The 288,358-nt window shown below is 38.4% G+C and overlaps 2 protein-coding genes across 6 annotated transcripts; one reads left to right on the top strand and one right to left on the bottom strand.

The window, feature by feature from the left end:
* The first annotated feature begins 134,695 nt into the window (after nucleotides 1-134,695).
* On the top strand, nucleotides 134,696-138,051 carry LOC127444971 (gamma-glutamylaminecyclotransferase B-like). Its single transcript, XM_051704663.1, has 2 exons — nucleotides 134,696-134,932; nucleotides 135,715-138,051. The coding sequence occupies exons 1-2, from the start codon at nucleotides 134,926-134,928 to the stop codon at nucleotides 136,215-136,217; spliced, it is 510 nt and encodes a 169-aa protein (XP_051560623.1). The 5' UTR covers nucleotides 134,696-134,925; the 3' UTR covers nucleotides 136,218-138,051.
* A 1,198-nt stretch (nucleotides 138,052-139,249) lies between these two features.
* Nucleotides 139,250-280,390, bottom strand: LOC127444907 (FERM, ARHGEF and pleckstrin domain-containing protein 1-like). Of its 5 annotated transcripts, none has more exons than XM_051704557.1 (28): nucleotides 280,234-280,390; nucleotides 257,830-257,922; nucleotides 243,570-243,759; nucleotides 202,488-202,592; nucleotides 202,361-202,403; nucleotides 202,191-202,269; nucleotides 193,416-193,513; nucleotides 192,428-192,542; nucleotides 191,966-192,113; nucleotides 191,758-191,853; nucleotides 191,450-191,616; nucleotides 191,142-191,210; nucleotides 189,975-190,050; nucleotides 189,005-189,227; nucleotides 182,843-183,030; nucleotides 173,817-173,906; nucleotides 167,605-167,738; nucleotides 163,665-163,746; nucleotides 161,155-161,392; nucleotides 160,911-161,041; nucleotides 160,712-160,780; nucleotides 159,748-159,837; nucleotides 159,366-159,448; nucleotides 156,928-157,040; nucleotides 153,562-153,725; nucleotides 149,967-150,074; nucleotides 142,434-142,585; nucleotides 139,250-142,109 (listed from the first exon to the last, which is right to left on the bottom strand). In XM_051704557.1, exons 2-28 carry the CDS (start codon nucleotides 257,898-257,900, stop codon nucleotides 142,034-142,036), a joined length of 3,198 nt encoding a protein of 1,065 aa, XP_051560517.1. In that variant the 5' UTR covers nucleotides 257,901-257,922; nucleotides 280,234-280,390; the 3' UTR covers nucleotides 139,250-142,033. The 5 variants fall into 5 exon arrangements, with proteins under 5 accessions (XP_051560517.1, XP_051560519.1, XP_051560520.1 ...); XM_051704559.1 differs by having other exon boundaries at nucleotides 182,855-183,030; XM_051704560.1 differs by having other exon boundaries at nucleotides 189,029-189,227.
* Between the last annotated feature and the right edge of the window lie 7,968 nt (nucleotides 280,391-288,358).

Here is a 288,358-nt window from a genome sequence, read left to right as displayed (position 1 = left end):
TGTTAAAATTGTGGTGAGGTTCAGAGTTTGGGTTAGGGGTTAAGCTTTTTTAAAAAAAAACAAAAAAAAAACATTGTGAAATTGTTCGTTGGTAAAGTAAAAGTTGTACATTTTTGTATGAACCAACTCGTAAGATTTCACCACCTTTTACTATAATTACGACTTGTCATGAGACCAATTTGTCTCAGGCTCAAATTGATACCAAAGTCTACAAACAGAAGACAAACACAAAGATACCAAAGTTTACAAACAGAAGACAGAGATTTCAATATGAACTCAAACGTTTTTACATCAGATTCTTCCAAAGACCAAAATTACCTGAACAAAATTGATTCTTCATCTTCAATAAAACATAACTGAGAACTCCAAGTCTCCTGAGCTACATGAAAGAGCAACCTTTGAGCAATACAATTTGCTCTTGCAGTTGAAAGGCTTAGGTTTACAACAGACCCAGTATGGGCACATCTAAAAGTAGTATTATTCCAAGAAATAAAATGTGTAAAATGTAATTCACTGTGTGAGAATTATGGTTGTCTTGGTTCTCACCAGGTCTTGTACATAGAGTACACTGTGTGTTTTCATGCTTTACAGCCCGTCCACACCACATAAAAGAACTCCACACTTTCCTTAATGGAGACATAAAGCTTTCCAAAAGGTGGCTCTATTTTAATGACCAGTATGCATCATCGATGACAGTGGCTGCGGGCTCAAAACCTGAAGTCCGATGAAATGCCACACCATTGTATCGCAAAAATGTGCTTGTGCGTTGTGACTTTTAATTAATATTGGTGGGGATTTCACCAAAGGTACCAGAAATGCAGGATAGATTAAATCAAAATGGACCATATACACGCTCTTGGTCTTACTGTTTACAATTTATTGGGGCATGTTATTCCACAGAAGAAAAAAAAAAAAAACATATTTATTTTCTGAATCTTTCATCAAAATGTAATAACTCGCTCCACATCTGAAACAACTTGGACATGACCACATGGGGAATAACCATTTTGCTTCTAAATGTTCATGTACCTGCAATCGACCCCATTCTGCCACGTTTTTTTCATTAATTTGAACGTTATCACCTTTCCTTCTAGCACTAACCTGAGACTCTGGTTCTGGTCCCATGGAAACCAGGAAGTAATCACGTTCACATAAACAATGGTGAGCGTGATTCTGATGTTGTATTTCTCGCTCTAAAATTACATTTTCACTCCACTGATGGTTAGGCTGAAGGTTGGGTTTTGGGTTAGGAGGTAGAGTTAATAAAATATTCATTCCTGTTGACTGTATTACATCATTTACAACTAAAAATACAACTCTGTTTTGGTGCCACTCTGTGGACATTTCACCCGGAAACTGGAGCTCACAAGTGCTCATACATTCAACAACACTTCAAGCCTCGGCAACTGGGAGTCAGTGATTCAACTTTTAATAAGCATAGAGCTATTTCAGCTGAAGAAATTTTGACCTACTGTTGCCAAATTTACAGTGAAATCAGCAGTGGAAGCAGTATGGCGGCATAGAAAGCATGGGATCTCAAAATGCCACTATGCTGAAGGGTAGCACTAATTTCAAGGCTTTTTAACATGTCTCCATATAGTTAAAAGCTCTGGCTCTTTCAAGCATTTCCCTGCACTGTTAAGCAATGCTGACAACGCCGTTTATTGGTAGCGAGAACACGAGGCATATCGGCAAAAGTGATTGTTCTCTAGAGTTGTCATTCAAGTCGTTTTTCAAAGTTTACAGCCCGTGTGGTTGAACAGAGGTTCAAGGGCAAAAGAGGCTGGCAATTTATTGCAAGTTATTTATGTTTTGCAGACAAAACATTAAGCTTTTGTTAAAGGGATAGTTCACCCAAAAATGAAAATTCTCTAATCATTTACTCACTCTCATGCCATCCAAGATGTGTGTGACTTAATTTCTTCTGCAGAACACAAACAAGGATTTTTAGAAGAATCTTTCTGTTCTGTATGTCCTCACAATGCAAGTGAATGGGTACCAACATTTTGAAGCTCCAAAATGCACATAAACACAGCATAAAAGTAATCCAGACAATTCCAGTGGTTAAATCCATATCTTCTGAAGTGATATGATAGGTGTGGGTGAGAAACAGTTAAATATTTAAGTCTTTCTTCTTTGTTTTTGGTGATTTGCATTCTTGGTGCATATCGCCCCCTACTGGGCAGGGAGGAGAATTTATGTTAAAAACTGACTTAAATATTGATCTGTTTCTCACCCACATCTATCTTGTCACTTCAGAAGATATCGATTTAACCACTGGAGTCTTATGGATTACTTTTATGCTGACTTTAAGTGCATTTTGGAGCTTCAAGATTTTGGCACCCATTCACTTGAATTGTATGGACCTACAGAGCTGAGATATTCTTCTAAAAATCTTTGTTTGTGTTCAACAGAAGACAGAAAGTCATACACATCTGGGATGGCATGAGGGGGAGTAAATGATGAGTGATGAATATTCATTTTTGGGTGAACTATCCCTTTAACATAAAGCATAATTCATGTTTCTATAAATCGAAATAAACACATAAACTTATTACAGTTCTACCATTTTCTTGGTCCATGCGAAAGCAAGCATTGCTATTTTTATTGCACATACTTCTTCAACCCAAAGCATTGGCATGTAACTCACACTGCATCGTTTGTGCTACAGATATGAATGATACCTCAAATCCTGTTGCTTGTTGAGAAAAGGTGAGCTATTATTTTTCTAAGAGATCAGACTAATGATATTCAGATAAAACATTTCTAGGGATCAGAATATCATAGAGACTTGGGGACAGGTTTGCCACAGACAAAAGAATCGTAATCACCAAGAATCAGGAAACAAGTAAAACACTGTTGCCATTTTACCTGTGAACACTGACACTAGACATATTAATTTTGGCCTGAGTGTAAAATTTGCTAATGTATAATATCAAGTGTCATCTGCACGCTCAAGTGCTGTAAAGTTTCAATTGCCTGTTTTTGATCGTCTGAATGTTTCAGTCTTGAATCAACAAGGGAAATTTTTAAAGGAGGAATGGAAAAGTACTATTTCAATCATTTTAGGCTGTTTAGTTTCATAGTCTACAGTGTTTCATTAGTTCCAAGTGCTTTATTGACCTCTATTTTATTATTTTTTGTTTTAATTTGTATTTTCTTATTTGTAGATTGAATTTTGTCCACTGCTATTTTAACCTTTAGTAGTTTTCAAGTTTTTGTAGTCTAAAAGTAGGTTAAACTGTAAGTTGTAAGTTATAAAATATAAGTTAAACAGTGAAAACAACACTTTTGTGGCACTGTAGCTCAGTTAACTAAGTGGGACATATTTGGAACTTAAACAACTTGAATATAAGCAATGTTCCCAGTAGAACACTGATAGAATGTTGCACAACGAGGATAAAGTAACGTTCCAAAAAACATTTCCAGAACATGCTTATAACCATGCAACATTTCCAGTAGAAGGTTTGTAAAATGAGAAAATAACACTACCATAATGTTTTTTTTTTTTTCAGAACATTCCTATAGCTTAGTAAAGTACCTGGGAGAATGTTAGGAGGCCGTTTGCACAGTAAAAAAAAAAGTAATGTTCCAGTAATGTTTTCAGAATGTTACTATAGCCAAGCAATGTTCCCTGTAGAACGATTGTAACAAAAAAATATCATTTCAATCACGTTTCCAAGAACGTTGCCTACTATTCTAAGATGCTAACTTTGGCTCACTATTCATATTCAACAGCAACTGGAAGCTGTGGGAACTGAATTTCTGTTGGCCTGCATGTCTTCAGAGAGCTCATTGACATGAGAGAGCGGCAAGCAAATTGCCAAGTCACCGTTCTGAATGCTGATTGCTCAAGGTAAACTAGTAATGCTAATAGAGTCTCCCGTCTAGGCATTCAGTGCAACTCCTACCATTAAGAAAACAGTACTTCATATATATACAGTAAGGGAGACTGGGTTAGTTGTCCCAAGGGCTATATCTCAGTAACAGTAAGATTTGGAATCAATGTCAATGTGTGCTCAAGTGTTTTTTGTCTAGCAGAGGTTTTGTATGTTGGTTTATAACACCTAGTTCAAAACCATCGTATATAATTTTTTTTTTTCGCCAGCATTTGTGGCATATAGTTGTAACGTCTGTGTAAGATCAGTGATGGCTAATTACACTTTGTTTGAAAAAAAACCTTTTAGCCTTTTGACATTTGCATATAAATTACTGACCTGGCCTCCGCGTTTACATTTATATGGGTGCTAAATTGCAGATGGTCTTTATCACTATCAAAAGGATGCTAAAACAGGTCGCCTCTGGAGTGTCTCCATCAAGCTTCAAACACATTCCACAGAAAGGGGGGTGACCCCCCCGTGCCAGGCACCAGAGCAGTTGTCTGTCTCCAGTAATTCCAATACACGTCACACACACACCTAAAGACATTTTCTCTATTTAGGCCATAGTAAGCAGTTATAAATGTATCTGCTATATGCATGTGTTGTATGTATATTCCCCTATCATATTAACTTAGTTAAAACCCTTTACTTGTATTAGTTAGACGTTAAATGCCTATATTCAAGTGTATGAGTGTATCTCTGCTTTAATATCGTCTGGAGGTTACCTTCTTGGTATCAAAATGATCTTCTCTTTATTTCTCACACCATAATGGGTGACCCCCATGCCAGGCACCAGAGCAGTTGTCTGTCTCCAGTAATTCCAATACACGTCACACACACACCTAAAGACATTTTCTCTATTTAGGCCATAGTAAGCAGTTATAAATGTATCTGCTATATGCATGTGTTGTATGTATATTCCCCTATCATATTAACTTAGTTAAAACCCTTTACTTGTATTAGTTAGACGTTAAATGCCTATATTCAAGTGTATGAGTGTATCTCTGCTTTAATATCGTCTGGAGGTTACCTTCTTGGTATCAAAATGATCTTCCCTTTATTTCTCACACAATAATGTACACCATGTGATCGTGAAATACATCGAACAATTCTTACTATGTTTTGAATTAAAAGCTGCACTAGCGGTCCAGATCAGCAATAAAATGCGAATGGGCCATAAACGGAGACAAAGGATGTTTCTCCCGCTCAAAATGCATGCCTCTGATTGGCCACTCCACCCACAAAATGGGTGCGGCAATGAACTATCAAAACTCCAGAACGCAGACTAATCATCGCTCAAAAACTCTTCTTCTTGAGACCAACACACTCCAAAACTCTCTCTTGAGTTTAACCTTCTGGCAGTGTTTACCCTCAAGTAACTTTGTGGATTTCCTGTGGACTTCTTCAACTCACTCCTAAAGAAATCGTCGAGAACCTCGTCTACCGAATCAAGACTCTTATTCAGCAACAAACCAATGCAAGTAACCATTTACAACTGATTAGATGCGCGTTTAAGTTTGAACCCCTTTTAAGGTGAATTGTGCCTCTGATGATTCTCATTTAGGTTGTGGTTAACTGACGTGAAATACTGCCTTCTTTGCTCTCTGTCTCTCCTTTTCCTTACTTTCCTTCATTCTATATATGTATGTTTTGCTTAGTTTGTTTGTATGTTAGTTATAGTTTCATTTATTAAATCCCTTATATTCACAATTGATTGTCTCTGTGTTCCGCTCACAATTCAAAGTCACTGAATGTTGCTCCTTGCTACATGCTAAACTATGGCTAGCACTGTATAAGTAGGAAGGCTATCGTTCCTTGGCCAGGAAAGTAATCTTCCTAGAATTGATAAATAATTATATTGTCTGCTCGCTGGACAGACAGATCAAATGGTTGTAATATCGATTCTGCTACAGTTAATTCTAAGATCTAATCTAAATATTTATTATTAATTATAACCAGTTATAATTAATTATAAATAATTCCCTTTTAAGCTAATTTGCTACATAGTTGTTTACCACAAAAATATATTTTTTTCGACTAAAAATAACATATTGAGGTTACAGTGTGGCACTTACAATGGAAGTGAATGGGGCCAATTTTTAGAGGGTTTAAAGGCAGAAATGTGAAGCTTAATCTTATAGAAACACTTATATTCATTCTTCTTTAAAAGTTGTGTATTATTTGAGCTGTAAAGTTGTTTAGATAATAATTTTTATGGTCGATTTAGGGTTTCAGGGTTAAAATGTTACGTCATCATTAGGGGCTAAATTGGGCCGGTATGCCCGGAATGGCGTTCCATTCCATAAGAGAGAAAAAATGCTTGTTTGTATATCAATTCTATTTATTATATTCTCTGGTGCGGTTTTTGTTTGATCCATTTGACACATTCCATCTCTATTTAGCGAGTGCACTTGTTCAAAAAATGTCAAGTTCAGTATGGTTCTTTCTAGTCAGTTGCAAACACTAGTAGAGGCAGCATATAGAATAGCGGCACGAGACAACGCTCCCCCAAATTCAGACACGTGTTCTGTTTCTGTATCGTGCCTAGTCTGCTCTCCATTTCATAGAAATCAACTGCTCACCCATTACTTATATCTACTGATATGCAGTAGCAAGTTTGCTTAGTTTATTAAAAAGCTACCAAAGGGGGTTTGAATCCGGAATCAGTCACATCCAAAGCGACATCAACATAGATAAAAATATCATACAAGTGGAGATCAAAACACCAATCGACCAACACACTGTAAAAGGTTTCACTGTTATGTGTACATATTTATGTGTGTTCTCCATTTTTGCTGAAATGTTTTCTAACAAATATAGTTACAGTGGGATTCACTATTGAAAATGTTTATATTTTAAACTGTTTTATAATTTAATGCAAATGTTTTCATCACAAATTACATTATCAGAATAATTAGAGTAAAAAGTTGTTTGTAGAAAGTGTTTGTTTCCCCCATTAGGGACAATGTGCATTTATTATTAAATTGTAACATAATTATATTTAAGTTTAGCATGTACTATAAGATGACTCCCTAGGGCAAGAAGAAGGTAACTTGTCCCAGCTGTCATCTAATGTAAAACACTAAGCCAAATATTCCATGTAATTATGTATTTTCACAATTCAGTTGAATAATTACAAACATAAATAATGACAGAAAATCATTATCCCAGTAAAACAGAATCCCAGTAAAATTTATTAATCTGAAAGGACAAACTTCTATGAATTACATACCATACAGGTCTATTTATAAATCCATATTTAGACACCCATGTATTTTATTAAAACTTTATTCTTTAACAAATTAACAATTAATTTATTTACGTACAGTCTCTTCAGTGGGCTGTACTGCAGTTTAAAGTGTTTTTGGATCGTTCCACGGACAAAACATTGTTCAAATATCTGTCCAAGAACATTCTGTATACAAAGAACTCCAGACAACTTGAGTTGTGGAAAATCAGATGTGATCTAGGGGCTTTATACAGCTTTATTCCGTTTGTGCCATTGAAGAGATGGTAAGTCTATCCCTCACAGCCTCATTGTCATTCCCATTCAAAATCAAAGATGGTGCTAGCATGAATAAGTTCTTACTTATGTTGAACCCAGAATATTCCTTTAAACCTCTGGAATACTTATGTGTTTGTAAGTGCATTAACAAGATTTCCATCCTTTTTTTTTTTTTTTTTTTTAAGAAACTGAGGGATGAGTCTAATTATTTTCTGTGGTAATCGACAACTGTAACAGATGTGCCTTTTAAAGTGATGATGCATAGCCTACTTCATTAGTATGAAGAGCCGTGCATATGGCACACCAGTTGCGTTCAGCAAGCTCTGTGCAAGCTCATTTATAAACGCTTCACCGCTTCAGCATTATAATTCATTAGACAAATGAATTTTTACATGAGAGATGTGCTTTCAAGAAAGACACTTTGATCAATGCCCTAATAATGTGCTATTATGTGTGCAGTGTAGAAAGTAGATTCATAAACTGACACCACCCCCACAGACCTTTAGAAATAAAAAAGGGCAGAGTTTACTCAAAAATGGAAAAAGGGTCTAAGGGTCATTGACAAAAAAGGTTGTCCGATGTGATAAAAATGAGAAATCTTTTAAAATGTAGAGCACAAGTGTCAAGTTCGTAAAAATAAAACATTTGTGTCCATGTTGATTTCACAATAATAAATAAATTATATATATATATATATATATATATATATATATATATATATATACAGTTGTGCTCAAAAGTTTGCATACCCTTGGAGAATTGGTAATATATGTACCGTTTTTAAAGAAAACATGAGTGAGCAGGCAAAACACATTTCTTTTATTTCTTATGGGATTCATATTCAACTGTAGGTTATAACAGAATGACACAATCATAAAACAAAACATGGCAACAAAGAAAAAAATGAAATGACCCCTGTTCAAAAGTCTGCATACCCTTAGTTCTTAATACTGTGTATTGCCCCCTTTAGCATCAATGACAGTGTGCAGTCTTTTGTAATAGTTGTCTATGAGGCCCCAAATTCTTGCAGGTGGTATTGCTGCCCATTCATCTTGGCAAAATGCCTCCAGGTCATGCAAAGTCTTTGGTCGTCTTGCATGAACCGCATGTTTGAGATCTCCCCAGAGTGGCTCGATGATAATAAGGTCAGGAGACTGTGATGGCCACTCCAGAACCTTCACCTTTTTCTGCTGTAACCACTGGAGGGACAACTTGGCCTTGTGCTTAGGGTCATTGTCGTGCTGGAAAGTCCAAGAGCGTCCCATGTGCAGCTTTCGTGCAGAAGAATGCAAACTGTCTGCCAGTATTTTCTGATAACATGCTGCATTCATCTTGCCATCAATTTTCACAAGATTCCCGTGCCTTTAGAGCTCACACGCCCCCAAAACATCAGTGAGCCACCACCATGCTTCATAGTGGGGATGGTATTCTTTTCACTATAGGCCCTGTTGACCCCTCTCCAAACATAGTGCTTATGGTGACCATAAAGCTCTATTTTGGTCTCGTCACTCCAAATTACAGTGTGCCAGAAGATGTGAGGCGTGTCAAGGTGTTATCAGGTATATTGTAACCGGGCTTTTTTGTGGCATTGGCACACTAAAGGCTTCTTTCTGGTAACTGGACAATGCAGCTCATTTTTGTTCAAGTATCGTCGTATTGTGCTCCTTGAAACAACCACACTGTCTTTTTCCAGAGCAGCCTGTATTTCTCCTGAGGTTACCTGTGGGTTTTTCTTTGTATCCCGAACAATTCTTCTGGCAGTTGTGGCTGAAATCTTTCTTGGTCTACCTGACCTTGGCTTGGTATCAAGAGATTTTCCACTTCTTAATAAGTGATTGAACAGTACTGACTGGCATTTTCAAGGCTTTGGATATCTTTCTATATCCTTTTCCATCTTTATAAATTTCCATTACCTTGTTACGCAAGTCTTTTGACAGTTCTTTTCTGCTCTCCATGGCTCAGTATCTAGCCTGCTCAGTGCATCCACGTGAGAGCTAACAAACTCATTGACTATTTATACACAGACACTAATTGCAATTTAAAAAGCCACAGGTGTGGGAAATTAACCTTTAATTGCCATTTAAACCTGTGTGTGTCACCTTGCGTGTCTGTAACAAGGCCAAACATTCAAGGGTATGTAAACCTTTGATCGGGGCCATTTGGGTGATTTTTGTTATCATTATGATTTAAAATGGAGCCAAACAACTATGTGTTAATAAATGGCTTTATATGATCACTATCCTTAAATAAAAGACAGTTTTTTGCATGATCAGTCATATTTTCAAAATCAATGCCAAAATTTCACAACTACTGCCAGGGTATGCAAACTTTTGAGCACAACTGTATATATATATATATATATATATATATATATATATATATATATATACAAATTTTTTACCACTTTTACCATTTCCGGATTGTTAAACCACATGACATTTTTAGGCTACTTTAAGCCCCAGAAACAAATAAATATAAAACTCTGAAATTGAAAATTTGTTTATCATAGAAGAGGTGTATTCAATTAATTGTTTTGTATGAATTTCATTTTTTATGTATTTTTTTAATAATTTAATAAATCTAGGAAAAACAAAATAGTGTCACGTCACTGACCCCTAAAACAATATGACTTTCTTCCGTGAAACACAAAAGGAGAAATTTTGGAGTATTTTCATCCTGCTCTTTTCCTGTGAAGCTTTAAGGGTGTGTTCACACTTGTAGTTCGGTTCTCTTGGTCCTCTTGGTCCTGACCAAAAAATAAATTGATACATTTTGGGTGCTGTCACACTGGCAGTTTAGTTCGAAACACAGCACGGTTCGCATGAAAAATTGGTAATGTGAAAGCTGTCACGCGGTCCGGGGAGCGCACCGCGGTACCGAACCCGAGACTACCTGTAGGAGGTGGTCTGAGTTCGGTTGCAATGGAACTGTAGCGCGATTCGCGTGAATGTGAAAGCAACTCGGACTCGGGTGCGCACTCGTTCAGGAAGTAAAGTTACCTGCGCATGCGTTTTAGCCGATGACGACATCTATCTATCTATCTATACACATTATAAATACTATATATAAATACTATTATAGGTTATAAATATAGGGTATGATAGGAGATGACAGTGGCGATAACTTCACCTTGGACACGAGCGTGAGTAAGCGTACAGTGTAAACAAAGATGCAAATGAATTCCTTGCAATCAGCTGTCTCCTCAAAAAATGCAGTTATCGAGCAGCTGCAAGCCGCCTTCCCCTGGACATCTGATGAGTTACACCATGAAGCGCACATATACACAGTTGTCGTTCACTCTGCTGTGCATAATGGCACCAAAATAACAAAAAAACAAAAAGTATGATGAGTCGCGTTGTGTTCTCCATGCGTGTTTGTGATGATGTAAGATGAACGCAAATGGACCGGGGTTCGATAGAATCCAGTGAGTGTGAAACCAGACCAAAGCTGCAGGGGGCACCGGAACAATCACACTCGGAATCTGACCTCAGCAAATGTGCCCAGTGTGAAAGCCCCCTTAGTCCTGTTTCACTTAGCGTTCACACTGGCATTTTTAACACCGAACCTAACGATACAAAACCAAAGGCATCAGGAAAAAGTCACAACCTGATTGGACAGCTTTTATGACGTATATTTTTTGACGGAACAACGATCATCCAAAACAATGCTGGCTGCTGGGCGAAATGCGCTCGTTATATTTATATATGTATATATGGTGGTATTTTTACCAGCTGAGAACAAACAAAGAGCTAATAAAATGTGTAAAGGAGTCAAAACAGTGCCAGGAATTCCTCCGTTGCACACACAAATGAAGATATGCTGCAAGGATGGCTGACGGCGGTTCCGACGCCTGTATCAAACTGTAATGGGCAACATAGCTCCTATGATGAGAAGAACCAGGTATGCTTGAGGTCAGTATTAGGCAAATTACTTCCTGTTTTTGGTCCGTTTAGACGTCTTTGGTCCAGGTTGCATTCATATATCAATCGAACCGCACCAGAGTTCGTTTGGAAGCGGACCGAGGTTTGTTTGGTGCGCACCAAAGTTCGGGTGACAGCGTTCACACTTGTGCGAATCAACCGCACTAACAGCAATCGCACCAGAGTTCATTTTAATCGAACCAAACCTGCCAAGTGTGAACACACTCTAAAAGTATTCCACACAACTTGTTTGACTTATTTAAAATCTTATAAAGTCAAACAATAACTTTTAGTGATGAAACAGACAGGACTTTTAGCTTACAGCACCATAGTGGCCATATACTGTAAGTCATACTGCTTTTATAGTACTTTTATGTTTTTTTATTTTATTTATTTATTTATTTTTTTATTTTTTTGGGATAAGAGCAACATGAACATTTTTCAAAACAGAAAATGTGTGGTTTTGGGTGAACTATTCCTTTAAGGTTCCAGTCATTTTCAGCTTCTTTGTAAATCTAAGCAGTCAAGAGTAAAGCATTCATGCATTTATGCTAGTTGGTGAATAAAACATAAAAAATCCTAAATCTCAGTTTTTCAAGTGTTCATATTCAAAGAAAAGTGGTGCCATGAAAATGTTTCCCTTTATTAAACACCAGCTTTTCTAGCCCTGGAGCGGAGGACCACTGGGCATTGCTCCAGGGATGCTGATAGAGAGGTTAGTTACGGGGCATCCTGTAGGCAGTGTGACAGCAGTGATGAAGAGCCACACATTTAGTCTTAGCCAAATAGGGCTTTAGTGAATTCTCTCTGTCCTCCTCTCACAGTCCTGGGCACTGCTCCGGCAATTATCCATTTTCTAGGCATTCGGGACACTGTGACAGGTATGAGTCCATCATGGATTGACCCCAGGTCATCAGATGTCGAAACTCAGACCAGCGGTGCTGTTGATAATTGGTGCAAGTTGTTGCAAACAATTAAAATGGTATCAATGCTTAGCAACCGTAGACAGACAACAGTAATGCTAATGAACTATATTACTTAGCATAAGAGTTGTCAAAAATCCTAAAACTGTTGAAGAACTCAGAACCAAGCCAACAGTTTTGTCTAGTAACACCATGTACCGTAATCATTCTTAATGTGCAAAATTAACACAAAAACTGCCTCTACCAGAACAATAATCCAAATGACTCACTCCATCTATGACAGAAAAAAAACCCTTGTGATTGGCTGTGTAAAACATGTTGGGTGTCACGGGCCAATGCACTCTGATCAAAAACATCTGTGCCAATTGCTAGAGTAATTTCACTGTGAAATCCCTCTTGATCATAAGCATTCATCTTCAATTTTTGTGCCTGCTGTAATTGCGCATATTTCCATCTCTGATCACTTGCTTTCTAATGGGAAATATGAGCAGCAGGGACCAATAATCTGTGAGTGAATGGAAGACAAGCAGATGCTGCCGAATCAACATTGTGGCGGCTGTAGGCTTCTTGGAAAGAACACCATCAGTGACCTAGGTAAAGAATGATGTATGTGACCAGGATGGAAATCGAAATAAATCACCCTATTCCCTAGTCAACCTAGTCTTCTGGTCTTCCTTCCTAATCAGCTAAAAAGTGCACAGCTTAGACGAGCAAACCAGCCTAGGCTGGTTTAAGATGTTTTTTTTTTTTTTTCTAGTCTGCATTCGCATCCATAATTCAAAATTTCCACATTGTGTTTGGTTACTACACATGCAAAAATGCCTTTTTCGCAACATTAATTGTATGTTTAGGGGGGAACGTTGATCATTTCCGCCATCAGTCAAGACAGGGCATCAAAAGTTTCTGGGGGGGCTCAAGCCAAATTGAGGCAATGCCCCCCATGCCTCACTCCCCACCCCCACCCCCCCCGCTTACATCAGGCCATGGTTACATAGACAATTTTTAGTCAATAACTACTTAATTTGCGGTCTGTTCCTAACACAAAGTTATGGTATGGCTTCAGAAGACATGGAATGTAGTGTGAAATACGTATAAACTACATTTATGGTGTTTCTTTGGTCTTATCTGGATCTTGACAGATGCGATCACTATGAACTGTCATTGTATGAGCAAAAGCTTCATGACAGTTTTACAATTACTGCTATTATTGAGTTTAAATGAAAAGTAACAGCACATAAGTTTGGAAAGATATGAGGTCGAGTAAATAATGACAAAATTTGCCATTATTGAGTGTACTATTCCATTAACAATCTGAGTCAAGGTAACAGAGGTGTACTTTAAGGTGTCGTTCAGTCCGAATGTGTTACTGTGCTAAAAAAGCTTGTTTACACATTGTTCTGTTTAACTTGACACGGCATCTATAAAACAATAAAAAAAATTAAAAAAATAAAAAACAGCGAGACGCAGCGTAATAGTCAAAGACATCCTTCTTCTGCATGTTTACATAGAAAAGCAATTGAAAATCTGAGCGGACGGATGAAGCGCATTCGATGTGAACAGCCCCTTATTTTGATTCACATTCAGGACTCATGTGAACAATACAGCCACGTACATTATTAAATGACTCATATGAACGATCTCATCATGAACTGTGCACACTACTGCTTTATAGACATTATTGTACCACCCTTCAGAGGTGAGTTGAGTTCGGCATTGTTTCCTCCATTCTTATCGTGTCCCAGACAAAAGAGGAGGCGATGTCACACCTCCCAGTGCTTTCATCACTGTCATGCTGGCTAATAATGACTTCAGCACCACCTCTGAGGTCGTTTGAGGTTTTTTGCTGTCATTAGCTATAGCACTGGCATCTCCTCCATACATTAGCATGTCCCAGATTCTCAACATTTCAGCTTCACCGCTCAAGTGAGTCTAAGAATGGAGTCGAGATTGCGCCACTGACAACACATTAAATCAATTGCCAGAAGAAGATGAAGATAGGTTGGTGAGAAGTTACACTGCCGTTCAAAAGTTTGAAGAATTGTTTCTTATGATCTTAAAAACCTATTGATCTGAAGGGGTAAGCTTAAATGTTTGAAATTGCCAACATATTAATTTATTTAATTACAAAACAAATGTTTGATTTAAATGGATGACTTGGACCAAATAATTAAGAAAAGCAGCCAATAAGTGCCCAGCATAGATGGGAACTCTTTTAATACTGTTTTAAAAGCATCCCAGTGTGAAGTTGGTTGAGAAAATGCCAAGAGTACGTTTCTGCAAATTCTAAGCAAAGGGTCGCTACTTTGAAGATGCTAAAATATAACATATTTTTTATTTATTTTGGATTTGTTTAGTCACAACATAATTCCCATAATTCCATTTTTGTTATTCCATAGTTTTGATGACTTCACTATTATTCTAAAATGTGAAGAAAAAATAATAATAAAGAATGAGGATGTGACCCCAAACTTTTTAACAGCAGTGTAGTTTATAGACCAACCTAGACCAGCATGAATTAAAGCTGGTCCCGACTAGTTTATGTAGCTCATCTAGCAAGTCCAGGATACTCATGTTGTTCACCAGCAAAAAATGCTGGAAGGTGTGCCTTAAGCAACATTTACACTAAAGGCCGAAACGTACTTTACGCATCCAGCTACGAAAGCTCAATTTCACAAGATGTTGTCAGAAAAATTGACAATGACATATGACCGCAGTTCATAACATAAAGCAAGTATGCATTGCATTCTCAACATTGCCACTAGGGGCGCTATGACGAACATTAATGTGAACTGCCCACTTCTACAGTGAGGTTTTCACTTTCAAGTCAACTTCTGTCATAGCAGAGCAACAGTTTGAAGAGAAAATTGCTAAGCAAGTTAGTTAAAGTCAATATATTTATAGCAATCTACCTGAATAATAACAAATCCAGTTTAATATCACAAACTTTTAAAGGCAACTCTATCGCCCCCTTTGAGTTCTGAGGTTTATTACCACCACAGTAATGCAAGAATGCACCTTAAGCACGTTTAACCAGACCACGAGTTGGCCAAGTGATTGCATCTGCATACTTGCGTAAAGTACGTTTCTGGCCTAATACACTGTCATTTGAAAACGAAATAGTTTGACTACATTAACGCCTACCATCCACACTGGAACAAAATTAAAAAACAATGAGGTTTGGAAAGTGCTGCTCCTACACAAAACTGAAAAAACAGCAAGACGATCAAAGACATCAGTCTAATGCATTTTTACACAGAAAAACAATTAAAAAACAAACCAAAAACATTTTTGGTTTGAACAGCCCCTAATACTGTAGCACACCTCTCCTTGACATGCCACAACATTTCAGGTATCATTCATGTACGTAACGCAAACACAACGGGATGAATTAAGCCAAATTTTTGTACTTAGGGATTGGAGTATGTTTAAATCACTCTTGAGTATGAGCAATATAAATAGTGATGTTTGCACTAGCAAATAAAAAAATAACGTCAAACATGTCTTACGTTGTTTATTGCTTTTCTTCTATCTTATTTTAGCAAGCTGTTAAAATTAGATGTTAAGCGAAACAGAAAATACTCCTATATTGAAAGTTTTCGGGAGTTTGCTGTGATTCTCTTTTTATATTCCTTAACCAAACTGCTCTCTGAAAATGAATACTGTATTCCAGCAGCTTTAAAACAATGTTAATTATTCTCCTGAAAGAGTTTTGTGTAAAACATTTTTTCTTCCCTAAGAATCCCCCTTGTGTGTGTCCTAAGGAGTGGCGACATTCTGTAGGCAGCTTGTTTTATTTTTTCCTTGTGATGCCCTAATGTCATGTAATGCACTCAGGCTTGCCTGTCAGGGTCGGAACATGGAGCGGGCGGCTGTGAAACTAGGCCGCCTGCCAGACGGCTTTAATATGCACACTTGCAGCAGCACTGCTTTCGAATGCGTCCGACAAAACCTGGAACGATCTGCGTGTTTACAAGGCACCTTTCTCAAGCAAATTTCTGCAAATTGTGTTAATTTTGAAAACATATCACAACAGCTAATGGACTTTATAGGACTTTTTTTATGGCTGTTAATCAGTTTGATTAGAGCTGATTTGGCAGTAAACAAAACTGTTGAGTTTTACTTGAAATTAGATCCTAAGATTTATTTAAAGCCTCAAAAGTGGGGTTAAAATTGTTTGGTTGAATTTAATCTGATTCCTAATCAAATTTGCATGTATTAAGTTGAAGTGTGTAATTTTAGAAATAATAAAATACTTTTTTTTTATCCCAACCTCTACGATTTACGATCTTTGATGCCTAGACTTTTTTTATGTGAGCAAATAAAGGTACATTACTAATTTCAACATTATTTGTACTACAGACTTTTGTTTTGTTGGACAAGAAAAACTAGCTGCATTACATTTGGTTTCCGACCATTTAAAAATTCACGTAGGGAGCCACATTTGGAGCCCAATATATCTAGGATTTGACCATGTAGGGCCTTAAAAATGGAGATAAAAAAAGAAAAGTTTGTTCTGAACCAGTATCAAAAAGGATATTACAATATCTGTAATACCTCTGGAGTTATAGACACTCCAACTTTGGAAAAACAACACAAAATAGTGTTTTTTCCAATTTTTGGACTCCCATCATTGGCACATAATGCAACAAGGTGTGCTGAAGACAACTGATTTTAGTAATAGATCTACCTATCTGTGGAAAAATAAAATAATGACGCTGCCACCTTTTTATGATTATTATTTATTTTTTTTTTACCTGTAGTTTTGCTCCAAAATCATATGCGAAAACGTCCTGGTTACTTTCGTAACCTCCGTTCCCTGATGGTGGGAACGAGATGTTGTGTCGATGTAGTGACACTAGGGGTCACACTTGGGAGCCCCAAACACCTCTGCTTTTTAGAAAAAAGGCCAATGAGAATTGGCGAGTGGAATTTGCATGCCACTCCCCCGGACATACGGTATAAAAGGAGCTGGTATGCAACCACTCATTCAGGTTTTGTGCTGAGGAGCCGAGACCAGGTCCCAGCCATTTCAGCGGGTAGTTCAGTGTTGTGGCAAGAGGGACACAAAGTCTCGTTCCACTCTAAGGCCGACACTCGCAGCCGCCCGGGAAAGCATGTCCGTCATTTCCGCGTCGGCCTGAGACTGGGCAACCAATCCTCGAAGGAGGAAGCCCAGCCGAAGCCTCTGCGTCAAACTGGACGAGCCCGCTCTCCGATGCTGTGCTCGATATCTCATCGTCTTCCCGAGCTCCGAACGAGAAGTCGAACTCGTGCTGAGACGAGCCACTTGCTTACTTGAATTTGAGAACTGCTGAAATTGACACGATTTGACAGTCTGTTTTTCCCAGTATCTCTAAGATGAATATTGACCATCAGCATGGCTGTTTGTCCAAATTAAATTCATAGATACAAATTCAGAAAAATTATACCCTTTAGACACCTAAAGAGCAGGGTTCAGCCTAACGCCGTAGGGACAGGAAGAGTTTGGGTGAAAATTGACAGAGTAATCTGTATATCATTGCCCTCCACGTTATTGTTGGTGCATTTTACATGTATGAATTTGATATCAGAACAATTCTCCTGTTGATGAAGTTCATTTCTGTGTTAATTTTACCAGTGGCTGCTGAGTGCCATATGATTCCATAGCAGGGCAAATTTAAGAACTATATGTGTTTCATAGGGAGTCTTGTATTTTCTTACACTTATCTTTTGTTAATTATTGTCACAGCACCCCTATTTTCACCAACTGCGTGCACAGCTGAGCCGTGCTGGTCTGTGTTACGAGCATTAGCACTTTAAAATGCCAGAGGTGCTGTGGCTGCCCATCAGGGTGCTGCAGGACAGCAAATCTAAGCCCAGAATACAAAATAGGCAAGCTATAGAAGCATGCCAAGCCAAAGGTTCTTCTAGGACTCTCTACGGCTTTAAATAGTTTTTCAGCAAGAGCAAAAGATTTTTATATATTAATTTATAAGGAATTTATATATATGTAATGGGGAGATTTGAGATTATTTGCTACCTGGTCGCATAGAAACACAATTTAATAACCCTACATTTTTGCAAATGGCTCTTTGTATGTATTGTGGCAGTTTCCTGGTGAAATGAACACTAAAGGCGCTACAACAATAATTTATTTTATTCATTTTCACACAAATCATGAGTAAAATGGCAGATTATCAGTTCATAAATGCTAACTTTTCACACTGTTCCTCACACAATGCTATCTTATGACATCTAAACACTTTTATTATAGCGTATGACTCATTTTAACTTTTGCATTACATAACCAACTACATTTACAAGCTTCTTTGTGTGTTACCAAAGTGTGCAGTAGCTCAAATGATAGAGCATTGCACTTCTGATGCAAAGGACTGGGGTATGAGTCCTGAAGAGCACGTATGGAGACAATATACTGCCATATATATTTGCAAACAAATAAAGTATTGCAAAAGACAAAGCTGTATTTAATTGCAAAAAACAATGTATGTCTTAAACGAAACCCAAGAATTGAGATCCTTATTTATATCTTGAATACATTTGGCCTCAAATATTTTGCAAAATTTCCCTTTCTTTGAGTTTTACTTTGCAGAATTTTTTTTCTTTGCGATACTCCTTTTAATGTTCACAGTTTCCTTTGTGCTTTTCTTTTCTTTGCATTTCACTGTGTGGCACTGTTTTGACATGGGGCGGAGTTTCGAGTATGACGATATCACGCGGGCCGTGGCTTATTTACGAGGTCAAGGAGCATGTGCACTTTATATGCACCATGAGGCCCGCTAACTTCAAAACAAGCAGACGCGATCAGCGGAAAAAGTGTCTCTGTGATTTAAGGTTTGTCCCATTTTCTCTCCTTTCTAACTAAAAATAATGTTTCGTCATTTTCAAAACTGAAAAAGCTCATTTTTAGTGTGAAGTCCTGTTTACAGTGCTTCTGTTACATGCTATTAACTTTCAAAGCTAATATCATCGGGCTGTGTCATTTGGTGTAACAATCTGCTATTTTAATCTTAACTAATGTTCCCTATCTGTCACTCACTCGACGTTGTGTCGATGTAGTGACACTAAGAGTCACTCTTGGGAGCCCAAAACACCTCTGGTCTTTGAAAAAAGGCCAATGAAAATTGGCAAGTGGTATTTGCATACCACTGCCCCGAACATACGGGTATAAAAGGAGTTGGTATGCAACCACTCATTCAGATTTTCTCTTTGGAGCCGAACGGTCGATGCTCACTGAGCTGAATTCCCACGGCTGTTCATTCACCTCTGCTGGATCTGACGGCACATTTCAGCGGCTTCTTCCCCCTCTGCACTGGTGCACTGCAGAGAACGCCTAAAAATAAAATAAAAGAGTATATTCTAAAAAAAATTTGTATATTTCTCTAAAAGAGCGGCACACACGGAACGTCATTTTAAAGACACGTCTTTTTAAAGATGCCTTTCCGTTTGTGTGTTATTCCTGGTTGCGGTTGTTATCTCTCGCCTTCTGACGGTCACGATCGCTGTCTTTCGTGTCTGGGCGCTGCCCACACGGAGGCAGCATTCGTGGATGGGTCGTGTACTCATTGCAAGAACATATCCGTGGCAACGATGCGGTCGCGGCTTGCCTTCGTAAGAAAGCAAGCCACCCCAGCGGCTCTCCGTCCCGGTCCTTCTACCCACGGGTATGAGGCCAGCGCGGCTAGCACTGGGGATGATTTGGGGACCCCAATGGGACCACCTCCGCCGGGTATCCCCCCACGGACCTCCCATTCCCCAGCACGCTTGTCTGCCCCGATCTGGCTTCCGGATGAGTCCACCGGCTCGTCTCACGGCGAGTTCGACCTCTTATTCGTAGCCCGTGAAGGTGATGAGATCTCGAGCGCAGCATCGGAGAGAGGGCCCGTCCAGTCGGACGCGGAAGCATCAGCTGGGCTCCCCCCCTCGGGTGCGGTCACCCAGTCACAGGCTGACGCAGAGATGACGGATGTGCTTTCCCGGGCAGCCGCGAGCGTCAGGCTAGAGTGGAACCCTCCACTCTCCCCTGAACCCTCACGGCTCGATGATTGGTTCCTGGGCTCACGGCACCGCTCACAGCCACGCCCCGACCCAGTTCCTTTCTTCCCGGAAGTGCATGAGGAGCTGACAAGGTCATGGGAGGCACCTTTTACTGCCCGGTCCCGATCTTTCAGCTCCCCTGCCCTCACTACCCTCGATGGTGGGGCGGCCAAGGGCTATTCGGCAATCCCCCTGGTGGATAAGGTGCTCGTGGTGCACCTGTGCCTGCAGAGCACCACCACCTGGCGCAGGCGCCCAAAGCTCCCATCCAAGGCCTGTAGGTTTACGTCATCCTTGATGGCCAAAGACTACGGTGCCGCTGGACAAGCCGCCTCCGCCCTGCACGCCATGGCTCTCCTGCAAGTACACCAAACCAAGGCGCTAAAGGAACTGCAAGAGGGTAGTTCCGCCCCGGGATTGATGCAGGAGCTGCGCTTGGTGACCGACCTCGCTCTCCGGGTGACGAAGGTATGGTTCCTCCGTCTGCTGCTTCACCGCCGAGAACTGCTGGACAAAGTCCTCAACGGTGTCGCCGAACAGGACAACCTGGGAAATGGGGGCTCCAAGGAACCGTGCCTTGTCGGCCTCTCCCATCTCGACCAGGTTGAGCCAAAGGTGGCGCTCCTGGACCACCAAGGTGGACATCGCCTGCCTGAGAGACCACGCTGTGACCTACGTCACCCAGAGAGCGAGGTCGGTCACCGAGCGCAGCTCCTGCATCAATCCCAGGGCGGAACTACCCTCATGCAGTTCCTTCCATAGGAGGGTAGCGATTTCCGTGCGCAGGGTAGCGGCGTTCTCGCCCTTCACCGAGGTGAAGTGGATGCCGCTAAACCTGGGCAGATGCCTGGCAAACTGAATCGGCGAACACCCCCTGCGGTGACTGTACCAGCTCCACCGCAGCCCGCCCCTGTGGCCCAGCCCTGGCGTGGAGCCCACTGCAGGAAGCAGACGCCACCCGTCTCACAGCCGGCCGCCAAGAACCCGCGAAAGGCTTCGAAGCGCCCCTGAGATGGGCGACCCAGGGATGACGAATCCTGCTGCTCTGGAGCTGGTAAGCAGACCACTCCATCCCCCGGTGGAGGGCCGGGAGGAGAAACTTTTGCCCAAGTGGCTGTGGTACCCAAGAGTTCAGCAAAAGAGCAGTTTCATTGTTCCCTGGGTCACATACCTGATGCGCACGGCTGTCATCATGACCACCATCCACCATTCCATTTTGGCAGGTTTGGCGCTCTAGCGGCAGTTTCCCCGCCCCTGCGCGCCCAGCTGTGGCACAAATCCGCCTCCGATGTGACGGTCTCCACGGGTCACAAGGACAGGCCTCTTCCTCCCCCGTCCCAGGCTGTTCTGGGGGTGGTCACAAGGAGCAAGGTAAGTGCTTCGATGTCCCTGAACTCAGCACGGCCATGACACAGCGTGGCACCTCAGGCTCGCCCCGCCGCGAGGCCCCACCCGCCGGTACGTCCGATTGTCCCTTTGGTCCCCCTCGCCCGGAGCTTGGACGCGTGGCTTGTGCTTTCCAACCCGAAGACCTGGCGGCCCAGTCGGATAATCCCCCTTCTTTTTTAGGGAGTGGAAAAAAAGAAGGGGAAAAGAGGCCACGACTGGGTTAAGCCTGTCTCTATCTTTTGGGTAGTTGACTTGTCCCCAAAAAGGGCCGTTCGACACTCATAACTATGTTGGGGGAGGTTACGTATAGACCTGGTGTGCTGGCTATGAGGCACACAGTAGCCTGCCCACCACACACCACCAGTTCACGTAACACAGTTCAGCCAATTGTGGTGTTTCGTATAGGGACCCCTAGTGTCACTACATCGACAGAACGTCGAGGGAGTGACAGATAGGGAACGTCATGGTTACTTGTGTAACCTCCATTCCCTGATGGAGGGAACGAGACGTTGTGTCCCTCCTGCCACAACGCTGAACTACCCGCTGAAATGGCTGGACCTTATATCAGTTCCTCAGCATAAAACCTGAATGAGTGGTTGCATACCAGCTCCTCTTATACCCGTATATCCAGGGGAGTGGCATGCAAATACCACTCGCCAATTTTCATTGGCCTTTTATCAAAGACCAGAGGTGTCTCGGGCTCCCAAGAGTGACCCCTAGTGTCACTATATCAACACAACGTCTCGTTCCCTGCATCAGGGAATGGAGGTTATACAAGTAACCATGACGTTCTCTAAACAGACTGAAATTGTTCTACCCTTGAGATATGAAGAGACCCAATCCAAGGCTAACCCCTGAATACCAACCTGGTCTCTTAGGTGATCGATGAGAATGTCATGATCAACCGTATCGAAAGTGGCACTAAGAATCCACACCTAATAAAATATCATTTAAAACTCTCAACAGAGCCGACCCTGTACTATGACCGGCTCTGAAACCTGACTGAAATTTATCGAGCAAAGTATTGCTAGCTAAAAAATCATTTAATTGTGCAAGCACCATTTTCTCTAATATTTTTGACATAAAGGATCATTTTGATATAGGTCAAAAGCTGTTCATATCAGATTAATCAAATTTGCTTTCTTAAGAAGAGGCTGAATAACAGCATGCTTGAAGCAGCTGGGAACAATACCAGTGGTCAGGCTACTGTTGACAATCGATAACACGCTTGGACCAGTTGAGTCCACCACCTCATTAAACAAAGAGGATGGAATAACATCACATGAAGAACCAGTAGGCTTCATATGTGCAATTATGTGTTTGAGTTGAGGCAGGGACACAGGTACAAAACAGGTCATCAGATTTTGCGGAGCAGAATAGGTAACAGGATCATTACTAACAGGTAAGATCCATGAGCATATACCAGCAATTTTAAAAAATTAAGTAAAAATGTTTAGAAACTGCTCACGTGTCCACCGAAGGGGAGATGGAGGTATGGGCAACTGGGTGAAGAAATGATATAATGGTAGAAAAAAGAACTTTAGAATTATGACAGTTCTTTGAAATTATATTAGAAAAATAGCTTGATTTGGCTAATTTAACTGCTCTTTGAATTTATTCAAACAATCCCTCAAAATCTCATAAGAAACTTGTCATTTATCTTTGAGCCACTTTCGCTCAGCCTTTCTGCACTCCTGCCTAAGAGCATGGGTATTACTATTCAACCAGGGCTGAGCCTTGACTTTTTTCATCCTAATTTTTTTACGGAGCCACAATATTTAAGATGCCAGAACATGACGAGTTGAACTGAGAGACCAACTCCTCAGGCCCCATACCAGAAAATGGAGACTCCAGCAGTGATTTCAGTGGAGAAACATTAAAGCATCTGAAAAACGACTAGCAGTAGAGGGAGAGATAAAACGAGATGCGACAGCAACAGGGCCATCATTAGCCTGATCACTGCATGAAAAAATAGGGTTAAAAATAACAGTCTCATGGTCTGAGAACACAGTGTCAGCAATTTGCACATTGCTAATGGAAAAACCAAGAGATAAAACCAGATCAAGGGTATGACCACATACTGTATATGTGTAGGGCCAACAACACTCTGAAATAAACCAAATTAATCTAATAAATTAACAAACTCTTTGACCAGGGGTCTCGAAGGAAAACACATGTGAATATTAAAATCCCCCAAAATTAAAATGTTACCTGAGAAAGGAATAATAGCAGATAAAAAGTCAGAGAACTCATTTATAAAATCTTTGTGATATGATGGAGGTCTGTAGATGAGAGCACATTTAAATGAGTTCAGCATAATCAACTGAGTTTTAAACGTACAAAAGCCTCAGTAGACAGAAGCCTGCATTTAAACTTGTTTTTAAAAATAACTGCAAGTCCTCCACCCCTACTGACTGCCCTAGGGGAGCTAAAGTAGCTATAGTCGGGAGGTGAAAGTTTGGAAAGAGGAGCCATGTCGCCGTTGCTGAGCCAAGTCTCCGTAACAAATAGGAAATCCAATTTATGAGAGAGAAAAAGATCATTCAGAATAAAGAATTTGTTAGAGAGAGATCTTGCATTGATCAGAGCCATTGTCACTGAGATAGAGCCAGACGAAAGTTGAGATGAAAACGGAAATACAGGCACCAAGTATAAACCCTTCAAAGTCGGCAGAACTTCAACACCATCCAGCACTGAGGCCACAGAGCAGGAGAAAGTAATCCTCCGAGACTTCTTTGACCTCACTAAGTGTCCAGCCCACTTTCAACGCTTCCTTCAGCATTTCCTCTGTAAGCACAAACACCCAGGCAGATGGCGGACTTGCGTCAGCGTGACTGGCACAGCATGGGAAGGGAGATGCCAGTTGACACTGGGATCGCGTATCAAACAGTCAGTTACCTCCGTTCGAAAATTTAAAAGAGCCAAACGATCATAGACCAGAACAGAGAAAATTGTGTGAGAAATAAAGCCGATAATAAAGATAGAAACTAGAATTAAAACAGATAAGAAGTAACAATGGCCATGACTGCGAACCGATAAACAACCTTGTGCCATCATCATTCCATCATTCCATTTTTTTCGTTTCGATAGATCACAGCATTCTCTTGAATAGGCTGGAGAATTATGTTGGCATTTGTGGACTTGCATTAGCATGATTTAGGTCCTATTTAGCAGACCGCTACCACTTTGTCTATGTAAATGAGGATGTGGCATGGGGGCGTGGTCATGTGTCTGTCTGCGGGAGAGGGAAAGCGGTTTAGGCTCCTCACCTGGTCTGTAATTACTCTTAACACCTGTCTCTCATTATAGTGATGGCAGAGAGAGACCTGATAATGCATGCCAGAGGGATGGCCAGAAATTTCCTTCTACTCAATTCTGACAAAACAGAGGTACTAATTATTGGACCAAAAACCTCTAAAAACAAGCTGCTAAAATATACTTCAGGACTTCAGAGGATGAACTGATGCCAACTCCAACCATAAGACATGGGATACATCATATGCCATTGCCTGAACCTTGGACTTAGGATAGACCTCACCGAAATTACCGGCCAGTTGAACTGCGATGCACCTCACTGATCTCTGCCTGTATCACCTTGGTCTAATGATGGACTACACTCTTATAATGGAATGCATAGACTATCAATTAATTGCCAACAAAACCCTTCATCAGCCAACTAACAAGGACAATGCATCTACAATGCATCTGGAAAGTAATCACAGCGCTTCACTTTTTCCACATCTTGTTATGTTACAGCCTTATTCCAAAATGGATTAAATTCATTATTTTCCTCAAAATTCTACAAACAATACCCCATAATGACAACATGAAAGAAGCTTGTTTGAAATCTTTGCAAATTTATTAAAAATAAAAAACGAAAAAAAATCACATGTACATAAGTATTCACAGCCTTTGCTCAATACTTTGTTGAAGCACCTTTGGCACCAATTACAGCCTCGAGTCTTTTTGAGTATGATGCTACAAGCTTGGCACACCTATTTTTGGGCAGTTTCTCCCATTCTTCTTTGCAGGACCTCTCAAGCTCCATCAGGGTGGATGGGGAGTGTCGATGCACAGCCATTTTCAGATCTCTCCAGAGATGTTCAATCGGGTTCAAGTCTGGGCTCTGGCTGGGCCACTCAAGGATATTCACAGAGTTGTCCCGGAGCCACTCCTTTGTTATCTTGGCTGTGTGCTTAGGGTCATTGTCCCGTTGGAAGATGAACCTTCACCCCAGTCTGAGGTCCAGAGTGCTCTGGAGCAGGTTTTCATCAAGGATGTCTCTGTACATTGCTGCATTCATCTTTCCCTCGATCCTGACTAGTCTCCCAGTCCCTGCCACTGAAAAACATCCCCACAGCATGATGCTGCCACCACCATGCTTCACTGTAGGGATGGTATTGGCCAGGTGATGATCAGTGCCTGGTTTCCTCCAGACATGATGCTTGCCATTCAGGCCAAAGAGTTCAATCTTTGTTTCTCATGATCTGAGAGTCCTTCAGGTGCCTTTTGGCAAACTCCAGGTGGGCTGTCATGTGCCTTTTACTGAGGAGTGGCTTCCGTCTGGCCACTCTACCATACAGGCCTGATTGGTGGAGTGCTGCAGAGATAGTTGTTCTTCTGGAAGGTTCTCCTCTCTCCACAGAGAAATGCAGGAGCTCTGTCAGAGTGACCATCGGGTTCTTGGTCACCTCCCTGACTAAGGCCCTTCTCCCCTGATCGCTCAGTTTGGCCAGGCGGCCAGCTCTAGTAAGAGTCCTGGTGGTTCCAAACTTCTTCTATTTACAGATGATGGAGGCCACTGTGCTCATTGGGACCTTCAATGCTGCAGAAATTTTTCTGTACCCTTCCCCAGATCTGTGCCTCGATACAATCCTGTTTCGGAGGTCTACAGACAATTCCTTGGACATCATGGCTTGGTTTGTGCTCTGACATGCACTGTTAACTGTGGGACCTTATATAGACAGGTGAGTGCCTTTCCAAATCATGTCCATCAACTGAATTTACCACAGGTGGACTCCAATCAAGTTGTAGAAACATCTCAAGGATGATCAGTGGAAACAGAATGCACCTGAGCTCAATTTTGAGTGTCATGGCAAAGGCTGTGAATGCTTATGTACATGTGATTTTTTTTTTTTTTTTTTTTTTTTTTTATAAATTTGCAAAGATTTCAAACAAACTTCTCTCATGTTGTCATTATGGGGTATTGTTTATAGAATTTTGAGGAAAATAATGAATTTAATCCATTTTGGAATAAGGCTGTAACATAACAAAATGTGGAAAAAGTGAAGCGCTGTGAATACTTTCCGGATGCACTGTATGAGAACTTATGCAGTTAATCCAGGATGGACTTCAAAGACATTAGTTATTAATCTTACAGTTCATACAAAATCTTTGTTTATGCACTGTCCCTTAACACTAACTTAGTTTAATAATTGTAAACCATGACTTGCACTACACATAAGTAATTTTGGCATTATATTCATGATGTTAGCCAGAGGGGAACTGGCCCCCACAGTGATCCTGGTTTCTCCCAAGGTTATTTTTCTCCATTAACCAACATCTTATGGAGTTTTGTGTTCCTTGCCACAGTCGCCTTCAGCTTGCTCACTGGGGTTCTAAATACAATTATTATTTAATTACTTATTTTTAAACACAATTCACAATCGTATTTTATCAAACTACACAATGATGACTAAGACATTATAGATATTACAGTTTAATTTTCTGTTAATGCATGATTTTCTTTGAAACGATGTGGGTTGTGAAAGGTACTATACAAATAAAAATGACTTGACTTGTTAACAGTGATTCTGTTATATGCTACTATCGAAGCTAATATCATCGGGCTGTGTCATTTGGTGTTACAGTCTGCTATTTTAATCTTAACTAAGGTTTTAAAAACTCCTAGATACACAGGGGGGATCTAGAAATGTTTTGATGGGGTGGCAAGGGGGTTGCATGCAGACTATGTGGGGTGGAAACATCAAAGCAAGTGCCCATGTGTAGTTCTACTGGATTAAGGTGTAGGGAGTGACAGCTGGGTCCTCAATATGGATATTGAAGAATAAAAACTCAGAGTCAGGTTTTGCAATAATCAAATGAGAGAGAGTTTACTGATTGTTCTCTGTAGGTTCATTAGGCATCACAAGTCATTGAGATATAACAGTTAGAAAGACAGGAAGTCGAAGTGAAGTTTTACAAATTTCCAAAGCAATTATAGTCATATGCAAATTACATTAAGGGTGTCATCGTACCACAATTTCTAGCATTCTGATAGGTCAGTTACTTCAAACATTTTAACATATTACAAATATGGACTGTTTCCGTCTTCGTGCAAATAATAATTGTTAGCCACAATATGAATCGAGGTCCCATCCTTGGTTGAAAAAAACTTGGTGAACATTTCACCTCAGAACTGCCGTGATATGTGTAATGAGCCACAAAATTGTCACCATAGTCACATATTCTTCATGAGATGGGGCAACAGGGGAGTTTTTAAAACATGTATGGAAACAATGATTATTTGTGCAATTCCGTTGGTTACCACTAGTGGTGCAGAAATGACACACTTCACCTTTAAAAGTCAACATCAAAATTAAAGTTATTTACTTTCTTAATATATGTTCCTGGTCTTAGTGTGCATGATTCATCAATGCACGTTATTCTAAAGAAAAAGAAGTGTCTTTGTCATTTTTTATTGTTCCGCCTCTAAAACGACTTTCCTTTTCTGGTGATGTCATCTAGGCCTCAAAGGCTATTGTATGAAAGCCAGAATAGTTACAGTATTTATTGGGCTGGTTAAAAAATAAATGTAATGAAAAATTGTGACTTTCATTTGAACAATTTTTAAAATCACAACATCGAACTTTTACTTAATGCCAGGGATGCTCATTATAATGATTGCAAGACAACCACTGGTTGATCTCATTAATAGGCCAAAAGGAAAAGATAGTTGAGGGAAATCACTTTTTATTTTCTCATTTCGATACCTGCTGAAATTTTGTTTGACCGACTGAAAGGCGGCTTGTGTGTGTGTGCTTTATGTGCACGTGTGCTCTGAGAGTGCTCACGCAGTTGCGATAATGTGGATGGCCATCTAAACATTAAAATATGCTTCAAAAATTCTGTGAAAATGCCTGTCTTGGTGAGGTTATAATGTAAATAAAGTCATTTATACTGTATGTCTAAAGTGAACATAAACATAATTATAATAAATGTTTTAAATTGTAATCAAAATATCGGACTTGAGGTGTAAAAGCAGCCTAATAGACTTGTTGCTGTCTAGTATGTCGTTAATATTAGCCGAAACCCGAATCAAATTGAGAAATCTGTATCAATACCCAGCCCTATTAACATATGTGTCTTTACTTTGCACACTAAACATATTTATGGGATATTAATGAATATTTTTAGCAGCTGTACTTCTGTTTAATAAACTAGAATAAGGGCATGTATTTTATTCTGTGGTTGTAATTTGGCTAGGACAACTGCAAAGCCCTGCAATATTTATGCTTTCTTTCTTTGTGGATAAGGGGGGAATGTTTGTTTCACCTCATCAGAGCTTTATTCTACACAACACACAAACTACTGACCTGTTCTGGATTTCCCAAAGCAAAGCAACCCTTTTCAGGCCAGAGGCAAACACGGGAGCAGAGTAAAACCTCATCCACATCGAGGCTTAAATAGTAAATGAAGTATGTCGCCGGTGGGTTGTTGGAACACAAATATCTCAACATAATGTGAAAAACTATAATGCGATCATACAGTACATATGAAAGTGTACGACTATTTTTCCACCCACGTTTTCAAGAGAAGTGTGATGTTCAGTTTATTTATTGTTTTTTGCATTATACAAAATCATGAACTGAACTTTTAACCTCAGAACACAATCAAGAAATACAAAATTCAGACCTCGGTACCATGTACCATGCTCCGAAATGCAGAGGCAGATTCTTTAGCACATATTTATCTCTGCCCACAATATACAGCAACAAAGACTATAAATAAAGTCTTATCATTATTTGTGAGTGGTATGTTTAAATCTTAAGAGCGTTGGTCGTTTTTAATTAGCCAGAATTAACTGCGATTCACAATGGAACCTATGCATTGTTAGAGATTATTTTTATTGTTTATCACAGGCCATGTAACACAATCATGGCCACTTCTGGCCAGGTTTGTTCTGATGAAGAGACATTTTAAATTTGTTGGTGTGAAGTTCAAAATGATCATGTTTCACAAAGTTTGCAGTGTTTATTAAACATTGAACTTTCTGCATTAACAAGTTATTGGGCAAGTTATCCAGTCTGGCTGGGCCCCCCTCAAGCCCAGGCCCAGGACAAAAGGTCCTGTTGTCCCCCCTTATCAGCGGTATGCTACTATATCATAGGAGGTGCGTGTGTAAGGCTGGGGGAGGCTAAGCCTTACCCTGGCCACAGGCATGATGTTTAGGCTATCAATGAATATACAGTAGCTACTGAAAGTATTGAAAGAGATTTCCCATTGTCACGCAGGTATAATGCTGGGCTTAACTGCTGGTCTAGGATCAGTTTCCCCACCCCATTACTAGTTCAAAAATGTATAGGCCTAATATTGAAAAACTGAATCTAGATAAGTGGCTGCGGTCGAATTAATCTCATATCACTTGAGTGGCTACAGCTGAACAATACGGCATGTGCAAGGAGAATGTCTTTGTTTCTGAAATAATTGTAAATTTTTAAAGCATAGCGTATATTAAATTAAGTAGTGAAATTGTTGGATTAAAACCAATTTATTAGAGTATGGTCAGAAACGAACTTGTTGAAAATTCAAGTTTGTAATATTCTTTTTTTTTTTTTTTTTTTTTTTGGAGCCTACATTAGTGCTTCCCAAACTTTTCTGTCAAGCCCCCCTTTACTAAATGAAAAATTAGTAAATTTTTACCCCAATACATTCACACCTTTCAGAGTAAAATGAGTTGTAATTGTTGCATAGTCAGAAAAAAAAACTGTTTACCTATCTGTCACTCACTCGACACTGTGTCAATGTAGTGATACTAGGGGTCACACTTGGGAGCCCCAAACACCTCTGCTTTTTTGAAAAAAGGCCAATGAGAATTGGCGAGTGGAATTTGCATGCCACTCCCCCGGACATTCGGGTATAAAAGGAGCTGGTATGCAACCACTCATTCAGATTTTCTCTTCGGAGCCGAGCGGTTGTATTCAGTGCACTGAATTCAATTCCCTCCAAAGACGCACCTCAAAACTGCTGGATTTACGGCACATTTCAGCGGCTTCTCCACCTCTGCAACCGTGGAGTGCAGAGAACGCCCCTGGGCACTTCGGCAGAGCAAAAATAAGAGAGTATATTCTAAAAGAGAATATTTTCATTCACAAAAAGAGCGGCACACACGGAACATCTTTTTAAAGATGTCTTTCCGTTTGTGTGTTATTCCTGGTTGCGGTCGTTATCTCTCCGCTTCTGACGGCCACGATCGCTGTCTTACGTGTCTGGGCACTGCCCACACGGAGACATCGTTCGTGGATGAGTCATGTCCTCATTGCGAGAACATGACCATGGTAACGTTGCGGTCGCGTCTTGCTTTCATAGGAAGTTAGCACTGGGGGCGATTTGGGGACATCAATGGGACCACCTCCTCCGGGTATCCCCCCACGGACCTCCCATTCCCCAGCACGCTCGCTTGCCCCGGTCGTCTCAGCACGAGTTCGACTTCTCGTTCGGAGCTTGGGAAGACGATGAGTAATCGAGCACAGCACTGGACAGCGGGCTCGACCAGTCTGATGCAGAGGTTTCGGCTGGGCTTCCTCCTTCGGGAACGGTCGCCCAGTCTCAGGCTGATGCAGAAATGACGGACATGCTTTCCCGGGCGGCCGCGAGCGTTGGGCTAAAGTTGAACCCTCCACTCTCCCCTGAACCCTCACGGCTTGATGATTGGTTCCTAGGCTCAGGGCGCCACCCATGGCCACGCCCCACCCCGGTCCCTTTCTTCGCGGAAGTGCATGAGGAGCCGACAAGATTGTGGGAGGCACCTTTTACTGCCCAGTCCCGGTCTTTCAGCTCCCCCGCTCTCATTTCCCTGGATGGTGGAGCAGCCAGGGGGTATTCGGTGATCCCCCAGGTGGGTAAGGCGCTCGCGGTGCACTTGTGTCCACAGAGTGCCGCCACCTGGCGTGGGTGCCCCAAACTCCCATCCAGGGCCTGTAGGTTTATGTCGTCCCTGACGACTGTGGCCTGCGGTGCCGCTGGACAAGCCACCTCCGCCCTGCACGCCATGGCTCTCCTGCAAGTACACCAAGCCAAGGCACTAAAAGAACTGCACGAGGGTAGTTCTGACCCAGGATTGATGCAGGAACTGCGCTCAGTGACCGACCTTGCTCTCCGGGTGACGAAGGTCATGGCGCGGTCTCTCGGGCAGGCAATGTCCACCTTGGTGGTCCAGGAGTGCCACCTTTGGCTCAACTTGGTCGAGATGGGAGAGGCGGACATGGCACAGTTCCTGACGCCCCCATTTCCCAGGTTGGCCTGTTTGGCGATGCCGTCGAGGACTTTGCCCAGCAGTTCTCGGCGGTGAAGAGCAGACGGAGTCCTTACAACATATCCTGTCCCGGCGCAGCTTAAGACCCATGCCACCCCCTGCGGGGTTACGAGCCCACTCTACCAGGAGTGTGGAGGCCTCCTGGGCCCTGGCCAGTGGCGCCTCTTTGGCAGACATCTGCAGAGCAGCGGGCTGGGCAGCACCCAACATCTTTGCGAGGTTCTACAATCTCTGGGTTGAGCCGGTCTCATCCCGTGTATTGGCAGGCATGAGCAGGTAAGTTCCGGGACAGCTGGCTGGGTGTGTCCGCTTGTGCATAGAGCCTTTCCCTTCCCTTGAGGTGAAGACATGCGCTCTTGACTCCCAGTCGTGTTCACAGACTGTGATCCCTGGATAACTTTCCTCCTTAGCCCTCTGGCAGTTGAGTTTGTGGAAAATCTCGCTGCCGGTCCAGTACGTGCGCTAATGAGACCCTGTACTGAGGTAGGTGCTCCACATGTGCTGGTTCCCCGAAGGCGACCCCATGTGATTTCTTCTGCAAAATCGTTTCCCTGGCGGTAAAATGCATCTTCCTTGGGCAGAGGCCCCTCTGCCCCCAGTCGCCATGCTTTGTAGAAACTCCTCCCCCTTTGAGTATGACCTACCACGGGACCTCTCCACATGACATACTTCTGACAAGACTAGGTAAGACCATGTGACTTATTCCACTCAAAATACCCCCCCCCCCCTTTTTGGGCGGGGTGTGGTCTCCACTCGGTCTTCCCCTTGGGAGGGACACCCCCCAACGTAGACACTTATGGATCCCAGTCGGGGAGAAAAGAGAGGAAAAGAGGCCTCGGCTGGGCTAGCCTGTCCCTATTGTTGGGCAGTCAACTTGTTACTGTAGGACCGTTCGATGCTCATAAGAGCATTGGGGGAGGTTACATGATGGCCTGGTGCGCTGGCTACGAGGCACACAGCGGTCTGCCCATCACACACCACCAGTTCACATTACACACTTCAGATAGTTGTGGCGTTTTGCATAGGGACCCCTAGTGTCACTTCATCGACACAACATTGAGTGAGTGACAGATAGGGAACATCAGGGAGGGAACGAGACATTGTGTCCCTCTTGCCACAATGCTGAACTACCCGCTAAAATGGCCGGGACCTGGTCTCGGCTCCTCAGCACAAAACCTGAATGAGCGGTTGCATACCAGCTTCTTTTATACCCGTATGTCCGGAGGAGTGGCATGCAAATTCCACTCGCCAATTCTCATTGGCCTTTTTTCAAAAAAACAGAGGTGTTTGGGGCTCCCAAGAGTGACCCCTAGTTTCACTACATCGACACAACGTCTCGTTTCCTCCATCAGGGAACGGAGGTTACGAAAGTAACCATGACGATTGTCTCTGTAAACAAGAATACAAAAGATAAAACTAAAGTTGATGTAATTTTGTTCAAATGTAATTGTAACTAATTACTAATAACTAATTAAAAAAATTAACATTAAAAAAGCTTCTCCAGGGTTTTTCCTGGGTCATAAATGGTTTTCGGTTGTGGCTGACGTACATGGTCAACACGTGCGGCAGTTTTTAGTTTTTTTGTTTTTGTTTTTTTTTCCGTAATTGCAATCAGTATTTAAGATATGCAGTTGCACTTCATGTTTGTATTGAATATGATTTATTTGATCATCTGAGCATCTAGAAACCTCTGAATTCAACAGAGTTTTTGTACTTCAAGGTGCTGTGGGAATTCAGACTAACTTAACACCTTATTTCTATAGGTCTAGTTATAATATTCATGAGTAAACCACTTTACTGATTTGGGAACTTCTATAGTACATTTGTTTGTTTACTTCTCCATAACAGATATTGTTTTCCTTTTACCAGACCCTTAATGATTTGGGAATCATTTTGATTATAGGAATATCTGATGCCAAACCAGGCCAGTTTGTTTCCTAAATGTGATCATCAGAACAGGAAATGTATTCAAATAGAACACATGAGTTTGTTAATAATTTATAGCGGTTCAGACTTTTATTCTACATTGTACATGCCCTTATGTTTCCCATAGATTTTCATTGTTTAACAGTTGCATTTGTAATGCCATAATCACAAGAAAGACCATGGATGGATCCTCATTAAGAGTGACTCCTCTTTACAAAAAAAGAACTTTTTATTTGTTGGAGTGATTTTAGACTCCTCATTACTTTTCAATAAGCAGATCAGTGCTGTTGTCCAGGGTAGCTTTTTCCACCTGAGATCTATTGCTAAAATAAAACATTTTCTTTCCCATAAAGAGTTGGAAATTGTGATCCACTCTCTTATTACATCAAGGTTAGACTATTGCAACTCATTGCACATTGGTCTCCCCCAAACTGCGTTATCCCACCTACGGCTAGTTCAAAACGCGGCAGCAAGGCTTTTAACAGGGTCAAGAAAGAGGGATCACATTATTTATTTGTTTGATCTGTAAAGCACTTTGGGTCAACTTCTGTTGTTTTTAAATGTGCTCTATAAACAAAGGTTGACTTGACTTGACTTGTTAAAAATAATAGCCTAAACACATTTTACACCACTTTTTTAATACAACTTCCACAGTTGTAATGACAAATTCTGTGACAGTTTACTGTGCTAAATGTAAGGGTGTTGTTGATGTGTAGATGTGAAAAGTCTTGTAATTGATGCTGGTGAAAAGCAGGTGTTTTCCCTTTCCCTCATCAGTGCTGTTCAGAATGTCAGTGCTGTTGCCATTTGAAATGGTTGAATTGCTCTATAGCGCTTTAAAATTTAAATTTCTCAGGAAGAATTCAAATGGGTCGAATAAGTTTTGTCGTCTGCGACATGATAGTGAGAGAATCCCAGTTTAATGAGACAGTCATGGAATCTGCCTTGCGCTATCACTGGAGCTCACATATAGGCTGTGTCTCGTTTGGAAGGATGTATCCTCCGGAGGTCACAGTTGTCGGCCGCATAATTCATTGAGGCTGTCTCGTTTCAGAAAAGCGAGTAGGACACTTCGGATGCAGCCTTCGAATGTGACCTTCTTTCACGGGAATTCAGAGAATGCATGAGGTGTATCCTTCGTGGGCACTCACAACCCACAATTCTTTGCTTCAACGGAAATGTCTAAAAAAGGTTGATGTACCTCAGTAGATGGGTGCAGAGTATATAATATGTATAATTATATTAATATATAATTAAAATAAAGTATTAGACTAAAAGTACAACTGTAAAATCTAATTTCTTTTCTCTTTACATCATTATAACTCTCCTAAAATGTACCTCATACATTCCCTTCCAGAGGGACTTTGTTCCCTTCTCACTCAAAGCGCTCCCACTTGTTAAAGAGTGGCGTGCTGTCATAGCAACCATGTTACCTTCCATTTCCATTTGTCCAACGAAGGCCGTCTCGTTTAAATGAGATTTGTCGGTATACTGCAGACTTCAAAGGACGCGTCCTACCTAGCATGCAGCCTAGCATAGTCTACATAAATAAATAAATTAACCTGCAGTTCATTTACCTCTCCACCTATGTAGTACATGCAACATTAGCATGCATGCACAACATTATACTACTTCTATTTTTATTTTCCATCTGATTTAGTTATTTGTGTTGTGTTAGCAAAGTTCACAGTTGCATGTGCAATGCGATGTGATTTCTAGGGTGTTGCCTGGTGGTTGTTAGGGTGTTTTTGGTAGTTGCTAGGGTGTTTTGGTGGATGCTAGGGTGTTCTGTGTGGTTGAAATTGTGTTACTTGGTAGTTGCTAGGGTGTTCTTGGTGGTTGCTAGGGAGTTATGTGTGGTGGCTCAAGTGTTCTGGGTGGTTGCAAGGGCGTTACTTGGTAGTTGTTAGGGTGTTCTTGGTGGTTGCTGGGGTGTTCTGGATGGTTATAATGGTGTTACTAGGTAGTTGCTAGGATGTTTTGGTGGTTGCTAGGGTGTTCTGGGTGGTTGCAATGGTGTTACTAGGAAGTTGCTAGGGTATTCTTGATGGTTTCTGGGGTGATCTGAATGGTTGTAATGCCATTACAAGGTAGTTGCCAGAGTGGTCTGGGTGGTTGCTAGGGCATTGTTAGGTTGAGTTTTTCACACAGTTTTTCAATAACTGATATATATTGAATATCATCAATAAGCTGAAAGATACACCTTTTAGCTTATTGATGATATTCAATATATATCAGTTATTGTGTATTTATTGTAGCCATTTAGTTTTAAATGGCCCAGCAGCCATATCAATCTGTAGCTCAAGCCTGGTTGCCTACTGAAGCTAAGCAGGGCTGAGCCTGGTCAGTACCTGGATGGGTGACCTCCTGGGAAAACAGAAGGTTACTGCTGGAAGAGTTATTAGGGAGTCCAGCAGGGGGTGCTCACCCTGTGGACTGTGTAGGTCCTAATGCCCCAGTATAGTGATGGGGACACTATAATGTAAAAAGGCACTGTCCCTTGGATGAGATGTTAAACCAAGGTCCTGACACTCTGTGGTCATTAAAAATCCCAGGACACTTCTCCAAAAGAGTAGGGAGTAAATAATAATATTTAATCATTTTCATTTATACGCACCAATTTAACAATACAAAAATTAAAAAGCAATATTTACCTACATATTTTTTTTTTTTAATTATTATTGTTTAAACATTTGCAAACGCTACAAGTCATTATACAAATCTAAAGACCAGACACATTATCACAGAAAAGAATATATATAAATATTTCTGTCAAATGTACTTTCACATGGAGCTTTTATTTTGGTGGAAAACAGATTTGTATAATGACTTGTAGCATTTGCAAATGTTTGGAATTGCGGGAATGTGTGAACCTGTTGCACTTTTTCACCACAAGGCATGCAAACACACTGAGAGTGCTGAAAACAGCAAATCATGAGCCACTTAAAATTGTCACTCTGAAGCACACATGGACCATTTATTAATTTCATTAAAACGCAGCCTTTTGCAGTTTAATAATCAAATGTGACTGTAGGGCTTTACTGGTTGTTTAGATCAGTGTTACTATCAGAAATAATTAATAATTATTTCTTTAGTTATTAATAAATATTTAAATTAATTAATTGAATCTAACTCATTAAAACCTCATATGGGGCTCCAGTAAATGTAGTGTGCTACGTTTAGGAGCAAGTTTGGTTATTAGCAATAATTAATAATTATCAAGATCATTATTAATTATTAAAATCAATAGAACACTGATGAGAATCAATGTTAGCTTTTTAAAATCCTTTAAATCAACAATTATCAAAGATAATCGTTAATTGTTAACATCGATGAAACATTAATTAAAATTAACACTAGCTTATTGATCATTCAAATTCAATCATCAAAGATAATTATCAATTATCAAAAATCAATAGAATATTAATAAGGATTAACATTGACGGGGCACCACCCTGGAATCAGGGACTAATAACCAAATAGTAAAACAGTCTCAATATTAGATTTGTAGACTGTTTTCTTAGGAAAATCGACATCCGAAGAATATCGATTTTCCGGAAAAAAAACAATGAATGAAGGTTTGAATCCGAGCACTAACATCCCGTAAGCATGACACAGGCATATGCAAAACTAACCAAAACACTTCTCTTTGTAATATAAACAAAGTTTATTTATGCAGTAATATCAATTAATAATTAATACAATGCAGTCAATAAACTTCCGACAAACTAAACAGTGATATGATTAGATATGGAAATAAAATAATCCTATAACACATAAGGTGTGTGTGTGTGTGTGTGTGTGATTAGTAAGAGAGAGAGAGAGAGAGAGAGAATTGACAGCCCTAAAGCTGATTTCGCGATCGTGGGAGAGAAAGCAGCTGTTTAGTTCATCGCTCAGAGACGCAGTGGACGGCTCGTAAACAGTCCCGTGTTATTTGACTCTTTAATGGATGAACTCAGTTGCGGTCTCACCCGCGATGGCGAAGTTGGACCACAATACAGCAAAACAAAATCGTGATAATTAATACCCTGAGTATTAATAATGAGCGGACATGGCGATCCGTAAACTGTACAAGCAAAACCTTGAAACACAAGAATAACACACTATAATATTCTATCTCTGCCCAGACGTAAACCTCTTACTTGAATTGCATGAGGACACAGGCAGAATGTGTTTTCCTCCGTCCTTTAACTCTGACCCGGTTCCTTGAGGCTCGGGTGATGACGGGAGGCCGTTTCCTCACTCTGTCAGTGGGCGGTACGGCTGTTGATTGTCGGCTGGCGGTACGGCTGTTGATTCTCGGCGGGCTGGCGGAGAACTCAGAAACTTCGACTTGATTGAAGATGGAAGAGAAATCTTTAATCTCTTCACTTCTGTAGGCAAACGGATGAAGATGCGAATTGCTCGGCGGTCTCCTTCAGATCCGTTAGAGTGTTTGGTTGAACATAGAGTAATCTCAACTCATCCAGCGAGATGGAGATTGTATGGCTACAGTTTCAAGTCGGACGTTACTTCCTTGTGCCACGAGGTTGCACCTGAGAGCAGCAAAGAGCTACGTCTATATTCGATGAACAAAGTCGCTGGAAGCAAGTTCACCAAACATTTCAGAGGTATTTCAACTCCTGATGATGTCATGTTTGAGGGACGTTCTGTTGTGTGCCTCATCCAATAGGAGTTGAGAGTTCGATCCTTTAGTGAGCAAGGCTTCATGGATTTGTAGTCTGTTTTGGACTCCCTTTGTTTGATTTTGGCATGATTTTTATCAGTAAAATTTACGACATGGAATGTGTGGGGGCTGAGTTAGGTTTTACGACTTGTGTTAGGCCTGCCTTTGTCTTCTGTCTGAATACATGAGGCCCAACATGACAATATCTTGTTATTTTTTTTGTGCAGTTGTGCCGCCCCGAAGGATAATGAAATTAGTCTAATGATGCGCCCTTTAGTAAATGTAGTGGACAAATAAAAGGTGCATTAAAATCAGTGCACTATTCACTATTTTGCTTAATTTTAGATCACCAGCAAAATCATTGCAATGATATCATGAATAATCGATATATATCACCCAGCCCTAGCAGCGCACTGTACAGATATTGCTCCGTCTGTTTCTGTTTGTTTGTACCTCATCAGGTCTTTCATTGATATCAGCTAATTTCCCCCTTTCAAAATCCATCAGTTCTTAAGAATGTCCACACGGACTACATCAAAAACTCGACTCCGAAATGTAAAATAGTTAGCACTATTCTCAGTGGACACTCTTCTAAAAGTTAACCACTTTTCAAGTTTTGTCTGTACGTAATTAGTTGCTAAATTCAAAGGCGGATGGCTGCTCTTATGTTTAAGTTCACTTCTGGACAGCGAGATAAAGACTAGCTTGGTGTTAATTAAACTTGTGTGTTCTGTGATGGATAAAGATATAGTATCACTCTTACCCTTGTTGAGGCCATTTGATGCATAGGTTATGTTTGTCAGGGCTGCTTCTGAACATATGGGGGCCCTAAGTGAAATCCTACTTGAATTTCTTTTATATGGAAGCAAAAATTGACATTACAACCAAAATATTCCCAAATGAATCAGAATCTAATTGTAATCGAAATCAGAATCAATTCGAGAGCTTGTGAATCTGAATCAAAACAGGAAATGTGTATATTGATACTCAGCCCTACTTATTACAGTATTGAATCATTAGGAAGAGCTTATATAATGTCAAATTATATTATCAGCTTTAAGTGTTATGCTGCATTCAATCGAAAGTGGGTTGTGGAATATTCTTAATTAATAAGCTGCTTTATTGCATGATACTCGAAATATGACTTCAAATAGAGTTTTATTGGACTCTTACAAGTAGGATGTTGGAAATGTGGACTTGCCAAGTTGATGGGAAAAGTGGCATTAGGGGCCGTTCACACCGAACATGTCCATGCGGTAAAAAAAAAAAACAGACGCAGTGGTGCAAATAAAGCAGAAGCAGGTGTCTTGAGATGCATTTGAACAGTTGAAGAACAGTTGAATTTCACTTTAACTTGAGGGCATATGTCTGAGTCTACATATAAAGACCATCTATAATGTAAATTAAAAATTTTTGGGTGAATGTGTTTTAATGTGTTTTCCATATTTACAACAATAATAATGTGCATTATCAGCAGACGGTCGCACATAGGGCAAAGGTTGCCGATGAGAATAAGGCCAAGAGTGAAATTTAATCAAAGCAGAGAAATGAAACTCACACAAAGGTTAAAGAGGGCACACAAATGCCATCAAAATGCCATTTAAACAAGCCCTGCTCTTTCATGAGTTCAGGAGAACGCCCGTGATATTCGTGTGAAAGGCCGCTGTTGCAAAGGCCTTGATGAAATCTGAGTTATTCTGTTTAGCATCACTGCTGCTCACTTGATTTCTGTGATGACAAAAATGGGCTCTATTTAGACATGGACGAATGTTTGTAAAAAAAAAAATATTTTGAGCCAAGGCTGCACTAAAGCATCTGAATGTCAATTCTTTCTCTTTAAACCATTTTTCACTAGAGGTCAATGATAAACAAGCGGTGAAAAATGTATAATTATCATCATCTTTTGAGAGTAGACAGGGCTATACATCACCCACTTCATTCCAATATCCCCTATAACACCGCAGTAAGCATAAATGTCTGGAATATGCATATTTCTCATCTTTGACTGACATTTCAACTTCGCTTATAGAAATGACATTAAAATGAACATTCTGCTGTCAAACAGACTTTTTTGAAAAGGTATTCCCAATCTGATTTATTCTTCTCATTTTATTGTATGTAGTATCATAAAGTTTTAAGAACTTGAGACTTGATTATATTATATTGCACTTCATATTTGCATGTTCATGCTAAGATCATGTCTATACATTGTGACATGTAAGTATTCTTGCATTGTAAAACTACAAGTACTGATAAAAAGCAATGTTATAAACAGAAAATTTTGTATTAGGATACATTCAGTAAAAAAAAATATACAATAATATTTCGTACATATCTTGTCAGAATGTGACAATATTTATTTACTAATAAAAGAATGCAGCCTTATTTTCTAGAAAAAAAAAAAATAAATAAGTGGAAAAAGTATGCAAAATGCTACAATAAGTCACATTTCGTGTTTAATTTTGCAAGTGGCATCTGGTTAATAGTAGTGCATCGTTCATTTAATGATTTTTTCAGTGAATGAATCATTCTCGTTCACTTCCATTGTTTCAGTCGTAAATTATTCTGTCTTTAACAAATCAGTTGAATCAATGATTAAGTGACTCAATCATAACATATAAAAGATGCTCATTTGTTGCCACCTACTAAAGATGATCTATAGAAATGGTGACTGAACAAATCAGTGAACGAATCTGAAAGAATATCTTTAGTGAACGAATGTAAAAGACTCGAGTCAACGAATAAAATCCCCACCATTACCGGTTATCATCTTGAAAATAGATTATTTTACATCTTATTTCAATCAAATTTTGTGTAAAAATATCTAAACTTTTTGGATGTTGTTTTTTTCTGAATCTGTCGAGATTATAATTTATATATATATATATATATATATATATATATATATATATATATATATATATATATATATATATATATATTTATCATACTTTTTGAATAAGAATGTTAGACATTGACACATGTCCCTATTACGCAACTTCACACATTTACCCATTGCTGTAAATATATCTTGGGTGATATGTGATGCATTATTTATTACAACTTAAAGCTCATTTGATGATGCATCCTCATATGTATTTGTTTTCATTTCTTATTTAGCTAGTTGCGTCTCAGAGGTCCGAGATAGAGAAGTTCTAAATTCGATAGCATATTTACAGTGCTGTCTAAGGGACTTCATACAGAGACTGTAAAGATTTGATGGCCATTAAGTGAACGGCCGCAGAGCCCCAGGTCTGAATATGCTGTACTGATAAGCTGGATGTTGGTGGGCCGCACCAGCCATTCAGGAGAAGCTGGCACCATTTCAGTATTTATTATCAGATACGCACAGAAAATGGAACACTGCAAGAAAAAATGAATTAAATAAACACGGACCTCCAAAAGCAACAAAATGAGTACACTTAAAGACATTTTTCCTGCATGTGCTATTCAGTAAAGCTTTTGCAGATATTTCAACTTGAATGATTTAAAGTGCTTTGAACTAATCCACTTAAAAATCAGTATCTTGGTTAACTTATAAAGTATGCGTATATGGATTTTTAATCTATATTTTCAGCATATTAATAGATAAGTGTTTATCAAATATCAATTAAACTAGATGAAAAATGTGTGGTGCTTGTCTGCGCAAAAGTCGCTTCTAATCTCTAACCCTGATCTAAGTATGATCAAAAGTAATGGCCTTAGAAAGCATCAGTAATTATTCTTCATAATGAATTTGAAGATATTTTAGAATTCATTTTTCAATTGCCCTCACCGTGTTTTTTTCAACATGTTTAAGATCTAGGCTTGGACCAGTTACCTTTTCTTTTTCTTTTTTTTTTTTTTTCTTTTTTTTTGAGACATTTTATGGATTTGTTTCAGTGTTTTGGATCCTTGTCTTTCTGCACAGTCCATTTACAGCCCTGTGGCAGAAAAGCAAGCCTAAACAATATTGCTTCTGCCAGCATGCATTATAACTGCTTATGTTGTTTTTGCGAAACATGCCATTGCAGTCAAATCACTGTACCTTTGATTTAACAGTCCTGATTTAATCTTAGATGTTATTTGACAAACTTCATACTGAAAAAAAAAATTACCACTTAAATTTAACGTTAGCACATAGTTATTCTATATAAAATTTATTGGTATAAAATTAAGTAAAATCCACTTAACATGACATAATATTGAATAAAGTGAGTAAATCTAACTGAAATATTTGATCAGCATAGAAAATTAACTTCCTACTCCACGAAACAACAAGTTAACAAATGTGACAACAAAATCAACAGTAACAACAGTGTAAATTAAACTGGTGAACAGTGAAACCATCCAAGCTTTTTAATTATTCAAGCTTTGGAAAGTTAAGTAAAATATATTTACCAGTCAAATTTACTCAAATCAGCAAATAAATATTACAAGGTTTCTTCTACTTTTGGATTGATACTTGAGGTGGCATTATAAACATAAACAATCATAAATAATATTTACATATTTACTTAAAATTAAGTATATTTACTTAATGCCAGAGCATTCATTTCTGAATGTTTGAATTGAGTACAAATGTACTGTAGAATTTACTTAATATTTTCAAGTACTTTAACTTATTTAATTTAGAAAGTACTTATTTATTAATACATATAGACAGCCTATTTTTTTTTTTCTTCCAATTTGGAATGCCCAATTCCCAATGTGCTTTTAAGTCCTCATGGTCGTGTAGTGATTCGCCACGGAGGACGAATCCTAGTTGTCTCCGCGTCTGAGACCGTCAACCCACGCATCTTATCACCTGGCTTGTTGAGCACGTTGTCATGGAGACATATCGCTTGTGGAGGCTTCACGCCATCCACCGCGGCAGCCACACTCAACTCACCACGTGCCCCACCGAGAACAAACTACATTATAGCGACCACGAGGAGGTTACCCCATGTGACTCTACCCTCCCTAGCAACCGGGCCAATTTGGTTGCTTAGGAGACCTGGCTGGAGTCACTCAGCAGGCCCTGGGATTCGAACTAGCAAACTCCAGGGGTGATAGCCAGCGTCTTTACCACTGAGCAACTCAGGTTTTTTTTTTTTTTTTTTGTGTACGTTTTTCTGCTATATATAGTACTTCAACACAAAATATTTTTAGTGCAGTTGTATATCTGTTTTTTTTTTTTTTTTTTTTTTTTTTTTGCCATCTTCCATTCTGTCCTTGCATCTTGGCAAAGTTATCAAGTCTCTTTTGGAATGTTGACTCAAAGCAATTTGACATTAACTGAGGCAAAACTGGCATTTCATTCACTTTATATTATCCTGGGATTCAACAAAACATTTGTTATATTCAGAATGGAATTCTGACTACAGTTCTAAATTGAATACTGCCTATTTTCTATATTCCTATTTTCTAAAACAAAACAAAAAAACAGCATGTAAACAGTATGCAGAATGCAGTAATACGTTTCAGTAATATGCTACATTGTTGTCGCATGACCACATTTCATATTTTATCCAGCGAGTAGCTGAATCACTTTTGTGCAATAATGTCGTGAACATGAAACAGCATTGTAAAACTACTGTATTTTACCTCCATAATCAGAAGTTCTGGGTGAAACAGAATATATGAGAAAGGAATGTAGGCCGGGACTTGATTTTATCGATCGGAAATTGATTGGATTGTGAAAAGTAGGCGTCGGGTGGTTGGAGGAGAGGGGTTGAAAAATAAGAGGGATTGGTGATGTCAGCTGAAATGTAAAGTTGTTTCCAAGGTGGAGCAAGTTATTACATTATGAAACTAAATGTTTTTATTTCTCTGAAATAACATGCACAGATGAATAGTGCACAATAAGGCCAGAAACGTGTGTTAAGAGAGTAAATAGAGACAATTTTAAATTCATGTTGTCTTTTGAAAAAGAGATAAAAAGCAATTCAATTGATAATACTTGAGTTTCATTCATCACATTGGAAATGGAAGGTCCAGTCAAGCGCATTGCATCATGTAATTCAGGAACCAGTGGTATACTGGACATTTAGGAAAATTAAGTTGTTCATCTGGGTTTAAGTAATATGTTTATGCTATTCTGAACATCTGAAAAAATTCTATGGCTCAATTTTGTTGGACGACCTGGTCTGGCTAAATAACCTGTTGTTTGAAATCTAAAGTGGAGTGATTGACTACAAAACTGCTTTGAAAGAGAACCCTTCCCGTACTCATGTTTGTTTTTGTTTTTTAAGGGCAGCAGAGCCCTCTTCTCATCTCAGCATGATATAAGTGCACACTTCAATCGCAGAGACAATCCAGACCACCTGATTTTTGCACACGATACAGCCCTGCAAGTTAATCACAAATCATGTTATAAATCTTACACCTTTTGTAGCCTGATTCTAATGATAGGTGTTTGATGCAATTCTAAAGGTAGAGTGATTGGACTTTTGCAGTAGGCTATAAGTAGAGGGATGGTTCACCCTAAAATACATTTCTATCATCGAGTACAAGCACATCAATATTTTGATAATGATAAAAAAATCAGCTCATTATTAAAACCCAACAACATAATAAAACCCAACATGATCACACAGGAAAGTCAGAATGTTGTTTCCGAGAGTTCCAGTACCCATTGATCGGCCATATTATGCTGACTCATCGACAAGCGTCATCTCCTATCAGACATTTTTGTATTGGTTTCAGTGTGTTTACCTTCCCCTGTGGTGCCAACAGTACAGCACATATTTAAACCACGAAGTGATCGTGTTCGCATAATCAGTGACGAGCGTGATTTGAAGGTTGCATTTTTCCCTCTAACACTACATTTTTACTTCACTGATGGTCCCAACACTGATGACCATATGCCCAACAACACTTACTGCTTTGGCTAATGCGGGCAGTGTTTCGCATTTTGGTAAGCACAGACCAATTTTAGCTAAACAGACCGGTTTCCAATTTCCCTGTGAGTGAGATCAGTCTGGTAAACCGCATTCACATGTCATTTGAAATTATCATGGTTTTCTCCAATTTTGACAATAATGAAAACAGTTATGTGTATAACACTAGCGCATATTGGATAAGCCAGTAAGAAGTCTGGTAAAGGTGGGAGGGGGGGGGGGGTTGTTTGTGTGTGGCCGAACTCCCACAAAAGCGTCTTTGTTATTGTTTCTGTATCACCGCATGCTTTTCTGTCTTACGTCACACCCTGCCTCCTTGTTTGCTCATTATTTTTTCATTAGTCTCACCTGCCCTGTATTAACCCGCTTGGTTTCTCTCCATATTATAGTCTCCTCGTGTTTGCTGTCCAGTGCCAGTTCGTCTTGTTCTCTAGTCAGTCCAGTTTGTATCCTCTATCCTGATCCCCACCTGGTTCCTAGTCCGGTTGGTCCTGTTTCCTTCTGTCCCAGTCTGGATCCCCTTCAGGGTTGTTTTGGTTACTTTTACCCTTCATGGTATTTTGTGTTTGTTTATTAATAAAGTAGTTTTGGTTTTTGGTAGTTTGGGTCCTATTTCTGCAACAACTTGACATTACGAACTGGCCAGTTAGGACCCAGCAGAGTTCGTGGGTATTTTTCTTTTCCCCTCTCCCTCCCACAAGGCCACCTGCAGTCGGCAATCAGCCCAGATCGCCCTACTCCGCTCTCTCCAGGAAGGAGAGGGCGATGTAAGAGACTTCACTTCCAGGTTCCTTATTGTGGTGAACAACTTGGGTTGCTCAGAGGCTGAACTTATGGGTCTGCAAAATGGGTGCCTTAAGGACCCTCTTGGAGCCTGGGATATGGAAGGACTGGGGCCCATCTCCTTCTGGGAATTTGTGGGCTATGTCCACCAACCAGAAGCAGTGGATAACACCGGAGTACAGGCAGCTCTCCCACACTGGCCATTCCACCGTTCCAGCCGGAGACTGCCAAGCCCTCAGCGATTCCCGAACCCATACTAGGAGGAGGAAATGGGCACCTTCTTCTCAGTCGCTGCCAGGAAGGCTGCTTCCCTGCTGCGGCAGCACACACGGCCACAGAGGCCATTCCCCTCCTGCCACTGTTAGCACCCACAGCCACAGAGGCTGATACAGCAGCAGTGCCACTCACTGCCCGAGGAGGAAGAGAAGGTCACCTGCCCCTCAAGTGCCCATGCCTGCCACGGCCAACAAACCAGTGCCCATGCCTGCCACGGCCAATGAGCCAGTGCCCATGCCTACCATGGCCAATGAGCCAGGGCCCACATATGCCACGGCCAACGAGCCTGTTCCTGAAGCCTCATACATCCCAGAGCCAGCGTCTGAAGCCTCGTCCGTCCTAGAGCCAGCATCTGAAGCCTCGTCTGTCCCAGAGCCAGCGTCTGGAGCCTCATCCGTCCCAGAGCCAGTGCTCGAAGCCTCGGCCGTCCCAGTGTCAGAGTCCCCAGTCAAGATGGCCGCTCCCACAGCAGTGCTCCCGGCCATCCGGAAGAGGAGAAAGAGAAGGACTCCTGTTCCCCAGTCACTGCCAGCGCTCCTGGCCATGGAGGCCGCTCCCCAGTTGCTGCCAGTGCTCCTGGCCACAGAGGCCGTTCCCCAGTCACTGCCAGCACTCACGGCAAAGGAGGCCATTCCCCAGTTGCTGCCAGTGCTACCGGCAAAGGAGGCCATTCCCAAGTTGCTGCCAGTGCAGTTCACCCGTCAATGCCAGTGTCCACAACCACAGAGGTCGTTTCTCACTGCCTGAGCTCACAGCCACGAAGGCTGTTACCCCTTCAAAGCCAGTGTCCATGACCACGGAAGTCGTTTCCCTCTCACTGCTTGAGCTCACAGTCACGAAGGCTGTTCCCCCTTCACAGCCAGTGTCCATGACCACGGAGGTTGTTCCCCTCTCACTGCTTGAGCTCATAGCCACGAAGGTTGTTTCTCCATCACAGCCAGTGCCCACGACCATGGAGGTCATTCCCCCTTCACTGTCTGAGCTCACAGCCACTGAGACTGCTCCCCCGCCACTGCCAGTGCTCACAACCAAGGAGACTATTAACCTGTCACTGCTGGTGCTCACAGCCACAGAGGCTGCCCCCTGCCTCTGCCAGTGTCTGAGCCTTCCACAGCTTCACCCCCTGAGTCTTCCACTGCTTCACCCCCTGAGCCTTCCACTGCTTCACCCCCTGAGCCTTCCACGGCTTTGTCCCCTGAGCCTTCCATGGCTCTGCCCCCTAAGACTTCCACAGCTCCACCCCCTGAGCCACTCCCTCTTGAACCCTGTCCAGCAGTCATCGCCCAGGACTCTGTTCCCTCTGCCCTGAGGCTGCCGCCCAGGCCTCCTGAACCTGTTCTAGCCCTGAGGCCGTACCCCAGTCCTCCTGACCCTGTCCCTGTGGCTGCCTCTCAGGCCTCCAAAGCCTGCCTCCATCCTGAAGCATCCCCCCAGGCCTCCACACCCTGCCTCTGCCCTAAGGCGTCCCCCCAGGCCACCGGACCCCTTTCCTTAAGTTCCCTCCCTGGTTTCCCTCCCTTCCTTCCTTGTATCTTGTATCCCAGTTTAGCATGAAGAGACAACCAATAAGCTAGGTTGGTTTGCCAAAAAGTATAAACATCTGTTATCTGTTATTGATGTGGGTGCATCACGCTTGTGTCATCTTGGCTGCATGCAAACGTAACAAATGCAACAAACGTGACAGCCTAACCCTAAGTTTATTTTTCATACACTATTGGCAAATGTTATAAATATTATATTAAGCATAAACCTCACAAGAAATACTTAATTCAATAAATATAAAAAACGTATTAATTCAAAAATAATTCATTATATATTTTATTGAAAAAAGCTTAATTTCTAAAGACTTAAAAGAAAATTACGTTTATTTTTCCTACCCCCATTGGCAAAGTAAAAAAAAAAAAAACCTTGGTTCAATTTCTCTAAAAACAAGACATATTTATTATTCCTCATAAGGAATAACTAATCAAATCCTAAATATTATAAGACATTTGTTATAATAAAGTGATTACCCTTGTTCTTCCTTTAGGTGGTATTACTACCATAACATCTTGGCTTCAAAAACATAAAAAATATTGAAAAATATTTGTTAAATATTGCTCAACTCTATAGATGTAAAAAAAAAAAAAAAAAAAAAAACTTGGAAAACATTTTATTAATGTGGTAATAAACAAGAGATAATAAATGACACATATAAAGAGATTATTAATTTGTGTCATCAGATGAGTTGTGTTTAAGACGAACAATTATTTGCTGTGAATAGACTTTTTGTCAGCGATTCCTTTGCACTTAGTGTGTAAAGTGTGATTATTCAGTGTTAAAATATTTTCTCGTATCCCAGTTTAGCATGAAGAGACAACTAATCCGCTTGTAACATATACTCAGACTCAAGGATGATGTTTGAACCCAAGCAGGTATTTATTGACACACAAAGACAGCAGATAAGTGATGACGTGACAGTACTGGGTTTCAGTGGTGATAGTTTACGTGATTAAGACTAATGCTGATAGAGATGATGACTTTCCTTGAGGTGGAGGGTGTGCAACAATGAAGCTTGCGTTGAGGAGATGGACACTGGAGTTGCTGGAGAGGAAACATTTGGAGTAGAAGAGTCGCTGGAGAGGAGAGGAATCGTGATGGTGTTTAATGCTGGAGATACAGGTAAGTGAGTCTGTACACGAAGTTGAGACCAGACACAGAATGGAAGGCGAGTGAGGTTTATATAGAGGGGTTTGATTGATGCAATGATTGGAGGCAGGTGTGGGTGATCAGTACTCAGGAGAGTGAGAGAGTTGAGTGACATTGGTAGGTGGGTCAGAAGGATCCGTGTCACCGCTAGGTTGATTTGCCAAAAAGTGTAAACATCTGTTATCTGTTATTGACGTGGGTGAAAAATTGTTTTCATTTATTTCTCCTACCCCCATCGTCAAAGTAAAAAAAAAAAAAACTTGGTTCAATTTCTCTAAAAGCAAGAAATGTATTTCTTGTTTTAAGGATGTTTAGATAGTTTCAGTGGAAAACAAAATAAAACATTACCATTGTGAGACTGGACGGAGCCAAACTTTTTGACCTGTCAATATTCAGACAGTATATTCTGTTCTGAAAACTTCAAAAACCCAAGTTTATCACAAAACAACCCCAGGCATCATTTATCATTGTAAATTTATTAAATCAGTAGAGGTGTTGCCATCCATACATGCATCAAATGACATAAACATTAATACAAATTAGGACAAAAGGTGAATATGCCCTTTCCATTTCCATTGACGACACAATTAGGAGTTTTGAAATATTAATCTGTGTTTGTATGCAAGTCTCAATGGATTGCATGATCTGTTTGTCATAATCCTGCTTTGTGACGCTCTGGAGAGAAAGGCAGGCATGTGCTGGTTAAGAAAAGGACTGCTGCTAATTAAAATGAAGGAGAGGAGAGCAGATGGCTTCTTCACAGCTGGAAACTTCAGTGTCTGGGACAACATAGCCCGGAATACCGTAGGGATAAATATCCTGGACTCTTTTGTTTTGCTTTCTGAGTGCAGTCACTTTAATGCCCTCTGCATATCCCTACAAACCACGACTGTCTCTGAATATTTGATCAGCATTGAGACGTGTCTGTGCTGGTAATGAAGCAGGTGATTATGTTTTTTAAAGTCAACATGCCCAAAGAAACCACGTCAAACCAATGACAAACCATGAGGACATTTCTTGGAAAGCTGATATGTACATTAATACAGTATGATCAAACCAACAAAAGTGGGTGATACGTTTTATTATCAAATGTATCAAAAGATAGTTTTGTGTGAGGAACAGATCAAAATTTAAGTCATTATTTATGAGTGATTTACTCCAGAATCACTGCAACTGGATGATTGAGTTTAGTGAGTGAAACCCAAGAATCGGATAAGTCCAAAAGATGTAAAAGAACTCATCTTGAACACGCCAACTAGCGCAAGGGTGGATGTCGCGATATTAGTGAATAGGGAATTGTTCTGTTTTTCACACAGAGTTATTGTATGGCTTCAGAAGACTTGGAATAAAGTGCATATGCATTTAATGGTGCTTTTGCATCCTTTTTAGGCTTGAAAGTCCCATTTCATGTGAAATAGCAATTAGCACTTTCTCTTAAATTTATCCTTTTGTATTCCATGGAAGAAAGGAAGTCGAACGGGTTTGGAGCGACATGAGGGTGAGTAAATGAAGACAGAATTAAACATTTTGGGTGAACTACTCTTTTAATGGATTAAGTTATTAAGCATTCACAAAGAAACAGCATCAGACTGCGTTCGGTCCTTGCTAATGACCGCAACCATCCTTTGCCATACCGCAATCACTTTGCTGGGAAATTATACGAGTAATATATTTTTTACCAACTAATGTATGCACTATCATGCTCTTGAGAGAATGGCATAAGTAATTACTTCCACTTATAGAACGTGATTTTGTCTCACGAGGTTATTTTGGCTCGAGGTGTTTTTTTCACCCCGCTCTGAAGACCTTCTTTAACAGCTTCAACGTGATACTTTTGTTAACAAGGCACCAAAAAGTATGTGAATTTCACTAAGAGTAGCCCCTTCTACACTGTTTCATCTCCAGACAAGTGAATTAAAATAAAATGCTAAACACATTGTTTTAGAGTTACCTTGTTAAAGACCAGTATATCTGGTGCATCCACTGGATTTCTTAACTAGCAAGATTCTTTGGTCAACCAACAACACCAGAATGATAAATGATTACATAAATGTTTTTTAATTAAACATTTTTTGATGCACCGAAATGAAAATTCTTTCAATTTAGTATATAACTACGTACATAAATGATAAAATAATGTAATAAATTAATCTTAAATGAATTATATTTAAAAGCTATTTAGCCAACTAACATCAAAAATGATTTACATTTTATTTATACAATGAAAAAAAAATTGTGATGCACTGAAATGAAAATAATTTCACTTAAGAATATAACTGCATATATAAATGATAAAATAATTGTATTAAATTAATCTTTAATTATTATTTTAAAACTTTTTAGCCAACTAACATCTGAAATTATTTACATTTACATTTTTACAATTTGAGCGAAATTTAAATGAAAATTCTTGGCTGAAACTGAAGTGATTACCCTTGTTCTTCCTTCAGGTGGTATTACTACCATAACATCTTGGCTTCAAAAATGCAAAAAATATTGAAAAATATTTTTTTAAATAACTCTATAGATGTAAAAAAATAAATAAATAAAAAACTTGGAAAACATCCTTTATTAATGCGGTAATAACCAAGAGATAATTAATGACACATATAAAGAGATGATTCATTTGTGTCATCAGATGGGTTGTGTTTAAGACGAACAATTATTTGCTGTGAATAGACTGCTTGTCAGCGATTCCTTTTGCACTTAGTGTGTAAAGTGTGATTATTCAATGTTAAAATACTTTCTCATATCCCAGTTTAGCATGAAGAGCCAACTAATAAACTAGGTTGATTTGCCAAAAAGTGTAAACATCATGACTCTGCAGCGTTACCAAAACATGGCTTATAGCAACTTTGGCTCATCCAGTGAATTTGGGCAGGGGAAGACTTATATTTATGAGGAATATGCTACCTGGTCGGTTAGGGTTAGGTTTAGGTTTAGGGCTAGGTTTAGGGTTGGGTTATAATTTCTCTGACCAATCAGAGATATAAATAACTCTGCCTTTCTACATTTTGGAAATTTGTGTTCGGGAAACCAGTTTGAAAAAAAATCGATATCTTTTTAAATCCATTTGGTGCCACTAGTTGTGCAGAAATGACACACTTCTCCTGGTCTTATAAGCAAATTTCACCACCAACTTAGTTCCCAACCAAAATAACAAAGGTTGTTAACTGTTGGTTATAGTATTGGGTAGCAGTCTGTCAGTAGCATTTTCCGGAAAGCTACACAAACAAAGTAAATGAGCTATATCATTCAAAAACAATCCTCTTTTCCTCAGCTCACTAGTATGGTTTAATCGTATGGCATGAGCAGTATATGAAAATGTCCCTGAGGGACTTTCTAGGTCAGACGCTGACAGTGAGGAAGCAGCTCTTGCCAAAAGGAGCGAAATAAGAATAGTATCTGACATCACTTCAAACGCTTCTCTTCAGTGGGTTTTTTTCCTACTGTCCATGTTTCAGAATAACCCCCTTGTTTCTTAGATCGCATCACATTTCTACTCTAGCCAGGCAAAATATAATGAATGGTACGTTCTATATCGTTTTAATGAATAGACTACATGTTGTACAAATGCTTTAAAATGTTTACACAACCTGCCATAAGCTAAATCAAAATATTTAAACCCTAAAGCGCCGTCGGCCATTTGTATGTTAGGTTCTGATGTAGCTTAATATTTATTTTAGTCTGTATTTATGTTGTTCACTACTTACAGTAGAGGCTAAAACACAAGGGTCTGTTTTGTAAGATCAGTTTCTAAATTGTTGGCCTAAAAAGACCCTTCAAAATAAAATAAAATCACTTTATTGTCACTCAACCATATACACAAGTGCAACAGTGGGTGAAAGTCTTGGGTGCAGTTCCAAGCAACATAGCAGTCACGACAGTGATGAGACATATACCAGTCTACAATACACATCAGATTTACACAACACAGTTTACAAAACTAATATACACATAATTACTCAACAAAATATACAAATAATAATATACAGTGTACAGTATACAATACACACAATATAGAATACACAGTATACAATACAAATAACATATATAAATGTGCAGTAAGGTTGTATAGTGTTGTATTAACTGTTGGTTGATAGTCAGTTGCCAGTGTGTTGTTAAGAGAAATATAATTTTGACAGTCCAGTGTGAGATTAATAAAGTGCATTGCTGATTTATGTTGATTATGAGCGATCAAGAGCTCAAAAGTCTGATTGCTTGGGGGAAGAAGCTGTTGTGAAGTTGGCTGGTGCGGGTCCTGATGCTGCGATACCGCCTGCCTGATGATAGCAGAGAGAGTAGTCCATGGCTCGGGTTGCTGGATTCTCTGATGATCCTCTGAGCTTTTTTCACACACTGCCTGGTATAGATGTCCTGGAGGGAGGGAAGTCTCCGATGATGTGTCTGGCAGTTCGCACCACCCTGTAGGGCATTGCAGTTGAGGGCGGTGCTGTTGCCATACCAGGTAGTGATGCAGCCAGTTAAGATGCTCTCTACAGTGCTGGTGTAGAACCATGTGAGGATGTGGTGGTTCATTCCAAACTTCCTCAGCCGTCTCAGGAAGAAGAGGTGCTTGTGATCCTTCTTCACAAAGGCCTCAGTGTGGACGGACCATGTGAGTTCCTCAGTGATGTGGTCACCAAGGAACTTGAAGCTGCTGACTCTCTCCATCGGTGCTCCACTGATGGTGATGGGGCTGTGTTCTCTGTCTTTTCTCTAATTCTCCTGATGAAGAAAACAGTTATTAACTGTCTCCGGAAACGTTTCACTGGCCAGAGATCTCAACATGTTTGATTGTTGAGTTATGGGGTTAACACTATTATAACTCGTTTGATTCTTATCAAAGCTTCAGCTGATGAGCTGGTTACATAGTCATACAGGTTAACGGTATCACGTGTTTGCTTTGAAGTCCACAAACTTCATTACGAATACATTTGGTAGAAGAGGTGACTGAACTGGAACGGGCCGGAACAGGTGAGAGCTAAGCAGCTATGTGCTTCTCTGCAGGGAAAATTTTTACTTTTTCACCGTTACGTTGCCCATGAACAAGTTTCATAATAGTTCTTGCTAATTGCGGATTGAATGGGAAGTCTCGAGCAGAGTTAAAAGAAGTTTTGAAATTTCTTTGAACTAATACTACTCACTGCACAAGCAATATTAGTTTGGCAGATCAGGGTTGTAAAGTAATGAATTACAAATACTCACTTTACTATAATTAAGTAGTTTTTCCCAGGAATTTTACTTTTTAAGTAGTTTTAAAATTTTAGACTTTTACTTGAGTACATTTTAAGTGCTGTAACTGTACTTTTAATGCGCTATTTTACCACTGTCTGTGTTTGCTACTTCCCTGTCCTGATTTTATTTTTATCTATCAACATGATGGGCTAAGGAGAGTCTCATGACTCCCGTCAAATCAAATCACACGTAAAAAACTTGAATGGCAGCTGTAGATCTGGTGCCAACTCTTATGGATGTGGAGAATGCCTCAAGTAAAGTTCAACACCTGAACATCACGGCCGCACCTAAAAGGGCTTTTCGCAGTGAAAAAGGCCAATTGCATTATTGTTGAGTTTAACTTGCTCAAGCCAGATATCAGCATTAATCCTGCCTCTAATATGAAGAAACATATCGAGGTAAATTTCATATTTCTGCTTACTAAATTCTGTGTGTCTATAATGTAGCCTGTAATTAGCTATCTATCACTGAGATTATTGGGCTGATATGAGAGATTAAGGCAATGTTGTCAATAGGGCTGGGCGATAAAACAATCTTGATGTTTATCTGAAAAAAAAAAAAGAGATGTCCTCAAAATCAATGATAAACTTTTGAGTAATTTTCTATACTTAGCCGATGTTCTACATCTAGACCAGGGGTGTTCATTACATCAATCACGATAGCAAGACAACCACTGGTTGGTTGATCTAGATAAAATATAAAAGATATCTGTAGCTGCATGCTGTTTAATTGACAGGTGGCTAATGTTTGTGCGCTAATGCGAATAAACTTAAAAATTCTGCCAATGCCCGTCTTGGTAAGGCATTAATGTAAACGCAGTCGGTTTGGTCTAAAGTGAACGTAAACAGTGGGACAAAAAGCGTATTTGCATCAAAATGTTGGACTTGAAGTGTACATGTAACCGAATTGAGCACTGTCTAGTAGACTATGTCATATAAAGGCTATTAATCAAACAGCAATAACAAGGAAATGAGAAAACCACTCATTACTTTTGGCAGAATAACTTGGATAACTTTTTTTATAATATTGTTAGTTTTTTGTTAATAATACTGACCACTGATGTAGAGATTGTGTTAATGTGTATAATAAATTACCATGAAAGTAGAGATGATAAAATAATTTATAATTATGCTTAGCTTTTATCAAGTTTTTTCTAATGCCTGATAGAAAAGTATCAACCTTTGTAGAGCAATACTTCAGGCAGGACATTCCAGTCACAAACTTCAGAAAATTGTGCATCACGCATTAGAATGAGTAAGAAAGCAAGCCATCCCTGCGGCTCCCCGCCTCGGTCCTTCTACCTACGGGTATGAGGCCATGCCGGTTAGCACTGGGGGGGGCGATTTGGGGACCTTAATGAAAGCTCCTCGCCGGGTAAACCCCCACAGACCTCCCATTCCCCAAAACACTCGCTTGCCCCGGTCGGGCTCTCGGATGAGACCGCCAGCTCGTCTCACGGCGAGTTCGTCCACTTATTCAGAGCCCGGGAAGACAATGAGTATGGCGCAGCATCGGACAGTGGGCTCGTCCACTCTGACGGGGACGCCTCAGCTGGGCTCCCTCCTTTGGGTGTGGTCGCCCAGTCTCAGGCCGACACGGAGATGACGGACATGCTTTCCCGGGCAGCTGCAAGTGTCGGGCTAGAGTGGAACCCTCCACTCTCCCCTGAACCCTCGCGGTTTGATGATTAGTTCCTGGGCCCAGAGCACCCCTCACAGCCGCGCCCCGCCCCGGTCCCTTTCTTCCCAGAAGTGCATGAGGAGCTGACAAGGTCGTGGGGGGCACCTTTTACTGCCTGATCCCGATCTTTCAGCTCCTCCGCTCTCACTACCCTCAATGGTGGGGTAGCCAAGGGGTATTCAGTGATCCCCCAGGTGGATAAGGCGCTCGCGGTGCACTTGTGCCTGCAGAGCGCCACCACCTGGCACGGGCGCCCGAAGCTCCCGTCCAGGGCCTGTAGGTTTACATCGTCCCAGACGGCTAAGGCTTATGGTGCCGCTGGACAAGCTAACTCTGCCCTGCACGCCATGGCCCTCCTGCAAGTTCACCAAGCCAAGGCACTAAAAGAGCTGCACGAGGGTAGTTCTGACCCAGGATTGATGCGGGAACTGCGCTCTGTGACCGACCTCGCTCTCCGGGCGACAAAGGTCATGGTCTCTCGGGCAGGCAATGTCCACCCTGGTGGTCCAGGAGCGCCACCTTTGGCTCAACCTGGTCGAGATGAGAGAGGTGGACAAGGAACGGTTCCTTGATGCCCCCATCTCCCAGGCTGGCCTATTCGGCAACACCGTCGAGGAATTTGCCCAGCAGTTCTCAGCGGTGAAGCAGCAGACGGAGGCCATTCAACACATCCTACCCCGGCGCAGCTCAAGACCTCCTGCAGCAACAGCACCGGCTCCGCTGCAGCCCGCCTGCACAGCCCGGCATGGAGCCCACCGCAGGAAGCAGACGCCACCCGTCTCATGGCCGGCCGCCAAGAACCCTAGGAAGGCTTCGAAGTGCCACTGAGATGGGCGACCCAGGGATGAGGAGATCTGCTTCTATGTAGCTGGTAGACAGACCACTCCATCCCCCGGTGGAGGGCTGGGAGGAGAATCTTTTGTTTCATTTTTCGCTGCATGCAAAAGAGGCTGCGGTACCCAAAACTTCAACAAAAGAGTGGATTCCTTGTTCTCTGGGTCACATTTCAGGTGTGCACATCCGTCGTCACGACCGCCGTCCACCGTCCCATTTTCACAAGTTTGGTGCTCCAGCGGCAGACCCCCACCCCTGCGTGCCCAGCTGTGGCAAAAACACGCCCACACCGGGTTGGCTGCAATGGACTGCAGGGACGATGTTCCTCCTCCCCCCTCCTTGACCAATTTTATGGTGGGTATCAGGAGCCAGGTAAGAGCTTCGATGTCCCTGGACTCAGCACGGCCACAGGGCACAAGCTCCCTCAGACTCTGCCCCGCCAAGAGGCCCCACCCGCCAGTACGTCCAACGTGATTATCCCCTTGGTCCCCCTCGCCCGGAGTTTGGACGTGTGGCTTGCGCTTTCCAACCCGTCGCGATGGCTGACCCAGACCGTCCGACTCGGCTACGCAATTCTGTTCACCAGGCACCCGTCAAGGTTCAGCGGCATCCGCTTCACCTCGGTGAAGGGCGAGAGCGCCGCTACCTTGTGTGCAGAGATAGAGCCTGTCCCTCCAGCCGAGATGAAGAAAGGGTTTTACAGCCCTTACTTCATCGTACTGAAGAAAGGCGGTGGGTTGTGGCCAATCTTGGACCTGCGAGTACTGAACCGGGCGTTGCACAGACTCCCGTTCAAGATGCTGACGCAAAAACGCATTTTAGCGAGCATTCGGCATCAAGATTGGTTCACGGCGGTAGACCTGAAGGACGCGTACTTCCACGTCTCGGTTTTACCTCTACACAGACCCTTCCTGCAGTTTGCTTTCGAGGGCTGGGCGTACCAGTACAAGGTCCTCCCCTTCAGCCTATCCTTGTCCCCTCGCGTCTTCACAAAGGTCGCAGAGGCAGCCCTTGCCCCGCTAAGGGAATTCGATGACGGCGTGCCTCACGAACGAGCATGCACAGTCGGTTCTGAACTGTCTGAAGGCGTTCAGACAGAAGACAGTGGTTCCACTGAAACTTTTTCAGAGACTCCTGGGGCATATGGCATCCTCTGCGGTTGCCACACCGCTCGGGTTGATGTATATGAGACCGCTTCAGCACTGGCTTCAGACTCGAGTCCCAAGATGGGCATGGCACCACGGGACACATCGCGTGGTCGTCACGCCAATCTGTCGCAGCCAATTCAGCCCTTGGAACGACCTAGCATTTCTTCGGGCAGGGGTTCCCCTAGAGCAGGTCTCCAGGCACGTCGTGGTTACAACAGATGCCTCCAAGATGGGCTGGGGCACCATATGCAATGAGCACACAGCCGCTGGCTCCTGGACTGGCCCACGGCTGCGTTGGCACATCAACTGCCTCGAGTTGTTGGCAGTACTGCTTGCCCTGCAGAGGTTCCGGCCATTGATCCAGGGCAAGCACATGTTGGTCCGGACAGACAACATGGCGACGGTAGCGTACATCAACTGTCAAGGCATTCTATGCTCCCATTGCTTGTCACAACTCACCCGCCATCTCCTCCTCTGGAGTCAGCAGCGTCTCAAGTCGCTACGAGCCACTCACACCCCGGGTGACCTCAACACCGCAGCGGACGCGCTGTCACGACAGGTTACGTTCAGGGGAGAGTGGAGACTCCACCCCCAGGCGGTCCAGGTGATCTGGAGTCAATTTGGTCGAGCACAGGTAGGCCTGTTTGCTTCCCGGGAATCCTCCCTCTGCCCGCTTTTGTAGGCCCTGACCAAGGCACCCCTCGGTATAGACACGCTGGCACACAGCTGGCCTCCTGGACTACGCAAATACGTGTTTCCCCCAGTGAGCCTACTTGCACAGACCCTGTGCAAGGTCAGGGAGGACGAGGAGCAGGTCGTCCTAGTAGCACCCTACTGGCCCACCCAGATGTGGTTCTCGGACCTCATGCTCCTCGCATTCCTTGCATTGTTTTGAACATGTTATATGCGCAACAATAACTTTCTTAGTCAGCATTAAGGAAAATGTATACCCTACAAATAAACTGATTTTAATGTAATTGTTTCATACATTATGATATTGAAAATAACTTTTTCATCTTTTCATTTCTGTAATCATGTTGCCCTTTTATTTTATTTTTTTAATCAGATTCATGTAGTGTTTACATTATCATAGGTAAGTAATGTATTTTTAAAAGTTGTCAGTCACAAACACCTATAAAATACCTTTTTTTATTATTATTCTTTCTGGCAAACAGCCATAGAAAGGAATGTAAATTACGGTTTCATGAATCCCGCCTTTGTTGTTCCACCACCAGAGGGCTCCATCACCTCGGGATTGACTTTAACTCTCTGGACTCTATTTCCCATAATCCCCGTACCTGTCACTGATTTGAAGTCATTAAACTCAGTTACACCAGTTCTGTCTGGAGGAATGGGCCAAAATTCCAGCAACTTATTGTGAGAATCTTGTGGAAGGCTACCCAAAACATTTGACCCAAGTTAAACAATTTAAAGGCAATGCTACCAAATACTAACAAACTGTATGTAAACTTCTGACCCACTGGGAATGTGATGAATAAACGCTGAAATAAATAATTCTCTCTACTATTATTCTGACATTTCACATTCTTAAAATAAAGTAGTGATCCTAACTGACCTAAGATAGTGAATGTTTTCTTTGATTAAATGTCAGGAACTGTGAAAAACTGAGTTTAAATGTATTTGGTTAAGGTGTATGTAAACTGACTTCAACTGTAACTGTACTCGACATTCATCGAGACCAAATCGCCGTGACAACATTTATATTCATTTTTATCTATTATTTTAGGTAGTGTTAAATAAAATATTAAGAGTGGAATCAAGAAATTGGATGGGAAAAAGAGTAGGACAAAACACAGATTCAAACCGCTGTCGCTAGTACAACAGTACACAATCGCACACTGTCTTTACTCCTCTTGCCACTGCAGTGACATCTATTGTTTGGTTTAGTGTATATTTCTGTGGTTTCACTACACTATTGGGGTGCAAATAGCTGCACTGTGTGGCAGATGCTACTTACACCGGGGTGCAAATAGACACTCCATATTAGTTTTGCATTTATAGTTCATATTGGATTTGATTTGTATGAAATTAATATTTTATTTGATTTTATTTTTGTGGTAGAATTAAATAAATTAATAAAGGAGCCATATTATGGAAAATGAGATTTTTCTTTCTATACTGAAAGAGTTTGTTGCACTATGTAGACATATGGCAGGTTTCCTCGATCTTGGACTTATATCAGGTAACATAACATATGCATATTTAGTATTCGGCGACTTGGCCTGCCCTGTTGAACAATGCACTGCACAGTGATAAGATAATCATAACAGAAGTCATTTACATATTGAATTTTTAAAGGTACAGTAACAAAAACAGCATGTTAATTCTCATGGGTTGCATGAAAAAAAAAATGCATGAAAAACTAAATTCCAACCTCGACAAACATTACATGTGGACTTCAAGGAAAATATTAAAAATGGTACAAAAGTGTAGAGTATGTCCCCTTAAAAGTCACATACTCTAAGCTCCGATGGTAAACAGAGGAAGTCTAATGTGAAAGGTTATGCACTGAGGGAAGGTCTGTGCCGACAGGAAGGTCTGTCGAGAGGTGTTAAGTCAGACTGTTGTTGGGTAAGCGGTAGTCGGGCAATGATTCTCCATGCATGACCTAAGGGACATACAGTAGCATGCATGTATACTCATGGAATCTGATCCCCTTGCCAAACCAGCCAGAAAATATATACGATTTAAAAAATAATATATATATATATATATATTATACTTTTTTATTTAGTAACAAACAGCACAGGTCATAGTGTCACTCACAGCATCGTATATAAAACATAAGACATCCTAGATGAACTTCTGATAGACAAGTTCCCATTAAAGTTAAAGCTGTTAATAGATGTGCAAGTTCCGACAGATGTTTTCTGTAACTCTTTACAATAAGGTTCTTGACATTAGTAAGTGCATTAAAGGAATATTCCGGGTTCAATATAAGTTAAGCTCAATCGACAGCATTTGTGGCATAATATTGATTACCACAAAAAATTATTTTGACTTGCCCTCCTTTTCTTTAAAAACAAAAAGCAAAAATCTTGGTTCCAGTGAGGCACTTACAATGGAAGTGAATGGGGGCGAATTTTTGAACGTTAAAATACTCACTTTTTCAAACGTTTAGCCACAAGCATAAACAATATGCTTGTAAATGTGATTGTAGTGTGATAAAATCACTTACTGACCTTTTCTGTGTAAAATTATAGCCAATTTTACAACTTCATTGCCATGACGATGTAATGCAACAAACCCTAAAGCCTTAAAATGACTGTAAAAAATACAAATTAAACAACTTTACAGCTCAAATAATACATGAGGTTTAACAGAAAAATTAATGTAAGTGCTTTTATCAAATTATAAGCTTCGCATTTCTGCCTTTATACCTTTCAAAATTGGCCCCATTCACTTCCATTGTAAGTGCCTCACTGTAACCTCAATTTTTGCATTTTGTTTTTTTAAAGGAGGGATGAGTCAAAATCAGCATTATGCCACAAATTCTGTCGATTGAGCTTAACTTGTTTTGAACACTGAATATCCTTTAAGTATCATAAACTAACAATAAACTGTCATGGGTTTGGAGGAAGGACCTAATTGCAGGAGGTGAATTTATGTTTTAGTAAACAAAGAAAAACAAAATATAAACAGAAAACTCTCATGAGGGAGAACAGAACAAAAAGGTAGACAAAAATAAACAATACCAAACCAAATATAAACTGTAACTCATTGGAACAGACTGACTAGACAGAGAAACAAACAAAACAACGATCTGGCAGGGCAGATGAGACAAATGAGAAGCTAAATTTAAAAAAAGTACATTGAAGACAGGTGCCGTGAGCAGCGCGAATCAGCGCTGCCGTGAGCAGCGCGAATCAGCGCTGCCATGACAACGCTGACTGCACTGCTGAGCAGCACCTGTGAGAAACAGAGAGAGAAAAACACAAGCACATGGGACAGCCTGATGGGCGGAGGAGTCAGTCACAATCCTGCCACAACAAAAATAAAACGAGACCAAAGTAGCAGGATCATGACATAAACACTTGGTGAGTGTTCATTTTTGTTTTCTTAAAAGAGGAACAGAATGCATTAAAACTGAATGCACTTCATTATGAAAAGAAAAAATCTATGCTATTTAAAGGAAAATGTATGTCAATTCCTAGTAAGTAAACTGAAAAAAGTATCAAATCAATCACAATTAATAATTTTTATTCAAATAACAGCCCTAGGCTATGCAGTAATACAAAGTGTTTATCTAACAAAACCCCTACTCAAAGTTATCTGTGTCATAATATTCTGTGAACAAATGGTTGGCATTCAGTCTACAGTGTAACCCATGAGAGCATTATCTAACAGGGCCGTTACTCATTTCTGACAGTACGGCATGGTTTCATATCATCCTGCTCATTTAATGTGCTGAACGATGGCATCACTCAATTCAACATCACACAAGTGTGGAAACTTTGTTGTTTGTAATTTTGAAAGTTCTGTTGAAACATTAGAGAGCAGTGTGATGCTTTCAGCTTCTCCTCTGGTTTTGAGATATGGTTTAATGATGCATGTCAACAGGACATCTTCACTGCTAGTTAGTAAGAAAGTTTGCTAAATGATGTACTCATTGAAGTTGTACTTACATACCTCCCTGGAAACAGTGTTTGATTGTTCACAATCATGCCAAGCATCCTCTGCTGTCAGTACAACCTGTAAGAAGACAATTTTTTTTTTCTTAACACCAATGAGAATAATTTTGTTTGTCTAGCTAGAAACAATGTGAATAATTTCCAATCTTTCAAATCAAATCTCAAAACTTTTTTATTATTATTATTATTCAAGATCTCTGTAAATAACCTGCCACAAGGTTTTTTCTTATGAGGCAAGTGTGTGTGAAAGCTATCTGTCATACTGACAGTAAGAGAAAAGTCAATAAGTTTTATTGATGAAAAAATGACAGAACACTTTAAAAATTACTTTTTTAAATATAAACCTCTGTGACACATACGGCATGGATGAAGAACTCAAGATGGTGCCGAGTATGGCTGCGGCGTTGCGAGCTCCGACACAACATTGTAGTTTTTTGTTTGTTTTGTTTACAATTCTTATGTTTTTTGTTTCAGATGTTGTCTGCCTTTTTGTCTACGACAGACAAACACTTTTGGACATTGGTTCTGCAATTACACACCGTAAACCGGACTTCATATTCCTCAATGCCGACCCACTGTTTACAAACACGCCAGCGGAGCCCTTTGTCTGGGCAGCCTGGCCGCGTTAAACGCAGAAGGAAAAGGGGAACTAGAGCCCGCATTCTCATCGGAGTAAGACGTCATGCAAATCGACCCCTGCGACCCAGTATTCTACTGGCAAATTTTCAGTCTCTGGACAACAAGGTCTGCGAGCTGAGAACGTGGATCTCTTTCCAACAAGAGACAAGGGACTGCTGCATTATCTGCCTTACAGAAACTTGGATGTCTGAGGAGATTCCAGATTCAGCCATCGAACCCGCGGGGTTCTCCGTGCACTGAGCGGACAGAGCGAAAGACCTCTCAGGTAAAAGCAGAGGTGGTGATTTATGTTTTATGATCAACAAATCCTGGTGTGATCAGAGGAACATACATTCTGTCAAGTCTTTCTGCTCTTCTGATCTGGAATTTCTCATGCTTCTGTGTCGACCATTCTGGCTACCGAGGGAATTCACAGCGGTCATTATCACTGCTGTGTACACCCCGCCACAAGCCAACACAGACCAGGCACTCAAGGAACTGTATGGGAGTATAAGCAAGCAGGAAACCGTGCACCCTGAGGCTGCGTTCATTGTGATCTGGGACTTTAACAAAACCAACTTCAAGTCAATAGCACCAAAATACTACCAACGCATCAGTTTCAACACACGTGGGGACCGGGTTTTGGACCATTGCTACTCTCCCTTCCGGGATGGCTACAAATCCCTCCCCCGCCCACCATCTGACAAATCGGACCACTCTTCTGTTCTGCTTCTGCCCGTTTACAGGCAGAAACTGAAACAGGAAGCACCCACCCTCAGAACAATCCAGTGCTGGTCGGACCAATCAGACTCTATGCTACAAGACTGTTTTGATTACACGGACTGGGAGATGTTCCGTTCCACCTCTGATAACGACATCGAGCTTTACGCTGATAGCGTAATGTGTTTCATCAGAAAGTGCGTAGAGGATGTTGTTCTGACCAAAACAATACGGATCTCCCCCAACCAGAAACATTGGATTAATAGCGACGTTCACGCTGCACTTGATGCGTGGACCTCCGCTTTTAATTCCGGGAACGCGGAGGAGCATAAACAAGCCAGTTATGCCCTCCGCAAAACTATCAGAGCAGCAAAACGCCAGTACAGGAACAAGATTGAGGGACAGTTTAACACCACCAACTCTAGAAGCACGTGGCAGGGAATTAATATCATCACGGACTTTAAAGGGAATAAAAACTCCGCCGTGAACACTGCTGCCTCTCTCCCGGATGAGCTAAATACTTTTTATGCTCGTTTCGAGGGAAATAACACCGCCCTCGCAGAGAGAGCTCTCGCGGCCGAAGCTACAGAGGTTAGTTCACTCTCCATCTCTGTAGCAGATGTAATCTGATCCTTCCGACGGGTGAATATCCGTAAAGCCGCAGGTCCAGACGGCATTCCGGGCCGCGTCATCAGAGCGTGTGCGAACCAGCTGGCTGGTGTTTTTACGGACATTTTCAACCTTTCCCTCTCCTTGTCTGTGGTCCCCACATGCTTCAAAATGTCCACCATTGTGCCTGTACCAAAGCACTTGCTTAAATGACTGGCGTCCTGTTGCTCTGACCCCATCATCAGCAAATGCTTTGAGAGACTAATCAGAGATTACATCTGCTCTGTGCTGTCTCCCTCAATGGACCCATTGCAGTTTGCTTACTGCAACAACCACTCCACTGATGATGCCATTGCATCTACACTACACACTGCTCTCTCCCACCTGGAAAAAAGGAACACTTATGTGAGAATGCTGTTTGTAGACTACAGCTCAGCATTCAACACCATAGTGCCCTCCAAGCTTGATGTGAATCTCCGGGCTCTAGGCTTAAACAGCTCGCGGTGCAGCTGGATCCTGGACTTCCTGTCAAGCAGATGCCAGGTGGTTAGAATGAGCAGTAACATCTCCTCATCACTGACCCTCAACACTGGAGCACCACAGGGCTGTGTTCTCAGCCCACTCCTGTATTCCCTGTACATACATGACTGTGTGGCAACACATAGCTCCAATGCCATCATTAAATTTGCTGATGATACGATGGTGGTAGGTCACTGACAATGATGAAACAGCCTACAGAGAGGAGGTGCGCACTCTGACACGCTGGTATCAGGAGCACAACCTCTCCCTCAACGTCAGCAAGACAAAGGAGCTTGTGGTGGACTTCAGGAGAAGAGAAAGAGAATACAGCCCCATCACCATCAATGGAGCACCAGTGGAGAGAGTCAGCAGCTTCAAGTTCCTCGGTGTCCACATCACTGAGGAACTCACATGGTCTGTCCACACCAAGGCCATTGTGAAGAAGGCTCATCAGCACCTCTTCTTCCTGAGACAGCTGAGGAAGTTTGGAATGAACCACCACATCTTCACATGGTTCTACACCAGCACTGTAGAGAGCATCCTGACTGGCTGCATCTCCGCCTGGTATGGCAATAGTACCGCAAACTGCCAGACACATCATCGGAGGTGAGCTTCCCTCCCTCCAGGACATATATACCAGGCGGTGTGTGAAAAAAGCTTAGAGGATCATCAGAGACTCCAGTCACCCGAGCCATGGGCTGCTCTCACTGCTACCATCAGGCAGGCAGTATCGAAGCATCAGGACCCGCACCAGCCAACTTCATGACAGCTTCTTCCCCCAAGCAATCAGACTTTTGAACTCTTGATCTCTCACAATCAATATACATCAGCACTGCACTTTATTAATCTTATTATCTCATACTGGACTGTCATAAATTATATTCTCTCTTAACAACACACTGGCAACTGACTATCAACCGACAGCCTGAATGTCAGTACAGTACAATACAACCTACTGTACATTTTAAATATACTATATATACTATTTTTTATTGTATAATGTGTATTCTATATTGTGTGTATTGTATACTGTACATTGTATGTTATTATTTGTATATTGTGTTGTGTGTAATTATGTGTATATTAGATTTGAAACTGTGTTGTGTAAATCTGAAGTTTATTGTAAATTGGTATATGTCTCATCACTGTCATGACTGCTATGTTGTTCTGAACTGCACCCAAGAATTTCATACACTAGTGCACTTGTGTATATGGTTGTGTGACAATAAAAGTGATTTGATTTGAAATATTATTTGAGCTGTTTTATGTCAAAAATTGATTTGGAAACAGTATTTCAGCATTAGAACATAACGCATAACTTAGAAAGATGTTATGTCCATATTGTTTTCGGAATAGCATACTACCACACTACTCATAATTCTAAATCTGCATAAATGTGCAGTATTCACACTGCACTGAATACTGCTTCTCAGAATGCAGTGCATTCAACTTAACCTGCTATTTCCAGTGTGACAAATGAACTGGAATTAATGTTAGCTGTTAATTATATAATCCTTTTTTGATGCAGTTTTTGACCAGACTGTTGGATCAGAAATGCAAAATAACCATTTTTAATCATTAGTTGGTAACTGGACACCTTTAAGTGAATTAGTTGTGCAACAAGGTCAAATGACAACAATGAATCATACTTTTAAGATAAAGTTATCATACTAATTAAAGTGTGTCAGGACAAACTTTGATGTTGGCTCGACAAAGCCTTGTCTAAAAGTTTAAACTATTTCTAAAAGTTTTAAGTTTGATGATTATTGTAACGAATGGTTGCTGAGATGAGAAAGGAGACATAGGATCTATGTGCAGGCTTTAATAAAAATGATGACAGTCAAACAACAAATGGGAACTCAAAACAACAAACAAAAACTGACTAGGAATGCAAAAACTAAAGGGTATTTATACAAACAAAAGCTAATGAGGGAATGGAAAACAGGTGAGAACAATCAGGAACAGATGGCAGTGATGAAGGCAGTGCATGCTGGGTAACGTAGTCCACGGGAAACACTTCAAAATAAGAGTCTTAGGAAAAACGAGGGAGACAGACTGTGACATAACCCCCCCTTTAAGGGCGACTCCTGGCACCCCAAAGATGGCTAAGGAGGGCAGGAAGATACAGGTGAGGAAGGGGTCCCGGAAGATGACAAGGTGGCCAGGGAGGAGACCCCAGGGTAAGGATTGGGTCGGGAGGTCTGGGAGGCGGCCTCAGGGCAGGGACTGGGTCGGGAGGCCTGGGAGGTGGCTGCAGGGCCAGGACTGGGTCGGGAGGCAGTGCCGCTGGAGGAGGGGCAGGCAGAGCCGCTGTAAGAGGAGTCACTGGGAGGGTGGCCAAAACTGCTGGAGGAGAAGTCTCTGGAGGAGCGGGCAGAACCGCTGGAAAAGGAGTCTCTGGGGGAGCGGGCGGAGCTGTGGAAGACTCTGAGGGCGGAGCTGGGAGAGGCTCGACGAAGGCAGGTGGAGCCGTGGGCGGCTCGTGGGTTGGAGCCATGGAAGGCTCGAGGGGCGGAGCCATGGAAGGTGGAGCCGTGGGCGGCTCGTGGGTTGGAGCCATGGAAGGCTCGAGGGTCAGAGCCATGGAAGGCTGAGATGTAGGAGGCTTGATGAGAGCTGGCAGCGACTGGGGAATGACCTCCATGGTCATGAGCATGGGCGGAGACTGGGGAGAAGGTGTCCTTTTCCGGACAGCTGGGAGCATAGTTACGGGAGCGGGCAGGGCTACAGGCATGAGCGCTGGCTCATTGGCCGTGGCAGGCATGGGCGCTGGCTCGTTGGCCGTGGGGCAAAGAGCTGTGGCTGGCGTGGGGCAGGGAGCCGTGGATGCAGGTTTTGGCAGAGGGTTCCCGCCATAATCTACTGCGAAAGGGGAACCGCAAAGTTCCAGAGCCTTCTGAACATATTCACAGAGCGTCCAGTGAGGATCAGCCAGAGGCATCAGTTCCTTCAGTGCACTATTCAGACCGGTCTGGAAGAAAACCACCAGAGAGCGGTCTGGATAGTGCACTAAATTTGCTAATTCTAAGAACTCATGGGCGTGATCCTCAACTGGACGGTCCCCTTGCTTGAGAAGCAGGATACGGACAGCCGCTAGATCCATGTTGGGTCAGTTCTTCTGAAACAAATGGTTGCTGAGATGAGACAGGAGACGTAGGATCTATGTGCAGGTTTTAATAAAAATGATGACAGTCAAACAACAAACGGGAACTCAAAACAACAACAAACAAGAACTGACAAGGGAATGCAGAAACTAAAGGGTATTTGTACAAACAAAAGCTAATGAGATAATGGAAAAAAGGTGAGAACAATCAGGAACAGATGGCAGTGATGAGGGCAGTGCATGCTGATTAACGTAGTCCGGGGGAAACACTTCAAAATAAGAGTCCTATGAAACACGAGGAAGACAGACTGTGACAATTATGCAGGCATTACAGCAAGACAAACAGCCAGCTAGATAGATAGTCAGACAGACTGTCACATGGATGGATGGAGAGAGAGAGAGAGAGCAACTTAAAACAGATTAAAGACTTTTGTGGGTTTGTTTACATTTGATATTTTTTTGGAAAGTTGGAGTTTGAATTAAAGAGCATTCCACTGGCCCGTTTGAACTTTCTGTCCATGTATGTCTATGGGATTTTTCAGATTTTTCATCATCCGCTGTACAAAAACCACAAGTTCAGTCAGTTAGAAAAGAGATATGACACTATTCCAGAACAGTCTGAAGGTGTGTGCTGAGTTTGGTGGATGTGGTTTGAAAACTCTAGGAGGAGTTAGTGTTAGAAATTTTGGTCTCATTTTAGGGATTTTGAAAAAATAAAAACCTAAACAAAGTCTGGCTTTGTCAAACCAACATAATTAGTGTTTAATTAATACATATACTCTATATGTGTATGTGTTAATGCACTTTTTTTTTAATTGTATTTCATTTTATAATCTTTTCTTTTAACACTTTATTGTCTTATATAACACTTATTTGGTTTATTTTAATACAATTACTTTATTAATACTTTTACTTTCATATACGTACAATAGGTACCAGACCAAAATGACCCATACCGCCACGTGTACTGCTGCGTTAAAATTGTACATTTAAGTCACACGCGAGCCTCGTTTACAATGCCAGTTGGCACAAAGGGACACTTTTTTACTTTTAATGTTAAGTGTTAAGAAGGGAGAATTGTTACTATTAATAACATTGTTAATATTATTATTTTTCATTTATGTCTGTATGTGACTTGAGATCAAACAAAGCAATTATATAATGGTACTGTAGCAGTATGTATTATGTACTTATCACAGGCATAGTGTTTTTTTCTGGTGAATGATCATAATTTTATTTTTTTAGCACTTCTGAAAAAAACAACAACGCAGTATATAAATGGTGGCTTTATTCCATTTTACTGTTGTGTATGTAGAGCTGCATTTCATGATTGGTGCTATTCAGACTGATGTATTACTGTTAGGCCTACTAATACTACTACCATTTAAAGCTTTTATCATTGCATAATGCATGCTGTTTTAAGTACCATTTAAAATAAAAAGTAGTATGCAGTATTCAGTGTATTCTCTGCAGTATGCTAGTATTCCATTCCGAGAGTTATAGTATGCCTGTAATCCAACATTTGACGTCCTATATCCCAGTTTAACCTTTTGCATCAACTGCAGTACAGGCCAAGCTTTTACTTCATCCTGAGCATCTTTACACGCACAATTGCCGTCCTGATCTCTAATTTATTTGACCTTTGTTTGCTTGTGTTATCACACGCCATTGCTTTTATGGGCAATGTTAATTTTAGCCCAGGAGCAAAACGTTCTAAGAAGCCTTTAGCTGGCCAAGGACAAACTCAAAATGTTTTTCCCCATCGCAAATACTGTACGTGAAACACTTTTCTCAAACCAATCAATTCCCGATGGATAATCTAGTCCAACCCTACATTTTACTCATTTAACTTTCGTTTTGCTATAAAATGTATAACAATTTGGAAGCAAAATGGGTTGTGAATGCCTTTTCATGTTTTTATCATGATATACTAAATCCATTCTGAACGTAGGGCTTCATTGAATGGAAAAAGCTTTTCAAGTAAGTTTCACCTTTTGGTCTAAATTATATATTTGCATCCTAAATGTATGCTTTATCTGCAAAAACAATGTTATAACAGCTGTTCTGTACTTATAGAACAGTTGTTTCCTTCTAGTTCCTCATGTCTAAATTTTAATTGTGAAATTAATGTTTTTTTTTTCTTCTATGCATTTATGGGCCAACTAATATACACATACATGCTACATTAAGTGTTTAAATCCTGTGAAAAAGAAAACTGATTTATCCCCATTCTTTTTGCCACACGTGCAGGTACTGTGTGAATTTAACCGGCCAAAAGTAATATATATATATATATACATACAGCATTGCATTTCTCACCTGCCATGAAAATGTATTTGCATTGTTTTTATTATAAATATACTAGTTATTGTTCATATCAATGTGCTATTAAAAATACAGTATGTCTTGGCAACGACATGCATTGTTACATTTTCATCTTCAATTATTTGGTTTAAGAGTTTTTCTTTTAATTGGCAATATGTTTTCTGCGTTATCATTAATGTAGACAAAAACAACAAGCAACTCTAACATCCTCATATCTTGTTAGTTTTTGTTCTCAGAGGAAAATAATGTTGTTCCATTGCATTTATTGTAACCCTCATAGATGCCTCGCTTCAAGAGACTTTACTCTTGTAATTGGACTGGATTCTGTATCTGTGTCATTATTTCAACTAATTAAGATTTAGCTCCATGGCATCTTTTTGTCACAGTGGTGTAACTGATCCATTTTCCCACTTCAGGGGGAAATATTATACTGTATATACAAATATAAACCATTTAATTAATTTATTACACTAACCCTTAGGCACTGCATCATTTCAACCCTATCACTAAAAGTTTTGAATTGATAAAAAATGTTTTCTTCGCCGCAGCGGACCATCCATGATCTGCATATCTGACTTGGCACAGGTTTTACGCCGGATGCCCTTCCTGATGCAACCCCCAGAGGCTGGGGGACTCTTAATCACACCTACGGGGCAATTTAGAGTCTCCAATTCACTTAACCTGCATGTTTTTGGACTTGTGGGGGAAACAGATGTAATAGGTTTGGATGGGCAAGGAGGAGGCGGGAATCGCTTGAGCAGTCAACAAAACTTTCAATGACATAAATCAACTTACACACACACAGCAGCCACGTGTCTCTCTCTCTCTGTCGAACTGGCGCCTCACGGCTCGGCCACGCCCTCCTCCTCATCACACTCCTGCACCACCGGGGAAACCTCTGGCATGACATACTCCCTTCCCTTCCTGGAGGGGAGGTGTTGCCCTTCAGGCCATCCTACAGCCATTAGGTCTTCCCTGCTTCTCTGGAGCCATGGGAGAGACAAAGAGAGGAGAGAGAGACTCGCTTGCCTGTCAGACAGCAGCGAGTCCTCCGACTCCTGGGGGACAGAACAGCTCCTCCCCTTCCTGGCGGACGGCAATGGTTCCTCCGACTCCCAGCGGCCGGCAGCGACTCCTCCGTCCCCTGGCGGACAGCCTCGGCTCCTCCCATGGCAGACGTCAGCGGCGAGGACTCTGCGACAGCGCATCCCTCCTCCTTCCCTGATTTCAGCACCAATGTAACGGGTAAGGATGGGCAAGGAGGAGGCAGGAACCGGCTGATCAGTCAATGAAACTTTTAATGACATAAATCAACTTAAATACACATACACACAGTGTGTGTCTCTCTCTTGAACTGGCACCTCCAGCTTGTCTTTATACCCTTCCTGGCTGATTAGGACAATTCAGGGGCAGGTGTGCATCCTCACAGCCTCCTCCTCATCAAACTGGAGCACCTGGAGGAAACCCACACAAACACAAGGAGAACTCCACACAGAAAGGCCCAGTTGAGTTAGGACTTGAACCTGGGACCTTCTTGCTGTGAGGCAACCGTGCTAACCACTGGGCCAATAAGCCACCCATTTTGGATTGATATAATTATGACAGTTGCATCTTCCCAGTGGGTGCCGTGAAATGACTGCACTACATGTGCTGAACTTTGAGTGTAGAGATGAACAATGCAATTAAAATTCAGTGATTCACACAGTAGCTGAAATGACAGGAAAAATAGGGCCTCTTGACCTGACATTTAATTTTCTAAGGACTATGAATAGATTTAAATTGAATTAAAAAAAAATTACATTATTGTTTATACATGTAGCATTACTCTAATAGTGGGTTGAAAAAAGATTTATCCATATTATGTTTTAATTATTTATTTTGGCAGTTAAAAAATATAGTATTTATGCATATATTATAATATTTTGATTATTTATTTTTGCAAGCAACATATTGTCTTTATAATATTGCACTTGCTTTGTTTCTCAAACAGTATAAATGGGTCACATTAAACATACTGTATTTTACAACCATTAAAATTCAGGAAGGGGGTCATTTGCAGTGGGTATTATAATATTTGGGGCTCCTTTGTATCAAAATGTTTGAATATCCCAGGTCTGGGTCATATTTTCTTTTACCTTGTGTAGTTCTGTTTATGCCTTTTAAGGATGAGGGCATGTCACACAACCTGCCCATGTTAGCATCAGCTTAATTTTACTACCCTCTTCCATATGCCATTTATATATGCTACCAAAAAATCTTTATTCACTTCCCGTATTTTTTTTTTTTTTTTTTGCGTTCTTTCCCTCTCCACGAGGAGCATTGATGATCGGCGTGACAGAAATTGACAGGTGAGGTGTGGATAGCATGCCGCAGTCTGGCAGACGTCGTGAGGGAGAATGATTGAGTTTCGCCGCTCTCTGAAAATCACGTTCAAGTTGCTAACATGCTGCCAATTGTGGCATGATTAATCTCCCCTGGCAGGCAGCTCAACCGTTGAGAACGCTTATCTGCAGGAGTGGGTGGCCTGACTCTGAGAAATGGACAAAGCTCAGGGAAAGAGTTGTTAGAGGATGAACGGCGAGTTTGTGGGTCACGGAATAGCTTCGTTCTGGAGTGTGACAGAGGGCAGCAGGTTCAGTACGGTTACCTCCTTTGTCCTGTTCTGACAAACTCTGAGTCCTCTCTGAAGGTAGTTTGCTCTGGCAGAATTCCCAGCAATGCTCATAACAAAGGTAACTGGTGCTTGTTTTGTGCACCGATGGAAGCTTGAACAAACAGAAGCTGTTCTGGGGCAGCTTGCCCTAAATATCCAATCCTGTCCCATGAAGACACAACATTTCCAAGTCTTTCATTGTTTCTTTGTTTATTTTTGCCTGTTTCTTTGTTTACATTTGCCTGTACTGTCTTGTCTAATAATCTTTTATTTTCTGGGAACCTTGTGTATTTTTGCATCCCTCAGGCTGAAAAAAAAAAAAACCTTTCTGAACACTGACAAACCAAATGCCACTTTTCACAGAGGAATGAGTCGATAGACAACCATCTGAACTATCGACAAATACAGTATATTTAGGGGATGCATTATATTAAAGATACAGAATATTTAGCAATGCTTTGGTCAAGCATTCACGTCTGCGTTTGTGCTTGCCTACAGTATGTATCTGGCCTAAAGGCCATTTTATATTTCATTATTAAACCTACACACAGAATCCACGCGGTGGTTTACATTTATAGTTCTGCGAGTACAAAGCCAAAATGCTAATGTATTGAGAGTAAATGCCTTTATTTCATAATTAAGCAAAATCAATGTAATTCATGTACAGTAATTCAAGTTCATCAAAGCATGTTTACATTGTTTAGATTTTGGTACATATTCTTCATTATATGTACATGTTGCCAGCCATGCAGAAAGTAAACAAATAAGGCATATGCTGTATGCTTTCTCTTGAGTCACTTAAATAATAATAAATACATACTTTGAAAAGAAAAATCAAATTAACTAACTACTCACTTGACCAATACAAAATGGGTTTTAATTTGGGTGTCTGGACTTTACAATGCATATAGGCAATATGACCAACTCTTAAGAAGTGCTTTTTAATTTGCTGATAAATTGGAAGTGCCCTGTCATCATAATTTTAACAACATACAGTCAAAACATCGCCCCAACAAAAACTCTAAAGTTCTGGCAAACTAGCTGCAATCTTGCCATAAATTTGCCACTCATTATTTTCACAAGCAAATGAGCTTGTGATTTACCACAAATGCAGGTAGTGGTGAACTTGCAGCAAACCTTTGGAAACAATGGATTATTTGTTGCAAGTTTTTCGCAAAGCTCAATTGCATGTGAAAATGATCAGTGGCGAATTTGCGGCAAGTTTTCCACCCTAATTCTGACCCTCTGTTAGAAACTCTTGGTTTTGATGCTGCTTCTCCTTTAAGACTATACAGTAAACACTCACTGTTATAATTGGCTCTCTGCTCTTGACTGACCTGCCATCTCACTGCTCACCACTGCTGGGCGGGTCTACAGAAGTGATAAGGTAAAGTAGGCATTGTTGTGTTGTTGTAGGGGTGGTCAGATGAAAATGTCTACCACAGTGTGACATCACAATGTGGAAGAAGAAGAGAATTAATCATTTTCGCAGCTTGGTTTCAACAAATGCTCTTTTTGCAGTTTGGAGGATGTTTTGAGTTCTGAAACTTACAGTAAGCTTTTATAGTACAATGACCTCTTATTTGACAAAAGATCAAGGAAAATTTGATTCCTCATGTCATGACCACTTTAAGGGATTTCCCACGGATATTTGCAGTGCAAAGGTAAATGTTTCCAAGCCTTTTGTTGCATCGCTAACGGTCTCTTTCATTCATGTTGCCTCAAATAGTCAACTATCATTGAAAATGAATGACGGCTGGTTGCTTTTTTGCTGCTAATCGTTGACGGAGTGCTAATCGCTTGAGACATCGTTTTCCAAGCATGTGTCTTGTGAAAAAGGCTGACACGAGGCTGACACGAAACCAAACAAGATTTTTAACTTATAATTTAACCTGTAAATGTAATCAAATTTGATTTTTTCAGTGTGAGGTTTTGTGGCTTGTAACCTTTCCTCTTAAATTAGATAAAATAGTCTTTTATCACACTCATTCTTGGCCTTGAGCTCCAATAGATTTGGATTACAGGTTTGTACTTTACGAGGAATGAATTATCATTAAAAATGTACAGTATATTTTTTTAATGGTTTAAATTTTGTCACTACATGTAAAGATATATGAAAAGCTGTATGCTGCAAGAAATTAGATTATTGTTGAAATACTGTAAAATAATGAAGACAACATTTGTGGATAGCATACAGTATCTCACATCATTTGAAAGAATTTGAGATTTATGTTAAAATCTCATAATTTTGATTGCAGACTTTGGTGTGTTGGCAAATCTGAGCACAGTTTGAGACATTGCTGAGACCTCTTCTAAAATCTAGAGGAGACACATGTGAGATTACTGGGGGTTTTTCCTCAGGAGAAACCGGCAAAATTGTCCACCAGATGATGAAGTCTTGCCTGAGGTGCACCACTGCATACAACCTGCATTTACAGCCATAGAAGACTCAGACTTTCATTGAAAGTGACAAGGGAAGGTCCAGACAGATAGCTTTGCTTGAGATCCGTAACGCTATCTGACTCGGAGGGGAAGAGTTTGAACTATAATGTGAAAAACACTCACCACAGGAGTCCAACCCATACATGTAAGGTTGAGCAGTGTCAACAATGCCGAACGTAGGGCAACTAAGAATTCCCAGTGACAGTCACAACAAAGGTTGTCTGTGTGTGCTTTTTTTGACAAATCAAAAATAAGGATTGTGCTGCCTGTTCTAAGCAAACATGTCACATACTGTATTTTTTACACCAGAACTTGCAGTCTCATTGCGAAAAGTGTTATCACAAAATTTAAAAGTAACTTAAGATAAAGGTTGTTAAGATGCAGGATATTTTTATTAGTGCAAATTCCAGGATTACTATATCTTCTTTTAAACAAGCAATTATAAATAATATTTAAAGAAATGCTTTTACAATGAGACTCTAGGCTAGACATTCTCGAGCTACCTGGTCTTATAGAATCACGTTACCAAAGCTACATTTTTCATGATTTTTTATGTGACTTACGTCTCGCAGTGGTTTCATGGAGCAATGAACACTAGAGGCACTACAACGACAATTATTTTTATTCACTTTCACACAAATCACGAGTAAAATGTCAGATTATCAGTTCATAAACACTTTTCACCCTGTTCCTCACACAGTGCTATCTTATGACATCTAAACACTTTTACTATAGTGCATGACTTGTTAGGCAACACATTTTACTGTTTGCTTTTCATAACCAACTACCTTTACAAGCTTGTTCGAGTGTGATCAAACTGCGCGGTAGCTCAACTGATAGAGCATTGCACTTGTGATGTAAAGGACCAGGATACAAATCCTGAAGGGCATGCAAGTCGAGCAAATGACACAAATGACATGGTTCTGTTTTTTGTCTCACATTTGCTTTTTATGACACCATCATTTAGGTTTAAGGTTTAGGGTAGGGAGGTCAGTTTTGTTGATCTAAAACTCAATAGAGCATTTACCTTAAAAACTCATCTGTTTGGAAGAACATTAAATCGCTTTTCATGCAACACAGTGGACATTTTAAGTCAGAACTGCAGCGATCAAGCAACGATACCACACGATATTGCATCATATCAAATTTCGGTAGCCATATAATTTCTTGAGATCAGGCTGTTCTTGAGGATTTTAAGGATCCAGGTTCAGTGCAAGTTAAGCTCAATTGACAGCATTTGCCGCATAATGTTCCTCCTTTTCTTTAAAAAAAGCAAAAATCTGGGTTACAGTGAGGTACTTATAATGGAAGTGAATGGGGACCAATTTTTTAATGTTAAAATACTTTCAAAAGTATAGCCTCAAGACATAAAGGTTCCCTTTCGATTCAGTCCACTAAACACTGCTATGGGGAAAGTACTTTCCTCAACTACCTAATTGAAACCCTTGTACAATAACGGCCATCTTCTGATTGGCAATGATGTTTGAGCCCCGTCCATTTAGGCACGCATTAGGTTTATATAAGCGGGCGCTCAAGCATCATTACTTCAGATTTTCGTCCTTCATGACTATGAACATTCGACTTCGTCTAGGAAACCCTGTACTGCTTCGCCGTTGAGATACACAGTTCAGGGGATGATTCTTCCCTGGGAGACGCCAACAGAACGACTCATCACCTGTGCTACTAGCGCCTACAGAGAGAAGGTTTACTGCTCCGCTGCATGTTCCGGTGAAGTTTTCTCCACCTTACCATCAAGGACACTCTCTTTAATGGGTTTTTCACTTCAGAGGCTCGCCGTCGAACATTGCAAGACACCTACCCACTTCCCACAGTGCTCCAGCAGGAGTTAACTGTATCCTTGTAATATCCTTAATATAAATGTGTATATATATATATATATATATATATATATATATATATATATATATATATATATATATACACACACACTACCGGTCAAAAGTTTTGAAACACTTACTCATTCTTTACTATTATTCTAAAATGTGAAAAAAATTATAATAAAGTCATTAAAACTATGGCTTAACATAAATGGAACTATGGGAATTATGTTGTGACTAAAAAAAAATCAAAAATAAATCAAAACTGTGTTATATTTGAGCATCTTCAAAGTAGTCACCCTTTGCCTAGTATTTTCAGAAATGTACTCTTGACATTTTCTCAACCAACTTCTTGAAGTATCACCATCTATATGCTGGGCACTTATTGGATGCCTTTCTTTATTATTTGGTCCAAGTCATCAATTTCAAAAACTTTTTTTTTTTTTTTATTAAATTTTAGATTTATAATTTAATTAATATGGTGGCACAATTATATTTTTGTCTACAAAACTAATTTTAAACATTTAAGCATATGCCTTCATGTCAAAAGATTTTTAAGATCATGGGAAACATTTCGGTCACCAGATGTGTTTCAAAACTTTTGACCAGTAGTGTGTATATATATATAAAACAATTATAAAAATCCCGCACATCCTTCCAAGCTGTGTCAACTGACATCTGCACTGGCTGGAAGAGGGTACACAATGGCGGGCCAAGCTGGATCAGCACTCTACAGCATGGCGGTGCTCCAGGTTTTTCAAGCCAAGCTCCTCAAAAATATGGATGAGCAAGGCCCCGATCTAGAATATTTTAAAGAGCTTCACACCGCGACAGACTTGACACTGCGAGCCATGAAGGCCACCGCTCAGGCCATCGGGAATGCGATGAGCAACTTGGTGGTCCTGGATCGGCACATCTGGCTGATTTTATCAGATATGCGTGATGCGGAGAAAGCCGCCCCCCTCCACACTCCAGCGTCGCCTGATGGCCTCTGATGGTTTTTTCAGAGCGCTATGTGGCCACTCAAAAACAGTCACAGGCAATGAGGCATTTTCTACCTAAGTGGAACAGTGCTGCCTCTTACCCGGCCCACTCCCGCTCTACCTCCAGTCTGTGGCCGACAAAAACCCCCACTTTTGCTGCCCAAGCGCTGCCAAGCGCCGCCACAGTGCCAGCAGTAAAACCGCAGAAACTGTGGCCCAAGCGAAGGCATCCGCCATTCCAGCATGAACCTCGCGCCAAGGGAAAATCCCCCAGAGACAGTGGAAGTGTTCCTGACAGGTCCAGCCCCGTAAAGAGGAGCCCAGAGCCTGCCATTCTTCTCGGCCCAGAGCCAAAGAAGGCTCGAGTCGAGACACACAGTGTTTCTCCCCTCTTCACCACCACAGTTCGTCGGGAACAGGATAATGTTTTGAATAATGCTTGTGTGTACTGCTCAAATAAAGAATGTTCTCATAAAAGAGAGAAAAGTACACGTAAAAACACAGGATGCTCACACACTCAATAAAAGGGTATTTTCCTCTTCACGTCTCTCACACACACACTATGATGAACCACTTCCCTTGCTGCACAGATGCGTGGAGATCCCTCACGGGCATGTCTGTTTATCACATCCCAAACACCATGGCCAACCACTTCCCTATGGCTAGCGGAGCCCCGTGTTCTGTAGTGAGCAAATCAATAAGCCTTCTGTCTCGCTGCGTGGATGTGTGGCGAGCCCACACGGGCATGTCAAAATGGGTGTTGAACACAAAAGAACACAGCTACACGATTCAGTTCATACGCCGGCCACCTCGCTTTATTGCCGTTTTGCAATCTGTGGTCTCGCTGGTATTGCACGCAGAAATTCACAATCTCCTGCCGAAGAACGCAACAGAGACTGTCCCGGGCTACAATGCACATAGTGGGGTTTACAGCCACTATTTTCTCGTTCCAAAGAAAGGTGGCAGGCTCTGGCCCATTCTAGATCTGAGACGCTTGAATCGTGCTGTGACGAGGAGGAGGGAAGGGTGGGGCTGTGACTACACATGCCCGGCCCTCAACTGGGCTAATCAGCCGAGGAGAGTGATAAGGGCAGCTGGGTGCAGCAGTTCGGGAGAGAGCCACACGCAGCTGCCGTGTGTGTGTGTTTATGTTTGTGTCTTTTGTTTGTTTTCATTCAAATATTACTTTGAGGGGGGCCTAGGTAGCTCAGTGTTAAAAGACACTGGCTACCACCATTGGAGTTCGCTAGTTCGAATCCCAGGGCATGCTGAGTGACTCCAGCCAGGTCTCCTAAGCAACCAAATTGGCCCAGTTGCTAGGAAGGTTAGAGTCACATGGTGTAACCTCCTAGTGGTCGCTATAATGTGGTTCGTTCTCGGTGGGGCGTGTGGTCAGTTGGGCATGGATGCCGCGGTGGGTGGCGTGAAGCCTCCAGACGCTCTATGTCTCTGTGGCAACGTGCTCAACAAGACTCGTGATAAGATGCGTGGGTTGATGGTCTCAGACACGGAGGTAACTGGGATTCATCCTTTGCCACCCAGATTGAGGCGAATCACTATGCAACCATGAGGACTTAAAAAGCGCACTGGGAATTGGGCATTCCAAATTGGGTGAAAAAATCGTATTACTTTGATGCTTCGTCCGGTTCCCGCCTCCTCCTTGCCCATTTTTAACCCTGTTACACGTGCATTCACAAAGTGCCCATTCAAAATTATAACTCAGAAACGGATATTATCTGTCCACAGGACAGGTTTGTGTCAATAGACCTGAAGGACGCATACTTTCATTTACCAATTGCGCCACATCACATGCGGTTTTTCAGATTCACATTAGAGGGAACTGCATATCAATTCAAAGTCCTTTTGGTCTGTCTCTGGCTCCCCGCACATTCACAAAATGTATTAATGCGGCTCTAGCCCGACTGAAAATGAACGGTGTGCATGTTTTGAATTACCTCGATGACTGGCTTTTACTAGCCCAATCAGAGGCTTTGCTGAGCGAACACAGAGATTGCTTTGCCATCTAAAAAGCCTGGGACTGAATGTGAACTGGGAAAAAAGCACATTTTCCCCCAGCCAACAAATCTCCTTTTTAGGGCTTCAACTCAACTCCGTGAGCATGTGTGCGCACTTCATGAGCAAGCACGTTCAGGCCAATCTTCAGTGTCTGTCTCAGTTCAAACTGGGGAGAACATGTCTCAGTTCAAACTGGGGAGAACATGTCCACTGAAGTCTTTTCAGAAAATACTGGGTTTTATGGCGGCAGCATCTGCCACCATACAGTTATGTCTGTAACACATGAGACCTCTCCAGTATTGTCTCAAACATCATGTACCATAGCACATCTGGTGCCACGGGCGCATGCACATTCGGGTAACTCGCCACTGTCTGGATGCTTTAGCACCTTGGACGGCTCCAGCCTTCTATCAGCAAGGTGTTATGCAGGGCCAAGTATTCAGCGAGTGTGGCACATCAACCGCCTAGAACTATTGGCTGTCTTTCTAGTCTTGAAGGCTTTTCAGTCCAACAATGCGAATCACCACATTCTGATTTGTTCTGAAAACACGACAGTAGTGGCGTATATAAATTGCCTGGGCGGAGTCCGATCGCCACAACTTATGAGCATGACACAATGCCTCTTCCAATGGAGCGGGCATTATATCCTCTCCCTATACATGACATGTCCCGGGCCGCCTGAGTTACAAAGCGGATATTTTGTCACGCCAGGGAACTGTGGAGGCTTCACCCTCAGACAGTTCTGAGGATTTGGGAAATATTCGGCAGAGCAGAAGTTGACCTATTCGCCTCCGTGGAGAACGCCCACTGTCCCATCTGGTACCCCATGCCCCAAGCCCCGCTGGGGGTGGACACATTGGCTCACAAATGGCCTGCAAAATGCAAATATGCATTTCTTCCGGCAAGCCTCCTTCACTCTGTCATCAGCAAAGTCTGAGAGGACAAGGAAATGGTTCTGTTAATTGTGCCTAAATGGGCCAACCAGTCCTGGTTTCCAGAGATGATAGAGTTATTATGGTATCTGTGAACCGGCATGTGTGTCCTCTGAATGGAGCACATCGAACCAGCCGGAATTGGCTCAGTCAGTGATAAACACCATTTAGGCTAGAGCACTGTCCATGAGACACCTCTTTGGACTAAAATGGCAGGTGTTTGCAAATTGGTGCTCATCACATAGCGAAGACTCAGTGAATTGCTCCATAGCAGAGATTCTTACATTCCTTCAAGAGCAATTAGATGCAGGTCTTACCCCGTCAACTCTTTTTTTTTCTTCCCCTTTCTCCCCAATTTGGAATGCCCAATTCCCAATCCACTCTAAGTCCCCATGGTGGCATAGTGACTCACCTCAATCCGGGTGGCGGAGGACGAATCTCAGTTGCCTTCATGTCTGACCATCAATCCACGCATCTTATCACATGGCTTGTTGAGCGCATTACCGCGGAGATGTAGCGCATGTGGAGGCTTCATGCTATTCTCCGCGGCATCCACGCACAACTCACCACGTGCCCCACCGAGAGCAAGAACCACATTATAGCGACCGTGAGGAGGTTACCCCATGTGACTACCCTCCCAAGCAACCATGCCAATTTGGTTGCTTAGGAGACCTGGCTGGAGTCACTCAGCCTGTCCTGGATTAGAATTTGTGACTCCAGGGGTGGTAGTCAGTGTCAATACCTGCTGAGCTACTCAGGCCCCACCCTGTCAACTCTTAAGGTTTATGTAGTGACTATTTAAGCGTTTCATGCTACGGAGGCAGATTCCTCTATAGGCAGGCATGATCTGATCATAAAATTCCTTAGAGGAGTGAGGTGACTGAACACCTTCACCCTGCTTTGGTACTGACTTGGGACCTAAATCTAGTGCTGAAGGCACTCACGAGCCCCCCGTTTGAATGCCAGAAAATCTGAAGTAATGATGCTTGAGCGCCGGCTTATATACACCTAATGCACGCCTAAAGGGGTGGGGCTCAAACTTCATTGCCACTCAGAAGATTGCCATTATTGTACAAAGGTTTCAACTAGGTCGTTGAGGAAAGTACTTTGCCCATAGCAATGTCTCGTTCCGTTCATCTCAGGGAACCGAGGTTACATGCGTATCCAGAGACGATACGCGTATAAACATGATTTTAGTGTGATAAAATCACTTAAAAACCTTTTCTGTGTAAAGTTATAGACAATTTTACAACTTTGTTACCATGACGATGTAATGTCAACAAACCCTAAAACCCTAAAACGACTGTAAAAATTACAATTTAAACAATTGTAACAGTTTTAACAGAAAATTAAAGCAAGTGATTTTATAGAATTATAAACTTCACATTTCTGTGTTTAAACCCTCCAAAAACTGGCCACATTCACTTTCTTTGTCCCCATTCTCTTCCATTTTAAGTGCCAAACTGTACCCTCGATTTTTGCATTTTTTTAAAACATTCCTTTAAATGAAGAAATGCAAAGCTCATAGTTTTGTCACAGATTAATTCTTCTGTATAATTATTATTATTTTTGTTATTTATTTATTTTGGGGGGAGGAGTCAAATAGAGAGTCCTGCCCTGTTAAATCAACCTACAAATTGCTTACTTATAGTTGACTTTGCATATTAAGCTGGCATACAAGAAAGAATTTTAACATCGAAAATTTTACATCAACCACATACCAGTTAAAGTTGGTGCCAATAAAATGATGTAGGGTTAAAGTAATGTTAATGAGGATGTACAATGTTTCACTAGGTCAGTATACCTTTAATGAATCTCATTCAATATGTTGTACTTAATGCATCCTTTATTTCAATTCAGTTCATTGACCTTTATTTAATAGATAATTTTGAATAAAGCAATTAATCTACATATGTGGGATTGAAACTTGAAATTTGTCTCCAACTTCTCAGATGTTTCATTTGAGTAAAAAGACTCCAATAATCTCACATGTGTCTCCTCTAGAGTTTCAGAAGAGATCTTAACTGTCTCAAATGTGCCCAGATTTGTCAAGGTACCAAAGTCTGTAATAAAAAGTCAAAGTTCAATTCAAATTTAATGTAATTCAAATTTATTCATAAAGCCCAGTAAAACATCAAGAGTTGACCAATGTGCTGTACAGCAGCCGATTAATACAAAGAGAAACATACAATAAAATATGAATTAAAAGACACAAATGCAATATACAACTTCTAAGGTTGGTTAAAGCCAGGGAGAAAAAAAGTTCTCAATAATTCACAAGAACTCAAACATTTCTCATCAAATTCTCCCACAAGCAAATTATCTGAGTTATGCTATCCACAATAGTTTTATAGCTCTATATTCTTACTGTATGTCAACGATTGTCACATTTGTGTCAATTTTAATTTATACTAAGGAATTTTAAGGGAGAAACATCTTATAAAATACCAGAGCAATACCATATTACTCTGATATAATCTAACTTATTGTCTCCATATTTCAGTGAAAATCATTTTGCAGCTGTAGTTATGTACGTTTTATGTTCCTGTATATCATGAGCAAACACAGTCACAAATTTGTTTTCTGTTTTTTAATATACAGCTCTTGTGAGCCTAACCTTCGAATGCCATCTGCCACGACCATAGACAGAAAACAAAAGGGAATGACCCAGAGTGTGGCAGACTGGTTTATTTGACTTGGAGGGGATCATTTGGATTAGGAAGGATTTGCATCCCTGCTGTGAATCTGGGCCTGTTTGCGAAGCGACTTGCGGAAAGTTGATCTGATGCACAAGATTCGCTGTTTGCCTCTTGATGAGATAACGCAGCACGACTGGAGAATATATGGGGAAAATCACATTTAAACCAGTCCATTGAACTGCAGCAGTCCAAGACAGAGTCAAGATAAAAACCTTAAAGGAATATTTGCAGATTGTTGGTATCGCCAAGCACATATTGCACTCAAGTTTTCCAAGCAGAACACGCTGCAATTTAAATGTTTGTCCAATTTAGCGAACATAAAAGCTTTTTTAGATGTAACGTGAGATCTGTAGTGATGGGAGACTTAAATATTAAGAACATTTGCAGTATAAGGGGTCGTTAACACAGATAGTGTTTTTGTATCTGTCTGTCCTGTCTTTTACTTGTTTTTCTATGTAAACATGCACTTGACTGTGTTGAGTCATTTCATGTTAACTCAGCCAGAGGTCCCCGGCTCAAAATTTTGTCTTTTTTAGTGGGGCAAAATGGGAGGTTTTGCCTATGATTTTGGAGCAAAACTACAGGTCAAAAAATAACCTTAGCAAGGTGTTAGTGTCATGATTTTATTTTTTACACAGAGAAAGGTTGGTCTAATACTAAAATCAGGTGACTTCAGCACGCCTTGTTGCATTACATGTCATAAATGCCTTCTTTTTTTTTTTCTTTTTTCAAAGTTGCAGTGCCTATAACTCCAGAAGTATTAAATATATCGTAATTTCCATTTAGATTTAGCTTTAGAACAAACTTTCCTTTTTGTTTATCCATTCATAAAGGAATAGTTCACCCAAACATGAAAATTCTCTCATCATTTACTAACCCATTTGCCATCCCAGATGTGTATGCCTTTCTTTCATCTACTGAACTCAAATGTAGATTTTTAGAAGAATACTTCAGCTCTTTTGGTCCATACAATGCAAGTGAAGAGGTGCCCAAATTTGGAAGCTCAAAAAAAAAAAAAAAAAAAAAAAAAAAATCACAAAATTCAGCATAAAATTAATCCATAATACTCCAGTGGTTAAATCAAGTCTTCAAAAGTGATATGACAGGTGTGGGTGAAAAACGGATCACTTTCACATTCTTCTTGTGTTTTTGGTGATTCACATTCTTCATGCATACCACCCCCTACTGGGCAGGAAGAAGAATTTTAAGCAAAAAAAAAAAAAAAAAAATATATATATATATATATATATATATATATATATATATATATATATATATATATATATATATATATATATATATTGATCTGTCTTAAATATTGATCTGTTTCTCACCCACTCATATCACTTCTGAAAATATGGATCTACTGGATTCATATGGATTACTTTTATGATGCCTTTATGTGGTTTTTGGAGTGTGAAATTTTGGCACCCATTCACTTGCATTGTGTGGACCTACAGAGCAGAAATATTTTTCTAAAAATCATAATTTGTGTTCTGCAGATGAAAGAAAGTCACACACATCTGGGATGGCATGAGGGTGAGTAAATGATGATGAAATTTTCATTTTTTGGTGAACTATCTTTAAGGCCCTCTGTGGTTAAATTCCAGAGTTATGGGGCTCCATCCAAACATTTCTATATTTTATGTATTTTTAATGGTCGAAAACCAAATGTGGGTCACGTGGTACGTAGCTAGATTTTCTTGTCCAATAAAAGAAAGTTCTGAAGTACAAATAATGTTGAAACTAGAAATGTACCTAAATTTATTCACATAAAACCCATAATGTCACAATATTGATTTAATATTCAAATAAATTAAGTCCAATAAAACAAAGGTCTGAAGTACAAATAATGTTGAAACTAGAAATGTACCTTATTTTGTTCACATAAAACCATAATGTCAAAATATTGATTTATTGAAAAATACCAGTAACTAATGTGGTTAACTAATGTTAATGAATACAACCTTGTAGATTTACCATATTTTCAAAATATAAATATAGCCTTGTTTATATACTGTATCACAAAAAATATTGGAAATTAAAGTAGGTTCAGATTGGGTAAGATACCCCCCTTAAAAACAATGTTCATTTTCTTTAAAATTTTAACACATAGAAATAAACTTTTAGCATGTATTTAGCATTTATTTTCATAGTTTAGTTGAATAATTAAATAACTAAACAATATCAGGCAAATCAAATAACAGAATCCCAGTCAAAGAGATTTATCTGAAGGGTAAACTTATTCTATTAATTATATACTGTGCAAGCCAATGAATATACTGTATACATATAAAGACACCCATTTTTTTAACTGAAGGCATGTCATAATTGCAGTAATATTGATTGAATTACACTCAATTAGCCTATTAGGTTATAAGGAACAGAGATGTTTGAAATGTACATCTAATGCATGGAATCCCCCCCATTAACAAATAGACATAAAAACTTTTAATATCAAATATAATAGAATGTCACAGATCACTATTTTCCAATGACAAAAAATAAAACAATAAAATAGTTAATTTAACCTCTAAACTGTTTGGATGGAATAAATCTCACAAATGTTGATATTCAGATGAAATATCAAGATTAAGAGAAGCACAAGCATTCAATAAAGATGTTGAGATGATATTTAGTGCCATCTATGATCAAGAGAAAAAGTTAAGGTGGGGTCGTGTTTGTGAACTAAAAACAGATAAAAAATTTTTTTTAAATACCTTCAATAAACACCTAGTTTATGAGAAGAATAGAAGAGTTTCCTGTCTTTCCATCATGTTAATCTCCATTACTCGTGATACAGTCGTGTCTCACCTTACAAATATGTCAACAGGGTTCGCATGAGTCAGCCTCAAAGGGATTTTTGAGGCAAACATGACCGGAAAAGCCAGTGACATACTCACTGATGTTTTCTGCTAGTAATAGCTCTCTATCACAGCTTTTTTTCCTGACAAACCTTTGCTCCGGGTATTGGAAAGCTTTATCATCAAAGCACAAAGTTTCATTCTTCATCCAGAGTTAAAGATCCAAGGACCTTTAGATGGTCAGACCTTTCCTTTTGCTTGTATAAGCATTATACAACAGGGAGAGCCATTTAAACACTTGCATGAGGCAAAAAAAAAAAGGAATTGGGCCAATAAGCAACCACCCTAGCAACCGCATAGCAATGCCCAAGAAACCTCCGCAACACCCTCGCATCATGACAGCGACTTTTGTAAGAGTAAGCAGCACTTGTGTTCTCTCAAGGAAATATAAAAATCAAGTTAAACATGATACTGTCATTGTTGCTGTGTTTTCCATTGTCTTTTAAAGTATTGTATGGTAAAGGTATCCTGGGACCTGAAAACGACAGTGTGTCATTGTACTTTGTTTGTGTATGAGAACGGATTTATAGGATCAGATAACATAATACATTTTTAATTCAGTAACTTTACACTAAAAAGCAGCATAGATCCACAAACAGCAATAACAGAAATAAAATCCCAAATGCTCTGAGCTGGGCATTCATGCCGTTCAGACCAAAAATATTCTAGTGCTAAAAAAGCTAGACCCATCACAACAAGAACAGAACGCAGATGTCTCGAGACTACAAACGTCTTTTTTTAAAGTTGACATTTTTTAACCTAGCACACCATCTTAAAATGCGGCGCTCCTGCATGAGATGCCGAGACATCCATCTAGCGCATATTTACATAGAAAAACAATTGAAAAATGCAGCAGACAGATGCAAAACTGTGTTCGGTGTGAACGGCCCCTTAGACTATACTAGGTCTTTGTAGGTCAGTCCTTTTATGCAGTACCTTTCGAGCTTTCGAAAAATTAATATGCTTGCTTTTTACTTTAAGGAAATATTTCTATAAACGTTTTCGCCAGACTTTCAGAAATATTCTCTGGTCAAGCTCAGACACTTAAACTTTATTAATTAAAACTTGATTGATTACCCAATGGTAAAAAAATTAACAGGATTTAAAAAAAAAAAGCTGAAGTTAGCTATTACTCAGTGAGGGATTGACAGTTAACGAACTTTAGGGTGTCAACTTGAAGTTTATTTGGATAATTGTTTACATTTATTTATTTATTTATTTTTGACATTATAATGCTTATTTCTGTAGTTTTATCAAGCAGGATGGAACATTTTAGAGTGAAACAAACCAACTAATACCACAAAACATCACAGAATTCATCAAATCCATTGCTAATACTAACTGATATGTGTGCTGTTGTTTGTGTATGATGTTACTTCCAGGTGGATGATGTCATTAAGAAACTGACTTTTGCTACTTAAAGTAATATTATGAAAACTAACAGGATGGAAAGTGATATTGAGGACATAGAAAAAAAACATGAAGTGATTATGAATTAATAAAATATTTTCAACGAATCTCATGAAAATTCGTACATAATTTACGAGTTGGCTATTTCGTATGGTCTCGCATGATGTTGTTCGCATAAACTCGTACGACTTCATCATGTGCAAATTCCTGGATGTCAAATGCGGAAGTAAGCGCGAGTTCTGCACACGAGGCGTTAAGGACAAACTTATTAATATTATGCCCTTACCCAAACCCCTTATCTAAACTTAACCAATCAGTAGAGTGTGTAAACATTATAGGAAGCTGTTGTGTGTGACAGAAGCAAGTAATTAGATGGAAACGATGTCCAGCGACATCATTGGCTGTAGTGAAAGTCGTAGGAATTAAAATGAGTGCAGTTGCATGATATCATATGAATTAGCCAAATGTAGAAAATTTGTATGAATCCTGACGATTTCACTGTGAAAGTGGGTTGAAAAAAAAACTTTTAAATATTTCATTTAGGTGAGGGAAAAAATTAAGAAACACGTGGAATATTTCTTAATGGAATATCAATACAAGATAAGCTCAATCAACAGCATTTGTAATATAATGTTGATTACCACCCTCTGCGTTAAAAAACACTCAAAGACGGGTTATAGTAAAGCACAAGGAAGTGAATGGGGCTATCCGTAAAAGTTAAAATACTCACCGTTTCAAAAGTATCTCCTCAACTACCACCCCTGGGGTCGTGAGTTCGAATCCAGGTCGTGCTGAGTGACTCCAGCCAGGTCTCCTAAGCAACCAAATTGGCCCGGTTGCTAGGGAGGGTAGAGTCACATGGGGTAACCTCCACGTGATAAGATGCGCGGGTTGACGGTCTCAGATGTGGAGGCAACTGAGATTCGTCCTCCGCCACCCGGAATGAGGCGAGTCACTACACCACCATGAGGACTTCAAGTGCATTGGGAATTCCCAATTGGGGAGAAAAGGGGAATTAATTTAAAAAAAGTAAATCCTCAAGACTTAAAGCTAGGGTGTGTAATCCAGAGAGGCTAGCAGTTAGCAAGCTAGCTTTGAAAGCATAGAGCCCGCCCTCGCTTCAGAGGTGTCTCCAAAGCCACGTCTCCTCTAAATACTTCATTAACAAAATATATCAAAAACAAATCAAACCATGTAATTACCTCTCCAAAAGAAAAACAGCAACCATGGTGTCATTTTTCAGACCCTTTGAGTCCCGTAGTTGCCTCCAGCGTGGAAAAGCAACGCCAATGTTAATTCTGCTTTTAGCACAATCTTGATCCAGACGTTGTTTCGTTGTAGAAGTTTCTAACACGGTCTTTCTTTTCTTGTTTCCTTTTACTGGTGGTTCAGGAGGAACATAAGGTAGCTGCGGTTCATCTTCCATTCTCGCGCTCGCTCTGCACAGCATCAAAGAACCCGCGTTGATGGCGTGTGATTGTCTGCGCGAACAAGATGCACGGCGGTATGCAAATATAGATGGACAGACAGGAAGGACATCTTATCATTACATTCGGACCGAATGCAATGATTGGTCGATCATTTTTTAGTCCTGTCCCTTCCACAGAAGATATATATATATTTTTTTTTTTTACATTTAGACCACTTAAATTATTGATTGCTATCAGGACGTGAAGAGACTTTCAACCAGTATAACAAAAAATGTTTCTGGAAAAGATTGCACACCCTAGCTTTAAACAATATGCATGTTAACATGATTTTAGTGTAATAAAATCACTACTACTACTGTGATAAAATCACCACACTAGCCGATTTTTCCAATGATTTTCAGGTGTGAGCTTCGTTAACATAATTGCCGGCCAGACGGAGAGAGACGAAGTGCGCATTAGCGTCTGCCAGCGTGAGGTCGTTAGTCATTAATTGGGACTCCCTGCTGAGTTAATAGCTTCAAAAACTGAAAAAGCACATTAGGCTTGCTCAAAAAAATATATATATATTTCTGTTGTTCTCATCAAGTGACCAATGAGCTTCTTCATTTACTGAAGAACTGACAAGACATAAAGCTGATCTGAACGTTTTCATCGCACTCAGCTGCATTTCATCACAAACGCTGATTGTAATCCATAGTGATTCTGTTACTATGCGTTTTTCCTGCGTTTTATTTTATTTTTATTTTTTTTAGCTCCACGTGACAGGGAATCAGAGAGAGAGAGAGAGAGAGAGAGAGAGAGAGTTGCAGTGAGGAAGTCAGCATGTTTGTCACCCCTCCACCATTCTTAATCAGCAAGTGTGTCATACCTCCGACTGAAGAGAGCAAGATCTCATCAAAAAATGTAGTTGTTTTGTTTCTGCGAGTGGTGCCAGCTTTACTAACCTTTTCTGTGTAAAGTTGTATCCAATTTTACAACTTTGTTGCCATCACGATGTAAAGTCATAAATCCTGTTATCCTATAAAAACGACAATTTAAACAACTTGAAAGCTCAAATAATACTCAAGTTTTAACAGAATAATTCATGTAAGTGCTTTTATAAAATTACAGTATTAGCTTCACATTTCTGCCTTTAAACCCTCAAATAAATTGGCCCTGTTCACTTCCATTGTAAGTGCCTCACTGTAACCACAATTTTTGCTTTTTTCAAAGAATAAAGTGACGAGTTGAAATGATTTTTTTGCGGTAATCAACATTATGCCACAAATGCTGTTGATTGAGCTGAACTTGTATTGAACCCATATTTCACATTATATCCAATACATTGTGATATAATATGATGGGGGCATGAGAATCTACTGCATAACAGGACTGATCCATGTTACATTTATAAGACTGCTTATCCCGGGTCAGATTTCTCCTGCCGATACTGAATTCTGTGGCCACACTGACCGCAGCTTTACAGACCTAAAGTCAACCTTTGACTGTGACCTCAAGTGAGCTCCTGATGGAAATCTTACCAAGCATCATGGGCAATTTAAGTCCTCAGAGTAAACAAACACAAGTGCTCTTCAAAGGCAGATGCCCAAACAGAGTGTGGCAGGTCCTCTCACAGAGCTGGAGAAATCTCGAAGGAGACTGTACTGTTCCTGGCCAACCCCGAAAAAATAAAAGACCACAAATGCTTTTAGATTACTTCTTTTTAATGCATGTTATTTTTAAGTTACCTTTGCCTCCACATAGTGCATTTACGTTATACTAATGTCTATCATTATTGGATAGTCTCACATTGTCATACTTCTAACAATAGATGAAGTTACTGTTTACAAACAAACGCTCCATGACAGCAGCACCGAAAGTGCTGTTTATGTGGTTGTAACACTCCATTTCTGAAAGATTACTGGATTAAATGTGATTAATTTAAAAAGTTTGAATAAATGAATGTTACATTTATATATCGCTTTTTCTGACACTACACTCAAAGCGCATTACACAGTGAACAGGAGACTCCTCTCAACCACCACCAGTGTGCAGCATTCCACCTGAATGTTGTGACGGCAGCCATAGTACGCTCACGACACACCAGCTATTGGTGGAGAGGAGAGAGTGGAGTGATAGAGCCAATTCATGTATGAGGATTATTAGGAGGCCATGACTGATAAGGGCCAATGGGGGGAATTTGTCCAGGACACCAGGGTTACACCCCTACTCTTTTCAGAAGTGGGATTTTTAATGACCACAGAAAGTCAGGACCTCGGTTTAACGTTTCATCCGAAGGACGGTGCCTTACATATATATATATATATATATATATATACATATATATATGTATATATATACACTACTGGTCAAAAGTTTTGAAACACTTGACTGAAATGTTTCTCATGATCTGAAGGCGTATGCTTAAATGTTTGAAATTCGTTTTGTAGACGAAAATATAATTGTGCCACCATATTCATTTATTTCATTATAAAACTAAAATTTAATTAAAAAAAAAAAGTTTTTGAAATTGATGACTTGGACCAAATAATAAAGAAAAGCAGCCAATAAGTGCCCAACATAGATGGAAACTCCTTCAATACTGTTTAAAAAGCATCCCAGGCTGATACCTCAAGAAGTCGGTTGAGAAAATATCAAGAGTACATGTCTGCAAATTCTAGGCAAATGTTGACTACTTTGAAGATGCTAAAATATAACACAGTTTTGATTTATTTGGATTTTGTTTAGTCACAACATAATTCCCATAGTTCCATTTATGCTATTCCATAGTTTTGATGACTTTACTATTATTCTAAAATGTGAAGGAAAAAAAAAATTATAATAAAGAATGAGTAAGTGTTTCAAAATTTTGACCGGTAGTGTACATATACATATTCTCTTTATCTATACGACCCCATCGACCACAGTTGTTTCCTCTTTTTTTCAACAGCTGTCAGATAAAATCCCCCCAAAAATAGTTTTGTGTCCAGTGTGGTTTTTGCAGCACACCGGCTACATACTGTATATATATATATATATATATATACACACACACACACTGATCAGCCACAACATTAAAACCACTGACAGGTGAAGTGAATAACATTGATTATCTCATTACAATGGCACCTGTCAAGGGGTGGGATATATTAGGCAGCAAGTGAACAGTCCGTTCTTGAATTACATGTGTTGGAAGCAGGAAAAATGGGCAAGCATAGGGATCTGAGATTTTTCATTTTTATTTTTTTACAGACTCTGTGTGTATAGACCTTTCGTCTGAAGTTTGTCTCGCAAAATCGTCACGGATTTGGTGTGAACAGGCCTTTAGAGCGGACCAAACATTTGTCTCTCGGCCTGCGGGCGCCTATTGAGGAACCCTGCAGTATGTGATTAAGATCATTCAGAACACCTTAACAACTGCATAGCAACAGACTAAAAACCACTCAGAACACCCCAGAAACCACACATGTGCTAAAAGTCACTCAGAACACATTAACAACTGCAGAGCAACAGACTAAAAAAAAAAATCTCGGAACAACCTAGAAACTACACATGCGTTAAAAAAAAATCCCTCAGAACACCTTAGCAACTGCATAGCAACAGACTAAAAACCACTCAGAACACCCCAGAAACCACACATGTGCTAAAAGTCACTCAGAACACATTAACAACTGCAGAGCAACAGACTAAAAAAAAAAATCTCGGAACAACCTAGAAACTACACATGCGTTAAAAAAAAATCCCTCAGAACACCTTAGCAACTGCATAGCAACAGACTACAAACCACTTAGAAAACTCTAGGAACCACATATGTGCTTAAGATCACTCAGAACACCTTAGCAACCGTATAGCAACAGACTAAACTACGCATGTGTTTAAAATCACTCAGAACATCTTAGCAACTGCATAGCAACAGACTAAAACCACTCAGAACACCATAGAAACCACACATATGCTAAAAGTCCCTCAGAACACCTTAGCAGCTGCATAGCAACAGACTAAAAAAAAACATCGGAGCACCCTAGAAACCACACATGCGCTACACATCACACAGAACACCTTAACAACTGCATAGCAACAAACTAAAAACCACTCAGAACACCCTAGAAAACAAATATGTGCAAATAAATCACTCAGAACACCCTAGCAACTACATAGCAATGTCCTAGCAACCACCCACTACTATATCATTGTAGTGGCACTTTTGCTAGGCAAACACCACTCTCACTCTCAGAAAATATCAAAATCCAGCTTTCTTATTAAAGTGTTCCAGACTGATTGATGATTTGAATAGGTCAACACGGCAACCTTGCCATCAAAATGTGCTTTGCAACTTTCCATTTTAGCAGAGCAGCCCAGAATTTAATTTGTCCGGTGCACAAGACTTCAGTCTAAAACCAAAAATGTGTCCCTCTGAATCCAAGGAAGGGGCGCGAAATGATTTCATGTCATCAACTGAAAAACATCTCATATGAGGAAGAACTTGATGAATATTGGATTGCCTCTTGCCTTGCCTCTCAGAAGCTATAGTCCCACTCTTGTCCTGAAAAATGGCTTTTATATGAACAAAAATTAATAGGACATTGTAGGGCTTTACTGGTTGTTTAGATCAGTGTTACTATCAGAAATAATTAATAATTATTTATTTAGTTATTAATTAATATTTAAATTAATTAATTGAATCTAACTCATTAAAACCTCATATGGGGCTCCAGTAAATGTAGTGCGCTACGTTTAGGAACGGGTTTGGTTATTAGCAATAATTAATAATTATCAAAGGTAATTATTAATTATTGAAATCAATAGAACATTGATGAGAATCAGTGTTAGCTTTGTTTAATCCTTTAAATCAACAATTATCAAAGATAATCACTAATCATTAACATCGATGAAACATTAATTAAAATTAACACTAGCTTATTGATCATTCAAATTCAACAATCATCAAAGATAATTATCAATTATCAAAAATCAATAGAATATTAATTAGGATTAACATTGACGGGGCACCACCCTGGAATCAGGGACTAATAACCAGATAGTATAACAGTCTCAATATTAGATTGTTTTCTTAGGAAAATATACATCCGAAGAATATCGATTTTCGGGAAAAAAAACAATGAATGAAGGCTTGAATCCGAGCACTGACATCCCGTCAGCATGACACAGGTGTATGCAAAACAAACCAAAACACTTCCCTTTGTAATATAACAAAGTTTAATTATGCAGTAATATCAATTAATAATTAATACAATGCAGTCAATAAACTTCCGACTTACAACTACAAACTAAACAGTGATATGATTAGATATGGAAATCAAACACATGAGGGGGTGTGTGTGTGTGTGAGAGCGAGTGTGTGTGTGTGTGTGTGTGTAAGGAGGGACGCGCATAAAATTGCGGACGTGACTCTCGTGGTGAGTATGTCACGCGAGACTTCCGGCCAGGGAATATGGCCGCAAATGTGGGCGGAGAGAAACCAGTCAATGGCGTCTACCAGTTACCGCGTGTATCCGCTTGTACGATAGCTTAGGGACAAAGCTGAGCTTTACCACGAAGCTATCTACTAGCCAAAAATGTGTCCGAGAATGTTTGTGAGGGATCGTGTGCGTGCGCGCGTGTGTGTGTGTGTGTGTGTGGTTAGTACGAGAGAGAGAGAGAGAGAGAGAGAGAGAGAGAGAATTAAGTGACGGCCCCAAAGCCGATTTCGCGATCGTGGGAGAGAAAGCAGCTGTGTTTATCACTCAGAGACGCGGTGGACGGCTCGTAAACCGTCCCGCATTCTTTGATTCTTTAATGGATAAATTCAGTTTGCCGGTCTCACCCGCGATGGCGGAAATGCACAACAGCCCAATGTGGTTGGACCACAATACAGCAAATCAAATTCGTGATAATTAATACCCTGAGTATTAATAATGAGCGGACACGGTGGTCCGTAAACTGTACAAGCAAAAACCTTGGTACACAAGAATAACACACTATAATATTCTATCTCTGCCCAGACGTAAACCTCTTACTTGAATCGCATGAGGATGCAGAATGTGTGTTCATCCGTCCTTTAACTCAGACTCGGTTCCTCGAGGCTCGGGTGATGACGGGAGGCCATTTCCTCGCTCTGTCGGCGGGCGGTACAGCTGCTGATTCTCAGCGGGCTGGCAGAGAAATCAGCGATGTCGACTTGATTGAAGATGGAAGAGAAATCTTTTATCTCTTCACTTCTGCAGGCAAACGGATGAAGATGCGGATTGCTCGGCAGTCTCCTTCGGATTCGTTAGAGTGTTTAGTGGAACACAGAGTAATCTCAACTCGTCCAACGAGATGGAGATTGTATGGCCACAGTTTCAAGTCTGACGTTACTTCCTTGTGCCACGAGGCTACCCCTGAGAGCAGCGATGAGCTGCGTCTACACACGGCGAGCAAAGTTGCTGGAAGCAAATCCCGGAAGCATTTCAGAGGTATTTCTACTCCTGATGATGTCATGGTTGAGGTGCGTTCTGTCGTGTGCCTCATCCAATAGGAGTTGAGAGTTCGATCCTTTAGTGAGCAAGGCTTCATGGGATTTGTAGTCTGTTTTGTACTACCTTTGTTTGATTTTGGTGCGATTTATATCAGTATAATTTATGACCTGGTATGTGGGGGCCTGAGTTAGGTTTTACGACTGTGTTAGGCCTGCCTTTGTCTTCTATCTGAATACATGAGGCCCAACAACAATGTTTAAAAAAAAAAAAATTAAATGGTTGAAGAATCAGATTAGGTATTGATTCGTGTCAGCTGATTCTTGCTAATATGGCCCTTGAGCCCCAAAATCCACTGTTATTAAGCTCCAACGGTGCAAAGTGTAATTGAATGATAGATATAAAAATTATTTTTGGATAACTTCAATCAAAGTCTTTCTAGCAAGTCAGTCCACTGGCGGCCATCTTTGGAACGCTCCCGGGAGGCTTTTCCAGTCATGCCAATGGAGGAACACCGAAATCTCAAAAACTGTTAAGATCAAGATTACGATCAAAGATATCAGCAGTAAAATCTCACAACACTGGTATCATAAATTGTGCTTTTTTACCTCAGATTACGCTAAAAAACATAATTTTCTCGGCTTGTATAGCTAATGCGCATGCGCGTTCTCGAGATGATTGACAGGCAATTTCTGTATCTAAAAGGTGATTGGCTTTTTACCTGTAAGGCGGGACTTCCTTTCTACATCCATTGACCGTTGGGCGCTTAGAGCTTCTTGGTTGGGCATTCCAATTTCTCCCATTCATTTAAATAATCTCCTAAATAAATAGTCTCTGCTTCAATATATTACTTTATCAGTATTGTCACATGCTGCAATTATCATTATTATTGCTGACTTATAATTCAGTATTGAATAACATTTTGCCCATAGAACTCTTGAACACATTTCTTAGGGGCCGTTCCCACAGAACACCTTTTTGTTACCATCTGTGATGTTTTTAATTGTTTTTCTATGTAAACGTGCTTGACAGACATCTTTGTCTCACTGTTTTTACTGTATCTAAACATAATTATTTAAATTAAAATAAAAATGAAGGCAGAAAATGTGTCATCATTTACTCAAACTCATGTCATTCCAAAACCTGTATGACCTTCTTTCTTTTGTGGGAAATTTTTTTTTTTTTTTTTTGCAATAAAAAATGACTGGGGACACGTAATGTCAAGCCATAAAAATAAAAAATAAAAACATTATAAAAGTTGTTTATATGACTTGTGCAAAATATTCCAAGTCTTACGAAGCCACAAAGCAACATCAAAATTCGTCCCAATACAAAGTATCACTATAAATGTTTTTCGCTTAAAACCTTGCCCTCTGCCGCTAAGTCATGTTGTGCCAGATTTTATGAAAAAATGAATACATTTCAATCTGTTTATCACACAAAGCTAAATGCTGAACAAAACCCTGTACAGCTTTGTTTAATAAATACATTACAATTGCCTCAGCTTTACTAATCCTGATATTGGCTAATCAGTTAATAATCCAGTGCATGTCTAATACATTGTACAGTGTTACGACCATAAGGGCAAATTTTTTAACACTGATATAGATAATAAACAATTTCTATTTGTTTTAATAGTATGGTCAAAAACACTTTTATTTATTACACTTATTTCAAATCAAACTGGCAACCTTTGAATCCCAAATCCCCTTAATTTATGACATATTAAATGTTAACAAAGATGTGATGCTTTGATGTATTCCAAATTGGATTTTTCAGTCATACTTTTGGATGAGGAAATGCTGTTTTATACAGTGTAGTTTGCAGAGCTGTATTAGAGTAATTGCACATGACCTCTCGTTCTTCATTCCAGTAATCCGTTATTGAGCGGTGGATCGAACGTCAGTGGGTGATGTCGACATCCTTGACTCTGGATTCACCCTTCCATGATACAGCAGCTTAGACTCCCAGCAGCTCCACTAGCTTAACCATCAAACTAGCTCCTAGGCACATGCACTTAAGTGTCTTTTCAATCTGACACCAATTACTATCAAAGCCAATATCGTAGATATCGATACCAAGTTTTTGCAGTTTCCTAGGATAAAATGGGTGATTGTTGCTGTTTAACATATTATTTGAAAAAACATAAAATGTTTTTTACATTTAACTTATTATCAAACTACTTTTATTAAATGGAATAATTGGACAAAAATGTAATTGAAATGAAAGCTTTCTTATGCGGAACACAAAAGATGTTTTAATGAATATTTTGATCCATCTTTTCAATACAATGGCAGTAGAATGTGACTTACTGTTCAGCCCAAAAAAGGACCCAAAAGTATCATAAAAGTAGTCAATACGACTTGTGCATCATATTCCAAGAGTTCTGACAGCAAACTATAGGTTTTGCTGAAAACAACCTGAAATTTAAGTCATTTTTCAGTGAAAAGCTTGACTACCATTCATTAGTGCTTTGAGAGAAGATTGTCACTGCAAAAAAATAATAATAATAATAATAATAATAATAATAATAATAATTTTCTTACAGAATATTTTCATCTTTTTATTAAGTAAAAATATCTAAATGATAATAAAACATGATACATTTAATTGAGAAGCAAAATGACAAAGTATTCTGTTTTCAGATAAATCTAACAAAGTTTAGTAATGTTTATGCCTATAACAAAAGAAAAATTTGTCATATATTTGAAAAATATTTGCCAATTGAGTAAGAGAAAAAAACTTGATTCCAAAGTAAAACTTATTTATTTTTCTTACCCATTGGCAAATAGTTTTTTTTACTTGCTTTAAGCATTAACTTTAAATTAATCTCTGAAAACAATAATTAGGGCTCTATTTTCGTGAGCATGCAAAGTGCAGCGCTAAGTCTTATATATTTTTCAAGAAAGCGCTAATTCTAAGTACAATTTTCGTGCTAGCACAAATCGCAAATGGGCTTGGGTGGGAGTGTTTGCGCTATCTGTGGTGTATTCAGTCAAACTGTGGGTGTATTGTATGTTAATGAAGTGATGCAAAGTGAAATTTGCTATTTTCCTGACAAATTAGTCATATAGCTAAGACGTTACAGAAGTACATTTGTTATATGAAACTAAAATGTATGAGATTTATGTTAAACTATTTATAATTTCAATTATTAATATTATGTTTATATTTACAGTTGTATTTATTATCTAATTTGTATCGGTATTTTTCCAACTGTTGTCGTAGTAATTATTAAGTCCTTTCGTCTGAAGTGTAATTTGAATTTTGAAATATTTTGGGATACATTTTTTTTGTATTTCAATACAAGAACTAAATTTTTCAAAATCAACATCGACCAGTAGCAGTGAAGTGTGTGCCGATACAATCACTGTTAATACTAGCCATGATTTGTGTGTCAGTAGATTAAAATTATTTATAAAACTTATAGAACCACATTTGTCATGTGTATAGGGGGGGGGGGAGTTTTCTTATTAAATGTTGAAATATTGTTTTCCCGTACAAATATAACAATATCCTTAAAACAAGATAAATTTACTTTATCTATTTCTTACCCCATTGGCAAATAGTTTGTTTCTTGTTTTAAGCATAAACCCCACAAACTGTTGTTACATTTCTCTTAAAACAAGACTTTTATACTTTTATATTTTATAACAAGAATTTAGATATCTTATGTCATTCTGTTATTTGTTTTTTCGTCAAGTAAAACAAAAGTACTAATTAAAGAAGGCCTTGAGTTTTTCAGTTTAATTTGAATGAGATCGTACAGGTAGTGTAGTTTGGCAACCAAATTAAAGATCCCCGTTTTATGTTAGCTGTTGGAATGAGACACTGGAATTTTAAAAGATGCTTGTCTTGCTAACATGAAAGAATATAATTTTATAAAAAATCCAATACTGCAATGTACTATTAATTCCCATATCCTTTGCATGGATTAGGTAGATGTTGCCTAAGTATGTTGGATTCTAAAATAAGCCTGTGCTAATCTGTTTTTCCAGAAAGGTAATGAAGGAACAGGATTAGATATCACAGCAGAGTCATTCATCAAATGTAAAAGTGCATATTGCTTTCCTGTCTAAAGCAAACGTATTGTGTGCACCAACAATACGTTCAATTTCTCTTCTCTCTCTCATCTCTGCTTTCAATGAGGGCCCGGCTCGGCCACCTGCCTCATAGAAGGACACTGGGATACAATGAAAGATGCTGCGTGTACCTCCTAACCCTTGTCATTTGTCTTGGATGTCCTAACCCTGATCTCCCGGATCTCCTGCCTTTGCATTGACATTGCTGTTGGGGAGGAATTTGGCGGAAGTCCTGTGATGAAACGCTTCCGAAATGAAGAGACAAAAAGGCTTCCCATATCTCTTGTTGTTGACATCAAAGGTTGTGTGTCCATTAAAACTCTTTAACTCTCAAAAAGCATGAATGAAACTACGCAAAATAGAAGAAAATAAGGCTTAGAATACATTAAATAAGGGTTTACTTGCAACAGTGATAAAAAAAAAAAAAAAAAATGTTTGAATTATTGGTTGCTTAGAGCATGAAACTATCAAATTTAGCTGTTTTCATAAATATACCCTATGTGATGTTAATAATTATGCATATCGTTGGGCCTATGCAGTGCAAGGTAATATTAATACATTTCATTGTCTACTTTCTATGATAAACAACTTTGACAGTGTGTTGGATTGCCATTTGTTGTCCAGTCTGGGTCAATAGACATTAATGGCAGTAGTCATCAATCTGGAACCACTTCAATAGACATTTAATGAACTGATCATTTAGATGTCTTATAATCTAGTTTAAATAGATAGGTGAATACTCTGATGAGACTTTACATGTGACATCACTGTTTCTTGCAACTGACCAAATTGGAGGATTATTGAAACTTTCCACTTTTGTCACTGGCCAAAACTTTATAAAAAAAAACATATATAATTATTATTATTATTATTATTATTATTATTTTATTATTATTATTATTTTCTTAAATCCTTGCCCTGCCTTTCTTTGGCAATTTGTGAAGCTGTTTTTTGTGTGTGCTTTATTAAGCTTTAAAAAAAGGTCTGTGCCCATAATTGTCTTACAATTTTATGGTGTCAGCCTGTACGCTCTGATAAAGTTTATGAATCGAATTACTCGGACAATCATCTCTTAAATTTTTTTTTTTTTTTTCACTCTACCATTATCATGTTCCTCTTTTGTGCATATGCTGCTTGGCCTTAATTCACTTGTGTAGGTGTAAATTAAATGTGCTTCTAGTTTATTACATTTGGGTGTCAAAATTCCCTAAAGCTCCATGCAAACGCCGCACCTCCAGGAGTCCAATCCGTAATGGCACAGCCGACATACTCCTCCAAATAAAAGACAGGAAACTGAATTGTCATTCTTTCATGGCCGTGTGAGCTTATTCAAACTAATTTAATTGAGATTTGCTTTGGATGAATACGACACAGCTTGCACCCGGTTGGAGAGAATCTGCGGCTCTATATTAATACCTTCACGCTGTGTGTGTGTGACACTGATTGAAGTGTTGTGAAATGCAGGTAAAGTCTTGTGGGATGGGACAAACGTTTTATTATCTCGTCTCTTTAAATACCTGAAGGTTTATCTGTAAGTTTGGTTTGGAATGGAGGCTGCAGTCAGGCATTGAACAGGCCATGCAAGTCTTTGCAAATGGCTTCAACAATCCATGTTGATAGACAACAAGTCATTACAATGTTGGATTATTTGTGTTTGGCGAGAACACACTCAGCCGCAATGGCTCAAGTGCTCTTCTGGTAATGATATGTTTTGCCAGTCCTCAAAGAAAAAGATGATGCCAACGGAGACATTTTACTTTGTAAATGTACAATAGTATAAAAGTATGTCCTTCAGATCTCATCCATGTGATTTATTTTACATTTTGTTCTCTAGAAATCACTTTAAAGTTAAAAAAACAAATGACCCAACAGTATGTTAAAAGTAGCTCATTAAGTCTTCTGAAGGCATACAGAACACTATACCTCAAAAGTTTGAAAACACTAAGATATTTTTGTTCTTGAAAGATATTGATGCTTTTCTTCACCTTGGATACATTAAATTAATAAAAAACACTACCTTAAACATTAGATTAAAATGCATAAATCTTAAAATTACTTTTTTGAGCACGCTAACACAACTTAAGGAACATTGTAAGGCATTTACAATTGAAGTGAATGGAGCCAATTCGTAAACATTAAAATACTCACTGTTTAAAAAGTACAGCCACAAGACATAAACAATATGCATGGTAAAATGATTTTAGTGTGATAAAATCGCTTACTAACCTTATCTGTGTTAAGTTGCCATGACGACGTAACACCCTAAACCCAAAAATGAACGTAAAGACAGTTATTAATACAAATGTACAGTTCAAATAATACACGAGTTTTAACAGAAGAATTAATGTAAGTGATTTTATAAAGTTAAAAGCTTCACATTTCTACCTTTAAACCCTCCTAAAATTGGCCCCATTCACTTCCATTGTAAGTGCCTCTTTGTAACCTTAATTTTTGCTTTTTTTTTTAAAGAAAAGTATGAATGAGTCGAAATTATTTTTTTGTGGTAATTAGTATCATGCCACAAATATTGTCGATTGAGTTTAACTTGTTGTGAACCTGGAATATTCTGATTGTAAACATCTGGCTTAACCAATGGCGTGAAATTGGGGTGGAATTACCTGTTTGTCAGACCAATAGAAGATGAGGGGCAGAGAGAAAGATATCATCCTTTCATCCCAACACTCTGTCATATCAAATCTGCAGAAAACTGCATTAGCACTAAACTGCAGCTCTTAGCATTCCACCCATATACTAGCAAAGCCATTCATTACTCATAGCTAAGCTCTCTCTCCCTCGCTCTCTCTCTCTCCTACATCGACCAATACCAATTTCCTCAAGCATACATACATTCCTCTAGCACATGTAACATGGTACCCAGGAAGCTCATTGCATTTCATAATCTGCTCTCAAGTTGTCTGCTAGTTCAATCATTTATCTAATCAGAGAAAGTCTGATCCGTTTATTCCCCCATCGTATGGCGCTGGCGGTCCCCACGGAAGGCATGAGGCGATAGTATAGTGACACAGAGAGAATCAAAGATCTCACTGGGGGGATCAGTCGCGCAAACTAAGTCTTAGCTCCCACCGCCTGCGGTAGTCTGGAGGTGAGACACCTAATCTAATCCAGTCGACTTCGGTTTTTCCACCCGAGGCAGAAGAATGGTTGGTATTACAGTGGCTTTATGTATCATTGCTTTTTAACGGTAGTGAACTAGATAGCTTTCATTGCTTTTTTGGGGATTACAGTAGTTCGTTCGGTATGAATTTCGCCAAGAGCAGTAAGGGAAGCCTCAAAGTCAAAGTCAAGAAAGATTGCTGTTTTCAAAGTTCTCAATCCTTATACGACTACTACTATGTGCTTGAGTGTGGCAGGAAGGAATCATTCATCCAAAAAAATCCAAAAAGGACCAAGAAACAAAACACTTAAGATTTTTGCTCTCATAGAGAAAAATTATTGACCCAACGAACAATGTTATAAAGATTAACACCAAACATGAAACTAACCTCTTACCTAAACCATAAAAACCTACGGTTTACCATGATTATAATGGAAAAAATAACTAGTGTACCACAAAAGAAAGCATGAACAGGAACAAAATTTGTTCACTGACGTAAACATTTTTCAAATAAAGTGTTGGATGGGAGGCTAGCTAAAATTTGATGCCTAAATTGTATTTGTTGATTGGTTGATCTCTATGGGAATAAAAGTCATACCTTTTCGCACAAACCAAATCATACTATATCTTACAATTTTGCCATCTTGTACAAATTATTTCGAGTTGTCATGAAACTGTGTTGAAAAGAATTTATAATAGCACCATAAAAGCTGTGTAAAGATGCATAAAGAAATCAAATTAAATAAGTTTGAAATGACAATGAGGGTGATTAAATTAAGAAAGAATTAAAATTTTTGGATGAAGTATTTCTCTACACTATGTAAATGCAGGGATCGAAATAAACAATTATGACAAATGAATGCACTTTGTTTTCATATGCTTTGGTAGGAAAGTATCGGCTAGCAAAGTAAATATTAGAAGATGCATGGAGCCATTAAAACCCATTCATATTCAAACTCAAGTGTAATATAAATTTATACAGAAATATACTCTCATTACCCAATGTTACCCCCAAAGCCGCCTCATTACATTGATAAATACTCAAAGTCCTGTCTTCAGATATTTCTGATGGATAATTAGGAGGAAAACCATCCATTCTGCCTCTGTAATCAATGGATCATTGTCTCCTTGAAGAACATCAGCACCTTCGACAGATCTAATTGAGGTCTTTCTCAAGCTGTGGTGCCTGACAGGTGGATATTCAGACGTAGATCAGTGCTTTAGAATATTATGGATGGACTGTAATTCTCAGCTAATTATATCTAAATTCCTGCAACCTCTCGTTTTTATTTCAGTCCTCTGGTTCAGTCAACTTATCAGCTCTGAAAGAACTTCTGAGCGCTATATGAGAGTGATTTCTTCTTCTGCATTCTCTTCTGCCCTGTTCTTTACTTACTGATTGACTCAAGCTTTTCGAAATGCACCATCGCTGTTGAAGGCTTTCAATAATTTAGCCTGATTAAAGTCTCTACTGCACTTCCCTTTTGATGTGAATTTCTTACAGTGCTGTGTGAATACAGCAGATAATAGGTTTTCTGTTATATGCAGTATCTTTGAACACTGTAACTTTTAAAAATGAATACGCTTGTGTTGTAATTTAAGGAAGACATTAACGAAAATAGCAAATCCATAACTAATATTTACTGATGTTGTTAGGGAAGCTTTTTTTAGTTAAAGGAACTAAAAGACTTAACATGATGGAAAGTGATCTTGAGGACTTTTAACAATTAAAAATGTGGTCACATAACGACAAGCTCTGCGCACTTTGCTAGTTTTATTACTATTTGTGTCATAAACCAGTGAGATTTGACGGATTAATTTACTTTATAGACACCCGGTATGGGCCGTACAAACAAATTGATTATTTTCAGATTATTTTACTCTGGATAGGGGCACACGGCAGGGTTGCCCTCTTTCTCCATTATTGTTCTGTCTTACCTTGGAACCATTAGCAGCTGCAATAAGAAAGGAAGATGATTTTGCAGGGATGATGGCAGGAGTGGTGGCGCATAAGCTTTTGCTTTACACAGATGATATATTATTATTCGTCTCCGACCCTACTAGATCTATGCCTTGCCTCCACAGAATTATTAATTCCTTTACTAAGTTCTTGGGATACAGAGTTAATTTGTCTAAATCCAAAGCTTTGGCTCTGACAGCATACTGCCCAGTAACGGCTTTTCAGCCGGGAGCTTTTCAGTGGCCCAAACAGGGCATTAAGTATTTGGGTATTTGTTTCCTAGCAAATTTGTGTGAGTTAATTTTGACCCTTTAATAAAAAGGTTTTCGAGCGATGTGGATAGGTGGGCTTCACTACATTTATCTATGACTGGGAAAGTTAATGTTATAAAAATGAATTGTATTCCAAAATTCAATTACCTACTACAGTCTCTCCCCATTGAAGTTCCCCTCTTTTATTTTAAACAATTTAAACAAATTTTATCTGGAATGGTAAACATCCTCGGATGCATTTTAATAAGTTACACAGGCCAATTGACAAAGGTGGGTTAGGTCTCCCCAAGATTTTGTTTTACTATTATGCTTTTGGTCTCAGACATTTGGCGCATTGGTCACTTCCACCTGAGAGAGCCCCTCCCTATCTCTTTACTGAACAAGAGGTCCTTGCCCCTATCTTGCCATTGCAAAGTCTTTCTACTAAGGTGCCCAGAGATGTAAAGACACATCCTATTGTCTCGCACATACATTTAGTGTCGACAAAAGTTTCCCACGTGTTCAATTCGAACATTTACCTGAACGTTGCCACAAGTATTTGGTTAAACCCTAAATTGTGCATTAACGAGTCCCTTTTCTGCTGGACAGAATGGATTGAGAAGGGTGTTACTACGCTGGGTGACCTGTATGAAAATGGAGCATTGAGATCTTTTGAAAATATTATACAGCAGTTTGGGATTCCCAGATCTCAATTCTTCAGGTACTTACAGCTACGCCATCTACTTTGTATCACCTTTGGGTGTAGTATGCAGCCCCCAAAGTGGCAGACCCTATTGAGATGGTGCTTACTGCTTTTGGAAAGGGTCACGAGGCTTCAGCGTACTATTCCTGGCTAATTCAGAGACTAGGGGATGGGATTTTATCATCTCTTAAGAAGTTATGGGAGAGAGACTTGAATATAGTACTGGAGGATGAGGAATGGGGTAGGATTTTTAAAAATGTCTAGTCTATTTCTAGGGATGCAAGGGTGCGCCTCATTCAATTTAAGATTCTGCATCATTTTTATTGGACTCCCTCTAGATTGTATAGGCTTGGCCTTAAAGACACACCTACTTGCCAGTGATGCCAGTTGGAGGATGGTGACATAGCCCACGTTTTTTGATTCTGTACTAAGATTCAAGAGTTTTGGTCGAGGGTTCAGAGTTATGTCTGTGAGGTCTTGAGCACTCAGATTTTATTCTGCCCCAGACTTTGTATTTTGGGTGATGGGCCGGGTATTAACATAGGGGACAAACACATAAAAAACTGGGTCCTTACCAGCGTGATGATCGACAGGAAGGTGCTTTACCGTTATATATTTTGCCTGGGGGCACTGGCTCACTGGGGAGAAGGTCTATCGCACAGTCCCAAGGTCGGTGAAGAGGAAGTTGTGAGGCGTGGAGTGGGCAGAAGACGTCCTGGAAGTGGGAGTAACAGGATGGGATTTCCACAGAGGTAGAGCGGATAGGACTCTCGATGGATGTGGAGTTGAGCAGAGAGGAGGAGATTTCTTGGTGATAGTCGAGGGCCTTGGAATGGGAAGATTGGGGAAACAGGTAGGAAAGCATTGGGAGCCCCACTTCAAGACTTTGCCGGAAAACCAGGAAATGATTGGGGAATGCAGTTCGAGCCATGGGCATCCCAACACGATGTCAGCAGTGGAGTTCTCCAAAACCAGAAGGGTGATGGTTTTGTGGTGCAGGCACCCGACTTGGAGCATCACGGGATCCACACAATGACGAATCACACCTCTGCCGATGGGTTTGCCAATAATGGAGTGGCTTTCTTTTTCAAATGATCAGTTCAAATGACACTCATGCAGTTATATACAGGTACTGTACATATAGCATATGCAGTACATATTTTGAAGTAAAACCATAATGACCACATAATATTGCACTCCACAATTTAAACTGAATTAATTTAATTTTCCTAAGCCATTTTTCTGACTATTTCTAACCAGCTGGTAAGAAGGTGATGTTTATTGGATGTACTTGCTTTGATATTTTGTTAATGACCTTTATAGAGTCCGAATACATTTGGGGCCATATATGTAAGTGTCCAGATATTTGCGCTAATCAGCTGAGGAGAGGGATAAAGACGAGCCAGATGCAGCAGTTCGGGAGAGAGAGAGCCACATGCAGCTCCCATGCTTGTGTTTATGTTTGTGTCTATTTGTTTAAGTTTTCATTAAATATTACTTTGATGGTTCATCCGGTTCCCGCCTCCTCCTTTCCCATTTTAATCCCTCTGTTACAGATATACAGTATATACTGTATATACAATATATAATATATATATATACACCAATCAGCCACAACAATAAAACTACGTGCCTAATATTGTGTAGGTCCCCCTCATGCCACCAAAACTGCGCCAACCCGCATCTCACATTCTAAGATGCTATTCTTCTCACCACAACTGTACAGAGTGGTTATCTGAGTTACCGTAGACTTTGTCAGTTCGAACCAGTCTGGCCATTCTCTGTTGATCTCTCTCATCAACAAGGTGTTTCCATCTGCGGAACTGTCGCTCACTGGATGTTTTTTGTTTTTGGCACCAAAATGTTAATGTTCACATCAAACATCAGAATGGGGAAAAAATGTGATCTCAGTGATTTGGACCGTGGCATGATTGTTGGTGCCAGATGGGCTGGTTTTAATATTTCTGTAATGGCTGATCTCCTGGGATTTTCATGCACATCTCTAGAGACAACAGTCTCTAGAATTTACTCAGAATGGTGCCAAAAACCAAAAACATCCAGTGAGGGACAGTTCTGTGGACGGAAATGCCTTGTTGATGAGAGAAGTCAACAGAGAAGGACCAGACTGGTTTGAACTGACAAAGTCTACAGTAACTCAGATAACCACACTGTACAATTGTGGTGAGAAGAATATCATCACAGAATGCTATTCTGAGATGCGGGTTGGCGCTGTTTTGGCGGCACGAGGGGGACCTACACAATATATATATATTCTGTACACACACACACACACATTGAATTTCCAAAGGTTTCATCATTTTTAAAACATCTTCCTGTGGAAAGGAGTTCTTTCTGTGTAATCAGTGGTACGGAGCTATGACCTTGCCAAGATGATAATACAATACTGAGGAAGGGCAGCTGTCTTAAATCATCCATCACTTGTCATATAAAATCTTGATAAAGCTCCATCTTTGTAGTTTGATTGTCAGTTATCTGAAGAAATTAATACAAACCATGAGTTGAGTGGATGTACAGGCACTATATCACTACAATTTTGCAATTTAGAATGAAATGCTGATTTTGTAACACATTGTAAAAGACTAAAATGTATCTATTGCTTAAAACAATTAATCTTAAAATTAGCATTTGCTGAATTTTGGCTTTACAGGTGCATCTCAATAAATTAGAATGTCGTGGAAAAGTTCATTTATTTCAGTAATTCAACTCAAATTGTGAAACTTGTGTATTAAATAAATTCAATGCACACAGACTGAAGTAGTTTAAGTCTTTGGTTCTTTTAATTGTGATGATTTTGGCTCACATTTAACAAAAACCCACCAATTCACCATCTCAAAAAATTAGAATATGGTGACATGCCAATCAGCTAATCGACTCAAAACACCTGCCAAGGTTTCTTGAGCCTTCAAAATGGTCTCTCAGTTTGGTTCACTAGGCTACACAATCATGGGGAAGACTGCTGATCTGACAGTTGTCCAGAAGACAATCATTGACACCCTTCACAAGGAGGGTAAGCCACAAACATTCATTGCCAAAGAAGCTGGCTGTTCACAGAGTGCTGTATCCAAGCATGTTAACAGAAAGTTGAGTGGAAGGAAAAAGTGTGGAAGAAAAAGATGCACAACCAACTGAGAGAACCACAGCCTTATGAGGATTGTCAAGCAAAATCGGTTCAAGAATTTGGGTGAACTTCACAAGGAATGGACTGAGGCTGGGGTCAAGGCATCAAGAGCCACCACACACTGACGTGTCAAGGAATTTGGCTACAGTTGTCGTATTCCTCTTGTTAAGCCACTCCTGAACCACAGACAACGTCAGAGGCGTTTTACCTGGGCTAAGGAGAAGAAGAACTGGACTGTTGCCCAGTGGTCCAAAGTCCTCTTTTCAGATGAGAGCAAGTTTTGTATTTCATTTGGAAACCAAGGTCCTAGACTCTGGAGGAAGGGTGGAAAAGCTCTTAGCCCAAGTTGCTTGAAGTCCAGTGTTAAGTTTCCACAGTCTGTGATGATTTGGGATGCAATGTCATCTGCTGGTGTTGGTCCATTGTGTTTTTTGAAAACCAAAGTCACTGCACCCGTTTACCAAGAAATTTTGGAGCACTTCATCCTTCCTTCTGCTGACCAGCTTTTTAAAGATGCTGATTTAATTTTCCAGCAGGATTTGGCACCTGCCCACACTGCCAAAAGCACCAAAAGTTGGTTAAATGACCATGGTGTTGGTGTGCTTGACTGGCCAGCAAACTCACCAGACCTGAACCCCATAGAGAATCTATGGGGTATTGTCAAGAGGAAAATGAGAAACAAGAGACCAAAAAATGCAGACGAACTGAAGGCCACTGTCAAAGAAACCTGGGCTTCCATACCACCTCAGCAGTGCCACAAACTGATCACCTCCATGCCACGCCGAATTGAGGCAGTAATTAAAGCAAAAGGAGCCCCTACCAAGTATTGAGTACATATACAGTAAATGAACATACTTTCCAGAAGGCCAACAATTCACTAAAAATGTTTTTTTTATTGGTCTAATGATGTATTCAAATTTTTTGAGATAGTGAATTGGTGGGTTTTTGTTAAATGTGAGCCAAAATCATCACAATTAAAAGAACCAAAGACTTAAACTACTTCAGTCTGTGTGCATTGAATTTATTTAATACACGAGTTTCACAATTTGAGTTGAATTACTGAAATAAATGAACTTTTCCACGACATTCTAATTTATTGAGATGCACCTGTAAATATAAAGTCATTTCTAATATACTAGATACAAATACCAAAATTGTACTAAATGTAAAAGAGTGTTCAACATGGTAACATTTTTTAATAGCTACAATGTTTAAAGGTGCAATATGTAATATATTTACCGTACTAAAGCATAAAATTATCAAAATATGTTATCAGAGATTTAGGAAATATGCTAAGTTGAAATACTGTCTTCTCTGAAAACAATGCTACAGCCAGTATATTCTCCTTTGAAATGTCCATTCTGGGCCGGAATTTCTGTTTGTGTTTTGGCCTGTGTGATCACAGCGCCCACTGCCCATTCCCCAATAGTATTTCGACACCCTGGGTTGCCAGATTTGAAACAAGTTAGCAGGCAAACACGGTGTGCTGCAGCAATGGAAGCCAGCAATACATCTAGCTAACACTGACAGAGTTATAAAAAATTCACATGAGCTGGTTTATAATTTGCAAACAATAAAAACATTGCAAACGTATACATTAGCTGATCAACTTACAGTGTAAGGCTCGTCGCTTGCCATTGTCAGTTTGCTCGTTCCTGTTGCATGTCCACAACCTGGCAACTCGCGTGAGCTTCAAGTCTGGGGAGGAGGGGGCGGGGGAGACAACTCTGTCCAATATTTTGAATTTGGACTGCAGTACCCATTTTAAACGCTTGATGTCAATGTTACATATTGCTCCTTTAATGTATTAATAAAGCATTAGTTTATAGTTAATTGGTCATTTATTTATTATTGTTCCTACATTATTAATGCATTAATAGGAGACATACATATAGTATTTTTCTTATTTATATTCACTGAAGCAAACAGTTTTTATTGTTTAATCAGCTCATATATAAGCAGTTTGATAAGGTTTTTTCATCCTTAGTAAATAACTTGTTAGCTTAACTCATGGCCAACTTGTTAGAGTAATGGATCATTAATAAATGGTTAATAAGGCATATACATAGTTTTCACATTAGATTAGATAACGCAAAATACTTACAGTAGCTAGTAATTAGTCAGTGCTTTATTATGACATTTATCAGACTTTAATTGTTTTAATAGTTAGTGTTCCTAAGACAGTTGTAAACAGATTAAGTATTAATTAATTTGATACATATGTAAATGTATTAAAAAAATATATATTAGTTATAGATTTGTTCCTGCTTAATGTTCTTATAAACACTTCTTTACAACTTGTTTGAAATGTATGAAAAAAACATCAAACTGTTTATATATGAACTTCTTAAAGTTAATACAGTTAATATTAATGAAAAAAATATTAGTATATACCCTATAAATGCATTAACAATGTAGGATCAATAATTTAAAACTAATGAATTTAATAAAAACTAATGAATACTTTATACCATGTAGTTGTTATAATGTGTGTGGCAGAACTCACTGCCTTCCCTACGAAGGAGGAAGTGGGCGCCGGGTGCACAATGCACATAGACTTTAATTACAAACAGTTCACTCAACAGTTCATACAAAGTACTATTTAGCACACACGCACCAGTAGACACACACACAGCTCCGTGTGACGCTCACACTGTTGATCTTCACGGCCCAACGCAGAATGCACACGTTTGCGAGCTGTGTGCAACTCTCTCTCTCTCGAACTGGCTCCTCTTTATCCCTCTCCCTGCTGACTGGGGTAATTCAGCGCCAGGCATCCATCCACACAGCCCGGCCACACTCCCCAGTGTTACCTTAAATCAGTGATGTAGCCATGGGTGGGCAGGGATGGGCCTGGGCCCACCTAAATTAGACCCAGGCCCACCCAAAATATTAGAGATCATACTCTGACTTCAAATAAATATTTATTTAAAAAACCATAAATTCTGTTTTCTGAAAGTGTGAAAGAACTGTTTGAAAATGGCGCTTCTCTGTTGTTAAGAAAATCTTGGTTAAAAATTAAAAAAAAAATATCATTTTTGTTCATGTTTCACCAGCTGATACGACATGATGTTGGAAGTGAAAAATGGTATTCAACAAGAAATGTAGGGTGGGAATTGATTTAATTTGGATCATTAAAAGTGGTCTCTACATAACTGATGTGTGTTTTGTTTTGTTTTGTCTTCATAAGAATAATGTGCACTGATAAATTGAGCACAATAAAGGCAGAAATGTGTATTATGAAAGTCAAAAGGGACTATTTTGATTTAATGTCAACTTTTACACTGAACCCGACTTTTACTACTCATTTCATTCGGGGTAAAACTTTTTTAATGTTAAATATCACTAAAGGGGCCTTCAATGTCCCTGAGGCATATTTGGGAATCTTAATGTAGCAAATTTTCCTTCTCCCACTTCACCAGCTTACAATGACTAGAAAAAGAATGATAACATTTTTATACGCTTTGTTCTCTGCCCTCAATCAGTGTTAAAATGTTAATTTAATCTGCGTTGGATGTGAAATGTGTGACTTGCTTGTTCAAGAGGCTCTTTATCTCTGAGCGATGATATTATGATGTTAGCATCAGACTAACATTTGTGCACCACAGACTAAAGATGAGTATCAATTGATAATCAACCACAGCATCATTGTTAGAATGAAGAATTTGAACAATGGAGCATAAATTATGAAGTCCTAACTGGCAGTCTGTCATTTAGTTCTGAGTATATAGACATCACTGGATATAATAGCTACAGGCAAAATAAGACTTACAGTGTTAAATGAACCATGAGGTTCGGCGGTGAGGACAGAGAAAGTCTGCCTCGAATGTCTAGTAAAACTAATGTGGACCCGATTTGAAAAGAAAGATTTTCAATAATCTGCTGAGACTATACTTATTCACGTCTGTTTTTCTGTGCATAGATGCATTGTTATATTTAGAAATGCATATTCTGACATTTTCCACATATAGGTTACCCTTTACTTTTTAAATTAAAGTTTAAATTAACAAGCATAAAATGAACCCATGAAAAGTAAGTAGTTTTAAGCATATCAAGTGTTGGTTAAAATGGGGGTTTTGGCCTGTCCCACCTCAGAGATCTTGACTTTTCCAGTCAATCCAACAATTAAAATCATTATCAACACTGTCATAATTAGTGTTGGGTGTAATCTGATTACAAAGTATAAAAAGTGTAATTTAATTACTTTTTAAGTTAAAAGTAGTGTCACGAATTACATTTTATATTATTGTAATCAGATTACAGTTAAATGTACCTCTGTTTGTGTTTCTGTGATGTTATTTTGAATTTGTTTAGCATGTAAAAACATTTCTGTAAAAAGTGTTTTAGAAAGTAACTTTGGTAAAGGTAAAATAATTAGTAATCTGATTACTTTTCCAATTAAGTAATGAATAAAGTGTTCTGAATGCAGTTTTAGATAAATAATTAGTGATTTGTAGTGGAGTAGTTTTTTGAGTATATTACCCAACACTGGTCATAGTTTTGATATAATATGTAGAATTGCTATTCAATTCATGGTAAAATTTTAACAAGAACTAATAATGGACAATACTTACAGTACTTATTCATCTAATGTAATAACACAACATAGTCTAGCATAATCTTGGTTAATGTTAATTTCAACATATACTACTACATCATGTTAACAGTTAATGCGTTATGAACTAACTTGAGCTAGCACAAAATAATGGTAAATAATGGTAACATAAATAATGGTAACACTTTACAATAAAGTTCCATTCGTTAACATTAGTTAATGCATTAGGTATCAAGAACAAACAATAAACAATATCTTTTTTACAGCATTTATTAATCTTTGATATTGTTAGTTAACAAAAATAAAACTGTTCATTGTTAGTTCATGTAAGTTCATGGTGCAATAACTAATGTTAACAAATATAACTTTTAATAAAAAATATGTATATATATATATTGTATATATTGAAATTAACATTAACTTAGATTAATAAATGCTGTAAAAGTATTGTCCATTGTAAGTTCATGTTAAAGGCACGGCCACACATACATTCTCATGATGAAATTCCATCGGCGAAGATGGTGTGGGCAGACGTTGAGCGTGCATGAAACCAGCAAAAATATAATTGTCAAACAGCCTTTTTTAATGCTGCACTTTATACTCACTGAGATTACGTTAAAAAGAGTTCAGTTAAAAACTCACAGCTAAAATTATATACTTGTACATAGTTGTGCTCAAAAGTTTGCATACCCTTGGAGAACTGGTAATATATGCACCATTTTTAAAGAAAACATGAGTGAGCAGGCAAAACACATTTCTTTTATTTCTTATGGGATTCATATTCAACTGTAGGTTATAACAGAATGGCACAATCATAAAACAAAACATGGCAACAAAGAAAAAAATTTAATGACCCCTGTTCAAAAGTCTGCATACCGTTAGTTCTTAATACTGTGTATTGCCCCCTTTAGCATCAATGACAGCGTGCAGTCTTTTGTAATAGTTGTCTATGAGGCCCCAAATTCTTGCAGGTGGTATAGCTGCCCATTCGTCTTGGCAAAATGCCTCCAGGTCATGCAAAGTCTTTGGTAGTCTTGCATGAACCGCACGTTTGAGATCTCCCCAGAGTGGCTCGAATATATTAAGGCCAGGAGACTGTAATGGCCACTCCAGAACCTTCAGCTTTTTCTGCTGTTACCACTGAAGGGTCCACTTGGCCTTGTGCTTAGGGTCATTGTCATGCTGGAAAGTCCAAGAGCATCCCATGCACAGCTTTCGTGCAGAAGAATGCAAATTGTCTGCCAGTATTTTCTGATAACATGCTGCATTCATCTTGCCATCAATTTTCACAGAATTCCCCGTGCCTTTAGAGCTCACACACCCCCAAAACATCAGTGAGCCACCACCATGCTTCACAGTGAGGATGGTATTCTTTTCACTATAGGCCTTGTTGACCTCTCTCCAAACATAGCGCTTGTGGTTATGACCATAAAACTCTATTTTGGTCTTGTCAATCCAAATTACAGTGTGCCAGAAGCTGTGAGGCATGTCAAGGTGTTGTTGGGCATATTGTAACCAGGCTTTTTTGTGGCATTGGCGCAGTAAAGGCTTCTTTCTGGCAACTCGACCATGCAGCTCATTTTTGTTCAAGAATCGTTGTATTGTGCTCCTTGAAACAACCATACCGTCTTTTTCCAGAGCAGCCTGTATTTCTCCTGAGGTTACCTGTGGGTTTTTCTTTGTATCCCGAACAATTCTTCTGGCAGTTGTGGCTGAAATCTTTCTTGGTCTACCTGATCTTGGCTTGGTATCAAGAGATCCCCGAATTTTCCACTTCTTAATAAGTGATTGAACAGTACTGACTGACATTTTCAAGGCTTTGGATATCTTTTTATATCCTTTTCCATCTTTATAAAGTTTCATTACCTTGTTACGCAGGTCTTTTGACAGTTCTTTTCTGCTCCCCATGGCTCAGTATCTAGCCTGCTCAGTGCATCCATGTGAGAGATAACAAACTCATTGACTATTTATACACAGACACTAACTGCAATTTTAAAAGCCACAGGTGTGGGAAGTTAACCTTTAATTGCCATTTAAACCTGTGTCTGTCACCTTGTGTGTCTGTAACAAGGCCAAACATTCAAGGGTATGTAAACTTTTGATCAGGGCCATTTGGGTGATTTCTGTTATCATTATGATTTTAAAAGGAGCCAAACAACTATGTGATAATAAATGGCTTCATATGATCACTATCCTTAAATAAAAGACAGTATTTTTGCATGATCAATCATATTTTCAAAATCAATGCCAAAATTTCACAATTTCTGCCAGGGTATGCAAACTTTTGAGCACAACTGTATTTATATATATATATATATATATATATATATATATATATATATATATATACAGTATATATTATGAACTTTAATATTAATGACTAATGTCTTTGAAGTCCATCCTGGATTAACTGCAGAAGTTCACATAGATGCATTGTCCTTTGTTAGTTGGCTGATGAAGGCTTTTGTTGGCAATTAAATGATAGTCTATGTAATTATAATAATTAATTAATTATAATTTTCTTTATTTATCACACATTATACATATAGAGTGAAATTCTTCTTTTCACATATCCCAGCTAGGCTGGTGTCAGAGTGCAGGGTCAGCCATGATACAGCGCCCCTGGAGCAGATAGGGTCAAGGGCCTTGCTCAAGGGCCCAACAGTGGCATCTTGGTGGTGCTGGGACTTGAACACCAGACCTTGTGATCAGTAACCCACAGCCTTAACCGCTGAGCTACCACTGCCCCCGCCTATGTTTTCCATTTCAAGAGTGTAGTCCATCAATAGACAAAGGTTATGCAGGCAGAGATAAATGATGAGGTGCATTGCAGTTCAACCTGCAGGGCATTTCGGTGAGGTTCGGTGGGGTCCATCCTAAGTCCAAGGTCCATGCAGTGGCATATGAAGTATCCGATGTCTTACAGTTGGAGTTGGCATCAGTTCATCCTCTGAAATCAAAAAATGGAAGTGATGTCTGGCTAGCACCGGCTGTAGTTTGTCGTCATCTCAGCGACACGTAGCAGTGAAGTCCGACACCAAGTAGGAATGGAGCTGGATCTGGCAGGCTCTGGTAACCTCGGGATATGAATCAACATGGAAACAAAAAGAATAATATTAGCATAGATGCCAATACATTTTATGCAGAGTTATAGAACATGATGGATGTTTCTGGTTCTGACAGACCTAACTAAAGCAGCCTAATTGTGAGTTGATGGATAAATTAGGTGTATGCCTGGCTAAGTAGATGAGTCTTTAGTGTAGAATTAAACTGAGTGAGTGTGTCTGCATCCCGAACACTGTTAGGGAGACTATTCCATAGTTTAGGGGCCAAAAATGAAAAGGATCTACCTCCTTTTGTGGATTATGATATTCTTGGAATTATTAACAAGCCAGAATTTTGTGATTGTAATGAACGTGATGGAATATGGCGTGTTAGAAGGTCACTTAAGTACTGTGGAGCTAGACCATTCAAAGCTTTGCATGTAGTTAACAGAATTTTTTAATTAATATGAAATTTAACAGGTAGCCAATGTAATGACAATAAAATTGGGCTAATATGATCATATTTCTTGGTTCTAGTCAGCACTCTGTCAGCTGCATTTTGAACCAATTGAAGTTTATTTATTGAACTTGCTGGACATCCTCCCAGTAATACATTACAGTAATCTAGTCTTGAGGTCATGAACGCATGAATAATTTTTCGGCATCAGCAACAGAGAGCATGTGTTGTAATTTAGCAATATTTCTCAGGTGGGCAGATTGGTATCAAATATAACACCTAAGTTCTTTGTAGAAGAAGTCCACGTAACAGTACATCCATTGAGAGTCAAATTATATTTTAGCGGCTTATTTTTAGAGGTTTGTGGTCCAATCATTAGTACCTCTGTTTTTTCGGAATTAAGTAAAAGGACATTTCTGGCCATCCAGTCTTTGATTTCATTGATACACTCTGCTAATTTGGAGAATTGTTAATTTCCGTTGGGTTTAGAAGAAATATAAAGTTGGGTATCGTTGGCATAACAGTGGAAACTTATTCCATGATTCCTGATAATATCTCCCATGGGAAGCATAAGGAGAAAAGCAGAGGTCCTAAAACTGATCCCTGTGGTACTCCATACTTAAATTTTGTTTGATTTGACAATTCCTCGTTTACACATACAAAGTGGTAGCGGTCTGATATATAGGACCTAAACCATGCTAATGCAAGTCCACTAATGCCAACATAATTCTCCAGCCTATTCAAGAGAATGTCGTGATCTATCGTGTCGAAGGCAGCACTAAGATCTAAAAGCACTAGAAGTGAAATGCAGCTGTGATCAGATGATAAGAGCAAGTCATTTGTAACTCTGATAATGCAGTCTCTGGACAGTGATGGGGCCTAAATCCTGACTGAAATTGTTCATATATTCCATTTCTCTGTAGAAGTTAACATAGTTGGGAGGACACTACCTTTTCTAGTATCCACATAAATGGTAGATTTGAAATTGGTCTGTAACTAGCCAATTTTCTAGGATCAAGCTGTGGCTTCTTAATAAGCAGTTTGATAACTGCCATTTTAAAGTTTCTTGGGACATGTCCTAAGGATAGCGAGGAGTTAATAATATTAAGAAGAGGTTCTGAGATTACTGGGAATACTTCTTTTAAGAGCTTAGTTGGTATTGGATCTAACATACATGTTGTGGCTTTTGATTTTTTGATAAGTTTTGTTAGCTCTTCATGACATATGACAGCGAAGGATTGAAGTTGCTCGTGAGCAAAATTATGAGACACTGTTTCCTGAGGTGCTGTGACAGTTGATTGCATAGTTCCAATTTTATTTCTGATTATTTCAATTTTATCAGTAAAGAAATTCATGAAATCATTACTATTGTGCTGTGACGGAATATCCGGTTCAGTCGATGCTTTATTCCTAACCAATTTAGCCACAGTACTGAATAAACACCTAGGATTGTTGTGGTTATTTTCTATGAGTTTGCTAAAATATGCTGGCCTGGCAGCTTTTAGTTTATCTGTACAGTGCTGAATCTGAACAAATGGTGTTTGATGATAAACTTCCTCAAGCAAATCCCTCCGAGCAGTTCTCTCTGCTAATATATGTTATCTAGGCAGTCATCCAGAACCAATACTGCAGGAAGCACAACTGTCGAGATGGAAGGATCACTTGAAGTTAGCCAAAGTCTTCTTGAGATATCTTAGCACAAATAGAGGTAATGTATCACTATGCTCTGTGCAAGGTCATCGGTAACTCTACGGATGTGTCAGCAAAGCTTGCAAAGACTTTAACACTAGTTTGTATAAGCATGCACATGCACACTTATGATGGTACATCAGAGCTCAAGCATCTCCAAGAGGTGCATCATGAGATGCTTTCTAAACAGTATTGAAGGGATTCGCATGTAAGCCGGACACTTGTTGGAATAAGCATAAGCCTTTCGACAGACTGTTTAATGTAGTTCACTGTAGTCCAAGCCTTGTAATATTTGCCAATGAAACCAGCTCTTACAATAAAACATTTCATGTTTGCTGTCAAACAGGCAGTGAATCCTACCAGCACTCATTGACAGCACTGTCACAGTCAAGGAGAAGATGTGGAGGCTGTTTCCCTGTTATTCCCAGACCAATTATCCAAAGTCCTTCCCTTTAGATTTGAGAATCTAACCGCATTGATATCCAATGCATGTGTAAGTGAGGTCAGCCCGTTGGGAATGGAAGAGAATAAGTAAATGACCCTCAATACCACATTTATACTACAGGAAGAAATGAGTCCAAGTTGTTAGCAGGAGCAGCGTTTGGATAGTTTTAAAGTTTTCTCGACTTTAGCCAGACTTTGTCTATTGCCAAAAAGTCTGCTCCAGTTTGCAGCTTATTTTGGCCAAGAACCACCAACATAGGAAAGAATGGCAGCCAGTCACAACCTATTCATGTTGTTTTTACATGCCAATAGAGCGCAAAAGTTTGGTTGTAAAAATAATAATCACATACATTTTCTCCATATGCAAATTAATAATGAATGATAACTTATAAACCTTTAAAAACAGACCTACCGTGAGCTCTGAGGATGTTAATCGGTGGCATATGCTTCTGTTGAAGTCATCAGTCCACGTTATTTCAACTTAATTTAAAAAAATCGTGTTTAATAGCAGAATTTCTAATAACACTACCCATGATCCTGAAGTGAAACAATTTACCAATCAGAGAATCACGGCAAACAAAGCGCTGCAAAAGAGCCGTATATATATATATAATATATATATATATATATATATAAAGTTTAACCTAACCTAACCCCTAACCTAAACTTAACCATGATTTTAATAGGAAAATAATTTTTGTGTATGACAGAAAAAAAAAAAAACATCAGGGTTTGGAACGAGATGAGGGAAGCGTTCAAGAGTATTACAGGTTATTGACATATATCAGTCATTTGTATTGCATAAATAAATACAAAATGAGTAATCACATTTGTTCACTGACGTTTCCTTCCTTAAAATAAAGTGCTGGATAGAAGGTTAGCGAAAATCTGATGCCTGTATTGTTTCAATTTGTAATTCTCCTTGTTGATTGGTCAGTCTATATGCAAATTAAAGTAGTACCTTTTCGTACAAGCCAAGTCGTAAGATATCTTATCACTGTTGTTCAAATTATTACAAGTTGTTAAAAATGGTTAGAATGTTAAAAGTTCTGCTCATTGATATCTCGTTTAAAGGGATAGTTCATCCAAAAATGGAAATTATCTCATCATTTACTCACCCTCTTATGCCACCCCAGATGTGTATGACTTTCTTTCTTCAGCAGAGCACAAATGATGATTTTTTGAAGAATATCTCAGCTCTGTAGGTCCATACAATGCAAGTGAATGGTGATCAGACCTTTGTAGCTCCAAAATCACATAGAGTGAACATAAAAGTAATCCAAATGCACCACAAACACCAGTGTTTAAATCCATGTCTTCAAAAGCGATATAATAGGTGAGAAACAGAACAATATTTAAGTCCTTTTTTACTCTAAAAATCCTTGTTTGTTTTCAGTAGAAGAAAGAAAGTCATACACATCTGGGATGGCATGAGGGTGAGTTAAGGATGAGAGAATTTTCATTTTTGAGTGAACTATCCCTTTAATTGTTCCCAAGTGCCTCAAACTAAATTCTGAATATATTTTACAAAATTAGTTCTCAGACAAATTTTGTTTCACAACACGTTGAAGAATATTACAGCTGCTGTAAAGATAATACGAGTGGTTGTAACATTTTATGCGCTACAATCATTAAGGAAAATGTGATTTGGAAATATAAAAGGAAGGAGGGGTGGCGTTCATGCAGCACATGTGTTATAAAATAATTAAAATCTGTATAGGGCTTTGATGTGATAGAAGTAACGTGGCCTAATTGATTTGAATATTCCAATTACATTTCTCCAGTCTCATGTCTCATTAGCAAATGTAAAAATAGAGGTTGAGGAAAAAGTTGACATTAATTCAAGAAACCTGCCCATGAGATTCAAGAACAAAACACACACAAACTCAGACACCTCATTACATGCACAGCGTCATGAGACCCTTATACTAAAAACAGCTGACTCAGCATTACTTTGTTTACATCAATTAGCGATGCCTTGTGTGTTAGTACACGTATCTCTCCTCTGGTTGTCCCGAGGGATAGTAGAAGCTCTGGTGGCATGCCCTGTCTGTAAAGCTGTACCGCAGCAAATGCTACCTGCCTCAAGGCCAATGTAAGTATCAAATCATGTGATTTTATGTCAAAAATCAGTGCTGTCGAGTAGGGCTGCAACTAACGATTATTTTGATAATCAACTAATCTAACGATTATTAGAACGATTATTCGACTATTCGGGCAATTATTGCAATGATTAATCATTAGATTTCAACCGATTATTCAGTTTGTGTTTTGAGTTAAAAGGTTGTATTAAACATGCTTACTAACAATAAAGAGGACAAATAATCTTTTAAAAATACCTCTAAATGACATTCACTGAATTAAAGGGAAAAATACTTTTCATCAAGTTTAATTCAGTAAAAATTCACTGCAAAAAATCATATTGTTTGTTATCAAGTGTTTTGTCTTATTTTCCATTTAAAAATATCTACAAATCCTTAAAACATGATACATTAACTTTAGAAGCAACATATAAGATGTTAAGAATTGCTTTCAGTAAATGTATCTTGAATATAAGTGTATTTTGTATATAAGTGTATTTTTTCTTACTTCTGCGAGTGCAGTAAAGACAAAATATACTTATATTCAAGATATATTATCTGAAAGCAAGTCTAAATATCTTATATGCTGCTTCTCAGGTCAATGCATCTTTTTTTAAGGATTTTTAGATATTTAAAAATATTATAATTTTTTTATTCAGCATTCTAAGATAACACATTTTTCTCCCAAAGTAAATGTACTTGTTCTAAAAGAGTTTTAGATATTTATATTGGAAAACAAGCCAAAACAAAAACAAATCAAAAATGTATTATGTTGCTGTGTAAAATGGGCGAAGACTACCCTCTCTCACCATTTTGTTCACCATGATCCATTTTTAACTCACACACAGACACACACACACACACACACACACACAAAAAAAAACTCTCTTCTTAATATAGCTGCGTATTGCCGATTTTCTTTACGATAAGATACACACCTTGACAAATATATTACGATTCAATATGTCACGAGCCATCACATTATAATCTAGCTGCAGCAAGCGCAGCTATGTGCTTTAGCCAGATGCAGTACCAATCTCTCCACCTTAGATCGGGTTTCTTCACGCAACTCATAGAAGCGGCGCTGACTGCACATAGAAATGCCAGTTTCGGAGGTTGTACTTATTTATATGACCTGCTTCCTTATTTTTTGAACTTTAATAAAGGATACATATAATGCGGGGGTATTTGCTTTTTAGACGCTCTGACATGCAAGTGTTGCTTAAGCAGAGCGGCATCTCCGGCTCTGCTTTATTTCACAACGAGAGTGCTTCTGTATGCACTTATTGTATAATTTCCTCATACTTTGCGATCTACATCACCTGAAGCTGTTTGGAGTGCATCTGAACTGTGAGTTGTGTTTTCTCCTCAGTCAGGCGAGAGCTGCAGTGCTCCTCTCATGCGTCATCATTGGAGTTTAATGTGATCTCGTGTTAGGTTAAATGAGATCAAATGATTATTTGGCAACGAAAATTTTTGTTGACAAATTTTTATTGTCGATGTTTTCGATAATGTCGACTAATCATTTCAGCCCTACTGTTGAGTCTTGTTTGACCTTGTTTGATCAAGGTGGTGCCTCGGATGGCAGCCACGATGTGGAGTTCTCCAATTCTTTTGTTGTTTTTGTTTGTTTGTCCTGTATTTAGTAATCTTTTTCCAATCAGTTTTACCAGGAACAAACTGCTGAACATTCAGCAGCACATACCAGACAATCTTTTCCCAGATTTTGACAATTCTGACGTCTTGCTGGACATTTTAGTTGGAGGCACAGCTGTGTTGTTTAAGAGACGCAGGCGAGACAAACGAGCCAGCACGATGGTCAGTACTCTTTATTAACTGTAAGCCTTTCTACTCACCGTGGGAATTTTCAGCTAACTACCCTGCATCAGTGTGGAGTGGCCTGAAACCACTTACTAACTACAAGACTCCTACCCCCAACACTGTACTGGACCAACAACTGGCTGACGATCTGAATGTGTTCTACTGTAGATTTGAAAGGCCCGATCTCACACCCCACACCCGCTCTGACCTTCACTTCACACAAACATCAACACCTCCTGCAACCCCCCTCCTTCTACTCAACCTGCACTTAAGATCTGTGAAGAGGAGGTGTGCTGTGACTTCCGAAAACAAAAGATAAGGAAAGCACAGGGCCTAGATGGTGTTTCACCCACTTGTCTAAATTCCTGTGCTAACCAGCTGGCCCCCATCTTCACACTGATCTTCAATAGATCACTGGAGCAGTGTGAAGTCCCATGTTGCTTCAAATGCTCAATCATCATTCCTGTCCCAAAAATGTTTTTTTTAAATCACAGGACTGTGGTCATGAAATCATTTGAGAGACTGGTGTTGGCCCACCTGAAGGACATCACTGGGCCCTTTCAAGATCCCCTTCAGTTTGCTTATCGAGCAAACCAGTCTGTGGATGATGCAGTCAACATGGGATTGCATCATATCCTGCAACATCTGGAAACCAGACCAGGGACATATGCAAGGATCCTTTTTGTGGACTTCAGTTTGGCTTTCAACATCATCATCCCAGCTATTCTCCAGACTAAATTACACCAACTCTCTGTTCCCACGTCTATCTGTCTATCTGGATCACCAGCTTTCTGATGGACAGGTAGCAGCTAGTGAGACAGGGGAAATTCACTTCAATGGGAAATGGGGAATGTGGGAAATCCACATGTACAATCAGCACTGGTGCTCCCCAGGGATGTGTGCTCTCCCCACTACCCTTCTCCCTGTATAAAAATGACTGCACCGCCAAGGACCCCTCTGTCAAGCTCCTGAAGTTTGCAGATGACACTACTGTCATCAACCTCATCTAATATGATGATGGGTCTGCATACAGGAGGGAGGTTGAACAGCTGGCTCACTGGTCTCCAAAAAACCTGGAGATGAACACGCGCAAAATGGTGGAGATGACTGTGGATTTTAGGAGGAACACCCCAACACTGACCCCCCTCACCATTCTGAACAGCACTGTGGCAGCAGTGGTGTCATTCAGGTTCCTGGGCATTACCATCTCACAGGACCTGAAGTGGGAGACCCATATTGACTCCATTGTGAAAATAATAATAATAATAAACAATTATACCACAAGTGATATTGTTCATTAGCCTAACTCTATGCTGTTAACGGCTGCCAAGCAGCTCTGCATTAACAAAGTTTTGATAAAATTTGATAACTGATATGCGGTCACAGGTGTGCAAAACTCTATTATTATAATATAATATATATAATATATTTTTTTAAAACATTATTATACAATGGTTCTGACCTGTTTAAATAGCTTTTAATCTATCATACAATTCTTTATTATGTCAGCAGTTCCACTGCAATGAATAATGGTTTTAAATAAAAACATGAGCATTTAAAACTAGCCTTTCATATTAAACACCCTTTGCTAAATTGCTTTTGATTTCAGCAGCCTTTAATGTATTAATCATGACCTCTCTGTAGTCTGGCCCTATTCAAATCATGCCCAGTCTAAATTCAATTTATGCTGTGTCAGACTGTACAAATATCTATTGTTGTCGTGACGGTTGTTGATAAAGATGTTATCTGCGTGGCTCCACAAACCCCAAACACCCCTCACAAATGCTCCACCAGATCATTAGACTTATTTGTTTGTCGAAAGCCCAGGGGAAGGCATTCACTTTAATTAATAATTTGGTCAGATTTGGGAGAGAGAAACCCTTCTCTTGCACTCCATCATTTACTGAGGCAAAGATGTTTAGCTCCATCTAGTGCTTTATTTAGCCATCCTGGAGTTAATGTATGCAGTGTTTGTGCTGGTGTGCTGTTTAGATATTCATAGAAATTCAAAACAAGGCGGAGCAACAACTCCAGAAAGCATAAGCAAACAAATTACATTTACAGTGTCTGTGATGTGTGCTTTCCGCTTCTATCACAGACAGCGGCACGATGCAAAATGATGTGTGTTATGTAGTTTGAAATGTCTTGCCACTTTGATTCGGAGTGCAATTAATTTCTTGTTGTTTCTAGACATAAAACAGATTTAGGCAGTGTGCTTTGAATATATTTGCTTGCTCAACCAGTGTACAGTATTATATACTCTTGATGGGTTTCTTAAAGTGTAGATTAATAGTTGTGATATGAACAATGTTATTTGCTGTGTAATACTTCACAATAAGGTTGTCTACATTTAATGGAATATTCTAGGTTCATTACAAGTTAAGCTCAGTTGGCAGCATTTGTGGCATAATGTTGATTACCACAAAAATTCATTTTGACTCGTCCCTCCTTTTCTTTAAAAACAACAAAAATCGAGGTTACAGTGAGGCACTTACGATGAAAGTAAATAGGGGCCATTTTTATTTTTATGGTAAAATACTCATTTTTACAAAAGTGTGGCCACAAGACATAAACAGTATGCATGTTAACATGATTTTAGTGTAATAACTTACTAACCTTTTCTGTGTAAAGTTATAGCCAATTTTACAACTTTGTTGCTGTGACGATGTAGTCAACAAACCCTAAAACCCTAAAATGACTGTAAAAATTATAATTTAAACAACATTACAGCTGAAATAATCCATACATATTAACAGAAGAATTAATGTAAGTGCTTTTATAAAGTTGTAAATTTCACATTTCTACCTTTAAACCTTCAAAATTTGGTCCCATTAACTTCCATTGTAAGTGTCTTGGAACAAAACAAGATATATATTTTTTAAAGTCAGTCTTAAAGGTAGAGCATGCACAAAATTATGACAGATATTTAATTTTGGGTTGAACTAACACTTTTATGTTTTGTGCCAATTTTGCTTCTCAAGTAAATTTAACACATTTTAAGATGTTAAGATATTTTTAATGGAAAACAGCAGGTGGTATAATCAACATGCAGGTAGCCATGTGACAAGAAAACATAAAACAGAGAGGACGGCTTTTAGACCCAAATTATGTTTTTTATTTTTTATGAAAAGGCACATTTTGTTCATGTCAAATGGAGTAACCCTACGAAAACCTCTTGATATACTATTTGTAAAAATAAATACAAAATACCATTAAAACATTTTTTCATAGCTTTTAATTGATGGTTACACCACTTGACAATTTTTTAAAGTCATAATATATATATATATATATTTTTTAGGAAATGCTATTAATGTTTTTCAAAAATGTATGGAACCAACATGGACACAAATATAATATTTCAAACATGCATTTTAAACTAGATTTTTAAAAGATTTCTAATTTTTATCACCTCAGACAACCTTATTTGTCAACAGCCCTTTTGCATTTGCAGGGCAGTGTAACATGCCCGTAATATGATAGATATTAGTGAGTTTTTTCCTTTTTTTTTTTTTTTTTGCAAACACAAAACATGAGCCAAGTTGAGTTCTTCATACACATGTTCCCTTGTGATCAGAATACTGTATTAGCAGATAAAGACTAATTGCTTTTATGGAGAAAACCGCCCTATAAATTAGTCCTAATTTCACCTAATTCTAAGCGGGGTAAGAAAACTTAATTCAGCTCTGTCTGAATTTATTATTCTGATGTTCCATGGAGAATTTATTTACTGAAATAATGTGCAATCTAACAAGCATTAAAAATCTTCAGGGCCTGACTGAAGCATGTGTTCAATTGTTTGGAGGTGGAGCAGATGAGAACGAAGCCTTCGCTCTTCTAGTAAACAAAGTCAGATTAACTTGTGATCTTATAAAATGAGACAAAAAGATGGAGGTGTAAGATTTGTATTCATCATTTATTAAAAAGCAACAAGAAAATACATTATCATAACTTAAACCTTTTGAGTTCTCACTCTTGTTATTAAGCCACCTAAACACACAATACAGTGTTAAAAAGGACCTGCAGTTAGAATTGAATAAAAGTAAATAGACTTTGCCTTTTCTGAAGAAAATCTGAGTGGTGTTTGACCAGTAAAAACTCAACACCACTAAGCTGGGGTGTTTTAGGATGTTGCCAGGGTGTTACTATGTTGTTGTTAAGGTACTGGCCTGAGTGGTTATTAGTGTGTTGCTGTGCGATTGCTATGGGGTTGCTATAGTGTTCTGAGAGGTAACTGGTGTGGTGCTTTGCGGTTACTATGGTGTTGCTAACTTGTTCTGAGTGGTTATTAGTGTGTTGCTATGCAGTTGTTATAGGTTTGACCATGTAAAACTCGATGCCACTAAGCTATGGTGTTTTACGAGTTTGCCAGGGTGTTATTATGTTGTTGCCAAGGTATTGAACTGAGTGGTTATTAGTGTGTTGCTATGCGGTTGCTATAGTGTTCTGAGTGGTTATTAGTGTGGTGCTTTGCAGTTGCTATGGGGTTGCTAACATGTTCTGAGTGTTTATTAGTGGGTACCACTCAATACAATTGCAGCTACATTTCAACACGTTAACAACCACACAAAACACCTGATTAACTGCATAGCAACACCCTGGAAACTAATCAAAACACCCCAGCAACCACATAGCAAGGTGCCAAAAAACACTCAGAACACCTTAGCAACCACATACAGTATGCAACACCCTAGTGGCAACTATGCAGGACACACTAGTAATGCCATAGCGACCACCCTAGCAACCAAACACCCTTGCATTGTGGCACCATACACATTTTCTTCAGAATACATTAAAATCTAGTTTGATGTGTTTCATTGCAGGGAAATTATCTTATCACAGAAGGGACAAAATGAAGAAATGAGAGCAATTATGTGGTGGTCAATGTCCCTGATTCTACCACCGAGTCCTTGTTGGTTTGACTCCCAAACATCTGGCTGTGTGTCTGTAATAATGAGTTTAACATCATGACACAAAGACCATCTCACACTCGATACACCCAAATGACAATATCACCAGATGGCAGAATATGAGCTTTTTTGATTTCGCTCTATGTGCGATTTTCCTTTTAGTATGAATATGTCTGATATGCTTTTCGGCATAAAGATTTGAGTTAATGTTGGAGATTATGAGCACCAATAATCATCAAGCATGCATGATTATAACACAAACGTAGTTGTTTTTTACTTTCTTCATGCTTTAGTAGAGATAAACTTCTCTTTAGTTCTAAAACCTAGTGAGCTGCCTACTTCAACAGCAATTTAAAGGGATAGTTCAACCAAAACAAAAATTCCAATAGGGTCTGGCTGCAGCTCTCCAAGCTCAGGCTCACCTGCCCTCTCAACATTCTGTGACATCAGCGGCAAGCACGCATAATACATTTTACTTCCATTTGCAATTGCAAGCATGGCTGTAAGTATGATTTTGTTGATACTCAATTGTACACAGTTTAGAATTTTAATCAGTGATATACAAGGAAATAAAAGATAATTGTATGGTCTATTCGTTTTTGAATGTTTGCTCTTTCTTTGTATTTCTTGTAGAGCATCTGGTAATGTAGGTATGGTGTTGTATCGCTTTGTTGCTAACTGGCTGGACCACATAAAACAAAATTGTTAAACTACGTGTGAAATTTACTGTCTTATTTTTATTATATTGTTAATACGGTGAAAACACTGAGTTGTAACTTGCCAACTGTGTGTATTCACTGCAACCTTGTTGAATTATTAATCAGTTTACTGATATTATAATGAAATCAATGCTGTGCTGCTTGCTTACAGTGTCAAAACAATATCATTGACATTAAAATACCTACTGTCATTTTTGGAATAAAGCATTTTAAAAATCTTAAACATTTGATCATACTTGTGTTTTTTTTTTTTTTATATGAAACTTAATGTATGTAACTCTGAGAACAAGTTTTAACCACCACACATGAAAAGTCATAAGACGTTCTTCATATATTAGTCAATACAATGGTGAGATTTTGTACATTTTTACAGTTTTCACTGGTCTCTTCTATCCATTTTTACAGATGCACCATTCAATTTTATCAACGGATAAAAACTCTGTGCTACCACAGTGCACATCATGTTGTAGGCTTTTCCATTGTCCTTTATCCCCTGCCCTGAAGCCAACCACACACAGAAATACAAAATACAGCAACACTGGGAAGTCCATTTAAAAAGGCAATCATTTTTTAAGGTAGGTTCATAACCCTATCCCACTGTATCATGGGGTGGTTTATTGACCTTGTAAGGAGCATTAAAAGGTCAAAAGAATTCAATAGCTTGAGAATTAAGCTGTTCAGACCTAATGTCATCATCTGGCTTTTGTATAATTAATGGATTAGTATTTATTTTATTTTTGTCTGGCTTGCCCACTATGCTTTATTTTCTACAGACAAAGAATATGTCATTGCCATTGTCCTGCTTTAAAAAGTGCATGATATATTATTATATATATATTTTTATATATATTTTCTGCTAATAATAATTTTATAACTTTCTTGTCCTCATTTGTCTTGTGGTGTATAACAGGAATGTGTTATAGTGGACCTTAAGACTGGAAGTGTAGAAAACTCAGATGTTCTTCTTCGATCAGTTCAGCTGCCACGCATACTCTGCATTGTATACATCCCCCCCCCCCGGCTAATTTTATCCTGGAAATGCTTTATTATTATTATTATTATTATTATTATTATTAATTGTGTCATTTTCTCTATTAAATATTGTTCAACACTATCTGTTTTATTTATTTATTTATTTATTAAGTATTTAAAATAATAATAAAAATAAAATAATGTGTCATTTCTCAGGGGGAGAGCGGTTAGTTTTAAAAGACAGAATTATTGTTCAACACTATCTGTTACAGTGCAAATATATTAGCAGTATAGTCATTTAATAAAACGAATCATTCCAGCAATAGTCAATCAAATAATTGAAAAAATCTCATAGACTTAAATTGACTGAATGTTAAAACGGGCCAATGGAATGTTTGTAAATTCAAATTCCAATTTGATCTGCTTTAGGTTGCTTCTCTCTCTCTCTCTCTCTCTCTCTCTCTCTCAAATTTTCAGACAAGGCTTTGTCAAGCCAACATCAAAGTTTGTCTTGACAGACTTTACCATTCTAGTTGCATAATAAATAGTTTCAGAATTTCAAAGGTAACTTGCTTGCATTTTCTGTTATTTACAAGGTATAGTTGACCCGAAAGTGACAATTGGCATGGATCAGTAGATGAGAAAAGAGGTGGCTGAGGATACAGTCTTGAAGAATGACATTTTACACCACTGAAATTAAACATCACAGTTAACTGAATTTACATTATAAAGCTTATAATGCCAACACACCCTGAAACTGTATGTCCACATCCACACTTTGAGCATATTGGGAATTTTTCCTAAATAACAGAAAAACATGGATAATATTTTTTGACTAGAAAATTATTATTGTTTTTTTTTTGTTTTTTTTTTTTGTTTTGTTTTTTGTCTGTAGCAGTGCCTGCATTGATACCCAGTAGATTGTTTGTTTATTTATTTTTTTTAAAAATAAGAAAACTTTTGAAGTAGTTCATGTTTGTAGAGGTTTCAAAAAGCTTTGTGCATCACATTACTAATCTTCAATACAAAGTAAGAAGTTAGTTGAAACTTCAACCTGGTCTTTTGTGTTTTGACCTATAATAAGTCAAGTCAAGTCAACCTTTATTTATAGAGCACATTTAAAAACAACAGAAGTTGACCCAAAGTGCTTTACAGATCAAACAAACAAAATATATAAAAACAGACTGACTTAAAGTTAATTATAAAACATAATAAAATAGATAAAAACATTTAAATACAGCATCATGTATTTATCCATTTCAAACTATTCAATGATCTATTCAAAAGCCACAGAATAAAAATATGTTTTTAAAGAAGATTTAAAAATGGCTAATGATGAATCTGACTTCACATGGAAAGAGAGACTATTCCATAGGTTAGGACCTATCACAGAAAAGGCACAGTCACCCTTAGATCTATAGCGGCAACGAAAAACCCTCAATAAAAGTTGATCAGAAGACCTGAGTGCTCTGGTAGAGGCGTAAGGGTGTAGAAGGTCACTGATATATTGGGGCGTGAAACCAGATAGTGCCTTGTAGACGAAAATCTGAATTTTAAAATCGACCCTGAATTTCACAGGAAGCCAGTGTAGAGATGCTAAAACCAGGGAAATGTGATCCCTCATTCTTGACTCTGTTAAAAGCGTAGCTGCCGCGTTTTGAACTAACTGTAGGCGAGATAATGCAGTTTGGGGCAGACCAATGTACAATGAGTGGCAATAGTCTAACCTTGATGTAATAAGTGAGAGGATCACAATTTCCAGTCCTTATGGGAAAGAAAATGTTTTATTTTAGCGATATAGTGGAATTAGTGGAAAAAGCTACCCTTGACAACAGCACTGATCTGCTTGTTGAAAAGTAATGATGAGTCTAAAATCACTCCTAGACTCCTCACATGATCTTGTACATTCGACGACAGAGGACCTAACTGGGCAACCAGGTAAGGAGGACATGGAGGACGAACTTGTTTGCCAGCCAATGTTTAATATCTTTGAAGCAATTTAGGGCATTCTCAGATGTACAATTCTTGTCTACACTCACTGGGAAATAAAATTGGGAATTATCAGCGTAACAATGATAAGATATGCTGTACTTATGAAAAATAGAGCTCAGAGGAATCATATACAGCGAAAACAACAAGGGTCCTAAGATCAACCCTTGAGGGACACCACACTGTAATTGAGCCGAAGTAGAAGAATAATTACCTACATTTACAGAGAACGTTCTTTCTTTGAGATAGGATGAAAACCACTGGAGGGTCATACCCTGGATGACAACCATACATTCTAGACGATTGAGGAGAATATTATGGTTGATAATGTCGAACGCGGCACTGAGATCTAATAAAACTAAGATGACAGGTGAACCTGAATCCATGGAGAATAAAATATCTTTAGTGACCTTCAACAATGCAGATTCAGTGCTGGGCAAGTGTCTGAAACCAGACTGAAATGTATCTAAAATGTTAAATGTATTTAGATAGGAGCAGAGCTGCGAATAAACAACTCTCTCCAAAATCTTGGAAGTAAAAGGCAGTTTTGAGATTGGTCTGTAATTGTTGTGTATTGCCAGATCCAAAGAAGGTTTTTTTTTTTTAACAAAGGATATAGAATTGCATGTTTAAAACTACTTGGAACAACTCCACTTGCTAATGAGCTGTTAATTATAGCTGTCACACTGGAACTGATAGTCATGAAAACTTTTTTGGGAAGGCGTGGAGAAAGAATATCCAGCTTGTAACTGGAACACTTCATCTTAGAGACTACATCTTCTAACTGATCTGATGTAACTGGTTCATATTGAGTCAGGGAGCTGGACGGGAAGGAATTAGTGGTTGATCAAATTGTGAAGGTACAATCGCACCTTTAATCTGCTCAATTTTGTGACTAAATAAGTTTAAAAAATGTTCACAGTTCTCTTGAGTGGCATCCAGAAAAGCACTTTTAGTAGGGTTTAAAACAGACTCAATAGTTTTGAACAATACTTTTGGTCGATTTGCGTTATCAGAGATTAATGTAGAGAAAAACTTGACTTTAGCTTCCTTTACAGCTCTCTGATGGTTTGTTAAACACTCCTCTAAAATATCGTAAGAGACCTGAAGCTTGTCTCGTTTCCACTTGCGCTCAGCTTTTCTGCACTCTTGTCTGAGAGCGCGGGTGACGTCATTTAACCACGGCTGTGAAACACGATTAACTCTCCTTGGCTTGAGCGGAGCCACATTATCAAGTGTAAAAGTACAAGATTTATTAAAAGCCTCAACCAATGATTCAGTGTCAAGTCCAGCTAAGACATCATCTGTGGAATGCGTTAGATAAAATTCTGAAAACAGATACAATAACACCACATAACTATTGTGAGGTCATGATTTAAAAAAAAATAAAAAATAAATAAAAAATAAAAATAGTTCTTACTGTAAAATTAAGGAAGAATGATGGTTTAATGCTGTCAAGTGTATTAACATTAAACAAATTTCTCAGCTGGCTTGTAACAGTAACACGTCTACAAAAGATCGGCCTATCTCTCACTAGATGGCGCCATTTCACTTTTGTTTGAGCGTTTGGATTCATCCATTCTAAAGTAAATCACAATCAGTCCTTGAAATGTTTGCCTTTTAACAAAGTAGTTTGATAGGTCTGAAATTACTATGTGGTGACGTATTCATGTATTTTCTTGTTTAAAGTTAAACATTTTGTTATGCTGAACTAGATGTCTCTCTTTGTATTGGTTACCCTAAAATTCAATTTTAATAATAATAATAATAATAATAATAGTACACTTTTGACCAGAAAAAAGTACATACATCAATGCAGGTTATTTTAAAAAATCTCCCATTTTGGAAAAATACAAACAATTTTAAAGCATTATAAATTATTTGTATGATTAATTTAAATGTATTATTATTAGTTGTTTATTGCTATAAATATGACTATTAATGAAACGTACTGAATATTATTAATAGTCATTATTATTGTTAATGTTATTAATTAATAAAATAATACATGTATTATTTAATAATTAAATTATGTATTACTATCATCATTGAAACAGTAATACTAAAATTCTGTAATTATAAGTGTACTTAGACAAGGAATTAATTGCCAGTTTTTTTTTTTTAACTTGTGTTTTGTTACGATATGTATGATGCAATATGATCAAATAAAATGAAATACAAAATAAACGGATACTTTCGTTCTGAAACCACACTACCCCTACATCCTCATGTAACCTATCATGACATAGACGTAATTTCCTTGCGTTCCTTATTTGGAACACGGAAGTACTGTATGCAGTCCAGTTATATATTATTATTTCTGACTGTGATGAAGATTAAGGTTCGACCAAAAGTCCAAATGTCAAACCTGCGTCTCTGAAACTTCAAACCATCAAACTCGCAGTACGAAGTTCAAAACTTCATCGTGTGGCACATCAGTCGATGAAAGAACTCCTCATATGATCGGTAAGAGAATTACTGCTCTATTTACATCCTGTTTATACTTTCATTTCTGTTATTTAATATTTGGAAGAGCAGGTCAGTTTTGTTACACGTTAGAGGCCTTGAAAGGACTTTGTACACGTGCTCGTTATTGTCGATCATCATTCGGTTATAATTATTAATGTGGGCACTGTAGTTTCTTTAAAAACTACATACTAGATATGCAGTATATATGTATATAGCAATTACTCTTTCCTTTGATCAAAATGAAACTCGATATTATGAAAATAATCTTTGAAATGTGAAAATATCATTTTGTTGATTTTTTTTATTATTATTTTTCTAAAATAATTGAATACTGTACTTATATGATAAGGCATACTGTATTAATTTCACCTGTAGTAAGTCAGTCTGTCCAACAGCAGTGTATTTCACGATAGAACGTGCAAGTCGAATGAATGCTCAGGCGCCCGTGACGTTTTAGCGCAGTATGGAGTTTTCAGACGGTCCCTTAAACACCATAGGCGAATATCAAACGAATATCGAACTTGCAACCAACTTTACCTCACTAATAAGAACAAAAAGTAGTGACTTGTAAATTCAATTCACCCTGTGCTATATTGAAAGCACTTAGCACAACATCTTTTGTTTTTTAACCTTGCGAATGTATTTATTTATTTATACACACTCATTTCAAATCAGATGATTGCAACACGCTCCAAAAAAGTTGGGACAGGGGTAATTTAGGACTTCAACCTGATAGTTATGTACTGTATATTGGAGATTGTCATGTCTTTTATCAACAGGCCATTGTTGGTGTTCTGTTATAACGATTAAGATGACTCAAGTCTTTTTGTACGGCACACTGAAGTGTGGCCAACCCAACTACTACAGGATGCTCGATGCTGCCAACGGTAAAGTGGAGTTCCTCGCACAAGCTCGCACAGTGGACTCATACCCATTAGTGATCGCCACCCAATACAACATCCCATTTTTGCTAAATGTCCCTGGGAAAGGTCACCGTGTCCGAGGGGAGATTTATAGTGTAGATGAGAAGATGCTAAAGTTTTTGGACTGGTTTGAAGGTTGTCCACACATGTACCAGCGGACACTGATCAAACTGGAGGTGGAGGAATGGGTCGGTGAAGGTGAAAACAACCCAAAGGCTGGAAGCATCGTCGAGACGTTTGTGTACAGCAGGACTACTTACAAACCGGAGTGGCTCCAGAACCCAGCCTACGAGAACTACGATTCTTATGGTGACCACGGACTGGAATATGCATATCAAGAAGATAGATGCCCCGAATGAGATTTTGCAATCCATGTAAACTCTTGATAATTCTTATGAGATGGCCTTTTCTCATACAAAATTGTACAACTTTTATTCCCATAGAGACCGATCAATCAATAAACAGAATTTCTATTCGATACAATAGCTAAAGGCATCAAATATCCAACACTTTAAGTAATGCAGTGTTTCCCATTAATTACCCGCCACAGTCTAATTTGTCCCGCCACAGTTTCATAATTAACCGAAAATATTTTTACACTCCTTATAATAACATAAAATGTCTCTAACGTTGTGTTTTGCGCCGTTGCTTCGGCAAAGCATCTCTCACTCCCAGTCAGTCAACACTGACTGACTGACCCCCTGCGTGCGCATGCTTACACATGCACTGGAACCAATTATCTAACATTAACGTTATCACCAGTGGCTTAACACTTGTCCGGGGCAAGTGGATTTTTGATGGGGCAAGTGAAAGAGACTTTTACTTGCCTGACCGGACAAGCAGACTGATTAAAACATAAATAACAAAAAAATAACCAGCTATATTTGTGATAGCCTACAGGGCTGTGTCACTTATTAGAAAGTTCATATTCTTATTTTGCTGTTGAAAGTAATCCAGAGCACATAATTTTATAATTTGCTAGTGATCTAGTAACAGCTGTGCCTTTTTTGATTGACAGGCGGTGTATGTGTGTGTGCTGAACATGCGCGTTTCGAAAATGCTTCTGCTAATGCGCACCTGGACAGTCAAATACTTTTCAAAATTCCACCAAAATGACCGTCTTGGTGAGGTATTCATGTAAACACAAAGAGTGATGTCTAAAGTGAACATAAACCGCTGAGAAGAAAGCGGATTTGTATTAAAATATCGGACTTGTATGTGTAAGTGCTAATAGACCTGCTGCCATCTAGTGTGTCATTATAATAATCAAACAACCATAACAAGAAAATGTGAAGACACACTGCTTTTGACTGGGTAACTTTAGTAGCTTTAAAAAGTATTCATGTATTATAATCATACAGTAAAGACCAGTAGTAGTTTTATGTTGCATTTCATTCTGAATGTTTACTTGAATGCTTGATAGCCTACTTCTGTTAAACACTTTCAAAGCTGTTAAAAAGCATTGAATTTTCTTAATTTGTATTTTTTGTTCTATTATTTGTAATTCAATTCTATTCATTGGTGTTTGTTTTTTTTATTGTTATTTTATTACTGACTGTCTACTAGTCTTGAATAATTACTTAACTTGAAATCATCCTTCCATAATTAACATATTAGTTAGTGTTATTATTTGTTGTGGTTTTGAAGATGGTACTGAAAATCGACAGATTTCATTACAACTACTGAAATTTTGGTATTGTGATAACGTATAGCCAATATTGTACATGGTAGATCTTGCTGCAATAACATGATGAAAAAGTAGATCTCATTCCATAGAAGTGTGAGCACCCCTACTGTTAATGATGGCGATGGAGGCTTTCCTTTATTTGGCTACCATACGTAACATAAAATAATTATCATATGACAGTAGCCTCCTCCCCTACCCAGTGCAGTTTACATTTCTGTCACAGATAACTGTGTTGATTGCATAGGTACACTATTAGGTTGGGCATCAGTCATAATTTTAGAAAAATATACAACATGGTTTTGACAAGGTTAGTTGAGCATGCAACTTAAATGTCCTTTTTTCTCTCCGGACAAGTAACTTTTTTACTCGGACAAGTGTATGACCAATTTACTTGTCCGGAGGACAAGCACATGACAATGCTTAATGTCGAGCCCTGGCTCAAATGTATGCTCTTGTTGATTTTATGTTTTGACCATTTGTGAACTGCGTTAAACTCTTGTCTCGTTTATGCTTTGTTGGTGTGAATTTTTTGCTGTGTCATCATCATTCATATCTATACAACCAATGTGTTTATGATTAAATTACTACTAGAGCACAAAATTGTTTACAAGAGCACAAAGTTCTTCATAGGTCTAGCCTCTTAATTTTGAATGCACCAGATTGATGCATTTAACTTTAAAATATAAAATATTTTCTTGGGGGGGCATGCCCCTGGACCCCCCTAGAGGGTCCAAGGTCCACCCACCACAGTCTCACAAAATCCTGTGGGAAACACTGTAATTTCTGTGAACAAATGTACTTATGTTGCCTGATGAAGCCAACATGTTATTCTATTAAACTTTTTTTTCTTTAATAATTAATTAATAATTAATTATTAATTTTTTTTTTTTTCAAAATCCCTAAACTGAGACTAACCGAATTGCTAACTGCTCCAAGAGCTTTTAAGCTACATCCACTAAATTTGGCACAGACCTTCAGACTGTTATGGAATAGTGATCTATGTTTTTTCTAACATATTTTTCACTTGCGGTTTTCACACAATGGATGATCAAATATCAGAAAAATCCCATTGATTTACATTGACGGACTGTTCAAATTGGCCAACGGAATGTTTGTGAATTCAAATTCCAACTGTCAAAAATTAAAAAGACATTTGATCTGCTTTAGGTCTATCTGCCTATCTGTCTAAATATGGTGGTGGATCTTTAACATTGTTGGGTTGTATTTATGCCAAAGGTCCTGGACATCTCGTTCGGATACATGGCATCATGGACTCTATCAAATACAAACTGATAAAAAAAATAAAAACCTGATTGCCTCAGCCAGAAAGCTTAAAATGGGCTGTGGTTGGATCTTCCAGCAGGACAATGATCCAAAACACACATCAAAATCAACACAAAAATGGATCACTGACCACAAAATCAAGGTTCTGCCATGGCCATCCCAGTCTTAACCTTAACCCCATAGAAAACCTGTGGGGTGAACTGAAGAGGAGAGTCCACCAGTGTGGACCTAAGAATTTGAAGTGTCTGGAGAGATTCTGTATGGAGGAATGGTCTCCGATCCCTTGCCATATGTTCTCCAACCTCAGTAGGCATTAAAGGAGAAGACTCGGAGCTGTTATCTTGGCAAAGGTAGGTTACACAAAGTATTGAATAAAAGGGTGCCAATAATTGTGCCACACATATATTTGACAAAAAAAAATTGTTTTTTGATACAACTTGTGTTGTGTTTGGAATTGTTTGATAACTATTTGAGGATAGGATTTTGAATGAAAGACCAAAAGGATAAACAATAAGGATATATGTATTTTTCACAGCCTTCTTTTCTCATATTTACCAAGGATGCCAATATTTTTGGCCACCACTGTACATGAAAAGAGTTGCAAGTTGGGCCTGGGTAGCTCAGCGTGTATTGATGTGGACTACCACCCCTGGAGTCGCAAGTTCAAATCCAGGGTGTGCTGAGTGACTCCAGCCAGGTCTCCTAAGCAACCAAATTGGCCCGGCTGCTAGGGAGGGTAGAGTCACATGGGGTAACCTCCTCGTGGTCATGATTAAGTGGTTCTTGCTCTCAATGGGGCGCATGGTAAGTTGTGCGTGGATCGCAGAGAGTAGCATGAGCCTCCACATGCTGTGAGTCCCCGCGGTGTCATGCACAGCAAGCCACGTGATAAGATGCGCGGATTGATGGTCCCAGAAGTGGAGGCAACCGAGACTTGTCCTCCGCTACCCGGATTGACGTGAGTAATCGTGCCACCATGAGGACCTAGTAAGTAGTGGAAATTGAGCATTCCAAAAATTGGGAGATTAAAAAAAAAAAAAAAGTGATTGAACTATAGCAAGTAAAATGGTAATAGCTTTCTTGTGATTTTTTTGTTTTCATTTAAAATACTTGAATGATGACAAGACCTTGAATAAATATTTGAACTGCTTAGGAAACACTCCAATATATCTGGATATCTGTTCTGTATTTATGCGAGTCAGAGTTGAGTACAAGCATTGAATTTTACAATAAAATAATACAAACTCAATTTGTTTTATGGCTTTAGAAAATGTTCATATTTCATATTTCAGTAAGTGCAATGCATCCCATACATATGGATTTATTTATTCTGAACACAGTCACTCACTATCTAACTTACATTTCTGCCAACATATCCATGTTTTTTCATATGCATCACGAAAGAAAGAATCAACATAGTACAAAAGCATCAACAACATAAAAAATTATATAAAGAAGATTAAAGAGAATTACGTAATTATGAAAGAGTTTGGCACTCAAGCAGTTAGATAAAAGGCAGCAAAATGTTTTTTTTCTGGAGTTGCAATGACAGAATGATTGCTTGAGGACTTCTGTACAATTCCCCCATAGTGCACAACTTGTGTGGAGTGGTTCATAGTTAGTATAAAAATTTTTATAAAAATGGTGTCCTACAAAAGAAAGAGATTCGGAGTGTGGTACAAATGTCAGGAAGGCAGCCTCTGTCAAAGTCTCAGGCCAGCAGAGATGGTTTCTTCTAAAATATTACAAATCCAGGTTATGCATAGACGTTGGTCTATTGGTGTGATCTAAATGTCTCGATGTCCGGGTCATACTTCACCCCAAAATCAAAGAAAATAAAGTACATTTTACTAAAAGAAAATTAGCCTGTGTTGCAAAAAATATATAAAAATAATAATGTCTGGATGACATATTTTTTTAAAGCATAAAATAAATGCACAACATCAAATACTATCATGATGTATACTACAATTGTACTTTATAAATATATTTTACAATTTTTTTAAATTGTTTTTTTTTTTTTTAATTAGTTATGAGAATGTTATTACTTGCATCATTATCAGTTGTCTATTTTCACAATGTAAAAAATATTAATGGTCTTAAAATAAGCTATGTTTTTCTTCCGATTTCAGGGTGAAATATGACTCGGATATGTTCTTGGCAGTTTTCAAGAGATTCATCCATATACAGACAGAAGGCATCAACCCTTTTTAACATTAAACCTGGAGTAAAAAAAACGGTGGTGTTACTACATTCAAAAATCTTCTGGAAATTTCTGACAATTTTATTTTCTTCAATCCAGTTTTTAAAAGCAATTGGCCTCATTCATGAAACGAGCAGAAAAAATTATGTGTGAAATGTAAAATTATTTTTACCATGACACATTCAATAAAACCGTTCGTAACAACATTCTAACATAAATTGTTGCATTCAATTCAATAAATCAATCCGTACATCCATTTTTGTGTAAATCGTCACATTAAAACCTGTAAAATGTTTGTAAAATCATTCTTACGTAAGTTATCACTTTCAATTCAATAAAACCCTTCATGAAACAATTCTTACGTAAATTATTGCACACAATTCAACAAAAAAGTTCTTGCATAAATTGTCACATTCAATTCACAAAATCGATTCGTAAAACCATTTTACATCAATTGTCACATTCAATTCAATAAAACCATTCTTAAAGCCATCTTTACGAAAATTGCAACTGTTTATGTAAGAATGGTACTCCGAATGATTTACACAGAATTTCGTTCTACTCATGTTTTATGAATGAGGCCCACTGTGTAGAAGCTAGTATATCGTGTCTTCTGTACATTTTAAACAAGTGCGAAAACTGGAAGTGTTTCACTTTGTCCTGATTAGCATTTATGTGTCCATCTTGCGACAGTTACAATAATACATCTGCTTAAGTTCGTAAATTCTGGACTCTTGTTTCGATGCTGACTTTTGACATTGTCTTCTAATTACAATGCTTTACATCCAAACCCATTCAAAGTCTTCTGACTTGCTTATTTCGATAAATTGAACAAAAACGGTATAGCACTCAAGACATTTCCACAAAAAAACAAAAAAACAAAAAAAACGTTGCAATAAGATACTTAGAACCTGATTGAGAACCTGATATAAATGCCCAATATGTGGGTGTTTGGGGCAGTGTGTGTTGGTGAAGGCAGGTTTTGAAGGGTCTCTCTTTGGTCAGTAGACGTCTTTGCGGCTAAAAGAGCGGATGTGACTAGAAGAGCAGGTCGCACTGCGAATCACCTCCATCCACCTATGACAGAAAAGATATTAGTGGAAACTGGAAACTGGGAATTGCGTCAACAATGTAGCGTATACTGTGGTTTGAAACATTTATGGTTGCATACTGCTCGACATACTATTTAGAAAATTTACTAGGTAGTATATACAGCATATACTGTGCAGTATGTAGTTAGAATTATTCTAGAATTCCAAACATAGTCTTTTCTTAAGACATGATCAAAGCAAATTCCTCTGTTACCTAAAAAACAAGGCGGGCAGTATACGAACATGCTCAGAGAAAAGCTTATGAGTGAAGCATAGCGGACGAGCACAAATGGAGATACCTCTCACATACCTCTCAAACGTATATTCGCTCTCGGATCTGAAATAGTACACATGGGACTTGAAATGGAGCTTGAAGACGTAGTCTTTTTGAATGTTCTCCGACTCTGAAGGAATGGTAATGGAGTAGCCCAACAACGGAAGACTGGCAAGAGGATGTTCGTCCTTTAAAGAGATAATATAACCATGAACCTTTTCAAATTAAGACTTAAAAGTTTAAAATTAAAAACCAAAGCCCAGAACTCCTGTCGTTTTTCCTAATGAATAAAAACTATTGGGCTCTGATTGTCAAACGATAAATTTAAAAAAAAAAAAAGTAAATCTTGCATGACATGCAGAATGGTTAATCAAATTATTCGCATATATCAATATTTGCTTAGAAAGCTCCCCCCCCACCCCCCATAAAGATAATTCAATGTAAATGATAAATAATAATTCAAATACCTATTAAAATAATACTATAATTAAGATAGAAATATATTGCATTCTTATGGCAGATGAGTAAAGCATTGATTAGACAATACAAAAAGGGGCTTTAGAAGTCATTATACCATTGTTTATTTTTTTTCATGTCAGTGATCATAAGCCTACAGTCCACAGCAATCCATTTTGCAATGGAGTCGGCTAATCTGCCCTTTTCTCACAGCATGCGTTCTTGCATTCCGTAAGTATGGAAGGCCAAAAGATTAAAAATGTCTTTAGGCGTAACGTGTAAAGACAACATAATATCTGTACGCATTATTGTGGCTAAACACGCAATTACGTGTACAGGCAAGGTCACGTGGACACGTAATTGTGTGTAGAGCACAGAGATATTTATACAGACCAGTGGTGTAGACACATATTTACCGGGAATTCGACTGTCAAAATAAAAGTCACAACCACGTAATTGTGTGTAGACCACTGAGTTATTTATACAGATCAGTGGTGTAGACACATATTTACCGGGAATTCAACTGTAAAAATAAAAGTCACAACCACAAGCATGGAAATCTAACAAAACTCTAAAACTCTTAAAACATCTATACTTAGTTGCTTTAAGGGTGTATGTATATTATTAATTTAATAGTGTATTTGTTTTTGTGTAAATTATCAGTAAATGTGTAATCAAACAAATTGTTAGTGAGAACGGGGCATGTTGTCACATTATCTAAATTGCAACATAAAACAAGTGTTACAATTAGCCTTGTGCTCCCCTATATGCTATGTGGGTTTTTTTCTGGGCCAATTTGGGCAATGAGCTAATAAATATAAGGAAAAAAACACAAATATAAGAATATATTGCATCACAACTTTTGTTTATTCTGAATGGTAAGATTAACTTGTGTTATATTGTCAATAAAATGCATCATAAAATGATCTCCACTAAATTAATAAATGAATATGTGGAAATGTAAAAAATTATAATAGATAATAAAATTTTTTAAATGATTTAAGGATTGTAAATTATTTGGATTTTACCAGTTCATTTGTACTAAGGACTAGGATAATATATTACACACACACACATACACACACACACAAATTAAAAGATTTAAAAATAAAAAAATATCATCAAATTAAATAGCTTAATCTTTATAAAAATTGCTTATTTTTTATAAGTTTTAGTAAGTTAATTTAGTTAAACGTTACTAAGTTCAATTTGATGGAAATTTGTTGTAAATTTGAAATTATTTTGTTCATAGCTTGCTTAGCTGTTGGTGACCCAAAAATTAAGGTCTGTAAATTATTTCTAACAGATTCCAACATTTTGATATTTTGTTCAGTCCCATGAAGTAATTATTTTAAAGACAAAATACATAGACTAACATGTTCCCTTTAATCCAAATGCTTCAGTCTCATCAGGATATACAGGTGCATCTCAATAAATTAGAATGTCGTGGAAAAGTTCATTTATTTCAGTAATTCAACTCAAATTGTGAAACTCGTGTATTAAATAAATTCAATGCACACAGACTGAAGTAGTTTAAGTCTTTGGTTCTTTTAATTGTGATGATTTTGGCTCACATTTAACAAAAACCCACCAATTCACTATCTCAAAAAATTAGAAAATGGTGACATGCCAATCAGCTAATCAACTCAAAACACCTGCAAAGGTTTCCTGAGCCTTCAAAATGGTCTCTCAGTTTGGTTCACTAGGCTACACAATCATGGGGAAGACTGCTGATCTGAAAGTTGTCCAGAAGACAATCATTGACACCCTTCACAAGGAGGGTAAGCCACAAACATTCATTGCCAAAGAAGCTGGCTGTTCACAGAGTGCTGTATCCAAGCATGTTAACAGAAAGTTGGGTGGAAGGAAAAAGTGTGGAAGAAAAAGATGCACAACCAACCAAGAGAACTGCAGCCTTATGATTGTCAAGCAAAATCGATTCAAGAATTTGGGTGAACTTCACAAGGAATGGACTGAGGCTGGGGTCAAGGCATCAAGAGCCACCACACACAGACGTGTCAAGGAATTTGGCTACAGTTGTCGTATTCCTCTTGTTAAGCCACTCCTGAACCACAGACAATGTCAGAGGCGTCTTACCTGGGCTAAGGAGAAGAAGAACTGGACTGTTGCCCAGTGGTCCAAAGTCCTCTTTCCAGATGAGAGCAAGTTTTGTATTTCATTTGGAAACCAAGGTCCAAGGGTCTGGAGGAAAGGTGGAGAAGCTCATAGCCCAAGTTTGAGAGAGAGAGAATTGCAGGCAGCTGTACTGTGTGTTTTCGGTTGTGTGTTTTGTTTAAATTGTTTATTAAATTATTATTTAAGTTGTCAAGCCGGTTCTCACCTCCTCCTTTCCACTGAACCCCCTTACACTGGTGCCGAAACCCGGGAAGGAGGAGGGATTCCCGTCGCAGGGTCCTCGACACTGCCGTCCACCCAGGGGAGCGCCGCTGCCGTCCGACGGGGGACGGAGTAGCCCGACCACCCGGACGAGGGGAACGGCCGCCGTCCGCGAGGTGATTGGGGACGGGACTCCCCGACCGCCTGGAGCGAGGGAGCTGCTGCCGGGGGCGGAGGAGTGCCCTGCCGTCCCCCGGGAACCTGTGTAGAGCCGAGGAGGGCAGGGCCGGGCTGGAATGAGACACACCCAGTCCCCAATCAGCCTGATGGGGCGCGCGAGGGATAAAGGCGGCCGGGGATGACAGTTCGAGAGAGAGAGAATTGCAGGCAGCTGTACTGTGTGTTTTCGGTTGTGTGTTTTGTTTAAATTGTTTATTAAATTATTATTTATATTATTAAGCCGGTTCTCGCCTCCTCCTTTCCACTAAACCCCCTTACACTGGTGCCGAAACCTGGGAAGGAGGAGGGATGCGCCGTCGCGTGGTCCCCGATCACTACTCCACCCTCTCAGGTGGACTGCAGCCGCTCCTCCCTGGGCGGACCGGAGTCAGACCTCCGACCCCCAGCGGACAGAACGCCCCTCCGCGTTCCCGGCGTCCCGTGGGGACTCTCCTCCGCCCCTGGCAGCGGCCCTACCACTCCAGGTGGTCGGGGAGTCGCTTCCCTCCTCCCCCCGCGGACGGCGGTCTTCTCTCGACCCCTCCGCGTTCCCGGGGGACGGCAGGGCACTCCTCCGCCCCCGGCAGCGGCTCCCTCGCTCCAGGCGGTCGGGGAGTCCCGTCCCCACTCGCCTCGCGGACAGCGGCCATTCCCCGCGTCCGGGTGGTCGGGCTACTTCGTCCCCCGTCGGACGGCAGCGGCGCTCCCCTGGGTGGACGGCAGTGTCGAGGACCCTGCGACGTGAATCCCTTCTCCTTCCCGGGTTTCGGCACCAGTGTAAGGGGGTTTAGTGGAAAGGAGGAGGCGAGAACCAGCTTAATAATATAAATAATAATTTAATAAACAATTTAAACAAAACACAACCGAAAACACACAGTACAGCTGCCTGCAATTCTCTCTCTCTCGAACTGTTGTCCCCGGCCGCCTTTAACCCTCGCGCACCCCATCAAGCTGATTGGGGACCGGGTGTGTCTCATTCCAGCCCGGCCCCGCCCTCCTCGGCTCTACACATTGCTTTTTATTCAAGAACCAGAAAAATTATATGGTACACACAGTGACATTGGAACACTGATTTTCTTCAAAAGAATCGGTGTAATCAAAGAGTACTTTTTCAAGGGGCCTGGGTAGCTCAGCGAGTAAAGACGCTGACTACCACCCCTGGAGTCGTGAGTCTGAATCCAGTGCGTGCTGAGTGACTTCAGCCAGGTCTCCTAAGATACCAAATTGGCCGGTTGCTAGGGAGGGTAGAGTCACATGGGGTAACCTCCTCGTGGTCGCTATAATATGGTTCGCTCTCAGTGGGGCGTGTGGTAAGCTGTGCGTGGATGCCGCGGGGAATAGCGTGAAGCCTCCACACGTGCTGTCTCCGTGGTAACGCGCTCAACAAGCCATGTGATAAGATGAGCGGACTGACGGTCTCAGACGCGGAGGCAACTGAGATTCGTCCTCCGCCACCCGGATTGAGGCAGTACGCCACCACGAGGACTTAGAGTGCATTGGGAATTGGCATTCCAAATTGGGGAGAAAAAGGGGGAGAAAAAAAAAAAAGGAGTACTTTTCCATTGAGATGATTCTAGAACATTGAAAGTTCACATTAATGCACTGCTTGTTGCAAAGTGAACGAAATGAAGAAAAAAGTTTCAGAGAACATATTAGAAAATTTACAAATTATATTTGTCTCTCTATTTTTTATATATATATATATATATATATATATATATATATATATATATATATATATATATATATAATTTTTTCCAGATACAATTTTTGCAGATAAAGTTTATAAATTATATAAAGTTTAAGAGATATATGTTCTTTAAATCTTACTTTGCATTTTATATTTCTGGGGTAATACTAATGTACTGTAACATAGTATTACCAATATGACAACATATGGTATTCTTACAGCTGTTAGTAAAAGTGTAAAAATGACTGTATTGTTTTTTTGGGTTTTTTTATTGACAAATTCTTACCAATTGAAGTTTCCACTGGATCAAAAGAGGACATTAATACACTGAAATACAACAATAATTTAAAATGGCTTGAGAATACCAGAAGGAATTCTGGGTTGAATAATTTAAGTATAATGGGTATAATAATATTAACCTGATTATTAATCAATGTAAACACGATCAATGTTTTATGAAGGTGATTTGCGCGATTGTGAGATTAAGAGTACACACACAACAGTAGGCAAAACAAAATAAAAAAAAACTATCAAACCTAATAAATCATCTACAGTAATGTGAAAAAGTATTTGCCCCATCCTGATTTGTTCAGTTTTTGTGAATACCTCAGACTAAATTGTTTCAAAAATTCCAAAAATGATAATTTTATTTATTGAAGCAAAAAAGTTATCCAATACCAACTAGGCCTGTGTGAAAAGTATTTGCCCCTTAGTTACTAAATTCTCAAATCTATGAAATTACATTCATAATGGGGTTCAGCTGTGCTAGACACCAGGCCTGATTACTGCCAGCCCTGTTCAATCAAATCAACAGCTAAATAGAACTTTTTCAGCAGCATGAAGTTGGCTAAAAGTTCTCACCCAGTAGCACACTATGCCAAGGTCAAAAGAAATTCCAGAAATGATGAGGTGATTGAAATACATCAGTCTGGGAAGGGTAACAAAGCTATTTCAAAGGCTCTGGGACTCCAAAGAACCACAGCGAGAGCCATTATCTCCAAATGGAGAAAACTTGGCACAGTAGTGAACCTTCCCAGAAGCGGCCGACCTTCCAAACTTCCTCCAAGAGCACAGCGACGACTCATCCAGGAAGTCACAAAAAAGCCAAGGACAACATCCAAGGAACTGCAGGCCTCCCTCGCATCAATAAAGGTCACTGTTCATGACTCCACTATCAGAAAGACACTGGCCAAAAATGGCATCCATGGAAGAGTGGCGAAGTGAAAACCACTGCTAACCCAAAAGAACATTAAGGCTCGTCTGAATTTTGCCAAAACACACCTTGATGACCCTCAAACCTTTTGGGAGAATGTTCTGTGGACTGATGAGTCGAAAGTGGAACTGTTTGGAAGACAGGGGTCCCGTCATATCTGGCATAAATCAAACACAGAATTCCACAAAAAGAACATCATACCTACGGTCAAGCATGGTGGTGGTAGTGTGATGGTGTGGGGATGCTTTGCTGCTTCAGGTCTAGGGCAACTTGCAATAATTGAGGGAAACATGAATTCTGCTCTCTAACAGAAAATCCTAAAGGAGAATGACCGGTCATCAGTCCGTGAGTTGAAGCTCAAACGCAACTGGATTATGCAGCAAGACAATGATCCAAAGCATAGGAGTAAGTCCACCTCTGAATTAAAGTTTTGGAGTGGCCTAGTCAAAGTCCTGACCTGAACCCGATTGACATACTGTGGCAGGACCTTAAACGGGCAGTTCATGTGCGAAAACCCTCCAATGTGGCTGAACTAAAGCAGTTCAGCAAAGAAGACTGGGCCAAAATTCCACCACAGCATTGTGAAAGACAGATCTCTGGTTATTGGAAGCATTTGGTTGCAGTTCGTTTTTCACATGGGTGATATAGGTATTGAATAACTTTTTTGCTTCAATAAAAAAGGATACAGTATATTTTAAAACTGTATTTTGTGTTTCCTCAGGTTGTTTTATGTTACATCTCGTTTGAAGATCTAAAACAATTTAGTATGAAAACTACACAAAAATTGAAGAAGTCAGGAAGGGGGCAAATAATATTTCACAGCACTGTATAAGTTATTGATTGAACTGTGTCCTGTCTTGCACATGAGAGGATTCTTGTGTTTTGCAGCTGCTAAAAAAGCCCTGCGTCTTCATCACGTGACCTCGCTCATCCATGATGTATGAGGGAAAACTCGATGACATAGAACTCCGTGGGATGACATGTCGATTTAAGATGTATTATTCATGAATCACACATGGTTTTGTAGGTGTTTAGGTCCCCATTATATGTTTTCTGGCTCGTCATTGGCCAAAACATGGATGTCTGAACACAAAATGTCATGTTTAGACGCAATTACGCGTACACAAGTTATGTCGTCTGTACACATTACGTGTAAAGACAAATTAGATTAAACACCGTGCGATACGTCAGAGCTATTTTTAATTGTTATCTATTTCCATATGTGTCAGACCGACGCTTTTGTAGTGTCTCCAAAAGCGAAGCGTACGCTGTGTCAAGTTAAAAGTAGTTGAAACTTTGAAAATCGCGTCTCGAGCTAATTCCGTTGGGCCTCATCCAGCTGTTAAGAACGCATCCTGTGTGATCAGCTCTCATTCTGTGGCTACGCTAATTGTGAGGTTTGTTGAGGCACACTAACTGTCCCCTACTGATGTGGCATGTAAAAACAAGTCCATGCACTTCATGCTGAATTGCTCCGATGTCTTTGTGTTTTTTTATTACGGAATTTATGCACGGGTTAGGGAGCATGATTAATTTCGTGTAATTTTTCTCTTATTGCTCTATTTTTCTATATTAAACGAATGATACTAAATTAATGTGTTAAACTGACAACCCTAAAAAATTACTGTCTGAAAAATGAGAAAACAATTCTTACCTGGTGTGTTTTGTAGAAGAACAAACTGAAGTTGGTGAAGACGACCCATAACTTCTGCCAGCCATTGCTGTTTTTGAACTTTCTTAGCAGATTGCCAGACAACTGATTCTGAAAAATAAAGATGAAATCAATAGGAAAAACTGCAACAGATAAAAGTGGAGAGAATTCAACACGTACAACCAAGGTCCAAAATTAACTTCTCGAATTATGACAATAAAACTAGCTAAACATCTGGTTTGCCACTTCTGTTGAGTTTTCTTTAGTGATACTGTATGTTTAAACAACTTTAATCTGATTCCTCAGTGAGAGTCTAACTATTGTTCTTACATTGCGATTAAAACTTGCATTATGTTCCATAAAATAGGTTTTTCTTTATTTTTACCAAGTCATAAAACTTATTCCTTATTTACTCACCAAAACCATTTTGTTTCCCTCTCATACTGTATGTCACTTTTTGTGTGTCAACTTTGAACCCTGGGTACAACAAAGTTATGACTAACAGCACTAAGTTTTACCATGCCACTTTCAAGAAAACATTTCACTATGAATAGAACATCCAAGTCCTCTTCAACCAGCTTTCAGAGGTTGGAACATTGACAATGTCAGATGTCCTTTGTGCTGTTAGTACAGTAAATACCTTAAGAATAAAAAACATTCAACGACAAAGAGGGAAAGACACTGAAATGAACAAACACCACCAGAGCCCAAAGTACAGTCAGTATTCAGAGGGTATGAAGAAAAGTTTGTCAGTTTGAATAGCATGACGATTGTCCAATACTACAACAGGATCAGTTATAAATGGGCAGAGATGTAGAAAGTCCAGCTCTGGATAAATTTGACTATTCTACTTTAGCACATATTATGTAACACTTTACAGTTCTGCATGTTAACATTAGTTTGGGGCTTATTGCATTTATAAAAAACAGCAACAGAAGCAATATGATAAAGACCAATGTTTAATAAATAATTACATTAATAATAAATCTGAATAAACAATTCTTCACCAAATAATATAGTTCATTAGTCAAACTGTACACTGTTGAAGGTTGTCAAGCTAAATAAAACCTGGAATATTACTATATAATTTAATTTACGGGTTAGTTCACCCAAAAATGAAAATTAATCATTTACTCACCCCCGTGCCATCCCAGATGTGTATGACTTTCTTTCTTCTGCTGAACACAAACACAGATTTTTAGAAAAATATCTCATCTCTGTAAGTCCATACAATGGAAATGGAGATCAAACCTTTGTAGCTCCAAAAATCACATAAAGGATACATAAAAGTAATCCATAAGACTCAGTGTTTATATCCATCCCTTCCGAAGCAATATAATAGGTGTGGGTGAGAAACAGAATCTCCACTTTAAAATCTCCACTTTAACCTTCACTTTCAGATGTGAAAAGTGAAACTAACCAGGCACCACATGTGACTTTCAGATGTACGAGTGAAAGTGGAGATTTAGAGTAAAAAAAGGAATTAAATTTTGATCGGTTTCTCACCCACACCTATTACATTGCTTCTGAAGATATGGATTTAACCACTGGAGTCTTATGGAGTACTTCTATGTTTCCTTTGTCATTTTTGGAGCTACAAAGGTCTGATCACCATTCACTTGCATTGTGAGAACTACATAGCTGAGATATTCTTCTTAAAATCTTTGTTTGTGTTCTGCTGAAGAAAGAAAGTCTTACACATCTGGGATGGCATGAGGGTGAGTAAATGATGAGAGAATTTTCATTTTTGAGTGAACAATCCCATTAAGCTTATTTTGCCAACCTCCATAAAATAGAAGAAGAATAGGAACCAGAAGAACAAACTCAAGAGCACCACCACAACATTAATTTGCTGGTTGGAAGTTGCAATGAAGGTACATGTTTAACACTTTCCTGCAACATTTAGCATATCAGCTGTTTTACAACGGCTTAGAAAGTGGCTTATCTAATCCGATTTTACAGTTGGAAACGATCCATTTGTGATCCACAAGTGTAAATATCATGCAGCATGGTCTATTTCTTAAGTAGAAAACATTAAAAGTGCTGTAAGCAATTTTTTCATGGAAAAGTATGCAAAAAAATGTCCTACTCTCTTAAAGATATTACTGAAATAAGTGTGCTGAGATATCTCATCTGTCTCTGTGACAGCTGTAGACTTTGTAAACGGCAAACAAAAATTTGTCTGCGAACCACGGACATTGATGCTTTTCACCTGTCAATCATTTTGCTTGTTCTCATAGTATTATATTTGAATCGGATCATTGAGGTTGTGATTCATAATGTTTGTCAGTTGACGGCACTATTGTGCCACTGCTGAATTTGACAGCCACAGGAACAAACAATGCTGCTCTTTCACTTGGTTTTGGTCTCAAAATTATCTTTGGAGGGTGGGGTTTTGGAATGAGGAATCAATGGCTCGTCACATGAAAGCTTCAGAACCCTAAAATCACTTGCAGCACCTTTAATGAAGCCCTCGCAGACAGGTTGTCCATTGAAGGATTTGCCTAGAGATATATTCATGTATAGATCTTATCGGCTGAAATAATAACACTGTGGAAAACTTTAATAATAACTCAAAAGTTGTGGGCCAAATAATGCTACTCTCTAAAACCAACCATCACGAGCCAGTACGTGCAAGTTTACTGCTGTTTTACCTCTCTACTCCTGGGGGTTTCACTAAAGGAGAGGCTTTGGGCACGATACCAACACACCACAGAGAGGGCCACAGGCCCCTGAGCCCTAAGTGGGGCTGCAATGGGAACCTCTGAGATTCTGACTGGACTTGAGTCCTCTACCACAGCAGGGAGTTAAAACAGAGACAGAGAAAAGAAAACAAACACAGAGAGAGTCACAGGAGACATGAACGAGACAGAAAATACTGGGTTTGAAAAGGAGCAAGGAGAGATTTTGAATTAGGATGAAGTCATGATTCAACAATCTGAAGAAGCGAGAACAGTGAAAGGAAACCAGGTGACAGCAGGGAACAGGAAGTCAACAAGCTTCTGAAAACCAAGAAAACACAAAAAGTGTTGAAATATGATGAAGAGTAGGCCTGCACAGAATCTGTACAGAAATGCACAAAACATTTTCAGAATTTGAATGGCTGTTTGATGCACAATTCTACATGTTTGTTTATTTAGATTTTGGCAAGTTTTCCTGATGAAAAACAGTTTTAAACCAGCAGTCTTAGCTGGTTTAAGCTAGCCTCCTAGCCTGGCCAAGCTGGTGTTCAGTTGGTTTAGCTTGTCGGCTAGATGATCCCTCAAAACCCCTCTAAAACCAGACCAGCCTGGAAGACCAGCAAAGATGAGCAAACTAGTTCAGGCAGGTTTAACTTTTTTTTTTTCATCAGCTTTTTTCAAATAAGAGTGTAGTACTCTCAATTTAAAATCCATTTTGTACATTTCTCCACAAAATAAACACAGAAAATATGGAGAAAAATATGCATAGATTCTGTGCGGGACTAATTTTGTCTTGAAAACACAGTTGAAGTTACCAGAGGATGAGAGAGGGAGTTAAATACAAACACAGAGGAGAAACTAAGGTAAGATACAAAACAAACACTCTGAGTGCTAAAACGACAACTACGCTCCGGTACCTCTAAAGCTACGCTAAAATCCACCATCGATACGCTGGTGTTGCGATGCCAGCACACATGAACCATGGTATTTCCACGGTGAGGTGCCTGTCTCTCGAGTGAGGTCTGTGAGGCGCTCAAATCATCTTCTGATTCCTGGTCGGCGCTAGACTCATCAGGGCATTCTGGGAAATTTGGGAAGAACAGCCATTTAACAAGAAAACAATAAGGGGTGGAAAATAATACCAAGGACGGTGTATTTTCTGGACATCTACCCTGGTAATAACATACATTTTGACATACTATGGTTGTAACGTTTTTAGGAGATGTACTGTAACATGGTAATACCATGGCTTTTGGACATTGTACCATTGTAATACATTGGGATTTGGAAATGTCAGTGGCAATACCAAGGCTTTCGGACATGCACCATGATGCATTTTTATGTATTTATTTTTACTTTTTGTCATTTATCATGATAATAGTATGAGTTTAATGTTATGTTTTCTGGATATGGTACCATTTTGAAACATGGATTTGTGACATATCATGGAAATACCATGTTTTTTGGCCATGTTGGGCAAAAGTTTTAGGCACTTAAGATGTTTCACAAAAACATTTGTCTTAAGATGGTTATTTATATCTTCAGCTTTAGTGTGTCAATTGGAAAAATACATTTTAGACTCCCAAACATTACAAATAGAAATGATTAGAATAGAAGAACGGGGTGCTCTACAAGAGATAGCATTGCCCCCACAGAGCCCCCCACTGAACACTGAGTCAGTCTGGGATTACATGAAGTGACAGAAGTAACTCAGACAGCCTAAATAGATAGAAGAACTGTGATGAATTCTCCAAGAAGCTGGGAACATCCTATCTGCCAACAACCAAGAAAAACTGTCCAAGTTTACCTAGGAGAATTGGGGCTGTTTTAAAGGCAAAGGTGGCCACACCAAATACTGATTTAGCTTTTTTAGGTTTACTGGACTTTGTATGATGTTAATTGATAAATGAAAACTATTTATGACATTATTTTTGAAGACATCCTCACTATGCAACATTTTTCACAAGTGCCTAAAACTTTTGCACAGTACTGTACAATTGTAATACATTGGGTTTTGGACATGTTCCATGGTAATACTGAGGCTTTCGGACATGTACCACTATAACAGCATTTCTTTTTTTTTTCTTTTTTACATTTGCCATGGAAATGTCATGTTTTCTGGACATGGTACAGTGGCAAATCCTGGTTTTTGGACATGCAACATAGAAACACCATGGTTTTTGAACATGTATCATGGAAATACCATGATTTTTGGACATGGTACTATGATTAACCATGGTTTCCGTGCATGTATCATTGTAATACATTGGATTTTACTAAAATACTATGTTTTTATTTTTTTGGACATTTACCATGATAATACAATGACTTTTGGACATTTGCCATGGAAATATCATGTTTTCTGCACATGGTACCATGGTAAACCATGGTTTTTGGGCATGTACCTTTGTAATAATTTGGGTTTTGGACATGTTTCATGGAAAAAGCAAGGCTTTTGGACATGTAACAACATAATACTCTATTTGTTTGCTTTTTTGTTTGCATTTACTATTATAATAATATGGTTTTTGAACATTGGCCATAAAAATATCATGTTTTTTGGACATGGTACCATTTAGAACTGTGGATTTTTTCAAACTTATCATGGAAATACAATGTTTTTTGGGCATGTACCATTGTAATGTGTTTTGGACATGTTTCATGGAAATAGCAAGGCTTTTGGACATGATAATACTATGGTTTTTGGACATTTGCCATGGAAATACCATTTTTTTCTGTACATGATGCCATGTTAAACCATGTTTTTTATTCAAAGTACTATCATAAACCATGGTTTTTGGACATGCTATTTTTTGGACACATGCCATCACATTCATGGTATTCTTTGAAGTGCCCAGAAGTAGTATGTGTACTCAATGGACCATGGTACACAAATATGGTAATTATTCAGTGCCATGGTACATATCAAGGGACCATGGTATGACCATCTGATACCATTACTGTACCAAGGTACTGCCACATTACTTTTTTGAAAGGGGTGTCGGTTATTAAAAAAAATAAAATAAAAAAAATAATTGAAAATTGCAACATTCATAATAAAGCAGGTAGAAAACAACTGAAGTTTGAAATCCTTTCATGTTAGAAAGACAATGGATCATTTATGAGGTCAAGTATGAGACACAATGAGCAAAACCAAAAACTAATTGAAATGAAATACATGAAATGGCTTACAATATGTGAACAGTGGGTAAATAATTAATCACAATGACTTATATTACATCTAGACTACAGAAACAATATAGTAAAAGAAAAGCGGTTAAGATTTAACTGAAGTGCACTTTAAGTAAAAGAATAAAAAGAATGTATGTAATCTCACTGTCATCTACACCTGTAAAGTAGACCTGTTATATGATTTGAAAGATACAGCTCCACTGGAAACTTGTGAAATGTGATGCTGAGACCCAATACAAACAGAGAACATAGATATGTTTGATCAACCATAATGTAAGTTCATAGCAGTAAACCCCAAAAGTTTGTATACACTTTAAAGTCAGACTTAAAAAGGCCTGAATGCCATTGCATTAGATTAAAAAAAACAGCAAACCAAGTGGCATTTATTTTAAAGAATAGCACAAGCACACATTTTCAGCAAGACATTTTATAAAAATTGTATAGACATTTTATTTTACAAAAATGCACCGATTTTTATGTGTGATGTACTGTAATTGTCCAAGTAATTTTTGGGCCATATCTCTTTTAATATCCTTTCTGTTCTTTACAATAAATTGATGATCAAACACAACAAAAAATAAACATTTATTTATACTCACACATAACACGGATGAGGCACTCATTTACAGACGCTCTTTACAAAACTGCTGGTTGACTTAAAGGGACAGTACTAGTTTTTAGCATGTTCAAGTCCATGTAAATGTTTGTAAATAGTACAAATTATGCATGTAAACAATAAACATGTAAATATCAATATATTTATTGATGGAATACACAGATTTTTTTCATTTTTAAAAAGCTAAAATGTGACCAAAATAATAATAAAAAAAAAAACAAATAAAATAACATTTGTAAAATTAGTATTTTTGTAATGTACCTAGTTAGAAGGGCCCCAGTATAATTTACAGCATTATCGGGAAGATAATTTCTTTCATATGTAAGTCAAATATCTGTATCAATACCCAGCCCTACTTCTGTGAAACAAAGTTCACTTGTATTTTTAAAAAGTGGCCTGTATTTGATTACTCAAAGCAGTTTAATTCAGTACTATCTTGCGCATTGTTCAGAAATGAGGAAACAGTTCAACTTACTGCTGTCAGTGAAACTACTGGACAGGATTTCAGATGAAGGATCATTGCACTTGTCTGCCAGTTCAATCGCCATCTTGATATCCTCCACCCATTTCTCCATCTCAGATGCTGAACTGTGGAGGAAATGAGAAAATTGCCCCATTTCCTTTCTTAAAACACATTCCTTGGATAGATGTGAACAGTTTGACATTTTTATACCTCTTATCTACAACCACCTATCATATAGAGACCACATTTTAAAATACAATAGTCACAGGTGTGTGTATACTGTATATCAGCTATTTTACTGATTTCAACTTGGCTCAGAATTGAGAGTCCAAAAAAACTTCATGTATATATATATATATACAGGTGCATCTCAATAAATTAGAATGTCGTGGAAAAGTTCATTTATTTCAGTAATTCAACTCAAATTGTGAAACTCGTGTATTAAATAAATTCAATGCACACAGACTGAAGTAGTTTAAGTCTTTGGTTCTTTTAACTGTGATGATTTTGGCTCACATTTAACAAAAACCCACCAATTCACTATCTCAAAAAATTAGAATATGGTGACATGCCAATCAGCTAATCAACTCAAAACACCTGCAAAGGTTTCCTGAGCCTTCAAAATGGTCCCTCAGTTTGGTTCACTAGGCTACACAATCATGGGGAAGACTGCTGATCTGACAGTTGTCCAGAAGACTAAATCATTGACACCCTTCACAAGGAGGGTAAGCCACAAACATTCATTGCCAAAGAAGCTGGCTGTTCACAGAGTGCTGTATCCAAGCATGTTAACAGAAAGCTGAGTGGAAGGAAAAAGTGTGGAAGAAAAAGATGCACAACCAACCGAGAGAACCGCAGCCTTATGATTGTCAAGCAAAATCGATTCAAGAATCTGGGTGAACTTCACAAGAAATGGACTGAGGCTGGGGTCAAGGCATCAAGAGCCACCACACACAGACATGTCAAGGAATTTGGCTACAGTTGTCGTATTCCTCGTCAAGCCACTCCTGAACCACAGACAACGTCAGAGGCGTCTTACCTGGGCTAAGGAGAAGAAGAACTGGACTGTTGCCCAGTGGTCCAAAGTCCTCTTTTCAGATGAGACCAAGTTTTGTATTTCATTTGGAAACCAAGGTCCTAGAGTCTGGAGGAAGGGTGGAGAAGCTCATAGCCCAAGTTGCTTGAAGTCCAGTGTTAAGTTTCCATAGTCTGTGATGATTTGGGGTGCAATGTCATCTGCTGGTGTTGGTCCATTGTGTTTTTTGAAAACCAAAGTCACTGCACCCGTTTACCAAGAAATTTTGGAGCACTTCATGCTTCCTTCTGCTGACCAGCTTTTTAAAGATGCTGATTTCATTTTCCAGCAGGATTTGGCACCTGCCCACACTGCCAAAAGCACCAAAAGTTGGTTAAATGACCATGGTGTTGGTGTGCTTGACTGGCCAGCAAACTCACCAGACCTGAACCCTATGAGGGTATTGTCAAGAGGAAAATGAGAAACAAGAGACCAAAAAATGCAGATGAGCTGAAGGCCACTGTCAAAGAAACCTGGGCTTCCATACCACCTCAGCAGTGCCACAAACTGAACTGAGGCAGTAATTAAAGCAAAAGGAGCCCCTACCAAGTACATATACAGTAAATGAACATACTTTCCAGAAGGCCAACAATTCTCTAAAAATGTTTTTTTTATTGGTCTTATGATGTATTCTAATTTTTTGAGATAGTGAATTGGTGGGTTTTTGTTAAATGTGAGCCAAAATCATCACAGTTAAAAGAACCAAAGACTTAAACTACTTCAGTCTGTGTGCATTGAATTTATTTAATACACGAGTTTCACAATTTGAGTTGAATTACTGAAATAAATGAACTTTTCCACGACATTCTAATTTATTGAGATGCACCTGTATATATATATATATATATATATATATATATATATACACACACACACACACACACACACAGTACTGTTCAAAAGGTTTAGGCAATTAAGATGTTTCACAAAAACATTTGTCTTAAGATGGTTATTTATATCTTCAGCTTTAGTGTGTCAATTGGAAAAATACATTTTACTGTTGTAGACTGTTGTGTGTGAAAATCCCAGAAAATCAGCAGTTACAGAACTACTCAAACCAGCCTATCCGGCACCAACAATCGTCCATGCGATTATCAAATCAGCCAATCGTGTGGCAGCAGTGCAGTGCATAAAATCATGAAGATACAGGCCAGGAGCTTCAGTTAATGTTCACATCAACCATCAGAATGGAGACAAAATGTGATCTCAATGATTTGGACCGTGGCATAATTGTTGGTGCCAGACGGGCTGGTTTGAGCATTTCTGTAACTGCTGATCTCCTGGGATTTTCACGCACAACAGTCTCTATAATTTACTCAGAATGGTGCCAAAAACAAAAAACATCCAGTTTTGCTGGTTTTAATGGTCGGTTTACCTGGCGGCCACAACGACAGACTGGCGCAGTCCAAACAGAGTGAATGAATGAGGGACGCCCCACTCATCTTCACTCTCACGAATCTACAGACACACAGATGATGGATTAACCCACCGGTTAGCAAGACTTATACTGACCAAAGTTACACAAAGTTAATCTCTTTAAGAATATATCTAGGTAATATTTATACAGAACAATGGACCACTTGTTTGTGTTAATGTGTAATTAGTAACTAGAGATCTCAAGCAGACACACATCCAAAACAAAGTCCATACAATAAAAGGAATGTTTTGCTATCCATTCACTGAGACATTGATTCCATTTGTATATGGAAAGTTATTGTCAATGAAATGCAAATTATGACTGATTAAAAATGACCCACCGTCATTCCATAGAGAGAAAGTTGGGCGTGCACTTTGAACTGATTGGATGGCATCATACCTCGACTTGTGTACATCAATACGTCGTTGAACTACAACCATATCAAGAAAAGAAAATCATTAGATTGCTTTAATTCCTATAACTACATATGTAATTTCTGCACTACTAGTGGCACCAAAAGAAATTGTAAAAATAATGACTGTTTTTAACAGATTTCCTGAACATTTCCCGAAAAAAAAAAAAAAAATAGAAAAAAGAAAAAGACGAGATGCTAAAAAAAAATAAAAAATTGAAAAATAAAAAAAAGGGGTTAAAAAACAAGATTCGGAAAAAAATCCAAAAACCAAAAAAATTGAAAAGAAAATGACAAGATATAAATTTTTTGTTGAAAAATAAAAAAGGGGGGAAAACAAGCTGCTCAAAAAAAAAAAAAAAAAGAAAAGAGAATGAAACATTTTTGAAAAAATGGAAAAAAGCAAGAAAAAAAAAGAAGGCAAAATGCTGAAAATATTTAAAAACAAAAAAGATAAAAAATGAAAAGACAAGACAATGAAAAAAACAAATAAAATAGGAAGAAAAAAGAAAGAAGATGCTGGAAAAAAAATGGAAGATAATAAAAGAGACACTGAAAAAAAAAGATAAAAGAAAAGATGAAACACTGAAAAAAAATTGGAAAAAAGAAAAGAAAAAAGGGAGGTAAAAATGAAAAAGAGATAAGAGATTTTATTTATTTTTTTTAAATAAAGCAGAGATGCTTGAAAGACATGACGAGGTGCAACGGTTTAAGAAGTCTGTCTAGCAAAAAATGCCTCGGATATAAATGGAACAATATGGTGTAAATTCAAAAAGTTACTTTACTCTTTTCGTGACTTCTAAAAATTGTAATCTGATTATGTAATACACAGAATTTGTACTGTGTTACACCCAACACTGCTGAATCCTGTGTGAGAGTGAGCGGCTCTTACCAGAAAGAACATTCTCTGCTGTAGACCTTTTCCAGACAGCTTACTGAGACAACCGAGCCTGATAAACTCCTGCCAAAACAAACCAAACCGGGTCAACGAGGGTTACACACAAGTCTTCAGTATATACTCGAGCATTTCTAATAGTTAGGGCCTACTACAACGGATCTTCTATTGTGTTGTTAAAGTCCATGAAACTAACCCGTCCTGGAGCAGCAAGATTTTCAACGCCAACAAGATCTTTCTTAAGTTCAAGAAGTTTCTGGAAGTTCTCCATCTTAATGAGGGTGCCTTGTAGCTGCACAACCATCTCAGAAATATCAGCAAGCGCAGCTGGAATAGACAAAAGACATATGTAAATGAATTAGAAGGAAATCTCGTTGTAGACAGAAAATCAAGAGAAAATTAAATTCAAGTTTGGGTGAAAAAACGGTCCATTTGTGTACCTCGCGAATCTCTGAAGTCGTCATGTGTCGGTGGGTAATGTTTGCACAGTCGCTCCAGGATCTGTTTGTAGTGCAGAAGCCGATGCAGCGGCCGCAGGAAGAAGATGTTGAGTGGCAGATAACAGACCTTCTGCAGCTCAAAGTCCCGACAGAGTCCTTCAAGCTTCCTGGAAGAGCGACACGTTTTCTCAAGCTCCAGCAACGCCTCAGAATGCTTCTGAAGATGTGCAGTCAGCAACTGAGGGGAAAGAGTGGATTTGTTTATTAACTGAGCTTTCTGCCTACCTACGCTCTGCCTACCTCAGTTACTGTTGCTAGATCAAGCTTCACAGATTATTTTATATTAATGAATTTACGTAAACAGTGTGATTTACAGTAAAAAAAAAAATATAAAAAAATAATAATACAGTCCGGGACTCAATACAAGTTAAGCTCCCATATATATATATATATATATATATATATATATATATATATATATATAAAGGCACTTACAATGGAAGTGAATGGGATCAATCTGTAAACGTTTAAATACTCTGTTTCAAAAGTATAGCCAAAAGATGTAAACAATATGTCTTTAAACATGATTTTAGTGTGATAAAAATCACTTACTAACCTTTTCTATGTAAAGATATATCCAATTTTACAACTTCGTTGCCATTACAACATTATGCCATAAACCCTAAAATTATGATTTAAACAACTTTACAGTTAAAAAAATACACACATTTTAACAGAAGAATTAATGTGCTTTTATAAAATTGCAATCTTCACATTTCTGCCATTAAACCCTCCAAACATTAGCCCCATTCACTTCCATTGTAAGTTTTTTTTTTTGTTTAAGGAAAAGGAGGGATGTAAAAAAAAAAAAATATATATATATATATATATTTATTTTTTTTGGTAATTATCATTATGCCACAATTCTGTCGATCGAGCTCAACTTGTATTAAACCCGAAATGTTCCTTTAATCTTCCTATTCTGTTCGGTCATTTTTGACCGAAATCAATGATTCCAATGTAATAAAAATGGTTTTCTTTATCTGAGCCATACAAAATTTAATGACTTTTCCACCACTTGCCATCTGAACAAATAAAAAATCTGGACTTGATTCGATAGGTCTAAGTGGTCGTGGAAAAATGCGACACACTTGTGATAAAATTTAGAATAACTACACAGTAAATCTGGCTATTATTGTCTTAACATGATTTGCAAGTCACGTTATTTCTGTTTTATTTCAGTAGGGATGTGTACAATAGTCGACATTCGGTTATCCGTTCAACACGCCACTATTCGAATACCAAAATCAGTATTCAGTTATTCTGCTTGTGCAATTGAGGTCTTCAACCTGACCCGTTATGACAAACCTTCGGGTTTGGGTCAGTTTTTCAAGAATAGGAGTGAGGGGCTGTTTAAACATGCTTTTGTGTGCATCTGCAATGTTTTTTTTATATACTATTAACACACGCTGGATGGGTGTCTTTAACTGTTGCACTGAATCTCACTTTTTTTTTCAGTGTCTCGCGCAAGATTGCCACATTTTTAGACACCAAGTAAAGTTAAAAAGAACTTTCATTCTTACGACACATCAGCATTGGGTTTTATTAATTGCATTGCGATTTAGGTTGCAAAGAGGACTTCATGTGGCTGTTACACCATTAAACATGATTCCTGGTTGTTTTTCACCAAGGAAAGTTTCAGTGCTTTTTAAATGGTAAGTTATTTCCCTTTTGCTCTGGTGTGCATATTTACATATAATAATCAGACAAGTTCAATGCCATTTGATTTTAAACCACTTAAAAATCGAAGCACCCGAAGAGGCTGTTTGACTGCAGCAGTGTAACTCCAGGCAAATGACAATACTTGCGTTCACTGCCTCACGGAAATGTGAACCTGCCCGGGCAGAGCGCATATACAGGCAGTGGCAAATTGATTATTTTTGTTTGAGTTTAATGTGAGATTTTATCATTTGAAGATCTATGTATTGTGCTATTTAGGCTCATAGCTCACTGTGCACTTTATTTGCTACTATTTAGAGTAGTGTCTATTTAGAGGAAATTCCATTGCAATAAACATTCTTTATTCCTTGTCCCGACGAAAAAACGATTAACCATTTATAAAACCTCGCGGTTAACCAAATGTTAAAAACGGTAACCGTACACATCCCTATTTATCACCAGATGGCAGCAATCTGCCCCCAATACATGACACGTTTCACAAGAGTGACATTTTTAAAGTGGGGCTTTGTGAAGGGTCAATTTTGTTAACCAAAACGAAACGGCTTCCTTATTTATGAGAAAAGTAAAGAGAACAACAAAGTGAAGACATTTTACATAGTGTCGACAACACAAGGATAGCACAGTATCTTCTTTATCCAAGGCACTCACAGAGCTTCACAAATGAAAGACAGGATTAGATCCAGGACATCCAAAATTAATATCTCACAGCGTCATGAGTGATATCAAAGAGGATCTCGACACAGAAAAAGATCTACAGTAGATGTTCTGACCTTCAAACCCTGGATGTTCTTCAGCATGACATCTCCAACACGCTGATAGTCTCCTTTGATGTGAGCATTTGATCGGCCTTCCCTGAGAACAAAGAACAGAATTCACTTCATTAATGAAATGTTTTATATGCCCATGTTTTAATAATGTGATTGAATGACTAATTCTGTTGATGTTAGTGGGAATTTCTCTCAGGATCACCCAGAAGAACATTTTATGGAGATTATGTTTATGTTATGATTAAGTTATGTTTTATTTACTGTAAACATCAACACTGTTTCAGGTGTTTCTTCTCAAATTCTTCAGGAGAAATGAGAATAGATACATATCAGTCAATAGTTGACATATAGTAACCTATCATATGTCTTCAGAAGATTTGGAATAAAGTGCACAAGTCATAAGAAATATTTTATAGTATGTTAACACACCCATAAAAAGGTGTGATCACAGGTCTGGTACTGTAGTCAAGGCTCAACAATAAAAAAAATATTTTTTTGTTTTTGTTTTTGTGCGGGCTTAGATTCATGAAAATACATTTCTTTTTAACTACTATTTTCGTATTATTTTCAAAAAAAATAAATAAATTGAGATAATTTTTTCATAAGAATGATCTCATATTTTAAATCATGAGATTTGAGAATCCGGCCCCAGATTTGTACTTGTCCTTGCAATATTTTCACTGGCCCCGCAGTGCAGTGTATTCACAAAGTATTTAGACCCCTTCATTTAAAAAAACAAAAATTTTATGTTGTAGCCTCATGCTAAAATGCTTTAAATTATTTAAATCTACACCACACCCCATAATGACAAAGAAAAGAACCGATTTTTGATAACTTTACAAATTTACTAAAAAGAAAAAACTGAAATATCACATTGACATAAATATTCAGGCTCAGTACTTAGTTGAAACACCTTTGGCAACGATTACAGCCTCAAATATTTTTGGGTATGATGCGACAAACTTTGCACACTTGGATTTGTGGATTTTCTGCCATTCTTCTCTGCAGATCCTCTCATGCTCTGTCAGGATGGATGGGGACTGTCGGTGGACAGCCATTTTCAGGTCTCTCCAGAGATGTTCATTGGATTCAAGTCCGGGCTCTGGCTGGGCCACTCAAGGACATTCACAGAGCTGTCCCTAAGCAACTCTTGTGTTGTCTTGGCTGTGTGTTTAGAGTCATTGTCCTGTTGGAAGGTGAACCTTCGGCCCAGTCTGAGGTCCTGAGGTTTTCATTAAGGATATCTCTGTATTTTGCTGCATTCAGCTTTCCTTCAACCCTGACCAGTCCCCCAGTCCCTGCTGCTGAAAAACACCCCCACAGTATGATGCTACCATCACCATGCTTCTCCGTTGGGATGGTATTGCGCAAGTGATGAGCGGTGCCTGGTTTCCTCCAGACATGATGCTTGGAATTGAGGCCAAACAGTTCAATCTTCATTTCATAAGACCAGAGAATCTTGTTTCTCACAGTCTGAGAGTCTTTAAGAGTTTTTTGCAAATTCCAAGCGGCCTTTCATGTGTCTTGCACTGAGGAGAGGCTTCCGTCTGGCCACTCTGCCATAAAGCCCAGATAGGTGGAGTGTTGCAGTGATGGTTGTCCTTCTGCAAGTTTCTTCCATATCCACACATGATCTCTGGAGCTCAAACAGGGTGACCATCGGGTTCTTGGTCAACTCTCTTACCAAGGCCCTTCTCTCCCGATTGCTCAGTTTGGCTGGGCGGCCAGCTCTAGGAAGAGTCTTGGTTGTTCCAAACTTCTTCCATTTAAGAATTATGGAGGCCACTGTGCTCTTGGGAACCTTCAATGCAGCCGAAATTTCTTTATAGCCTTCCCCAGATCTGTGCCTCGACACAATCCTGTCTCTGAGCTCTGCAGGCAGTTCCTTTGACCTTATGGCTTGGTTTTTGCTCTGATATGCATTTTCAACTGAGACCTCAAGTGTCATGGCAAAGGGTCTGAATACTTATGCCAATGTGATATTCAGTTTTTCTTTTTAATACATTTGAAAAGTTAGCAAATACCTTGTTTTTGCTTTGTCATTATGGGGTATGGAGTGTAGATTGATGTAAAAAAAAAAAAAAAAAAAAAACATAATTTAAAGCATTTTAGCATATGGCTGCAACATAACAAAATGTGAAAAAAAAAATGAAGGGGTCTGAATACTTTCTGAATGCACTGTGTATTTTATATATATATATATATATATATATATATATATATATATATATATATACACACTATATTGCCAAAAGTATTCGCTCATCTGCCTTTAGACGCATATGAACTTAAGTGACATTCCATTCTTAATCCATAGGGTTTAATATGACGTCGGCCCACCCTTTGCAGCTATAACAGCTTCAACTCTTCTGGGAAGGCTTTCCACAAGGTTTAGGAGTGTGTTTATGGGAATTTTTGACCATTCTTCCAGAAGCGCATTTGTGAGGTCAGACACTGATGTTGGACGAGAAGGCCTGGCTCGCAGTCTTCGCTCTAATTCATCCCAAAGGTGCTCTATCGGGTTGAGGTCAGGACTCTGTGCAGGCCAGTCAAGTTCTTCCACACCAAACTCGCTCATCCATGTCTTTATGGACCTTGCTTTGTGCACTGGTGCACAGTCATGTTGGAACAGGAAGGGGCCATCCCCAAACTGTTCCCACAAAGTTGGGAGCATGGAATTGTCCAAAATCTCTTGGTATGCTGAAGCATTCAGAATTCCTTTCACTGGAACTAAGGGGCCAAGCCCAGCTCCTGAAAAACAACCCCACACCATAATCCCCCCTCCACCAAACTTCACAGTTGGCACAATGCAGTCAGACAAGTACCATTCTCCTGGCAACCGCCAAACCCAGACTCGTCCATCAGATTGCCAGATGGTGAAGCGTGATTCCTCACTCCAGAGAACGCATCTCAACTGCTCTAGAGTCCAGTGGAGGCATGTTTTACACCACTGCATCTGACGCTTTGCATTGCACTTGGTGATGTATGGCTTGGATGCAGCTGCTCGGCCATGGAAACCCATTCCATGAAGCTCTCTACGCACTGTTCTTGAGCTAATCTGAAGGCCACATGAACTTTGGAGGTCTGTAGCGATTGACTCTGCAGAAAGTTGGCGACCTCTGCGCACTATGCGCCTCAGCATTCGCTGACCCCGCTCTGTCATTTTACGTGGCCTACCACTTCGTGGCTGAGTTGCTGTCATTCCCAATCGCTTCCACTTTGTTATAATACCACTGACAGTTGACTGTGGAATATTTAGTAGCGAGGAAATTTCACGACTGGACTTGTTGCACAGGTGGCATCCTATCACAGTACCACACTGGAATTCACTGAGCTCCTGAGAGCGGCCCATTCTTTCACAAATGTTTGTAGAAGCAGTCTGCATGCCTAGGTGCTTCACTTTATACACCTGTGGCCATGGAAGTGATTGGAACACCTGAATTCAATTATTTGGATGGGTGAGCGAATACTTTTGGCAATATAGTGTATATAGGGGACCCACACAATATTAGGAAGGTAGTTTTAATGTTGTGGCTGATCAGTGTAAATATACATTTAAAAATATCAAAAATTTGTGGTGGGGCCAGTAAAAAGATTTCAAATTACTGTAAGGCACGACACGCAGCGAAAATGTGCTTAATTGTACTAAAAATAATGTCACAGTGCAGAAAATTGCAAAATTCTTACAAAGTTGAGAGATTCAACAAGTTGTGCGTTATGACGTAATGATATTTCAGTCATGTGATGGTGAACACATTATGACCGAGTAAATTTGATGCAGCATAACTGGTGTTTTGACTAGAAGATGAAAGGGTGTTTATTCATCATGATAAATCACTCATTTAAGCGCGTCTGTTCTGGTTGGGACAGTTTCTGCATACACTCTTAACACAATTAACTCTTGCCTTCAGCACACACACACACGCACACGTGAAGTACACACCATTGAGCCAATCGCTGCTCCACATCCTTCAGAAAACTCTCATGGAATTTGTACACTGGTTCAAAATTGGCAAATATGAGATTGCTCAATGAATCTGGCATGGCTTCATCTTTCCCCACATACTTCTGAAAGCACTGAAATTAAAAAGACAGAAAAGAGAAGCTTTATAATAGTGATATATTAGCATAATTTTACTTAAATAAATCAACTGCATACACACTTCAAACACTTCCATTTGTGTAATTTAATACTTTCAATGACTTGGTTATTATTTTGAATGTGTACAGCAGTAATAATAAAGAATGTGAAGGTGTGTCCATATATTTTCTTTACAGAGGTCCTGTATAATATATATATATATATATATATATATATATATATATATATATACACACACACACACTCAGGCAGCCAAAGTGGCATTCAACTGATCACAATGTATAGTCAGGACATTAATAACGTGAAAAATTACTATTACAATTTGAAAAAAAAAATTCAGAACTTCTTAAACTACTATTAAGAGTTATTTCCTTCACTTGCAGCAATGACAGCTTTGCAGACCCTTGGCATTCTAGATGTCAGTTTCTCCAGATACTCAGGTGACATTTCACCCCACACTTCCTGTAGCACTTGCCATAGATGTGGCTGTCTTGTTGGGCACTTCTCACACACCTTACAGTCTAGCTGATCCCACAAAAGCTCAATGGGTCTCTTTTCCAATTATCTGTTGTCCAATGTCTGTGTTTCTTTACCCACTCTAACCTTTTCTTTTTGTTTTTCTGTTTCAAATGTGGCTTTTTCTTTGCAATTCTTCCCATAAGGCCTGCACCCCTGAGTCTTCTCTTTAATGTTGTACATGAAACTGGTGTTGAGTGGGTAGAATTCAATGAAGCTGTCAGCTGAGGACATGTATGGCATCCATTTCTCAAACTAGAGACTCTGATATACTTATCCTCTTGTTTAGTTGTACATCTGGCCTTCCACATCTCCTTCTGTCCTTCTTAGAGCCAGTTGTCCTTTGTCTTTGAAGACTGTAGTGTACACCTTTGTATGAAATCTTCATTATTTTTTTTTTTTTGGCAATTTTAAGCATTGTATAGCTTTCATTCCTCAAAACAATGATTGACTGATGAGTTTCTAGAGAAAGCTGTTTCTTTCTTGCCATTTTTGACCTAATATTGACCTTAAGACATGCCAGTCTATTGCATACTGTGGCAACTCAAAAACAAACACAAAGACAATGTTAAGCTTCATTTAACGAACCAAATAGCTTTCAGCAGTTTTTGATATAATGGCAAGTGATTTTCTAGTACCAAATTAGCAATTTAGCATGATTACTCAAGGATAAGGCGTTGGAGTGATGGCTGCTGGAAATGGGGCCTGTCTAGATCAAACATTTGATAAAAAATGACTTTTTTCAAATAGTGATGGTGCTGTTTTTTTACATCAGTAATGTCCTGACTATGCTTTGTGATCAGTTGAATGCCACTTTGGTAAATATAAACTACCAATTTCCTTCGAAACACAAAAATCTGTACATTATTCCAAACTTTTGGCCTCCAGTGTATATATATATATATATATATATATATATATATACACACACACACTGCCGTTCAAAAGTTTGGGGTCACTTACTCATTCTTTATTATTACTTTTTCTTCACATTTTAGAATAATAGTGAAGCCATCAAAACTATGGAATAACAGAAATGGAATTATGGGAATTATGTTGTGAATCCAAAATAAATACAAAATATGTTATATTTTAGCATCTTCAAAGTAGCCACTCTTTGCTTCGAATTTGCAGAAACGTACTCTTGGCATTTTCTCAACCAACTTCTTGAGGTATCACACAGGGATGCTTTTAAAACAGTATTAAATGAGTTCTCATCTATGCTGTGCACTTATTGGCTGCTTTTCTTTATTATTCAGTCCAAGTCATCCATTTCAAAAACTTTTTTTTTAAATAAAATTTTAGTTTTGTAATGAAATAAATTAATATGTTGGCACAATTATATTTTTGTCTACAAAACTAATTCAAACATTTAAACATACGCCTTCAGATCAAAAGGTTTTTAAGATCATGTGAAACATTTCAGGCAAGTGACCCCAAACTTTTGAATGGCAGTGTATATATATATATATATGTATGTATAAAGTTGTGCTCAAAAGTTTGCATACCCTTGGAGAATTGGTAATATATGTACTATTTTTAAAGAAAACATGAGTGAGCAGGCAAAACACATTTCTTTTAATATTCATATTAAATTTAACTGATTCATATTTAACTGTAGGTTATAACAGAATGGCACAATCATAAAACAAAATATGGCAACAAAGAAAAAAATTAAATGACCCCTGTTCAAAAGTCAGCATACCCTTAGTTCTTAATACTGTGTATTGCCCCCTTTAGCATCAATAACAGCGTGCAGTCTTTTGTAATAGTTGTCTATGAGGCCCCAAATTCTTGCAGGTGGTATAGCTGCCCATTCGTCTTGGCAAAATGCCTCCAGGTCATGCAAAGTCTTTGGTCGTCTTGCATGAACCGCATGTTTGAAATCTCCCCAGAGTGGCTCGATGATATTAAGGTCAGGAGACTGTGATGGCCACTCCAGAACCTTCACCTTTTTCTGCTGTAACCACTGGAGGGTCAACTTGGCCTTGTGCTTAGGGTCATTGTCGTGCTGGAATGTCCAAGAGCATCCCATGCGCAGCTTTCGTGCAGAAGAATGCAAATTGTCTGCCAGTATTTTCTGATAACATCAATTTTCACAAGATTCCCCGTGCCTTTAGAGCTCACATACCCCCAAAACATCAGTGAGCCACCACGATGTTTCACAGTGGGGATGGTATTCTTTTCACTATAGGCCTTGTTGACCCCTCTCCAAACACAGCGCTTATGGTTGTGACCATAAAGCTCTATTTTGGTCTCGTCACTCCAAATTACAGTGTGAGGCGTGTCAAGGTGTTGTCGGGCATATTGTAACCTGGCTTTTTTGTGGCATTGGTGGAGTAAAGGCTTCTTTCTGGCAACTCGACCATGCAGCTCATTTTTGTTCAAGTATCGTTGTATTGTGCTCCTTGAAACAACCACACCATCTTTTTCCAGAGCAGCCTGTATTTCTCCTGAGGTTACCTGTGGGTTTTTCTTTGTATCCCAAACAATTCTTCTGGCAGTTGTGGCTGAAATCTTTCTTGGTCTACCTGACCTTGGCTTGGTATCAAGAGATCCTCGAATTTTCCACTTCTTAATAAGTGATTGAACAGTACTGACTGGCATTTTCAAGGCTTTGGATATCTTTTTATATCCTTTTCCATCTTTATAAAGTTCCATTACCTTGTTATGCAGGTCTTTTGACAGTTCTTTTCTGCTCCCCATGGCTCAGTATCTAGCCTGCTCAGTGCATCCACGTGAGAGCTAACAAACTCATTGACTATTTATGCACAGACACTAATTGCAATTTAAAAAGCCACAGGTGTGGGAAATTAACCTTTAATTGCCATTTAAACCTGTGTGTGTCACCTATGCACCTATGTGTGTGTATGCAAACTTTTGAGCACAACTGTGTATATATATATATATATATATATATATATATATATATATATATATATATATATAAAATGGGAATTTAGATTCTTAGTTAACTGATCTTGTTTTAAAAGTTTTACATTTTTAAATAGAAATCAAGGATTATTTTTTTATTTTTTTTGCAGTATACACTTAAAGTCATGTGCTTGCAGTGCAGACAGCTTCACTGGTTATAATGGGAGTGATGTTTTGTTCAAATATTGAGTTCTTGTAGGTGCCGGAGCTGTTGAACAGATGCAGCTGTAATAATGCAAGCTGGTGGGTGTGACGGTCTGATCTCAAACATCAACCTCACATCCAGAAGTCAAAGAAAATATTTATGAGACATGTAAAAACAACAACCAGCAGCTTTTGTACGCTTCCCTGTAAAACATCAATGACATGAATTACACCGCCGACAGGTAGACAGGAGAAAACAAGAAACAGAGAACAGAAAGAGTGAAAGAAAAATGTCTAAATCTTATCAGAAATGCTTTAGTTAAACTTAAAAAAATTAAGTAATTCCAAAATGTTCCGATTAATTCATTATATCTTTCAGTGTTTGGTGTAATCTGATTATGAAGTAATTAAATACTGTAATCTAATTACTTTTTAGTAAACAATTGCATTAAACATTTTTGTAATCAGAGATTGTAGTTAATTTATGGTCAATTAAATAAATTACTTTTAAAGTTGCAATATGTAACATTTTTCATGTAATATTCGCCTTTTTTTTTTTTTGCCATTGTGTGAACGGCTTGTAACGCAACTTAAAAAATTAGCCCTTCCTGGACTTCCTAGGTTGCCTATTAAAGCCTGTAGACTGATTTTCATGGGAAGGGAGCAGGTCGCTTTTGCTGGAAAAATCCGAAGGATGTGTACTGTCCGAGAGCCTTGCCTCAGACAGTAGCTTCTCTTCCACTATTCAACAGTGACATCAAACTGCAACACCAGGTAACATTATCTTAGAGATGGAATCCAGCAAACGGCCGAAACACAACACCGACTCCTACGCAAACTCTGAGTAAGCCCCCCCAAAAAAAAAAAAACATAATAATAATATTAATAAATTAATAAATAAATTAATAAACGCTGATGAATTGCAAGCTACCTTGCTTCGTAACTTTCAAATAATTTCAACGATCAATGCTGATTCACAGTAACTGACATAATGTTAATATGTAATTATTCAGCAAGGTAAACTACAATAACACATGAAATGAATGCTAGACAATGTTCAAGATAATGCAAAAAGCTCCATTCATTAGTGTAACGTAACTTGGTTATACAGAAAATATATACATTCTATTATTATAAAACAATAGCGCATCGATATATCAAAATGACAGTTGTGATGGAATCACATCAATACTGAATTGTGTCAACATATTTATAATGTACAGTCTATTTTATAAACAGCTACTGTCATCATCCACCAAATTTAGCTAACAGCTATTGATAAAGCTGGTTAGCTAGCTAATGCCGACATAGGCTACGTATAAATGCAGTCAATGTATCATGCAAGAAAAGTGATTACTTCAAACTACAGTCTCGCATAGTCAGACCTATATCCACACTTTGTTTTAGCCCTGTTCCAGCACTGGAGAGTCAAATATAATATACAGTCTCAAAGTTTGTAGTTAAACAATCATAATTGTGTAATTTTAATTATGCTACCTCATCTGTTAGCATGATGACGGTGAATCACGTTCAGCCTCTTTGCACGTTACGTCATTGTCATCGCGTCCCTATGGAGTGTGTGCACAAGCGCGATCACGAGCAACAGGTAGATGGCTGCACTTCACTTAACGGCCACAGGTGTCATTAATAACAAGGGTTTCTGAATCTTACATACTGCACCTTTAAGTACATCACTTGGCTTAGAGATATTTTTCAAATAATATTATTAAAATATATAATATTTGATAAATTAAAATAAATATGTATATCTGTTTGCATTTCCATGCACCCTATGACTATTCATCTAGTGTAAAACAAAAATGTTTCAGTGGAAAGTCTTTTTTTAGAAAGTAACTTAAATAGTAATGCAATTAATTTTCAATAAAGTAATTGGTAAAGTTATCTGATTAAAATTTTTAGAGAGGTAAAATTTAATTTGAAGTGGATTACTTTTTTGGAGTAACTTACCCAAGACTGATAACATTTTCCCTTTTAACATCAAGAGAAAAATACGCATCTAACGATTGCATTTGGAAGTGAGCTATCAATCATTCAGCAATAAATTGAAATTATTTTTCAACATGCTATTTAATAGTTTTAAAAGATGAAGGTAATTTCTGCAGCATTTGCGGCACCAAGCAGAACTTCTCAAACACGTTTCAAACCTGTTTCACAGAAAGTATTTTAACATAAAAATTGTGCAATTTACCATTTAAAAGTACAATTTTACAATAAAAAATATACATTTTTTAATTTTATGATGGATTATTATTATTATTACTATTTAAATGTAAAACTAATGTAAATGACAGCATAATTCATAGCTGCAATGTCCCAGACAGTCCATGAGCAATTTTGACTTAAGTATTTACTGTAAAACTAACACTGAGACAGCTAAAGACTGTAAATACTCAGATCTGGCATACTGACTACATGAGTGAGTATTTACACATTCTTACCACAGTGATGACCTCCAGATCTTTCAGATACGTCCTCTCTGTAGTCAGGAGCTCTTTGGCAATGAAGTAAGCTTTGTCAGTCGGGAACCGCTGGAACCAGAAAAAAGGGAGGCGGAAGTGAAGGAATTAGAGAGAAATTGGAACAATAACATTTATGAAAGAATAAGAGATTTATAATTTGTTAAACAACAGTACTAGTAAATCAGTTAATCTTTGAGATTTTTAGCTGGTTTAGTGTTCAAACTTGTGGGTCATTATCAGGAAATGGAAATTTTGTACCCCATTTGTGTTCCCAAGACTGACTATTGATATAATTAACAGGATACTGAACTAAGTTTTAATTTTACAGAAATGTTAAAGTATAACAATTTTATTTTATATCTATATACTGCATATATAGTCTTTATCAAGATTTCATTTTATACACTCAGAGACTCAAGCATAGAGATTCATGATATATTTTGTTTTTTTACTCCTTGATCTTGTTTTAGGAAACCACTGATGGTTAAAATATATATATATATATTATATATATATATATATATATATATATATATATATATACACACACTATCATATGCTTAAATATATTTAAGCATATTTTGTTTTGGGGTGAATTTTGTGTGACTTCAGAAAACAACTGCAGTCTATGGGAATATCTTAATTTGTTTAGCATATTTTGCTTTGAGTTGACTAGCAAGCTGTGACACTCCATATTTTTATACATTATATATTTATACATTTTATATATATATATATATATATATATATATATATATATATATATATATATATATATATTAATAAAAACAAAATGGTTATTGATTAATTGCTGTAAGCCAGCTTTGCGATTCTGCTATGCTCAGTCTCTAAGGGTTAAATTGGTCTTGTCAAGCTCAGCAATCATTTTTACAGAAAAAATATAGTTCTTGGCAAAATTAAAAAAAAATAAAATGGACTTAAAACAATATAGTGAAGTGTAACGATTTGCTAGTAATTTTTTTTAACCATTTTTGCTGATCTTCAATCTTGTACCATTTAACTTCAAAACACTTTGAATGCAGGGCCGGAGTGGCTAATTGGGAGGATTGGGGAAATTCCCGGTGGGCCGGTCAAAAATTAGGTTTCGGTCTGTATCTCAAATGCTTCTCATTCACTTCTGCAATTGAAAGAAAGTCATACACATCTGGGATGGTATGATGGTGAGTAAACGATGAGAGAATTTTGATTTTGGGGAGAACTATTCCTTTAAGATATTTTACAACTGATGCATTAAAGTCTAATGTCATAAAGTGAAAATATAAATGAATGCCATATGTGGTATAAAGACATGGAGAGCTTAAATAATTTTCAAGCAATTGCATACATTGCATATTTTTGCTGTGTTCTGGTTTTATCGTTATCATGGGGGGAGGGGGGCTGACCTGGACATAAATCTCACTCAGGCCCTGTTTTAATGTAACAGTTGGCACATAACTTGTTTTGAAAGAGAAATGTCATGCATTGGTTACTTGTACAAAAATAATAATTCCTGAAATTCTCAGGCACAAAGGGCAAAAATGACCCCAAAATTACCTTCTTGGTTATTTACAACATTCCAGGCTGCACAATGTCAAACAAGTAGGAATAGTAATCTTAATGTTTAAGGCCAGTACTTGACTTCTAGACATCATTAAAGTTGATAGTCACCCACATACACGCACAAAAAACACGCACACTTTCACCTCGTGAAAGTAAAACAGCCGCTTACTCAACCACATGCTGGTTTGCCTCACATTCTGTCCTAAATAGACTGGAATTTAGGTTGGATTTATCTAGGTCTCCTATTCTGAGAAGTAAACAGAGACACTTGATCCAAATTGTAGTGGTACTTCTGATATTAAAACTGCGTGTTTAAAGCAGCCTTTCCACTCCTCATTGCAGCCTTATTTTGTCTAGAGTGGTTTCAATTCAAGCACAGAAAATGTTCAAAAGAGAAATTAGTAGAGAGCTCTTGAAATCTACAAAACAGGAGGTTGAATTGACGGGCAGCACAATTGACACTTCTTACCATAGGCAAAGCAATCATTCTAGTTGCATTCAGAATTTCCCCTCAACATTTTAGTAGATAATCAATAACTTTTTTGTGTTCAACTCAACATTTCAATTGGTTTCTACGTTCCTGCTTCCAACCAAGCAAATCAATATTTCGATGACATTGTCAGTAGGTCATTTAGCATCTTTGTTTCTTCAAAAGCTGGCCCATTATTTGTAATTTTTTTTGTAATTAACATTTTTATTGATTCCTATGCACATGACAGTGGAAAAAACTCAACAATATATAAATACACAAATAAATAAAATAATAATAAACATACATGATTAAACTAAACTGCACTCTCCACATCCCCTCCCCAAAAGTCCCCCAAAACAACTAAATATTTGCCCCATTTTTTAGCAAATAAGTCCCTAAACCCCAGCCTTCTACTTACCGCCTCTTCAAATGCAGCTACCCTCCCCATTTACACACACCACTCCGAAAAAGAGGGTGCTCCACTTGACTTCCAACCCCTTAAAATTACTTGCCTGCCGATCATGAGACTGGTCAGAACCCAATTTTTTATGTAATTATCCCCTAAATGCATGACCGCCCCATCACCCAAAATACAGAGTCTGGGACAAAGCAAAACCTGAGTGTTCAAAACATCACACAAATACCTCTGAACCCTCAACCAAAACTCCTGGATATTAACACACCCCCAAAAGACATGGGTAGTGTCTCCAACTTCTGATTGGCATCGCCAGCAAGTGGGTGTGTCTTTAAGACCAAGCCTATATAATCTAGAGGGGGTCCAATAAAATCTATGTAAAATCTTAAATTGCATAAGGCGAACCCTTGCATCTCTAGATACAGACTTGACATTTTTAAGAATCTTAGTCCACACTCCATCCTCCAATACCAAATTAAAATCTTTTTCCCATACTCTCTTGAGAAAAGTCAAGGCTCCATCCCCCAGACTCTGAATTAGCAGGGAGTAATACACTGATGCTTCGTGGCCTTTTCCAAAAGCAGCAATCACCTCTCCCAAAGCACCTGCCGCTTTAGGGGGGTGCGTGCCACTCCCAAAAATAGTGCAGAGTAGGTGGCGAAGCTGTAAATACTTATAAAACTGAGATCTGGGAATGCCAAAATGTTGAACCAAATTTTCAAAAGGTCTCAATACTCCACCCTCATAGAGGTCACCAAGTGCATTAACCCCCCTCACAATCCAATCTGACCAACAAAAAGGGGACTTATTAATACATAGTTTAGGGTTCAGCCATATGCTCGAGGCTGCGTTTAAATAAATATCCGAATTAAACACTCTGGACACTTTTGTCCATATCGAGTGCAAATGCAAAATAACGGGGTGCGACTTAACCTCTCCGGCTAGTTTGATCGAAAGGCTTTGCAGTGGCGAGATAGGGGCAAGAACTTCCTTTTCAATACAAAACCAGGGTGGGGCTCTCTCAAGCGACTAATGAGCCAAATGTCTAAGACCAAACGCATAATAATAAAACAAAATATTGGGTAGGCCTAACCCACCATTGTCAATTGGCCTATTTAACTTATTGAAATTTAACCTGGGGCACTTACCATTCCAAATAAAGGACTTCGCTATGCTATCAAATTGCTTGAAATAAGAGAGGGGGACATCTACAGGGAGAGACTGAAGCAGGTAGTTGAATTTTGGAACACAATTCATTTTAATAACATTAACCTTCCCAATCATCGATAAATGTAATGAAGCCCACCTGCCCACATCACTCGAAAACCTTTTTATTAAAGGGTCAAAATTAACTCTAACTATATCAGACAAATTTGCTGGGAATAAAATCCCCAAATACTTAATGCCCTGTTTGGGCCACTGAAAGGCGCCCAGCTGGAAAGCCGTTTCTGGGCAGTACGCTGTCAGCGCCAAAGCTTCGGATTTAGACCAATTGACTTAGTATCCTGAGAACTTGGATAAGGAATTAATAATTCTGTGGAGGCAAGGCATAGATCTAGTAGGTTCAGAGACAAATAATAAAATATCATCTGCGTAAAGCAGAAGCTTATGCACCACACCTCCCACTGTCACCCCTGGAAAATCATCCTCCTTTCTTATCGTGGCTGCTAATGATGGGGAAAGAGGGCAACCCTGCTGAGTGCCCCTATTCAGAGTAAAATAATCTGAAATTAATCCATTTGTTTGTACCGCTGCTACAGGGTGTTTATAAAGTAACTTAATCCAACCAATAAATGTACTCCCGAACCCATACATTTCCAAAATCTTAAAAAGATAATCCCATTCTACCATATCAAATGCCTTTTCGGCATCAAGTGAGATGGCAGCAACTGGAGATTGTTCATTCGCCACTGACCACATGATATTGATGAGACGCCTGATGTTATCAGAACAGCTGCGGCCCTGATAAACCCCACCTGCTCTATATGTATAAGAGATGTCATAACTTTACTTAATCGACTAGCCAAAATTTTGGACAATATTTTTACATCTAGTTGGATCAGGGAGATTGGACGGTAACTTTTACACTCGCTTGGATCTTTGTCCTTTTTTAGAATCAGACTGATCCGGGCTTGTGTCATGGTTGGAGGGAGTTTTCCCTTCTTTAATGATTCAGTATAAATTTCTAACAAAAGTGGAGCCAGTTCTGTTGCATAGTATCTAAAAAATTCTGCGGCAAAACAATCTGGCCCCGGAGCTTTGCCTGTAGGTAGGGACTTAATTACCTCGTCAAGCTCCTCCAAGGTTATCTCAGAATCAAGAGAGTTTTTTTTGCTCAATCATCAGTTTAGGAAGATCTAATGGTTCCACAAAGTTTCTTATATCTTCATCAGTAGACGAAGGTGTGGAACTATAAAGATCAATATAGAATTCTTTAAAGGCATTATTAATATCAATGGCTGAGGTAAATATTTCACCACCAGCAGATTTCACTGAGGGAATGGTAAAAAAAGACTCTCTCTGCTTTATATATCTAGCCAAAAGCTTCCCTGCTTTGTCACCCGACTCAAAGTATGACTGTCTTGTCCTGAATAACCAAAACTCCACTTTCCGCGACAAAATAGTATTATATCTATATTTCAATCGGGTCAGTTCTCTGAGGCCATCAGCTGACATATGGCGCTTCAGCTCTGCCTAGGCACTTTTAATATTTCCTTCCAACTCCACAAGTTCACAATGTTTTGATGAATGAGGCATACTGTATGATCTGGACCCTAAGAACTGCTTTAAGTGCCTCCCAAGCCATGCCCACTCCATATAAACACTGATTTCAGTCTTTAACATTTGTTGGAAATCAGGATTTTGCAGAAGGGATACATTAAGGCACCAACTATATGATTTCTTTTTCTCTATATGTGGCATCACCTCTAAACTCACCAGGGCGTGATCTGAGACTAAAGTGTTTCCAATTGAGCAATCAACAACAGATGAAATTAGGGATTTGGATATCAAAAAAAAAAAAATCTATTCTAGAATAAATCTTAAGGACTGATGAAAAAAAATTATAGTCCCTACCGGATGGGTTCAAAAGTCTCCAAATATCCGAAAGACCAAGATTTTTACACATTCTGTGAAGTGTCAGTGTTGCTCTAGGGGGTTTACACACTTTTGCTTCACTGTGATCAAGGACTGAATACATCAAAAGATTAAAGTCTCCTCCCAATATTATATCATGAGGGGTGCCAGCGGCTTGCAACATCCCTTCAAGATCTATAAAAAGCCCTGATCATCAGCGTTAGGTGCATAAATATTAGCCAAAATCAACCTTTGCCCTTGAATTTCAGCTAAAACAATAATTACTCTTCCTAATTTATCTTTAGTCTGTTTGAGACATTTGAATTGTAGATGTTTATTTACCAATATAATGACTCCCTTGCTCTTACTTGAGCCAGCACTAAAAAAATGTCCACCCCATATCTTCCCAAATTTGTCCGCTTCCTGCGGGGAGAGATTGTTTCTTGAAGAAACACTATATCATATTTCTTACGTTTAAGAAAAGAAATAACCTTCTTTCTTTTTATGGGGTGCCCCAACCCATTTACATTCCATGTGGAGAAAGATAGTACACTCATATTAACAACTGACATATTGATATAGTAGATAAAATAAATTGTGTGTCAAAAACAAAATTATACAGACCACATTCCCCATTAGTGAAACAATCAAACCCCGAACATCTCCCAGAACAAAACAAACAGAAAAAAGAAAAACATGCACATTAACCCCGCGCACAAAAGCGCCAACCGGCGAAAATCCCTCTAAACTCAAAAGGTCCATGAATGCCCACGAGTCCCCACGACAACTTTGCCATCGGATTGCTCAATTTTGCCTCACAAATTTGTGAAGCAAAATTACATAACAGAAAATACTTTGTAAAATAAACCCAGTCAATAGGAAGAATGAACACAAAGAATGTGTAGATTCATTCACAGAACTGTCTCAAAGGTGTGATCTTCCACAAAACAAATTCCAGCTGATATAAAATCGATCAGATTCCTCGGACAGACAAACGAATGTTCCGTGAGCCAGCTGTTATGAGTTCAGCGGATGACGTAATCATTCCAATGTCCCGTAAAAAAACTAAAAACAAACTACAGCCAGCAGGAGGAATAAGCACGAAGAATGAACAGATTAATCCACAGCTGTTCCAAAGGAGTGTTATTCAATAGAACAAGCTCCAGCCGCTAGGCGGAACCAACACAAAAAGAAACAAAACCGGCATCCCGGTTCCCCGGATGGTCGAGTCAATTCACTTGGAGGCCGTATAAACATATATACCTTGACTTACACAATCCGTCAGCTTTATAAAAAACATCCTTTGTGTGAGCATGTAGATATTTTGCGGTCATCCATAGTGTCCACTCTCAAACTGGCACGGAACATCAATGCAAAAGTTTCTTTAAGGAAAAGTGTAATTCACAAAACAAGCTCCGGCCGCTAGGCAGAGCCAACGCAAAAAACCCAAAATGTCGCCCAGCTTCCTCAAGAGTAAGTACAGCGAGTTGACCCACTCACATAAGAAACATCCAATGGTTTACTCAGTCACTGATTCTATAAAAGACATTGACAGATTTGGACATGTAAATACTTTGCGACCGACCTTCGTTTCTATTCTCAGTTTGGCCGGAAACATCAGAGCAAACAAGATCTTTTTTTGGTGTAAGAGTTTCTTACATTCCTTGAACCGATCGCGTTTCTCTCTTGTCGAGTTCGCAAAGTCCGGGAACAAGAAAATATTATGGTTCTTCCAAAAAAGCTTCCCTTTGCTCCTCGCCTGGCACAACACAAGATCTTTATCGGATGATCTCAGAATTCTGGCCAGAATCGATCGGGGCCTGTCTCCCTCAGCAGATCTTTGAGCTGGGACTTGGTGAGCTCGCTCGATTTTCAGCTTGTGGCCTGTTATGTCAAGCAGACTCGGGAAAAGCTCATCTAGGAATTTCACCATATCTCTGCCCTCCTCATGCTCAGGAATTCCAACAATTCGAACGTTATTCCTGCGGCTTCTATTCTCAAGATCTTCAAGCTTTTCAAGGAGATGTTCCAAATCAACTTTGGTCGCGGGTGGATTAGCGGTTAATTCCCTCTCCAAAGATTCCAGAAAATAGATTCGTCTCTCAACATCCGACACTCTTGTAACTAGTTCAGAGAATTTTATTTCCATCGCCGTAATCGATCGACGTATTACAGCAAGATCCTCCAAGTAGGTCTATAGGCCTGTTGGGGCTTTCATCCTGAACACGTAAGTGTCTTTTAATGTCTCCAGAGCCCGAGGATTTTGACTTTTTTGCCATGTTTTGCATCAGTGAGCAACTGTGTAACTGGGTGTTTCAAATTCACCAGATTATAACATGAAAATAATTGAAAATTTAGCAAAGTGCGCAGAGTTCGTCGCTCACACGTCTGTTCCTTGCATGGCGTAACGTGACCTCCGCTGGCCCATTATTTTGCATTTAAATAATTTTTTGTGTTAAGAAAATAAAGCCTTCATTTATGACCCTTAAGACTTGCATTTTGACATTATTATCAGGACACATTTTACCCTCAATTCTCATTACCATAATGTGTCCAGTTATTTTACTATTCACATTGTTTTCAATGGCAATTCTAAAAGGATTTTTTTTTTTACTTAAAATCAGCAGTACCAAAGGAGTACTACTATGATGTATAAATACTTTACAATTTAAATAATATATTATTATTTATTTATTTTTCCACATCGAGGTAATGCGAATATCATACCGACCATCTTGTTTCACACTACGGTAATGAGAATATCATAAAGACCTTTTTTTTTCCCCACATTGTGGTAAAGACAATATCATAAAGACCATCTTTTTTTCCATTGCTGTACTGAGAATATAATAACAACCAACTTTTTTCACATTGCGGTAATAAGAATATAATAACGGCCATCTTTTTTCACGTTGCGGTAATAAGAACATAATAACAATCATCTTTTGTTCACACTGCAGTAATAAGAATATTATAACCATCTTTTTTCACAAAGTGATCATTAGAATATCATAACGACTATATTTTTTCGTATTGCGGTAGTGAAAACATCATAACCATCTTTTTTCACATTGCGGTAATAAGAATATTATAATATTATATAATTTTGTCCATCTTTTTTCCAATTGCATTGAGATGAGAATGAGATCTGGGGGATAAAATGTGTGCAATTGTCATGGAAATTATGTCACAATATAAAAAATCGTGATGGCCCTTTAACTCAGTTTAATTTTCTATACACAAAACCACACCGTCTTTTTGAAACAACCACACCGTCTTTTTCCAGAGCAGCCTGTATTTCTCCTGAGGTTACCTGTGGGTTTTACTTTGTATCCCGAACAATTCTTCTGGCAGTTGTAGTACTGAACAATGAGGACTTTTGATGATGAAATAATCACTCAAAGGTCTAGTTAAGAAGACTATTCAAAAGTCATCTTTTGGCAAGCAGAGCAGTGTCCCTCCCTCCCACCCCAAAAGACAAACCTTCCTCCGAACCTCATCCTCGTCGTCTGTGCGGACGAAGCCAGCGTCAGTCAGTAAGGGGCTTGTGAGTGGAGACGGTTGTCGTCCATCTGGACATTGGCCGAGGCTGAGAGTCTGCTTCTGCCCATTTACCATCGCAGTGGCCACAGGCGGAGACGCACCGTGTTGAGGGCTGCTGGTAACTGGACCTAAAGGAGAAAAGGCACGTTATGCTAAAGAGCCATACAGTAATATGGGTTGGTTTATTGGATGACAATGAATATTTTGTCTTTTCTAAATGCAATCAAGTATACAACCTTCAACAGCAAATATTATTCCATATCCAGTTGGAAAAACATCCCAAACCAGCCCAAGGTGGTTTGCTGGTCTTAGATGGCCATCAAGCTGGTTTCCACTGGTCAAGATGGTCTGGTTTGATGGTTTTAGAAGGGTCAGCTGGTCAGGCTGGAGGACCAGCTGGCCAACCAGCTAAACCAGCTGAGCACCAGTATGGCCAGACTGAGAGACCAGCTTAAACCAGCCCAGGTCATCACTAAAATTTTTATGGGTGGGCCATTTCTTCCCCTGGGCCAAATGGACCTGGGCCAATGTTCTGATGATGGCCCTGAAACTAGCTTAGACAAGCAAACCACATTAGTTTGGTTTAAGACCTTTTTTTTTTCAGCAGAAGTCTAAGGCACAAAATGCAAATCTTGTAAGACTACCCCCCTACTGCAAAGACTACTTTGTATTTTGCATGTGTTGTCCCCACCATGGGATGCTTGTGTGCCCACCAGACTTCATAGGTAGCTTAACTAGAAATCCTTGTTCAACCAGCTTCACAAGCTAAGTTTTGCTGGCAGAAAGCAAGGCTATGAGGGTCCACCAGCACCAAACCAGCACTAACCAGTATGGTGGTCTTTTCAGCAGGGTATTATTGAAATTGTTCTTGATTTTTAATACTAGTTGGAGAGATTCTGAATTACTCAAGAACATTGTCAAAGACTAAAGCTGCACGTCACACACATGATGCTCGGATAAGATCTACGACTGACAGCACGATATCAGAATCCAGACATAAATGAGTTACTCCATCGCAGTCTGGGAATTCAGCCTAAGGACACTGCTGAGATGTATTTAACACATTCCCTGGTTGATGAGGTCAGGAACATGTTTTATCTTTAGTTCAAAAGACGACTACATCTATGTCACATTCACTTCACAAGTACAGTCTTATACTTGCCCAAAAAAGTTTCGAGTCCCATGCCGTGACACAAATCGGATGTGACATGAACCGGAACATTTCAAATGTACCGAAGGTCCACAGTGCATCTATTATAGAGGAACATGGAAGAGCCGCAAAGCTTGTGGTAAAGGCCTCATGGTGGTGCACTCATTAAAACATGCAAGAACGTCTTCAAACGTTCATCAAACATGCAACACAAACAACTACAACAGCTACAGCTACTCTAGCACAAAACAAGACAGGAGGGGGGCTCTAGCATCTAGGGGTGACCATAAGACAACGTCAGGCATCTAAGTAAACATCTGGAGGCCTGCTTCACAAGTACCAATTTTTATTGCTACTCATACACAGTCATTTACAATGTTAAAAAGTGTTCCAAAAATGTGGGAGGAGTACTGAGGAAAAGGGCTTGGAATATTAAAAAAACAACATAAAAGCATCATACACAACGTGCAAACAGGCGTTCAAAGAATTAACAGTTTTTAGATAGATTTTCTCTGTGTATAAGTGCAATAGTACTCAACATGGAGGAACAGTTCAAATGTACACTAAGGCTCCCGTTGTTTGTTCAAAACAACAGTTGTGACCTTTTGATTGCTTACCTGGTTATTTAGTCTAGAACACTAACTTAGACGGTTTGTAAACACATACACTTGCATATGTGCCACAGTGGTTACACTGCTAATTATGAGTATTTAAAAAGTACAGTTTCAATATATTACACAAATGTATCTGAAACATTTCATATACCTCAGAAACATACAATTTCAAACTGAAAAAAATTAGATGACAGGTTGAAAGTGAATCATTAAATACTGCAATATAAATACTGCAACTACATAATAAAATATAAAGTTATAAATTTAAATCACATTTTAGCGTAATTTAAAAAAAGCTATTATATAAAAGGAAAGAATTCTACTTTGGTCACTGACAATCATAAATTACAGATCATTGGGAATGTTAGGTGGGTGAGAATTATATACATTCATATAAACAGTGGCATAAGTGAACTCTTTCCAATTAATTTCATCAATGCTTTCTTATGTAACGCACCCAAAAAATCTGCAGTGGTCTTGCGAATGGCTTTACGAACACTTTCCAAAACTTTTCACTGACATGATTCTTGCCAAGCAAAACTAAGGAACATTTCTCAACAGAATAATAAAAACAACACAAAAACTGAGAACTTCTTGAAAAAACATCCTACAAAATGCTTTTTTAAAATAAAATTAATACTAATTAAACCACTATATGATTTTTAAACTGATACTGCAAAACTTAGGGCCAAAAGGTACTCGACACAATTATGTGAATGCAAACATTCCTAGCTATGAAAGCTTGATATTACACGTTATTATGTTCCAAAATAATGCAATTAATAACTCAATGAAAGCATGTCGCAAACTTCTTCTATGATCAATATTATCTTACAGGTAAAGCACTCACAGCAGACAGTTTGAAGTGAATCTTGATGAGCATTTTCATCTTAGTTAAACCCGGGACATGTTCATAACTAGCTATCTGAATAAAAACCCATTCGGTTTAATGGCACAGACATTTGAAGATAACTCTATTGCCCCCTTGAGTACGGAGGTTTTTGACTGCCACAATTACACAAGAACATACATTTAAGTATGTGCATCGTGACCACACACTTGCAGTGTGTTAGCCAAGCATTTGTGTCCATGTTTGGTTCCTCGCATAGAGTGTTTCTGGCATAAATTAAACACAACGTAATGCTACGGTGATGCTACGGCTATCATTTTGAGAGCAAAGATTTCAGATTTAGTTATAAAATGTAAAATCGAACACTGGGACATTTTGAGGACAGTTCTTGAAAACCTTTCTAATCTTTTCTAAACTTCACATGCTGAGTCTCCAAACATATTTCTGTCTCGCATTCTGTCCTAAGCATCAACATCTATGTCCACTTCACAAGACCACTGCATTTCAAGGGTCCCTTCTCAATGCAAAAGTCTTCAACATATTTGAAAAAGACAGGGCTGCAAAATGCAGAGACAACGACAGGCTGACATGCTTCCAGGAGAGAAGAAAAAGAAAAGGTGAGGCATTCCAGAAATGCATGCTGGTAAAACAGTGTTGACATTGGGCAGAAAAGGTCTTATAAGCAATGGAACCTGAGCACAGGCTAATATATTTTTTATCAAGTGTACATCAAGCATTGCAAATGCACCACCAACAAATGACACTGATGAGGAGTGCCAGAGATTTAGAAAAAGGAAATTGAGCAGCGAAGCAAAACAAAATAACATCTGTAATGTTTTTGAAGGAGTGATGCATGCTGGGAAATGGGCAAGCAAACATGACAATACCACTCAATCTGCATCCAAGTGAAACCATCAAAGATAAAAAGCAGGAACTTCAACAAGCGGAGAAAAAACAAACAAACAATAACAAAGCTTGCATGAATGCATCATGGTTGAGAAAAAATCTTTGACACATTACATGTCACAAAAATAATTAAGCTCATTAATTTTTGAAACACAAAGTCTTGTTTGTCAAATTGGCTTCACCAAGCTAACATTTGGAGCTCTAGGAGATATAATACAAAACCCATTAAGGTAACTTTTACTTAACTTTTTCCCACAAATTCTCATGATGAAGCAAGAGAAGACCTTAATTTACCTATGATACCACACAGCCATTCAGTATTAAACTTTACAACGACACAAACTTAGTTCAGGTTTAGACAACAGTTGGCCATTAGAAGACCCACTTATCACCAAAAACAAGTTGCAATTGTAAACTAGCTAACCTAGTTGTCACAACATTTAAGCCCCTATCTAAACCCTCAAAAACGTCACTTTAACATGGGCAACTATGTGTGTAAACAATGCAACACTACAGTACCACTCAAATCTTGAACTTCTGTGATCATATGACCACTATTTTATCAATGCTTCTATTACAAAAATCATGATATTAGCCAATGCTATGGCAAACAGAAATGTATGCTTATGATATTTACATACAGTAAAAGCATAGCATCTTCACTATATTTTGTTGCTACAAAATTAATATTTCACAGTATCACACTTTTGGCAAAGTGTAATGACTAGTCATCTGGTCAGCAGTAATAAAGGTCATCTTAAATTTTAGCAATACTAATAAGCTTTCACTCCCTACCAGCAATCAAATTAACAAAACATGGCACTTTGCAGTAGGACTTTCAATTCCTCGTCAATTTGAAGATCATAGTTAATCTCATTCTAAATGGGTGCTCATATCGACAATGATTTTTAGGGACAAAGCCAAGTCATTCATTTTCAATGAGAGATGACACGAGCCAGTTCGGTGACAGCCAATGGAAGCAGGACAGTGGACCTCACATGATCTGGTGTCTGATAATGATGCACTTAGTCATATGGGAATGACAACTAGAAACCAACAGTACAGTGACTTATCGATATGCAGCTATTTCAACGCTGCCAGTATGAACGCCCCTCAATAGTTTAGAATTCTAAATAATTGAAATTTCAGGCAGAACACCGTCTTCAAGCCCTAAACGCTTGAGATTTGACAAAAAAAAATTGCATCATTTTATCTTGTTTAGTGTGTGCCCGGTTTGATTTTTGCGCAACTCACTGTACAAAAATTGTTTCCAAACAGGTTTTCTGGACACTCCCCCCTATTTGCCATTGTTCAAACAGGTAGTCCCACCACGAGACTCACTCAATTGATTGAGCCAATGTTGTTATGACAATCCACTGTAATAAACTGGTAACAATTCAGTTTGGTGTCGCTAGTTGCGCAGAAATTACACACACCTTTTAGCATCCTGACTGGGCCATCCAAATGGCAAAAATGGGCATATAGCCACCCAACAACAAGACGTACACTTCATCCTCTCTAGCAGTTAAACAAATGCAGCCCTTCCTCATCTTTGATGGGATAACCATAGCCATCTTCTCCCCCTTGGCCCTCATCATTGAGTTGGAGGCTGCCAAACGAGAACTTGCTCAGTGACACAGGGGAGGAATTATCTGCCCCAGGGTTGCCGTAGACTAGGGGCTGACTGTACGAGTTGCTACCCGCATCTGATTCGGTGTCACTAGACTCAGTTCCACTATTAGTGGAACCATCTATCAAATGAACTGGGCTACTGTGGTCATTAACACTTAGTCTGCTTCCATAAAGTCGCTGGACCGTGTTGGATCGAGCTTGATTTGGGACTGCAAGCCCATTAGCAGCCACACGGCGCTCAAGGGCCGCCATACGTTCAGCCCTTGAGACCACTGGTCGTGATTCATGAGCAGGGGTTGGACTTAGTTGGCTCAGAATCATAGGATCAGTGTCGGAGCGGTTACGCATGCCGTTTTGGAGATTCTGCAAATGTGGGGACCGACTGACAATTGGGGAGTAGCTTCCATAATGTTGTGGCTCACTCCCAGATTGGCTAATGGTGAGGTGATGACTGCCTTCATCCCACCGGTGACGCCAATTATAGCCGACATGCTCGGCATTGTTCAGGGAGCTTGTTTTGTGAAAACTGCTCAACACTGGGCTACAGTTTGCACTTCTGGAACCTACAACATGACTAGGTTGTGATGCAGGGCCACATCTGTCCATACCCTGAAACAATTCGTCCACCAAGGTACTGCTTAAGGGAAGAGTGCGTGGTGAGCCATTACTACAAAAAGACCCATCAGACATCTGACTACCTCTGAAGGTATCAGAACTCTGACCCAACCGATGATTGGTCAAAAGAGACTCCCTAAATCTAGAATTGCTTGCCCCTTGTCCATTTTGTTGGCCTTTTCCGTAACCATAGCTAGTGCCCATTCTACGACCAACTGGCTCAACCTCATCACTGTCATGAGTGTGCGAGTGTGACCTGGTGATGCAGTCTTTGACCAAATCATATTTGCTATCTATGTCACTGCAATCGATATAAGGTATCGAGGAGCTGCTACCCTTGGTAGCACGCGATGCTAGACCTGTGCTCAGATGCTCGGCCTGCTGCTTGGATGGCGATGGCTTTGTTCGAGCATCGGCCTCATCGTGGGTCCCGTTTCGGCATCTGTTGGTGTGTGAGGTTAGGCTCCCAGTGTAACGCTGGAGAGCCGAGTTTTCAACAGTCACTTGGGTGCGCCCAAGAGGCGAGTCCACCTGGTGTCCTGAAGCAATGGTATTCCTCTGCAACATGTAGAACACACAAAGAAGAATGGAAAAGGAAGAGAAATATTATTTGACCAATCCTGAGACAGTCTTAAAGCATGTGTATGTTGGAAATTTAAGTGCATTCCTACACTCAATGCACTATTTTTGGTTCCTCAGCTTTCACACTGGCAGAGCCTTCTGGAGATCCTCCAGATGCCCTTTAAAAGAGTCTCAAGTATCCTATTTATGTACTAAAGAAACATAAAAGATATATTTCAAGCCACGAAGGCTTCATCTTATGATAGGAGTTTACTGAAAAACCATTGACAGTCCTTATAATTCTTGCAGGAACTAATAGTAAGTTTCTCAGAGAAAGGGGTGCTTTTAGGTACCTCTGGGCCTATGGGCTCACTGGTCTGTGCAGGCCCTCTTTCCAGTCGTTTTCCGGGGGGGGGCGGTGTTGAGCTTGGGTTGGGTCTGCTGTGCATTGAACATGCACTACAAGGATGGCTTTAATGGATGTACACTGTCTCCATGTCAATAAATGCATCTCCCACTGAAAGCATTTAGACATGTTCTTCTTGCAAACAATTATAGTGGAAAAAGGGGTGGCAGACGCTGCGAGCTAGGCCCCATTGGAGAGTGGCCCCTGGGCTTCAGCCTCTGTGTTAATGCACCCCTGCTCAGAGAATTGAAAGGGTGTCTGGAGGTAGCTGAGGGACCCCAAATGATGCCACGAGTATCTTTGAATTTTTATAGTATACATAGCTGGATTATACTCACCTCTCCTTGACCCTCAGCACAATGCTTGGTTGGGAATGGAGAAAGACCACTGATGGACTGGATTTTACTGTGTTTTCTGAGGATGGAAGATGTGAAAAGACTGGTATGAAGGAATTACGAGGATGCTCTCATGAGGTAAAAATCTGTGGCACTTCATGCATTTTGGCTGATCATATTGCTGTCCAATAATGGTAAAAGCCTAAAAAAACTTAACAATGACAAAAATAATATGGGTGCTTTTACACTAGCACTTCTGGTTTGAAGTCTGGTTTGATTAGTTGGTGTGAAAACTGTTTTCTGAACCCGTTTGTGCACCTTGAAAAAGTGGTCTTGGGAATGGTTCATGGAAACTCTGGTAGGGTTCACTGCTGATTTGAACGCAATCGTCCTTAATCACAGAAGTGAACTACTATTGATGACGTATAATTTGAGTCTTTGCATGCTCCCAGTCACAATTATTATTGTATAATGCATTTGCATGCATGGTATAATGCAAAAAAACACCTGCATTCTTCACATCTTTTGCAGCATCAGATAAATGCTCAAGTGGTGTCCTGTGCATGTGTAGTTTTGGTAGTAAATCCAAAGAAGCACATAATTCAATAACTGGCATCTTCTTTTAAGTCGTTAGTTACAGTGTAAACAGCTGCTGCTTGTACTCACAGGTGGTGCTCACATTGAAGACGAAATTGTTTCTCGGTTTGGACCCAAATAATATGATGTGTACGGAGACCAGCGGGGGCAGAGGGAAGGGGGAGGAATCCAACTCTGGTTCAGACCAAGCAATCGAACCAAGTGTGAAAGCACCCATATATATACGTGTTAATTCGTAATTTCTAAAAGACTGTGACATTGGAAAACTTTACTGCCCTAAATTTGCATGCAATGCAAGGAATACAGGATGCAGAGATATTTATGTGGCCAGATGTGAATGGAATGTTCATAAATCATATCTAGTTATCATTCAGATAGGAGAATCATGAAGAGGTAAAATGTAAATGGGGCACAGTGTTTATAAAATGATAATGTGATTTATCTCTACAAGGGTTCTTAGAAAAGATAACCTAATTTAATATTTGTTTGTGTGTAATGTCACTTCTGTGTATTGAAATGAATCTGTGCAGAAAGGTAATGACATTTACACAAAGGTCGACTGAAGAATCTCACCTTTCAAATGGAACCTTTTTGAATTCAGAGTCCTTTACATAATCAATAACCTGTCTTTGTGTGCGGCCACTAATGAGACACAAGATCACACATGACAGGTTTAGAAACAAAGAGGAACAGAAGAAATACCGCAATTCATGTTGTTTTCAACTTTTTACACAAATTGTTATGCTGAGATTATAATTTTTAATGGAAATTAGAAAATGTAAAACAGAGTATTTTCACTAGTGATCAAGACGTTTGGGCCCTTGCACAAGTCAGCATATGGGTTCTATTCTATAAAGTGCACCACACGCCCAATTTCTTACCTAAATCTGAAGGAAGAACCCCTGGTTAAGAGCACCGGTTTAGGTTTGGGTTTGGGTTCCTCGAAGAGGCGGAAAAAGGCGTGATACTCCACACAGATCTTCCAGAAGACCTTACAGCAGTCCCTGCTGCCCATCATGAACTCGAGAGTGTCCTGACAGTTACTCTGCTAGAAACAGTTTTTTTCTTAAGTTATATTCCAATATACAAATGGAACACATAGCTAGGTACCTAAATAAAAATGATGACTCCAATAACCAATGGGTTTATCATTATCAAATACTCGAACCATAAAAAAGAAATTACTTACGTTTAAGTCAGGTCGTAGTTTTATGAGAAAGCGTTTCCTCTTGAAACTCAGCTTGCGGACTTTAGACCAATTAAAAGCATTTATTCTGGTGTGTCCCTTTAAAAGTAGACAAAAGTGCATTTAAGGGCAATTCATAAGAGCATTCAACATACTCTATTTTTAATTGATGCTTAAAGAGCTTTAAAGCTGGGCAAAAAGACCAGCACACCTGAAAGACCAGAACACCAGAATGGGCCACAGCAAGGCTGAGTTTAGTTCCCTCTCGATCTTTAGCGGGGTGAAGACGCACTCCATACATTTCCAGTCGTCGGGCTATCTCCAACAGCTGGTAGTCCGATTCAGCGGGTGTTTGACCTCTGTGGAACATTTTGGTAAAATTATGCCAAAAGCCTTTTTGGATGTTTAACATGACAGTAAATTCATAGAAGAAAAAATAAATAAACTAAATTAAAACTAATAGTCATAGAGTGAAAACTTTAAATAAAAATTAAGCATAATTGAAAAAATAAAGTAAAAAATAAATACAAAATATGCACACTACTAGGCACACTGTGCTTAAGAAGCTGAGAAAACAAGATTTTATGTTTGCTTTTAGCTCATCTTTAAATAGAAATCTGTATTCCAAGCTTACTTTAAACCTAATGACTCAGACTAGACAGTTTAAATTCACCCGTGTTTGCGATGATATTCCATGATCTTGTCCATCAGTGTGTCCTGATCAGGAATGTATTTGTTGTTGAGTAGATGTTGTTTACATTGCACCTCATCAAAATCTCCAATCTCAGCTGTAACCACAGAAACACACACAATTATGTATGCACGTGTACATAATATTTAATACAGGAATAAGCCAATAGAGGCCATGTCTTACAGTGAATTACTATTAATAATAATCACAATACATTTTCTTGCAGCAAATCAGCTGTTTTATATTGGCTTTATTCATGGCTCATTAAATCAGAGATGTAACTATCCTTTTTACAATACACAATATTGAACACGTTTATTATATGGATGGCTCTTATAACAGCTTAACATAAAATTTATGTTCTTGTAATTGGTTTCCATCTTCCTTTGGTTTGAGTTTCTTGATTCTATTACTGATTCTACACTAGTCCGCATCTTCCTCAGCATGAGTGGTTTCCATAGCAACTAACCAGCCGGTGATTTAGTGACATGGAATCAAAGCTTGTTTGACATTATCTGAGCATGTTTCGTATAAGTGATGACATTGATAATCCGCTCAGTCCACTCAATATGCTGTTTAACATGCATGTCGTTTAAATTAGTCTTTAGGAATTGTATTAGAATCATCTTGACAATGAGACGTCCATCGCAAGATTATTATACTGAACCAAAACATATTGCATTTGTGAAAGGGATTTTTCAAAATCAAAGCAAACAATTTAGTGATAGCATGTCTTTAATTAGTTGAATCTCTTCAAATCACTAAAAATCCACCAAAATCACCAATGAACTTTTGATGTGGACACATTTGATTCACAGCATATTTTTGAAAATAAATATGAATTGCTCCTAAATATTCAAATCACACAATTAAATCACAACATTTAGTCAAGAATGGAACTAAACGTTTGTCAGAGTAAATATTTGCTGGATGGTTTGTGTCTGTGTGATGTAAATCCATTTGCTCTTACACTGCACTATATGTGACACCAGCAGGGCAGCGCTACTGTCATTGCAGGTCAAGCGCCCACAAGCGAGGTCCTGTTTTATCTGCAGGGCAAACAGGTACCTGTCGACAGAGAGTGAGTAATCATTAGTGCAATTAAGAAGAGACAGTAAATCATTGTAATGTGATAGATGCTAAATGACTGAATTACCAGCACAAAGTCTATTAACCACAGAACATTAGAGCACAGAAACAATAAGATTTTTTCCCTTCACTAAACACCAGAGTTCCTGTACCTTTTGGCCAATGAATCTCCATGACTTTTTCAGTCGTTTATGATAAATCAATATTTTTAAATCATTTTATAGTGATCGTTAGGGCAGATACTTGATTTCCATTACAAAATAAATAAATAAAATATATAAAGTTTTAAACTTTTTTTCTTTGTTTTATGAAGATCACATTAAAACTCACTTGGAAACTTTTTACCAGGCCTTCATCGTTTATTTTTGGTACTTTTCAATTGCCTTTTATGTATAGATTTTACTGTTTTAGCCTTGTGCCAGACCCAGACTTTTAATATTTTAACAATGAAAATCTCTTATAAAAATACAAATTATTACATTTAAAACTATAATAATGTAACAAAGAGTGAAATAACCATCATTTACATTTATTTCACCCTTTGTTAAGATTATCATTCACACAATAAATATTGAAATGGTTTAAATTCATCATTTCCAGACAAGCTGTAATTTTACCAAATTATTCAAAAAGTGTGACAAATAATACATATATAATTTAATATTAAATATTTCATTATAAATTGTATTTAATAATTATCAAAATTAAATGTAATAATAAATATTTAATATTTAATCATATTTAATTTCTGTAATTTTAAATTTTTTAATCTGTGTGTATCTAAAGCAGTGTTAGAGGTAACGTGTTACAAGTAACGTGTTACATAATCAGATTACTTTAAGAGTAAAGTAACGCAATATTCCTTATTTTAGAACATAATATCGGAGTTACTTTTTAAATAAAGTAACACGTTGATTTTGTACACCTCTACTTTCCCTGTATTGCGAGAAATCAGGAGTAAAATTGTGCAAACTTCGAGGAGGAGAAGTAGTGCATGATGGGCACTGTAGTTCTACAGAGTGTGAGGCCAGAGACTATTTAGCAGAGACGAGTCACTTCTATTTAAATGAATGGGAGAAACTGGGACGCCCAACCAAAAGCTCTAGCACCCAACAGTCAATGGATGTAGAAAGGACATCCTGCCTTGCATGCAAAAGAGCCATTCAACTTTTAGATACAGACATCGCCTGTCAATCATCTCGCTAACGCACGTGCGCATTAGCTTTACAAGCTGGGAAAATTGTGTGTTTTAGCGTAATATGAGGTCAGCATTTGGTTGAGTGAAACGTGATTGATTCATGTGTTAATACACACTGCATAAAAAATAAAAAAAATCAGTAAACGTGTTTAGGCAAAAGGATTGTAAGACTAGTCTTCCACTGGCCAAGACATGATACACAGGGTGAAATACTTGCTCAATTCACTGACTTATGCAGCTGAACTGCTCCGTGTTACAGCTCCCCGTAACTGGGAGAATGGGATGAGAAAAGCTGACTCTGGATCAGTGGTTCCGAGCAACGTTCTACATCGATTGTGTTTGCAGAGAAAATGTCTTAAGTTTCTAAAAAGATTCTACTTTTTTAAAATAATAATAAACAAGTAGTTTGATTCATGAAACAAACCATTTTTATGACATTTTTGCAGCATTAAAAACGATTCCATTCAAGTTGTATCAACATTTGCCTTTGGAGTTGTATGTGATCAGCCAGTGGCATCTGTACGCACCGTGGATCAACTCAAAACAAGCATGCACTGAGATGACTTAAGTGAAAAATATTATTTTATTATCAGACACATTCCTTGAACATGTTAGGCTGGCATTCCACACTGAATTTTAGCCTGACTTTTAAAAAACATCTCAAGTTGACTCTGACATTGTCGATGGGCACAGAACATGATGACATATATGATGCAGGTTCAAGTGTTGACTTGGCTGCTTTAGGTAAGACAGTGGTTATTCTTCATTATTCATACTGGCTGCCACAATCATGGAAAAACAAATCATGCATATTCATGTTATTTGATTCTTTATTATAAATATGACGTGAAGACCTACTTTCTAAATATCTGTTTGTTTACTATGTTGTTTTGACATTAGTGTTATACAGTAGCTAGCATTACCTGTAATAATTCTTGTATGCAATGCATGGCTTATTTGTATGGAATGCATAGCATAGCAGAAGAGAAAGTGGCTGTGAGAAAAAAGTAACGCAAAAATAATGCAAAAGTAATGTAAAGCTTAATTTTCCATAAAAAAAAAAAACAAAACTTTTTAATTAAGTTATTTTTTAAAGGAATAACGCAATATTCTAATGAGTTACTTTTAAAAGTAACGTTACCCAACACTGATCTAACGTGTGTATTTATGATGCATATAATGTTATTAGCACAGAAAATTATGTTAGTAATTACTTTGCTCAAAATTATTTTCTGTGACCATTCTGTGGACAGGCGATATTTCCACAGAGATCGTGCAGACCAAAACTAGCCTGTAACAAACTTCAGTCGTGTTTTTATCTTCTCTTGACGCTAACAGCATCATTGAACTTTCAAGAGATGACCTCTGTGAAGCTGGCACCCCATATAATTAAGTCATTACCAAATCTATTCCATTCATTTGAACTGCGTTTGTGACGCAAAAATGAATGTTTGTGCTGGTTCGGTGTTTGAGATATAAACATTTTTTTTGCCTGTGTGACGTCACTTTCCACCCCATGTGGTCCAAATCGCTCCAAACCGGTGATGTTCATTTGTGCTTGATTTGTGCTGGTTTGTGCTGATACATTTTTTTAAGATTAAATCATTGCCAAAAATGAATGCTTCAATGATACCAAACATGGCACAAACCAGAAGCGAGCACAAACGATGAAGACAGGTGAGAGTGATTGACATGGGGTGTAATGCGATTTCACGGCTCCCAAAAGCTATCTTGTTAAATACAAAGAAAGGAATATGTTATGATGTTTCTTTTAACAGCACAAATCGAGCAAAAACGAACGACACTGGTTCAAAGCGATTTGGAGTGACGTCACTGCTCCCAAAATGTTTCTTGCTATACCTAAGGAAGAGAAAAAGTTAGTGTTTCTTTTAATGGCACAAATCAAGCACAAACGAACGGCACCGGTTTGGAGCGATTTGGACCACATGGGGTAGAGAGTGACGTCACTGCTCCCGAATACAAGCTGCTATTTCTAAGGAAGGGAAATATATACAAGGTTAATTTTAACAGCACAAATCGAGCACAAATCAAGCACCAATGTATGGCACCGGTTTGGAGCGATTTGGACGACATGGGGTGGAGAGTGACGTCACTGCTCCCGCAAAGTTTCTTGCTATATCTAAGAAAGGGAAATAGTTAGTGATTTTTTTAATGGCACAAACCGGCACAAACCGAGCACAAACGAATATCACTGGTTTGGAGTGATTTGGACCACATGGGGTGGAAAATGACCTCACACAGCCAAAAAAATTATGTCTAATATCTCAAACACCGAACCAGCACAAACGCAGCACAAACGAACTGTATAAATTTGGTAATGATTTAATTTTATGGAGTGCCAACTTCACGGAGGTGATACAAGGATGTTCTCATGGAGTTTGGCAGCGTTTCTCTCAATGTCCATCTGTTATCTGTTCTACAGGCAGACACATTTACTCAACCAAAACAATCATCATTCACTTCACTCAGTGGGTTTATTCAAGGGTTTTCTTCTTTCTTTACAAAAACGGAAAAAAAAAAACAGACAAAAGCCCTGGTTCTACTAATAGTATAGTATATTTTTTCCAGCCAAATATGTCAAAACACACTGTATGAGTTGATTTTCAAAATGTTGTACTGAGAATGATAACAGCTATATTTACATATTCCATCGAAGAGTTTTGTAGAGACACAAAGAATGTTCTTGGATGAAGCATTTTAGGTTTGGCAGAAATATAATACACGGCCATCTGAGGCAAAATAAAAAGTTCTTTCGCTCTTGCCAAAGGCTACTGAAAGTAGCACCAGAATACTGTGTCACCCTGATGGAGAGAATTCACGGGTCTTCCAAGAGACCTGGAGACCTAAACAAAGGACAGTGTCCGATTTCTTGCTGTGTTTTTAGTTTTCTCTTGAATGATTCCGGACTTGATTAAACCGTCAGGAAAATGTGGTTTGCCACACAACCCATTCTGTCAGGAATGCATGTGTGTTGTAAAATTCATTATGTTCTTGTCAAGCAACAGCGTGTCAACACAAACAGCTACAGAATATTAAAATGCAGTTTGGTCATAAATATGGGGTCTGTTGGGGGCCGTTGCAGTGCATCTAGAATGAATGAAGGGAGTATCATGATTTAAAGGTCTAAGACGTTTATTTTAAACTAGGGAGGCACTCGGTTATATTAAATTGTGTGAGCAAAAGGTACATTACAACTAGGGCTGGGCGATATAGCTATTTTTCAGTCATTTGATGATATTCAACATATTTGACAATATTTATGCATTTGCTCTGAAATGGCTTATGGGGGCGAGATAAATTAAAAAAAAAAAAGAAGAGGAACCAATTTTTTAACCAAACAGCCATTGTTACAAAGCAGATGCAAAATGTTTAATGCATAAAGTAAAAAAGAGAAGTAAAAATATAGCCACAAACAGCAATTATCTAGGTCTCATGTGAAGAGAAGATGACCAAAATAGCCCAATTTGAAAGAATAGATTCTGTGGATGCAGTGGTCACAGTTGTTTTGGTGTAAAATTTCAACTAGTGGTCGACCAATAATTCAGTATTACTGTTTAATCATGCCGATAGTAGCTTTGTGGAACTCTTCATCTGGTGAATATATAGGATTGAAAAACTTCATTTGGTAAAAACTTACATACAGTGCATTGTAAAGAAACCAAATCTCTGTAATTTCAAAATAAGAGTTCCGGTGTATTTTAGCAACATTTATGGTTAAAAGTCCCACATTATGCACAGAATCTTAATTTTTCTGGTTATTTTGGGGATTTTGGTTGGACAATAAACTGCTTTTAGGATTTTATTCATTTTGGACCCTTGTTGCCTCAATGTCTGTGCCCTTTAAGTTTAGTATAGACTAAGAACTTTTTTATTATTATTATTCTTTAACTCGATTTTAAAAACTAAGCCTATTAATCGGTTATCTGCCTTTTTCAATACTTTAGTTATCGTATCTGCAAAATCCACTTTGTCAACCTCTAATTTTAACTGCATTTATCGAAGTTATACAGCTACAGTGCTGCCTAGCATCAGAAACTGATGAGATTTGTCATGTAAATTCTGAATGTTCTGTTGTCCATGTGTGAACTAAGTTTTATGTTTGAATATTGCACTCAAAGAAACATGCCAATTTGACATAGCCCTCATCCAAAAAAAGTATTGGCTTATATCTTCCGAACGACTTCACGAATCACAATTACATTTTGCCAGGGTCAACTAGATGATACATACCAAATTTTGTGCAAATTAGACAAACAGTCCGAGTAAAAAAAAAAAAATAGATTTTTCAAAGAAATTGAAGTGGTCGAAAAGTTTTCCGGGGCATTGAAGGATTCAACGGAAATACACATTTTTGTATTAAAGCCCATTCGTTTCCGGAGTTATTAGCAAAACCTTTCAGCTGAATTAGCTAATTATAGCACCACCTTGTGGTCGTATCTCACAAATTTGGGTAAACAGCTTCTTTTAGGGTATGTTCACACTTGGCAGGTTTGGTTCGATTAAAACGAACTCTGGTGCGATTGCTCTGTTAGTGCGGTTCATTTGAACAAGTGTGAATGCTGTCACCCGAACCTTGGTGCGCACTAAACAAGCGGACCGAGGCCGCCTGAAAAGTGGGTCTCAGTCTGCTTCCAAACGAACTCTGGTGCGGTTCGATTGATATATGAACGCAACATGGACCAAAGATGTCTAAACGGACCAAAAACAGGAAGTCATTTGCCTAATACTGACCTCAAGCATACATGGTTCTTCTCATCATAGGAGCTATGTTGCCCATTACAGTTCGGTACAGGTGTCAGAACCGCCGTCAGCCATCCTTGCAGCATATCTTCATTTGTGTGTGCAACGGAGGAATTCCTGGCACTGTTTTTACTCCTTTACACATTTTATTAGCTCTTCGTTTGTTCTCAGCTGGTAGAAATACCACCATATATACATATATAAATATAACGAGCACATTTCGCCCAGCAGCCAGCATTGTTTTGGATGTTTGGCAAGTTCCGTCAAAAAATATACGTCATAAAAGCTGTCCAATCAGGTTGTGACTTTTTCCTGATGCCTTTGGTTTTGTATCATTAGGTTCGGTGTTAAAAATGCCAGTGTGAACGCTAAGCGAACCAGGACTAAATGTATAATTTTCTTTTTTGGTCCAGACCAAGAGGACCGAACTACAAGTGTGAACACACCCTACACCGTGCTGGTGTTAGGAAGTTTCATGACCATCAACCATTTGCAATTTAAGGTGTTTCTACCAGCCATTTTTGTTTTGTCGAACTGATATTTTAAGGATATGTTAGCACTTGAACCAAAGATGCCTGTCAAGTTCCAACTTCCTTGATGAAACGGTTGCGGAGTTACAATGTTTTTTTTAGTTATGAAACCCCCTATGGGCAGAATTGGATATCATTTGTTATGCATCCCCAAAACGTCCACATGTCAATGTTAACCAAGTTTCGTTAAGTTTGGACTTTGTGGTTAGAAGATATAGTCCAATAAATGCACACCCAGGGTTGGGAGGGTTACTTTTGAAATGTATTCCACTACAGATTACAGAATTCATGCTGTAAAATGTAATTTGTAACATATTCCGTTAGATTACTTGAGGTCAGTAATGTATTCTAAATACTTTGGATTACTTCTTCAGCACTGGTAGATTTTTTCACTTGTTTTGACTATAAAAACTCTGCCAGTACAGTAAGACAAAATATACATGTTAAAAATACATTCTCTGAAAAACCTAAATATCTTATGTAGTGTTGTTTCTAAAACAAGATAAATCAAACTAATCTTGCTTTAAGAATTTTTAGATATTTTTACAGGAAAACGATACAAAAATTATCATCAAGAATTAGATTTTTGCCCTAATATCAAAGGTCTTACTAGAAAAAAAAAAAATTATGATCCAACGTGAATTTTCTTGATAAAAAAAATATGATCGTGCCTGGTAACGTGTATGTAAAATGGCTAGAAATAGCATTTTAGCTTAGCGTAAAGCTGACAGTTTACACAAGGTTTATTTCTATTTCTTGTGCTCCAAACTTACTTCAAACTTACTTCTCTGTCTGCTCGTATGAATATAAAACATCATAAGAAAGTGTTTCACCGCTGTTCAAATGCACTTTGGATCGCATCATTTATATGTATAAATGTTTTCCTTCTGAAATTACTAAATATTAAATGAAACAAATGAGTAATCTCTTCAGTAATCAAAATACATTTTGAATGTAACTGTATTCTAATTACCAATGATTTAAATTGAAACTGTAGAGGAATACAGTTACTTATATTTTGGATTTTAAATACATAATCCAGTTACATGTATTCTGTTATTCCCCAACCCTGTGCACACCCAAACATTTTTATTGGCTTGTAACTCTGAAGTGCTTTGACTAATGAAAATTAATTCAATATTTTTTTATCAGGAGGATCTATAGAGGATGTCAGTGAATTGGATGTGAATCAGACAAACGGCCTTTGAGAAGTTCGAAATATTATGTTTTTCTGAAAACTTTAAATGCCATAATGTTTTTAGACAGAAATTGAATCAGAGATATATGTTTTGTTTGGCTTGTTTCCTCAGTGTTTTTCACTAAATGAATGCACACAAATATAACAATACATAATAACAAACATTTATTTGAACAAATGAAACATGAAAAAACATGAAAAACGCCACATCAGACTTTTGTGAACTTTTTGATGCAAACGAATCATTTATTCTGAGTTTTGAATCAATTCAGTGGAACTGACAGTTTACACTGATTCACGGAAATGAACTGAACTTAACAATTCTAACAGTATTTTTGCTACTGAAGTTAAAATCAGAGACGATATTAAAAATTCTTAATGCTCTCATACTCGCAAGATGAGAAAAACATTAAAAAATGACAATGATCTGGAAACTTATTGTCCAAATAAAAAACACACAAAATTCATAACTAGTAATGTTTTTTTAGCAAGACTAAAAAAAAAGTTATTATTGCATCATCGGCAAAACCGTCGCAAATATATCAAAAATATTCAATTTATGGCGCAGCCCTACCCAACCCCATCTATCTGTCAGGAAAGACTGCATGAATGTGTTGTAAAATGCATTATGCTAATTCATGTGAACAGCCACAGGATATTAAAATGCATTTTGGTCATAAATACTGTATGTAATCTATTGGGGACCATTATAGCCTGACTTGAGTGAATGGAGGCATTTTAATGATTTAAAGGTCATTTAATTACATTTTCTACAAGAGACATTTTATATTCATATCAAAATGAGTGAGAAATTACTATATTACAACCAAACCAAGTAAATGCATCAAACATGTCATGAATTAATATGGAAAGGCATGCCAGGAATCAAAATGTTGCTGTTAGTGAAGATATAATGAATATATTACAAAGAAGTCATTACATCTCTTTACTACAATAACACAATCATACCTGGTCAGCTCCTCTAAAAGCTGACTGTGATCAGGAGGGAAAAACTTCACCACAAATTGTAAGACTGTATTCTTGGGCCCTGCCAAGATAGAAATGTGAAACATGTTGACATCCTGTTAGATCATCATATGCAGTTTATGAATTCATATAAATGCTAATCAAATACATACGTCTGATTTGCTTTAGAATTGGCTTCAGCAGATCCAACCAGACCTGAGAAGAGAATCAAAAGAAACAAAAAACTAAATTAAATGTTAAGCCCGTTTACATCAACATTAAAAGTGATGTTTTGCTTACCGTCATTTTGCGGTTGTCTTGGAACTCTAAGCCGAAGTAATCACCCTCGATGAGATTCAGGTGAGAGCATACAAGGTCATACAGAGCCTTACCAGGAGCACGTTGCTGTGGAAAAAGAAGAAAATGCTCACTAGGATCACTTGACATGAAACTAAAAACAATTTAACAAACTTTCAGTGGTGTTGATTTTGGAAGTATTTTTCTCATTTATTTACTCCATATAGATTTCTATAAATTCTTCAATAAAGAGTTCTAAGCAGGGCCTGGGTAGCTTAGTGAGTACTGATGCTGACTACCACCCCTGGAGTCACGAGTTCGAATCCAGGGAGCGCTGTGACTCCAGCCAGGTCTCCTAAGCAACCAAATTGGCCCGGTTGCTAGGGAGGGTAGAGTCACATAGGGTAACCTCCTCGTGGTTGTGATTAGTGGTTCTTGCTCTCAATGGGGCACGTGGTAAGTTGTGCATGGATCGCGGAGAATAGCATGAGCCTCCACATGCTGTGAGTCTCAGTGGTGTCATGCACAGCGAGCCACGTGATAAGATGCGCGGATTGTCTCAGAAGCGGAGGCAACAGGGACTTGTCCTCCGCCACCAGGATTGAGGTGAGTAACTATGCCACCATGAGGACCTAGTAAGTAGCGGGAATTGGGCATTCCAAAATTTGGGAGAAAAGGGGATAAAATAAAATAAATAAAAATAAAGAGTTCTAAGCCATAAACCAATGCAAACAGATCCAAGATGAATCACAACATTACAAACTTTGATTTAAAGCAAAACAGTATTTAAAAATCAGACAAAAGTGAATGATGTAATCAAATAAAAAACTTCAGTACAATATGACATTTTTAACATATAGCCACTGAATTTTGTTTCCATGGTAACCGCAACAGGTGGATTGGTGGATCTCTCTTCAGGATTATGGGTAGTGTAGTTCTGCACTGGGAATTCAGCCATTAAGCTTTGAAATCACAATGACTTGTGGCTTCTAAAGCATTTATTATCAATTAATCGCAGTAATCGCACAAAAACAAAAAAAGCAAAAGCAGTATTTTGCATGTGGTGGATTTATGCTTTAACACCAGGCTACTTGGTTCCTATTTACACTGTGGTAGGGATGAAAGACTACACTGAAATTTATAATTACCATAAACTGCATTGGCAACACTAAAGGCAAAAGCAACAAGACATTCAAGTCATTCAAGCAATTTCATCTGCAAATAAACATACTCCTAATTGTCCATCGATTTCACAACAGTTTTAGCAAGATATTCGGCACAGGCGATCTATGACTTCACTGTAAAAGCAGCCAACAGAAACACAAGAGGAAAAAAGATGTCAACATATGCAGCACAGCTGACTTCACAGGTCCATCAGTGTAGTAGATGAAATGTGGTAAAGGAAAACACAAAACACGGCCACCCTTTGAGGTTTACAATACAATGACAATGTGCAAAATGAATGCAAAATAAAAGCAGCATTGAAAACTGAGCACATTTCAAAGACTAATTTAATGTCAAAAGCACAATGTAGACTGATTTTCCTTGATATAGTGGGATAAATGAATTACTCCAAATTTCGGGAAATGGTGGTGGTCTGATTCTTTTACAATGAGAAAAATACAGGAAAAGGTTAACCTTAGCCAACCTCAGAAAACACATCGTTGCCCTCTCCACAGCGCTTTAATACTAATCTGGACTTCATCACATGACCTGGCTGCCAAACAATTTCCACCATCTGCCAACTCACATCCAGAAAAATACATGTTCAATCTGGCACATGGAGGGCGACCTGAGGTAAAAGCTAGCAGTATTCGAGCAGATTTTGGAAAGCAGATATTCATTTTACACATGGAGAACTTCCATTACTGTACATCTCCCACAGACGTGCTCCTCTAAGATAAATGAGCCGATATACCTGCGTTCCTTTGCTCTTCAAGCGTTGTATACATGTTTATAATATGCTAGGCTAGCCACTCCCAGTGAATAAGTCTCTCAGGACCACATGAATGGGTCGTTTTAGTGCATGTTCCTGCACAATTCGTTTGCGCACTAATGTTGGTCAAAGAGCTAAAAAAGGAGTGCAAAAATAGCAAAACTGAGGTTTGCAGCATTAAAGTAGTATTTATGAGATCAGCACGCATGAACTCCACCACAATAAGTGAGATTTTCTTTAACCCTCAACTTTTAGAGTTGGGTGCATGACAATTAAAGAATCATTATAGAAACTAATTGGTATTGATTCATAATTAAGATTTAATTGTGAATAATGGCTGTACAATTTTTTTTGTAGCCATTTTTCATATTGTTGTTAAAGAGTCAGTCACAGGCGATCCACTCCAATCCAGAAGGGGACACGCACGGTAATGCAACGCTGTTTGCTAACCGCCACAACAGGAAAAAGAGCAGAAGAAGAAGAGACCATCTATGCACCAACCCAAAACAAGAATGGCTTCTCCTAAAGCACAAGTTTTATTTTTCATTATTCTATTTATTTTGTACTCTTATAACATAAGATATGCTTTTCAGTTTTGTAGCTGATTGTGACCAAATACCTTTTGTTTTTTTATCAACACTACCAAAAAATATGGCCTATGCAAGAGCGCATTCTGTTTACTGCTTAGTGCTTAATACACTAAAGGAGGCTGTACTGTACCAACTACCTCAGGGGGGACTAAATGCCACTATGTGGAACAAACTGTAATTTGCACTACTGTCTGTTCAAAATAAATGAAAAGAAACCTAGCATTTGGGATTTGTTGCTTTTTCCTGTTGTACCAAACTCGTATTGAACCGTGACCCCAAAACCGAGGTACGTACCGAACCGTGACTCTGTGTATGTTACACCCCTAAAATGCAACGACTGGAACTGTTCGGTTGAAGGGGGTACCAAACTGTGAATCCTGAACAAAACAGTTTGGTGAATACATGTTTACACATTAGCTTCCAATCAGCTGACAAGCAATGAAAGTAGCTACGTGATTAGCTAGTTAGCTATAAGCTCGTTGTCACGGAGAGTAAAAGATGGACTTTATTTACTTTCCAGCATTGCGTCTCACCAACTAGGTAACAACATAGCGTGAAATCAACACTCAACAGATATTGTCTGCTGAGCTGCAAAAAGATGCTGTGATGTTTACCTTTCAATCTGCTACATTACTGACTGCAATGACAACCTATAGCTGGCTAACAGCAAACAAATATTATAAACATGAGTGACATGGTTGTCAGGGACAGGGTTAACGTTATATTAGTTATATTGAAAAGGGAAAATTATGGGGTCATTGTGAAATACATACTGGAAAGTTAGTAAACAAACTATTTAGCAACTAGTGATGGGTCGTTCATGAACGATTCATTCATTTTGACCACATAATTTGTGCACAATTTGAACTCTAAAAACGCTTCGTAAAACGATTAAGCGATAACAGCGGCTACACACTAAAGCTTACGTTGCATCATAGAACGCTGCAAATCCATTTCAATGAGGATGGTGCTTTGTGGAAAAAGGAAAAATGCAAAAGACGACTACTAAAAAGATGCAAAATGCTGCCTTAAAGTTGTATTTACGAGATTAGTGCACATAATCACCAACGCAATAAGTGGGATTTTATTTAACCCTCAACTTTCAGAGTTGGGGGTGTGTGACAATTACAGAATCGTGGTGGAATCTAATTAGCATTAATCAACATTACATTTTAATTGTGAATGTTGACTGTGCAATGTAGTTTCTATGCATTTTGTGTATTGTTGATGAAGTACAGCGATAAAGATCATCACGGAAAAAGAAAAAAACACAACAACAAAAAAATATGCAGGGTTTGCAAGAGTGACGCTCTGTCATGTGACCAAATGCTAAGAAAATGTGAAAGATTTTTTTATTTCATTTTATTTTGTAATTTTTTTATTTTTATAGTTTGTCTTCTGACCAATGGTGGGGGGGGGGAATGGAGGGTGTTGGTACTGTGCTTAACTGTCATGACAATAATTTCACAATGTAAATAAAAAATCTTCATGGCCCTTCATGGATTATCTTTATGCAATATATAATTTCTTTTTTTTTTTGGCTGTGGCAAAAATGTGACGTTATAAATATGTATAAATGGAATCGCTAATCTAAAAACCCAGTCTCGATAAATCCAGTCACCAAAAGTAAAATTGAGGAATCCATTAAGGCTATTTTTCCAGATTCTCCCAAAAGCATCTTTTTCCCCAGTTCCCATAGCAGCTGTGGCACACACAGTCTCCAAACCCACCGGGTACCAGCTGTTTCCATGTGCTACAAGCAGAAGGCTAGAAGAGCCCTGCAGCCACATGGGAGCTGGGAGAGCTGCCAAATCTCGCACCCTCTGTCTGTTGCCAACATCAGCTACTGGCACCAGCAACTGGCCGAGGCGTTCCATGTTTGTTAGTGCGTGCTGAAGCTGCAGGCTGCCCGGTGACCAAACCGCTGGTGATATGACTTGGGAAAGAGAACTGACCAGGTCACTAAAGGGTCGCTGAGAATCTGACCCCTACAGTAAACAGCTGGACTCATGTGAGCAGAGAAATCGCTTCACATAATGACATGTTTGCTTTGAAACACAAGCTCAGATAAGGGCTATGGGGTTGTTGTTTTGTACAGTTGAAAAACAGAGAGGAAACCGAGACATTACAGTGGAAAACATTAATTGACTTGGAATATTCCAAGGCATAATTAATTTAAGCTGAGGAGACATTTGGTGCAGCGAATAGTTTTTAAACTCTAACTTCAAATTTACCTGGGAACCTCCTCCGTATGTCCAAGTTGTGCAGTCATTATTACAATTTGTCACGCATTCAAGTCGGAAACAAAATACTGAAGCAACCAAAAGAAAAATTTACAATGAACGATGGCAAATACCCTTTTTTTGGTTGTACCTGTGGACAAAATTTAAAGTGACGCACCTGCATCACTTTAACTACATATAAAATTTACAGTATTGATGCATTACATCTAACAAATTAATAATTTAGCATAAAGCAAACGGCAAAAAGTGATGTTAAGCTTTACATTTGTTGACTAAGTTAAAATTAAAAATATTTGGACAAAATTATTCATTACCATTCACTGCATTTACCTTCCACCAACTTTGAACCTTGACCCTACAGGACAGAGTAAACATCAGGTTTCCATGTTCCAGTACATCTTGTGCACAATGCGCACAATGCTAATTTTGTCATCAGCACAGTACGTGAGGACTGTCTAGTTTTCTAGACATGTGGACAGTCCACGTCTTCCCGTGCATGCAGCTGAATTTGACTTTACAAAAAGAGTATCACAAAACAGTTGTAGTGTGCATGTGGCGACTGAGTCCGTGCAGGTTCGTGGTCAAAAGAGTCTCCATTGAAAGGCTCAATGCTCTACCTTGTGCAAGACAGAATGGCATGCGTTTTTTAATATACAAAAAGTATTTCCTAGCCTGAAGTCTGAGCAATAGCAATGATGCTTGAATTAACATACAAGACTAAAAAGATTCCTCACTGCCAACTACACTGGCTCCAGTCCATTGGTTTACTGAATACTGCTGACAATGTCAGCATAACAAGAGGTCATTGCAAGGCATAATGGGAACCAAGAAAAAAAAAAAAACTCCCGGCATTGAAGTGAATTTAACATCTTTAGCACTGCTCTAGGCCACAGCGGTAGATGCACTACAGTAGCTGCAGCCCTCTCCTTCTGCACTTCCACATGTTCTGGTTATTAGTTCCACATGTTTCAATACAGCAGCCAAACACTGCATTCAAAGCTCTACCAGAATGACTATTCTTTTGCACAAACGAATGCACCAGTAATGTAATTTACCCAATCAGTGTGGTCTTAGAATCCAACATCCGCATTGTTCAACGAAGGAATTTCCGCTAATTTTAGCAGCTGGTGAGCTTCATCCAAAACAGATTCCTTTGTTTAATGTGGCTCTTTTGAATTCGGTATTTATATCACAAAACAATAGAACATATTTTAAGCTACACTACTATTGTTTAGAATACATCCTTAACAGACAACACAAGAGGAAAATGCATTTAGGGTGGGCGAGGTATGGAAATTTACGTGGATGTTCACTTAAAATATAACTGATCCTTGACTAAACCCCACCTTAACATCTATATTTATGGCAATATTTTACTATATTACTATACAGTATACCCACTATATTATCAGACAAGCTTTTGCTCTTTTTTATTGTAAGTCTATGCAAATCCTGGTGCCATGGTGCTTATGTGGGCAACACAAGTTCGAATCTGGCTCGTAACCAAGGGTGTAGATTTGGCTTGAACATTGGGGGGGTTGCAGCGTGAAGCATTTACCCATGTTTCCATTGATCATGGTATAAATAATGGAGGGGAGGGGGGGATGTACTTGCTTGTTTTGATTATTGAGGGGGTTACCTCACCCCCATCTCCCCTGGAATCTACGCCCCTACTCGCAACACTTCCAGATCTCAATCTCATTTTATAACCTCTCTTCTCTATGCTGCAAATAAAAATGGCAAAAAAAGGCCTCAAAAATATTTACCCACACACCATCTAGCAATGAAAATGCACACAAAAATGTAAACAATGTCTTTCTTTAGAAAAGAAAAGAAAGTTCTAAATGAATGTAAATCGCAATCCAGCAATTAATCTTGGCAGAGCTGAATTCCAGTCAGCAGGAGTCCTATGAGATCTCATTGAAATTCAGCTCAGCTTGAACAGGAAGATCAAACTACAGCAACAGACTCACAATGCTCCCATATTCGCCAGGAGAAATCAATGAAAGGACGCACAATTCTTCAAAGCTTTGCTTAGCAAGTTTCGATAACGGACGTATTCATATATAGAGTGAGCAGAATTGATAACATTCAATTCAGAATTTTGTCAAATCTTTTCCCTTTAAAGGCAGCTACATATTCTCCGCTCACCATTCTGAACAGCACTGTGGCAGCAGTGGAGTCATTCAGGTTCCTGGGATCTGCCATCTCGCAGAACCTGAAGTGGGAGACCCACATTGAATCCATTGTGAAAAAGGCCCAGCAGAGGATGAATTTCCTTCAGCAGTTGAGGAAGTTCAACCTGCCACAGGCGCTGCTGATACAGTTCTACTCAGCAGTCATTGAGTCTGTCCTCTGCACTTCAATAACTGTCTGGTTTGGTTCCGCTATGAAATCAGACATCAGAAGACTACAGAGGACAGTTCAGAATGCTAAGCAGATTATTGGTTGCCCCCTGCCCTCCCTTCAAGGACTGTACATTTCCAGAGTGAGGAAAAGGGCTGGAAAAATATCTCTGGACCTCACTCACCCAGCCCACTGCCTCTTTGAACTGTTGCCTTCTGGCTGGCACTACAGAGCATTGAGCACCAGAACCATCAGTTACAACAACAGTTTTTTTCCCTCAGGCTATCCATCTCGTGAAAAGTTAAATTGCACCATTGAGCAATAACTATGTGCAATACACAGTTTAGTCTTTTTTTATATTTATCCAACACATCCAACCTCTTCTGCCATTTCATTCCTCTGGGAAAAAATAAATAAAATTTGCTCTGTACATAACAGATCTGTATTTGCACTGTACATAACAGATAACAGAATTGTATTAGATTGCACTACGTATGTGTATGTGTGTATGTATGTATGTGTGTGTGTGTCTGTGTGTGTATGTATGTATGTATATAACAATTTTTTATTTTTTATTATTATCTATGTCTTGCTGCTGTTTTTGTATTGTTGTACACTGGAAGCTCCTGTCACCAAGACAAATTCCTTGTATGTGTAAGCATACTTGGCAATATAGCTGATTCTGATTTGGTTGGAGTATTAATACTCCAGAAGAATATGGTTTAAATAGGTTAGAGTATGGACCAAACACTGTGTGGGGTAACGTTCCTCCATGGATATTTCCAGTACCCAATGAGGACTTGCAACTCGTAGAGCAGAAGAGAGAATGATTGAAAGGAATGCAGATAACATTGGATATTTGGTTCAAGATTATGTAAAGAGGAATTATTATAACTATAAGCCATTATTTACTGATGGATCTAAAGATCCAGGGAGTGGGGCCTGGGTAGCTCAGTGGTAAAATACGCTGGCTACCACCCCTGGAGTTCACTAGTTCGAATCCCAGGGTGTGCTGAGTGACTCCAGCCAGGTCACCTAAGCAACCAAATTGGCCCGGTTGCTAGGGAGGGTAGAGTCACATGGGGTAACCTCCTCGTGGTCGCTATAATGTGGTTTGTTCTCGGTGGGGCGCATGGTGAATTGAGCGTGGTTGCCGCGGTGGAAGGCGTGAAGCCTCCACACGCGCTATGTCTCCGTGGCAACGCGCTCAACAAGCCACGTGATAAGATGCGCGGGTTGACTGTCTCAGATGCGGAGGCAACTGTGATTCGTCCTCCGCCACCCGGACTGAGGCGAATCACTACGCGACCACGAGGACTTAGAACGCATCGGGAATTGGGCATTCCAAATTGGGAGAAAAAGGGGAAAAATCCCCCCCCCAAAAAATATAAAATAAAATAAAATAAAATAAAAATAAAGATCCAGGGAGTGAATATGTTTGATGATTTGAATTGAGTTTGATGTAGTCATATGCGAAAGAATTAATGATAGATTATCTGTATTTACAGCAGAAATAGAAGCTATAATATTAGGGTTGCAATGGATAGAAGTAAGGCCTGAGATATGTCATTTGTTCTGACTCTATTGCAGCTCTTAATAGTTTGAATTCATAGAAACAATAAGAGATGATTTATTGATGGAAATATTTATGATAATGCTGAGAATACAAAGAGTTGGAATTAATGTACAATTTTGTTGGGTTCCTGCTCATGTTGGTGTGGAGGGCAATGAGACAGCAGATGGGATTGCAAAGAGAGCGCTGAAATTAAAGGACGATGAAATAATGAAAGTTCCCTTTGGAAAAGGTGAGGCCAAATCGTTAATAAGAACGGCAGTGAGGGAATCATGGCAGAAGGAGTGGGACACAGATAGCAAAGGGAGACATATTATATAAATCAATTAAGGTGAAGGCTCTCAAAGGAAAATACAGAGGAGAAGAAGTGTTTTTTTCAAGATTAACACTTGGACATACTCGGACAAACCTTTTATTTAATGGCAAAGTGTATATCAGATAAATGTGATGTTTGTAATGTTCCTGAAAACGTTGAGCATGTCATAATGAGGTGTAATAAATATAATTCAGAGAGGAACATTTTACGTAACAAGATGTATGAGCTATAATGAGGATGGAATTTACAAGGGATTTTAGGGATGGTTGAGAAAATGAGGGAATGTTGTAAGGCTCTCTTTACATTTCTTAAAGATACAGGATTAGAACATAAAATATAGTGTTTTGTTTTTTGTTTTTTAGTAAACTGAAGTACATAAAGCCCTGATGTTGCACACACCAGTACAGTAGGTGGCAGTATGCACCTAAACACTTTAGTTTGCAACCCGCCATTAAACTCAGAGAGAGAGAGAGAGAGAGAGAGAGAGAGAGAGAGGGAGAGAATGAATGAATGGACGTTTGCCTCAACAACAAATGTGTTTCCTTGACAAAGGAAGTAACACCCACATTTTGATGATGATGATGAAATTCACATTATGTATACAGACAACCAAAGTATACTCAGGCCTTAACTAAATGAATGACTGACTGACGAACTGACTAACTAACTGACTGACTAACTGATTGACTCACTGACTGACTAAACTAACAAAGCTAACTGACTAGTGACCAACTGACTGACCGACTAACCAACTGACCCAAGACTAACTAAACTAACTGAACGACTGACCAACTAACTGACTGATGACTTACTGACTAACCAACTAACTGACGGTCGACTTCCTGACTGACTGACCGACTAAAAGACTAAACTGACCAGCTGAATGACCAACTAACCAGACTGACTGATAAATTGACTGACTCACAATCTTACTGACTAACTAAACTAACAGAATGACTGACCAACTAACCAACCAACTTAACTAACTACACTAACTGACTGACTAAACAACTGATGGACGAATTCCTGACTGACCGACTGTCTAACTAAACTTACTGACTAACTAAACTAACAGAATGACTGACCAACTAACAAACTGACTAACTAAACTAACTACACTAACTGACTGACGACTTACTGATTGACCGATTAACTGACAAACAGACTAACTGACCAACTGTCCAACTAACTGACTGACTAACTAACTGACCGACTGATCAACTAACGGACTAACTAAACTGAATAACTGACTAACAGACTAACTGACTGACTCACCAAATATATGACTGACTAACTTAACTGACTGACTGACCGACTGACTAACCGACCGATAAACTAACTGACTGACTAACTGAATGACTGACCAACTAATCGACAAACTGACCGATTAACTGACTCAGCAACTAACTTATTCACTACCTAAACTAACTGACTGATTAACTGACTGTTTAACTGACCGATTGAATAACCAACTGACCAACTGACTAACTTGACTGACTGATTGACTGACTAACCGACCAATTTATTGACAAACTGACTGACCGACTAACTGACCACAACCAAATAACTGTTTATCTGTCTCCTACCATTTCCGTTCAGCATTCTAGCAGTCACGTAGCAACGCCCTAGCAAGAAACCAGAATACCCTAGCAACTGCCTACCAACCACTCAGAATACCTCAAATCTCTCTTTAAACTGTAAAAGTATTTAAACTACATTCAAACTAACTCTATCCCTTGGAAAGAACTGATATGCTATGTTGAAAGTAAAAAGTAGTTTGAATAAGAATCAGAATGAGCTTTATTGTCAAGTGTTCTCATGTACACAAGGAATTATTTTTTTTGGTGATAGGAGAAACAAGTGCACACAGAACATTACAGTGAGACACAGAATATAAAACAAGGTAAGAGTATAAACAGACATACAAATAATAGGACATATAACAGAATGTCGTATGTACATGTGCAAGTGGTAATGTATGTGTAAGGTAGGGGTATGTAGTTATTGAATTAAATCTGAGTGAATTAACATATGTACATGCAAAATTTATTTACATTATTACACTATGGGCGAGTCCTGAGGCAGTTTAATTGTTCATGTGGAAAATGTCCTGAGTGTAGAAACTGTTCTTGTGCCTGGATATCCTGGTGCTCAGTGCTTTGTAGCGCCAGCCAGAGGGCAACAGTTCAAAGAGGGAGTGGGCAGGGTGTGTTTGCAATGTCTATTCACATGAGCTTATCTCTGATTGGCTGCTGATGGCAAATAATGACAGTGCTCACAGAGCTGCATTCATCGGCTTTCAGTTTTCACCCAAATATCTGCCACCTCTTCAAGTGGCCCACCAGACAAAGTATATCCTGTAGAGAGAGGATAAACTCGCCCACACTAAACGCCCTTTATAAAGATCTGATTACCATCCCTTGGAAACAGCGCAGCCTTTGCCATCTGCTGCCAAACTTTCCAAAACTGCAAAGACTGTCCTCAGTACAGACAGCTTCACAATGCTCCATTCATACGGCACGCTGAAAGAGATTTTCTCCTGCGGGATGCTTTTTATTTGATCATTTTTCATATCTGACTGGATACACAGGATCTGACAACTGCTGGTGCTCGCTCACAAGGACAAGAGCACTTTATCTTGTGAAAAGTATTGCAAAAATTTAGGAGACTTTACTGAAAGAGGATGTTTATTTTGAGCTAAAAAGACTATTGCATTTTAATTAAAAAGCAACCATGAATTTTAACATGCAAGAATGGCAAATATGTAAAGCCAAATACATCTAATAAATAAACAAAAATAAGTACTCTTCAATGGAGCACAAAAGAAGATTTTAGGCAGAATGTTAGGGACTGAAGGTTAGGACTCAGTAACCCTTTTTTGTGCCCTTATATAACACCCTTATATTGTACATTTTAGACAAAGAGTGGACATGTGGAATCATCTGGAAAAATGCATATAAAACGGTTTATCTGGAATCCTACATGACTACGTAAACGAACAGACATAAATTAGACATAAATGGCCATTTAAATAATTTAAGAGGTGGAGCAAATAACATATTGTTGAAAGATTACAAAGACAAACATGTTTTTTGTTCTTTGGAATAACATGCACCAATGAATCGTTCATAATAAGGCCAGAAATGTACATCAAGAAAGTACAGTAAATTGGGTCAAATTAAGGTTGACTTAATATTATTTTACAATCACAAATTCGCAATAATGTGTAAGTGGCTAAAATCACAATAGATCAAATGTCCCATATAGTATTTAACCAGCAGAAAGATTTGTGATTTGACCACAATTTGAGAGGAAAAGCCCTCAGTGAAATGGAAGCTCTTAGACAGCAAACCTCTCAACAAAGCCCTGTCAACAACCTTCACATCAGTTCAGATAAGATCCAAATGGACAAGCAACACAGTGTTTTGAAGCTACTCTGTAGTTTGTCAAGCTATTATTGAAAATTGTAAAACTAGTCAAGCTGATATTTAAAAAAAAATTCGTTATCTAAACAACAAGATTTTACCAAAATTTGCCAACAACATTGAAGCAATTTAACAGGGCAATATATTTTTAAACACATTACTATTTAGATGAATTAATTGGTCATATAATCAGAACTGTATTTTCCTGGCACAAAAATAATTAAAGACACATTATGAATAAATAACAGTCTGAATTAGGGTGACAGCATTAAGCTTGAACTGATAAATTTATACTTAATACAACTAAAAATAAGGGCTGGGAATTGATACAGATTTCCCGATTCGGTTAGATTCTGATTCACAAGCTCTCGATTAAAAATGTGCAAATCCATGTATTCCATCAATAAATATAATATTATGTTTCCTATATTATGTTGTAACATTTATATTGTTTAATGCATAATTTATACTATTTAAAAGCATTTACATTGATGTGTAGAACATGTGTTAAACATCAGTACTGTCTCTTTAAGAAAACCAGCAGTTCTGTAAAGAGTAACTGTAAATGAGTGCATATTAACGAGAGGACTCGAACGGATTCTCTACCTCTCAATCCCATCTTTGGACAAACATTACATGGAATGAGTCAAATAAAAAAAATTCTCTCAACACGCAATAAAAGGATGAGCGCGAGTTGCACATATAGTAAAAGATCAATATCGGGATTTAAGAATCAATAACGACACCATTCAAATGAAGATTGAGATGCATCAGAAAATCTACATTTTTACCTAGTTCTGATTTAATTTACAAGGAGCATCTGAACAAACCAATTTCACTCGTATAAATCAAACCTTCGAATGGGACAATACAAAGCCAAATTAGAAATGGCGATGTTATGCCACAACGCTACTCACTGGAAAAAGTAGCTAAGAACTAGAAAATCTATACCATTTTAAAAACAGCTGAATTACAGCTGTGCAAAAAATGCTGAAAAGTTTGTGATGTGACTTAGTAACTTCCTAACACTGTACAGCAGCTTGCACAATGCAGTGCTAGTTAAATAAAGTCTTGCTACCAAGGTGGTGTGGAACATCCTAATAAGATCTGACAAACCGTTTATGCACTCAACAATAGGGGTGGGTGTACATACGGGTGAGCGGAGTTTGATTAGATTTTAAGCCCAGATGTTATTAAAAGCCGCGTTCAGATCATCAAAATGCAGCAGTTATCATCACACCTCAGAGGCTATGCTAATCATGTCCCACACAAATGAAAGCTAATGAAAAACAGAGCAGAGCATCGGAGAAATGACGCACGTCACACTTCTAAAGTGGAGTTAGTGGATACCCCTAGCCTTAAGAAATGATGCGTCTTGAGGGTATTGAAAGAGCTTTGTCAGTTTTAAATCAATCGGGAATACAGCAGATTGGATTTTCCGAAAGCACTGGATGGGTCTCTGTGAAATTATCATAGATCAACAGATTGTGTTGCAGCAAAAGTTGAAATTGTCCCAACTTTTGGGACAACCCTTGCGTTTTTCCTTCCTTGCACATTAATGGTTGCTCATATTGATACAGCTGTTCTCTTGGCCAAGCCTTTGGGGTGAGATGCAGGTCATTCCTGATCCGAGTACCGATTTAAGAGTCCTGAAGTCCAGTAACTTTCTAAACAAACATGAGCAGTTTACAGATAACAAGCTAACCAAACGTCAGTTTTGGTATGTTGATGATATCTGAGATAGCTTATGACTGACCACAAATCACGCTACGAAATCAGGGTGGAGAGAGTGACGCCCTCTGATCCACCCCAGACCCCGTTCACTTTCAAAAGCCTGGAGAAATTTGAAGAAATTCACCTCTCTCTAGAGAGCAGTCAATTTGTCCCTATAGGGATCAAGTTAAACTTCTTAACCCACTGCACAACAAATCCAGTTACGGTCCGATCAATTTTTGCTGGAACACATGCCGCTATGGTCCCTCGAGGAACACAGATTATTCTCAGCTATCAAGACGCAGATGGGACAATAATTTTGCTGCTGGGTGACTGAAATCAAACTGACAGCCAGCAAGACAAAGAGCTACATTAGTGCAACTGTGCAGAGTCAGAAATAAGAGTTGGAGGAGGTAAACAGGGAGACGTTAAGGAATGCAAAAGCAGATTCCTAGAATAACTAGATTTTCTACAGTGGACGATAACTGAGGAAAGGGAAATTAAAGATAATTTTATGATCAGGCATCCCAGTAACTGAGATTAAATAAATCTATAAAGGTGGATTAATAAGGAAATATTAACATTAAATTACATTTCAACCCTCAGTCATTGATCATTTGCAAAAATGCTTCGTATTCTGAATGGCTAAATCTCATGAAGTCATGTCTGGGTCATATTTCACCCCAAAATCAAAAGGAAAAAAATAAGAAATTATGTTTTGTAAAAGAAAATGAAGCTGACAACTAAACATTTACAGTAAATCAGATTCTCATGACTGTAATGAGAAAGACGTTTTGTACAGAGACGATGCTTTTTTATTTATGAAAATCAGCACAAATTAAATTTAGTACAACAAATATGTAATTTACAACTACTTCAATATTAGGCTATATCAGTTATTTTCATATTACAGTGTTGAAAAGGAGATTTTCAATGCAAAACCTCTTAATGGTCCAAAAATAGGATTTTTTTCATTTATGCAAACTACAATTTTTTTTTTTTGTTTTTTGTTTTTTATTCTGGGGTCAAATATGACAGACTTTTATTGTCAGTTTTCATGAGATTCACCAGAATTCTTTCTACATAAATGCAACAAAATAGTTAAAGGTTTTATATGACTGAAATCAATGATTAAATCAGTGTCGCAGACTGATTTTGTGTAGAATTATCACATAAATGATAGCCCAAAACCAAAAGGAAAAATAAGAAATTATATCAAGAGAATGAAGCCTATTTTAGGACCATTAAGATTTTTTATTATGACATAATTTTTTATGACAGCTAAACCCCAGATTATCAGTACTGTATGTAGAAAAAAAATCTTGTTTCTGTAAAAAGTACTTTTATTTCATTAAAATCAACAAATTATTTTCAGTATAACAAATACTTGGTTAAAATTGTATTTTACAAATGTACTTAAAAACGATCATATCATAGCTATTTCCATATTACATTGATAATGAATGAGATTTTGCATTATATTAGGTTACACTATATAGAATTGTCATGAAAATAATGTCACGATGCAAATAAATCCTAATTTTTTTTTTTTTTTTTTTCATATATGCAAAAGAAAATTTCTAACTTTTAATTTAGGATTTGTTTTGTTAAACATAACCCAGACATTTCTTGAAAGTTTTCATGTGATTCACCAAATACTATATTTACAGATACATTTAAGCAAAAACAAAATTATCTACAGAATCCAGCTAATAAACACTTTAAATGACTGAAATCAATTATTACATCAAAGTTAATCAATTCAATGTCTTTGATTTTCTGCCACTCTTGAATTCTCACGTATGTTCTCAAGAATCTTTTAATCCGAGGGCATGGGCAGTCGTGACATGCTATGATCTCACAGCACCTGCCGTCCTTGAGGTCATTACACTGGTAAAAGCGAGAGATTAAAGTTAAGCACACCTGCTCTTTCTAGTTCCCTCAATCCCCGTTTAGAAATCAAATGGAGGAGGAAACGCAACCTCGCGCCTGAACTACAACTTAATCTGCTAAACTGCGGAAGGATATATCACTATTCTTACAGGAGCAGTGCATTTACAAACTACTGAATGTTTCATTCAATCCTATACTGTTTCTTTGACATCAGGAATATTATACCTGGCTGGAATAAACCAAACAACCCAACAGAATGATTCTGAATCCTAATACAGACATAATGTTGAGCTACCATATTGGTGATATTGGTGTGATATGATATTTTACATTTCCAATGTCTAATTATAGATGAAAAATTGGTAAAATTTGGTCTTAAAAATAAAGGCATTTGGTATTTGATGCATAACATCTTCTTGCACTTAAATCAACATCAAGATTTTAGGTTAAATTTGTAAAATTTCATGGCAAAAATAAAAATAAAATAAATCTAAGATCATTAAAGAAAAACACTTTATTTATATATGCAACACAAATGACTAATGTAAGTCAATAAACTGTAATACGCTTCCCCCGTCTCGTTCTAAACCCTGATGTTTCTCTTTTCTCCGTTGTACTCTAAAGTAATTTATGAGTTAGGAAAACTCATAATAACATTGTTTGTTGGTTTGTTTATTTCACTTGGGAGTAAAATTCATTTGTTTTTGTATGAGCCAACTCATACGATTTCTTACGATTTCGCCATCTCGTACTATTATTAAGACTTATCATGAGACTGGGTTGGTGTATAGGTCCTGTAACTGCTCACCATTTTTAATCATCTTTTTGCCTTCACTAATTCATTTAAATTGTCCTGCACTTTGACAACTCAACTCTTTTTACGTATTTTTTTATATACAAAAGTTTGGAATAATGTACAGTTTTTGCTGTTTCGGAAGGAAATTGGTACTTTAATTCACCAAAGTGGCATTCAACTGATCACAAAGTATAGTGAGGACATTACTGATGTAATAAACAGCACCATCACTATTTGAAAAAAAAAAAAAGTAATTTTTGATCAAATCTAGACAGGCCCCATTTCCAGCAGCCATCACTCCAACACCTTATCCTTGAGTAATCAGGTTAAATTGCTAATTTGGTTAAAGGACAACTGGCTCTAACAAGGACAGAAAGAGATGTGGAAGGCCAGATGTACAACTAAACAAGAGAATAAGTACATCAGAGTCTCTAGTTTGAGAAATAGATGCCTCACATGTCCTCAACTGACAGCTTCATTGAAATCTACCCACTCAACACCAGTTTCATGTACAACAGTAAAGAGAAGACTCAGGGGTGCAGGCCTTATGGGAAGAATTGCAAAGAAAAAGCCACTTTTGAAACAGAAAAACAAAAAGAAAAGGTTAGAGTAGGCAAAGAAACACAGACATTGGACAACAGATAATTGGAAAAGAGTGTTATGGATCTTAACCCCATTGAGCATTTGTGGGATCAGCTAGACTTTAAGGTGTGTGAGAAGTGCCCGACAAGACAGCCACATCTATGGCAAGCGCTACAGGAAGCGTGGGGTGAAATGTCACCTGAGTATCTGGACAAACTGATAGCTAGAATGCCAAGGATCTGCAAAGCTGCCATTGCTGCACGTGGAGGATTTTTTGATGAGAACTCTTTGAAGTAGTTTAAGAAGTTCTGAATTGTTTTTTTTTTCAAATTGTAATAGTAATTTTTCACGTTATTAATGTCCTGACTATACATTATGATCAGCTGAATGCCAATTTGGTGAATAAATGTATCAATTTCTTTCCACTGGAGCAAAATCTGTACATTATTCCAAACTTTTGGCTGCCAATGTACGTATATATATTACAAATGTTACAAATTTTCTCTTTATTTTTGATTTTCTCTCTTTTATTTCCCAAGTTTAATAAAGTCCTCTGGTTCAACTCCTGTTATTTTTAAATGTGCTTTATAAATATAGTTTTATTTGATTTGTCTTGGGAATACCATGGTACCACACCCAAAAAATCATGGCAATATAAAGGCGCTATTTTTGTAATTTTTCAATAGTATATTGTTAATAATAATAATAATAATTTTAAAAAAGTAAGTAATAATAAAAGCTGAACTTCAAAATGCCTTGAAAACATTTCAAAACATTCACTCTCCTAAATATTCTTTAATTGTTTTCATTCTCATTGATCTGACCCATATAAAGGCAGGAAAGTTAGGAGACGGCCGCTCAGTAGAGAGCAGTCATTCACTCTGTTTCGGTAATGTGATAAGCCAAGGCCCTGCCAAAAGTGAAGCTCTGAATCACTGCCAAATACACGGAAGAATCAGGGCTTCATATATCCCAGTTTGGCCCAGTTATTCGTGTACATTTGACAGTTTACAGTGAATTTGGATTGAAATACCTGTGGTCATTTGCATTTGGGTGGAGACGTCCAAAGACTTGATCTACAAAGGCCTAGTCAGGCACATGAGGAACTGTATGTACTGTAGGCAATATATGATATCAGACATTAAAGATAGCAGCTTCCTATCAAACAATAGCAGAAATACTGTTACAGCTCATTATTGGTTAGATTCTAAATGTTTAATGCAAGAAGTGAAAATAAAAAACAAATAAAAATAATTTAGGCATGTTTTAACTGATTCATGGAGATTAAAATGTAATGTTCATGGAGGCAAATGTAATGCCATTTTGCATCATTCAGGACCATGTTATATCTCAAAGTGCCATGGTATTACCATCTAATACCATAATTTTACCACGGTAACACCTCAGTACTTTTTTTAAATAGCCAAAATTGAAAGAGTGGCAAAAAGTGCACCTAAAATCTTTATATCAACAAAATATTTGGAGTTATTATGTCTTCAAGGGGTTAACGGTGAAGTGACATTACTAGTTACTAGCTGCCTGAATTTCATTAGGATTATTAGTTTAACTTATTAACAGACCGGTTTCTCATTTACTTCCAAAAACAAGAACTAATATATCAAGTTTAAAGTTGAGGCTGACATTCCTCTTTGGGGGAACATAGCAAACGTTAATGAAGCAGTTACGTAACTACTACATTTTCCAGTTCGTCTGGAGCCCTGCAGGCTTGAGGCACACAGATGCTGTCTATGTAGGGGACAGGAAGACCTGTTCCCTTCACCCTAAACACAAATGATCCATCACAGTGTGATTCATTGAGGAAAAACACACTGATTTGGCAGAGCCACTAGAGCAAGAGCCAAATTAGATTTAACTGTGTCATTCCCCTCACAGCTTCATACAATTAGCAATTATCTTATGTAATACTATAATTTCCTGTTCAAAATGTAATACTAGAGTAGAGCTTACAGCAAACTGCCTAATATCTTTAAAAATAGTATGTGACACAGTTTGCAACCACTAGATGTTCACATTTTCTAAAGACCTTTATAAGAAGTTGATAATCCCATTCGTTTCCTCCATAGATGTATTGATTGAGGTGGTATTTTATAAACCTTTAAAAACAATGTGCTCCAAGGTTGTTAATCGATGGTATATGCTTCTGTTTAAGCCATCAATCCGTGTTATTTTAAATTCATTTTTAAATCATGTTTAATAAAGCCTATTGAACATGGCCTGATTGGTTAATATAGTAGGTCATCCAGGTCATTCCAATTACACAGAAAATGTGCATACTGCACACGGTATATATGCTGTAAAAGTAGTATGAACAAGAGTAGTATGGTATATGCAATTTTGAACATAATCCTTTGTATTAATAAACATAAAAACAAACATCAACATACAATTTTCACATATTGAGTTCATAAAAGATGTTAATAATTCATGCATCATCGACAATACAAACAATGGAAGCAAATGGCAGCCTGTATAAGCAAACACATTGAGGTGTTGAATGTGTGAGAGGTTGGCCACCAAATCCTTCTGTTTGTGAAAAGACCATTTGTGCAGCTATCAGCTCAGCTTTCACGCTAGAATGTTGAGTTTAGGAAGTATTTGGCCTGACGGTAATGGGCAAGTCCCTTCGCACGGATGCTTAACAGATGGCTCGACTGGCATCTAAAGCCTGAACACATTCCTTTGGTAAGAAACACCAGCCGTATATACTCCAGGCCAAAACTAAGCAATGACTGTTGTTTATCAAAAGACATTTGTGTGAATAGGTCTTTAATGGAAAAGTCATATGGGTTCAGAATGAAACGAAGGTGTATAAACTACATAAAGTCATTATTGATTTACTAAGCTCATTTCCGATTCATGAATGACCTCAGAGTGGCATTCATTCAGAATTCATGGAGAATGAATAATGCGAAGAATATTAAATGCAGTTGGTATGTTCAATGTTGCAGCTGACAGAGTTTGGTCCAACAGGGAACACTTTTAGAAAAGACCTGCTTTTAGAACAATCGTAACGCATTCATTGTGATTTTGTCAAGACATGTTTCTCCATCAACATCTTTTGTTTGTCCTGCATAGACAACAACTGACCTAACCTTAATCTACCCATAAAATCTGAAAGAAACCATTTCACTGAAAAAAATAAAAAATAAAAAAATAAATCATAGTCTGACTCTTACCGAGTAATTTTGTCTTATTTTCCAGTGACAATATCTGAACACCCTTAAAACAAGTAAACAAAAACCTGAGAAGCAGAATGGCATAAGATATTAAAGTCTTGTTTTCAAAAATCTAACAAAATTTGGTGGGTTTATGCTTAAAACAAGAAAAAACTATTTGCCAATGGGGTAAGAAAAATAAATTAGCTTTCGCTTTGAATCAAGCTTTGTTTTCTTACCCCAAGTGTTTTCTTGTTTTAAGCAGAAACCTTTTTACATTTTGTTTCGATTTAGATCAAGTTTAGATATTTTTACTGGAAAAGAAGACAAAAATACTCAATAAGAGAATAATTTTTTCAGTGTGATAAAATCGTTTACTCACCCTCTCATGTCATTCCAAACATGCTTGACTTTCTTTCTTCAGTGGAACACGAAATTAATTTTTTAAATATTCTAGTCCATGCAATTACACTGACAGGGTATCTACAGGTTAAAGGAAATGAAATGTAAGATATTTAAAATCTTTTTTAAAGACCATTTATAAAAAATAAAAAATTGTCATTAAATAGCGATGTCAATATGGTAAGTTAAACTTAAAGTTGATCAGGATTGGGCGAGGTAAAAAACATTTACTTACACAACATTTAAGACATGTTCTATGTTATTTATGATATTTAAGACTTTTTACAGCCTTAAAGTTTGAAAAATGAATTTAAAACTTTTAATTCTGAAAACACTGCAACATCCACACCTTTGGTGCATGGATTCTTAAGGCCACCACCACCAACTGTTTTGACTATTTCATCAGTCTCTCCCAAAACAGTGAGTACAATGTCATGTTTTTACTTGAATAAAAAAAAAAAATTAAATGTGTGATAGAGGAGGCATGGCTTTGGAGACATCTCTGACGGTAATTAATGTTACAGTATCCACTGCAGTTATCCACTAGTCCAAACACAATTTTATCATTGTCAATGTACGACAGCAAACAGATAACGTTACTGCAGAAGTTATCGTTGATAATTAACGTTAATCTAACATTAGCTAAGTTAGGTAACATATTTACAATTACATATCCGGCTGCTTGTTGTGAAAAACAATGTATAACGTATGTAACCTTATATCTATCTAGATAACGTTAGCTAATTATCTAATGTTAACGTTATTACCAGTGGCTCCGACAACGTAACTATTTTCAGCATCTGAGGAGCAAGTTCAACACAGGTAACCACTTTTGCTTAATTTCTTTGATGGCTCACAGGGCTCGACATTAACGAGCCCTGTGTCACAAGTGGATTTTTGAAGGTGCAAGTGAAAGAGAATTTGAATTGCTCGACCGGACAATCAGACTGATTAAAACGTCAATAACTAAAAAATAACCAGCTATATTTGTGATAGCCTAGGCCTGTGTCAATTTTAGAAAGTTCATATCCAGAGCATGTAATTTTATAATTTGCTAGTGATCTAGTAACAGCTGAGCCCTGTTTGACCGTCAGGCGGCGTATGTGTGTGTGCTGAACATGCGCGTGTGTTCCGAAAATGTTTGCGCTAATGCGCACCTGAACAGTCAAACACATTTCAAAATTCCACCAAATGTAAACACAGAGAGTGATGTCTAAAGTGAACGTAAACAGCGGAGAAAAAAGCAGATTTGTATTAAAATGTCGGATGGTAAGTATAAATGTAAGCTAACAGACCTGCTGCTGGCTAGTGTGTCATTATAATAAACAAACATAACAAGAAAACGAGAAAACAGTCACTGCTCTTGACTGGTTAACTTTAGTAGCTTTAAAAATGTATTCATGTATTATAATTGTACAGTGAAGACCAGTAGTAGTTTTATGTTGTAATTTCATTCTGAATGTTTACCTGAATGCTTGATAGCCTACTGCTGTTAAACACTTTTAAAGCAGTTTAAAAAGCACTGAAATTTCTTAATTAGTATTTTTTTTTTGTTGTTGTTCTATTATTTTTAATCTATTTCTATTCATTGAGAATCGACAAATTTCATTACGACTACTGAAATTTTGGTATTGTGATAATGTATAGCCTATATTGTACATGGCAGATCTTGCTGCAATAACATGATGAAAAAGTAGATCTCATTCCATAGAAGTGTGAGCACCCCTACTGTTAATGATGGCGATGGAGGCTTTCCTTTATTTGACTACCATACGTAACATAAAATAATTATCATATGACAGTAGCCTCCTCCTCTACCCAGTGCAGTTTACATTTCTGTCGCAGAGAATGGAGTTGATTGCATAGGTACACTATTAGTTTGGCCATCGGTCATAAAAATATACAACATAAACTTTGACATGTTACTTGAGCATGTAACTTAAATGTCCTTTTTTCTCTCCGGACAAGTTTCTTTTTAACTCGGACAAGTGAATGTCCAATTTTCTTGTCCGCTGGACAAGCACATGACAATGCTTAATGTCGAGCCCTAGCTCAAATGTATGCTCTAGTCAATTTTGTGTTTTGACCATTTGTGAACTATGCTAAACTCTGTCTCGTTTATGCTTTGTGGGTGTGACTTTTTTGCCACGTCATCACCATTTATGATTAAATTACTACTAGAGCACAAAATTGTTTACAAGAGCACAAAGTTCTTCATAGATCTAGCCTCTTAATTTTGCTCTCAAAGTGCAATAGATTGATGCATTTAACTCTAAAATGTACACCGTTTTCTTGTGGGGGTGCATGCCCCCGGACCCCCCTAGAGGGTCCGAGGTCCACCCACCACAGTCTCACAAAATCCTGTGCGAAACACTGTTGAACCATATTATGCTTAATAAGCTGACAACGTGTGTGGTCATGTAAACTCCGTAAACGGTTTTCTTTTAACTGGGTTAAGCATAAACCAATCAGAGCACGTTGATTTTTGCCCATTACCCTGAATTCAGGTTGCATGTAAACACATTTACCGGCATTCTTAATGGCTTATCCAATTTGCTCATGTGTTGTGCGCATGACTGTTTAAGTTTTGACTTCAAATGCAGAGAATAACCTGATGATTTGAAATCTCACGTAAACATGGTTTTATTGCGTTTTCATATTTTTTGAACAACCTAATTTTGGAAGTTCTTAGCGTATTGGTGTTCGTGTAAACACACTCATTCTCATTGCAACAGTTTTCTAATTTAAAGCTTGTTAATTAAAAGAATAATGAATGAGTGCTAACAAAAGCTATCATATGGACCACTTTTGCATCCTTTTTGAAGCTTGAAAGCTCCGGTTGCCATTCATTGAAATCGCATAGGAAAGAGCACCCAGTCTTTTTATAAAACATTTCTCCTTTTGCATTCTACAAAATAATGAAAGTCATATGGTTTGGAATGACAAGGTGGTGACTAAATGACAGAAGTTTCATTTTTGTGTGACCAATTCCTTAAATATGAGTGTGGTTCAAGCCTCTACCCTTATCCCTAATCCCTTACCCCAACCTTTTCCCTTGCTGTAAAATCTGATTGGTTGACAGAAACAAGTGCTCCTTGGTACAGACTGTAATTAAAGGTAGCAAACACTGGTTACAATTTACGGAATCCAATTTACGAATGGTAGAACTGGTGGGTTAAAAATTCAAACCAACTCTTGAACAGGGTGGAACGGCAACACACCACTAACAAGAGCAGTCTGATACATGGCAAAGATTTGCTTTGCTCATTAGTGTACCTGATTTCAAAGCCAGAAACAGATCCACTTGAAAAAGATGAGACCCCTCGAGGGAAAAACAATCTTGGAAACCACCCAGCCTTTATCCTCCAGACATGTGCCCTAAATATGAATATTTATAACTTTTCTGCTGGGTCGCATGCACACAGGTAGTCTAGCACAGTGCATAAATTTGTGCTTTCTCCAATAGCAACAATTCTGAGCCACTCACTCATCAGACGACAGGAGAAATCTCTTCAGTTTCCATAGGAACAGCTAGGTTGGGCGTCTGAGCAGCTGAGTGAGGGCATAAGGTTTGACAAATGAGAGTTGCATTTGTTTTAATATAGTAAAAATTTATATGCAACACACTGTAGATCAGTTAACTCCCAATTTAAAGTCAACATGAAATGAAAATTGACTCTCTTAATACAATTTACTGGTCTTATTAGGCACGGTTCACCTATGCATTTTATTCCAAAAATAATAATAATGATAATTGTCTACGTTATCTTTAAGTAAAATGTAATAACTTGCTATGCCTCTGAAACGACTTTCCTTTTCGTCTGACGTCACTTAGTCCTTGCCAATAGTTATTTTTTAATTTGTATTGTAGGTAAATAGGGCTGCGCAATTAATCGAACAAATAATCGAGATTACAGTTACAGCTGCAACAATGAACTCATCATGAAAAGTGTCAATTACAGCAGTCCATGTAGGTCTTCATGTTGAGTCATGACTTATGGTTTTATTTTTTATTTAACGCGTGTTTTTGCAGCATTTGAGCATTGTAACAAGTCAGTTGCTTTCTTTTGTATACTGTATATATTTTTTTTCATGCTACCATGAGAGCTAATGTGAATTTGATGGATTAGTGTTCATTTACAGATAAACAGCTATAAAGTAGTTCAGACACCATTTGAATTGTTTTGGATGAGTAGCCTACATAAAAAGATATGGCATGCAGTTGATCCACCCAAAGTATTTTAATATACATTAATCGAAATTAATCCCAATTACAATATCAAGGGAAATAATCGACAACTATGATTTTTGTAATATTCATGCAGCTCTGTTGGTAATGCAGCCTTTCTGAAATATTGCCAATAGTTTGGTGATGTCATTCAAAAAGGAAAGTCATTTCAGAGGTGGAGCAAGTTGCCGATAGTTGCTTTTGAATCTACCATTAATCAACAAAAATCAATGCAGATAGCTTGCTAGAGTACAAAAGACTACCCAGATAATAGCACATGTACATCTCTGAGAAGTCTGTTTTAGATCTTTTCATCTGGAAAGCATCACAATCTAATTAACATCTGATAACCATCATAAAACATTCTAAATAATAAACGTCTCAAAGCCATCAAAGCATATAACTTTAAAAATCCATTGTCCAGATGTAAACACATCAATTAGATGTCTTGGTGATGGACATGTGCTATCAGGGTATGTTAAAAATAGAATATCAATACATCGATTTTTTTAAACATTCAGCCAGTTACCCTGATAGCACACATTCATCACCTAGACGTCTATTTGTTGTGTGTATTTACATCTGGAATAAATATCTTTTTTAGGTTGTTTGTTCATCTGCAATACATCTTTAAGACGTTTCTTCTTGGATGTCAATAAGACATTAAGCAGATGTCTTTGAGACATTTATGATTTAGAATGTTTGTAAATCGTATCTTTTTTAGATGTTTACCAGATGTTAATTAAAATACATTGCTTTCAAGATGAAACATTCTTAAACAGACATCTCGTAAATGTATGTGTGCTATCTGGGTATTAATCTGTTGTCAGCTTTAATCCAACATTCTAGTTCTCCTTATCAGCAAAATCCAATATCAGTCGATCTCTAACCAGAATAGCATACAGACTCTGTGGCTCTTCTGACCAGTAAGGAACAACCCAAAACACGGTAGCAAGCATCTATAAAGCACATTTTCAGATATAAGTGTATCCAGGAACTGGGCTGGTGTGGTCGTGGTATTTAATAGGTCGGTTGATATTTCATGTGGAGTTTAATCAAAGATGAAAGCATGTAAGAGTGGGCATGACGCTGCATGATTACAGCAGGAAAACACCCATTATTACCACTTCACGTTCAAAAGCATGCTACGATCAACACTGCTCACAAACACCAATGCTTAAACCGCTTTTAAAGTATACATATCATGATCTACATGTACAGGAATGTGGAGTGACGCTGCTAGGCAGGCGCTGATATTAAACATAACCAAAAGGAAATTGTTAATAAGGGTTACATAAACATTGGCTACAAACCCCTTTATTGTTCTCTTGGACATAAAAACATATGCATGCTTGTGCTAATTAATTGTGTTCATCTGTACTTTCAATCTTTATTTCACATTCCAAAATGAAAGCAGCCTAAAATTCCTAAAAAATAATAAACCATGGCAAGTAGACATGTTTTTTTTTTTGTTTGTTTTTTTATCACTCAGGTGGCACACGAACATCTCCGAGATGTCTGTTTTAGATATTTTCATCTGGAAAACATCTATTCTAATTAACATCTGCTAAACATCTTAAAACGATCTGATTTACAAACAAACAACCTAAATCAACCAAAAAGACATCTGCTGAATGTCTTATTGACATCGAAACAGACTTATTGACAAATGTCTTATAGACCTACTGCAGATGAGTCTTCCAGATGTAAACATGCAAACAGATGTCTGGGTGATGTTTGTGTGCAATCAGGGTACAGTTTGTATTACTACTGTAAAATCATAATTCAATCCGGGTGGCATTGCCTCCGAGTCCGTCAATCCACGCATCTTATCACATGGCTTGTTCAGCACGTTACCGCAGAAACTTAGTGCGTGTGGAGGCTTCACGCTATTCTCCGTGGCATCCACGCACAACTCAACACGTGCCCCACCGAGAGCGAGAACCACATTATAGCGACCACGAGGAGGTTAACCCAACGTGACTCTAACCACCTGTGGTGAGCAGGGCAGAGCCGAGCGGCGTCTGGGCAGAGCGAGGCTGGGAAGTTAAGTGGCGAATGACTTCCACCTGCACGCTACACCGGCCTCGCGTTCCAGTGAGGGGAGTGGGAGTATTTAAGGAGAAGAGACAGCAGCAGATGGGAGAGAGATGTACAAAGCTTGTCCGCGTATCTGCGAGTGTTTTAATTATTTGATGCAGCTGGCTGAAAAGCAGTGCGTGTTTTTGTTCTTTTGTACACTGAAAAGTGTCATTAAATGTCTATGTGTTTGTCAAGCTGGTCCCAGCTTCCTCCTTACCTGCTTAATTGTTACACCACCCTAGCAACCGGGCCAATTGGTTGCTTAGGAAGCCTGACTGGAGTCACTCAGCATGGCCTGGATTCGAACTTGCGACTCCAGGTGTGGTAATCAGCGTCTTTACTTGCTGAGCTACCCAGGCCCCCTGAAAATCTAAATCTTTACCTAGCCCTAATTCTAAATCACAAACGTTGAGAAAACATTTGCTGAAAGTTGCTCTAATAACCAAAAGGAAACATTTTAGCGTTTATCAAAATATTCATCTCAAATCAAACTAAATATTCTTTCATGCAGAGGTACAAAAAACATTCCATGTATTCAATGCACAGAGACACCATAAAAAGGGAGGAAGCAGATGGGATTGTGGGATTAGCGTGTGGTGGCTGAGTCTTCAGGCTTCCCTTCCCTTTCCGAGTTGATTAGTTGATTCAAGACACCGCGCTGCTGCATTATGCATCAAAGATTTACCTAAAAACAGGCTTTTCCATCATTAGTCATCGCTAAGCAGCATGTATTATGCAAGCTTTGGCATAATGAGGAAGCAGGTTGGGCATTGGTACGATTTTGCCAGTGGGAAAGGGAAGATGATCTTGGATGAGCTGGAAACGTGAACCATGACAGCGCTACCTAGCTATTACAATGATCCATGAGAGGTTAAAACTATTTAAACAAAAACATTTAATATTTTCATGCAAAGACAAAGAGCATTGGAGATTTAGCCTAGCAGTCAGCGCATATGCACAGACGCATTCAGACGTTGTGCTCATTGGGATGATTTGAGCAATTTTTTAAATATCTTTCTTAACTTAGCATTTGATTAGACTGTCAAAATGTTTAGTCGTTTTTGCAAGAACATTTGATTAAAAAAATAAATATATAAAAAAGTGACAGCTGGTCATCACTTGTTGAATTGCAATATACTTTTCTAAGCAATCAGACTTAGCCTTAATTCCATTCACTTTTATTGTATTGGGAAAGAAAACACAGCTGGGGTCTAAGATAACTAATTCAGGGTTAGCAGCCCCCCTTCCCAATACCCAAGCTGAAACACATTGAGAGAGGGCAAGTGGGAGCATGACGAGATTCTTATCCATCTCAAGATCACCAGGGTCGGTCATGGTTTTGGAAAGAAGAATCAGGGGTGAAAAACCTTGCAGCTAGTCAATAACACAAGAAGAGATTAAAATGCTTAATATACAATTTATACTTCTCTAGATGCATAAATATCTAATTTATGCATGCATAATTTGTCTTTAATCTTCTAAAGTCAACAAAAAATTGCAATCCATTTTACTTCATTTGATGTACTGTATTTACAAGTAAAACACAATATTAAATGATAAAAAGTAGGGCGGCACTTGATTTTATCCATCGGAAATTGATTGGCTTGTGAAAAGTGGGTATTACATACCAGAATGGAGTCAGGTGGTTGGAGGTGTGGTGTTTAATAATTGAGAAGGATTGGTAATATCACTTAAAAAGCAAAGTCAGAGCAAGTTAAGGTGTGGTCACATTTACTTTTGCATGGTGAAATAGTCATTTCAATGGAAATCCGCATGATTGCAATTTCCGTGGCGAATAATTTCCCCTCGCAGATTTCTTGTGGAGTTCAAGTTTGGTGTGACAGGTGAATTCGATGCATTGACCACCAACAGTAAGTTGCTTGGTTTGGCAGTGACCTCTGTGTGGGTGGAGCTTTGTGCACAGTTACACTGAACATTCACAATGGACAAGAATGTCATTTTAGCCATGAATTTCTTTTTTACTTCACTCTCCCAGAGTATAAAGTGCAGCATTAAAAAGGGGCTGCTTGACAATTGCTGGTTTCACATGCACTTAACATATGACCACGACTTCTTTGCCCGTGGAATTTCGCCATGCAAATGTTAATGTAACCACGCCTTTATTATGTTTTAAAGATTACAAGGTGGTACTGCAATGGTACATTTGGGTAGGATCACCAAAATTCAAACGAGTGAGGTAAAAACCTTTTACTTGAAAAGCTATGAAATTCATTTATTTATTTAAAAAAAAATCTTTAAAGAAACCAACTTTCCTTGCTAACCCCCTTCACACCGCAAACGACATTGTCGCTTGGTGACACTTGACTCTGCGATGTGTGTCACTGGTGGGCGTTCCTACTGCTGTCACATTAATGTTATTGGTGGACTGCATGTCTGGCAATAGCAGCTTTGGAAATTCTGATTACAGATTATACTGCTGGTAAAACTAAGATGTCATTCTAATTTGACAAGGAAACAGTTCTATTGCTTCTAAAAATGTATATTTAGAGTGCTTTTATATAAACTGCAGCAGTGCTCAATGCATCATATCATTAAATATAACAAACAATATATCAATATATGAATCAAACTCACTCAGAATGCCGACATGGTTTTCCACGCATCATTTTATTAGCCCATATCCATGTATGTGATTACAGACAATGATATAGAACAGTGAAATCGCTCACAGAAGCATTTAACTTTTCCATCTTGCCTACACTCGACTCTAGTATCTCACTCTGTCTGGAGACAAATGACGTGAGCTCCTCTCATTGGTAGTCACTCACAAATGTCGCTTGTCATTTGCAAAATGTTGACATTTTCTCAACTTCTTCTCTGTCGCCAAAGGTCACTCTAGCTCGTGTCACCAGAACTCGCTCTGCTCTCATTGAAAGTGAATGGGATTGTGTCGCTTTGTAGCACAATGACGCCGGTGGTGTGAACGGGGCTTTAGGTTAGCAAATTATCCGAGCTTATACATTAATGGAGTAGTACTTTATAGATTTTGTCTTGCTATGGTATGGTATGGTATGAAAAACAGTATTTTTTACATATACATGTTTTGTTTGTGTAACACTCAAAGCCTCAGTTATTTAGTGTAGCTCAGTAAATTTCCTTGTCCAACAGGATGTGGCCCATCACTGAGACCGCATAACATCAGATGCACCTTTGTCTGTTTGAATTATTTAGAGTGTATGATGCTGTCAGTACACTGTATTTCTCTCTCAGAGGAACTGCTGTCTACATAACCACTAACACACACACAGATGATCAGGTAGCAGCCCTGGACCGATGCAATCAGAGAGAATCGATTTTGCACTGTTGAGAAAGTTGAAAAAGGTGAACAATATATGGTAGGCATGCACACATATTGCCAAACATCTATGAAAAAGTGCATTTTCTGGTAAGTATTTCATTCTATTTTAGATATTTGTGCATTAGGGACGTGTTAATACAATCTACACATCATAAATATTTTTCTCATAATATAGTATCGATAGTTTAGATCCTTGTGTCTGCATTTTTATGTGCATTTTTTACAATATAATTAATGAAGCAGTAGGTCATCTAAAACATTTTTAAAACTCTATAAAAGTAACTTCTAAGTGTGTTTAAAGCCGCTTCAATAAAGGCACCATACTGGACAAAAGTGAAGCAAAACTTCAGAAATTGAATATTACCCTGAAGATTTTGAGCACTTCGCATGGTCACAATCCAATTATGGTATCGGGATACATCGCAGAGGTTTTGAATCGTGACATATTTGACAATGTATATCATATCGAGAGGTAGTTGGCGATACCCAATTGGCGATCGTATACAAACATCTGAAAAACAATGCAAATTTAGGCCATGTCCACACTAGGGTTGCAGCAGTATACCGGTTTCACGGTATACCATGGTATGAAAATGTATGGTTTTCATACCATATACATTTGCTTATCTACGTTATTGAGTAAAAAAAATGCAACCGGACGTAGAATCTCAGCTGTGCGTGCGCATCTCCTTTCCTCCTCGACACATGCAGTTGAGAAAATGTCAGAGAGAAGCGAGGCGAGGGGGTCTGACATAACCAAGTGTGTATGTGAGTTAAAGCAGTGTTTCTCAACTGATGGGTCGCAACCCAAAAGTAGACAGCAGGGAAAGAACAATGACATGGTTCTCCCATTGAAGATATTTCAGTGACCACCCAAGTGATAGCCTATTTAGAACTGCCGAGGCAGATTTAATGATAATCTCGCAATCAGCTAAAGGCTTCTCATCTGCACTTTCGCACAGGTGTAAAGTAACCAGCTCGCGATCATGATCTGCTCTTCTCTCTGGTGCACGCGTGCAACAACCGGGCTTCCCTCGATATTGCAGAGCACAGACCTCAAAACTGATGTGACCAATTTCAACTCTTGTGAGACTTTTCTAGTTTAAAGCATTACGGAGGAAGTCAAGTAGAACCTCTCAATCAGTAGGCAGCCCTGACATGCCAAACAGCATTGAGGAGGAAAATGAGTAAAAGTAACTGTTATATTTTGACAAAATGTTATAGTTTCATATGAAATAATCTAAAGGTAGAATCTATTAGACCTCATTTTATGTCAACAGTGGCATTTGTAGTTAAAGTTTCAAGATGTGTTTCAGCAAGTATTTATTTTTTCATAAATACTATAATTTGTTATTATTATTACTATTATATAAGACACTGACCTAACCATGGTAATGAGGAGCTTTTCCTCATGTGTAATATGTATGTTCTGTTTGAATTATGTTGGAAATTAGGAAACAAACGGGATAATAATGGGCTCATATAAGTAAATATGCCCTTCAATTTTTAAAAGGGGGGAGAGAAAAATTCCTGTCGCTTTTGTTGACAACGTCAACAACAAAAATAATGCCACTTGATGCATGTCCTTGTACTTAAACCATGAACAAAACTTCCAAAAAGGAAATGCGACCCAGGATACATTAAATACAGGTTACGTTTTTACTATGGTGGGTCGCCACTTGATTTCCAATGTAAAATCTGGGTCCTGAAGCAAAACCAGTTGAGAACCACTGAATTAAAGGTACAGATAGGAGCAGTCTGGCTGCGTTGTCGCGCACCTACAGTATATGTTAATTGTTAATAATTATAGGACATTACTTTAAAAGCTCACACAGCTGATGTTATTTTTTATTTAGTAGTTAATTTAACATGCTAACATGTAAACTAACATGCTTTAGTTATATAACATGTTATAGTTGCATGCTATTTTTTTATCATGTTTAGAATTCGGTTTATTATTATAATTCTGTTAGCTTTCTTATTTATTCTATTTATTTTATTTATTTTCAAAAGGGAGACTTTTTTTTTTTTTTACACATACTTCCATTAAAAAAAAAAATGGTTTCAAGTTTCGATTATAATAAAGCATTTGTTCAACCAAAAAAAAACTCCTTTAAGGGTCATTGTATCTGATAATAATAATTGTGTAATACCGTATACCGTGATATCTTCTGAGACGGTTATCGTCCCGTGAAAATCTCATACCATTGCAATCCTAGTCCACACTAATACGCTTTTGTTTGAAAACACATCTTTTCTCTACGTTTTGACCTTCCGTCCAAACTGAGATGGCATTTTTGTCAGCAAAACTGAGCTTTTTGAAAATGTTCTCCCAAGTCGATCAATTTGAAATGCCATCTTCACATTGTAGTGTGGACTGGGAAAATGGATATACCTGAAAACGATAATGTATTAGTTGTCATGTGATCCACTCGCCCAAACAATCAAGATGGCGGCCTGTGTTATAGTGGCACTGTCGTGCCTGATATCTGCTTTGGAAAATGCTTGAAAATGGCAGTGTGGACAGGGAGCATTTCAAAAATGTATTTTCAAATGTATCCAGATTAATGCAGACATCGCCTTATTTAACATTGAGCGAATTCATATTTAATGTTAACGATGTTCATAAAGTCATTTTAACATTCAACAAGACAGTTTAGCAATGTACTGTAGATGAGCAAACATTCTAAAAAATCTTGCAGATGGAAACACAAATTAAAACTTTTTGGTGGCATGAATTATGTTTGATTTCCGCAATTTTGTGTATATTTTTGTGCATATATCGGCATTGTATCGGCCATTGACAATCCTGCTGACAATATATTGGCATTGATCATCTAACAGCATGGTAACTAGACCTCTAGAGTTATATTACTGTAAATAAAAGTTTAAAGAGAAAATATCTACTAAGCCAAAAATGTCCAAGGCCAATTCTAAAAGTCCAAAAGCACACAGCTAATGGAAAAAGACCACACCATTGGCCGACCATGAAATTCTCTCAGTTGTACTGTAGACCCAACTGAGAGGTTATTCTTTGAATAAAAGATGAATCCTCTAAATAAGAAATAAATGTTGACAAAAGACCAAAACCAGAGTAAAGCTTCAGAGCCCTTGAATAGATGCTTGCTCCAAAAACTCAAATTGAAATCAGTGAAGTAAAACATATGCTTCACTCAGTGCACATACATAATGTTGGCGCAACAACATGTTCAGATAGCATGACAATCGGGATATGCAAATAGCCAAGAACTAATTTGGGACGAACAATGTGAGCAAAAGCCCTTGGCAGTGTTGTCTATGGGCTGTGTTTTCTCTGTGGGCCGTGTCTCTTCCTGTTGGACAGTCACAATCTGGGGAAGAGGAGCAGGGCCTGTCTTCACCAGGAATATTCAAGAAAACAAGCAGCTTATATTTGTGCACCAAGCAAAAATTTGCCTTTACTTTGTCCAGTTATTCCTTGGTATGCTGATTCTAGATTTCTCAAAACATGGGTGAATTTCAACAAGAAATGTCTGTCATATTGAACCCTTAAATCAGCATGAAGAAATGTCTGTCATATTGAACCCCTAAATCAGCATGAATAAATAACAAAATTAAATAAAATTATATTGTATCATATTTTGCATAATTTACATTTTGCACTTGTTTTAGGATTATAAAGATTTTCTTTTGGCATTCATCATAATTAAGCAAGTTTCACCAGAAATTCTCAAAAATAAACAACTAACTTTTATTACTGTAATACAGTAATGAGAACCATCATATCAGGATAAATGTCTTGAATTAAATTTAGTACCATCATGATTTATTGTTACAAATGTACTTTACAAATAAATTACAATTTAATTTTAATACAATTTGTTAATTACATTAATACATTTTTATTCAATATATTTTATTCAAATTAATTTTTTATGTTTTATATGTTTAATATTTATATTTTATATAACAAAATATTTTATTAAATAATACTAATAATATTATTAATAATAATAATTATAATAATCATATATTTTCATATTACTGTAATAAAAATTTCGAAGCAAACTTGTCATGACCGTAATTTCACAATGCAATGTTAATGGCCCTGAAAATATGCTTCATTTTCTTCATGCAAAATATACTTTATAATTTTTCTTTTGACTTTGGGGTGAGATCCCACATATGTAGAAATATGTCAATGTCAGTCTGTTATCTTACATGTTATTTCAAATACAGACCACTACACTATTTTCTTTTTACATTTCTAAATTATAGTTTTGCATAGCAAAGAAAACCACAGACTTCAAGCATCAAAAAACATCCCAAACACCCTTCATTATATGAATACTTTGCCTTTTTTTTTTTTTTTTTTTGACAAACCTAAACATTAGCTAGAAAGTATTCAACAACACAAATTTAAATGTTCAACTAATAAAAGATTGCAAATCTGCAATACTGAACTCCAGTAGAGAAGACAAAGTCAGACAAGGTCAGGTTTAAAATCATATAATTATACAACGTTAATGCAAAACTAGTAGCACACAGATGGAATGTTTAGGACTTTGAATCATCAAATGTTTGCTGCAAGACTGCAGTTTTGTTGTACACCCTCATTAAACCAATTTAGACAATAAGCAGTTGCTGTGTGGTGGGCTTGTAACTGCCAGAAAGCACAAAAATAGACAATTAAATTAGAGCAATTCCATAACGGCGGTATAAAAGGCTGAGTAATTACTCAGATGAAAATAACTTGGTAAATCCAAGTAATTCTATGCAAGACATAAATTCTTCTACTTTAATCATTGTCGATTTTGTAGTTTGAGACTCAAGGGAATACTTACAAAAAAGTACTAAGGCAATATCAAGGTACAGTTGTGGTATTAGATGGTAATACTGTGGTACTTTGATATGCCATGATACTGAATGATCATCATGGTCCATGAACAAAGTTCCATCTCCAAAAAACATGTGGAATGATTACTCAATGGAACATGTCCATACAAATCAGGTATTATCATGGTACCATGCCCAAATTTATCTAGCAGGTCCATCAGGATTTCCTCACTGAGATCTCATATAGGATAGCCTGAATGCAGGATCAGCCACTATGATGACAACCATCCCCATAACAACAACGACCCTAACCAGAGCAATAGTGGCAATAGGCTTTCCATTAAAATAAAAACATACCATAATTTACACACAAAGTTTGAGTAATATAATTACATATTAACCAAACATAAGAAATTATGAATAAAAATGTAGGGTTACATTCTAGATCTGAGCGTGAAGTTTATTAAGACTTACATTACAAGTTGGTAGACTTTGCCCACAGGGCCGGGTCTTTGCCTTCAGTTTTTGGTCACTTTATTTTTTCTGCCTGTCTTTTGGGAAAGCAATTAAACTAAGTGTTGTTCAAGGGCAGATCTATGTATACATTTCACTGAAATCCCCATTACACAGGCACTCTGAGGGACTTTTAGAAGAATGTATTTAAAACCAGAAATTGTGCTTGGCACTCTCTCCTGCAAAACTGTACAAGTCTATATGGGAGTAATTCTGTTGGTTTAGATACATTTGGAAATGAGGTGCTTATTCTACTCTGGGTTCATTTGCAGTCAGAGCTTAGATTTACGACAATTTTATATGAAACAATTGTTCGTTGCTTTTTTTTTTTATTATTCAAACTTTCGAACTTTTTTGACTTTTCTCTTTCGAACATATTTTGAACGTTCTTTCTTACAAACTTCTTTCTTTTTAACTTTTTTCTTTCTTTCAAATTGTCTTTCAAACTTTTCTTTTTAAACTATTTTGAATTTTCTGTTTTGAACTTCCTTCCATTTGAATTTTCTTCCTTTTGAACTTTCTTCCTTTAATAATAACAACTTTCTCAAACGTTCTTTCGAACCATCTTTCAAATTTTTACAAAACGTTTTTCTTTCGAACTTTGCTTTACTTTCAAATCATCTTTAAAACTTTTTTCTTCCTTATGAACTTTCTATTTTCTTTTGAGCTTTCTGTCGACCTGTCTTGTTTCAACTAATTATTTTTAAACTACTTTTTTTTTTTTTTTAACTTTCTTTCGAACCATCTTTTGAACTTTTTTACAAACTTTTTCTTTTGAAAATGTTTCCTCTTTCAAATCATCTTTCAAACTTTTTTCTTTCTTTCAAATGATCTTTTGAACTTTTCTTTCGAACAATCTTGCAAACTTTCTTCGTTTAAACTTTCTCTCGAACCGTCTTTAAACTTTTCATTTTCAAACTTTCACATTTTCTTTTTCTTTCATTAGAAGTCTTTCAAACCATCTTTTGAACTTTTTTTTACAAAACTTTCTTTCAAATTATCTTTCAAACTTTTTTTTTCAAACTTTCCTTTGAATGTTCTTTTTCTTTCTTTTGAACTTTTTCAAACCGTCTTTCAACCTCTTTTGAATTTTCTCTTTCTAACTTTATTTCAATCTTTCTAAAAAAAAAAGTCCTGTGGTTATACTATAGTGTTAAAGTGATGCTGTCAAATGGTAATACCATGGTACTTTGATACCATTCATGTACCATGGTAATTTGGTTACCATTTTTGTTACCGTTTCTATCTTCATTAATAATTGTTGATTTAGTAAAGCTATATTCATAGGGTAGACAGCATATTTAATTTGACGCCTCATTTTTTGCATTTAAACAGAGCTGTACAGATGCAATATATTTAATGGGATGTACAGCCTTAAGGTCTTCAGTCACGTCTAATTTTCACAACCCATGTTTTCCGGAGATTTCTGTCCACTGGGAACACTCTAGTCCCACAGGATATGAGCCCTTTCCCATCCCAGCATGCGCCTGTCAGTGTGACTACAGAAGTTCAGCCAACAACATCTTCAAAACACAGATCAAACATCAGAAACATCAAACCCTCTTAATCTAAATGATTCTGGAAGCTGTCTTTGCTTTTATTCCAACTGCTGATCTATGCATGCTGAATGTCAGTACACTGACATAAGAAGATAAGATACAGTCTTTCACTTGTTCTCCAGCGCAGCTGTCTAGTTCAATCTTGAAACCTCCATTCTCCAAACATACACTGTTGTATGTTCAGATGAAAAGAAATACCAGAAGTACTGGCAAATTTATGCTGTTTTCTTTAAACTAAGTCAACATAAATATGGCGTTCCCATGTGACATTTAAGAGTGAAACATATAAAAAAAAATACAAAATAAAAAAATAGGGTGGGACTTGACTTTATCCATCAGGAATTTATTTGATGGTGAAAAGTAGACTTTATATCACAGGCGGTTGGATGCCCCATGCACCCCAACTTCCTGTTTCAATAAGAAATACAAAAACTGTGCTAGTCAAGCCATTTCATGCCATCTTTAAAATAAGGATTTCATTCTCCATAAAAAAAGAACCTCAACTGGTGTGAAATACCAACCCCACCTTCACACAAAGCCCAATTCCACAAACACACAGCAAGTTTATTATCCCTTTTTTATGATTTTACACCTCTCGCTTTCAGGGGACAGATAAGGTCTTTCATCCATTTCATTATTTATTCTTGCCAAAAGAGCAACCGCAGTATTGCAGATGACTGAGAGTTACATGCAGCTCTGACTGTCAGACTGAGTTTAGAGATATCTGGATGGAGTGGTGTGATATTCTCAAGCTTACCTGGAAAGCAGCGTTTTTTTGTTTTGTTCTGGGAACAGGAAGAAATGAGTTATTATCACCTTTTATGTGAATACACACTTCCAATCCAAGAGATTCTGTTTAGTGGTTGGCAGCAGTTTATAGTGGAGCACAGTAACAAAATTGCTAATATTATTGATTATTACACAGCTTTCTGCAATACTCGATCCTGATTGGATATTTCTCCGGTCATCTGGGTACTGCGAGTCGTCTTTCCTATTTCTAGCATCTCCGTGCGATCTCTACAATTAAGCTAATAAAATAATTTCAACTCAAATCAATGTTTCATGTCCATTTATATATTTCATTGGCAAGCAATCATGTAATAAGCTAGATAATGTGCAGTCAGATGGTCATTTTTGCAATATAAACACATTACAGATCTTTGATGAAAAACGGAGGTGGAACTCAGCTGTTTCTAGAGACTCAGTGGAATCTTTCTTCCCACATAATTATTAGCTTATTATTTCAAAGTTAATCAATTTATCATGTTCATTTATTTATTTATTTAGCATAGCAAGTAGTCTTTTAAAAAGCATGATGAGGAGCATTCAGATGGTCTTTTTTGCAATTTAAACACCAGAAGAACTTTGAGACAACTAGAAGTGGAATTCAGCTGTTTCTGGAGACACAGCGATTTTTTTCTTCTCACAAAAAATAAAAAATAAAAAAATCAATTCAAAATCAAAGTTTCATGTTTATTTCACAATGTCAGTCACAATGTCATTTTTGGAAAATAAACATACCAACAGAATTTCAAAGCAAACCAGAGGTTGAATTCAGCTGTTTCTGAAGACTCTGTGATCTTTTTCTTCTCACATAATAATTTCAATTCAAATCAATATTTCATGTATATAATAAGTAGAATACTGTACAGTCAGCTGGTCTTTATCGAAAAGTAAACCCCCAATCACCCTGTCAGAGTTCATTTAGCGATTTTGTTTATTTATTTATTTATTTGTCACTTTTGGACCTTGGCAGCTCCACTCCTCATTATTAAAAAAAAAAAAGCATCTGGGATATTCTGCTAAACATGCTTTTGTGTTCATTGGAAAAAAGAACAAATATCATACAGGTTTGGAACTAAATGGATGATTAAATGATAACAGAATTTTTATTTTTAAGTGACTTGATTGATTTTAACTGGTAAGCATGTAAGCCAAACGAAACAAAGAACTGCCAACCACCATGTGCCACCATCAAAACAACTAAAACAAAATTGCAGGTGATCCATTTTCCACAACTCAGATGTCACGCCTGGATGGAGAATGATTATTGATCCCCTCAGGAAACCAAAAGTCAATTTAAGTAAGATTGACAGCATTTACTGGGACACCTGCAGGTATTTTATAACATGGACTGCCACAGAACACAGCACAATGCTTTTATAAGCCTTATTTTTCCATTACAAACAGCTACGATTGCGATGGGTGGTGACTGACTCAACAACCCACGCTTGGGCATCGCCAGAGCACAGGGTGTGCCTCTGATGGGCTGTATACATATCAAAAAACCTAGATACAAAGACAGAGATAACATGAAAGAGCAGTTCCCTCGCACCATCAATATGTCGCCTGGTTTTCTAAAACGAGGCCTTTAGCTTGTGTCATATTAGCTTTTCGAGTGGCTGGTGGGTAATTTAGATGAGGTCTTACAAAACAGTATGGATTATGAGGGTTTTTCAGTTACTCAACATGCCTGAGGAGCTTATGTCTCCTTTGGTGGCGATCAATGAGGGCATTTTCTCATTAGTGAATAAGGCTGAAGCTTTTCAACATCATTATTATTATTCCCTAAAGAACTGAGGTGATTAAAAGAGAGGGTGAGTCTAAACCTGAGGGGAAAGCAGCAGGTTTTAGTATGTACTTGTTGGCTAGGCAATGGGTTTTTCCATGCAATTGAACATGGGCTGTGTTCAAAATGTAATACTAGGATACTGCTTACTGCATACTGCAAAGTATAAACTACAGTTCCTACTATTTTAAATAGTATGTGAAACAGTATGCATAATGCAAAAAAAAAAATTCCATACAGTAGTATGCTACATTTTTGTCAGATGACCTCACTATGTTGTTTGTTTAATTTAGCAAGTTAACATCTCAGAAATAAAAAATGGTATTTAGCTTTTTTTTGTAACAAATATAAATAAGTTAACTCTATTAATGAGTCAAGAAAGAGACGTTAAAAATCATGGTTGGTTCCTTTCAGTTCATTCATTAAATGGAAGGTAATATCAAGCACAATTCATTGTGGGATACAATATTCTGGACAGTGCGTTGTTAAATACTGCACATTTTGGCAAATGTATTCTTTAAACACAGGAAATTTGCATACTATGCATAATATACATACTGCCAACATAGTATTAGAAGTATGGGTATGCCATTTCAAACAAACCCATAATTTCTAAAAATAAATAAATAATTAATGATAACAATAAAAATGTAACAAAACAAAAAAAAAAAAACACAAAACAAAACTTACGTTTTAAAAGCGAACAAATCCCTGAGTGATTTCTAGCAAAAAAATCTAAAAACAAAGAAAAACAAAACATACCACAAACAAAAAAAAAAACAAATCCCTGATTTCTAAAAAACAAAAACATAAAACAAAACCAACACAACAAAAAAACAAATAAAATTCACATTTCATGTGAACAAACTCCTGATTTCTAAAAACATCTCAAACAAAACAAAAAGAAAAAACACAACACAAAAACAAAACAAAAAACAACCAAAAAAAAAAAAAAAAAACTCAAAAACTCAAAACGTCTAAAAAGCGACAGCACAACACTGTGACTTACCGAGACTTCAAAGACTTCCTGAGTGTCATCGAGCATTTGGACATGAATAGAGATCTGTCTGCCAGGGGGCATGCTGGGGGGCCGCTGGCCGGGCTCCAGTGTGCTGATGCCCATGCTCTCAGGGGCCCCGAGTCGCTGGCCTGCCACCGAGGGCCGCTCCTCTGGCTCCACCATACTTCTGCAGACCCACCTGAGAACAGATTTCAAAGTTAAATCCGAGTTCATAATGTTTAGCACTTACAAAAATGTACCATGGTAACACCATGGTTTTGGACACTGCCATGATAGCACTATGGTATACTTTAAGCTCCTTTAACCACCATGATGTAGGAATGTGGTATGCATTAAGCACTATAATATACATCAAGTACCATGGTATTTCCATCTGATACCACTGTAGCTGTACCACTAAAGTACATTATTGTGAAGTCGGGTGAACGCATTGGTCTGTGACATTCTTTGCCTTGTTTGTAACTGGAATTCCAAACCCGCACTGCCCTGGAAAATGCCATAGAGCGTTATTTAGGATTCTTGAAATGTATTTTGCACTAAACAAATTGTGCTTCTATGACAATCTCACACATGCCAGCCCTGCATGTTAACTCTCTTTCTGTCTAACTGCAAACTATCCAAACAAACACAGATGTTAGCAATGGCAAGCTCTAAACAAACACAAGATTTTACTGGTAAATGCGTGAAACAAATAAATGAAACTGAGACCAAAAAAAAAAAAAAACTTGTCAATTCACTCGTAATTACAATCTGTAATAGCTGGCTAAAAAGAAAAGGATGCATTGGGCTGAAAACTGAAAATGATTAGCCTATTTTAAATGAACATTGTTTAAAATAATTAAAATTTGGAATAGTCAAACTCTAAATGTTATTATATTATTCCAATATATTAGCCTAATATAAATGTCATGAGGAAGACGAACACAGAGGTGGTTTGAACTCAAAAGGCAGAATTTATATTCGCAAAATAACAAAACCAAGCTCAGTGAAGTGGAGCAAACAAAGGATGAAAGATAACAATCAATCAAATCACATTTATTGTCACACAGCCATATACACAAGTGCAATAGTGTGTGAAATTCTTGGGTGCAGTTCCGAGCAACATAGCAGTCGTGACAGTGATGAGACAATTTACAATAAACATCAGATTACAACACAGTTTAAAATCTAATATACACATAAATACACACAACACAATATACAAATAACAACATACAATGTACAGTATACAATACACACAATATAGAATACACATTATACAATAAAAAAAGTATATATAGTATATATAAAATGTACAGTAGGCTGTCGGTTGATAGTAAGTTGTTAAGAGAGAATATAATATAATAATAATAATATAATTTATGACAGTCCGGTGTGAGATATAAGAGTATATCAAAGTACTTAACTAAACAACAGCGATGGTAGAGGTCTATACAACAAGCGACGAGACTAGACAATAACTGAGAGAACATGGGAGATTAAAATAGAGTCCTTGATTGCAGTGAGATGAGTGGCAAGTGAATCTAATGAAGGGATTAGAATGCTGGTGAGTAGTGGAAGATAGTGGTGGCTTGGGAGTCCAATGGGGGAGTGACAATAAACATATTCTTCTTCTAATCTGTTTGCATAAACAATGCTTTTTCAATGCTTATCTCAAAACTAATTATTGAATAAAATGTATAAATGGACATGAAATTTGAACATTTTAGTTGCAATCGGAGTTTAAATTATTTTATTATGTGAAAAGAATGAGACCAGCGAGTGATATGAGAGAGATACAAAAATAGCACAGCTATGCAGGAAAATCGGTTGCCTTGGACAACGGTCAATTATACAGTTTAGCGGGAATTCAACAAAAAATACTTAACCACTGAATGCAGTGACTGATCGATCAGAATCCAGAGAGCCGTCTAATAAAAATAACAGTAATGCTTGTTTAAGCAAACACTACTAAAAAATAGTACACAGCTTCTTATATTAACACAATTATAAAGATTTCTTGTTGATGCAGAATGCGACCACAGACTAAATATTCTGTTTTGAACAAGTGAATAAAAAGGACACTGATTCCAAAGAGAATTTAGCAAGGATTTGTACAGATGGAGTGGCGCTCAGGTGTTGCAATGAGTCACAGCGGTGTCTCCTATACAGGAAATATAGTTTACACTAAATATAGTACAGCTTCATTATGAAGTGCTGCTTTAAAACGCATCAAATCTTCTGAACTCCACAATGCCCTTAATACTGTTATGAGGGCTTCAAGACAAACAATAGGCCTAAAATCACTCACAGTTTTGCAGCATTAGAAAAATGCAGGGTTTATGGATTTAGGAACTCATTAGATACGGGTTTATAAAGCATTAAATACAGGGATATTGTAACCCTAAATCCAACAGATGTACAATTTAACATTTAATATGATTAATAGATGGATTAACAAGCTTGTATATACGACCACTTTAACCAAGTCCACTAAGGAAACAAATAGCTTAAAAAAAAAAAAAAAAAAAAAGGAAATTATATTTTGCATAAAGAAAATGGAGCTTATTTTAGGACCTTTAGGACGATTCCCCTGACAATTAAATGTGCATTCCATGCTCAATATTCAAGAAAGTTTAAAGCTTAAATAAAGTTAAGCTCAATCAACAGCATTTGTATCATATTGTTGATTACTACAGAACATAATTTTAACTCGCCCCTTGTTTATAAAAAAAGAAAAATAAAAAGAAACAAAACAAAAAAAAATGCTCTTACAGTAAGGTGAATAGGGCCAGTCCATGAACATAACATAAACATAAAATAATCACCTTTTCAAAAGTATAGCCACAAAACATAAACATTGTATGTTAACATGATTTTAGCGCGATACAATCACAGGGCTTACCGCCGTTACGTCATGTCAAAGTTGTAAAATTGGATATAACTTTACACAGTAAAGGTTAGTGCTATAAGTGATTTCACTAAAATCATGTTAACACACAAATTGTTTATGTCTTGTGTCTATATTTTTGAAACAGTGACTATTTTAATGTTTACGATTTGGCCCCATTCACTTCCATTGTAAGTGTCTCACTTTAATCCAGATTTTGGACTTTTTTATATAAATGATGGACATGTTATGTTTGTGGTAATCAACATTATGGCACAAATGCTATGGATTGAGCTTAACTTGTGTTAAACCCGTAATATTCCTTCATGTACCCCCCACCCCCAAAATTCTCATTACTGTAATTTGTCCGGATGTTGAGTTTTTTTTTTCTATATATATATATATATATATATATATATATATATATATATATATATATATATATATAAAATATATTTTTATACAATCTTTTTTTAAAATATTATACTGTACACATGAAAGATTCGACAAACAGTACCACAATATTGACTTCTCAAATCATCATTTTTTGTTCCATTTCAATGCAAAGAATTTGGGAAAAATGTCCTTAATTGTCATGAAAATTATGTCATAATGCAAACATTTTAATGGTTCTAAAAAGGCATTAATGAGGCTTATATATATATTTACATTAATATATTTGTATTTATGTTTATAATATTATTATATTTTATTTTATTTCATATGTTAGTCAAGAACACATGCATTATGGCCAAAACTGCAATATCTGGCATTTGAAATGTCTAAATTATACAGAACTCTAGAATTAGATTTGTCTCTCAGAAAAGTAAACAATCTGAAAAAAGTCCCATTTCTATTTTGAGAAACCAAAGCACAACCTTTTGTCTTTATACCATGACTGGAGAGTAATTTGGATGCATATGGGTTGTAAAATACAACTTTATTAGGGTAGTTCTTCAAACAACAACTTATTTACAGCAATCATAAACAATATATTTACAGTCTTTCCTTGTCAGCAATTCAGAATAATAAAAAATATTTAAAAAAACACATCAAAGAAGAAAAAGTTTTGACATTGACAATAAAGTGCAACAGTCTGGAAGTCCCATTCATTTATCCCATAGACAAATTGATTTTCAACGATAACTTATAAACCTTTAAAGACAGACCTACCGTAAGCTTGTTCATCGATGGTATATGCTTCCATTGAAGCCATCCGTCTGTGTTATTTAAACTTCATCATTTAAAAATTGTGTTTGATAGCAGAATTCATGGTAAACAACTACATTGCCCATGATACAGCAGAGAAAGATCCAACAATCAGAGAACCGCGAAATAAGACCCACTCCCATGACGCACTGTGAATGACACAAAGTTGATCTCCCTTCACTCTCAAACTACTTATATATTTGTGTTTATCAGAATGTTTCGCAATATACAAACTATATTGTTTCTATACGCATAATCAATGACCTAAAATCAGTAGTTTTATATATTTCCATAGTTTTATATTCTATGACATAATTCGTAATGCTTCATGGGATTGTAGTCCATGCCCTCATGAAAGACAGTAAGTATACAGACATGTACTTTTGTCTTTTTGTCGGATTTTCAAATACTATTTTACCTTAAAACAAAGTCTGTAATGTTGCGATTCACCTCGGAGCTGGTTGGTTTGGTTCATGGATAGGGCTGAAACTAACAATTATTTTGATAATCGACTAATGTAATGATTAGTAGAACGATTATTCGATTATTCAGCGATTATTACAACGATTAATCATTAGCTCTTAACCGACTATTCAGCTTGTGCCCCAACTTAAAAGGTTGTATTAAATATGCTTCATCTTTTAAAAATACCTCTAAATGACATTCACTGAATTAAAGGGAAAAAATACTTTTAAAAAAAATCACTACAAAAAAAATCCTATTGTTATCAAGTGTTTTTGTCTTGTTTTCCATTTAAATTGTCTAAGAATACTTAAAACAAGATACATTTACTTGAGAAGCAACATATACAATATTTAGACTTGCTTTAAGAGAATGTATCTTAAATATAAGTGTGTTTTGTATATAAGTGTATTTTTTCACTTTGTTATACTTCTGCAAGCGCAGTAAAGACTAAATATACTTATATTCAAGATCTATTCTCTAAAATCAAGTCTAAATATCTTATATGCTGCTTCTCAGGTGAATGCATCTTTTTTAAAGGATTTTCAGATATTTTAAAATATTTGTATTTTTAATATTAAATTCAACATTCTCAGATAACAATTTTTTATTCTGCAGTATAGCTGCTAAAGTAAATGTACGTTGTTTTAAATGTGTTTTAGACATTATTTTTGGAAAACAAGCCAAAACAAAAACAAATCAAAAACATTGTTTGTTGCAGTGTATAATGGGGCGAAGACTACCCTCTCCCACCTTTCTGTTCACTTCAATCCATCTTTAACTCACAAAAAAAAAAACTCTCTCTTATTAATAAACCTGCGTATTGCCAGTTTTCTTCACGATAAGAAATGCACAGTGACACATATATTATAATTCAATAAGTCGCGAGCCATCACGTTATAATCCAGCTACGAGTGTGCATCAGCCGGGTGCAGTTTCAATCTCTCTCCCACTTAGATCGGGACACTTCGAGCAACCGCACAGAGAAATGCCAGTTTCTGAGTTTGTAGTTATTTACATGACCTACTTCCTTATTATTTGAACTTTAATAAAGAATTAAATATAACTGCATTAAAGATGTAATGCTGGGGTGTTTCATTTAAAGATGCTCTGATATGCAAGTTTTGCTTAAATGGAGCGGCAGCTCCGGCTCCGCTTATTACACAACGAGAATGCTTCTGTAATTACTTATTTTGTATTTTTATATTTTTCCCCTCATACTTTGCTATCTACATCACCTGAAGCTGTTTGTAAAGTTTAGAGTGCATCTGGACTGTGAGCTGTAATTTCTTCCTCTCCTCAGTCAGGCGTGAGCTGCAGTGCTGCTCTTGTGCGCCATCATTAGAGTTTCATGTGATCTCATTTTACGTTAAATGACATCAAACAACTATTCGACAATGTAAAAATGTTTCGACAACTTTTTATTGTCAACGTTGTTGATAACGTCGCTAATCGTTTCAGCCCTATTCATGGATTACAACTCTTTAATGGAGGATATTTTGAAAAGTCAATGGAAGAAATTAATTGGAAAAATACTTAAGGAACCCATGCTGCTGAAAAAGTGGGCGGGCACTGTTGCGCTCCATGTTGTCTAGTCTTGTTTTGTTTCATCAATACAGGATTCAGAATATTACAAATTTGTGATATTTGGCTATTTTTAGATTATCACTGCTTGCTGGGGACCCAGACAGAAAAATGGGCCAAAACCACAGCGCTCAGTGATACTGCAGCTGATGACAGCCCTAAACACTTCTCCTCCCAATCTGACGAAAAGCATACAGCGTAATCAAACATTCCTTTTCAAAACTCTGTATATCAAAGAGAGATGAAAGAGAACACTTTCAGATTTTCAGACCAATTATCCGATACAGACAGCTCCTTTAACAACATCAAGTGGTTGCCATGGAGATAACACTTTCAATTCTTCAATGAAGACCTCGAAAGTACAGTACAGACATATCAAGAAAACATACAGTAGTGTTTCAATCTGTTTACTCAAAACATACACAGCTATAAGAAATTAGATATAGAAACAAAAAAAGGCTACAAAGGATCTTGTTTCAAATGCGAATTACTCGAGACATAATGTACAAACATTGGTCCAGCTACAGTATAATTAGTGGTTTGTTAAGTATATAGAGGTAAAACTGAAACACAAAGCCACCATGTATGAACATTTGCCTTTCCAAGATGCCAATACTGGTATGTACAGGATAATGTTTTGTTATTCCATAGTGCTTTAATAGTACTGTAAGTAACTTCAAAGAATACCATGGTATTACCGGTATGGTAGTGTCCCAAAAACATGGTATATTTTTCTCCATGGGGTAATTTTTTGTAAGAGCAGTTAGTAAATTAGTTACATTTAGTGAATCTGGCAAGAGTTTATCCAGATTTCAAGGCAAATAAAGTTAGTGGACAGGCCAAAGACCATGTTGATGTCACGGATTCACCAGACTCTCCTGCCACACACACACAAACTTCCCTCTCTCCCGAATACTAATCACCTGAACCTGCCTTCCATCACCACGCCAATCAGTTCACCGATATAAGCCTCACTCACTTCTCAATCGATGTCTGGTCTCCCATGGAATACAGACTCACTTACCTGTGACTTACCTGTTCTCCAGTTAATCTTTAAGTTCTACTCCAACGACATTCAGCGATCTCTTCAAGTTTCCTCTCCAAGGTCTCCTTCAAATTGTGTGTGTGGCTCTTCAAGGATTATCACTCCCTACATCAATATAAACTGTCATCGGGTTTCTGCTCATCACTTCTGCTCAATATCTTATGTTTGATACTCACCTGTTTCACTATTTTGTGTTTTCAATAAATACCTGCCTTCGGGTTCAAACAACATCTTCGAGTCTGGGTTTCCATTACAGAAGACCAGACCAACCAAAAGCATGAACCCAGCAGGTCCGGACCCATTTCAGGAGCTGGTTGACGCTCTCCGCCGTGCCCTTACCCCTCCAGTTAAACCCTCTGCACCTCCGATCATGACCAGCATTGCCTCTGCCTCTTCTTCTACACCGGTCTATTCTGCCAGTTCCGTGGTCAATCCAGCGCCATACTCAGGATCGGCGGAGAACTGACCTAGAGATGCAGCCGCATCGATTTCCCACCGAGCGGGCAAAAATTTCCTTCATAATCTCTCTGCTTGCTGGAAGTGTTTAGCTTCATTAAACACTTCAAGGAAGTTTTCGGACACCCAGCGGGAGATTCATCCATCAGTGAACAACTCTATAATATCCGTCAAGGCAGAAGTTCAATTAATGATTATGCTCTCAAACTTCGCACTCTAGCTGCCTCCAGCAGATGGAATGAGTCCGCTCTTTTCACCAGCTACCATCTGGGACTTGAATCGAGGCTGTGGCTGCATCTCTCCTCCTATAATGACACCATGGGGCTAGAGCGCTTCATTCAACTTTCCATCCGCGTTGCCAATCGAATGAAAGCCTGCCTAAACAAGTTACCCGCTTTGCAGTCTCCGCCTGTTCCCCACCAACAACCTTCTGTCTGCTCTCCAGAACCTGACGGCAAACCCATGCAAATAGATGCCTTTCGGTTGTCCTTGGCAGAGCGCCAACGGCGGCTGACCCAGCGGCTTTGTTTGTATTGCGGTAGAAAGGGACACGTCATCTCGGCGTGTCCCATTCGTCCTCCACGCCCACTGATGAATCACGTTAACACTCCTAATGCCAGTTATTCACCATTACTAACCAGTGTGATGCTTACTGCTTCTGGTCTGTCACTCACAGTTTCCGCTCTCCTCGACTCTGGGTAAGCCGGCAACTTCATCTCCTACGCGCTCTGCCGCCAGCTCCATCTGCAAAGGAGACCCTGTGATCCCAACTTCAAGATTCACTCCATAATCGGCAAACCTCTGGGCAGAGGAGTCATCCATCACTGTGTGGGTCCTGTTAAACTTCAAATTGGATGTTTGAACTATGAGGAGATCATCCTACTGATTCTGAAGAGCTCCACAGCCAACATTATTTTAGGACGTCCTTGGCTCATTCAACATTCTCCCGTTATCTCCTGGTCCATCGGAAACATCCTAGGGTGGGGACCCGAATGAAGCTTCCTGCTTCCCCAATCGTCCAACTCCAAGACCCTCGGCTTCTATAAAGAAATTTCTTCCTCTCTTTCTCAATACCACCTCCATCGAAAGCCCAACTAGTCTGACCTCTGTGAAGATACCATCCTGCTATTCCCACTTTCAGGACATCTTCTGCCCCCTACGCGCCTCTCAACTAACTCCTCATAGACCATGGGACTGTGCAATAGACCTTCTCCTCGGTGAGCAAGTGCCCCGCGGTAAGATATACTCTCTCTCCATCCCAGAACAAAAGGCCATGGAGGAGTATATTGAGGAGGCCCTTAACCAGGACTACATCTGGCCATCCACATCCCCTGCTGCTTCGAGCTTTTTCTTTGTGGCAAAGAAGGAAGGAAGCCTGCTGCCCTGCATAGATTACCGCTCCCTCAACAGAATAACTGTCAAGTTCCGTTATCCACTTCCCCTCATCCTGGCTGCCTTGGAACTGTTGAGAGGAGCCACAATCTTCACCAAGCTGGACCTTCACAGCACGTGCAACCTCATTCGGATCCGGAAGGGAGACAAATGGAAGACCGCCTTTGTGACTCCTAAAGTACCGGGTGATGCCGTATGGCCTGGTTGACACCCCGTGTTCCAGGTGCTCATGAATGAGGTGTTCCGGGAGTACCTCCATCGGTTCGTCCTTATCTATATAGATGACATTCTGGTGTACTCCCGGAACGAGACCGACCACCGTCAACATGTCGCGCTTGTGTTGGAAAGGCTGAGGGAATTCCATCTATACCTCAAGGCAGAAAATGTTCATTCCATCAGACATCACTCCAGTTCCTTGGCTACAACATCAGCCCTGAAGGCATTCAGATGGACGAGGGGAAGGTTGAAGCTGTGCGATCCTAGCCCACTCCTTCCACCATCAAAGAACTCCAGTGCTTTTTAGGATTCGCCAACTTCTACCTTCGGTTCATTAAGAACTACAGCTCCATCACTGCTCCGTTAACTAACTTCCTCAAATCTAAGCCCAAGTCACTATTCTGGACCTCCGAGGCCTCCTACGTCTTTCAACACCTCAAGAATGCCTTCACCACACCTCCACTCCTCATCCATCCAGACCCAAGCAAACCTTTTGTGGTGGAGGTAGATGCCTCCACTAACGGCATAGGAGCCATCCTGTCTCAGCAGCAGGGAAAACCATCTAAACTCCATCCATGTGCCGCCTTCTCCAGAAAACTAACCCCGGCAGATCAGAATTATGACATCGGAAACCGGGAGCTTTTGGCTATCAAACTAGCCCTTGAAGAGTGGCGGAATTGGCTGGAGGGGGCCATCATCCTTTTCTGGTGCTAACAGACCATAGAAACCTCGAGTATCTTTGGGAAGCTTGTCGACTCAATCCTCGCCAGGCACGATGGGCCCTATTCTTCACCCGATTTGACTACACCATCTCCTATCGTCCAGGAGTCAAGAACATCAAAGCGGATGCTCTTTCCTGTTTCTTCTCTCCAGAGGAAAACACAGAGGAACCTGATACCATACTTCCTTCACATGCCATAGTAAGCCCCATCCAGTGGTCCCTGGACGATAGCATTGCAGAAGCCACCGCCACTGAACCTGCTCCGCTGGGCTGCCCCGCCAACAGGACTTATGTACCCACTTCCCAACGTCTGACACTCATTTAATCCATACACTCTTTTTTGGGCACTGGCCACCCCGGGACCAATAGGACACTCTCGCTCATCCAGGACCGGTTCTGGTGGCCGTGTATGGACAGAGATGTCAGAAGGTTCGTCCAGGGATGTCCAAATTGTGTCATGTCAAGGACCCCACGACAACTACCAGCTGGCAAACTCCTTCCGCTGCCCGTCCCACGTCGCCCTTGGTCACACCTGGGAGTGGACTTTATTACTGACTTACCGTCCTCTGAAGGATTCACCTACTAGTGACAGTGGACCAATTCTCCAAGGCCTGTAAGCTGGTTCCCCTCAAGGGTCTTCCTACCACCTTAGAAACAGCTGAAACACTATTTAACCATGTATTTTGTAATTATGGAATCCCTGAAGACATAGTCTCCTACAGAGGTCCCCAGTTCATTTCAAGAGTCTGGAACGCATTCTTTTCCATCATGGGTGTGACCATCAGCCTCTCCTCTGGATACCATCCGCAGAGTAACGGGCAGATGCAAAGAAAAATCTAGGAGATTCCTCAGAACCTTCTGTCATCGCCGCCAGAACCGTTGGAGTCGCTTCCTGTCCTGGGCCGAGTATGCACAGAACTCCCTGCGTCAGCCTTTCACCAATCTCGCTCCATTTCAGTGCGTACTCGGCTACCAACTTCCTCTCTTTCCATGGTCCAGAGAACCGTCCGACGTCCCATCAGTCAACCATTGGTTTAGAGAGAACAAGAGGGTCTGGGACTTGGCTCACCACCACCTGCAACGGGCAGTGCGCCACCAGAAGAGCAACGCTGATGCCCGGAGATTTTCAACTCCAGTTTACCAGGCCGGGCAGAAGGTGTGGCTCTCCACGAAAAAGCTAAGTCCCCGTTATATTGGTCCCTTCACCATCACAAGACAAATAAACCCAGTCACATACCAACTCCAACTTCCACTTCAATATCGCATTCATCCTACATTCCACGTCTCCCTTTTGAAACCTCACCACCCGTATCTCTCCCCTCACTCCTCAGAACCTGATCCGGTTGACGAACCCCCCCTGCTGCTAATCCTGGAAGACAGAGCTGTCTACACAGTCAGAGACATCTTGGACTCCGAGTGCCGCAGGGGTCGTCTCGAGTACCTCGTGGATTGGGAAGGCTATGGTCCCAAAGAAAGATCATGGATACCTCGGGATGACATCTTGGACTCGACCCTACTCACCAACTTCCACAACACTCACCCAAATCATCCAGCTCCTCGTGGACAGGGTCAGCCATGCCGTCGGGACGTACGTCCCTCTGGAGCGGTCCGTGGAGGGGGGGCAATGTCACGGATTCACCAGACTCTCCCGCCACACACACACAAACTTCCCTCTCTCCCGAATACTAATCACCTGCACCTGCGTTCCATCACCACGTCAATCAGTTCACCAATATAAGCCTCACTCACTCCTCAATCGATGTCTGGTCTCCCATGGAATACAGACTCACTTACCTGTGACTTACCTGTTCTCCAGTTAATCTTCAAGTTCTACTCCAACGACATTCAGCAATCTCTCCAAGTTTCCTCTCCAATGTCTCCTTCAAATTGTGTGTGTCCTAGTTTCCTCTCGAACATCTCCTTCAAATTGTGTGTGTGGCTCTTCAAGGATTATCATTCCCTACATCAATACAAACTGTCATCGGGTTTCTGCTCATCACTTCTGCTCAATATCTTATGTTTGATACTCACCTGTTTCACTATTTTGTGTTTTCAATAAATTCCTGCCTTCGGGTTCAACACCATCTTCGAGTCTGGGTTTCCGTTACAGTTGATTGCTACACTAAAAATATTTTTGGCCTATTTATAAGATTTAGGCATTTCAATTTCACATCAAAATTCCATCAAATTGAATTGTGTAATGTTGAACAAAGTAACATTAATAAAAAATATTATTTTTATATTTATATATACAGTATAAGTATGTGTACGTGTGTGTATATATATATATATATATATATATATATATATATATATATATATATAAATTATTCAATTTAATTTGATGTCATTTGTTATGAAATTGAAATGTTTTTTTTAGTGGGGTGGTGCCAAGTTGTGGCTAGGTTGTTACTTCCTTGCCCAATTCAAAGTAAAAACATTTATTTTCCGATTAATATCAATCTTCATTTGAACGATGCCCATTCCTAAAATCCCAAGATAGAAACATTTAATTCTAATCAGGGCGCCAGACTAAAAAATTACTTTGGAGCCATTGGATCCTAAACTTTTAGTTGCCTAATCATATAAGAGAGAGCCAAAAGCTGATCTCAAATCATAAAGAAATAAATTATTTATATAATATTATTACAGTATTTTTTATAATATTATAAATATATAAAAAACATAAAACATTTGTAGTCTTTCTTTAATGTGACTGGATGCCGCAGACACAGAGACTACAAGAGTGCATAAATTGAATGAAAACCCAGATGCAGTTTATTGTGCTACTCCAATTACAATCGATAATAACCACAAAAAAAAAAAAAAAACTTTAATTATAAAAAAGTCTGAAACACACCTGGGACTCTTATTTTGAAATGTCTGCACTCCCAGTTGTGAACTCACTGACGGCTGATTCGCTGAGAAAGTGACTGATTTAAACTGCTAACCTGAGCTCCAGAGTTCAAACCCTGGGTGCTTCTCACCCAGCACCTGACGCACGCATAAATTTAATGTTTCCCCTTTGCAGTTTAAATAAACCATAACTGTCACATACTTTAACTGTGCATCTTGAATTATTAGGTTTTATTATGAAAATATCAATAAATCAAGTTTCACCAACATAACGTCAAACGCTCCGATATAATGCAGCTGCACAGGGACGGCGCTTTGAAGTCACGCTTGAGTGAGCAGAACATTTCATTTTACAAATCTGTCTTGCTTTGATTCCTCCGTCCTCGTTTCCTTTCCTTCCATTCTTTCCTCATTTCGAAAAGTGTAGGAAGCAAGGAAAGGAAACAAGGATGCACAATTTCAGAAATGAGAAGCAACCCCTTAGTTCTTTTCAGGTGATTCATTAAAATGACCCTGTTCAAAAGTCATTTGTTCAAATCTGACATCATGGCTTGTGCTGTGTTTGTTGTTGCGTTCAGCAACTTCGTCTCAATAGAAAGGGTGAAAGCGGTGCGAGACACACTGGAGTGCGCTCCAAAGATTTATTTAATAACTCACAAGATGATATCTGACAAAAGCACATATAAACGCACACAACCCAACAGTCGCGCCAATGGCGACTAGATTTTAAATTACTGTCGCAATCATTTATCTTTGGTCGCAGTCTGGAGCCCTGCTAATCACACACAGCATGGATGCGGTAAAGAAGCTGTGTGACTCCACTCTCGTTAAGAAACCAAAACACTTCTGTGAGACACTCTATCTCTGTCTATTCTTAAAGAGACAGTACTGTTTTAGCAATATAATATACAATTTCAAGACTTATATTTATTAATGGAATTCACAGAATTTGCACATTATTAAAAAGCTAAAATGTGGCCAAAATGATGAAAAACTACTGCTAAAATAGAATTTGTAAAATGTATATTTTCATTATGTACCAAGTTAAAAAGGTCCCCTGTAAGAAAACAGCATTAGCTGAGAGATACCTTCTTCCATGTGTAAGCAAACTGGACATTATAACTGAAATATACCCAAACTAAATGGAATTGAATCACAAATTAAATCAATACACAAAAGTCTATAAAAAATTCTAAGTGATTTTTCCCACCATTTTATTGTCTGCCAGATGAAGTCCAATTACTTACAAAAGTAAGTGACTTACAAAACTCTCCTCAACAAGCCACATGATTTGAGGCATCATTCACGTCTGTGGAATTGTGCATTAAGTTTAATACTTAGGATTAGGGGATTTTTTAAATCACTTAAGTATGAGCAATAGTAATAGTGATGCTTGACTTGGCAAAGAGCACTAATGAAACACTACCACACGACGCACCTTATTCCACACTGATTGAATCTCACACCCAGACTGTGAACGGTCATATGAGCATTCTGAAAGGATTCCATTCATCACAGGCTCTCAGACGTGCTAGAAATTCAAGTCACAACAGGTTAACACATGCATGAGGGGGTTTCTGCATCTCTGCACTCAGAAAAACCCTCAAAACAACACAGAAATCCAGCCAGCCTTCACTAATTTTACAACAAACTCAATGCCAGAGATAAGAAATAGGATTATCATACATAATAGATCAGTGAACTTGCTAAATTTAAAGGAATAGTTTATCCAAAAACTATAATTTTGCCATTATTTACTGCAAAAAATTCATTTTCTTACAGAGTATTTTTTCCTTGTTTTCCAGTAAAAATATCTCAAAAGAGAAGCAGTGACATAAGATATTTTGTCTTATTTTCAGAGAATTCTAACAAAATTTTGTAACGTATGCTTCTAACAAGAAGAAGAAAAAAAAAAAAACTTTCCAATGGGGTAATTAAAGAAAACTGGATTCAAATGGAAAACAGGTTTATTTTTCTTTCCAATTGGCAAATAGTTGTTTTCTTGTTTTAAGCATAAACCCCACCAATTTTGTTAGATCTCTGAACCAAGACTATATGTCTTTTATCATTCTACTTCTTAAGTAATTTTTTCTTGTTTAAAAGATGTTTAGATATTTTTACCAGAAAATAAGACAAAAATACTCTGTAAGAAAATTAAATTTTGCAGTGTGCATGACACAAAAGGTGAATTTTTGAAGAATATCCTGGCAGATTGGGGCTTCAAGCAAGAAAAAAAAAAAAAAAAAAAAAAAAAATTCATTGAGTTGGATCTTTTCAATTAATCTTATAACCCAGTTCTCAAAAGCGATCTGATGGACTCATTCACGAATCAGATTGATTGATTCGGTAGCAGTGGTTAACAGGTCACTGGAGGGGAAACATTTTCAGTAAACAACATTTCAGTAAAAAAAATTTGTATGTTCCTTACACAAAACTGTTGTATAGCTTGAGAGTATTGCGAACAAGCCACTTGGACTGCTTTATTATGCTTTATGGTATTTTTTCTCATTTTATAGCTTGACTGCCTCTGTTCTCATTCACTTTCATTAAATGGAAATTAGCGGACCAGGATATTCCTCAAAAATTCACCTTCTATGTTCTACAGAAGAAAAAAACAGGTTTGTGACAACATGAGGTGAGTAAATGATGACAGAATTTGTATTTTGGGTGAACTATTCTCAAAGAGGCCCAGTCAAAGAGAGCCATGTTAGTGTAATGGGGTAAATAATAACCCAAGTACTCTGAAAGCTCTTGTGAGTCTTTTCTGTGGCGTTATGCGAGTCCTGACAGTATATCCACTGAATCTGATGTTAATGAGGTAACGGCTGATCAAGAAGGCTTATCAGCAATCAGCAACACTTTGATCATCAAGGGAACGAGGGAGCGTTGTTGTGTTGCTACACACGACACGAGACATCAGAACACGGGACTGAAATAACATGGTGACTTGTGCTTTCTTGTGATGGATGGATGATGATGAAAATGTCATTTTGATATTGATTTTCTTGTGCTGTTTGACATTTTGTGTGTTGAAGCAGAAGGTGACAGAGAAACTGTGAAAAAAGAAGCCAAAAACAATGCTGCATTTTACACAGAGGTATGCCTGACCAAAATGGGCCAATATTTCAACAGTGTATGTACACAAAATACAATTCAATTATAGTTATTCAATTAAATGAACACTTATTTTATGCAATATTTAATTTACTAAAACATATTTGAAGACAGACAAACTTTATTATCCATGGAAAAAAAAATACTTCTTTTTCGGCCATGAAGGGTACAGTTATCAGCCGATAATGGATGCAGATAATCTCAAAACGCTGATTTTAGCCAATTTATCAGCCTGGCCAAAATGATTGGTCAATCCCTAAGTTACTGGTTACACACATTTAAACTGAATGAGTAATTGAGAAGTGGCTCCTCAGGGACTTTTAATCCGCCGGCTGGCAGTTTCATTGCCCGCCAAAAACAGACCCTTTTAGGACAGTGTCTTCTGTTGAAAAGCAGAGCTTTAATTTACTTGTTAACTACTTAGTGTCTGCTTCTCTATTACCAAACCTCACTATAGAGAATGGGAAACTACGTCATGGTGCATTGCATTCTGGTTAGCGGTCGCCTTATTTTAGGATACACCCATATAGACTGTAGAAGCACACAGCGACAACAAGCACAGATCAACAGAGATAAAACACAAATGGACCGAGCAAAGATCAAGTGCAAGATTCCTTACCGAGAGAAGCTGAATAAGGAAGCAAAGGAGCGCTACTTCGAGAAAATAAAAGGAAATTAACAGGCTCAATCCGTATGAACACAAAGAATGGTCGGGTGATTTTTTTTTTTTAAATATTTGCCTTTTTTATTTTAATTGACATGTCAGTACTTGAAGGTTACACTGCCACTTTACACTTTTTCTCTGTTGTATTTGCACTACATTGATACTGTGAACTTTTCAGTGCAATAGGTTTTCATTTTACCTTTTGTGTTTTACTTGTTTACTTTTTTATCTTAATTGTCAGTACTTGAAGCTTACACTGCCACTTTACTTCTTTTACCTGTTGTATTTGCACTACAATGTTACTGCGAACTGTACACATATTTACTTCAGCATATTATGTTACACAAATAAAGAGATTCAGAATTGAAATACTTTTCAATCATTTATTTTGGTAACACCTGGTATGCAACATATGAATAACGCTGTTAATGCAGCATATGCAGTTCATACTCAGTTCACATGGTTTATGTCATGGTTTATGGTTTCATAACACTGGGGCACATATAGGTCAAGGCACAGCACACAGTCACAATCTTGTCAAGGAATATCATGTCCTCGCCTTCACATGGGAGCACCATGCTCACTGGTACGGTCTCACTTAGTTTGGTGTATTGGTGCGTACACATCTCTCTGGCATCTCTCTCACATGTCTCTCTGGCCAGTGCACCAAAGGGCTGAGGTGTGTAAACATTGCACCTATGGTGTTTCTGAACGTGGTGGACACAGTCTTTCGGTCTATGTAGAAGAGGCGTGCAATGTGCTGGATTGGCAGATTCAGCCTCAGGTGCATAAGAGTTAAGACGAATATCTGAAAAGGCGAAAGTTTTCGGTCTGTCTGTGGTAAGCAGGGAAGAAGCTGCGTCAGCACACCCATCACAACAACAAAACATGGAAGCCCAGTGTAGTACTTGACCTTCATGTCATCATCTTTCAAGAAATGCTAATCCATCTTCCTTTGGGAGAGCTTTTCCTTCAGTATCCTGTTCTCCTCCAACAAGCGGTTAATTTCGGCACGCCTGTGGCTACAAAAACTGCATTCCTACTGTTCTCCAGTGTTGTCCTTTTGTTGCAGCTCCAGCAAAACATCTGCTGGTGCAGCTTCATCCATCTCTGATCTCTGGCCAGCTAGATCCAGTGGTGTTGCAGGTGCAGTGCTGTTCCCTGTGAGAGCTTGCTGTCTCTTTGTCCTCCGGTTAAACTGCCCAGAGTGTGTTGCTTTGTATTCTGTGTGCCCGAGGTGTAATGACGGTACCCAGTCAGGATGACACTCTAGCATTTCATAGGCTGGTTTGCCTGAAGAAGAAAAAAAAAAATAATAATATTTGATTAGTTATGTAGATATGCAGCCAGCTAGTTGTGCAAATCTAGCTGTGTAGCAACAACCCTAAGTCATGTTTGCATTGCAAAATGTGTTTTGATTATAACTTACCTGTGTGAAAATGCCGTGAACACACGAACGAACGTGTCGGGAAATGTTGCTGAAGGTGGTCTTTGTTCATCTTACAGCTGCTCCCCATGCCACACGACGCCTCTTTTTTAACTCGCCGACCTGAGTTCCATTGTTTTGCTTCCAAGTTGGAAAGCTGAAAAATCGCACTCCATTTGCAAATACGTTTTCCACACCGGTGAGAACGGTTATGGCAGTTGATAATACAGCAAGCTTTCACCATTCCACTGTGTTTTTAAGTTGGATAATATAAACACCACCGCAACGTCTACCTCCACTATTACTCAGTCTCTACCGTAGCTTCCATGTCCTAAAATCCCACAATGCCTTGCATTGCTCACTTAGGCTGACATCATGATCCCATTCTCTATACCAGAACATCCCTTTAATTACACAAAGACGCGTCATTCTAACAATGGGAATACAAACGGCAGGCCTGAATAAACTGACGTACTTACATAGAGACTTCCAAACTAGATATCCACTGAAACTAGAGTCATTAAAACCCACTTACAGAAACATTATGACAAATGTCTGTTCATTATCTTTAATCATTTCAGTGCTATCTTTAGTTCACTCATTTTTAACAGCTCCTAAGCAGTGAGCGGAAATTAGACAGCTGGGCCATTTGAATGTATGGATATCTTGATATTTTTCAGCCTTTTAACAGCATTCAATATACGTATAGGCTATATCTCAGTATTTACAGCATATAGTTGCTCTGAAATGTCACAAGGGTGATTTTTATAATGAGCGGAACCATTTCAATCAAACAGCCATTGTAGCCAAGTAGATTCAAAATGTTTAATGCAAGAACTAAAATAGTGTAAAAGTTTGTTCAAAAATAATCAAGGCATGTTTGCATTTTTTAACTAGACTTAATGAATTGTGTAGCTAAATGTGATGGAAATTTTCAAGAAATCTGAATTTCATTAACTTATGTATAAGCAACCACATACTAAAATGATTCTAAATGCTGATGACTAGTAGCCTGAGACTGAGTTCGAAATTAAGGCGTTGGACTCACAAGCTTGATTGCTTTTATGAGTTACTAGACCGGTTATTGAACCAAATAACCTGATCGAAATGAACAAATCAAACCTACATGCTGAATCAGACGTTTTCGATCATGTTAAGACTAAAAAATAACCAAAAACCAATGAAAGAGTCGATCCCAGAAGTAATGAGCATGCGTGCACCCAGTATTTGAATGAGCCTGGGGTGAAATGTAAGTTTCTTTAATAATAAAACAATGTAAATATGCTTATGACTAGTTTTATTAAATAAACATTTTATTAAAACATACAAAAACTTTTCAGTTGAGAGATGTAAATTAATTTTACTATTGTTTATGGCGCATGCAGTTTATATTTTAAGTTGTTATAAGATGGATCATGATATGGTGAGTTGGTTGATTAAGACTAGTTTATTCTCCTTATTTGCATTTAGAACATATCCACGTTTGTGCATCAATGTCTGTATTGGGTGCTTTAGAAGCAAAACTTTAATGTAGGAAACTTATTAAAGATGTAATCAATATTTGTCAGTCGTAGGCTATTCGACATGCAGGATCACAGAATAAATCACTGATTACAATAAACACCCTTATTGTTATAACTCAACTGAATGAAAGGTAATCAGCAATATGCATTCACATGTAGCTTTATTTGAATGTTTCAGCATGAATACCTTGACGTTGGATGTTGGAATTATGTACTACGTCATTACATGATGACGTGAAAAAACAACTGAATAATTTTATGAACCAGTTCATTGAAACGAACCGTCCGAAAGAACCGGTTCACGGAAATGAATCGGACTTCCCATCACTAATATGCAAGCTAAGAAAGGAAATGTTATAGTAGCATACTTAACACATGCTGGTGGGAAGCACTACTGAGTGCAACTTGGTCACTATGCTTTGGTGGTATCACAGCAATTGCTCAATAATAAAGCAATACATAGAATATTTCAAACGTATTGGTCCTCAACCTTTTTTTTTTCTTAAATCCAAGTAAAGGAATGACAGTTTCCATTGTAAACATCAGTTAATTTAAGAGATAATCAGCTATATTTACACAGCATCATAGAAACTTGATAAAATAAATCTCTAAATTGTGATGCACGTCTCCTGTTTCACTGAACCGTCACTTCATTTTAAAGGCCACATGAGCGAACTGCACAGCAGAAAGAGTGCAGTGCATTGAAATGTCAAAGCCTGAACCTTTATTTCCCTCCGCTAAGCAGCTGAAGTTCACTGTGTGGGAATATTATGGTTATTTAAAAGACTCACCAAGCATCATCAACATTACAAATACAGTGACCCGGGACAGAGAGGTGCGGCGACCATGGTGTGCGCACATTAAGACTCCTGTGTGTTGCGGTTGTACAGAGACAGTTCCACCTCTAAAAACTAAATTGTGCCCAAGACAAAAAATGATCAAAGCGGCAGTTGCGAGTGGGGTGGCCAATGGGGTGGCTGGTTCCGCCACTGCCCACAAGTGCAACAACAGCATGAAATGCTAACACCAGCGATGTGGAAGATCTGTTGCATCTAAACAGTTTAAAGTTTTTAGAAACTTGCCAGTTAGACACAAGCCAGTCAGACATTTGTGGATGTGCAAGACAAACAGCGTATCCCAAAAATGATAGAAATTATGTTTTTTATTTCAAATGTAAATCTGTATATTGTGTGAAAATATGCAAAGAGCATAGAGATGTAAGCGCAAAACAATTGAAAAACGAGTGGTTTTAATGTTATCATAAAGGGGGAGAACAAGATGACTTTATTATTATATTCTAAAACAGCATAAAAAAAACAAGCATCACTTTATCCATTTCACTTGGCATTGTTTTTCCTTCATTCACAAGATGCACCTAATGGGAAATACCTATACTTTACCTCATATTTTAATATAGGCCACCCTATGTTTTATAATTTATCATGTTGCCTGCGTTTCAAAAATCAGTTAGGGACGACATCAACGAACTATAAAGATTACAAATGTATTCATTTATTCATTCAGAAAAATGCTCCAACATCACATCTTGGGCCATCATCCAGTCAGATGACTCGTTGCTGTATTTTTCTAATAATTTTAGCAAGGCACCTTAAATGGATAGTTCACCCAAAAATTTAAATTATCTCATGATTTACTCATCCTCATGCCATCCCAGATGTGTATGACTTTATTTCTTCTGCTGAACACAAATCAAGATTTTTAGAAGAATATTTCAGCTCTGTAGGCACAATGCAAGTGAATGGGTGCCAAAATACTGAAACTCCAAAATCCACATAAAGGGAGCATAAAATTAATCTGTATGATTCCAGCAGTTAAATCAATGTATTCAGACACAATATGATAGGTGTGGGTGAGAAACAGATAAATATTTAAGTCATTTGTTGTCATACTTTCTCCCCCCTACCCATTAGGGGGCGATTTGCAAGAAGGATGTGAATCACCAAAAACACCAGAAATTGAAAGTAGTGGGAATTTACTGAGCAGGGAGGAGAATTTATAGTAAAAAAGGACTTAAATATTTATCTGTTTCTCACCCACACCTATCATTTCGCTTCTGAAAATATGGATTAACCCACTGGGGTCTTCTTGAATACTTTTATTTTGCCCTTATGTGGATTTTGGAGCTTTAAACTTTTGGCACCCATTCACTTATATTGTATGGACCTACAGAGATGAGAAATATTTCTAAAAATCTTTGATTGTGTTCAGCAGAAGAAAGTCATACACATCTGGGATGGCATGAGGGTGAGTAAATGATGAGAGAATTTTCATTTTTGGGTGAATTATTCCTTTTATACTGTGATACCGCTGTATTTTTTGTGAAGGTTATCGTACCATGAACATTTCATTCCGTTACACCCCTACTCAACATTGCAAAACATTCAACAATAAGTCTCCCCCTTTATATACTGCGTAGCAGCAGACCAGTCAGAGTGCCCATGCTGACCCCTGTCCACCACCGAAAGTGCCTAAAATGGGCACGTGAGCTTCAGAACAGGACCATGAAGCAATGGAAGAAGGTGGCCTGGTCTGATGAATCACATTTTCTTTTAGATCATTTGGACGGCCGGGTTCGTGTGCATCATTTACCTGGGGAAGAGATTCTTCCCATAGATGCACTATGGGAAGAAGGCAGGCCGACGGAGGCAGTGTGATGCTCTGCGCAAAGTTCTGCTGGGAAACCTTGGGTCCTGGCATTCATGTGGATGTTACATTGACACATACCAACTACCTAAAGATTGTTGCAGACCACGTACACCCCTTCATGGCAATGGTATTCCCTGATGGCATTGGCCTCTTTCAGCAGGATAATGTGCCCTGCAACACTGCAAAAAAATTTCAGGAATGATTTGAGGAACATGACAAAGAGTTCAAGGTGTTGACTTGGCCTACAAATTCCCCAGATCTCAATCCGATTGAGCATCTATGGGATGTGCTGGACCAACAAGTCCGATCCATGGAGGCCCAACCTCTCAACTTACAGGACTTAAAGGATCTGTTGCTAAAGACTTGGTGCCAGATACCAAAGGACACATTCAGAGGTCTTGTGGAGTCCATGCCTCGACGGGTCAGCTGTTTTGGCAGCACAAGGGAGACAATATTAGGCAGGTGATTTTAATGTTGTGGCTGATCAGTATAAGTTCCCTTGGTTACATAATTGTTTTTAGTAATATGAACATGGGAAGATTGAGTAAAACTGACGATAGTGAAAGTTCTTTTTCTTTTCATTTTTGAGTGCATTGTTGGGTAAACTGTGCATATATGTCCTTATCCTGGTAATTGGTTCGAAACAACCACACAAGACAATTTCTGCACAACTTTTTGTGTTAATTGTCTAATTACAGACAATTTCTAATTGCAGGTTAATCAACTTTCTTTGCAGGCAGAGACATAGTATAGATTCAACACAAATGACTGTCTCACACTCAAGTAATACAGTACACTCTCAGAGGGGTTTCACTATGAACGTTTTCGTCTTCACATGATTTCCTAACCCATAATCTGTCCCAGGAGAGATCAGACAAGCATAAAGACAAGGGATCAGATTCCTATAACTGCACGCAGTACAGTTGAGCTTCTCATTTTAGATGTGCTAATAACTTCCCACAAATCAGTACAACACAATCTGGTGTATAAAGAAGTATTGCAATACTACAGTTAAACATTTTATGACAGTAACAGTGATGCTTCATGCAAGGGAAATGACTATTGATAAGGTTACAATTATATAACCCTATTCTGATGTGCTTTAATTTGTGACAGATCCTCTTTCTATAACTGGCCATTAGCAGGAAACAATTCAGGCACAACCAAAATATTCTCGTCGTGCTGAGTGTTGAGAAATTAGTTGGCGAATAAAGCGAAAGGAAAACCGATGTAGATATACTCTAAACTGGAAACCTTTAGCCAAAATTTTGAAAGTAGGAGGCATGCAAATACAGAAGGAAGGTCGTATTAACATGCCAAAGCTATAAACAACTCGCCTGAGGGAAAACATGAGAAGTATTTCTGGAGAAATAGTACCCTTTGACTAGGCTAACTCAAATTACAACAACAACAAGTACTACAGAATTACCATGTTTTTTTGGCATGATGCCATTATATTACCACAGCTTTTGGGACATTTACCGTAGTTAAAAAAGAAAAAAAATTAAAATTGTGTGGACATATACTATGATAATTAGTGGTCGACCGATATGGGTTTTTTAATGGCCGATGCCGATATCCAGTGGCCGATACATCATACAATTTAACACAGTAAATAACAAACATAAAATTGCTAATATATACTGTGTATGTGTAAATATATATATATATATATATATATATATATATATACACACACACACACTCTCTCTCTCTCTCTCTCTCTCTCTTTCTTATTTAGCACTATATTTAGTCAAATTCACACAAAACTAAAAAATAATATTGTATTTTAAATGGTAGTTTAGTCATCAAATTTTTGTAATTTATTTGCACATGAAGAAATTGTTAATATATTAGGAAGAAGGAAATAACAGTACACACAGTAGTCCAGCAACCATAGATGGCATGTCCACATTAGCATTAACTAAAAAAATACAGAATCGAACCAATTGTACATACAGTGCATAATGAATAATACATTTAATTACAGCACACGTGAATCGCTTTTACCTTGGGCTGCATCCGAAAACTTAGGCAGCTGACTTGCTACCTTGCTGCCTAATCAGTTAATGGCTTAACTGACAGCTGTTTTGAATGAATGGAACTCTCAAGGAAACTGGTCTCCAAACAGTTTGAAATGCCTTATTTTCATCCTACCTCCGTATACAGCCTCCGGAGGCAGCATTTTTCTGTTTTCGGACCACTAATGATTATACAATGTTTTGGACACAGTACTATGGTAAGACCATGTTTTTTTTTAGAATATGTACTGTGAAAATACCATGTTTTTTGGACATGGTACCATGGTAGTACCACATTTTTGGACATGGTACCATGGTAATTCAATGTTCATGGACATGTACCATGGTAATACAATGTTTTTGGATGTTATACCATAATAATACCATGTTAAAGGACATGCCACCATTGTAATACCATGTTTTTGGTACTATGGTAAAACCACATTTTTGGACATTGATTGTACAATGGTAATACCATATTTTTGGACAAATATCAAGGTAATGCTGTGGTTTTGGACATGGTACCTTGTAATACAATGTTTTTGGACACTGTACTATTGTAATACCCTGTGTTGGGGAATTTACTATGGAAGTACCACGTTTTTGGACATGGTGCCATGGTAATACCACATACTGACATGGTACTATTGTAATATCATGTTTTTAGACATGTTACCATGATAATACCATGTTTTAGGGCATGTGCCATGGTAAAACCATGTTTTTTAGGAATGTGCCATGGTAAATTATGACATTCTTTGATGTATCTGGAGTATCATATAAGCTAGCTGAAGTACCTGGGTATATCAAAGTGCCATGGTAATACCATGTGAAACCATGTGATACCACCTCAATCACATTACAGCCACAGTACATTTTTAAGGCTTATGAGCTGAAACTTAAGTTAAAACAGGGTATTTTATTGTATGCAGTTCTAAACAAATACTTTGTTTAAACCAAACAAACAAACATCTTTCTTTTTCCATGTTATACGAACACTCACACACCCATTGTAGAGAAGAGAGAGCAAAGCTAAAGAGGAACCAAACAAAAGCTGCTTCACAGTGGGTTATGTTCCCAAACTCATGCTCACCGAGTGAGTTAACATGCCATTCAACTTGTTTGCCTGAAATTTCCCATAGCTGTGTTTGGCGAGGTGGATGGGCTTTAAACAGTGGCCACTCCATGAGGCAGATATATGCACACACTCAATGTACGCAAGAGAACGCATGGATCAACACCAACACCGCTGGCCTTGAGTTTGATGTGAAGTGTGCCTTTGACCAGACAGCTCCACAAAGCACCCTTTGAAAAGTCATGAATGTCTCAAAAGGATGTATTTGTATTTTATAAGGCCAGAGCATGTTCTAGACTGATTTTAAATGCAAACAAAATACAAAACTCAACATATTGTCCAGTTAGGGGTGTTTGCTAAAGCAAACATACCAAGTTCTATTGCTTTTACTAAGGATTTGGGATTTGAACTCCAAAATCAAAGTATTAAACTTTCAACTTCATATCATGTGGATTGTTGAGGTGTGCTATTCAAAGTAATCAGACTATACATATCACATGTTGGATGAGAAAATGGATGAAAGACATCTGACTGACCAGTAAGCAACCAATCAGAACACCCTAGCAACCACCCAGAACATCCTAGTAACCACCTAGCAATGCCCTAACAAACACCCAGAACATCCTAGCAATCCCCATCAACACCCTAGTAACCACCTAGTAATGCCCCAGCAACAACCCAGAACATCCTAGCAACCACCTAGAAATGTCCTTGCAACCACCCAGAACAGCTTTGCAACCACCCTGCAATGCCCTAGCAACCACCTAGAAATTCCTTAGTAACCACTAGTGGTAGACCAATATATCGGTTTTACAGATTAATCGGTGCCGATAGTTGCTTTGTGGAACTATTATCATTATCAGTGGTTGGCCGATATGGGTGTTTTAATGGCCGATGCCGATATCCAGAGAGCAGGGTGGCATATAGGCTGATACAATGTCGATATATCACACAATTTAATATAATAAATAACAAACATAAAATTGCTAAAAAAATAAATAAATCTTACTTAGCACTATTATTTACTCAATTTCACACAAATCTTAAAATATATATTTTTTTAAATAAGATTGTATTTAAGTTCAAGATGACGTCGAGTATGGTTGCTGTGTTGCAAGCTCTGACCCAATACTGCAGTTTTTTGTTTGTTTTGTCTACAGTGCCTTATTGTCTACGATAGACAAACACTTTTGGACATTGGTTCTGCAATAGCACACTGAAAACCGGACTTTAAATACCTCAATCCCGACCCGCTGTTTTCAAACACGCCAGCGGAACAATTTGTCTGGGCAACCCGGCCACGGAAACGCAGCCAGAAAAGGGGAAGGAGAGCCGGCGTTCTCATCAGACTAAGAAGATGCGCAAATCGACCCCCGCTACCCAGTATGCTACTGGCAAATGTTCAGTCTCTGGACAACAAGCTCTGCGAGCATAGAGCACGGATCTCTTTCCAACGAGAGACGAGGGACTGCTGCATTATCTGCCTTACAGAAACTTGGATGTCTGCGGAGATTCCAGACTCGAACCCGTGCTCTCTTGATCTGGAATTTCTCATGCTTCTGTGTCGACCATTATGGCTACCAAGGGGATTCACAGCAGTCATTACACAGCTGTGTACATCCCGCCACAAGCCGACACAGACCGGGCACTCAAGGAACTGTATGGGAGTATAAGTGAGCAGGAAACCGCGCACCCTGAGGCCGCATTCATTGTGACCGAGGACTTTAACAAAGCCAACTTCAAGTCAATAGCACCGAAATACTACCAACACATCGGTTTCAACACACGAGGGGACTGGGTTTTGGACCATTGCTACTCTCCCTTCAGGGATGGCTACAAATCCCTCCCCCGCCCACCATTTGGCAAATCGGACCATTCCATTCTGCTTCTGCCCTCATACAGGCAGAAACTGAAACAGGAAGCACCCGCCCTCAGAACGATCCAGTGCTGGTCGGACCAATCAGATTCTATGCTACAAGACTGTTTTGATAACGCGGACTGGGAGATGTTCCGGTCCACTCTGATGACGACATCGAGGTCTATGCTGATACCGTAACATCAGGAAGTGCATAGATGATGTAGTACCGACCAAAACTATGCGGATCTACCCTAGCCAAAAACCATGGATTAATAGCAATGTTTGTGCGACACTTAATGCATAGACCTCTGCTTTTAATTCCGAGAACACGGAGGAGCATAAACAAGCCAGTTATGCCCTCTGCAAAACTATCAGAGCAGCCAAACGCCAGTACAGGGACAAGACCGAAGGACAGTTCAATACCACCAACTCAAGAAGCAGGTGGCAGGGAATTAATATCATCACGGACTTCAAGAGTAATAAAAATGCCGCCGTGAACACCACTGCCTCTCTCCTGGATGAGCTTAATACTTTTTATGCTTGTTTCAAGGGAAATAACACCACCCTCGCGGAGAGCTTTCGCGGCCGAAGCTACAGAGGTTAGTTCACTCTCTATCTCTGTAGCAGATGTAACCCGATCCTTCCGACTGTTGAATATCCATAAAGCCGCAGGTCCAGATGGCATTCCGGGCCGCATCATCAGAGCATGCGCGAACCAACTGGCTGGTGTTTATACAGACATTTTTTACCTTTCCCTCTCCTTGTCTATGGTCCCCACATGCTTTAAAATGTCCACCATTGTGCCTGTACCAAAGCAATCCAAAATCACTTGCTTAAATGACTGGCGTCCTGTTGCTCTGACCCCCATCAGAGATTACATCTGCTCTGTGCTGCCTGCCTCACTGGACTCACTGCAGTTTGCATACCACAACAACCATTCCACTGATGATGCCATTGCATCTACACTACACACTGCTCTATCCCACCTGGAAAAAAGGAACACATATGTGAGAATGCTGTTTGTAGACTACAGCTCAGCATTCAACACCATAGTGCCCTCCAGGCTTGATGTGAAACTCCGGGCTCTGGGCTTAAACAGCTCGCTGTGCAGCTGGATCCTGGACTTCCTGTCAAGCTGACGCCAGGTGGTTAGAGTGGGCAGCAACATCTCATCACTGACCCTCAACACTGGAGCCCCGCAGGGCTGTGTTCTCAGCCCACTCCTGTATTCCCTGTACACACATGACTGTGTGGCAACACAACTTCAATGCCATCATTAAGCTGAATGTCAATACAGCACAATACAACCTACTGTATATTTTATATATACTAATTTTATTGTATACTGTGTATTCTATATTATGTGTATGTGTATTCTATATTGTGTGTATTGTATACTGTACATTGTTTATTATTATTTGTATATTGTGTTGTATGTAATTATGTGTATATTAGATATGTAAATTGTCTTGTGTAAATCTGATGTTTATTGTAAATTGGTATATGTCTCATCACTGTCATGATTGCTATGTTGCTTGGAACTGCACCCAAGACTTTCACCCACTGTTACACTTGGGTATATGGTTGAATGACAATAAAGTGATTTGATTTGATTATTTTAAATGGTAGATAGCAGTTTCTTTTGATTTCTGTTTAGTCATGAAATTTTTGTCATTTATTTCTGCAAGAAGAAATTGTTAATATATTAGAAAGAAGGGAATAACAGTACACACAGTAGTCCAACAACAATGGATTGCATTTGTGCATTAGCAATCCCATTTTCTCATAAAAGACCCAATCAAACCAACTGTATACAGTACACAGTGAACATGGCATTTACTCATAGTGCACATGAAGCACTTTTACTTTGAAGCTGCACCAGAGATGGGCCACTTCTATTTAAATGAATGGGAGAAATTGGAACGCCCAACCAAGAAGCTCTAGCTCCCAATGTAGAAAGGAAGTCCCTGCTTACAGGTAAAAGGGCCAATCACCTTTTAGACACAGACATAGCTTGTCAATCAACTCACTAACGCGCATGCACATTAGTTATACAAGCTGGGAAAATTGCGTGTTTTAGCATAATAGGAGGTAAAGAATCACAATTTATGATTCCAATATTATCACATTTTATTGCTGATTTGAAATATGTTCTTTGATCGTAATCTTCACCAACCATTTTTGAGATTTCGGTCTTTCCCCATTCAAGTAGATGGGAGCTGCACTGTCATGACTGGAAATAGCCTCCTGAGAGCTTTTCAAATATGGCCGACAGTGGACTGACTTGCTAGAAAGACTTCGGTTGCACTCACGTGCTCGTGCAGATCCAGTACGAGCAGCAGCAATCTACTGAGTGTTTAAACGCCGTGGATCACCTGCTTGGATTATCACAGACTGACCATCATGATTTGTGAATTATTAGAGGAACATTTGATCCTTATCCTGAAGTTTTTTATTCTGGCTGATGGAATACATGCTTCAGAGGAAGATTTAGATGAAAGCTGGACAGGAAGAAAACGCTGGATTTTGTGAGAATCATGAATTACATCTGTTTAAATGAGATATCCTCATATTTGCAGATGGTATTTTTGATACGTTTGAAAGTTTTGTTGATATTTGCATTTTTATCATTAGACAAGACAGTTAAGAGATACAGGGAACTGTTGAGGAGAGAGATGGAGAATGAAACAGGCAAGCACTTTTACGCAACGTGGCTCTTATATGCGGACCGTTTAAATGAGACTGTGTTGCACACCAGTCTATTACTGTAGTAACACGATGGCACGTAACAACAAAACGAACTGTGATTGGTCGATTACATGTAAAGGAGTGTCTGAGACATGCAAGCAGGCAATTCTCTGCACCCTCATGGCCTTAAGAAACCAACTGGCCAAACGGGAACATTTATCAGCCTCGGCGATATATCGGTCGACCACTAATCATTATCGCCAAAAATCTAAGCCGATAGTCTTATCGTTTCATCATTAAAAATTTTTTAAAAATCAGCCGATTAATCTGTTATCTGCCTTTCCTACCACATTAGTTATCATTATTGGCAAAAATCCACTATCGGTTTACCTCTAGTAACCACCAGAGTTTCCTAGCAACCACCTAGCAATGCTCTAGCACCCACCCAGAACATCCTAGCAACCACTTAGAAATGCCCTAGCAACAATCCAGAACATCCTGGCAACCACCTAGAAATGCCCTAGCAACCATCCAAAACATTCTAGCAACCACCTAAAAATGCCCTGGCAACTAGGACTGGGCGATATATCAAATATTAATGAGATAATCGACATAATTTTGCTGACAATGTAAAATTGACCAATATAGTGAATATCACGATGATTTTAATGTGCTTTCATTTGGCCATTAAGTTTCATAAATTTTTCAGCTTCCTGCAGGGAAAGATGCATTTCTTGAAGAAACACAATATCATATTTCTTACATTTAAGAAAAGTAATAACCTTCCTTCTTTTTATGGGGTGCCCCAGCCCATTCACATTCCACGTGGAGAGAGACAATCCATTCATTTTAACATTTGACATTTTGACATAATAGAAAAAAATAGATCGTGTCAAAGACCACATTCCACATTGATGCAACAATCAACCCCCAAACTTTCCCCAGAACAAAAAAAAACTGAAAAAAGAAAAAGGTGCACATTAACCCCGCACACAACAGCGGCAACCGGCGTCCATTCCTCTAAACTCAAACAGTCCATGTATGCCTACGAGAGCCCCCGTGACAACTTTGCCGTCGAATTGCTCAAGTCCAGTGTGTCTATACAAAAATTTGTAAAACAGAATTACACAACAGAAGATAATCTATAAAACAGACTCCAGCCAATAAGCAAAATAAAAAAATAAATAAAAAAAATGTAGATTCATCCAATTAACTGTCTCGAAGGTGTGTGCCTTCACAAAACAAGCTCCAGCCACTGGCAGAACCAGCACGGGAAAAAAATGGGCCGTTCAGTTCTTCGGGCAGTCAAACTCACTCCAATGTCCTGCAAGAAATATTACACGAAACAAACTCCAGCCACTAGGTGGAACCAGCACAAAAAAAAACGAAAAGGTGCCCAGTTTGCTAATTTACTCTCCGATGACTCCAGACAATCAATCCGCTTGTCGACATTCGTGTAACCAACGACCTTCGTCAGCATTGCCGACACATTCATCAATTCACGCCGGATTTCTTTCAGTTCATCGTCCGAACTGAGTCCGGGGCTTTCGGCCTGTTTCTCAGGGGAATCAGCTTGAGCACATAAGTGTCTTTTAATATCTCCAGAGCCTGAGGATTTTGAATTCTTTGACATATTGTCTTCATTGAACAGCTAAGAATCAGGTTGTATCGAATCTCCCCGGTTTATGACACAAATATTAATAAAACTAGCAAAGTGTGCAGAGCTCACCATTCATACGTCCGCTCCTCGCATGGCATCACGTGACTCTGTAATGTCATTTATTTTAAAACATCAATGTTTCCAATAAGTCAAAACAGAAGCATAAGATATGGCACTTACCTTCTCAGATTACATGTTTTCGGATATCTAAATTCAAATTGCACTCCAAATGAAATGCAAAGGCAATTAAAATAATGAAGTTATCAAAAAAAAAATATATATATATACATATATATAAGTAACCCCTTTTCCTTTTACCGTCAGTAAAGTATCCGTCTAAACATGCAGGCGGAAAATTACTTACACAAATGAAGACATAAAATCTATTATAAATGTAAAAATAATAATTATAATGATGATAATAATCACTGAAATATAAATCATGGTTCGAGGTAAACGTGTTTTTGTATTATTTTATCTTTTAATCACAGATGTAGGCTGCAGAGTTGTGGTCACAATTAGGGATGCACAAATCCGATACTGTGTGTTAGTCATGTTCGTTACTGTCAAGCTCAAAAAATGAAATAAAAGAACCATTAAAACACAATTAAAGTAGTTCATAAGACTCATGCATTTTATTCAAAGCCACTTGAAGACGCGCGATAGCTCGGTGAATCACAAAAGTAAATACATAAAATGAATGCGCAGCTCCAGCGCGATATTGAATGGCGCTGCTCCGTTTACACACACACTCGCAGCTATTTTTAGCCTTTACAGTGGTGCGCGATATTTGAGCACTATTCACTAACAACATCTCAGATGTAGATGCTCAATAGTTTGGTTCACTTATATGCATTCAGAATGGCACCAGAGGTGCATTTTTATCAGAATTTGAATACGAAGCGAATTGAACTATTGCGAACTTTCCTACAAACAGACACATACAGGACTTCCTGGAGAGTTCAGAATGTCAAAATAAAAGTGTGAGGGTTTAAAAGTTAAAGGTGTCACGGAGAGACAGAGGCAGAGATATGAACTCAGTAGCAGGGTTTATTAAACAGATGATTGAAACAGTGATGTAAACATTGTGAGTAAATCCAGTTGAGCAGAGCGGCAAACAGCAGGTGAGTAATATCCAGACAGGGTATAGACACGATGAACAGATAACTCACAACAGTCTTATGATACTTGCAGGCAATAATGAAGACACAGGTATGTTTCGCATAGCAGAAAGGTGTGGAATCTCAGAGATACTATCGATGAGAACAGACAAAGAGTGTGTGTGAAATAGGGGTATATATGCAGTCCTTGATTAGCCACTAATGATATGCAGGTGCATGTAATCAGAACTCAGGGGAGAGTGAGCGCTGATGGCAGTGAGGAAGAAAGAGACTGGTGGATCCGTGACAAAAGGTGCATGATTGAGATATATTACAATATATTACTATTATAATATATTATTATTATCATTTGTTTACAAATTACAAAAATATTTAAGTTGAATGGGTTCCAAAAAATAACTGTGTGAATGAAAAAGTGAGCTGATATCTTACAACTTGAACAAAAAAGAGATCTTAATCTTTTAAAGTTCAGATAAAAGTATAAAAAAAATACAAAAATAAAAACGGCTTCTTTTCTACTGATGACTAATACTGGAATTACTGTTAATTTTGCTGCTACATTATCCAGTATACTAGTTAAAAATAAAGTGTTTCTTAAGCTATACATTTATATTGAAATAATGTGTAGTTAGAGGTTTGTGATTCTTTACATATTAAAGAGCACACCCAATTAGTTCCACACAATAATGTAAAGATATTCTAAACTGATTATGCAAAAAAACAACACTGGCATCGGATCGGGATCGGCCGATACTGAGATTTCAGATATCGGAATGGAAGAGAAAAAGTGGTATCAGTGCATCCCTAGTCACACTGAACTGCTCTGTGGAAATAAAGCGAACTGAACTCAAAGCACTTCCTGAGCTGAGATGTCTGAGGTAATTTGCAGCACTCATAGACAATACTGTTCTTGCAGAAAAAAAAAAAAATTCAGAAGGCAGAAACAAAGAAAGAGTGAGAACCTTGTACATGCACATGTTCCACGAGACTGCACGCCTCCGTACAAACAGCGTGTCATACATGCGCATAGATGGCTTTTCTGTCACCTGTTCTTAATAATATAATAAAGTGTGTTTCTTCAAGCGCATGTCTGTGGGTCTACGGGAAAATTATTTGTAATATTAATTTAATAATAATGATAGCCTAATAATAATAATAATTTAATACATTAATGGGAAAACGAGCCAAATATCATCTTGGCATCGTCAAAGGCATCAGCTATTGGCGATCACTCTGACCACCGTCGATCCCCGAGAGCATTGTCTGTCAGCACAAACCTAATGTGCATTTCTTTCTATAAATTAACAAAATGTTCAGACAGTCTCCTTGCTGGTTTTTCCGACACATTCAGAATCATTATCGCTTCGTGCGTGCGCTTGTAAAATGTATATTTTAAAGGCTCATTATTACAGTTTAGTATTTCTCTGTAATGTAGAACAGTGTTAGCAATGTTACTTATAACATTCTTTCTCAGCCCTGGAACTCAAACCATTTTCTGATGCCCCCAATAAATATATAAGTAATTAAATTAATATCATAAACGTGCGACAACTAGTCAACTAATGGCTTAAACTAACGACTACTAGTCGACTAGGGAAATCTTTGGTCTGGGGCAGCCCTAGTTTCAGGAAATGCAGAACATTGTAAATTATCAAATACACATTGACTTTGCCGTGTCAAAATAAAAGCTACTTGTGAAGTTGAAGTAAATACAACAGCACTTTCGGTGTCAAAATAAAAGCCCCCAGGTGAAGATTAAGTAAACAGGACAGAAATATATTACTTTTGTATAACACAAATCTAATAATCAGAATTAATAATAATTCAGCATTATATTATAATAATCAACCTGATGTGTCCCACAGTAATAATTTAGTATTATGCAATGTTCAACTGGGGTTTCAAAAAGAAGTCAGTGAAGTAGCTTTGCACAGTAAAAACATTTGAATGTAAATAATGCTTTTTATTAAGCTACTATGTATCATTGTGTATGAAATATAAATATAAAGTACATATCAATGAAAATTATTGAATTTAATTCTCCCTTGTGTTTATTTAATAAAAAACGAATTATTCGATTTTTATTTAATGTCTTTAAAATATTTAATCTACTTGGCTACAATGGCTGTTTGGATGAAATGATGGTAACTCTGATCAAAAACAAAAACATTTTTGAGCTATTTTAGAGCAAATACATAATAATCGAGACATATATATTTAATATCGTCAATAGGCTGAAAAATATCGAGATTTAATTGTTCAAGACATATCGCCCAGCCCCACTGGCAACCACCCAAAATATCCTAGCAACTACCTAGAAATGCCCTAGCAACCATCCAGAACACCTAGCATTGCTCTCATAACCATCCAGAACATCCTGGCAATCACCTAGCAACCACCCAGAACATCCTATCAACCACCTAGAAATGTTCTCATAACCATCCAGAACATCCTGGCAATCACCTAGCAACCACCCAGAACATCCTATCAACCACCTAGAAATGTTCTCGCAACCATCCAGAACATCCTAGCATCATGATGTTAACTTTTGCATGGGCAAAAACCATTTAAACATTTAAAGTAGAATTCTAGTTAAACTGCCTAATTTATGTTATTACAAACATCTATGAGGTTTTTATAGTCTTTATGCTTTTAAATTTAACATCATAAATATTGCTGAAAGTGACACCAAATTAACACATTTACTACACTTATTGTTATTATCTGTTACTATCCACAGCTGTACTAAAATAATAAATTAAAAAAAGAAGGTTCTTGCATTGTTTGAAAGAGAGATCCTATATTATGATTTTACAGCAGTATCAATAACTTGTAACTATGGTATTTTGCCTGGAGAACGATGATTACCATGGTAAATGTCTATAAAACGCATGATTGTTAAAGGTATAGTTATGGCACAAAATATGCTGCTTTTAAATCTGAAGATGGAAAAAAATATAAAAATAAATAGCAAAACTATAGTTTTTGTGGTATATTGGCAAACTATGATTACCATTGTAAATCTGGTAAAAGATTGGCAGTATTCCACTCTTAGCCGTGTTGTTACAGTGGCACAGCAGATGTAGGTTAGTCGAGTAATCCCTGAGATTCCGATGTTACTAGGTTAAGCTGCAGTGACTGTCTGTGTGTTACTAGTATCAAGAATTCATGCAACAGGGAGAGTCCATAAGGTGCAAATGAACAGCAGCAGCACCCTTACACCCAGGGCTGTAGCAAGTAATTCTGGGCCCCTTATCTATTAAAATAATACAGTTCTGAATTTGTCGTGGGCCCCCCTGGACCTTTGGGCCCCTAGAATCGTTACCATCTTTCACCCCACTAGCTACAGCCCAGTTTACATCCCACATCCACTTTAATTACAACATCATTACAATTATTCCCTAAATCAATGTAGAAAACATATGCAATAAAAGAAATGATCTTACTTTATTGGGTTACTTTAGGCTATACAATGGGCTATGACAATAGGATCTACAAGAAAATTCCATAAATACACATAAATAATTCTATATGATGCTGCATTGGTGAAATATATGTTGATGTAAAAGCAATGTAACCCTAGCAGACATTTACTATGGAGCAGTGATGGTATCAGATGTCATGTACTCCAGAGTACTTCAACTAAGATCATTGTTTATGTCCAGAAAAAAAAAAAAAAAAAAGAAAATATGGTATTGCCATGGAAATATGTCACTAAAGCACGGTATTACCATTATGTTTTTTTTTTTAAAGCTTGAGTAAAACTACAGTAAACTACAGATCAAATATTACTATAGTAAAGCTGTGGTCTTCAAAGGTGAGCAGTGGAAATACTGTACACTAATATACGATATGACGCGTGGCAACGGTAGAGGTATAAGGAGATTTGATCGTGTAACCATGGAGACCGCGACAATGTAAAAGCGTATCAAGCGATCGTAGAATTAATAGTAACTCTTATTCGCGCTGTAAGTAAAACCGGCCGGTCCATTTCGGTTTGAACATATAAACCATAAAGTCCTTACCTTTTTTCCTGAATAAATATTCCACGTGGATATGTCCGTAAGTATGTTTAAAAATCGTATTCTGTAAGAATAAGCCACTATGCATGCGCTGAACTCGCGGTTAATCGATATTTCGCTGGCTATTCGCGGGAAGCACTGCAACTCGCCGCCTTCCCGGTCGCCATGACTGAGCGATGGATCCCAGTGTGTGAAGCCGCAGGCTCATAGACTTCAATGAAACACTGCCTCCAGCCTTCAGCACACGCATTACAGTCTTATGAAGTACTGATGAGAAATAGCGCCACCTAGCCGTAGATTTATTATTGCCCCTGGTTTGGTCAAATAATCCTAAAGGATTCACACTGGGATTTCAATGGGATTTGGAAACAATCCTGAAAGGATCCTAATGGGAATTTTTCAACGCAGCCTAAGAAAGATTTTTTTTTTTTTTTTATAATATAACAAATATATTTATATCTATTCTGATATTAATAATAAAAGTATTTTATTTAGAATAAAATTAGATAATATTATTTAATTCTGAAATCATAGCAGAATTAATCTGGTACAAAACAATGAATATCTACATTAGGATGATAACTCTGAACATAAATACAATAGACAAATGTAGGCATATACCTAGTAAATACAACTAATAAAACACCATATTTTATATTACGGAACAGCTGTGATGTCTGCGAGAGGTTTTAAGTGAATCGTTTATTTTAACCGATTCTTTCACATGAACAGTATGAACGAACCGATATAGATTAGATTCAACTTTATTGTCATTGTGCTCAGTACAAGTACAGAGCCAATGAAATGCAGTTAGCATCCAACCAGAAGTGCAAATATATTATAAAAATAATAATAAATAAATAAATGCAGGTAAAGTGTAGTTGCGATTGTGGTAGATATGTAGAATAGTGCAGATGTATATTGTAGTGCAGCGACATTATGAGGTATAAAGTGGTTCAGAAGTGAAATGTGCAAAAATGCAACATATATACACATGTATCTATATTACTATACATAATTAGTAACATATAGGATACAATATATATAAATAAATAAAAAATGTATAATATATACAAGTAAATATATTGTATATAGGCATAAAGTTATTGTAGTTACGGGGAGTACAGAATAGTACTCTGTGCAAGTGGCAAGTGTTATGCAGTATTAAGAAAGGGCAAGAATGTGCAATAGAGAAGTCAGCAGTTTTGGTTGGTGGGTGGGGGGCGGCGCTTGGCTACTGAGTTCAGTAGGTTGACAGCTAAGGGGAAAATCTGTTCCTGAGTCTGCTAGTGCAACAGCGGCGACTCCTGTAGCGCCTTTTTGATGGGAGAGGGGTCAGTAGTCCATGGTTGGGATGAGAGTTGTCTTTGATGATACTTCTTGCTCTCCGAAGGCAGCACTATTTTTTATGGAGGGTAGCTGGACACCAGTGATGTATTGGATGGTTTTCACCACCCACTGGAGGGCTTTCAGATCTGAGACTGTGCAGTTTCCGTACCATACTGTGATGCAGTTTGTTAGTATGCTCTTAATGGTACAGCGGTAGAAGTTCATCAGGACTTGAGAGGACAGGCTGTCTTTCCTAAGTCTCCTTAGGAAGCAGAGACGCTTCTGCGCCTTCTTGATCAAAGAGGAGGTGTTAAGTGCCCAAGAGAGATCCATGGAGATATGGGCACCTAGGAACTAGAAGCTGGACACACGCTCCACCTTGGCCTCATTGATGTAGACTGGGGTGTGTGCGTGGTTTTCTTTGGTCTGTCGGTAGTCCACAATGAGCTCCTTGGTCTTCTGGGTGTTGAGAGCAAGGTTATTGTCAGTGCACCACTTCACTAGGTGCTGCACTTCATCCCTGTAGGCCGTATCATCATAACTGCTGATCAGGCCTACCACCATGGTGTCATCTGCGAACTTGATTATGGAGTTTGAGCCATGCACAGGAACGCAGTTATAGGTGAAGAGGGAGTAGAGGAGGGAGTTCAGCACACAGCCCTGTGGTACACCAGTGCTCAGTATGAGGGGGAAGAGTTGTGGTTATTAAGCCTAACAGACTGTGGTAGTAAGGAAGTCCAGGGTCCAATTACAGAGGGAGGTGCTGATACCAAGATAAGTGAGCTTGGAGATCAGCTTAGATGGGATGATAGTGTTAAAGGCAGAACTGAAATCAATAAATAGCATCCTGACATAGGAATTGCTATTGTCCAGGTGGGTCAGGGCAGAGTAAAGAGCTGAGGTGATGGCGTCCTTAGTTGACCTATTGGGGCGGTAGACGAACTGGTGTGGGTCCAATGTTGGGGGCAGGCAGGTTTTGAAGTGGGAAAGAACAAGTCTCTCAAAACACTTGGCAACGATAGGGGTAAGAGCGACAGGACGGAAGTCACTGAGAGCTGTAGCAGCAGCATGTTTAGGCACAGGTACAATGGTGGTAGTTTTGAAGCAAGTGGGGACAACTGCTTGAGCTAGGGACAGGTTAAAGATGTTAGTGAAGACCCCAGCCATCTGTTCAGCACAAGCCCTGAGTACACGACCTGGGATGCCATCAGGGCCAGCAGCTTTGAGTCTATTCACGCTGCTCAGTGTGGAGCACACATCACTGATGGAGAGTGTGAGTGGTATGTCTTTGGGGAGTAACTTGGCTTTAATGGAAGGTTCCGAGTTGTCCTGGTCAAAGCGAGCATAGAATTTATTAAGCTCATCTAAGAGGAAGGTGTTGGTTGGTTTATAGTTTGTGAGAGTTTGAATACATTGCCACATGCATCGGGGATCAGCGCTATAAAAGTTGTCCTCGATCTGCAGTTTGTACCTATATTTGGCTTTCCTGATACCCATCTTCAGGTTGGCCCTGGCAGATGTGTAGGCTTCCCGGTCTCCAGTTTTGAATGCAGTGTCTTGTGCCTTCAGTAGGAGGTGCACCTCTCTGCTCATCCAGGGCTTCTGGTTGGGGTATGTTTTGATTACCTACTTACTGTAAATGCTTTTACTTCTCAAAACCTTTAAACACTGTTTTCTTGCATTATCAGATTTTTTCATAGACTTTTTTTTCCCACAGTAGCATCATATTTCATTTTTGACGTGAATGAAAAGGCTGTGAGGGATAGACTTAAGGCCCAGGTATACTTTGTTTTTGCATGTTCCAGATCGCCTCACGCCTGGTCGACCGCGTTGCCTTTGTGAGTATACTTTTCTGACTTCAAACGAATAGGAACGCATTCAACGCATGCGCACTGCAACTGCTTTGTGACACTAGGCTGCGTCCGAAACCAAAGGTAGCTGTCTTGTTGCCTCGCTGCCCTATCAGTCAACGACTCAACAGTGTTTGCGTATGATGGTACCTCCAGGAACTGGTTTTGGACAGGCTACTGAGGCAGCATAACGTCACATCGTTGCTAGGATATCAGCAACTGATTAACACCATCTGGTGTCCACTAAAGGTAACGCATCTGCTTCATTCATCTAACTGAACCACAATGGTCTAATAACCTAGAACAAAATCAAGAGAGTTTTGGCGATAACCAAGTGTACATTTAATAACTACAATACTACTTTCTCCCTAGAAATGGAAAAGTTGGAAAAAACGAATAAAAACTTACATTTATACACAAACTGGCTATCAGCTGCCTCTTTGGCTGGCATTTTTTATTTTTTTCAGCTCAACCGCTGTGGATTTGGGAGCAGAGGATTGTGGGATTTCATAGGCAGCAATGGATACATCTATGCTGCCGTCAAAAATCGATCAGATGAAGGTATCACAGTAGACAGGATGTGACGCAAACATTGGATTTGGACATGCCTTGATTCCTTCCTACCCCCGTATACAGCCTCCGGAGGCAGCATTTTCCTGGTTTCAGATGCAGCCTGTTTTAGTACCATCAGTGGCAAATGCATGCACAAATTTTACACCCAAAGTATACCTGGCAATTACTTTCTCTTCAGTGGCATGCAAAAAAAAAGCTCTAAGATCACATCTAACTCGTGATTTCTGGGGGGGGTTTTCTTTTCTTTTTTTCTTCTGAATGTTTTTGGAAAAATGTTTTTGTCTTCAGCAGAATGATCCAAAACATTTTATATAAACAATACAACCCATTGAACACACCAGAGACTATTTAGCCCAAGTCGGAGCACTTGTCAATGGGTGAAATTGGAACACCCAAATTAGAGCGCAACAGTGAGGTCCGGAAGTAAAAATCACATTCATTTTTTTTTCATAGACGAATTGATTTTTAACAACTTATTAACCTTTAAAGACAGACCTACCATGAGCTACGAGGTTTGTAATCCGTGGTATATTCTTCTGTTGAAGCCATCCGTCTGTTAATTCCTGGTGAACAACTACAGTACCCGTGGTACAGCAGTGAAAGATCCACCAATCAGAGAACTATATATTTATATACACACACACACACACGTGAAAGTATATGTTTTATTTTATATTCCATTTACAGCTATTTTAATCACATTCAAACCTCTAAAAAATGTATGGTGACAAATTCTAATAATTCTAATTACAATTGTAATTTTCTTTAATGTTGAACTTGCATGTGTAATAATACAAGCTGTCACTGTTGGAAATTTCATGTCAACTACAAGTTGAAGGAGAATTCAACCTTCCATTAAGGAGAATTACACATATAACAATTAAACGCTTGTATTATGAAAAAGTGCAGTGTGTCATAGCTGTCCGAATGTGATCTGCCATGTCCAATTTACCGCCGCTTGTGAGAAAAAACATTTAGAGTGACAGAAAAAACACCTCACTAGTATTTTCACGTAGTAAAGGGATGCTGTAGACTCAGACCATCAACTCTTGGAAAAAAAGACTTTCTGTGCTCCTACACAATCAATTTTGATAGACTCTTCTTAGCAGCTTCAATACAAACAGGAAGTTAGATGACAAAATTCGGAAGAGCGGAGCGTAGAAAGGGGCCGTGGCTGAATAAGGTAACGGGAGACTGTGTTTTTTTTATTTTTTTTTTATAAATGTTTCAACATTTCAGGTCATTTATTCAGCAGTGAACCTAAGCAAAAGTTTTAGGCACTTGTGAAAAATGTTGCATAGTGAGGATGTCCTCAAAAATAATGCCATAAATAGTTATAAATTAACATCATACAAATTCCAGTAAACATAAAAAAGCTAAATCAATATTTGGTGTGACCACCTTTGCCTTTAAAACAGCCCAAATTCTCCTAGGTACATCTGGACACAGTTTTTCTTGGATATTGGCAGAAAGGATGTACCAAGCTTCTTGGAGAATTCTTCTATTTAGGCTGTCTCATTTGCTTCTGTCTCTTCATGTAATCCCAGACTGACTCAATGTTCAGTGTGGGGCACTGTGGGGGCAATGCCATCTCTTGCGGAGCACCCTGTTCTTTTATTCTAATCTTTTCTATTTGCAAAAGTAATGTTTGGGAGTCTAAAATTTATTTTTCCTATTGACACTAAAGCTGAAGATATAACCATCTTAAGACAAATGTTTTTGTGAAACATCTTAAGTGCATAAAACTTTTGCACAGTACTGTATACACACTCATGTGTATACACACACACACCAAAGAAAGAAACATCCCTTTTTCAGGACACTATTTTAAAGATAATTTTGTAAAAATCCAAATAACTTTACAGATCTTTATTGTAAAGGGTTTAAACAATATTTTCCATGTTTGTTCAATGAACCATAAACAACTAATGAACATTCACCTGTGGAACGGTCATTAAAACACTAACAGCTTATAGACAGTAGGCAATTAAGGTCAGTTATAAAAACTTAGGACACTAAAGAGACCTTTCTACTGACTCTGAAAAACACCAAAAAAAAAGATGCCCAGGGTCCCTGCTCATTTACGTGAACGTGCCTTAGGCATGCTGCATGAAGGCATGAGGACTGTAGATGTGGCCAGGGAAATAAATTGCAACGTCCGTACTGTGAGACACCTAAGACAGCGCTACAGGGAGACAGGAAGGACAGCTGATAGTCCTCGCAGTGGCAGACCACGTGTAACAACACCTGCACAGGGATCGGTCCATCCGAATATCACAACTGCGGGACAGGTACAGGATGGCAACAACAACTGCCCCAGTTACACCAGGAACGCACAATCCCTCCATCAGTGATCAGACTGTCCGCAATAGGCTGAGAGAAGCTGGATTGAGGGCTTGTAGGCCTGTTGTAAGACAGGTCCTTACCAGACATCACCGGCAACAACGTTGCCTATGGGCACAAACCCACCTTCGCTGGACCAGACAGGACTGGCAAAAAAGTGCTCTTCACTGACGAGTCGTAGTTTTGTCTCCCCAGGGGTGATGGTCAGACTCGCGTTTATCAAAGGAATGTGCCTTGGTGGAAGAGTGGGGTAACATCTCACAGCAAGAACTGGCAAATCTGGTGCAGTCCATGAGGAGATGCACTGCAGTACTTAATGCAGCTGGTGGCCACACAAGATACTGACTTTTTTTTTTACTTTTGATTCTTCTCACCACAATTGTACAGAGAAGTTATCCGAGTTACTGTAGACTGTCAGTTTGAACCAGTCTGGCCATTCTCTGTTGACCTCTCTCAACAACATTTCAGTCCACAGAACTGCCGCTCACTGGATGTTTTTTTGTTTTTGGCACCATTCGGAGTAAATTCTAGAGACTGTTGTGTGAATCCCAGGAGATCAGGAGTTACAGAAATACTCAAACCAGCCCGTCTGGCACCAGCAATCATGCCATAGTCCAAATCACTGATCACATTTTTTCCCCCATTCTGATGGTCAATGTGAACTTTTACGGAAGCTCCATATCTGCATGATTTTATGCACTGCACTGCTGCCACATGTTTGGCTGATTAGATAATCACATGGATGATTGTTGGTGCCAAATGGGCTGGTTTGAGTATTTCTGTAACTCCTGATCTCCTGGGATTCACACACAACAGTCTCTAGAATTTACTGCGAATGGTGCCAAAAAAAAAAAAAAAAAAGGGAGTTGGCAGTTCTGTGGACGGAAATGCATTGTTGATGGGAGAGAGAATGGCCAGAGTGACAGTCCACAGTAACACAGATAACTACTCTGTACAATTGTGATGAAAACGGGTTGGCACCGTTTTGGGGGGGACCTACACGGTATTAGACAGGTGGTTTTAATGTTGTGGCTGATCAGTGCGTACATTATATATAAATAGAGCGCTCTGGAAAAGCTGGAGACCACTGCAAAATTATCCGTTTTGCTGGATTTACTATTTACAGGTATGTGTTTGAGTAAAGTTAACATTTTTGTTTTATTCTATAAACTGACAACATTTCTCCCAAACTCCAAATAAAAGTGGTCATTGAGCATTTATTTGCAGAAAATAACTGGCCAAAATAACAAAAAAGATGCAGTGTTCAGACCTCAAATAATGCAAAGAAAACAAGTTCATATTAATTTTTAAACAATACTAAAGGTTTTAACTTAAGAGTTCAGAAATCAATATTTGGTGGAATAACCCTGATTTCAATCACAGCTTTCATGCTTCTTGGCATGCTCTCTACCAGTCTTTCACATAGCTGTTGGGTGACCAAGCCACTGCTGGCGCAAAAATTCAAGCAGCTCGGCTTTGTTTGATGGCTTGTGACCATCCATCTTCCTCTTGATCACATTCCAGATATTTTCAGTGGGGTTCAGCTCTGGAGATTGGGCTGGCCATGGCAGGGTCTTGATCCGGTGGCCCTCCATCCACACCTTGATTGACCAGGTTGTGTGGTATAAAACATTGAGGATATTTTTCCCAGAAGGACTGAGTTGGGGAACATTGTCAGAGCAGAAGGAATCAAGTTCTTACAGGATAACTTTGTACGTGGCTTGATTCATGCATCCATCACAAAGACGAATCTGCCCGATTCCAGCATTGCTGAAGCACACCCAGATCACCGATCCTCCACCAAATTTCACAGTGGGTGAGACACTGTGGCTTGAAGGCCTCTCCAGGTCTCCATCTAACCATTAGATGACCAGGCAGAGGATCGGTGATGGAATCGGGCAGATTCATCTTTGAGAAAGACGCATGAATCAAGCCACGTACAAGGTTATTCTGGAAGAAAACTTGCTTCCTATAAAAATCTAACATAAAAGGCAATCTGAATACACAAAAAAATACAGTTTTCAAATGATAAT

Source organism: Myxocyprinus asiaticus, chromosome 8 (genome assembly GCF_019703515.2).
Source record: "Myxocyprinus asiaticus isolate MX2 ecotype Aquarium Trade chromosome 8, UBuf_Myxa_2, whole genome shotgun sequence".
In the NCBI taxonomy this organism is placed as follows: domain Eukaryota; kingdom Metazoa; phylum Chordata; class Actinopteri; order Cypriniformes; family Catostomidae; genus Myxocyprinus; species Myxocyprinus asiaticus.
Note: the sequence above shows the minus strand (reverse complement) of the source record. Positions and strands in the feature narration are given on the sequence as shown.

Excerpts from the sequence above, each read along its gene's own strand:
- LOC127444907 (XM_051704557.1), bottom strand. The coding sequence starts at position 257,900 with ATGGAATCCTTTCAGAATGCTCATATGACCGTTCACAGTCTGGGTGTG. Across the intron at positions 191,617-191,757 it reads AACTACGACCTGACTTAAAC|CAGAGTAACTGTCAGGACAC; the intron begins GTAAGTAATTTC and ends AACTGTTTCTAG. Across the intron at positions 159,838-160,711 it reads AGCAGAGAATGTTCTTTCTG|TTCAACGACGTATTGATGTA; the intron begins GTAAGAGCCGCT and ends ATATGGTTGTAG.